This window comes from Dinoponera quadriceps, unplaced genomic scaffold, assembly GCF_001313825.1.
Source record: "Dinoponera quadriceps isolate SergipeBrazil2010 unplaced genomic scaffold, ASM131382v1 scaffold386, whole genome shotgun sequence".
Classification (NCBI taxonomy): domain Eukaryota; kingdom Metazoa; phylum Arthropoda; class Insecta; order Hymenoptera; family Formicidae; genus Dinoponera; species Dinoponera quadriceps.
Window position 1 is genome coordinate 1108047 of NW_014554505.1, and position 253193 is coordinate 1361239.

The 253193-nt window shown below is 41.1% G+C and overlaps 13 protein-coding genes across 17 annotated transcripts; 8 read left to right on the forward strand and 5 right to left on the reverse strand.

Annotated features, from left to right (window-relative positions):
- Positions 1-22790: 22790 nt before the first annotated feature.
- On the reverse strand, positions 22791-43707 carry LOC106751588 (sodium channel protein Nach-like). The gene is made up of 9 exons (XM_014632509.1): positions 43505-43707; positions 37654-37828; positions 36972-37117; positions 36265-36397; positions 30844-31144; positions 27243-27296; positions 26712-26883; positions 26506-26612; positions 22791-23038 (listed from the first exon to the last, which is right to left on the reverse strand). Exons 1-9 carry the CDS (start codon positions 43705-43707, stop codon positions 22791-22793), a joined length of 1539 nt encoding a protein of 512 aa, XP_014487995.1.
- Positions 43708-82789: 39082 nt separating this feature from the next.
- LOC106751591 (IQ and ubiquitin-like domain-containing protein) lies at positions 82790-85268 on the reverse strand. The gene is made up of 3 exons (XM_014632511.1): positions 84922-85268; positions 84046-84725; positions 82790-83355 (listed from the first exon to the last, which is right to left on the reverse strand). The coding sequence occupies exons 1-3, from the start codon at positions 85266-85268 to the stop codon at positions 82790-82792; spliced, it is 1593 nt and encodes a 530-aa protein (XP_014487997.1).
- An 8035-nt stretch (positions 85269-93303) lies between these two features.
- LOC106751590 (IQ and ubiquitin-like domain-containing protein) lies at positions 93304-97748 on the reverse strand. The gene is made up of 6 exons (XM_014632510.1): positions 97546-97748; positions 97033-97260; positions 95567-96111; positions 94751-94939; positions 94061-94439; positions 93304-93361 (listed from the first exon to the last, which is right to left on the reverse strand). Exons 1-6 carry the CDS (start codon positions 97743-97745, stop codon positions 93304-93306), a joined length of 1599 nt encoding a protein of 532 aa, XP_014487996.1. The 5' UTR covers positions 97746-97748.
- A 296-nt stretch (positions 97749-98044) lies between these two features.
- On the reverse strand, positions 98045-102126 carry LOC106751584 (N-alpha-acetyltransferase 35, NatC auxiliary subunit). Its single transcript, XM_014632505.1, has 10 exons — positions 101991-102126; positions 101734-101795; positions 100728-101263; positions 100414-100606; positions 100129-100310; positions 99720-100052; positions 99215-99607; positions 98892-99065; positions 98694-98810; positions 98045-98561 (listed from the first exon to the last, which is right to left on the reverse strand). The coding sequence occupies exons 1-10, from the start codon at positions 102047-102049 to the stop codon at positions 98421-98423; spliced, it is 2190 nt and encodes a 729-aa protein (XP_014487991.1). The 5' UTR covers positions 102050-102126; the 3' UTR covers positions 98045-98420.
- Positions 102127-103119: 993 nt separating this feature from the next.
- LOC106751612 (solute carrier family 25 member 36-A) lies at positions 103120-129628 on the forward strand. Its single transcript, XM_014632565.1, has 6 exons — positions 103120-103708; positions 110278-110469; positions 111823-112094; positions 121048-121166; positions 124269-124488; positions 125455-129628. The coding sequence occupies exons 1-6, from the start codon at positions 103668-103670 to the stop codon at positions 125733-125735; spliced, it is 1125 nt and encodes a 374-aa protein (XP_014488051.1). The 5' UTR covers positions 103120-103667; the 3' UTR covers positions 125736-129628.
- Positions 129629-130741: 1113 nt separating this feature from the next.
- On the forward strand, positions 130742-138580 carry LOC106751611 (zinc finger protein 271-like). The gene is made up of 3 exons (XM_014632564.1): positions 130742-131064; positions 132103-133653; positions 134652-138580. The coding sequence occupies exons 1-3, from the start codon at positions 130900-130902 to the stop codon at positions 135462-135464; spliced, it is 2529 nt and encodes an 842-aa protein (XP_014488050.1). The 5' UTR covers positions 130742-130899; the 3' UTR covers positions 135465-138580.
- A 7117-nt stretch (positions 138581-145697) lies between these two features.
- LOC106751630 (paired mesoderm homeobox protein 2A-like) lies at positions 145698-173568 on the forward strand. 2 transcript variants are annotated; one of them, XM_014632593.1, is made up of 3 exons: positions 145698-146058; positions 151702-151895; positions 170402-173568. In XM_014632593.1, exons 1-3 carry the CDS (start codon positions 145698-145700, stop codon positions 170792-170794), a joined length of 948 nt encoding a protein of 315 aa, XP_014488079.1. In that variant the 3' UTR covers positions 170795-173568. The 2 variants fall into 2 exon arrangements, 1 of the variants encoding a protein (XP_014488079.1); XR_001375080.1 differs by lacking the exons at positions 145698-146058; positions 151702-151895 and adding an exon at positions 156816-156883 and having other exon boundaries at positions 170402-170481.
- A 1494-nt stretch (positions 173569-175062) lies between these two features.
- LOC106751603 (muscle LIM protein Mlp84B) lies at positions 175063-204794 on the reverse strand. 4 transcript variants are annotated; one of them, XM_014632543.1, is made up of 9 exons: positions 204719-204794; positions 194596-194717; positions 192537-192702; positions 187112-187238; positions 184462-184558; positions 181613-181700; positions 179394-179690; positions 178098-178418; positions 175063-177335 (listed from the first exon to the last, which is right to left on the reverse strand). In XM_014632543.1, the coding sequence occupies exons 2-9, from the start codon at positions 194708-194710 to the stop codon at positions 177059-177061; spliced, it is 1488 nt and encodes a 495-aa protein (XP_014488029.1). In that variant the 5' UTR covers positions 194711-194717; positions 204719-204794; the 3' UTR covers positions 175063-177058. The 4 variants fall into 4 exon arrangements, 3 of the variants coding, with proteins under 3 accessions (XP_014488029.1, XP_014488030.1, XP_014488028.1); XM_014632544.1 differs by lacking the exons at positions 181613-181700; positions 184462-184558; positions 204719-204794 and adding exons at positions 181806-181890; positions 182761-182857; positions 200098-200270; XM_014632542.1 differs by lacking the exon at positions 204719-204794 and adding an exon at positions 200098-200270.
- Positions 204795-209285: 4491 nt separating this feature from the next.
- LOC106751587 (secretin receptor-like) lies at positions 209286-212694 on the forward strand. Its single transcript, XM_014632508.1, has 9 exons — positions 209286-209355; positions 209683-210077; positions 210593-210687; positions 210793-210949; positions 211525-211681; positions 211766-211896; positions 212001-212092; positions 212246-212390; positions 212461-212694. Exons 1-9 carry the CDS (start codon positions 209286-209288, stop codon positions 212692-212694), a joined length of 1476 nt encoding a protein of 491 aa, XP_014487994.1.
- A 2774-nt stretch (positions 212695-215468) lies between these two features.
- LOC106751579 lies at positions 215469-217928 on the forward strand. Its single transcript, XM_014632501.1, has 7 exons — positions 215469-215765; positions 216135-216190; positions 216577-216960; positions 217227-217458; positions 217535-217603; positions 217677-217763; positions 217851-217928. The coding sequence occupies exons 1-7, from the start codon at positions 215469-215471 to the stop codon at positions 217926-217928; spliced, it is 1203 nt and encodes a 400-aa protein (XP_014487987.1).
- A 1191-nt stretch (positions 217929-219119) lies between these two features.
- Positions 219120-221646, forward strand: LOC106751580. Its single transcript, XM_014632502.1, has 7 exons — positions 219120-219416; positions 219576-219832; positions 220242-220359; positions 220891-221169; positions 221246-221314; positions 221409-221474; positions 221569-221646. Exons 1-7 carry the CDS (start codon positions 219120-219122, stop codon positions 221644-221646), a joined length of 1164 nt encoding a protein of 387 aa, XP_014487988.1.
- Positions 221647-226990: 5344 nt separating this feature from the next.
- LOC106751581 lies at positions 226991-229531 on the forward strand. The gene is made up of 6 exons (XM_014632503.1): positions 226991-227287; positions 227663-227718; positions 228144-228530; positions 228793-229051; positions 229273-229359; positions 229454-229531. Exons 1-6 carry the CDS (start codon positions 226991-226993, stop codon positions 229529-229531), a joined length of 1164 nt encoding a protein of 387 aa, XP_014487989.1.
- Positions 229532-231532: 2001 nt separating this feature from the next.
- LOC106751583 lies at positions 231533-234056 on the forward strand. The gene is made up of 7 exons (XM_014632504.1): positions 231533-231829; positions 231993-232252; positions 232689-232836; positions 233326-233595; positions 233673-233741; positions 233806-233892; positions 233979-234056. The coding sequence occupies exons 1-7, from the start codon at positions 231533-231535 to the stop codon at positions 234054-234056; spliced, it is 1209 nt and encodes a 402-aa protein (XP_014487990.1).
- Positions 234057-253193: the final 19137 nt, after the last annotated feature.

A 253193-nucleotide genomic window follows, 5' to 3' on the forward strand; every position in this document is an offset into this window, starting at 1 on the left:
ACTCTCCCATTTATTTCCACCTCGACTCTTCAGTCGCGCACATAATTTTCCTATTTAATTAATTAAATAAAAATTTTTCTTCTCTTCTTTCCTCACTATTGCAGATAAATAAATACAAAATAAAAGATTAAAAGAAGAAATGAGGATATTATTAATAACGATATGTTAATTTGAGATGTGGTTGAAGTTAGGAGCGATCTTAGAGCGAAAATTAAAAAAAATTCTTCAAATTTAACCTCAGTAGAAAAATAAAGATACGCAAAAAACAATAAAATTATGCAAAACGTGTCAAAATTCACACAAATAAACAAGAAGAACGGAAAAAAATTATTTGCGTACCTAACGTATAATATAATTAGCCTGACCGATCGACTCTAAGTTCTGTTTCAAACATCGTACAACGTTATTTTAGTTTGAGAATCAAACGCCTGCTTATACATTCAACCGCTAAATACGCGGTCAAAGTAAGTGCTTTGATCCGTGTTGGATATAATACACATTGTAGATTAAAGTTGCAAAAAAAATAGGGTACAGATGGAACACTCGCCAAAAGAAATAAAAATCAACTACAAACTGATTAAAGCCGCAAACAACACGCAAGCGGAAAGTAGCGGTAATTCCGGGATATTTTGCATACAAATGTCCATAACGGATTGAAAATGTAGCTTTTGGCCGGAACAGCCACCTCTGCGGTAATACTACCGCGGTATTGATCCTGATTTAATCACATATGCAAAATACACCCGAACATTTTACACGCGCTTGTAAACCGCGTGTTTAATTTACTATGCATCGCGATACAGCCCTAGCTCGTATATTAGTCGGATTTCGAATTGACTCTGGAGCTTTGTTCCGCGGGGCTTCGATACTTTCTCTCTATGATTTCTCGATCTCGAGATCTCGATATTTCCGTTGCTTTTTAACATCCCACTTCGGTAATCTTTCCAAAATAATCCCGTGGTAAGACAAATTTTACTAAAATGACGCTCGCGAGACTGAACGACGAGTAAAATACTCCGTTTCTATCCGCCGGCTAAAACTGAATTCGCAAGAAGATACTTAAATACGCGTCATAAGCGTCGGGGATACTGGGCAATTTCCAGTTACCCCTATTTTAAACGCGGTAATACGAAAATTTATGCGTCCAACGATGAAAACAGAGCAGCATGAACGCGGATATATGCGACGAGAAGTATCGGCGAAGGCGGCAGAGAGAACGAACGAACGAAGAAAGTCGCGCGGTAAAGTCTCGCGACTGCATTTCTGATGAAAAATAAAGAGCAACGGTTGTGAACCGCGGGATCGCGTAACGGCATTATATTGAGTTCATTTGAATTCCGGACGCGTCACGTCGAATATAAAGGAGGGAGGGAGGGGAAGGCGGGCGGGAGAGGGAGAGAAAGAGAGAAAGAGAGAGAGAGAGAGAGAGAGAGAAGGAGAAAGGAAAAAAAAACAAAAAAGGCCGAAATTAAATCTGGTGCATTCGATGCACCGCGTCGCCCGCCGCTGTATTATTCCACAATTCCACTTCCCCCGCCACTCTCCCACTGTCGTCCGTTCTTTCTCTCTGTCCCTCTCTCGTTTCACCATCGCCCCTATGGACGAGAGTGGCGGATTTATGGCGGCCGGTTAAGAGCGAAATAAAAGCGAACCTCTCTGCCGCTATTCGGCCACTCATGGTCCTCGTTCTAACGTTTATCGCGCGCAAAGCTTCGACCCGTGAGGACCTGCGATTTTTTTCGATTGCCTGTAAAATCGATCTTGCCGTGACACGCGCGCGGGAGTACAAAGGATTCTCGCTCGAGCTGATGCAAACGAATTCAATGGCGATAAAATTGCTCATTAACAGACTCGCTGCCAAATTCGCCTCGCGTCAATCGCTAGAACGCAACTCCGAGTCCGTCCTGCCGATTTTTATCGTCGATCGAGCGTTCCCCGTCGACACGTTTCGTTTTAATTATCATGCAACGCACGTTGCTTGCAAAAGACGGCTCTTCAATTTCCGGTGTTGTGTCTCCGTGCGGCTTTTTTTACCTCTCGTATAACACAAGATTGGCTCGAGTAACACGCCGGTATCCGGGACGCGTGTCTGTCGCCCGTCGTTACAGAGGCGCCGTACGAGCGCGTTTAACGTCAGATTGCGGAATCGATTTCGCAGCTGGAGACTCGAAAACTTTATGTGAAAGCGGGACGAAATCACGAGCGAGTCTCGCGATCCCTCGCGCGCCGTGATTTGCAGTAGTTTCCACGCGAGATAAAGTACCGATCGATATGTCCCGCTCGTGGAAGGATTTACGTTCGCGAGGCGACCGTAAAATCGACACCCTCACAGGCAGCGTCCGATCGTGGTATTTAAGATCGCGTCCTCGCCGTGTCCGCGCGCGAGTGTGTCTTATGCTCCCATTCCCGTTGCCATGAAGTAGTCGCTAATTTATATATTACGTGAAGAATTATATACATGTATTGCATTGAGCGTGAATTGAATTTCCACGGGAAATTAAATTTTCAGCGTAAATTGGTTATTAACGTAGGCCGTCAGCTCGTTACATACCTTAATTATAAAGTAATCCTTTGCGATTTTACGTCGCGCCGGGAACTTTATTAATGCGGTAAGGACGTTATTTTAAGAGAAATTTAATGGAAGGTATGGACACAAAGACGCTTAATATCGAAAATGTAATGTCTAACTGACGAAAAGGGGGAAAAATATTATAAGCAATTGTGCATAATTCATGCGTAGTTAGCTCGCTTTTTCGTGAATCTGTCATTTGTGCGTGAAATTTGTTAATATTATTCGGGAGGGCATATTTTGTGCATGTTTGTATCTCCGAAGTTTTGAAACCAACAACATTTTCAAACTCCGTCAGTGGAGCAATTGACACATTTTTTCAAATCCTTCGCTCTAATTATTAATACACCCACCAACTTAAATTTTAGTTTCTGACTCACCGATTATCAGCAGCTCAGGATTGACCACATTCTGAAACAAAAAACATGACATGGTCGATTAGATATGATGGTTATTGGTTTGACGAGGAAAATACGTGTGAATGCAAGTGTGTCAACCATTTGCGATCGTTATAATTTAAATATTTTTGTTTACACAATTGTCCCAGTTTTTGACCACAAACGGAAGAGTACGGGAAATTTATAAACCTACCTTCGAGCCAATCCTGCTCGGCCCGAACCGGATTCTCCGGCAATTGCATCCAGCATGTACATAAGTCCCACCAGATCTAAAACAAAAAACAAATTTGGAAATAAGCAATTGGCATCACAGGAAAACAGACAATTAGATGTCTCCCTACAGGTAGAGTTTACAAACAAAGCGAAAGGTGGTACAAACAAATACGAGACAGCATACGAAAGAACTACGTTCGTAATGTTTTTATAGTCAAATCAACGAGAACGCGTAAATTGCATCGGAACAGGCGATAAAATTCTACGACAAACGTGATACGAACGAAATATGTATTCGACGTCTTCGCTATCGTTGAGAAGATGCAAAAAGAACGTCGGTACTTACTGTTTCCGCGCATGGTTATTCAACGAGCCGCCGACGGTGGAGAGAAAGAAGATGAAGACGTTATTTTTACGACGATCCGCGCGTGAAAAAATGACCGTACGCGAACGTGCGCATGGGCAATATACGAGCGAGTAATAATACTGTCGCCGTATAAGTTCGTCGGACATTCGGCCTTTACGACGTATCTAAATAAACAATTTCGGGAATCGCTGTCCGGCCGTTCGGCTCGCGCGAGTGGAATGAAAAGGATATCTCGGGTCCGTTCCAATTTGAATCGCGAGGTCCCGTCGTCTTGGATCTTCTCGGAAAATTAAACGAGAACAAAACGCGAAACGAAAGCGCGCTTATTAAATTCTACGATTAACGATGAAATTCTAACGACTTCTCAGCCCAGTCTGAGAAGCCCAAAAGGATTTCTCGATTATGAAAGAAGCCAAAATATTTGAAGCACAAGATTTTTCAATTCTTCGAGTATCAATGATGCAACGGTTAATCTAAAATATTCTCGAATATATTCCCGAGTTGAAATTTCACGTTATTGTCACATTATGAACAAATTTATTTTCATACCCTACACTGTCACCTCGACAAGCCCGCCAGTAGTGACTCTCAATCGTGACAGTTTGCTGCGCTCCCAACTTCATTGTGTCTAAACCGTTTAGCAACCAAGTGTACAACTACCGGTATATACGTGCATACCTCTCTTAGAGAGTTGATTACATTACGGTCGCGCGATGAAGGTATCTCGGTCGACGGAATGTGAGCGCGACAGTAGATGGCTTCATTAATACGGTAACATCTGCGTGAAAGGTGTCTGTCGGAAATCTCCGTGAAACTTCGAAACTCAGATAAGAACGGGAACACCGCGCCACCACCCTACTGTAGCGCGGATCTTTCGCATCTTGCACGATTCTCTCATCGCTCGTATTTGATGAGAATCGAGTGATTTCTGTGTATAAAAGCATTCAAGCGGAAATTTTATCTGTCTCGAGTTACGCAGCGTGTTGAAAACTTTTGTACCGCGGAATTTTTTGATTATAATACCGCAAAATGATATTCATTTTATATATATGACACATCAAGTATAATGACGCGGGGAACGTGGAATATACAGCTTACGCGTCCCATTTTATCAATGAATACGTTCATAATCGAGGTTAAAAGAAAGAGCTGTTAAAAATCATTCACAGCTTACCATGGAAACTAAATCAGCAAGAAGCATATCATGCCAACATTCGGGACAAATGTAATTATCGTGAGGACGACGTGATCTGTCAAGAGCATCAGGTTGTTACAAGCACTCGGATAAATCTGACGCAAACTAGAACATGCGGTAAGGTGGGGTAACCACCAAAACTGCTTCAAAGTTGTTAACGCGTATAGTGACGTTGTCTTGAGTGCACGGAGAGATTTAAATTCGAGCTCGAGTCTGTCTGAGATCGACGTATAACTAATGTTAAGACTTTCGGTGTTGCTCTGCAAATCGCGGCTATTACGTTGACTCTCGATAAATATTCGATGTGTTCGGGAAACACGGTTGTGCTACGGTTGAATGATTATCCTCTCATTGGAGTACAACATACGATAGTTTCTCCTTTTATCACGCTCACTATTACGATTTATAGTACAACTGTTGTCGCTATCGATACATCCGTTTTAAGGCGTAGTCGGTGAGTTTACAAACGACGCTAATACTTGACACTCCGCCGCCGCGGGAGAGAGATTTGTCAATTCGCAATCCATACCCGTCGCTCAATCGCGCATAGCACGATTCGTCGCAGCTGAATTAATTATACCATCGATCACCCTGTATTCTTTTCCCTAGCGAGCACGAAGCGCTCGTATATCATATTGCGTCACCACTATGAAAGAGAATAGGGCTCGGGTCCGCGATGAAACATAGTGTGCGCATAACGGACTGCGAGATCTCACCTATTTTCTTTTCCTCTTTTTTGGAATATGGTATAATGTTGTATAATAGGGGCCCGCGTGCTTGTCCCGTGACGACCGATCGACGGATGACGAAAATCAAAGCTCACTATCACCGAATTAGTTGCTCTTAATTTTGACGTGTGATGTCGCTTCGACTGGATAAGTGATTATCGTATACGAATGAAAAAGAAATACTTTCGACTTCTATTAACCTGTGTGACTTGTCAATCACTCGATTTATCGAGTCACATCAAAGTCACTCCATCAATATATCGTTCGGCTGATTCATCGAAAAAAAGAACCAATTAACTCGAGAATTACGAGGTTTAAAAAAAAAATATATACATATACGAAATATTTTTAAATAATTATATATAATATAATCGACTAAAACTTTTGCTTGTATATTAACGTTATTCAATTTTTTGCAGTAGAGGCCTCTTGTTAAAGACAACCAATTATAATAATTGCAATATTTTATAATTATTATGTAATATAAATTATAAATTATAATAATATAATTTATAATAAATTGATAAGTAAATAATTTATACGGGCATATATCGAATGATCAGTGCAGAAATTCCTCCATGTTTTAATTGTCCGAGTTCATTAATTGAATACATCAGCATGCGGTAAGTAATCAAGGAGCTGATCGACAGGTATAATCGCAAATAATCGTACGGTTTAATTGTTGTCTTTTTAAAAAACCTGCCTCCGTATTGCTTAATCCATGAGCGATTTGTATTCTGCATTTCATATCGCGATCAGAATCGGCGGCTGGAAAGAGCGGGTAGGCGAAGTGATGGATGCTTCGAAACGCCGCGACGTTTTGAAAAATTGATGAAACGACGTTAAATTGCCCGACCTGATTCAACCGCATAAATACGTCACGCGATTCGCGGATGCATTCTGGCGTTCGCCAGGCATGCAACTCGATTGAGAAATCTTCGCGGCATCTTCACCGGGAAAGCTTGGACAAAGAGGGCTGACGGGCTGACTAACTGACTGACGGGCTGACTAACTGACTGACGGGCTGACTAACTGACTGACTGACGGTATAATTCAAAAATTTTTCAAACGCGTTCGCGAAAGTGTGATGTTACCAGCCGAAGAAAGAAAAAACGAAAGGAATGAATGTTGCATAACTCGAAAATCGTATAGGATCGTTGAGTCGCAAAAAATCTCACTATTCGTCCTTTGGGAAGTTGAGTTTTTTGAGGATATTTTCGGTGGAGGTAAAACAGCATTTATCGCGCGACTGCGTTTTCAACGGGTACAAATTCGCCGGATATCAATTTTTACTACATGTTTTAACAATTATTCTTCTACTGTAAGAACCTTTATTCGTTGAAAGAAGAATTTGGTAATTGTTATTATATCTTTTTTTCAATGTATTTGACTACATGTGTGTATTGCGGTATATACGAGTATATTCTCTCTGACAGATTTTTATCATATAATTAATCTATAATATATTCTAACGTGTATATTTCGAGGCATATGATAAACGTTCTATAATTTATACTCGAATTTTACTATATATATATACTCTAACGATCTGAAAAACTAGCCGCCGTTAAGGCATTTCAAAGTTTCCGGCACTTCTGCCTTTGTAACTTTTTCAGCTGAGAATTTTTCAAATGCCGCCTCTCTTTCGCCAAAGCGGATTTCGGCGGAAACCTTTGACGGCTCGATTTCGGAAATCGATTTCGGTCAGGGCAAATGAACGTATATATGTATGTGTGTGTGTGTGTGTGTGTGTGTGTGTGTGTGTGTGTGTGTGTGTGCGCGTGCGTACGCACGCGGAGAGCAAGCGGTCTGTCTGAAAATAGTTGACGATGAGTTAAACTCGTGACGGGAAAAAGCGTCGAACGGAACTTCGAGTCAGTTATGCGTACTAAAGTTTTCCGGCGCAGCGGTTTCCAAAATTTATTCGCGGCAGACGAGTCATTCCCGCGTTCCGACGGCAGAATATATTCCGTTTATTATAAGTACTATCCTATCGCCGACATTCGCCCGCTTTTACGATATCTACGTTCCGAGAGAGCCATTACTAATTAATGCGAAAATACATCGATTTCTACACACGCACATTTTTAAACACGACGAACTTAAGAATACCATATCGGTATCGATTTTATATCAATGAAGAAGTTTGCAAAATTAAAGGACAGCAGAGACTGTCAGACGGCCCTGGCCTGAAAAATGTACAAAACACGTTGTAGCATAGTTTTGGTATCGAATGTCATATTTCGAAGCGACCACCTGTCTGGCGTCCCGTTGGATTTGCATTCGCATTTGCCACTCGTTCCCATTTTCCTTGCCCACCGCAACAAACATTGTTACAATGCGAACACGCACGTATATATTTGTGTGTGAGTGTGTATATGTCTGCTGTCGGCGAATCCACGAATCGCCGCTTCACCAGATTAGAAAACGTGTCTGGAATCGAGGGATAAGATATGTAAAGCTATCCCGCGGCGTGCAACCCATGGTTGGATTGAGGAAGCGAAATTTCCGACGAAGAGCAAATCCTACGAAATTAGTACGGTTATAGTACAGTTCTCTCTTCTAAGAGCGTCGGCATTTTCGGAATAACCCGCTGCTCCCTCTCTCGTCTATCTTACACGATCGCACACCCTCGGCGTTACCCCGTTCTGCCTCGTATATCTATCTAATCAACGCATCTAATCCGATTCGAGCTTCTTCATCGTTGCACGGCTACTACCTAGAGCATCCAATGTGAATCTCGTCGATGCTTGGGAGAACATGATCACGCGCGCGCGTTCGCAGCGGACTTATCACCGTTGAATTAGGGAGCGTGTCTCGAATTTGGAAACAGGGTGCTGTAAGGCCGGAAAGAGGAGCTAAACGAGATCGGAGGTAGACCGAGGCAATTTCAGTTCGCGACAGACAGACGGAGGGAGAGAGAGAGAGAGAAAGGAAGGCTGAGGCAGAGGGTGGAAACGATAGGATCGAAAAGCTGTGTTCCGTTCGTGCAAGTACAATTCGCCCCTCCCGCTTCTTCGTCGCGTTTCCTGAATCGGAGAAGATGTTCTTATTCTTCCTCGCCTGGGACATCCCACATCCTCATTCCCCTTCATCTTCAAAACAAACGATTTCCTCTCTCCCGATCGGCCGAAATATCACGCATGACGTCGGAACGGAAAAACCAAACGCGAATGAACGACAACGCGATTCCACGATAGAGCTGAAAAAAGTGGTGAAAATAGCCGAGAGGTTCTCGTGAAAAGCGTCGGCGAAACGTGGACCACAGAGGCGTTAATTCGCGTCGAATCGACGCAGATTGGCCGTGTCCAATTTTTTCCACGTGGCATACAGTCGCGCGGTTTTTCGTTTAGGTTCTGTCCTAGGGGATGCTTAAATTCGTCAATCCATATCCAATTTCGTATTTATCGCTATACGACAATCGATATTATTTAATGTGCTCTCTGAAAGTATCAATGTTACAAAGTGTCGCTGATACTCGCATCAGGTCGGTGCGAAAGATGAGTCGTGACCTCAAATAAAATTGGAAATAAAATATTTCGAAGTATTAATAATTTTATAAATAGAGGAAAAAACGTAATTTCGGTATTTTTTCAAATATCTAACAAGGTCTTCTTGTTGCTGTTCTAATATCTAAATCAATAATAACGTGCTATAAATCAGAATTTAATAAAAAAAATAGCAAATCATTACATTTATTAAAGTTTCGCGATATGGCAGATGCAATCAGCCAAAGTATGAAAAAGTAAATTCACCAAACGGCCGATTTCGAGCTTTGACTATGATATTTGACGCTGCGATCAAAATTCAAAATTTTTTAATTGGTCTAAGAATATTTTCTTCCATAAGAAAGGTAATTCGGGATTCGTGATTGACAGTCGACCTTCTGGAAATTTTCTTTCAATACTCGGCGTATCGGCGACATAATCTTTTCCAGCTCGAAAATATCTTTACCCGTCTTTACTTTTAGCAAGCTCTCTTGAACTAGCAACTCTCTTCGTACGAGAATATCTCTCCGCGCGTTCTCGTCTTTCAAAGTTCCGCGTGGCGCGTTCGAAAGTTTCTATACGACGTATGGAGCATATTTTTCTTTATGATTGAAAAATGGTTCCTCGAACCGACGAGGTCGCCCGATAGGTCCATAGACATCATTATTGTTAAGAGAAAAATACTGTTCTCTCGACACACGCCGTATCGCCGATAACGTTTCATAAAAATCGCAGTTTGTCGCAAATATATGTCGCGAATACATTAACGATATATTGCACACGATCAATATTCAAAGAGGCGACGATTCGAATTGTGCTATTTCAATATAAGCCAAATTCCCTAATTACTCTTCGAGCCATAAATCATTCAAGTGGATTATTTCTTTTTTATGGTCTCCGTTAAATAAAGCATCAGTTTTAACATATCTTAATTCAATACAATTATTAGGTTTTTGGATAAAGATTAAGACTGAATTTGTTCGATTCTTTTCACTTTGCGACCCCATCGTCTACATCGAGTAGCTTTCGCGACTGGTATATGCGGAAAATGTCTATGCGTTAGGGGAAAAGACACGGATGAGCGAAGCGATGGGGACTGTTCGCGTCTATTTGGAAACTGTCATAATGCCGCGTACATACAGAGCGCGAAGCGTAACCGGCGAAGTCCGGTTGTCACATCCCTCGTAAGACTTTCATAAGCGAACGGCCATTGTCCAGTTCGCCCAGTACAACTGGAGAGAAGTAAAATTTAAACGCTTCCGACTGACGTATACGACCGAGATGAGATTTCGGAATTCGCACGGACACGGTCGCCCATCGTTCCGTTCCGTCACGGGGCTAAGCTAATCCCCGTTGCCAAAACAAAAGCCACCGTCGTACAGTGCGGTGGAACGCGCTCGTATTTGCTGCGTAAATGTGATTTTACGCGATGCCATCGCGCGCGACACCGATTCATAATTCTTTAAAGCGCGCCGAGCGAGGAAATTGCATTCCGATTTACTCAAGCAAATACGGTGGGATTATGCACGCGACGGTAATAAATCATGAGCGGTGAATTCGCCAGGCGCACAAATATTCTGGTAATTTAGCTTTTGATGACTCTCGCGGACCGCGGGAATTTTTCACCGCTCTCGTTTGGATATCTTTAATCCAACGTGTGCCCGTCGCAATAATGAATACAGCAATTACCCGTTGAGTAATTGCTTTTCTTTAATATATAAAATGCATCGTTTAATCCATATAAGTTATATAAACGCGGCATTAAGTCTCGTTATACGCGTTACATTATACATATATTCATTTGCGTATATATATTATAATACTTTTAAGAGACGACGTTAATATTATACAACTCTGTTGCTAAAATTTATCATTTTGCAAGTAACACAAATTTTTGAATTATTAATTAAAGAAATCTCTATACATGGCCATCTTTGGTAATTAAAATTTTACGTTTCTGTTTGCAAAATAGTAGAGGATGTTTCTGCTCAGTTTAACCCTGGGCTACCTTCATACAAGCGATCGGCCGAAAAGTTTCAGATAACCTGTATAAAAAAACATCGTTAATTCAATAAATAGAAAACCGAGGGGAGGGAATATTACCGTTTTAATTTTCAGATAACTTCGTTTGATTCTCCGCTTTTTTTGGATAAACACCTGAGCCTCAATTTCTGAAGCTCGCGAATGTCAGACAGTCTGCGACAAAAGTATCCATTCTTTCGAACCTTCTCGAGGCATACGCGCGTCCTTGGCGAACCTAATATTCACCTGGCATCTACACTATGCTCAAAAAGTTTCTGGATTATCTTCGCGAGTGCTGGTCAAGGACATTTTAAGCGATTTAAACGTATCTCGTGATAAGCCCCTCTTCTTGGCAAACGCACGCAAGAACCAGGAGTTAACCATGAAATCGCACGCACGAGAGCACACGCACGTAAAGGTAGCTACTTCCGGAAAATATTTCGCGGTATGCTACGTTTCCGACACACTTCAACGACGTCGTCGTCATCGCACTCGCACGGAGATGTAAGCGGCTGCTCCTTCGTGTCCATAAAATTCAAGATGGCCGATAGGATGTGATCGGAATACGAGAGCCGGTTCGTTCGCCGCGCCGAGCGAGGAATCCAACGAGACGAGGCACGATTCCGATCCAAAGGGGTTGGCGGCGGTGGCAAAGTGCTGCGGAACGAAGCACGCGGAAGGTGGCTCGCCGTTGCAAAACGAAAGAGAGAGAGAGAGAGAGGAAGACCGGCTGGAGGACAAGTCGAGAGAGCAAGGACCTACGCCCGGCAGGAAGAGGCAGCGGAATGAAGCGGATGCGGAATGAAGCGGATGCCAGATGAAGCGAGAGGTGGAATGAAGCGACACGGAGGCGGCTTCGGAGAAGGGCGAGGCGAAAGGGCGGAAAATCGGGAGGATGCGGAAGGTCGGTTCGCCGAGTGGCTGGTTCGAAGAGAAGAAAGAAAACGAATACATGCGCCGTTTCGATACAAACGACGATCCCGCCACACAGATCTGCTCTACGGGGTGTCTCGGAACTATTCTCACTGCTCTCGATAAATTATCTCGATTGGATTTGACATGGGAGACACCGAGCGTCCCGATTTTCGGATATTTCACGTCGTTCGTGTATTCTTGTAAATTGGACGTAACTTTTTCGAGGGAGAAAAACTTAAGGAACGATGAGAATCTAATCGAGGGAACATCGGCGCGTCGCATGCGTACGATCGACCGCGCGTATGTGCGAGATTCGCCACATCTCAGATTTTTATTCGCACTGTCTAGCTTCCCCAGTCGCCATGCCAATAGTGGCATCCCTTCCGAAGAAGCTCTCAAAGGCGGCGGAGGCAAAGCCACGCAAACAATGTTGGAGCAGACGTCTCTTCCTATTCATTCACCGCCCACCTCCGTCTATTCATTTCCTCCTTACAAACTGGAACTTCGAGGAAGTGACACCGAGGATTTCGAATAGACGAGCTTTGATGTCAGGGAATTCGCGCTCGATCGGGCGGACCCGATCGTACATACGTATGATGGGAGTTTAAACCCACGCCGAGAGTGAGGAACGATATGGTCCATATAATTCGATAATCCGACGACAACCGGCAACTCGGCCGTCATTATCGGTTGCTTCAAATCAGGGGATACTAAAACGCCCGATATAAGAAATCGGTATTCACGATAGCTCCGGAGAAGTGACGCGATTACGAACGACTCGTGATTCCGCACTTCGCGGGGAGCGTTCCGATTCAACTTTGAAAATTCAAAATCATCATCGAGAGAGAAACGAGAAAAGAAAAAGTGCTAGATTCAAGTAAAGAATTATTTCAATACTCTTTAGCAAATTTTGACTTGGCTTAAGTAACTTTTATTTGGATCGAATAAATATTTTAATTGGATAATTTATTTGGAAAATATTTTACTTGGATCAAGTAAATATTACTTGATCCAGGTAAAAGTTTACTAAGTTTACTATTGGAGTAAATGTTTACTTGAATCTAGCACTTTTTTCTATGTGCGTTTCCTATTTTTTCATCGTGCCCTAAAGCGCCCTATAATTGTTCTAATTGATGATTTTTGTGCCATATTTATATTATAACAGAGTTTATATTGTGTTTCGCGTTGTACCTTGTATTTTTAATATACTCAACAATTTTGCATTTGGATTTTTCAAAAGTGTCTTCCACGAGTATACTGAAGTTCTAAGTGCTAACGTTATTGGCTACCATCGGTTGTAATTGTACATTAGCAATGGCGAATAGCCGGAAACCTTAAAGAAAACGCACGCAATCCCGTTATCATGCCCACAAACGGATCCGAATCAATACCAATGCAAACCAACTCTAACCGGTAGAATTGCATACGAAATACTAGGCCAACTAAGGCATCCACAGGGCCAATTGCTCGACCAATACGGCATTGTCGTATCACAACCGGTTTGTGCATTTTTGACAGTGTTGTGTCAACGACGGTATTCGCCGGAGAATGCCGTTTATTCTCCCAATGATCGAACTTAATCGGCGCGACACACCCGAAACCAATATCGTCGAGGTCGGCTAAAATCCTCGTCTAGTCCAGCCACGAATCCGATACTCCTACGCGGGAAACACTCGAAAGGAAGCCGTTTGACGGTTACGTACGGAAAGCAACGGGAAATCAGCCTGATCGACAAACCGATGCTCGCCGGTAAGAGGACGAGTTGTCCGAGTTAGGAATGCAATTATTTACCGCCGTCTCGGCGGGCGGCGGCGGCGCGCCAGATCGATCCCACGAAATTTCCGCGATTCGGCAACAGCTGCGGTACCGGGAGAATTCGGAGAGAGCGAAGTGGAACCGTCGAAGCTGACTGACGGTTGCCCGGCGAGCCGGACCACGTGCTGCGCCGACGTGAGACGCCGGATCCGCACGTCGGATCCGCAGACAAATTACTTTGTTTTGACGGCCAGCAACCACAGCGGCTCTCGGGCCAGTCGACATCAATATCGACGACCGGACTTGCTATCCCTCACGGCATTCGTACGTACGTATATACGGAGCGTACATACATCGTCGCACGTACACGCGTCCGTGAGATGGGAAACTGGGAAATGCGGAGTTCGTGAAACCACCGAGTCACCCGACGATATGTCGGATCTTTCTACGGTTGTAGAGAGCGACTCGATGACCTCTCGAGAGTCGACGGACAAGGCCGGGACGGATTTCACACACGAGAAATGTGACGTCTCGCAAACACGGCGCGATGCTTCCCGTGAAGTGATACTCGCATATCAATCATCTCGATTGTTCACACGGGCCCATAATATATTTCAAATATTTCCCAAATCAGCGCGCGTTACATTCGCAGAGCAAATAAAACACGCAATAATAGCTACTTATATGAAAAACAATAAAATGTTAATTAATTTAATTCGACAGTCTCATCTGGCTTTCTAAAACTAGAGTTTTTTTTTCGTTTCTAAGTTAAAGATATATTAAATCAAAGGGAAGGCACGGAAAAAATGAGCTTGGTTGAATCTACTTGACAATGGGCAACCAAACGCATTTTAGTTGAAAGAAACAGAATTTCGTATCCCTGACTTTCACGACGAGGATTTATGTATTATGCGTCACCAAAAGCTTTTAGCCTTTTCACGTTATCGAACGTCAAAATTCTAAGCTGCATTTCACTACTCTGCTATAAAATTCTACAACCAGTTATTGCAGGATCATTTTCCACTTCTTCCGAGGCTTTTCATATAGCTACGATAAATTTCATCACAACATTAAATAGAGTTATATGCGTAAACCTGCGCGCATGTATGGAGAAAAAAGTTTTGCTAGAACAACAAATTGTTTGTTAATATAGTGACAGCAAAAGAAATTTGTTTAAACAGCAGAAATATTTGTTAAGAATATTAATTATTTCTAGCTTTCATTAACCAAATTTCATTCTTATAACTAGAAATTCTGTTTCTGCAACTGAAACGCATTTGATTGTCCATTAAGTATATCCAACCAAACTCATTTTTCAGCAAGACATTAAAGTTTACGATTTACGAGGCAGATCTCCAGGATCGCGTTATCCGTCAAACTTCCTCTGATATTCGCGAAATATATTCCCCGTGGATCTAATCGGGACTGCCCTGACCGAGAGATAATTAAAACCAACCGACGAGCTAATTGTCGAAAAGCCAGTGCCGTGCGTGCGTCCCTTATTTCGTGCCTCTCGATCGCCGCGCGACAATGTCGTCGCGATAATTCGTGCGACCGGCAGGTGAGGTAACGCGCACGCATATCCCTCGTATTTCACGCCCCTTTGGTTTCCGCCAGACGCAGCCACCCCCACGGTGGTACTCCGCGCGACACACAGTCCAAGTCTGCTCGCATTATGTTCGTGCATCCTCGGGCGCGAAATTAACGGCAGCGGGAAACGAGATGCACGCCAACGGAACCGTAGATATAACCAACCAGGATGTAAAATCGATCGGACCGACCAAACATCGATGCGCGCCTGTGTTCACCGATACGTCGGAGTTACGCTCTTTCACTGGTAATTGACCTGTTCTCACTCGCGCTTTCTCTGATAATAGGCACTCCGAATTGCGCATTCCTCAGCCCCTTCTTCAGCGCTTCCATCTTCTAAATTGCACCGTATACCTCGCAAAAACGTATTACGGAACATTGGTTGATAAACATGATATACAACGACGTATTTTATCCGAAAAGTGTACCTTTTGAGCGTTAACCTTTTGATGTAACATGAAGTATGAAAAAGGAAAACTGAAGACTGAAAAACTTGTGAGAGCGCTAAAAATGTATATATATTTTTGCGATTCTCAAAACCCCCGGTTAGGAATGTAAGGATTAAGCGTTGAGTGCAAAATAGATGCACTGGCTGAACTAGTAACTGCACTCACCGGACGAGAATATCCCCGGATGAGCGACATATCCAGCATTTCCGCGTTTCCCTGACCCGGGGTCTTCGTATGTACGTACGCGCGATCGTTATCTCCGGTTACGTACACGACAGCTTTGTTTGCCCGGACGGATATTTGCTCGACGTGTCCAAAGCGAGGAAAGTTCGAATTGCGCCGGTCAAGATTGCCGTGAGACTCACCCCGCGACATTCAGATAGCAAACAGTGCAAGCATAACAACTCGGAGCGAGCAATCGCCCGTCGAGCTAACAAGCTCGAAACTATCGACAATGGCCGAATCGATCCGGTGGCGCAAAGTGAATTTCTTTGGCCGCGAGTTTGAAGCATTTTGAAGTGGCCGGAATAAGCGCGCTCACGAGCTTCCCGAGAACACGCGCGTCATGTACGTGACGCACACGTTAGCAAAAGAAGAGCGAAAAAAACAAGAAGAGAGCTTGAAAAAACCGTCTTTGTACGGGCTGATGCTGACATCGTGTCGTTAAACGTTTTTAATTAATTTGGGACTGATTTTTCTTTGAGATAAATGCCCAGCAGAGTTAATTTCTGTCTTATAAGCGGTCAAACTTCAACAGGTTTTTGCACGGAGAAAATATTACAGTAAAAATTACCAAAAAAATTACATAAAATTTTATACTGCTGGAATTATGGCTGAAATTATTATAAGTGTCGTAATCTTTAGTAATATGAAATACATCATTGAAGATTACAACATATAATTTCAGTCATAATTCCGGCATAGTCCAACATTATTTTTGCGGTAATTTTCACTACACATTTTCTCCGTGTAAAAATTAATTTTTATGCTTATAGGTAGACGATGGGAGTTTACTTTGTATTTAATTTAAAAGTAAAACGTCATTTTCATACAGAAAATAATATTTCTTAAAGTATAAAAGGAAATTCTATAATTAATTAAAAACACACGTAGTCGAAAAATTTCTAAAAAAGAGGAAGAAAAAATCTTTCTCCTCCATGTACGTAACATATTTTCTTATATTTTTTCTTTATATCTACCTAAGTGCTTTCACGAAGGTTGATTGATTGGCATTTTTCTGAGGTGAATACTAAATATAATACTCTACGTATAAAAAGAAAATAAATTTATGTTGCAATGGATTCTCCTATTTTTTTCATTTTTCCATTTATATCCAGTGTTCGCGACAAATATTTTGTGAAATATTTCATAATTTTCAAGAGAAACATGACATACGTATTTGATTGTATAAAATTTCTCTACAGAATGAAAATACAACTCTGTTCGGGTAGCTTTTTTTTAAATAAAATTTGATTTAAATAGCAAATTTTTAAACTATGTTGAGCAAAATTTTTAAATGCTCTACGCGTTTTGTTTCACGTGTTACTGTTGTGATACGGTTCATGGAAATACCGTGCAACATGGTTGAATTCTATATGCTTGGAATTTATACATATATTTTTTTTTCTATTTTTTATTTCTAACGCCTCGACAAAATTGCTATCTGAAGCTGGGAAAATAAAACTGCCGAAAAATGAATTTTATTGGCAAATCTACACGTACAAGCATAGAATACCGAACAATATAACATTAATCTGCGGTATAAGCGCTGAGTGCAGCGAAAAATAAATACGATAAACCCGATCACGATACATTTTCGATAACATTATTATTAACCATGTTAACCGTGTTAATTTAACGGGTGAATTTTAACGATATGCGATAAATCGATAGCGAGGTCTATGAGAAAAGGACGTGAAGATCGATCATATATATTTCACCGCGCAGTCGTGTGTTCATTTCGCATTCTGAAATGGAGAACCCATGATAACAGTGGATCAAGGCTGGGAAGAATGAAAGGGTTGTCAGGAAGACATCCGGGTCGCGCGGGCGTCGTTCCTTTTTTATCGATAATTTATCAGCGTCCTGCGGTGTAGCTTTCGTTAATAAATCTTTCCCTCGCATGGAATCCTTCTATACATGACGTTATTCGCGGATACATATAGTCGGCGACGATACGACGGAAGATTATTACCCCGCCACAGCTATGATAGCCGCATTTTTCTTCGCCCGTTGCCTGTGCGTTCTCGGTCGTCGTGTCGTCATTCAACTCACCGTCGATGGCATCGATACAGCGAAACATTTAGTACCTGTCCCGTTAATAATATTCGCTTTCTCCGACCTCATCTTCGCGTAAAGACTACTTTGAGTTGCCCTCGCAAAGCTCGCGCATGACGCATAACCGGTCAAGTGATTTTTATGAAACGACTCATAATTAATAAATAATTGGGAAAAAAATATTTGAAAAATAAAAAAAATATTTTCTCCGTAGATAGTAATAACATATTTATTGTAAATCTTTCAAACTTTTTTACTTAAATAGAATAAACAATTGTTTTTTCTCATGAAAAGCTACAGATTGAAGAACATATATATTTCCTCATCCTAAAAAAATTTATTTTTCAGTGTAAAAATATGTATATTGGTATAAGTAAATATTTGGTATCCACCGAATGATTCTTTTTACATATTTTTTTCTCTCAGTGTATACCGATAAAGCTCACGTGAATATTTGCTCATTGATTTTCCTCCAGAAAATTAGTAACCCTAAAGCTCGTCAGTATTATTCGCAGTGTATACATTAAAACTTATCCCTTACGAACTTCGCAGCTTCTTCTGAGTCTGTATTAATCCAACGTTACATCACGTATAATTAGGTTCGACACAGCGATGAAATATCCAATTCAGTAACGTATAAAACGTGATTGACGTGCGCGCACATTTGTGGAATTGCGTATATCGTGAGTACTAACAAGCACGTTTGCAAACAATCGAATCTATTTACCGTAATATCGAGTCGCTCGATACCGATTGCGAAGTTGCATATTCGTGAAGTCAAGCGAGCCAACCACTAATCATTCAAGTCATTTCAACAAGAACGTTATAAACGTTCTGACGAACGTCGCGCTCCCTCGAGCGAAGCAACGTTCCCAACATAGAGTCGCGCAAGTATTTATTACGCGAAGAAGACCATAATTGCACGGAAATTAATTACGTGTCTCTGGCGAGCGTCATCGGAGCGAATAACAATTTCCATGCGAGCTTGTATATCTATCATCCTATTCATGCTTTTATGACGAGAATACTACAATCCCTTTTCTCTCTCCCTCTCCTTCTCACTCTCCTAAACAACTGCCATCCTATTGTTTAGTACTTCCCTCATTAATAATGTCTTATTATCCAGTGATATCGTTTTCGACACAACAACACCGGCTGCACCGGCACATACAATCCCTCATAAGACAACTTTTTGAAAGATCAAGTCTTATTATTACATAAACACACAAATCAACACTTGCGAGATTTACATTAGATTTTAAGACCGATGTTCATAGTTATAAATTATTCACGATTTTTTTCATTGAGAGTATTATTGATTGCAGACTTATATTGATTATATTGATCGTTATTCGACTACTTGGATCTATGTTTCTTATTGCACAAAAAATAACAGTTGGTAACAAAACCATTTAGACACAATGAAATTGGAAGCGCAGCAAATTGTCACGATTGAAAGTCACGACTTGTATAATGATCGATTATGACAGGAGTCCCGGAATATACTTAAAGCATAAGATGTTTTAATTCTTCAAATACCAATGGTTAAACGCAAGATACTCTTCTCAGTAAATACTAATTAACAGTAACATTACATTAATGTTATAATTTCTCACGCAACAATGTAATACAACATGTGTTATATACAACAATTATATTGATGAATAAGAAATTATAATATTGTTATAATGTTATTGTTAGTCGGTGTTTACTGAATTAAATATATTAACACTAGATATGTGCGTATCAAATGGTCATTTCTGAAATGACTGCTCAGTACTTCCAGTGTTAAGACGTTGTCATATTACCTTAAACATTTTTATTTCCACACCTTGTTACTTCGGCTCTTTCGTCGGTAGTAACTAACAATCATGACAGTTTTGCTGCGCTCCCAACTTCATTCTACAACATTTTGCAATAAACATTTACAACCTATTAAATAATCAGTGGTTACGAAGCTATAATCATTTATCAAATGATGACGAACTATGAATATCGACCTAATTTCGGCTCGATTACCTCTCTATTCTCGTTCCTCCGAATTGGGAACTTACTGCATAATAAATGATTTGACGCACCTGCAGGTACATGATGTATCGCTGTCCACGTTTCGGCATCCCGCATCCTGACTCCCTGTTACTCCGTTGTGGCACTCCGGATATTCACTTGTGGCACCGATGCTCACCTAGATACGATTCGACCGGAAGTTAGGTTAGGTTAGGTTAACGCGTCTTAACTAACGCGATCCCGACGAGAGACCGAAATTCGATAACCGCGTTTAATATCTTAACAAGCAGACGGAAATCATAACCTGCGAAACGATACACGCAGCGTACGCGGAATATCTTAATTAACGGAATTATAACCTACAAAGCGATACGACGAACGTATGTCGCGTCATAACATGTTCACCGCTCGTCGATACAAAGCACAGTGATTTGAATACGGAAAAGTATTAGGAACACGCGATTCACGAAATGTCGTTCTGATAGCTTCGAAAGTCCGCGATGTTTTGAGAGCGTTGAAAGTTCGCCATGTTTTGAGAGTGTCGAAAGTCCGCGATGTTTTGATAGCGTCGATTGTTGTCATTCCCCGACCGTACTGAACAGAATCGTCGAGAATGACAGTGAGTGACTGACACGCGTGACTTTGACCTTCTCGCCAGTCGTTTTGCTTCACTCGGGCGTCACTTACCTTACCATGAGCAAATTTTATTTCACGTCTCCAACCGCCGTACGATGCCACCGCGTAACCGTCCGTAATACTGCGCGCCGGAAAATTCAAACATTTCGTACATCCAGTACATCGCGACCTCATTGCGCACGGTGAACTATAGAACTACGATTTTCGAACAGTACTTTTTGCACTCTTTTGCGATCTTCGTAACAATTACAATAAAGTGCAACTTGGATGAAATGGCCATTTTGTCGCTGCGACATTCGCTGGGAGGTTCGTCGTTTATCCCGCGCAAAGTAATTTCGTCAGAATCGCGTTAATTAACGTACGTATCTCCATTTGATTCGTATTTACGCGAGCGTTAAGGCCAGTATCGGCACTGCGAGTAAGTATCCGGACTGCCACGACGAAAGAGCCGGCAGCCGGGATACCGAAATGTGGAGTCAGGACGACGGGCGGGGGACGCCAAGATGCAGGTAATGAAACGTATATTTCGACGAGGTGTATGAAATCATTTATTATATATACAACAGATTTCCAATCTCAACGAATATTGCGATAATCGAATATTAGATAATTCGAAAATAAATCTTCGTCTTGACACGGGGAAAATGGCCTTAACCTAGACAATAACATGCTAGGCCTACGAGGCATTTTCTTTCGTTTATCCCCTTTTCATGTTTTGTGCAAGACGCTATGTCCTATTCCTCTGTTATTTAGAAAACAAGTTAGATTCATGCGTGACTATTGCTATTATTATCCTGACAATAAGATAACTGGCTTCCTGGTGACAACTAGTCTATAAAGACAATAAAAAAAAAAAATTGGTAATAAACTTAATAAATGTAAGTGATTTAAAAAAATGCCGAAAACCATGAATTTTACGATTTTTTTCATAATATAAGCTTGAGAGACCTATGATGTTACTTCAACATCGAGATCCCGAGTGTTATTTTCAGAGTTAAGCAACATTTATATAATATAAAGACGAGGTGGGGGATTACATATATTATAACCGTATAATATTAAATTTCGATATTCTCCATTGGCGCTTCAAATTTAACGGAATTTGTAGAGTTAATGTAGAATGAAAATTTTGGCTCGAGGCAGTTCTGCAATATCATTACCACTATCGTGGCTCACATTTTCCAACACGTATTGTTGATACCGGATTTTCCGACATGGCATTATATGGCACCATTACAACGGCGCTACGACGACTGACAATGAGACCGGATCTTTTATGCTTTATTCTCTCGGTAATGCTCAAAACTAATTTTCCAGGCGGTCTGAGCTCCCCATTGTTATCCATTGTAAAAGCGAGAACGCAACTCGGTTATGTAACATAGCACTCCGACGAAAGGACAAAGGCTTCGACATACATCGGTACCGCATTTGCGTAATCCGTGCGTTGTTATTTATTATAAATATTACACGCATTATCGCATAACATGCCTAACCGAAACTTTGATCTCACCTTGATTATTGCTGACGAATCACATCATGTTTACGTATAATCATAGGTAAATAATATAATATATTAGAATATATGTTTGATTTATACGTTATATTTGTATACAGTTGAGCATAAGCGCATGAAATACAGATCGGCAAATAATAATCCGCAATTTGAATGTTAAGAGTCTCTCTCGTGTATCGCGTTTCGTTAAAATGTATGAGAGGTAAAATTTTCTCGCGTTAATTCAAAGCGATACTCTTCGGCTGACTATATCTACAGATCACGTGGAATAGAAACGGTCGCAAGTCGAAATTTTGCCTTATGTTAAACCTTTAATTCTATAACATAATAGGAGCTAAGATAGCAAAATAGGTTCAATAATTCTAATAATATTATATAACCCCTATTTCTCGACTCTGATAATATCTTCAATTTCAATTTTCTCTGTTTTTGCAGCAAAATAGGTTGCTGAAGGTAACGTTAAAATTCAATTTGTAGAATTAAAGGTTCGAGAGAGAAGTTAAAAAACTGTCAGTATTGTCAAAGTAGGTTTTTATTAATTTATAGGCCGTCTAAGTAGGTGCGAATTATTCTTGAGAACGTCAGAGTAGCATTAAAATTTCAACTCGGGATGTGATTCTAACACAGTGCAATTGATCGAACACACACGGGAACAACCGTCGGTTTAATTAGTATTTGGTCCTATTTTTCGGAAGATGACCGTAATAAGGCGCCGCCTGCCAGGTTCGCGGCAGTAACTCGCTCCAATAAATCGTTCGTATCGGCTGGTTCGGAATTTCTTTCTCGCGGCTTTCGTCCTCTATTACCCATCTCTTGCAGAGCATTTCGCGGAAGACGAGCATGACGAAGTACAGAATCTCCACGACGCTGATGAGGCTGAAGCCGATGAAGACGCCGCATATACCGCCGATATCGCCTGCAAAACGACCAGCCTTTACAGCGTCTCGATAGCGCTCTAAGATAAGGACGATCGAAACGGCCCGTTTTTTAATGTCGCTCTTAAAGGGCCAAGAAACGTTCCGCGGCAGCGATTCGCGCTGCGAAAGCGATAGCGGATTTTTACAACGATACCGCCGCCCCTCGCTCCTTTGCCGCTTTACAAGCTCACCGCTCTTTAATCAATGCTTCGCCAGGTCGGATAGAACGAGGTGCGCGCTTCCTTTTTATAGCCGGTTCGTATAACGACGGATAGGGATAGAAATTTACGTTCTCCCCGTGTATTAATATACTCGTCGCACATTCGCATCCACGTACAGCCGGATAACTTTTTCGTCAACTGTATATGGACAAATACAGAATTATTGTCGCGCGTACCGGCGAGTTAGTTAGCTAACAACATGAAAAGGTAATAACCGCGCTGCATAGCGAATTCAAATAAACGTAGAATTTACGATAGGGTGGGAATTAGAGCCGAAATGAAAATGACCATCTATTAGTTTTAAGCATTACCATCTTTCCCGATTTCTCTAATCTGTATGAACCGCTAAGTACATTTGTCAATATCTAAGAATGTGGGACAAAAATACGAAAAGTCGCATTTCTAAATCAGAACAAAGCATTCTCCAAGCAAATCCCCGCCAATTTCCACAAACACGGTATTGCTTTTTGGCTAAAAATTTTATATATTTTTTTTTTTATTAATAAATTTCACCGGTATAAACGATGTAAGTGAGATTCGGGCACAGCTTAATTCAAATTCGATATCATAATTTTCTCCATACACGTGTGCATTTACCTATACATATATACATGTATATATTTTAAACTCATGCTCTCTATTTACATTTTTTTATTATTAGATTACAAATAACAAGATTGGCTGAACGTCCAATAAATCTTTTACGGTATTCGTCGAGAACTCTCTTTTCAGCAATTTGCCCACAAAGTGAGCGCCAGTGACTAGAAATTGCGCTCCACGCGAGGAAAAAAATATTATCATTTTTTTTGCACGGGAACCGGCTAAAGTGCAGAAACGTTTCACGCAGTCGGATATTAAAATTCCATTTTTGAGAACTCTCCGGCGTACCGTGAACGGTGCGGACGGAAAATTTCCCTTCGCCTACTTTGCCTTCGCCCATAAAGATACTTCTTTTCGTATGTTTTGTGTCAACTGTAGAAAGGGTTTTTCCATTGCTACTTTTCACCACGAACACAATGCCAATTTTTTTTAAAGCAGTTATAATTTCTTCGCGATATGCGCGCATCTAATTGAAAATTGTAATACCACGAGTCTCATTTAATTTTTTCTCAAAGATTTCATTACGGCGAAATATCTGTTTATTATCAAAAAGAGTATTAATAAATAAATTAATAATATTATCAAAAAGAGTAGTAATAAGAGATTCTTAAACGTTGATATAATATTTTTTGCAACTTCACAAATTCTACCAAACATGAAGAACCAAATGGAGAATCTCTAAGACATTATATAGTCTATTGTCTTCTTTGAATGTTACAAAAGATTACACACATTGCTGTTCTCTCCATGTTAAGATTTAAAGAATTTATTTGAAAATAATTCGATTATTTAAATATTCTATTTCCATTTAATCTTCATTTTTAATTTAAATATATTCGCAATAATATCTAAAAGCAATGTATCCATTACACAATTTATTAAATTATAAATGGAATATGTGAAGTAAGCAAATATTAAATAATATGAATAAATAATGAAATTAATGGGTAGATAAAGCAATAGACTTTTCCTATAATCTCTTTGTTATACTTTCTTCTTCTTACTTTCATTCGTAATTTGGATAGAAGATTTAAAGGGGATGAAAAGAAAATATTTGTAAGTGTGAAAATAGCAATTATTTAATAATGCTATGTACTGATAAAGGCTGAAATTTTGATTAGATACAATAATAGAGTTAAATAAAAGAGAAAAAATGTGACAAACTTCGGAATATATGATCGCTGTCTATATTCCGGCGTATTGTATTTTCCGACCTAGCATCTTCTGGTCCCTGACTGCTCGTGACAATGACATTCGCGAAAATTCGGTTAAAAAAAACGTATTAAAGCGATATCGATGAGTACCCGATTGCACATTTCAAAAGGCAACCAGATATTTCACTCGCATATAATCACTCGACGAGAACGATAAACTAACGCGCTGATACATACATTATATGGTACGCGTGTCATTCACGTAAAGTAACGTAATTGATACATTCGCAAAAGTGCGCAACGCAAGCGGGTAAGTTTGACTACCTTGAAGGTCAGGAATGTTTGGGGAATGTTGATTGTTGCGATCGCTCGATCGTTACGCGGCTGACGGCAACGGGTGCGACGTAGCATTTTTTGCTCATTGTTTTGATGCTCTCGCCCGTCGCTCCGTAATCGAGTGATTATATGCGAAGGTAAGTGACGTATACGCGACGCGGTATGTATTTAGTACATATATCGGTGCGTTAGTCATTCACATTGGATGTTAAAATATTTCGTGTTCTCGTCGGTATCGTGTTAATTAACATCCTTTTCTTCGATTGCAGTTGTGTCAACACGAATGTCAGTGTTACGGGTGAATATTCAGAGTACCACGATGAGACATCTGGGAACCAAGATGCTGGATCAGAAAGATTGTACGGAGGATGCGGATAGCGAAATATTATATATTTCCAAGTAAGTCAAACTATTTATTTTGCAAAATATTTCCGATATTGATACCTGTTTGATAAACAGAGAATGTGTTTTACTTTATTTACTGATTAAGCTTATTATTTACTCGTTAATCCCATTATTTATCCATTAATCTTCATTAGATTATTTAACATTTGTTTAACATTTGTTTATTGTACATATTTTACCTGCAGTTAAATAAGTTACATAATTAATCTATATTAATAAATATAATTAATGTATATTGATTATTACAAATAAAAATAAACACAAAATGCAGATAGAATATTTAAATATAATAATATAATAATTATGAAATACACTTTTCTTCGAGACGCAATATGGCAATAAACAACCGTTTGTACCATCAAAGTAGGGTAATAGTTTGTAGTATTATATATCTCGAGATTTTCATTGATTCTTCGAGTGCGCGCAATGGGATTTACGTTTTTCGATTCGAATTACCATAGGGAATTTAATTATTTTAAATCTGCTCTACGAAGCCGCATTAAACGCATAATTACAAGGTTCTCAATAGAAGGAATATGAATAGAATGAGGAATCTGCTCCCTATTATACTAGTCTTACATTCAAATTATTAAATTATATTCTACTACAATTCTTCTCTGAAAAATATAGTTATTAGAGCTTATTTCGCGACAAAATATTTGAATTTGTGGTAAAATCTAAAACCCTGAACAATAAAACATCGTTGAGAACCCCCAGCTGAAATAGAATTTCTCGTCGATATGTACTTACTCATGAGTTCGTACCAGTAATAAGCCACATCCTGTTTCAATCTGATCGAGCCGTATTTTGAGAAAAATACATGCAATATCGCTTGATCATTAATGGTGGCATTTCGCCTGAAATTTGAATGAACAACTCATATCTCGCCACCTCTTTCGGGAATTGCCATATTCGGATAGATTTCGCATCGAAAACAATATCGGTAATATACTTACAAAAATTCGGTCATGTATGTACCAGGAGTCATGTAACTCTTTGAACTCAGTACATCATACGTAGTATCCTCGCAGACGGGATAGCAACTGCGACAGTGTAGGCCATCAGGTTGGTGTAGAATATGCTCATCGTTGTTCGAGTCATCGTGAGGAAAAACGGTCCACCATTTAGCTAGAACAGTGAAAGGAGAAATTAAAAGTTCATTCACTGGTCAATTACGTAACTGATAATTGGAATAATTGTTAAGTTGTAATTTGTAATGAAGCAATTGACCATAATGTCATAAAGTAACGCTGTTACCGTTATAAATTATTTTTTCTTCAATAACAAACAGTAATAACTCGTTATTTCTTGACTAATAAAAACGAAAAATAGTTATTTTCCTAATTGAGCAACAATAACAATAACGATTTACTTTTTAAGAATAACTTTCTTAATCTTGCGAGTAATTAGAATTTTGAAAACTACCTTATGTAAGAAAGAAAAAGAAAGCTGTTATTTACAAACAATAGTGTACTAATGGCACTTACACTTGTACTTCGCCAAGCAATCCAAGTCCATGTTGTTGCATATACGAATTGCATCTAAATTACATAACGAAGCATATGTGAGACATAAAATAGATTTAAATATGCACTGTACACGAGTATACTTTGCGGCATAATTCTAACGAATAAAAAATGCCCGTGAGAGTAATATTTTGAAAAGTCAGAATTTTGCGAAACTGTTCAACAGAAAAGTGTCTTTCGTCTCGTGTCACGGTAATCGAAATAATCACGCGATATCTAACCAATTCAACCCAAACTGAAGATAACTTTTTAACAAGTCTTATTAAGATAAGTATTTTATCTCGAATATACCAAGATCGCGATATAAAAAGAAGTTTTTGACGCGATTTTTATCGATGATAAATAATTACAAATCGGTAATCGCAAGCATCGTTAAAAATCGTCCAGCATTTCGTACCGTTCGCCGTAATCTCGACGCCTTTCGCTATATCGCTTCCTTAACCCTGCCACGGACGAAGGAAAGTTACGTCATCGTCGGAATTCAGCCGCACCGTTAAACAAAAGTAGATAAAGAGAATATCGCGCTCCGAAAGTTCGCGGGAGAAGGGGGCAAAATGCGCACTTCGAGCCGGTATATGAAGAGGAGAGGAGAACGCCGGGATACGTCGAGTGGTGGTGCGCGTCGTTGCACGTGTTGTTGATTAATATGGAGAACGGAGGAGGCAGCTGCGAGAAAAACGAGTCCAAGCACGCCCTGCGCTATCGATGAAGCGCGAGAAAAAGAGCAATCGGGGAACGGCTTTAAAACGGAAAGAACGGGGAAAGGGTGCGAGAGAGAAAGAGAAATGGTGAGAGTGGGAGATAAAGAGGGAGAGTGAAATAAAGAGAGAGAGGGACAGGGAAAGGGAAGGGGGAGGGCAGAAGGGAACTCGGCGTTCCGCTTTCAACGCGTTCCTCTCCTTTACCTAGCCTCGGCCACGGTAAGTTAATCCTACACAGTGGGTGCTTCGTGCGATCCGCTTTAATGCTTTAAAGCCACCCATGGTAAAGCCTCGTTAGAAAGCTCGCGAACGTACGCTTCGCAATGCGGTGAGCGACCGGCGTTCCTTTACAGATTGCCGCCCACGCCTCTCGACTTCGTGATAGAAGAAAGAAATCGCCCGAGATGTAGGAGGTTACGCGGCTCTGAGGAAACCCGATTTGTCCAATGAGATACGATCGGTCCCCGTATCGGCTGTCTGAATCTCATTTCTCTAGTCCCGCTGGCGATATTTCTGACTGATTAAAAAAGCGGAACGTATGCACTTTCGTCGAATCGCCGCGATTGCAGCCCCAATCGAAACATTATTATTGCACACGGAACTTAAATTCGCCTCTATATTTTGGCATATTCAATTAATAATTACCATTTTTGCGACGAATCCTTAAATAAACATACTTTCTTAAAATGGAAGCTTAGTTCGTACCTGGTCGATTCGACGGTTATTAGTGCGGGCTTCCCTTTCTTCCCGATTCTTGCGACGAGAAAAGGGAAGAAAGAGAAAATCGAGGCACAAGTGAATGTGCGAGAAGGACGTAGGGGATTGGAAGGAAATCTTTTTGGCTTTGGAAGATACGTTGCCGATGACGTTATCGCATCGGTTTCTCGCATAGATTGATTTCCCGTTTCTCCTCGTTCATTGATTTTGCGATTATTGACGGACGGGAATAAAGAGTCACGCTATCGGCGAAGCGAAGAGCTTCGCAAGTTCTCAATGAATTTTTTGTCATCTCACAAAATGTTACCGGAACGTAAAACTGCCTGCATTTCTGTCAACGCTTTATGCTTGATTCACAATATCCGTTTAGGCAGCAGTCAAGCGTTCGTCGATCCTTCGTCAACACTTTATACAGAGTCCGGCCTACTGTTTCCCGTGCGACCATTAATTCATACAGATTAATTAATTATCCCTCATTATTATTAACTGTTACGATTTTTGCAAAATAATGATTTTCCTGTTCAGTTTAATCCGTTCTACTTAAATCCTTCATGTGATTTAGAAGAAATTAAAAATAAAATATTAAAAATACGGAATATTTCCCTCAAAAACATATATAAAAAGTGTCATCGTTACGAATATCAGTTCCCGAATGATCAGTCGTTTTCTAACTTTACAGACGTGTGAAGATACTATTTCCACCAATTAGCAGCTAAAATTTAAATGGATTCCTAAGAAAATAATTTGACGGACCAACTATCTTAATCGAGTTCCGCGTTAACGGATGATGAAGTAACGGCGCGTTATCCCGGCGGCTGATTTCGTCCGTCGCGAAAAGTGTAAAAGAGCCAAATTCGATAAGGAAGAATCGAGGGGAGGAACAAGAGGCGCGAGGAAGAGGCAACGCGATTTGCGTTACGCGGTGAGAGAAGAAGATTGCCGGCAATATTGCCGAATTGTCAGCTTCGATAGACTGTGGCGCGACGCAAAGAGAAGCGAAAGAGCGGCTTCCGATGGAAGCCGCGGTTCCGCGGGCGTCGAGTTTACGAGTTCGCCAACGTTACCGCCCGTTCTATTAACATCGAAACTCGTTCTCGCTCGGAAATGCGATTCGTCGGACGGGCCCCGATCGAGTTAGTATCGAGAAAGCCGTTTCGTCGGGGCTTTCAGCCGCGCGATACGATCCGCGCGGCCATGCGATAGATAAATGAATGAAGTATTGCTCGCGATCGTTGCGCTCCCGCACCGGCTCGAACTCGTGCCCGTCTTCGTTAACGAGATCTGTTCGGTCATCGCCGCGCACTGTGTTTTTACACCCTCTCGATACCTGTGCGCGCGCGCTTTGATAGCGGACGTCGGGTGAATTTAGTGGACCCGGTGAGTCGTAAACGCAAGATCAAAAGCGCAATAAATGTGTCAGAATACGTAGATTTTACCCGCCCTCTTGTTCGTTTACGGATATCCTTACGCTCGTTATCTATTTGCATCTGGGAATGCGAATAATCTCGAGTTGTTTGATCGCTTATAATTTAATATCGTCTATGGCTCGGTATTCCTTTTTTTTTTTTTTTTTAAGAAACAACCAGTCCAAATATGTCGGAAAAATTTGTAGACAAATCCGGAAAAATCCGAGGTACTTCGTGCTTTTAATAATTGAAAGGGCGGTCTACAATATCTTGACCTGTTTGTGTACGAAAGATGTTTGCCGAATGGGTAACTCTGAAACTTTACTAATTGTAATTTAAACTTTCGGAAAGGAAATGTCAGAATCGAACGGTTAAGTTTTCCATCCGCGGGGCTTATTGGGATTGTAAGTAAGTTAGGAGCTAAAAACTCCTAAGGAATAGAATTCAGAACCATAGAGTCGCGAACAATAAAATCGCGAGCGTTAGAATATTTAATATATTACATTTCTCTATTTATGTAATGAGTTCTTTTCAACGTCTTAAGTGTTGCATCGCCCGACAGAATTTCTTGACGAAAGCTTTAATACGCGAACAAACTCCATCCAGAGAAAAGGAAGATGGATGGAGATGAAGGAGAGTTTTAATTTCCGAGAAGCGTGATTGTTAATTTGAGAGAAGATAGCGCGAATACTCCTTGTAAATCCCGACGAAGTAAGTCATTTTAATTCGAATACCAACATTCGTATTTGCCACGTCGCGGGTAGAAGAATGGCCTGCATCCACAGAGATTCTGAATGTCGTGTATCTTGCAATCGACTATGCAGTCACTGTAAGTGTAGCGCGTGCCGCCATACAGTGTTTGTATCTCCTTGCTAAAGATGCACTTGCGCTTCGCTATGGAGTAACCCTCGATAGCTTTCGTGCTGATGAAGGATGTCGCGGTTACATCCACATAAGTCTCGCTGCTCGGCATCGCGAGTATTTCTATTACACCTCCACTGGTCACGTCCGGATAGTCGTGAGGATCGAACAGGATCACCTGAAAAGACGGGTGACATGTGTTCATAAAGTTAATTAGTTAAGTCTAACAATAGGAAGACCGATAAGAATTGTCGAATAAGTGTCAAAATGAAAGAATGAAACGTTTTTTTTTTCAGAAATATATATAGTTTTAAATCTTTTTATTCTTACTACATTTAAACGAGATTTATCAATATATCTAATCCGGATCTTTAAATTTGGTTACAGATCTATCGCAGAACTTGCGGCCGAAACTTGCATACGATGAGTACGGTTTCGGTGGACGCAGATGCCGTACCGGAGGAACCGGTTCGGGCCGAGCGGGGTCAGCTCGAAGGTAAGTCTACTAATGTAAGTTTAATAATTTCCTATGCTCTCGCATAAAACTTCTTACGATAGAAAACTGGGGCGTATTCGAAGAAATAAAAATCATTAAATTATAACGGTTGGGCGAAGGATTAATAAATACTAGATACTTATAAATACTTCGTATCTACACATATTTTTTTTGTCAAGTCTTTAAGGCTTTGTATCTAATCACCAAGATTATGTTTTTTGCCTCAGATCTGTCGTAGAACGTGGTCAGCCCTGAATACTCGGCATTTTTGTGAGTAAGAAGAATATAAGAAATGAAAGGTGATGGGTTGATTGGTAGTGGGTGTTTGCAAAAGTTTAATAAAAAAAAATCAATACGATTTATCTACAATGAAAGAAACGTACTTAGAATTTGTGACTATGATTACATAATAATTATAATTTAAAAAAAACCATTTTTCTCATAAACGTTACTATAGTGTTTGTGATAATCACTTTATATGCAGTTGTTATTATTATTAGACATCCAAAAATATGACTGATGCTAAAAATAAAATAAAATAAAAATAATTATAATTTTAGTGAAACTGAAACCGACTATTTTATTTTTCTCAATGCAGCTTATCGATTTTTGTATGTTGGATTTTGCATGTATGTGTTTATGCCGTCCGTCTATCATAAATACACTGTTTGAAATAATCAGGAAGTCACTGTTTAAATATCATATTTTGGTGCTTATTACATTTGATTTATAACACAAAGTTATTTGACCGAACTGTTTATTTAATGAGACCTTCCTTAATTATTTCGAGCAGTATAAAATTGCGTATCAGGATTGCGCTACCATATATAAGATTCGCGATAATTTTGATTCTTTCGTGATGAATTTTGCAATTATTGCGGTCATAATTTTTTTAATTTTCATACGTAACTGGTTATAATGTCATTTGAATCAAAATTAACCGTTGTGTACGATATGTTCTATTTTTTTTCCAAAATTGAAATTCACATAAAATGTAAAATACGGTTGTTAACAAAATGTAATTGTTCGTAAAAACGGGAATATTTTTTAATATTTTCTCCAATCTTGATTTTTTTGAATTTTTCGGTTTGCGACTTTTTTACACACGATTCAGAATTCATGAATATATTGAATATATTTTCATACCGCTCTAATTTATCGCATACTTTTCGTTCGATCGTTAAACGTAAGGTATTATCGCGGTGAAGTAGTGAAATGCAATCGACGTGGGATGACGCATGGACACCTGAAGACTGGATGCCAAAAAGAGTGGACGCTGCAAGACGGATGCAAATCTCAGATAGCCGGTCGTTGAACATCGACAAGCAATGGTGAGTGTTAACTTATAAAGAGCCACATTATGTAGTACATGCTTAGATATAAATTGCATTGAATGCTAATGACAAAAGTTATCATTTGTGCAATTTGCAGTGCGAGACAGTACAATTGACAATCCTGAAAAGGACTTAGAAATCAAAGCTTATATTTATAATATTCAGTCTATCATAAAAAGAAAAGAAATTTTTGAATCTGTTTATTTGTAACATATTTTAAAGATCACGTCGGTATCTAGAATACGCTGAAATTGTAGTGTAAGGCATTGGGGGCAACGTAAAATAAGATACAGTAAATGCTTTCCTACGAATTGAACTGTCAGCTTTAAACGCCCTCTCTCTCACTCTCTCTCTTAAAAATGGTAGAGCCTTTTATTTTAACGTGCTTTGTTTTTTAAACGAATGTATAACTGAGAAAGTTGCATTAAAACAGAAAATTACAAATATTTATCTTTGACCATACTTGTGCATACTTTGTACGTAAGCCGTATATTATGTCGAACAAATTAATGGTACGGGGAAAAGCGTGAAAATCGCGAATCCAATTGTGTAAAGTATATCCTCAAAATTTATACAAGAGCTCAGAAATATAAATCACTCGGATTTCATGAAAATTGAGTAACCGCTCTTAATCGCGATTTTTCGGTGAGGTACGCATCAGTGTGCGAAGTAATTTTTTGTAAACCTGCCCAGTTTCTCCACTTCTCTCTCGTTATTCTTTCACTCTCCATTCACCATTTACATTTCACGCTCGAATTAATATCTTGTAATTTCGACGAATGAATAATAGTGATATTTTCGTTGTGCCCCCTCAACACGTCGAATGTTTCCTCAAACAATATCAGCGGCAAACCGCGAGATATACCTGCCTGCGATTCTAATTTGCGGCGAATTGCCTTTTTAACAATCGACGGGACGATGAAAATAATTCTCGAATTATCGAGCAAACCACGTCGCACCAAACAGCATCGTTTTTACAATGTTCAGAAATGAAATATTCGACAATATTCAGTTTCGTACGCAATATATCCGGTTTCCTATTCGGGGTTATTATTATTTGGGTAAGTTAGGTTAGATAGAATGTTATCGAATTACAATGTGAATGATGCACGTATATCGCAGAGTTGGGATTGCGAGTATGAATAATTCGAAAAAATATTCCACACATTATCGTAAACATCGTAGGTGATAATACATTATTTCGCGACTCAAGTTTATTCGTGAGTCTCAGGTTTCGCAGTGCGACGCAGTTTACACGTTTCCCTCTGTATTTTTTCTTTTTTTTTCTGTTTTTCCTTTTTACGCTTCGTTGCAAGAAGGGACACTGTAATTTGTGTAATGCGCTGGTCCATTTCCACAGGTTAATTACTACACGGCTGACATTTTACCCGAAATACCATAATACGGCCAGACTGTTACTTCCGCTGCATTTTTTATGAACCAAGTGTACCGATATTTTTTCAAAACGCGGAGGTAAAATTATATAACGTCGGTGACTTTGCACCGATAAAAAAGACCAATTAATTATACACATACTGTATACTCGTTGAGAACGAACGAACAGCAGTCGATTCCACGAGATATCGTAACATTCTTTTCCCTGAGAAAAATCTTTATCCGATGATTTATTAGTTTTGACGTATGTAAAGAAACGTATGATAAAAAATACAAATCTCTTATCGCGATGTTCCTGTAAAAAACCGGATAATCTTGCGATGCATCCGAGTGGCATGGAGAAGGTGTGCGGCAAAAATATCTGGAGAGCAAAAAGAATCTGCCGACATGTTTTCGCCGAATACGAGTTCTCCGTAAGTGCCGTTACAGCCTAAAATAACACATAGACACATACACACACACACTACACCGCAAATATGGCGAAGTAAAGGAAGCGCGCGATTATATCGCTACCGCTAATGACCTTCGCGAGCTTTTTATCGCCGTGCACTATACGTGAATGAAGCACAGGTGGCTTGTAATGGCGCGGCAAGCGCGGAAAAAGTTCAAGGCATGATACAGCTACCGATTACCCGCGTCGCGGCATTAGATTCGATGGACATGATAATTCAGTATGTGTACATCACGTGTACGTAAAATAAATATTTTCCTACAGTTCTTTATTAATTCACGAAACGCGACTATATGTTTTCGCATTAATTATAATAACTGGAGAGGTAATTCTTCGAAATATAAAATCGCGTGTTTTGTGTTTCATGTAATTAATATATACATGACTCGCGTTAAATCCATGCGCTTCTTCGCGGTCACGAGTTTTTCAACGGATTCTGATATCTTCAGAATCGACTAACGATCTAATTGAAATGCTGTATAATTGTTTGGTACTATTTAAAAGAGAACTAATAATTAATAAATACACGTAACCGAGATTTCTGTTACCTATTCTTATTCTCGAAAATGTGTAAACGTGTGAGCGGAATGAGAGAGATGCACATATATGGTTTTATTTGAATTATTTAGAACCAATTAACCAACAACCATTCACCAAAAACTATAGTCAAAATTGACACAACTTTCCAATTATCTCTATTAAATAAATTCAAAAGAGGTGGGTACATTTCGCGGTGTTTCGACGTAAAATTGAACGTTAACGGTTTTTGGCGCGATAAAGCATCGCGAGAATAAATCTTTATTTCACTCCATTAGCCCCTTTTCATATTCAGCATTCGCCGTAACGAATCGTTACGAGCTGAATTGACCCGTTTTCGCGACTCGAACGGACTCGATGATATTACCGGGCAAAACTAATGCGAGCTTCTTTCATACATTATGTATTAGACCGGATATATATGTTGAATAGAGATAAATAATCGCGATGTATTCTGACGTTCCGTCGTATCTGTATTTTTTTATGTTATTATCCATTGTCATTATATAAATGTAAATGTTTGTAGATGTATAGGTGTTATTGCAGGATTATTTCTTAAATATATGCGTATTTTTATAAATAACGGAAGCGATTAAAGGAATTTATTCTCTATATAATATCACGTGACATCTTTGCAACTAAAGTGACTGCTAAACTTTTTACACGTGTTCCTTAAAATTAGCGTGCTATTTTTAATTTTTATTTTTAATGACATTGAACTTTACAACATCCTTAATCAGATTTCAAATTGCGATTGATAAGATTATTTAAACTCGCGATCGGTTTATTTAAATCTATTTTGAACGATCGCAATCTTTCCATGACTGATATTTTAGGAATATCTTTTACAATCATATACCATGTCCCGAGCATCTAACGACCTGAACCAAATGAAGTCATTTTTTCGTTCAATTAATACGAAAGATTTACCAAACTTTTATCTAGTGCGAACAATAAACATAAATTCTTCTGGATAGCAAATTCGATTCTAGCTCGGGAATAGAATGATCCTCACGGGTGTGGAGTATTAGAAATCACCGTTTAAATTTCTCGACGGTTTTAAACGACGCGCCGGTTCTACTTGCCTTCCAACCCATAATGGGTAGTATTTGGTAGAAATAATCATCGAGAAATGGATCCAACAGGACAGTGAGACCGCGATCTATCCCGAGATCGTACACTGGGTACACTGGGATCGATTTCAGCACGTCCGGCATTCTATCAACAGATGTATGTATCAATTAAAAATAACGGAAAAGTAGAAAAAACGAATGGAACATCATGAGAAACATAAAGTCAAGAAAATTTTAAAATTGTTCGATTATTATATCCTAAGTCAGTTCCTGCGAATGAAACGATCTTTCTTACTCCAGAACAACCTCACAAATTCTCCGTAATTTATTTTAATCACTTTAGAGCTCTCTGCATTCGAGGATCCCAACGTTGTCGTACGCCGTCTTCGTTAATTTTTCAAGTGACTTGAACTTACACTTAACAGCGTTATAGAGTCACAAATTGAATATAGCCGTCATACTTTTTTATTCTTTCTCAACGACGTGAAAAGCCGAACGATCGATAATGAATACCAAGTTTCGCGCCGCTTATGGTATTCATTATCGATCATTCGTTAGATTATACTGAAAGCACGTAAATCCTGCCTTTCTACGAGCGGAACGCGCTACCGTGTTGCGTACTCGTGGGTATACCAGTCGAATAAGTAATTAAGCCAGCACACGTTGTCCATTCTCCACCACTGTAGCCGGAAAATTCATTAAAAGCGAGATATACTCACACGGGAATGTCGTCGTCTTCACGCGCGTAATTGAAGGCGCAGCAAAATCCGTCCTGCGTCTTGCGAAACGTGAAAAGCCTCGAGCAGTTTTGGATTTTCCCGTGCAGTTTGCATTTCAGTAACATAGTCGAGCACGGCGGCGACAGCTGGAAAATTCAGTCATGCGACACGTGTCGCTGTGAATAGCCGGCAACTCCCTGCGCGATAACACGCTTCTCGACCGCGACACGCGAAGTGCCGTGCAAATAATGTTTTAATTGATCTCCCGGGGAAGCCTCTCGTTTAACGCAACTTTATCGCGCATAAATATAGCCCGCCGCAGAGGGTGATTACTGTTTGCCCGAATCGCCGGAAAGCCAAAAGTTAGGACGAATTAATGTATCAAACATTCGCGAAAAAGAGCGGAAGGGTCGGCGGAAAGTAACACGATCGCGCTACTCGGGAAATTTGCATTTGAAATCATCATCGCGAAATCGCCGAATTTCAACTCGGGCTTTTATCACTGTACTCTGCGTGACGTCGTGATTTAACGAATTTGAAACGATCGTTGTTACATAACATACATAATGTAGAAAATCCTGAAGGAAGAAAGCCGGGGCGACAAAAATATTCGGCAATAACGCTGACTCACGCCGGCTTGCGCCGGATATGGAGTAAATGTAATTTGATTCCACATACGTACAGTTTTCATTATGTCGATCATATCGTAATCTCCCTCGTAATAGGTCGTTAAAAGTTGATGGACCTGCTTATTGCGATTTTTGTCCATTTCGAATTCGGACGCATACTGACTGCCCAGCTGGACAAGCAAGCCGAGGATTTCGCCGACTGACAGATCCGTGACGTTTGCGTGAAAACTGATTTCGGAAAATAATGTTTAATGATGTTTCCGCTGAATTCGTGGCGCAAACTGTATTCGAAATATTTTTAATTGATGCACGAATAAGCTCCGGGCGCACTGCCGGTAGACAGGACGATTTCAATGACTCGCGCGAGTCTAATGAATTTAATCGATCGACCGCTTAATAAGCGATCGCGAGCAATGAGCGGCGCTTTAATAGCGTCATAAAAATTTGCATACTCGTACTTCAATTAAGCGATATCGATCAATCGGGCGAAGTTAAGCGAGAACAATTTCCTAAGTACTGATTTACTTTTCGCACCGCCATAAAACGTAATCGCGATTTAACGCGGTCAGTAGCAGCGAACTGTTCAATTATGCGATAACCGTATAAAAACGCAGCACCGTGCGCCACGTTTTCATGCGAGTCGTTTATTTTGGAACGCCTCGAGTCGAATTCGGAAATTGTTGCCAGAATAGCGTATCGCGCGTTTCTCATTCCTTAGCCGATTTAAATTTATCGTGGTCAAAAGAATTTGAGAAATTTGCACGCGAATACAAAAGTACTTAAACGGAAATACGTAGAATGTGTGAGAAATCACATGAGAGATTCCATGTAAAGGAAGTTAAATTTAGTTAATCTTGAAAGAATTTGAGAAATTTAGACATGGATTTAGGTACGAAGAGTAGAAATACTGAAATGAGAAATTATTCATAGAGAAGCATTGGATACAAAATATTTGTTAATATCGAAGTACAACGAGAACTATCTCGACGCCACACCGTCCGATACTGTTCCGTTATTATAGCACGCTCTCCCTAATACTCGCGATAAAATGGTAATTTGCCGTTATGGAAAACCGCGGTATTACTTTATCCCCGAACTCGCTTTCATTCTCCGGCGGCTCCACGCGATAATGCGGGAACGGTGCGCCTCGTGCAAAATACACGCGTGCAATTATTAAGCAGAGCTCTAAAAGTATCAGGCGCTTATCCCGAGAACGTTAGCCAAGAGAGAAAAAGAGAGAAAGAGAGAGAGCTGCTTCTCTCGTCGAGTTTTCTAACGTTAATATGTCTAATATTCGAAATTGACGATCAATAATGCGCGATGGTGTATACGTGTGCACATAGTAAAAAATTTTGTGTTAAATTTAAAACATTTCACATATATTTCAAACGGTCGACATACATTTTTTTATATTAATTTAATACGGTAAATACACGGACATACATTTTTTTATATTAATTTAACAAGGTAAATATGTTAAAAATAACACGAAATTAATATTCATAAATTGACCGATATTGAAATTTAAAATATATTATTTTAACATTTACACATTGAATATCGACTCAATATAAAATATCGAGATGGCATAAATACGATACGTTAAATTAACAGACGGTATGCTAGAAATTTAGCACAGGAATTTTAACAAGGACCGATTTTAACAAACAACTACAAAATGTTTCCCGATGTGTACCGCGGCTCGTGCGAAAATCGAAACGGCATTAATCGACGCGCGAGCGAAGCGAAAACTCGCGTCTAACATACTTAGGCGAAACTTCGGTTTCCGGTTCCGAGTCAACGGTTCCGGAAACATCCCCTCCATTAACGGGTCGGGGAAAGTTTGCGCAGACCGAAGCGCTTGGAGTGCGGCGCGTTGGCGACGGTGTCGCACGAAACGCCTGGATTTTCGGAAATTAACGCCCCCGATTAATGAGCCGTAACCACGATTCTACGCTCTCTATCAATGCGCGATCCTCTCTCGTTGCGTTCCGAGTGCTCGCGCAGCGGACGAATTAACGATAATCGGCCGCGCCAATTGACTCGCCGTTAAGGTAAAAAAGGGGCCAGGAACCCAACGCGTTGACCGGTCGATTAAGCTTCCCGTATATATCGCACGTCAACCGGACGAGTCGACCCTATCTGCTCTGCCCTTGGTCGAAACGCTCCTACAGAAATTCCAGCGTGTTTACTGAATCCACCGTCTCTCTCTCTCTCTCTCTCTCTCTCTTCCTCTCTTTCTCTCGACCGTACGTACGTGTCTGGGCCACGCAGCCGGGACCCACAGACGTATCGTTTGTCAAATCAATGGTACCCCTCGATCGTCGAGAATCCACCCATCGCTTGTCCATCGTCGTTAATCTTTCGCGAACATCAATCTCGTCGTCGGTCATTTAATATGGTTACCGGATACTCCATTAGTAATTACAACGGAACGGAGGAACAGAGTCGGTCCTCGAGGAATTTTTCAACCGGAGTGAGAGTGGAGTTAGAATCGCGTGTTTGAGATTTTACGGGTTTAATTACGGATATTACGTTTAGTTGCGGATTTTGCGCGATTTTGCGGATATTTGGGATGATAATAAACCAGAGAACAGATATTTGCTGTCGTGGAGATTTGTTCATAGACGCGTGTGGACTCGAAGTAGCCGGCGGCAATCGGGAAAAGGTTAATGATAACGCGTAACGTTATATTAATGAAATACCGACAAGCATCGGCAAATATTTGCATTACCGCTTTATTAGCTGATATAATCCAAAAGTAATTCTCATGATCACGCGTGTGTGTGTATGTGTGTGTGCCGGTTTGCCGATTGGGATACGCGGCGATTTGCGGACGGGAGTTTGCGATTCGCGTCGCTCCGGTTAACACGCGCGCTGTTTTCACGCGTCTACGGAGAAAATTCGCGGAATAATACACGCGTTAAACCGACTGGTGCCGACAACTTTGCGGCGGTCGACCAGGATCGATCCGCGGTGCGATCGGGCTGCGATCCGGTGCGAATAGCAGAGCGAAATTACATGTGTATTCGCGCGCATCGCAAACCGACGGGCCCCGTGCTTGTGTGTGCGCCGCCACTTCGCGCCCGTGCACGCACCGTCGCGCTTATTTAATATAATACGCTAATGTGGAGTGCGTTTATTTAATATACACAAAATCGCTCACATTCTGGTTGCCATCGTGACAGCGGATTTGCGACTTATTCGGTTGATGGAGCAGATGGCGATTCCTAAAAATTATCGAGGCATGCGTCCTTTGTCAGTATTCGTTGGTAATGAACGGGTAAAAATTAACAAGCAGGACAAGTAAAAAAAGGGGAGGAAAGAAAAGAAACAATGACGCTTTGTCTTTACTTCTTGTCTTTCTAATTTGTAATTACGAATATGAATGCCCCAATTAGTGACAGAGTAGTCTCATCGTGAAAATAAATTGGTCAATTATTATAATAATACACACATATTAAGCACATAATATTTATTTTATTAAAAAATGTAAACGTTTGAGAGTCTGATTGTATTAGATTTTTTTTAATTTATGGTTCAATTTTGATTAAGTTGCAATATGTTTGCCAAAGTGACGGAAGTACCATTCGGTAACATGTAAATTTGATTTTGTTCCAATTTGTAACACAAATATGCCTATATTACTGATAGGTGACGAACAGCTGTATTACTAACAGGTAAAAATCATTATTCGAATGTTACAAATTGGCATAGAATCATGGACGTATTACTGACTTAACATGATATTGATAGACTAAGAACTCATATTTGTACTATTTGCCAAATTTTAAAGGATTAAGTTATAACTAGCCTTATATTAACGACTAATTTCTAAGATGTCTACAAAAACTGTTGGAACTGTCACCGTTAGAGCACGCTTATAATTATTACGCTCTAGCATTCACTATGGTTTTTAATCGAAACTTGTCATAACAAATAATATATAAAATTTAGGATAAAAACACATTGTTTAGGATAAACATGTATTATTTAAATAATTAAGAAGAACAGATACGATTGTCACAAATTGGGACATTCACTTTAACACAGAAGTCTCGAGAAACAGCCGTACCTGGGAAATTTAATTTGGTAGTGTGGTAACTATCCGAGTCCATGGTGGTCAGTATAGGCGACATCACGAATGCGAGGTAAGAGGAGTGAACGATGAACAGCAAGCCGCTTATTATCACACAATGTATCACGATCCATACGATTCTGAAACAGAAGTATTTCAATCGCGAGACTGTCGCGATACTCTCGATGAAACGGAAACCGTAGTCACGCTTCGTTCGTTCTATGCGGCGAACCAACTCTCGCTCGCAGATATACGTTATTTCCGCGTTATTAATATTTCGAGATTCGAGCGAAAAGGAGACGACACACGATACGGCGCGATAATTCATTCTTCCTCTCCGTCTAGCGCCGCCTAACGCGTTCATTACCGAATTCGTGCGGCGCTATTAACGTCACGCGTATGACGTGTAACGTTACATTAAATCAAGCGGCGCGCCGCATCGCGACGTGACTCCGTAGTTTTGCGGAATATTATGCCCCGCCGCTTTTTTCCATCCTTTCCCCCTCGTCCTAGCCGCGCAGAGCGTTTCGCGAAACACGCCTGGTGATTTGTGGACGACCTGATTTGCGGCGGCCCGCCGTGAATCCAAGAATCCCATCTCCTCCGCGCGCTACCGTTAATCTCGCGAGAAACGGGAATACGCTCGTTAAACCGCGCAACTTTAATCATACGTTTACGCGATGCTCGGCCGATGTGTAATTCTACGAGTTCGCGTCTCGTTAATCCGCGCGAGCGAGCGAGCGAATCGCTTTTATCATCGCTTTGATAAAGGTCCAATAATCGCATTACGCGAGCTGAGTTTCCGAGCGGCAACTGGCACCGCTAAATGTGTAAATAAGACCCAAATAAATCCCGCTTGAACGAGAACTTCAGTCGTGCAGAAGTTGCGTCCGCTGCTTGGACGCGAGACGTCGCATGTATGATTTCAGAAGTGCGAATAAAAACAGCTAAGCTGTTCCGAGACGCATACGACGGTACCGAAGAGCCGAATGAGTAAGACGAGTGCATCGTATTTTTATAGGATTAAATGAGATTAAGCGAGACAAATGATTATTATCCACTTTAATGTATCTCTGTAATTTAATTATCCACGTATACACGAGATAAAGTGTGATACGAATTTAGTAGTAATTTAATCCACCGACTGAGAGGTTCTCGTGCATTATCAAATCATTATTAAGTCGTTCCTGTAATTTTCAATTAAACTTACGAACGATAACTCTTATAAATATGACACGTCTCCTTTACCCACACTTGTCTTCTTATCACTTGAAATATGAAAACAACGTCTCGTGCCTAGTGTACACTTAGAGCTTATTATTCATTGACGTACCGGTTAGAGAAAGCGGAAGCTGCTTTTTATTTTTGAGAAAAAAATCTGAAGCTTCTAAAGCTTTCGTGTTAACTTACGGAATATTTGGAGTAGGAAGTTTGAGTAGAAACTACAACTCCATTAACACCACATTAACAACACATTAACAGTTGATGCAGTTGCAGTATAAGTACTCTCTCCCCTCCTCTCTTCTATTCTCTTTTCTTTCTCACTCGGGTGTCTACGTGAGAGTGTTCTATAAGATAAAATAAATAAAGCTTTAAATATGCAAGTTTTCTCTTACAAACGGGAATTTTGCTTCTGCTTTTTCCGTCACTACCGGAATTATTCAACGTTGAAAAATGCTACGTTGCAATTTTTATTGCAATGTCGTTGATATAAGTATTTTTATATATGTAAATTCTCACAATTCTCACAATTCCCGTACACTGCTCGATAATTGTGCTATAAATAATAAAATAAAATAACGTAAAATTTTAGAAGCGCGAGTTACCTTTCTGTCCAAGTTCGGGAATTGGCGAGATACTTGATACCAGCTAAACTAGAATACTGGCAATAAAACTTGAGATATTTCAATACAACTTTGAAGAAAGAGCAGCTAAATTTACTTCGCGATCTCCGTGAATTTCTCGTTGTCCACGCGTGTGCAACTGTGACTTGGTTCTTAGATTTAATCCAATCTCCCTCGGCCCACATCGTGCACAACCAAAGATCGATTAGTTATGGCCTGCAATAATAAATGATTATCATCAAGTATACTTTATCAGCGAATGGCGCCATATGGTGTCAAACCGAATACTATCATCTGTTATACATAACTCCAAAATGTGTCAAATATATATCGCGCACCGAAAACGGCGCGCATGCATATTCAACCTCAACTTGCTGTTAAGCTCGGGAAGATTATCCGAAAATTGACACAGAATAGAAGGAAAAAGGTCTGGAAACTAATTAGCTTACAAAAAGAAAAGAAAATATGTATATTACTCTGATATAATATGTTATTCTAATAAGAAAAAAGTCAACACATAGTATACTATGTGTAACTTATGTAAAGTCCCAATGCACATGGAAAATTTTTTAATTTTATTTCTTGCTCAATTGTACGTTAACATACTTACCACACAGTACTTGCTAAGTATCTCAGAAGAGAGACAGTGATTGCGATATACGTGTAGATGAGAAGCATTCGATTGCGGATCCGACTTCACTCGGAGAATCCGATATTGTAATCCACGCGCTCGGAACTTCTCTGTATTCGCGTCGCTCGTTACATCTCTAAGTTGAGACGAAATCTCAGGAATCACGAAAAACACGAGGTAAGCGAAAAATTCGCGGGTGAAGGGGTAATTAAAACTTTACGAAAACGCGATCGCGCAATCGCCTTCTCTCTTTTCCGCTGTTACAGCTGTTACACGAGCCACGTGCGGCCGAAAGGAACCATATGTACTCGTATGTACCGCGGGGAACGAAACTCCCGTAAGCGCAATTACACGCTGTTACAAGCGGCAACGTTATATCCCGAGCAGCCGCGCGAGCATCTGGGATTACGACTGGCGTCGTTTATATCGGGTACCGCCAGTAAAACTGGCCACGGCCGGCCCGTGCATGTGTCGTCGTACGTCTTGTGACGGAAGAGATCTAACCGGGATCAGATCTGTATCTGGCCATCGCTCAATTATTATTCCGCTACTTCAATATCGCGCTCGCAATCGCGCTGTGAAATTACGCCGTTTGTCGCTTCCCGGGGATGTCGTGAATATTTTATAAATGTATGCCACGAGTAACCCGTCGTATCGCCCGATATAATCTTCGCGGAGTAAAGGGTAATGGAAGTGAAACTTGAAAATTTTTAAGAAGCTGTTTTCACACATGTACAAACACACACACACATACACACACATATAGAAAAAGAGAGGGAGAAAGAGAAGTAGAGAGGGAGAGAGAGAGAGAGAGAGAGAGAGAAAGAATGCAGTAGAACACTAGAAGTTAATGATGAAGTGCGACCTATTAAGTGTCTTTCTCTCTCTCTCTCTCTCTCGTTTTCAATTTTCTCCTTTATGGAGTTATTAAATATGTTTAAATCAAACTATTTGGATTAATCGACTCGACAGACATCCGACAATCAACTATTATTATTGTTGTCTACTCCAAAGGATCTTAGCATATCCCAGAGTTAAATATATACTCTCTCTCTCTCCCTCTTAATCTCAGAAAACCGGCTTGAACGTTCGCATTCCCGCGCATGACAGTGTAGTGCCAGACAAATTACCGGCTTACTACAAACCGTTTGTACTACTTGCGTCTGACCGCGCATGTTCAACGTACTCCACTTGGGAATCGCTGCTTAAGATGTGTCCGTAATTCGCATTTCTATTCACAAATTCAGACGCACCTTGGCTTTTCGGACGGAACTTATTGTTAGCGATGCTCGTTGTTTCATGAAAATGAGGTACTGATGAACGTTCTAGCTAAACTTTATGTTCCGGTATCTTTTACGGCCACGTATACCCACGAAAATGTGAAGGAAAGGCGGGATCTCAAGATTTTACTGCGCCTTTATCACGTTGCTGCAAGAAGCGCAATTTCGGACGTAATATTTTAATAAATATTAATAATGCACGGACCGCGCGCACAATGAGAGCGTGACGGCGACGCGCAATAAGAGAGCGTAGCGTAACAGAGGTGCGCGACAATAAATTAATGCTACATTCTACGGAGGCACCGTCGACGTTTGCTCAAAAGCTCATTTCACTGAAAGCTGCTTTATGCATTTCGCAGACGAAATTTAATCCATCTACGGACGAGCGCGCGCGTGCCTGTTCATTTCGAAGCGGTATGTGCATCACGAATGAGCCATAGCGGCAGTTACGAACTCCGTGTCGCGCACGCGTGCCTACGCGTTCCGCACACACACACACATATACTTTTGGGTATTCTACTTTTAATCTCGTTTGTCCGAGAGCCGACATTAGGCCATTAGCTGTGAAAGAGGGCTTATATCTACGAGTGAGTTCCGGGCCACGTTTGAATCTTAAGGAATCCCGACACCCAAACATACGGCCGACGGGAACGACGGGCGGCGCGTGTTATCGTCGCCCCGACCAACTCCGTAGACGAGATTCTATGTTTCACACGGAAATATGTGGGTATACGCGTAACCAACCGCCTCTCTCTAGGAACTCCGTGCTGCACGCTTCGTGCCCGATGTACGAATACCTTTGTCTCGCAACAACCGCGAGGGTTCATTGTAATTGGCTGAAATTTGCGGAGCTGCTTCGCAACGGTATGATTGCGCATCCGGTTTACCTCCGGCGTGACGCGTGGTTACACTCGGCTACGTATCCCTAATTGAAAACTCTTCGCACGGGAACACAAAGGTGCACTCGGAGTGCCCAACAACCGTAGGGTTTTTCTCATTAACGGGCATCAAAGTGCAACGCGAATATTCGCGCAGCAGAGAGAATCCCACGACGGGTGAACCAGATCAAACGGATCGGGAATGATCCGAGAACCTCGAAATGCCCGACATCGTGAACAATAGCAACGAATCGTGACGAGTAACGACCCGTTAGGATACTTTTTAGTTCAAATACATTGGAAAATTAATTTAATTATTAGGATTTAGGTAGACCTAACGAAATAATTTGGTTAATATATGTTCAATGAACTGTTTGAATATTGCAATCAAAAAATTTAATTCCTTAATATAAATAAAAATGAAAATATCCAAGCAAACTCATCATCGTACAGCTTTACAAGAGCCTTCTCCGATTTCCGTACTTCAAATAGGGCTCGCATAAGTTGTCAGATCCGGCCCTAATTAAGAGTGAAATGCATTGTTGCATCAAGCCCTGATCAAATTGCCTATTTGAAGAATTTAAATAGGTACCTTTATGCGTCAAATATGTCTTCCATGGTAACATCATCAGAATGATGAGGTTCGGGCTTTTACAGGTAGCGATAGATAGATATGCCGAATGAAACCCACAACTAGATAAAGAAAACTAAGAAACCAGAAAAACTAAGCAAATAATTTGGTCGTTTATAATATAATAAACATATTCGTGAAATTTGTTCTCTCCATGATACATTTGGTTTACGCAAGCAAAAAGTTATATCATCAACCATAACGTGTGCATGAAATATTTTGGTAACGGTTACAAAAATAAATTTTTCAGTGCATTCTTTCATAAGTGTGCAATGCTATTTGTTTCGTTGCTACGTCTTATGCTTTCGTTTAGTTTAAATTGGCGATCGCTAGGTTGGCACAACTGGAGAGGAGAGAATTCGTTGCCGGGAGCTCCTGGCGTGTGTAATCTTAGCGTCCTGAGTGAATTGCGCGTATTTTACAAGAGATCCGAATTATTATCCGTACGTCTGTCGCTCACGAATCCGCTTAGACCACTCTGATAAAATACCCTATTTCTCACAGACTCAATTACAGTCGGGAAAAAATACGATTTTCGGCGAAAAGTCCACAATTGCGACAGTAGACACACGAAATACCGTGTGCTCCAGCAGCGCGTCTTCCGTAACGGCGGAGGATCACTCGCGGCTGCGCGACGTGACGTCTCATCCGCCGGCGGATGTTTTCGCGAACGTATCGCGACCGTTTAAGTGTATTTTCGCTAATTAATTTCGAGATTAATTCGCGCTTACCGGTGTGCCACACCGGCAATCCAATTTAAATCGCGCGCGTCGCGCTAGAAGACGGGAGGAGGGGCGGGCATAAATTGCGTGCAACAAGGCGAAATGGAAATTACATCGAGGAGAGTTTCTCCTCAATGTGAGAGAGAGAGAGAGGGAGAAGAGGGCAAGGAAGGGAGAAGCAGAGGAAGAGACGTTTCTACGAAGCCGGCGCACCTCGCGAAGGCACTAAAGCGAATTGGTGGGTTCCGCGCGCGCGCTACCGCGCGACAATATTCGCCGAGTCGCTCCAGTATCCGGGACCGGTCTTTAGACTCGATAACTTCCGGTATGTACCTTTCCGCATCGCGGTGCCGCGACAGACGATGGCCGTGGAATTCGCGAATTTCATTTCGCCGGAAAGCAGGATGCGTCATGTTCTCCTATAGACATTTGTTGCGCGAATTTAAGGGAAGACCTTCACCTGGCTGCGCGCTCCTCGACCATTTGTCTCCTTTTAGCGGATGAAATGAATTCCTCCCGGATTTCTCGATTTTCACATTAATTGTGCATTTTGCGCGCGCGCGTTCACACTCCGTCTTTTCCTGCCGTATGTCCTGTCTTGCATCTCGGGCACTTGCCCGAGACCACTGCGCCGTCACTATCGCGAGTATCGATTCGTTTCCGTTTATGTTCCGTTTAGCACACTCAGCTTCTATCGTGATAGTTTCGCTTGAGTCTCCGATCTCCTGGAAATGAGCTGACCTAAGTGCTGTGAGCTTTTAGAAAATTACTTCAATTGAGGCTAATTAATGTCAATAAAAATTTTATACTGTTTGTCAGAACACTCTCCCCACCATTTTCCCGCTAAAACGTTAAACTAAAGGAAGCATTTACTAAAGGAACTATAGAGACATTCTCTTCGCGAAATTTCTCTTTTTTTCCCCCTTTATTATAGATGATCGCACGGTCGTTATTATTTTAATTATAGATTGATACATAATTATAAGTAATTAGTTTCACAGCGGAGGTTTTACGGATATATAATAATTTTTTTATCAAACCCCGATACGGATCGGTCTTTCCTCTTGGCTCCCGTTCATTTATTTCATTACTCCCGGAAAGCGCGCGCAAAGATGTAATATCGCTAATGGGCTAATTAATAACGAGACGTAAATGGAGAATCCGCTCGGTAATTGGAATGCATCCGGTGCATTAATGCTTATTAGAGCTGTATGAATTAAAATTCGCGCGATCGCGGCGTTCCATCTCGCGTCGATTCGTTGGGACTGTGGTGACCGGCGTAGACAATGTCCATTGCAACGCACGGACTCCATACGGCAACTTGTTTTTCACGCTGCGTCATTTGCATTTTAATCCCGTAATAATTATTCGCGGTAACCTATAGCTTACCGGCGTTACAGCTTCGCGTGGAATTTAAAGAGGAAGCGGAAGAGAGGTTGGCGACGAGACGTTTCCGCGCGCGCGCACTCGTGCACCGGGACACAACGGTGCACGTCAAAAATTAATCTCGGCCGAGCTTTGTTGCAGCCCGGTCTCGCGGACTGAATGCGGAACGACGCTTTTTGCGAATATGCTAATCGCTGAAACTTTGTGGAACTAGCCGGGACAAAGAGAAGGAAAATTAAGAGAAACACGCGGCTCACTTTTCCATACGTACCGACGCCTGGCGAGAAGACGAAAGCACAGCGCCGACGAAGAAACTCATTTGGAAACGCATCGGACGTTAGCGTGCTTGAGACACCATTCGGGGAAATTGCGAGGTGAAAAGTTTTCGTCTTCTCGCTGGCGCTCTCTAGAACGAAATTTTGTAGCTTTTTAAAGGTTTGAACTCGAAACTAAATGTCGTTTTCTATCAATGTGAAATCTCCGAATCGAAATTTTCTTAGAGTAACCACTTAGTTATTTCTTGCTCGATCTTACGCATTTCTTTCTAGATACAAATTTTCTGGATTAGATTGGGCTGAAACTAGAGAAAGAGAGAGAGAGAGAGAGAGTCTGATTTTATTAATTCTAATAAAACTTTAAAACTCACGCGATCAGCGAATATTCCGAGTCAACATTTTTTGGGGGGAGGGGAAAGTTCCGCGTTATTACATATTCTCCATTAAATCGCGTTATTACATATTCTCCATTAAATCGCGTTATTACATATTCTCCATTAAATCTTCAAGTTCAGTGAAACTTGCAGGATTAATATAGAAATCTCATCTCAAGTAATTTCTTATAAAGATGCGTATCGTATATTTTGCAGACAGAAGACATTAAATTACGAATTATTAAATAAAAGAAGGAAAGAACTTTGTACACGCGGCGATTGTCTATTTTCTTTGCTTTCTTATCTGCCCTCCCCAGCTGTCTCTTTATTTTCAGACGCTTTAATACAAAACGATATCAAGCTATAGTGCACTCGAGCTCCATAACGTCTCCTTCATCAAAATAATCCTGTTAAATGCATTAAGGGCTCTTTATAGAAACAATTTTAATTACAGCAGTGCAAAACTTTTTTTATTATCTCACTCTAAAACTTATTACTGCTGCTATAAAAAATTGTAAAAAGATCATTTCACCGCGTTACGTCACTATCGTTACTTCCTTATTGTGTGTGTATGTTTCAACTTAACAAAATTAATTTATAGAAGTAGCTTTTACTGATCATCGCGAAAAATGCAACAAATGAGAAACTTTTATCAGTAATAAGAGAAAGATAGATAGATGGATAAATAGATAGAGAGATGAGAAGAGTAGCAGAGAAGAAAGCGAAGAGGGAATAGTTAATTCTTTCGTATAAATATTTTTAATGTATATAAAAACTCCCTCCCGGGTATTTCCTTAGTTCGAAATAATTCAGACCGACTCCCGTAACCTTTTGAATAAACGTCATCCGACTCGTGCTTGGAAATTTCGCCTCTTAAAACATTTACTTTGCGAGAGTAATAATTCGCATTTTCGCTCTTTAAATGGTCGGGCGAAACGGAGATTAAAGAGATTGTCAAAAATGCTTGACAAATGTCGACGAGATGTATCAAGCACATGCCAGCGACGTAAAAGCGCCTTTGCGACTTTTCAGAAATGTTTCGTGTGGCACGAAGCGACACTATCGAGTGGATGAAAGGAGAGAAGGAACGAATAGAGGAGGGATGAATGAAGGAAAGAAAGAAGGAAGAAAGGGAGGAAGGAAGCAAGGAAAGAAGGAAGGAAGGATAGAAAGAAAGAAAGAAGGAAGGAAAGAAGGAAATAAAAGCGCTTTGTCGACCGCAAATTGAACTAACCTCGCTTTTTCTTCCGACTTTCTTTTACTGCTCCTTTTAATCAAGCGCGTTTCCTGTTTTTAAGCCGACAAACTCCTTTTCACTCCTCGCAATTAATGCGTTAAAGAGAGACCAAACCGCGCACTTAACGATTTAGACATTAACACTTGCTGCATATTTGCCCGCGATATCGCAGTCAGATCCTCGAAAATTCACGCCCACATCACCCAGCTCATCGAACGCTTTTTACGCGAGAGTCTGACGAAACGTAATTAAATGTTCGTCGATAATTCGATATTAATCGCGCCTTTTGCCATTCGCGACTTCGGTTTTGTCTTCTCATGTTGGAGGGGAATAAAACGCCCGAGAGCCTGCGAGAGGATGAAATATGTCTCTTGTCCGTCTCGGAAACTATCGACATCTCGATGAAGGATCCAATTTCTTCAGAGACCTCAAAGTGCTGTCAAACTGAACTCTTAAAGACATAGAGAGCCTCACCTCACCAAGAGCTTTTGATGTGTCCAATACCGCAGCATTTATAAAAGCTTTCAAAGCGTGCCGGAACAATTCGAGTTCGAATTATCGTCTTAATAACGGTCTATCAGCTTGGAAACCTTGTTGCTCGGTCACTCGGTCGAACTATAATGCTTTACGCGATTAAAGGCGGCATTAAGACATCATGTGGACAAGACAGATAGCATTTAGTTTCGATGAAATTGAATAAAGCGCGCAGAGTAGCGACGACTATCATCGATTTGCATTGACGAGGAGCTTTTTGATCCGTAGCGGAGAATAGAAAAAAAAATCTATCTACGTAGGGCAGGGGAAGGAAAATCAGGACGACTGGCACCATCGCAAATTCAATTATGTCCGTGAGATATGACGGCCGACGTAATCACGCTGGATATTGCGACCCCGCGCAATCTAGCCGGGTGCGATTGTTGCGCCCGAGTTTTCCACGTGCGAAACGCGGATCGAAATTGCCTTCGCATCGCGCCGAATAAGGTCTGCCGGACCCTAGTCAGTCCCGTCCTTTTTCGTGAGGAAAAGTAATTTCGTCGGTTCGGCACGTTTCCCAAACGTACACGCCGGCGTTTGCTTATGCGGTGGGAGGGAGGGTCCTGTCGTCGTCGCGCTTCAACAACGTGATGACTCGCTTGCACGGTAAAACAAACTTCTCGCCTGGACACTTCTATTGACGAATCTCGGCTTTAATTTGCGGAATTACACTCGCCTTACGTATTGCGCGACATTTCATTGAGTCGAATCGCGACATTATTATACCCAGAGAATGTTTTAATGGACGCCCGAGCTCGTTCGGGCGTACGACCCGTGAAACCAGAATCTGCCCGTGATCGCACTCGTGGTCTGGAGAAAAATTATTGGACCGCTTTTCCAGACCATCGGACCAGCGGAAACCGGAACTTTTACGTACGTACTCGGCTGCACACGTATACACACGTGTGTGCACGATGAATGGCAAGGAAGCGCGAGATGTCCCGAAAGAATATGCGCGCCGTGGTGGCATTTTCTGTTCTTGAAGGATCTCGAAATGGATTCTCCCCCGACGGATTCGATTAATCCTTTCCGACTCGGCGACTTTTGACGAGAGAGACGTGCGCGTTATATTATTCGCGAATGAAGTTGAGCGATCCAATAATGGCGGAAGTTGTCTTCGATTTTCGCGAATCTTATCTATCTTTTATCCATTTTCGTATATTTTCTTCGACTCATCTCTCTCTCTCTCTCTCTCTCTCTTTTCTTAAATATATACAATTTAATCTTTCTGTAATCTTGTTAGCACCAGAGAAAAATCAACACGATGTCTCTTTCACTTTTCAAGAGAACGAACTTTCGCACTTTGCCATTATATATTCTACTATTGTACGCCAAATTATTTGCAATTTATTTGCAAGATAAAGTCAACATTTAATACATATCCTTTCTTTGTGCATTGACATATCAAAGGGATATGTACACACGCGTAAATTGTTCATATATACGTGTTTCTTTGTAGATATGAAAGATGAATGCGAGTTTATCCTTAAAAAATATTATTTTTGTTTTCCGTGGAAATTCTGGCGACGTTGCGGGAAATTGTGAATTTTGCATCGAGACAGACGCGTCTATCCGTACGTACAAAATTATGCGACTATGTGTATGTTCGTGTACACTACTGCACGCATTTAAATTGGACCATGTGAATTTTGCGCATGTGGATTTTGCAGTTTCGTCACACAATACTCTTATGACATTTCGCTCCCGTGTAAATCAGACGCCGGTCTCGCGAAGTTAAGGTCACACGCGAATAATTAAGGGGGTTATGAGGTGAAATGAATTTGATAACTTGATGAAACTTGCACTGCGTATATATTGAAATTTTATTTGACTGCTCGTATAATTAGAAAAATATTGACCATTCGAGAACTGAGATATTTAATTAACTAAATGTAACATTTTTTATATATGTTTTTTTAGATTAGCGTATTATTTTTTATTTCTATTTTTAATATCTTTTAAACTAAAAATAAGACTTTGATGAAAAACTACTATAATATTAAAAACTATTATACAGACATGCACAAATTTCAGAATTATTGACCATCTTGTTTCAATGCAGCGGTATAAAATTTATAATTTATAATAATTCTCGGAATATGTATTTTCTATTATCTGTATATCTCTATTAGATCCTTAAGCAGTAAAATTTTCACGTGTTATTATAAATCTGTAAATCTGAAGAACATGTATGACAAATCCAATAATCCGAATAATCGCGAATTAATTCATTCGGGCTACGGGGTTCGCGTAGTCGTGCAGACGTTTCAAGACGAATGTATTTGCAATTTCAAGACCGGTCGACGATCCCGATTTTCTACGGATAAGACCGCGAAGACAAACATTCCCGGAATAAGAAATATAAGCGAATCAACCCGCCAAAGACACTATCAATTATTCATCGCTCTATTTTGCGTGATTGACGCAAGGCGATTTTCTCATGCGTTTGAGAATATATCGAACATCCCTGCGAAAAAGAAAGCATGTCCCTTGCGACTCGAGAGAGAAAGATACAGAGCTTTCATAAATCCGTGGATGGATAATGGAATGTATAATGCTCTCTTAAAAAATGGCTCCCGGAGTTCTCCTATTATTGCATTAGTGCATGAAGTTTATTTATCTGCAGGATGTCACCCGGAAGACAGAAATCTCTCTTGCGGTCTTGTGCTTGAGAAAGTAAATGTCAAATAAGACCGCAATAAGACCGTATTCTACTTTCTCTTTTAATTTCTACTCTTACCTATTTCATTTTTTTTATGTAATAATATAATTTCCCTTTCATAAAAGTAGATTCTCTTCGTTAATTAGTGTCTTAAAAGCATTATGGCAAAGCTATCAAAAAAGGGATATATTTCATGTTTTATTTATAAATTGTATAATAAAAGTGTGAATTTTGATAAAATTTTCGACTCAACTGAACAACTTTATTGGGATTAATGACTAATATGTTTACAATGATATCGTTTGAGAGACTGATCGACAGTAAATAATTTCAGACCCAGAAAAAGTTACAAAGAGGATAATCAATCGGTTTTGTATACTTTTGGAATATATATCGTTATAACGCTCGCTTCTTATATGTTTCACTGTGAAATCTATATTTAGATGTTAGAGAAGCGAGAAGCGGAGAGATGACATAGAATAGATGATGTAAACATCTCTGGTGCTTTCTTTTGTCGGATTAGCGACACAAAGTATTAACAACCGCATCGTCTAATCCTCAAATGTAATCTAACAACTTTCTGAACAAAGATATTCTGACATAAAACACGTAGTATCTCATGAAGCATCCAAACACAAGCTTCACATTGCTACTTTTATATTAAAAAATAAAGTACCGTTCGATGGTTCTTCCGCTCCTCGACTTTCGCATTGACTTTTCGCAATAGTTTCCTTCGGAAAATATTCTCACGGCGTAATAGATGTCGGCCGCTTTCGGATTGAATCGCGCAGCTCGCGAATGAAGTAATTGTAATTCCCGCCGCGCCAATATGTGCTTTCTCGAAACAGTTAGGACGAACCTTTCGTAATGTCTGTTCACTAGTCCGATGGCCCGACGAAGGTTCGTAGAGAGCCCCGGTTGATTTAAAGAATGGATCGAAGAGGAGCTCCGCGCTATTCCGTCGGAATTGTCTCCGACAGGTACGCGCGGCTCTTTCGCGCGCTACCGGCTGCGGCTTTCAGTGAAATTGCATTCTGCATACATTTCGCGTGTAGACGCGAGACGTGTGAGGTAGCTCGGACATTGCGCTTAGCGATCCATTAGGGATCGTCCTGCCCTATGCTCGCCGACTATGTTCCTGTGTGCGAATAAACGGGTCTTTAGCTTCTACCCGACGAGCAGCGGTCCGGATCACGGGGGAGCTTTTTCGCGATCTGGATCACCGTGCGACCGTTGATTTCTAGCTCGAACAATTTTGCGAGAGACCTCCGCGTGTACATTGTAGCGTGCGTCACGGATAGTAAGGTTACCTTTGTTTGGCGATTTGCAAACATGACAAATGTTTGGATTGAAAAAACCGATTGTAGTTACTTCCTGTTTGTTCTCTATAAAACTCATGCAGTTGCATATGTCACGATTGTGTCCGTGTAACATGGACGTTTTACCTGGTAGTTTTATTTGTAATATTAACGTCGAGATAATGCGCGGAGCTCGACACCTCGATGGAGATTTATATACGGGTAGGACGTTCGAGACAACCTGTTCAAATTTTCCTATGCTATATCTATATTCATTTGACGATGTATTTCCTCGTCAATCACAGTGCGAAGGTGATTCACATGACGATAAATCGAAAGCATCGTGCATTGTATTCCGTTTGGGTACTCTCTTTGTGACACGAACGCGGAATTTGCGGAAGGAGAAAGCATTTGGGTAATTTCAACCAACTTTTAAATGGATACTGGTGGACTTAACATAGTATGCGCGGCTATTATACAAAATACTAAGACTAAGTTTCCCTATTTCAAGTTAAGAGAGAAATCCTTAAGGAATGATCGGACGGAAGGTAATCGTTTATCTCGACTTTTTCGTCTTTGGCTTCGAGCGGCTACGTAAACTCAAACTTGAAATTAAAATTGCGTTAAGAACAGCAATATTTTGTCATGTATTTCCACTCGAAACTCGATTTGAAAAACCTTCGCTTGTAATCGCTTGTAGTTTTGGAAAGGTCTCGATATCTCTTCACGAGTATATGTATTTTCACTTCTAAACGACGAACACGACCTTAACGTTTCACACACTAATTGCGAATCATTCTGTGTTTCGAAGTTCGCTAGCTAGAAACGAGCGACTCCCACGGGAGAGCACGATATTATTGAAGATGATAACGCGATGACGAAACAGTCGTTTATCTTGAATAGAGAGGAAATTGCATTGCCGTGGAACGTCGCTGCGATCGTCTCGCGCTTGTTTTCCGGTAAATTCCGACTGTACAAAATTATCTTTTTCAAAAAAGGTAAAAAGAGATGTCAATTTCACACGTTTCTTTCCCCCGCCCTCCTCCCATTTGAATCACTTGCATCACAAAGGGTAGTATAGCATCTTATATATTCTTACATTTCTGTCTTAAATACATACACACGTCGATTAGCCTTCACGCTAACATTTGTGTGCAATTAAATAATTGTTACGAAAAAGAACATAGCCAGACCCAGGACATCTGAGTGATAATAATATATACGGATTATTTTCTTCCGTAACAGATAGAGACCCATATTCTCAATTCACTTTTATCGATAAGTGTCTTAGATATGGTTTCTCAGCCAATCAGCTATTTTCAAAAATATTTTTATTAATAAAAGTGAGTTGAGAATATGTATCGAAGAAATTCAATTTATTTACCATTAAACGTCTTCTTCATTAAAAAATTCGTAATTTCAATAGATTACATCCGTTTCACATTGGATATGCTAATACGTCGCTGTAACTGCTTTTACGGATTATTTATTTATAATAAAAATTTAGAAATAATTCAGGATGATATTATAGCGAAAGTAATAATATCCTGTATACATATATAGCACAAACATATATCTATTCGGCAACTGTCTCCAACATATTGGTGGAGTGTTTACAAATGTTTTTACATATCTGAAAAATTGTTGATAATCTGGATTGTACATGGAGATACAACGAAGATCGAACACACCGTTGCCAAGAGGATTATCACGAATAAATGTCCTCGATTTCGCGAGATACATCACAAAATATGAACGATAAATTTGAAATTTGAAATTTATTTTGCGCAGTGTACATTTCTTATTAGGCATCAGTATTTGTTTCGCAAGGCAAATATTAAAATATCCCGGCAATGTATGAAATTAAATTTTTGTCGAGGTGAAATTTATTTGAAAATAATCGGAAATAAATATCGTTACCGTATCACGAATCGCGGAATAAGCGGACATCGTGACATCGACATCATGAAAATAAATGCCATTAGAAGCGGCGGCGTAATTTCGCATCGCAAAATTATAAACGAATTGTGCGCTCTCGCGAGAAATAAATTTCACTGTTATTTAATTTTCCGAATACCGAAAGATAAAAAATAACCATTGTAACTTGTCACGATACCAGAGATAGCGTATCGCGCCACTCCGCGGAAACGGAATGCATTTTGCACAATAACTCATACAAAATTTATACGACCGCCTTTGACATGCTCTTTTTTACGCGCGCGTCCGTCCAAAAATTGAAAAGTAGGATCAAATGTAATTATTCGTATTCATTACGAAGGCATCGAAGCGTCGGGTGAAACTGTTCGAATTTCGGCGTCTCGACTTTCGCTCGACGAAACCGCAACTGCTGTCAGATAGGTAAACTCACGCGCGATAAAAGCTGTTCGCTCTAAAAATCTATCGGGCGAAATTTTTCACACAAAGGAGGTGGAACGCGCAAAACGATGGAGGGTGGGAGAGCGGGCTCGTTGCGAGAATCACGCTTTGTCGGCGCAAAATTTGTCGATAGACTTCTTTCCGCGAATCTAGTCGTCGGATGCGCGCTATCCAAAGTAAATAGAATTGATCAAACCCGCGTCAGAATACGGCGACTATTGTAACGCGCGTAGAAAATACTCGGGGCGAAATAGGCGGGAGGTAGCTTCGAAAGCGATATCAGCACCGAAGCAAAATAAATCAACGGCGACGAACCGAAATAAAAATAAAAAGGTATAAAATAAAACTACAAAAGGTAGGAGAGGAGGGGGATAGGAGCGATATTCGGATCGCAATCGGGAAATGTTTGCTCGGGAATAAAATACGACATAAATAACAATTTCTACCTTTCAGGAAACCGCCACGCAGCAGATCGCGTAGCAGTAAATTAGTTTGAGAAATCGGCTTCCGCTAATCCGCTCCAGCTTCCGCCAGGCGTTTGCAACATTTTTATTGACGCGGTTTGAATCGACCGCTAATCCACTTTTTGGAAATACCCCGGCGTGGTAACTCGGAATTGTGTTAAATCGCACCCGGTATAATCGATGCAGTTTCAAGGGGATGGTGTAGTAATGGTGGCTCATACCGGATGTAATAGAATTACACGTTAATTGCTGCCCGATAATGCTCGTCGATGTAATTTTCGCGAGAGAGTGAAAAATTAAAGACGCGCATACTTCCATGCTACGCTGACAAAATTACGGGCATTATTAATATTTTAACGCCATTATATAGACTGTATATTTAAAATTATTTATCAAATGTATAATTTCCCAATTTTCCCCGTATGCCACATCGACGCGCGATTGTACGTGTAATTTCTTTGCTGAATATTTTATATAGAGATGTGCGGCGACGTAAATTACAAATTACAATCAAAATTACAAATTCAACCGACAGAAATGAAGACGCGTCTTCCTTCCCTTTTCTATACTACTGAAAAATCCAAATTGTGTTGCAAAAAAAATTCTGACGTGTCTAAAGTCGCCGGCTACTTTCATGATTGATTAAAGCGCTTTTTGCAGCATGATTTATTTAAACGCGAAGAAAGCATGTTCGTCTCGAAGAAGAGAAAAAAGGAATCGGGGGAAATTATGCCTCGGCCGTGAGCATCTTCGTCGACATCTCTCGGAAATTTCATTCGGACGTCGTCCAAACGAATAACTGTGAATCGATGAACCACTGTCTTCGATGAAGAAAGGACAAAGCGCACACAATATAGCGACACGTTTCTTTAAATTCCACTTCTAAGACGCTGCATAGACTGCTCGATTCTTCGGGACGACGTCGAACGGTCGAACTCATTTGGAAAGTCGGTCAAGAAGCGAAAAACTTGATTTTCCATCGACGAAATAACCATGGCGTTTTTTAAATTAAGTCATCATAGATTTTGCATCTTTATGCACAACATTTCGATTAAATTTTCGCAATAAATCCACTTATAAAAAAAGTATCTTATCTCATCATCAGAAATTGTAATAGAATTTATAATAACGTATACGCAATTTAACGTGAGAAAAATCAATCGTAAAAAAAAAGGTTCTTACCTAGAAACTTAGATTTCTGTAGTACCGACGAGCATAATTACAAAAATGATATCTTTTGTTGACGAGAATCAGTCAAGATCGGCAGACACCATGTATGAATCGTTTCCTCTCCGCGTACAGGCCACTCCCATCATTCGTCTCATAGCAACGGCAAATCTCCGATTTCAATTTCTGTGGCCAAGTGCAAGCGGTGCGCGAACGAGAGGTAATTATTAGAAACCAATAACACTATCGTGTAATTAAACAACACAGCAGAATGCGGTGTAGTCTATGCCACGGTGCACAAATCCACCGGCGAGAGACAATCGTGTTCCTGCATCCCTCCCACCGATGTGAGAGTATCTTCATAAATTAAAGAGCGTAATACATTTTTGCACGTAATCGTGATAAATATTGAAATTGCCGATCGAAAGTACTTGCAGAGTGTATAGTTTTTATCGATCCGGAAAGAGATATTTTGATGTTGGGTTTATCATAATTTTTCAAAATTATTTCGTACCTTTGATCGAGAAATTAAATGAGAGTAATTTAAAGAACACACATATACCTATTCGGTGATTGTCCTCATTATTGATCGAGTATTTACAAGTGTGTCAATACATATTTAAAAAATTATTGACAATCTGTACGTGAAGATATAACGAAGATCGAACATACCGTTAGATTAGACGATTATCGCAAATAAAACTATACATAATAATTACACATACGCTCGCGTGCGCGCGTTGATGCATGCACACTCGGTACGCAAACTTTTAAACATTAAAATATCAAATACCACATGTCGCGAATAAGCATACCTTTCCTCGAAAAAGTGAGGCTTTAAGAAGCTCGTAAAAATAACGAAGAGATTTGCCGTCGCCGTTTAAGTCATCGTCGACTGCGCTTTCACGGCATCCTAAATAAATCCAACGATTCGTCGCCGAGATTTAACGGCGAAGCTTCAATTTCAATTTCTGCGGGAAGGTATACGGGTTGGGGTGAGGAGGGGATGATACGAAGTGGGGGAAAGGGAGAAGGATGGGATAGGTTAGGTTAGAGATGAAGGATATACGCGCGCGCGTTAGGAGTTCCAAGTCGGAGAAAGAAAGAGGAGAGAGGGCAGGAGACGAATCAAAGGAGGGTCGGAAATCCTTTCGCACCGCGAAAGCTCAACCGGCGTAAAACGAACCGCAAGCTAGCTATTTTACCCATTGTTAGCGCGTCCTGGCGCCACCCTTCGACAGCCCTCTGAGACGTTCTCACCTCGCGCGAGCTTACCACCCGTATTTGGGATTGTAGGACTACGACTCGCCGACTACGAATTATTTCTCGGAGGGTTACTCGTGGCGGCTTAATTTTAATCTTGCAAGAGGCCCGCGATTTGTCTAACGCTTCGCTGAAAAGTCGAGAGGAAAAGAGAGAGACAGAGAGATTTGTTTCTGTTTTACGATATTGGCGTAAAAGAAACGGTGTTTGCCGTTCATATTTCTCAACGAAAATTTAGGCTCGCATTTGTTGTGTCGTTATGAGATAATCGTAATTATCGTCGAATCTGAATTATTACGAAGATGATTATGAATATTTTCCATTATGTAATTACAATGTTATTATTTTCTATTGTAGATATGCCATCAGTTTAATATAATAATGTTTCATGAAATTTGTTTACAAGTGAGAATAATGGAGATAAATTTGGAATGCGATAAATTTAGTAAATTCAGAACGCAAAATATACACAATACACTCTGAGGAAAAAAATTTTCCAAATGTCGCTTACGTCATTCTTTGGACGAAATATTGATTGGAATATTCTCGTGAGAGGAAGAAAGAGAGCTTCCACTCGAGAATCTATTCGTAAATAACCGCGTAATACAATTTTAACGTTTGCTATCCGATAGCCATCCATTGAAACATTAATCTCAGGTGAGTGGTGTAAATCGGAAATCTCGAGCCCGATCTCTCTGGCACAGAAGAGCCGATATAAAATCGGCATGGACGCGGCTCGATTTTACTCGATATTTTTCCTATTTATTCGAAGTCGCGGTCGTGACTGCGATATATCGCGCATCTTTGCTGTTCAATTTCAAGATATATCCGACAGAATGGGAAAACTTTTATTTGCTCGATCATATTATCTGTCCCTAGGACGTAAAGTACCCCTCGGATATCGCGGAGTTGCCGTAATCGTTTTCTACGCAATGGGCGATTCGATCATCGATAAAAAAAGAGAGGAACGCGCGAGCGCGTGCCGCCCCCTCCTCCCCCGGCGCAAGAGTCATCGGTCGATTGCGCGCAAATATTTGACGACTATGATACAAGAGAATCGCAGGACAGAGATGGCTTCTTAAACGCATACATGCGACTGCAATTTGTCAATCTTTAATCCGGTTATGGTTTCGCAGGAGAAAGACGACTGAGCACTTGGTTTTATATTGTACAGAGACGGTTTACTCCCCTCTGGATAAACTCCGAAAATTGTACGCCAATTCGCGGAAGCGATGCTCACGTAGAAAAGAAGAACGAAGAGTTATTCCCCGCCAAATATCTCGGGCTAGTCAAAATTTATACAGGTTTTTATTTAATCGTGGAACGTAAACTACCACTTTGTGCGATAAACACGTTACCAGGAAAATATTGGCTGTCTACTGAACAAAAGAATTCAACAGAATGAACTAGGACAGGGATTTTCTCTGGAAATAACGGAAATATTAGAAATTTTCTCTGAAAGTATTAAAAAAAGCGACAAAATTCTTAATTTTTATATTTGTTGAATTCTTCTACACGACGAACAGAATATCGGAATTATATCTTCATGGTGACAGAGGAGGAAAACGGGAGGAACTCCTTAAAACAAAATTCGACAAGTGGACGCGTCACCAAATATTTCGTATTTCAATGTGAGACATTTTAACACAAAAGGTAAAATATCTCGTGAAAAGTAACCATTTTTCATCGGCCTTGCGTTAATACTTTTATAGGTGAAATGACAAGGAGAATTGATTGTTTCTCCGACGCTCGAAAGAAACATATTAATCGCAACGGGTACGTCGCTAAACGAGCTTTACGTTTCTCTCGCGACTTTTAGAAGGCTATAAAAACCGCAACGAACGGAATAATACCGCAACGAGAAACCGATTGCATTCGGCGGGCAACGAGGCGCCCATTACGACAAGCGCGTGACAGCGCCATTGATTAATGAAACGTTTCATTCATCCGATAGAGACGCAAAATCGAGCCGAAATTCCGCTTGTTCGTGTTTATTGCATCACTGCAATATATACGCGCGCGTGCAGAGGGACAGAATTTAAATACGTGTAGCGGTATTCCAAAGTGATCCTCGTGGAAATGAAAACGTCGAGCTTTTTAACGAAAAATAATGTAACTTCAAAGGTATCTTCACGCGATATAAATTTTGTGATATTCTTTGTTCCGTCAAACTTTAAAAATGTAATATCTGTAAGAAATTTATTATGTGTATTATAAATTCGAATGAGCGAGAGAGAGAAAGAGAGAGAGAGAGAGAGAGAGAGAGAGAGAGAGAGAGAGATAATATATTTTATTCGAAGTATGAAACTTTCGGGTGTTTTTAATTTCATTACGAAATATTTGGTGACGCGTCCACTTGTCGAATTTTGTTTTAAGGAGTTCCTCCCGTTTTCCTCCTCTGTCACCATGAAGATATAATTCCGATATTCTGTTCGTCGTGTAGAAGAATTCAACAAATATAAAAATTAAGAATTTTGTCGCTTTTTTTAATACTTTCAGAGAAAATTTCTAATATTTCCGTTATTTCCAGAGAAAATCCCTGTCCTAGTTCATTCTGTTGAATTCTTTTGTTCAGTAGACAGCCAATATTTTCCTGGTAACGTGTTTATCGCACAAAGTGGTAGTTTACGTTCCACGATTAAATAAAAACCTGTATAAATTTTGACTAGCCCGAGATATTTGGCGGGGAATAACTCTTCGTTCTTCTTTTCATTGAATGCTTAAAGTTCCCGTAAGAATAGGTGAGTTCAGTTTTACAAAACTTAGTAACATGAAATCAGTCGTCTCCCGTATTTCACATATTCATTTTTATTTATTTATTTACTTTACATTATCATCAACATATAACAACAACCTTCAAGTTATTATTATTAATATTATCATTATTGATGCTTGAAATCGATCGATATTGAAATCTCTCGTAAGACTTGGTAATCTCGCAAAGAAATTTATGCGAGAACGCGTCGGTAGTCGTCTTGCATCTCGACAGTTGATGCCTTCCCTTTCCCTCCCTCCGCAATTTTACTGACACTCTGCACCGCCTCGTATTCTCAATCACACTCGCGAAAACGATATATCCCGTCGTCATCGTCGTCGTTCGCCAGCTCGCTCGCCCACTCGCCAGCTCACTCGCGACGGTACAACACGCCGAAGGAAAATTCTTCGGGTTACGTTCGCGGCGCGAAATTGCGCGCCGGCCGCAACGGCATAAAAGCGCAACTCCCCCGTAAACCGCAGCGCCGCTTCGGTGCGATATAAAATTTCTTTCCGGTAGCAATTCCACAGCACGCCGCCCGTATATCGCGTACCCTCGGTACGTACCCGGTAACGACGTGCCATCATTAATCCTCGCTATCCAGTACCGGCACGTGCCGTACATTTCGATCGACTGTTAGAGTCGCTTTTTGTATCCCTCTCCCCTGTATAAATATTCTTTAACGCCACTTCTCCCCATTTTTTATTGGATTTATTTAAATGACCGAGCATCTTCGCGAATATGACGTAGTGCGCGGTATCTGTGCCAAGTGTGCGAAAGGTTACCGAAGAAGAAGAAGAACCATGTGCAGATTCGTAGCAAATGATCACTGAATCAAATCCCGATTATCGTACCTTGCGATCATCGTACCTTGTTTTCTGGCGTTTCTATAACAAAAATATTACCCGTGTATGAGAATGATTAATAATCTAACGTTGATAGAGTCGCGAGAGAAAGAAATATACGTTCTTCCAGATGAAAGCGGTCCCCGCACATTTTAAATTTACCCGAAATGTAATCTCGTTTCTCGCAACGTTCTCGCAACATTTTATTCTCTTTCGGAGTCCGACGGAGGAGGCCACTCTGTTATTATCCACTGTCTGCTCCCTCTTTATTACACGATCCATACATTTGGAGAACTTTATAAAACTTTGGAATGGCACAAAATCCATCGCAAACGGCAAACTTTCTAAAGGTAACGAATGAAAACAGACTTCTCCGAAGGAGCAGTGTATTCTCTTCTTTATGGTTCTCGATATTCCGTCTTTATGTACACAGTTGGCGACACGACATCCTCTTTCCCAAGCTCGTCAACATTTTCCTAATAACTATTCATTCGATCCAATCTTTCCTGTAATGATTTATTAATATGTTTTTATAGAGAGTATCCTGTTTTAATACAAACGGCCGAATAATTTGTAAAGTCGGGGATGTGATAAAAGGTTACGGATTTCAAAAGTTGAAGGATTTGAGGTCGTTATCATATAACTAACGGCAAAAAGATTGCAACACGTATCTTCTTGGTGTCCTTCGGGCAAGATGAAAGTCATGAGGATCATCTCTCGATTTTCACCTGTTCTGAAATTCATCGGCAATAAGTATCGCGATTTTTTTACGAATTTCTGTGAATCAACATGTCGACATTTTTGGCCCTCCGTTGCGACACAACGGAGGACTCACTCGAAATTCCTAAATATGAAGTAGAAGCGACATTCACGACGCCCTTCGGCGACTTCTATGATCGCGTCGACCGCGCGCTCACCACGTGCCAGTCCGCTCTTCTTCGTGCACGCGGAATAACCGCGTTACACCGTAACTTGAAAGTCCGCCGAACTTTCGCGTCGACGAGGTCCGAGCGGAGAAAACGGGAATCCAACAAAGAGGCGGAGAAAGAGGACGGAAAATGAAGAGGCTAAGATCGAACAGACCGGGGATAAAAGAAGAAAGAGAGAGGGAGAACGTCGGCGAGGCGGTGCGCGATCTCTGTGACGCAGGGAAACTCAATTTTCCCTATGCGACCTGTACAGCTTCCTGTCGCAAATAAGGTTAGTTTTGCACGAAAGGAACTCTCGCACGCACACATATAACACACTTGTACGCGCGTATACACGTCGGAAGGAATTCCTCTTCAACAGCATGAGATCGGGTATTTTTCTTTATTCAAATATATTCCTCTATTTGCTCCCCCGTTATGTACATATTATTCATCGTTATTATTTCTCGTTACTCACGTCAGCGTGCTCTCTCTCTCTCTCTCTCTCTCTCTCTCTGTCTCTTTCTCTCTTTTATTTTCTCTTTTTCTTTCTTGCGTATTCTCTTCCGCTCTAGAGATAGGTTAAATAACTATTTTTGAATAACGGTTATTTTGATTATCGTTACTTTTACGTAATTAGTAATTTAGACAGTTATTTATAACTGTTTCTTTCAAATCGTGTAAAATTAATGGATATCTGGTTTTGTATGTAATTGAAAAGACAAACCGTAACTGAATAGAGAATTTTCAGAGTGTTCGGAGAAAATGTTAGGCACCTTAGAAATGCAGTGAGCAGTTGTAATACTAAATGCACCCAGTGAAATAACACAATAACTATTATTTTGACTAATCGGTTAATAGTTACGACAGTTACAACTTAATAAGGGTTACAAAGTTGCAAGTATAAAAATACCCACCCATCACTACTCCTCTTTCTTTGATTCTCTGGGAAGGACGAAGGGAGCGAGGAAAGTATTGATATATTGAGAACGAAACTTCTTCGCGATATTTTTATTGCTCATTATTTCGAGGTTCCTCTGTTCAATGGGGTAATGTACTTCCGCTAAATACGATTATTCTGCGCGGAGGCCTCTTCGCAGACCGAGGAAGCGATCAGTGCGGCACGCGTCGATACTCCTGGAGAACAAATCGTCGGGCACGCCGATACGATCGGAACGTGTCATCATGTGTACGCGCACCGACGTCATAAATCCTAGCCGAGAGGCGAACGACCGGCAACGAGAGCGCGAATACGAGCTCGCGAAAGGTATTCGTCGGTCGGGCCTCGAGAACGGCGGCAGTAGCTCGGAGCAGCCTAGATGTTAACATAGATCTGCGCATCGATCGAGCTGTAAGCGAGAATTCCGCGGATTTACGATTACCGTACAGCGCGCGATTATAACCGACGATGATGCTCGCACGTGAGCGCGGAGAAGTAGGAATATTTCCGCTACGAAATACCGCGTCTTCAGTCGTTCCGTATGCTGCCTTCATACACGTGCTCTCCATTTTTCGCGGGGTAATTCCGCGAATAAAATGATATCTTCTCGACGATGCTTGAGGAGATTTGGTATCTCCCTCGTTTTCGAATCTTAATGACAACGATTTCTCCGGTGCGTGAGTTCTTTTTTTTTTTTTTTATAATAGTATGCTTGAGCGTCTGACAGGATGGTCGAGACTTGACAACTCGTGTTTCCGAGAATTGAAGAGTTCCAGTATGGTTAATTGTGCAATGTCTTCATTTCTTCTCGAATTATTTGACTGGTACGTGTATGGTTTCCTCGGTCATTGACTTTTGGGACATAGCGCGTTATCGCAACAGACAGCGCTAATTTCCCGATTCGAACGATTAATTCCGTCATCTCGTCGACTGTTCTAGTACTTATCGATTCTAGTCGACGGATGCTGCTCGGATTATCCGGCCGAGCGACGAGCCAGACACATCATCGACGGTCGCGCTTTGTCTTCGACCGCAGGAGTCGTTGATTCTTCCAATGGGAATCGGGAAACCGCTGTCGCTCCCAGGGGAAATAGAAATCGAGTATGAAAGTAAGGGAGGAGCGCGAGGGGGGAATAAAGGAGACGACAAGGATAAGGAGGATGAAAAGAAAGAACGCGGATTCTAAGAATTACGAAAAAGAAAAGGGGAGAGAGAGGGACGAAGTCGGAGTTACGAAGGGGAAAAGGATTATAAGAGGCGAGAAAAAGATGGATATATTATAGCTGTAAGAAGGCGTGAAAGACGGGGGGGGGGGGGGGAAGGAAGAAAATTTATTNTATTTATTATACTCTAAGATAAAATCCTTTCTCTCTCTCCCTGAGTATCTTAATGAAAGTACAAGAAAGAACGGGACAGAACTTAAACTCAAGAATTAGGCATGTAATTTAAGAGTTAATATCGTATAATTTGAATTTAAGAGAAAATTGTAAGAATATTATATACTTGATATTTATTGCTCAAAAACTAATAAACTATATAGGAGAAGAGAGAAAGAGATACCAATTCTTCGTTGCGAAAATAAAATTTCTAAATAAAAGAGATCGAGAAAAATTCAAACTAAATAAAAAGGTCACAGTAAGAGAAATAAAGACGAAGGATCGACTATGAGGAAAAAGAAAAAACGGAGTAACAGAGAGGCGGACAAGCTGTGTAAAAAAGCTGTCACAGCAACTTCATTGGAACGCGAAAGGACATTCGGTGCAATGATACCTTCCCATTCCATCCCTCCGACCCTCCGTCCCTCGCTCTTTCGCTTCTTCCTTCTTTCACTACCACCGTTACCACTCCGAGCCCATCCTTCGCTGCTTTTTTATCCCGGCGGCCAGATGCTCCTCGCTTTTTAATCCGCTTCACAAACATTCGCGCGTGCCAACCCTCCGTCACACGTACGCGTTCTTTTAAGCACCCCAACGAACGACCCGAGGGCGAAAGAAGGTTGGTAGGGGCGCGAAGAACGGCCAAGGCCGGCCCGGAGCGAAACAGACGCATTAAGTATTACGTGACGTAATGTCTGCGGTGAGGTTCGCGAAGATATTATGCGAGATTAACCCTGGCATTATCAAGGGTGGGATGAGGAGGAGGCGGATAGGAGAGGAGTGTAATATAAATGCATATTACAGATATTAAGAGTCTTACATTATCTTATTATGGAAATTATAATATGACACCGAGTAATATCTCAGTCTAGATATTTCTGTATTACCACGCAACGATGTATTTTCGCGTAAAACGTTTAATATGTGGCTTCGCATGATTGAGCACGAAATACCTTTTTTGTTGGTACGTGTAGTTTTAAAAATATTCTCGCGCGGTTTGAAGCTGACGACACTTTTAACATTCTACTCTCGTGACTAATTTTGGACAATGGGATCAAAAATATTCGCGCGCGTGATAATTTAATCCTCTTTGTACGTACGTGAAATAAACGTGCGACGAAAATAACACGAGAGTGGGCTGAAGAGTAACGTACACGGTCGGATAGAATGTATTGAGTTGCAAAACGATTTACGTTGAAAAATTAATACGTGCTCCATGAATTGCATCTTCGTTTCTCGTTTGTTCATTTCTTGTTTATTTAATCATATAATTATCATTTTCGTAGTTTAATATATGCGTTGCTTTTCATGTCTCATCTTCATTTAGCGGAAAAGCGAGTCACTTAACGATATTCCTCCGGCAATTATTTAACGACGTATTTATCTGGCAACGACGCCGTGAGCGTTCCGCACATAAGCCATAAGTAGACTCGTGACGCTGGTTAAAGATACAGAGCGAATTTCTCGCTCTCCGGAAGCAGCTCGACACAATGCGGGGGCGGTGTTTCCGGATCGCGACTGCTCCACCGGCGACGCGTTAAATATTTATCGATCCCGCCGCGTAGTAGGTAGGTCCTTGTATATTTATTGAAGGGAAATCCTACGCGCGCCGGGAGATGAATCGGCCGTGCTATAAGAGTCGATAGAACGGGCTAGTGGGGTTAGGGGGGGGGGCTTTACTCGTCTCTATCATAAATAATGTCGCGCAAGTTACGCCGACGAAAAGCGGAAAGCGGCTTAAACGGCTCGCATTGGCCGAAGTTTCTTAATCCGTGGATCTGTTTGGGTGCTGCGTGTATCTTGCGGCCGCGTCACGCGTGACCTAACGTGACTCGCGCTACTCTCTTCGCTATCGGTGACGCGATCCGACGAGTGATGCCCGAGAAAATCGCCCCGTGCAACTGGATTCGCCTGCATCTGAAGTATTTGGTATTTAACTCTTGAGTACACACGTGGAGGAAGATACACAGTGACACCGATTAAACGATACCGACAGCCAATTTCGAGCACACACGTTTAATATTGCGAGCTTATATGTGTACAGAATTACTTACAGAAGTTACCTCCTAAAAGTGATCATAATTCGTAATACAGGATGCCTGTCACTAAGTGGAATATCTGTCATCAATGTGAACAAAAAAGTTCTCTACAATTTCGCAAACAATTACACAAATTTTTGAATTATTAATTAAAGAAACTTCTTACACGGCCATTTTTAACAATTAAACTAATTAATATATAGGAGACTTTTTTTGTTCACATTGACCTAAACCACAAGTATATGATGGATGACACTTAGCGACAGACATCCTGTATATTGAGAAAATAATTTGACGCCATTATTATTAGTTATTCATTTGGCGAATGAGTAAAATGGCGAAATTATTAAAGAAAAAAAATTACCACACGAAGAAAGCTAGGAGACAAACAAAATATACATTTTTCTTTATACGTATGAGCAGCGAATTGTAACTCTCGAACCGCGCTCGTGTTTAAATTTTGCTTCAAATTTCGGCTTTCTGACGTATATTGATCCATCGTCTTCTAGAAACTTTTCGATACAGGAATGTTGTGAAAAACGACGAACAAGTGTGCGTGTGTTTCAACAGCTGCTGCTTTTCCGATACCGACCGTGTCGGAAAAGAGGAAAGAGAGCGAAATTGGAACGCGGGCTCGGAATTGACCGTTTCTTAAGCTGCGTTATACAACGATGCCGGTAAATTCGTAAATGTTGCGCCTCCCTGATACACGATTCCACCATCGTACGAGGGATACAACTGATGGAGTTGACCCTCTTTCAAAAGACCGAGAAACCAGCCTCCACAGAGATCATCGCACTCGCGTTTTTATCGGCTCTCCGGTGCGTCATTCCGTCCGGACACGTCCGTGATTACGAGCGAACCACCCTCACGGGGAGGTTTTTCCTCTCCTTTTACTGCGCGAACTCTGTGCGAGGCGGGCCCTCGGAGATTTACCGCTTCCTTTTGCCGTCTTGTCGCATTTGTCACCGGGCGAAAGGAAGGATATGTAGTGAGCGATAGGGTATGGTATATTTTCCAGTTATAACTGAGCGATATGACGACGCGGATGCATTCACAGGCCCGTGGCCCGGATAAAACCCTCTCTCTAATTCGACCGGCGAAGAAGATCACGCAGTGATGGAATCGATTGAGACGAGAATAAAAAAAACATCATCCTTTACCGATTTCTCTAAAATATCTAGAAAGTCTGTTCTTTTTCACTGAACTAGTGTACACTTATTACTTAGTACTCGAAAAGAGACAGATGTACAGTTAAAACTTGGTGGAAGAAAGAGGAGGGGAAAACCGGTGCAAGTTAGTACAGCCAGCGAAAAAGAACAGACATCTGAATTGACATTTGAATCAAGTCAAACAAAGCACGTTATTAGAACGAGCAGTGATAAATTTTACGTTCTTAAGACGCTTACGTTTTATAGCTTATTCGCAATTTGCGTAATCGCTGAAGAAGAGGTTGCTTTTCAATTTGATGAGCTCCAGAACAGGAGAAAATTATATGATCGTCCTCACAGTTTTCCTCCACTTGGAAACTCATCGAAGAGAAACGTTTCGCGAAACCTTTTTGCCGCCTACTGCACGGTAATGGCGAGCGAGTAGGGTCAGAGGGTGAATTTGATATTAAGTTAAAAACAGGCCCGTCAATTCTCATTTATTCTATAATCGTTCAATATTTCACGCTCAGGAGAAACGTTCCTATCGATGAACGGTCGCAGCCGTTCGAGGAAGGAGCCGTGGCGGCTCTTACCAGCCGAAAGACGTCGAGTATTCGTCGCTCCCGTCCAAATACCGGCGTAATTACGAGCACGCTCGATCGAGTGTTCTCGATTCCGACGGCGGAAAGCCCACTCCCGAGGTAAATCCATTCGGCTATTCTGAAGAGTTCGAAATTTTTCGAGATAACCCACGAATCGCCCCCGAATCGACTCCGTTTATCGAAACGACTTTTACGTCCCCCGATATCGAGGGTCCCCGCCGTTTTTGGGATTTTCTCTCATGCATGGATATCCAATTTGACATTCGTTAAATTTCCACCGCGATGAAGGCTCGATCGCTGGTCGTTGAATACCCGAACGCGCCGCACCGCGCGAAATTATTCATGTAACGTCATCGTCGTATTCGCGACCTGGAACGCGCGTTCTCGCTGCCTCATTCGCTCCCGAAACGTTCCTCGTTAAAATCCTTACCTCGTGAAAGTTACTTGAGACCATATATATTTATTTCCTTATCATATATATTTCCGACTGTATCATCGGATACTTTTAGATATCGCGAAAAAATCTCGCATGCAGAGCAGCGACGTGAGATCTTTTTCCCTTAATCCTACAGGTGCATATTCCGGCTATAGCGATTTCGCCTTCTTATCGTGCTGTTGAGAATCTGTTCGTGTTAGAAAGCTCTCCGGCCAATCTTGGCTCAATTCCAAGCAAAGAGTTCTCTTTCACTTCCCGCGTTAAATCCAAGGGACTAAATCTAAGCGACTGAAGCGAGAAGAAGGATGAGAGGCCGGCGCGATAAAGTTTAATGAATTCGTGCGCGGCATCGCCGGATATAAATATCGAACGTCCTTCGTTACACAAAAAGCGCTGTACACGACGGCGGGGTTTGTTTCACGACACCCAACTCTCCGCCTCTTTCTTCTCACCATTTCTCTCTCCCGCCTTTTTATACACTTACGATAATAGCTATGAGAAAGGACGCTTGAAACGGACACTTCGCATAGATCCTACTTCCGTTTTCCCATTCGTTTCCTTTTGAAATGCGCGCAGATCGGCGCGCTTTTCGTTCTGTCCGGTGCATATGCCGCTGCGAGCGGAAAGAATATTCAATAATAACCGAATTTATGACCGTACGAAAAGATCCCGTTTATAGGAAGCTTTTAGCATTAGAGCGCTCATGCGGCTCCGGAGCTCTCTCTCTCTCTCTCTCTTTCTCTCTCTCTCTTTCCTCCTCTTTCTACCGCTCTTTTTGCTCGGTGTTCTCTTTTTACCTCGGCGACGTTTTTACGCACCTCTGCGTCCATCTAAAAATGCATATGCAACGCTTTACGAGCAGCGGGCGTAGCGGAAACGTCAGCGTGAGACGGACGTCTCGACGGGAAAGTATAACCGAGACGCGCGGGACGGATTTCTCAAACGGCAGAAAAACGCCGCAGTGGGTAAACGCGAGTAACAACAACGTGTTTCATATGTTCTAATATCCGCATAAATGTAACAGCAAGCGCTGGGAGTAGCCTTGACACGCGCTTGTAATTAGGTCACTAGTATTTTGTAGCCGCGCACACGTCGTTTCCGGACATTGACCTGAAGCTATCACGGTGACAGATTACTGATTTGATCTCGTTTGACGATATATTGATTATTCAAAGATTGGACGAGATTAATTATTCATGGCTGTGATAATTTTCTGCCCCAAAATTATTCGACAAATACGCGCGACTCTAATAACATGGCGAAGCACGATAGGCAAAATGGGCTGATTTTGATTCCTGGAGTGGCAAGTAAAACGGAATTATTATTAGTAAGACCTTCTTCATTTATTATTTGTTTTGTTCACATATCGAACGGTCGATTTTCACTTAATACTGTTTATTTCATTATAGTTTTACACTTTTACTAATATACCATTTTCATAACTTCTTATATATTTAGTAATTTCATATGCTAATTTTATCACATTCCCAACAAATTAAAATTTTTTAAAGGTCAGAAGATTCAGCAGCTCAAAAGTTACAAAAAAGACATGCCATTTTTTACTTACCACTGCAGAGGCTAAAATCGGCCTATTTTTCCCCATTGTCTTTATTGACTGTTCTGAAAGACAATTTTTATTCCGCCTGTGTACCGACTTGATTGTTACTCCCACGGTCTCCGGGTGCATAAATTATCAACCGTTTCGTACGTATGACCTGTTTACGACGCACAACTCGCCGTGACACCTGTAACAACCGACATTTTTAAAGCGTCTTACAGCAGTCTTTTTGTTTTTCATCCTCCTTTGTGCTTCCCGCGCGTTCTTCGAGTAGACAAGCAAAGAAAGTTGATCAATCATATCCGGAGAAAGAAGTTCGAGCGCGGCTAGACGCGCTTAAATAAAAAATTTGATCGATATTTCACACATTCGATATATCAATCAGGCCAATTTGCAGGTTCACGGAATTTTTAGAAAGAGAAATTGGAAAATAAAATATAATTCATTCTTTCTTCAATCAACCAACGATAGTTAAAATTCCGAGAGCGGCACTCCATACGGAAATCCGTAAAGAAGATGAAATTTTTTCCGAAACGTCAATTATTCATCATCGTTGTCATAAACTTCGATTACACGTGAGATGCATCAACTATTCATACGAGGACTTTGAAAGTGCGATGCGCGGACAAAGGCGCGCGACGCTGCAAAAAGATCGACAACGATCGCGTTCGGCCGAGCCGAATTTCACGCGCGAGCGGGGCGGCGAACGGGATTCTGTACGACCATAGTTTCCGCGATTCATTACGCCGACGGACGTGCGGGTGCTGTTGTTTACCGCCACCCGGTACGGACGGATTTATCGCCGCGTACGCTCGTAAACAGCCCATCAACTTCTTGCTTCTTCGCGCGCGGATATCCGGCGCGTCGCGTCGCGACGCATCGCGACGTGGCTTGGTGGTTTTATCGTCGCAAAATGCGATATGAGAGAGAGAGAGAGATTCGTCGCTTTCTCACGCTAATTACATCACGTCGCCGGAAGGTGACTTGATCCCCTTTTAGCATAGCGACGCGGAGCGTCGGCATTAACGCGAATGTAGATTTATGATCTCGCGAAAAACGATCGTGAAACACTCTGTCGCTTTTAATATCATTTTTTGATAGTAACTGTATCCGGCCGGCCATGTTGTGAGGTTGCTTAACTCGCCTCTCGCGTTGCAATAATTAGCGATTGCATAATGCAGACTCGCTAACTATTCCAATGGTCTATCGGTTATAGGTAATTATTCGAATAAAGAATGCGATCGGTTAAATTAACGGTACTTCAGGCTACAGGATTCAACTTGTTTTCACATTACGAACCTTACGAAACTAATGCGTGAAACATTAAGTGTTAAAAAACAATTTTTGTGTTAACATGGGAAATATGTTAATGCAACACAAAATTTCGACGGAGCATTATTTTAACATTAAATTTTTTAAAACCGTAAATCCGGCTTTGACTTTTACGAACACCATCATTACGCGTATCTAAAAATATACATTTCTCAAAAAGTCACATTTTTACTACATCTTTATTTTTTTCTATCACAATGGTCAATTTTTCGTCCTACTTCCCGGTTGACGCTGCCGCACTTTGTTTGCCGCCGGCGAAAAAAACACAAGCTTCGTGAGGTTGAGCCGCCGGCTTAACGAATGTCGATATACGGCCGGAAGTCGACGCTCGCGACCTCGCAGAGTATTCTGACGAACGATTATCGATTATCATCGGCAGTCGGCGGATATATAGATTAATTTCAAACTCGAATCAATTATACGTACCTACGGTAGCGACGGCGGCGGCGGCGGCTGCAGAGACGGCGGCGGCAGAGACGGCGGTGTCGGCGGCGGCGGCGGCCGACCGGGCGGTACGCCGAATCTAATTAGTAATGCCGATTTAGCAAACCCTAATTGCGCGCCAACATATCACCCGCAATTTATGCGACGACCGTGTTATGAATCACCGCCGCCGCCGCCGCTGCCGTGTTTTCGGGCCGCCCGGTGTATATGTACCCGCGGCGATTTGATATTAATTTCCATACTTATTATGCGATCGTTACCCGTGCGCGCCTGCATCCGCTGCCATAATCGCGAATGGAATCCTCTCGACATTGAAAAGCTCCCTTCCTCTCTCTCTCTCTCTCTCTCTCTCTCTCTCTCTCTCCCTCACGATACAATTAATCGCGACGTTGTTAATACGCGAGATGTCGTGTGTGATTTTTCACGTCGTGTGTGTGTGTATAATTGTCAGGGAATTTTATTTCATCAATCGTCAGAACGCCAGTTACGCGCACAGAGAGAATCTTTTTTCATCATGTTGGCATTTGTATACGAAAATGTTGTAAAAATAATATAATTTGTAGTAAAACTTACTACAAAAGTTTGCTCGATTATCAGCTTGAATGCTGAATTATGCCGGAATTATTATCGAAGTTATTATGTGTGTTATAATGTTTAGGATATGTACACATGATATACATGACTAAAGATTACAACATTATCATAATTTCAGTTATAATTCTGAGATATGGTCCAGAATTTTCTAACAAAATTGTATACAAGTTGAAAAATACCATATCAGTCCGTGACAGTTAAGGTATGTTTGCTATGTTGAAAAAATGTGCACCCGTTAATGAATTTATCTGTTACGTCGATCGTAAACAGTGTGATGGTTTTCTTATGTCAATATTTTGAAAACACAATGTAACGCTCGCGATAAAACATTTGATGAATGTATTATGTGGAAAAGGAACATCCGCTCGACTCGCACTTGTGACACATACACGCACACACATACACACATACTACACGATGAACTTATAATTTATAATTTATGTAGTTATCACGGCTAATTCTACAAAAATTAAACGTTTAATATATCATTATCATATTCATCGAACTTTATTATTGTGTTGCCGGATACGCTGTGACGCAGACGGGAAACGAGCATCGCGAAATGAAAAGAATACCTTCCCGGGCGTTCGGGGAATAATTTGGAAATAATTCGGAAATAATACGGTGGAGATAATAAACTGTCAAACGTGATGCCGGTTTCGGAGTTAACCGAGCACGAGAGTGGATATCGCGGTATCATCGAATTTACGCAAATTAATAGCGACATCGTGTTTCGCCGCGCGACGATATTTGGAAAACGTCGCGCGTTATCGTGACGTGCCACGCGAGTTTTCGCAAAATCGCAACGACGTCGACGACGACATTGCGTGCCGGTCGCATGTTTCGCCGAGCATTTGGGCGTGTGTCGGCGACAGGATATCGTCCGGGCGATATCGAGAGTTCGGCCCTTCGCTAGTTGCGCCAAGATGATCGATACGCGGCGCCGCTAATGTCGATGACGTTGCTAATAAACAGCGCGCGCGAATCGCTCGGCCCGTCGTGATGATTATTAATTGTCGCTTGAGCGTTAATTATGCGACGATGCCACTTTTCGACGGATCCGCGCGGATAATTAATGAAATCGCTATCGAGATCGCTCGTTATTAATCGCCCGCGTCGCATTAATTAACCTTAAGTCTTCGACCATGCGGGTCCTGTGCGCGAAACGCGTGCGCCGCTTTCACGCCCCTTCGATCTCCTTCGATCGCGCGATTTAAATTCGTCCGGCTCGAAAAGGATGTCGCTTTACTGTGTTGTTTATTCGCGAGTCTCGCGCGTCGATAATATTAATTTCACGTTTCGTTAGGTCCGGAATTGATTAACAATCCGAAACGCGCGCTATCGAAATGAACTCAGCGCCGCCGCGTTGCGCCGACGCATCGAGATCACAAACGCTAATATGCCGCTTTTCCGCGCCTTCGCGCGTCTAAAGCTCGTCAGCCACGCGTGTCGAATATATGCCTACGCGTCGGCAAGCTCAAACAGCCGCGAATAATGTTGTCGGTGAATAATAATCGTCGTGCGATTGAGAATTCCAGCTCGTCTAATGGCTCCCCCTCTTCCGACGATTGCATTAAACTGCAAAGAGTAAGTAAGGAGAGAGATAGAGAAAGAGAAGCGTTTATTATTGTCCTGAGACCAGCCTTCTAAGGACGAAAAGATAGGAATTACACCGATGAGTGAACGGAGGAGATATAGAATAAATAATAGTAAAGTAATATATATATATATATATAATAATTAAAAATAATTGAACATTTTAAGAAGAATAGAAAGTTAATTTTAAGAGTTACGTAATAATAATAATAATAATACAATGAGCAAGTAAATTAGCGTACATATAAATTTAAAAGAGAACGACGAGTTCTTCCAACTTAATATTATATTAATTCGATATTGTCGCTAGGGAGAGTCATGTGTCCAGACATACGTTATCCGCGACATTTCGATCAACGTGCCGCTCGTATATTTCGCGCTTACGACGCCTTGTATCTTCTCTCAAAAGTATTATTCGAAAAACTCTTAGCATTCTCACGTCCCGACATCCCGGCCGTTCGGACGGAGCTCGCTCGGTTCAATATCTCTGGAAAGTATCAACGGGGATACATTTCACATATCGGCTCGATAATTTCACTCTCCCGAGCGAAAGAATTCCGAGTCACGATGCAAACGGAAGAGCGAGAAACGCGAAGTTGAGGTACATATAACGCATCAATCTTTCTCGGCGGTTACATACCCGGGGGTGAATTTGGAGTTTGTTTCGTCGAGGTGTTGCCAGGTGGTTAAACTAAAAGCCAATTTTGCGAGGCAAATTCCTTGATTCTCGCCAACGGCGACGTAGTCGCCGCAGAGTGAGATGAATTTGCGGCGGAGCGGTGCGTTTTATCTCTCGCGACAAAAATGCCATTACACGTAGGAGCGGACGATTTAACGATATTCAGGCGCGCCACGGCTCGCCGATTTTCCGCCGGTGGCCATCGGGACTCGTCGCTTTTTCCGAATCCCGAGAGCCTCATAATTTCGAATAACAGGAAAGTTCGACGACTATGAGGGAAAACTTCTCGCAATTCAATTTGCTCCTATCGGTTATCGGGACTTGGACGTGCGCGGAAACGTCGCTCAAACTCGAGAGACCGCGCGTCCCGGCGTAGTCGCTCGGGATATTTGTTTATTCGAACGTTCTATCAGGAATCTCCGTGATAGTTTCGAACAGCTCTTCTACCTTCGCGCTTCTTCCTTCGCTCCTGCCTGCGCGGAGGACGATGCTAATCTTTCGATTTGTCTCCTGCAAACTAGGATAGGTAATCGACTACCGTTTGCGCGAGAGTACATTCCGGTTCAAACTTTTACACTCCTCACAATGGCGAATCTTAAAAATTTGCACGAACTTTCCAGTTGGCAGTTAAATGCGTTACATCCATCTACATAAAATCTTCTCTCAGAAAATAAAAAGGAAAAATAAACTTGCGAGGCGTACTTTATAACATATCTTTAAATAAGTCTTGAACGTGGAATTTTATTTAAAATTTAACATTGTTCGGTGTGGATTTTAAATAAAGTTCCATTTATATCCGCTGCAATTTTCCGCTTTGTTTGAAGTTCTATATTTCTTTATTTCTATATTCCATATTAAACAGAGAAAAAAAAACATTGGTAAATTTAAAGTGGGGTTCGAAGCTCAAAGAATATTATTAGAAGCACAAGTCAGCACTCATGAAACTTGCGTCGAATTATGGATCTTTAACTCGGGATGTTATTTTGGAAAATCATTATGGACGTGTTTTTCAATTTATCGCGCGTCACGTGGAATTACAGATAGAATTTTCCCCCGAGATCTGTCGCGAATTATAAATCGTCTAAAAGTGAACTTGAACGAGAAAGCGACGTGCGATCCAATTTAGCGGAACGAGCGCGATTACGATGGCAATAATTAGGAATTAATGCCGGCTGCTTCCGATCGATATCGAGAGGTGCAACGCAGGAGAAGCGCAGCACATTTGCATTTAAAGCAGCCTGCTCCCATAGACATTGATATATTCCTGTCTATATCGTAGCTGAGATCGACTTTATTTATGGCCGTGAGAGGCGTATAGACGGCTTCGCACGCGCCTTCGAAGGGCGAGCGAAGGGGCAGAGGACGCGGCAGATCCTTTCTAATTTAAACTCGGAAACCTTATTTCGATGCAAAACCGCGGCCATCGCTCCGGCTTGTAAGAAGCCGGACCATACCGCAACCGCCGAAAGTGCGCTCGTTCCCGAGAACGTAACGACAGACTTAACGATCCTTCGCTTGTATAACCAAATGGGCCACTCGACTTAACAGCTGCGAGAATAACGAGCCTTTCGTTAGGCGTTAAAATTCTCACGATTCTTCCACAAATGACCACCATCTCCCTCCAAATCGAAAATCTCGGGGGGAAAAATATACCACTTTATATTTCACTCTTTTGTTACACCGCGAGGAACGGTAATTATACCGATTACTTTCTCTCCGAGAGATTAAAGTTCATCCTCCCTTCCGACTATTTTATTGACTTTCAAATTTTTCGCGTGAAAATTCGACAGTTCAATTTGAAAGTTTGATTGTGCAGAATTATATGAGCATACGTGTAAGCTGTACTGTAAATTATTTGTCATAATTATTATTACGTCGAGTAGTTATACATACGAAATATCGTATTTACTTACACGCACACGCGAACAGAGTCGAGTTCCTTGGCATGAGCACGGCCGACCAGAACTGTTGCTTCGCTACTTAAGCGACGCTTCATCGCGGCCGACTGCAAACGTCCATTTACTACTTACCGAGAGAGCACCGCGCGTCTGACCGTGTATCGTACGGCCCCCACACTATTTAATCATGACGAATCCATCAGGAACTACCGTGATTGTCCATTGACTGCGTGCCGGTCGGCCGCAGCGAACGAGCTCACATGGCGGATCGTTCACGATGTACGGGTACTTATTAGCGACGATCGAAGTTTAATGCGATTATCTGTTGATCTGCGGTTAACTGCTGAATGCTGATTGAAAGACTCGGCTTCGCCTCGTATTACCGATGAACCGTACGCGTAGTATCGCCGAGGGGATCATTATATGCGTGATATATTCGATTCTCTCGCGGACGCCCGGGAAAACGCGAGTCCGCCAAGGCATATCCTCGCTTTTCTCGCGAAACCGCCGAGGTGGATGTCGATTTTTATTCTCAGACGATTCTTGATCTGAAATTTTCCATGGCAAATGAAACGTATCTGCCGTTAAATTTTTGTTTTCATTTTATTTTTTATTTTAATACTCTTCACATTTCATTAGTTCTTTTATTTTATTAGTTGCTAAATTCGTTGTCTTCTTTTAATTTTGGTTATCTCTCGATAACGACGTTCTTGTGATTTTCGTCTGTTTCGAGATACGTCGAAAAGAAATATGCGATCTGCGATCTTTTTGTCGCCGACAATTCGCATTTCTGAGATTTCTCCGTATATTTTTTTATTATAATCAGTTATTAATTTAAAAACTGCTAGGTATTTTCCTCGAATATATTTAGTTGCAATTCCTTGAATGGAGTCCGTGAACAAAGAAAACGTTGGTAACCCATTCGTTACATCACTTACATTTCTTAAGACTCGAATCTCCGTTATCAAGGAAGTTTATAAATCGACGCGCGAACGCGCTCGCGAAATCAAGATTCGACCGTTCGCGCGTTCTGTAATCTTTGAAGCCCCACACATGTGACAGGAGAGCTTTAATATCCGAGTAGAATTTCTTCCAGGCTATCACGAAGAAAGTTCGTTTTAAACGTTACTCCGGGGAGGCATTCGCCCCTCGGAATACGCGGGCGCGCCCGAGGCGGAGAAATAAAAATTATCATCGTCATATGTGGATACCGTCGTGAAATGGCCTGTCGCACAAGCACTTCGTCTTTGCATTATTATTTCTTTTACTACACCAGGGCTGCTTTTATCACCGACCTTTCCGTAACACTTTATTTTCCGTAGACGACGTGATTTCAGCGTCGCACAATTTTCCCCGCTTTCTCTCTTTATCGGCATTTTGTTGCCGAGACAATACTTTCGAGACAAAAAATCCGATTAACGCATTATCAGTGTACCGCAATTTCTTTTTTAATCAATTTAAAAAGTAAGCCGATATATATATATTTTTTTTTCCTTCTGCGAATTTGCGATCTTTCTTAGAGCAATCATCCGCGAGTGTTTTCGCATCATTATTATCCTAGATCGTTTAAATAACATTTGAATAACGCCGCGATCACGTCCGTGGAACTTGCGATCGCAGTATAATTCTCGGATAACAAGAGCAATCGCAGGGGACAGTAGAAACAAACGTTACGCTGAAATCGTCACGAGCGCGTGAGCGGCATTTAAATATTCGAGCCGGGTCGAGCTGCGTCGCGCCGGGCCGAAGCTCGCGCGCCTCTTTCGCCCGCTTTTCTCTTGAAACTTAGTTCATAAACTGCAACGCGATTAACTAGCGCTATCAACGTGACCAGGGCTTGCCCATCCACCCGCTCGTCCACCCGAAGGGAACGGAAAGCGCGAGAAACAACGGCGACAGCGCAGCTATAATGCGCGAGCTCAACGTATTTCCCCGACGTCCAACTTCCCGCCAGGACGAACGGCGTCCGGAGGTGGGCGCATTTCTCTGCAACTTGGTAATTGGCTTAGGAGGGGACCTTCAACTCGCGAATTTCTCTCATGCAACTGCGCCACAACGCGCGTACCATACTCGAAACGGAAACTCTTGCGGTCCTGGAGCGTTAGTCGCCGAATAAAGATTGCGGGAATCGCAACGAACACTTGATAGATCCTCATAGATTCGTCCAGAGACAAGTGTCGCATCAAATACGCTATTATGCGAAAAAAAAAACGGTCCGACTTTTAGTCATCTTTTTGCGAGCTCCTTCTTTATTAATCTTGAGTATATCGACCTCAGTATATTTTCTTAAATAGGATATAATTGCTAACGAGCTACTGGCTCAGTACCGACTTTCGTAATTATTTCGTTTAGAATCAGCTCCAATGGCTTTGACCTTGAGATTTACTGTCAATGCCATTGCTGAATAACAAAGGTTCGAAACGATTTTCCGTCGCTTATTGTTTATTGCAACATTATAAATAAAAGAAGTTTTGTAAATAATACTTTTTCCGACATTTTATAGATTAAAAAATAAGCTGTAACGGCTAAAACATACACTAGATTACTTAAAACTATGATTTCAACAATATATGTCACGATCAAGGCCATTGGAGCTGACTCCTCTAAATTGAATAATTAACCCAATTTTTAACGAATAATACTAGATGTCAATGCCGATTTCATACTGGTGGAATATTGGAAGCAATGGGTCCAAGACTCGAAAGACAATACTGCAACTGTATCGATTCCCAGTGTGTATTTGGCCGATACCCACATGGGTCCTACCTCTAATTTATTCTTCAACAGGCACATTCAAGCAACAACAGCTATCTTTTCCGCGGTATTTTCTAATTCGTGAATGTTCAGCTTCGATTTCTGTCCCCCCAGTCGGCCGCTTTATTCGCGTTGTTTTTAATGTTTAAACCTCCCCGCCCTCTTCGTTGCAAAGGAAATAATTAATCTTCCATCGAGGATGGCGTAACGATGTTTCTCCGCGCCTCGGAGATCGATTCGAAGCACATCTTCGCCTGGAGATTCTTTGTGTAAAATTTTCGCAGCAGCCTCGCGTCGTAGAAGCTCTCGATATCGGCGATCCCGTAGTGAACGGCGGCCTCAGTTTTCGTCAGTAGCAGGGAATTCCACGGCGCCCACTCGAGCTCTCGGCGGAAGCGCGTCAGTCGCAGCTCGTCAAGGTCGTCGCATTCGGAAATACCGGACCGTCCGTGCCAAATCTCGTTCACCAGGCGGCAAACGACCCTAGTCCCGACCACGAAGGCCAGACTGCCGTAACAACCTGTCCTGGCCTCGCAGCGCCTGATCTCTCGCAGCATCCTCTCGTAAGGATCGTACACCATACGTGGTTCTCTCCGGGTTCGCATGGACGTGCAGTAGACACAAGAGGACGACCGCAGTCGTCGTTCCCGGGGAAATTTCTCCAAGGGCAGCAGCTTGCCGCAGGTCCTGCAGAGCCGCGTAATGCTTGCGTCCAACCAGCCGAACCGCGAATCCTCCTCGAGGTCCCCTGAGAGGGGTAAGGATGATTAATTAAACACTCAGGACCTATGGGGTGTATATTAGCTCAGTAGTGCAACAGATGTCGTTTCTCAATTAGATCCTGACTCGCAGGAAGTTACCGATCCCGATGTCCAGAAGCGACTAGACATAACTGCATTGTATTAATCACCGAGTTAACCAAATTATAAATAAGGTAATGACGTTTCATTTTGTGATACTGTAGCAACTTTCGGCCACTTGCGTAACCATTTTTTTCGAACAAGTGAACATCCTCACAGATATCACAGATATCGTTACGTTTTTTTTTTTCATATATAATCGATTACTGTTCAGCGCTCACTTTTCTTTATCTTGCTATTAATAGATTTATATCTCAAAATAATCTTTCATTCTTTGCCAATGGCCCTTTTTACACGTATCAACGTATTGAAGCAGAAGCTCGTTCCGTTTTTCTCATCGGCTCTTCGCTCAGAAATCCTCGAATTTCTACAAGTAAGACCATGCAGCTAGGAGAGATGACGGTTCATCGAACAAATCAGTGCATACTTAATTGACTGTATCTTAAAATAAATAAATGTTATATGTATATTTTGATTAGAAAACGGAGCGAATTTTTGCCTCGACCCAGTGTAATCACTTCGTCGGAAAAAGTAGCGCATGAAAATGCTTTGCCGTGCCGGAAGGGTTAAATAAAGACCTTGCAGTGCGTTTCGCGCCAATTTGAGGAAGCTCAGCTTTAGCCTGTTCCTCAGCCAGTTCAGTCTACCCGTGTCCACGCGGCAGGTTAGCAGCGCTAGCTCCTGGTCGACCAGATAAACGAGCTCGAGCGACTGGCTGCACGTATGCATGCCGACGAAGCGCTTGAGACCGCGCAGTAGATCAACGCGCTCCGGCACGGACAGGTTTTCGTTGGCCAACGAGGCGTACATGTTCCTGTGTTGACGAGCTCGTTGAACGCGCAGCGTGTCCACCAGGATCGGTCGGCCGCGGCTGTCCTGCCAGGCGACCGGTCTCGACAGCTCGTCCAAGAGCCTGCGTCGCTTCCGCTCCTTGTATTTCACGCGCACCGCGGTCCTCATAGAATCCATGGCGCGCAGCAGCTCGACTTCCTTCGACAGGATCAGACCGCATGCGGCGACCCTCGAGGAACCGAAGAGCGTGCGGCTCGCCCACTCGGTCTCGAAGATCCGCCAACGGTCCAGCAGATTCCGTAGCGACTCGAAGTCCGAGTTCGTCCGCGGCGACCTGCGATCCAGTATCGTGAACTCGGCGCATCCGCTCAGCGCCTGCGAAGATCCCGTCGCCTCCGTCTCGTCCCGGGAAACGTCCTTTCCGCGGAAACTGGTCCCTTTGTCCGTCACTTTGGCTCGATGAGCTCTACGGTCAGGGGATCTATTATGGAATCATTGGTAACGGTTTTCGCTTCAAATTGTTCCGTTTCTCTCTTATCATGGATGTTCGAGACGACATTTAACGCTTATCGCAAAATCGTGCCCTTCACAAATCCGAAACCTCGAAGTAGTTCAACATCGAAGCGGTATTTCCAAATGACTCGCGACAAAATCCATGTTACCTGTAACACCTCTGTATTTTGACGACATTGCCGAGAAGCGTCTCGTCGTTGTCCCGAGAAGCCGTCGACTCTGTTTCTCCGGTTGGCACGGTAGCGAAGTAAGAAACCGCGACGACTCGGTCACGCGCGTCCGGTAAGAAGTGCACCTGCACCGCCTGGTCGTGAACGACCTCGGTGATCGCGTCCGCGACCGCGACAGTCTGCGTAACCCCATTGCTTCTCGTTCTGCCGTGTGTCTGTGTGCAGGCATTGTGATAGATCAGGCCGGTGAGCGTGTCCCTCCACCCGCCGAGGAACGGTTTCGTCGTCCTTGGACAATGGTCCTGTGTCGTCGCGACGACCGCCATGACGCGGCTACCCCATGGGATTCAACCGCCTGCGCTTACAAGGAAAAGGTTTCAGCAAGGGGCTCGGGAAAGCCGGTAAATGAAACGATAATATCCGCACGCCGCGATAACGAATAGATCGCACGTCGCACCGGGCGGAAATGCAAAATGGAAAAATATCAGGACTGTCACACTCGTGCATACACACATACACACACACGTGCCAAGTGTTCTGTTTGAAGTATTTGAGTTGAGTCATAGAATGACGTCGTAAGACGAGTATTTTCCGTTTGCAACGTGTCGCGTTAAAGGGGAATCATTCTCGCGAAAAATCTGAAGTCCCACGGCTCTGCGACGACGTTCCTCGATTCAGAGCCAGCGCAATGTAGCAACACTTTCATGTGTTCGCATATTTTTATCTCGAAATTTCATCGAGCCGGAGCGAAGTGAAATCACGAAATTAGCTCTTCATACGGAAAACGCGAAGAACGCCGTTCAAACTATTCCAGGCAACTTTATTTCATTTCTCAGAAAATTACCTGAAGATTGCGGCGCGCTTTGTAACCCCGCGAAACACTTTTCTATATTTCCCGACGGACATTCGCGTGAGGGAGGAGGGGGGTGCGACATTTTGCAGATAGAAAATAATTTATACACCGAGAATATTGTGCAACGACACAAGTTCACCCATTACGCGTGCAAAGCTCGCTAGTTGACTTACCAGTGGCAGTTTCTTTTTATGACCGTTACTGTAGATTACTTTTGCTTTATTATGCTTGCGAAACCTGCACCGAACCCCGGAAAGGAAATGTTGATGAGGCGTCGGGAAATTTTTGAGATAATTAGGAACACGACCGCCGCGCTATTTTCTCGATATTTGAGCTCTTCCGCACGCGATTTTCCTCCCTTCGCATACATTACGTACATAAAACGCAGGCCGAACCTCTCCCGATCATCCTCCCCGTGTATTTTCAGACTCGGTATACCATTTTCTTCAGAGGGGAGGGGGAAAATAATTAACCCCTTCGCGCCCGTGCACGCGCGTGCTTTCAGAAAAAACCGCCTCGAGCCCTTTGCGCAACGACCGATTCAATTGTATTGCCCACGGAGGAACGCGCGCGAGGTGGGAACGGCTATTTCGCGATGCTCTATTTTCTCGGGCGTTGCTTGTAACCGCCCCGCGATCCTTTATCTTCAGCATTGCCACCACCGTGACGCAGTGGCCCCCATCCCGCGGGACTTAAGCGCCTACATCCATAGACGAGAAAAAACTCCGCCGGTCGCAGGTCGAGAAAGCGGAAGGATAACTGCCGCGACGACCTGCCTGGGATAACGGTAATACCGGCAGTAAAGGAAATTACTATTCTCTCGGTTTAAAGGATCCGACAGCGAGCTGCGGTGGAAACTGCGCCCCGGCCCAACGCTTTGCGCTTTCGCGCAAGCTCGCCGGTGTCGCCGAGGATATTGGTGTGCGCTCGCGCCTCGCCGACTCCAGCGAGCTAACGGGAGATCTCCGCGTCTCCGACATACGTTCCGATAACTTTAACATTTTCAGGGATGAATTTATTAGAGGTGAAAGTGGAGTATTTGCCCAACGATGCGTGATATTTACGCATTTTCCAACGCAATCAGCAAGGATTTTTATTGATATATTTACACCGTAGGGAGGGAAACATGATCCTCCGTGAAACTGCACAAGTGATAGAGCGACGTGTATTTTACGGTCAAAACGAAAGCGTTTATCGGAATCCCACATATCGCGACTTCGCTTTTTGACCTCGCGTGTTAACCGCCGAATCCATTGGCTTCTCGCTGACCTATTATTCCGCAAACACACGGATTTATAGATCCATGGCCTCGCGGAGCTCCAGCTCACTGGACGTTTGGATTTATGGGCTGCTTATTTCGCGGATTCTTCGCATCACGGCATCTCGGATTTGTAGATCTCTGATCCCCGAGAACCTCTTCTCCCACCTAACGAATTTATTTCTCTCTTTCTCTCTCTTTCCCTCTCTTTCTTTCTCACGGATTACAAATTAACTACACGTCTTGGATGACGCGCGTCTCTGAACTTAACGCGATGAAAACTCGAGCTTCTTACGAGACGTCGCCGCGTATACTATCGTAATGACGAACGTGAGATATACTTTTCGGTGAAGGAACCCCGCGATATGAAGAATCTCGGGATGCACAATTTATATAATCACGTTTTATCTGAATCCTTTCCGCCGTTTTCTCCGCGACGAAACAAGGAAATACTCTCAGAAAGCTCGACGAGGCCGGCTAGTCAACGAAGGAAGTGGGCTTGAAAGAAGCAACTTTCATCGAACAATGCCTCCGGCAAGCTGCACGGCGACATTTCGCGGACAATAATTATGAAAGATGTTAATTCCAGACTAAGGGTGCGCGCAGGGACGAGGAAGGGGACGGGAGAACGAAAGAGAAGGTAGGTTCACGAAACAACGCAGACACGAGCCCGCGTCGACAGGAGACCATCCCCCGTCGGAAAGCTCTACCCCTGGCGACGTCGCGGCACGATACACTTTTCCATGTATTGTGAATTACACACGAGAAAATTCTGGAACGAGACGAAGGGCGAGGTGTTGCTAAGAGACGGCACGCCGCGCGACGAAACTTTTCGCGCCAGAGAGAAACCGAGAGGAAGGAAGGAAGGAAGGAAGGAAGGAAGGAAGGACGGACGGACGGAAGGAAGGAAGGAAGGAAGGACGCGTTATATTTATGCAAAGGGAAGAATATCGGGGAAGGCAGAGCGGGAGGGGAGAAGGGAAAGGTTTTAAGTTAGATATAAACGGTCCGAAAGTTCGTCCCCGACTCACCCTTCTTTGCCTTGTCGCTGGAAGTTACCGAGCGCTGTCGCGCGGTATAATTCGCCGGTAGACTCCGCGACAAATATGAGTAAGACGAAGAGATTAATGATCACGATAAACGAACGAGCCGAACAATCGTCAGGCGAGAGATACAAATTGCTCGGAAGTATTGCCCGCCTCTTGGAAATGGAATTCGCGTTAGTTCTATTATGATGTCTTTTTATACCGGACAGTTTTAGCGACAAGAGTTCCCGCTATGTGAGTTCCCGAATTGATGGGTTATCCTTCCGCTTTTCGGCTTTCTTCGGATCGGATATAAAAGTCCTCGAGTTACTTCGACTTGTCTCAGTCTGATGTTACAATTAAAAAAATCCGCTTGTTTATGACACTTAATTTTGTCAAACTTATATTTACACGGGCTTTGTAGTTGATTATAGGGGTTATATTATTCGACATGTTCGAATATTCGAATATCGGAATGTTGGAATTTTCTCGCTTCAAAGTCTCATTATTCGAATATAATTTGTCGAAGGTTCAGAAATTCGAAGCTTCGGGAAGCTAAAGTTTTTAATATAATTTTTAGTTCCAGTTAACCACGAAGAGATAGAACGGGTCGTTAAGAACCTAATTGCGGCTTAATGAAATAACTTAATTTTTAATTAAAATTTAATTTTCCCAAGCGAACTATAAATTTGCCAAGCCAACCGGTTGCATTTTTTCCGTGTAATTCTGTGACTTCCGCCTCCGAAAAAAAATCTGGGGGATACAGAACGCTAAGAATGGCGGGCGGGGAAAGAGTTCGTCGAAGTACACGGAGTCCCGAATTTTGCGAAGTACAAGTGGCGGAAGCCTCCCAGCGTGTAATCGACGGTACGGAAAATAGCCTCGGGTCGCAAAAGTTAATGTTCCTTCGACAATCCAGCCCCGACCACGGGTTACCTCTACATCAGGGCTTCAAGAAATAATAATAAATGAATCTAGCGTTTTACGCGTGCGCAATAACGCGTAATAACACGTCAACATGATGACACAAATGCGACGGCGAAATGAACGAATAAACAAACAACGATCGATCGCGCCGTTCACGAATGATTTAACCGACGACCCCGATGCGAACGAGATTTTATCGAAACAGCGCGGGGCTACAAAGGAAATAATGCAAAAACTACGAATGGAAAGGAGGAGAACGCATTTGCGTTTCTTTTTTCTTTTTCTTTTTTGCAATACGCACACGCACGCGCAACGTCCTTGATTGGACGCTCGAAAAGTACGAGAACATCGATGATGATGGGAAAGCCGAGTATTACGAGCGATCGTCGAATTTAATTGCCGCACGGCGCAATTATTCGAGCGCATAAATATTGATGCGTCATATTTTCTCCGATACAGCCGCGGCACTCATTATCACGGGGAACGTCCGACGGACTCTTCGGTGGATTTTTTTTTTTAACAAAATAACTGGGAACTGCACTAATGGGATAGAAGCTCGCGAGACGTTTTGTGGAAGCTTACCGTAAAGGGTCCGTAGCGTTTTGTCGCCGTGCTATTGTCACGAGCACACTTCATAGTTTTCATCGAAAATTCCTCATAACGTGTCTTTTTCTCCCTCTCTTCCTCTCTCTAACTTCCAGGACGTCTCTGCAACAGCTTCGTAATTTCAACGCAACCTTGACGACTAGCTTACAAGAATCGCCCACCGCGATTAAGCGAAGAAACACTAGGATCGCGACTGCATTTTACGAAAGATTGAGCAATCGTCGGTTTCGTCCGGATCGCATCTACGTAGAAAGTGTCTCCTCTGCGTCGAACCTCAATGCTCGCTCAATGATCCGACGGGAAACGACGAAGTCGATCGGCGAAGTGCGGCTTTTAATGCGGAAACCTGGCCACCTCGGCGGACGAGACTGCGGTATCTGAAAGCTCAAGGCTTTGAATACAACGTTGCCAGCGGCAACGTGCTTGGTCGATCGGTCAAAAGCCCCTTCTTGTCCATTATTTTTCGATTTTGCATTCCTCGGCTCAAAAGCCGTGCCCGTATATATGTACGTACGACGGGTATGGATTCAACCACGACGGGCATTATGCGCCCCGGGGGCCGAAAATTTTCCACTGCATTCGTGCATCTCCGCCGCTTTCCACCAAATCCGCAGAGCGGTCGGAGTCAAGCACGCGCCTTAAAGCTCAAAAGTGCACAGTGCGTTATACTCAATACGTTCTCGATATGTGAATCCCCGTGGCATTCGTGTGCTTTTCTCGTGTTCCGCTGAAAAAAGAAACGTATATACGAGCATACAGAGTCGGGTCGGCGGAGAGGTCGTCGCAACGCCTCTCTTCTCGATAGATCTCGGAACGGGTGAAATCGTGAAAACGATCGCGCGATTTCCGTGCATACCAATGCTCGTTGAAATAAAAAACGGGAAGTATGTCGCGACCATTTTGCCGCCAACACAGGTGCGTATCGTGTATACTTTTAATTGTGAGTTCTCTCGTAAACTGCTGGAATACTCCATTTCCTTAAAAATATTTATACTTTCTCAATCTCCTTCACTAGAGTGGAGTAAATCTTTAAACAACACTATTTGATGTCTTCCATGGAAACCCTGGAGCTTTTATCTAAGAATTTTTTTGCCCACCCGCTTCTTACCAAGAAACTCGCGTGATGAATTTCGAATGGAACACCCTGTATACATAAATATTTTTAAATCAAGCAGAATTAAGTTAAATGACGATTAAAATTTATTCGACGGCGAATTTAATTTAAGTATAACGAGCGAATTTAAATACGCGGACGTGAGATCTCTCGAGACTTCGTTTCTGTTCTTTTTCCTTTTGTCTCCTTGCTGTTTTCCCTTTTTTTTTTTTTTATTTCCGTCGTAACGAACCGCGTCGAACGTAAATCAGTTCGGATTATCCGCCCTTCTCGCGACCAATTAAGAACAACACGGCCGATATTTGCAATGCAAGTATAAGCCGCAATCGCGTTTACGGCGACAGAGCGATACGGTAGGAACGAATAGCAGCGAATACCGACTCCGTGAAACGGCCAACAATTTATATCCCGTTACGCAATAGCCTCCGTGGCAAAAACCGTCCGCCGCCGCCGCCAACATTCTCGGTGTATCTCCATGTTCCTTATGTAAAATGTTTTCACTATCGTCGCTCTCGCATCCGCGCAATATCGCCCAAGGCACCTCGAAGCAACGTTGCGTGCACACCGGCCGTAAAACCCACTTCGCTATTTCTCTGGGGACCGAAACAATACGTATCGACGATCCCGAAAAATTCATACACTTTTCAATAGTAAAGATATACACTCAGTCTCGTGCTCGTAACTTCCAAGCGCGCGTATCACGCGCCTAATCGAGCGTAATACCGCCGGAATCTATCTATCTCGTCGGTGCTCTCCCTACTGACGAGATAATAGATCGCAATTCCTTTCCACCAACAGTATGAATAATATATAGGGCGAGGCAGTAACTATTAGCATCTTGAAAAACCTTCGAAATATGAGAATAGGATAAAAAAATGTATCTAAGGGGTTAGTCAATAGTTACTATGAGAGGAGAGGATCTATTAGCTTGCGTGACGGTTTATGATAGTGGGGGTAAGAGGAGGGGGGAGGGAATAAAGGCCACGGAACGTCACATTAGATGACGTAACTTGTAAATATGGATGCGTGTGTTTATTCATTTTGTTCGCATTCGTGACATATTAGGTTACATTTGGTGAATATTTTTTTTTTTATTTTGACATGGTTTTGTGTTAATCTTCGAAATGTTAATTTTTAATATTTATTCTTTTAAAAGCACAACTTTTACTAGTCAAAATTAATAAATAAAGTGATATAAGGGAGAGGGAGAGGGGTTAAAAAATTCTCAAATTTAATGTGACGTAATTGTTGAATGGCTCTCAACTGATATTGCATTGGCATCAATAGTCATTATTTCGAGCACTTTCAATAAAAATATACATTCTTTTCATCTTCACCTGAATCTAAAAACGCATCCTCCCACAATTGGGGACAGTCGCTGTTCGTATTGGTTCACCATTGTTTACCGCCTATTGTCGATAACGGAAGACCAATGGACTGTCCAATTTCCCGCATAATTAAAACGCATGATCCGATTTGATCGCTTAATGCACTCGAAATTAGTTTCGGCAAAGTGGTCGGCACAATATTACGCTAATACTACTGCATCTCATTTACAAGATGTACGATAGATTTTTGTATTATCTACTTACGTGCGTACCACGTGAACATTTCGTACATTTTATCAAAACAGGGGAGAGAAAAAGTGCTAAAAAAGAATATCTCTTTTTGTTGCAGACGAGACGAAATCGCGAAGCTTCAACTTTGCTCTCCAAGAGCGGGTTGCAGCGACAAAATTTCTTAAACAGAAAAAAGATGTTAAATTCAAATAAATAATTACTCCAATACTCCTTAGCAAATTTTTATTTTTCAAGTAATATTTATTTGATTCAAGTAAAAATTTGCCTGGGAATATATGGAATAATTATTTACTCGAATACTTTTATATGTTTGAATAGTGCTTTTTTTCTATGTATAAATCTCCAGAAACGCCGCAGTGATACTTTTTAAATCTGAATCTAAGCCGGTCACTGCTGATCTTAAAACAAATTTAAAATCCGGAAGGATCCACCGTGAAGTTTCTTGAACTTCACAAAAAATCTCGAGTAACGTGAATTACGGCACGCGCCCGGGGCGCGTGCGGAGCGTTAAGGGTTAATTCGCTAATTCCATGTAACTTACGAGAGAAACTGTAATTCCGGCGACCTCCAAGTTGACCGCAATACGCTTGCAAAACCGCATCAAATTTTTCAACGACTTTCATTCGGTTTAGTTTATTTCGGTCTTTCCCTCATCTCCACACCGTGCCGTATACAGGACGCGCACCGCACATTTTACTCGGGCAATATTTGTACGAGCGAAATACAGCGAAACTCGATTGCAACGCGAAAGAATAAAATTTGTATGTAACGAAAGTTTATTGAATCTCCGACCAATAGCCACATCGATATATAATTCGTAATAGCGACCGTTCGATAGCGTCGACCTCAAATTGATCGGAAAGTTCATTACGCGGATATTTGATCGTAGGATTCATATTCGAAACGCGACGCAATGAAATCCCTTGTCACAGCTCGTAATTTTGAGATGCGTCGTAACTCGCCGCAGTCGAGGGTGGTTTGTACCATGGCCTGCCACCTTAAATCGCACGGAAGCGACCAGATTCCCGGAAATCTTTCTCGAAGCTGATTAATTGTCTGAGAACATCAATAAAACAAGGTCAATAAAATGAAATTGGAGAATACGCCGATATTTCGGACGTGAATCTCAAGAGTAAGGATGAAAATGATCGAATCTGACGGTAACTTATTCGGTAAATTATAATAAATTATCCGGTAATTTTGGGAACATGGTAAAATGATAATTTAGAAACGAATTAAAGAAATAAAAAAAATTTTATGCGAAACTCAAAAGGAGTATTCAGCCTTTAAGATGAATGAAACACTTTATTTAACTCATATTTTAATACTATATATTGATATACTATACATAGCATATAATATTTAGAAAATTAGGTTTTAAGGAAAAAAACCTCGCATGAGAATGCGCACATAATAGTTAATCAACTTACGATTTTCACGGAAAAACAACAAATTGATTGACTATCACTATATGTTTCTCAAACTGATTTCTAGCACGCAAGGCTTAAAATTACCTTATTATTATCATAAAATTTACCTTATTATTATCATTATTATTTATACATGAAATTATAAAAAATAACGAATTTTATCAAAATTACCAGTAAATTACCATCATATCGTAATTTTACCGTAAGTAACCGTCATTTTGAATCTGACAGTAATTTATATCTTCACTCAAGAGTATTCGAAATTTTCTACGTCGTTTGCGAAAAACGTAAAAATGGAATAAAAGCATAGTTATTATTCGCATACTTGAAATGATTCTTCGCGATCTGATGTGCCAAGCCAATCTGATTAATCAGGTGTCCCGAGTATACAGTGGCGGGATTTTTCATATGAGAATGCACGTCGGCTTCATCCTCTGTCAAAAGGATACAATTCCAAGGCGCCCATTCATCATCCATTCGATATCTGACCAATCTCAGAAAAAAGACGTCCGTAACTTTGCTGACCACTGACTGACCATGCCAGATATGATTAACCAGATGATAAATATCGTGTCCTTGCATCATAAACGCTAGAGCGGAATTACTGCACCGTCGTATCTCGTCGGCCCGCACACAGTCCAATATGAACATGTAGGGATCGTAATCCACGTGTGCGATGTTTTGTCGACGTAAAGAATCGCAGCCTTGAAGCAAGAGAAAAGAGAAAGAAGGATGCTCGACTAATTATATTAATTCACGGACACTCGGTAGCTGATCGATCAAAATTTACGAGGTTTTGTTGATCGAAAGAACCGCGTTCGTTGAAGAGAGATGTATTAATTAATTAACTTTTGCAAGGTTTAAGACGTTGAAGAGAGATGTATTAATTAATTAACTTTTAGAAGGTTAATGAAAAGTAATACGGAGTCCATTAGACGCACTCTTTCTTATGCATCGATTATACATCGGTGAGGAGAATGATATAAAGTACGGTATCTATATTGCTGTCACTTACTGATGCAGACCGATAGCTTCCTCGTTCTACTGTGCGGTAAGAATCTGCGGTTGGGAAGTAGTTTTAAACAACTTCGGCAGAATTTTGTTTTTGTTTCTAGAGGCACCCGCAATTCATCGTCTTTAGAATTTCCGCCGACAGCTTCGCAGCCGCAGCTACCGTGCATGCTCGTAAAATTCAAGTAAGTATCTACAATAGAGATAGGTGCATTTATTACATCGCTACTAAAACAAGTATGGTCGTAGACGTGATGAAATATTTTAGCATGTATCTTACAACCCAACGAGATCGAAGAAACTTTGAATAACTTAAAAAAAATTGTTAAGTATAGTTTCTAAAAAAAATCTCTTTAAACCTCGAGAGAAATCTTTATATATTGGAAATTGATGCAAAAGCTCATTTCGTTTTTACAATCAATTCTTCACTAAGAAATCTCAGAATTTCTATGGGACCATGCTACCGGAGACATGACAAGTTATCGGACAAATTAATTAATCGATTATATTTTAAAATAAATAAATGTTACATGTTTATTTTTATTAAAAAGTCAGATGAATTTTCGCATCAATTCAATGGAATAAAATTTATAAATAAATTGCGTCTCTCCTTAATTTTTCTTAAATTACATTAGTCACAAAATCATTTACAGGCACTGAAAATTTTACATATATTCATAAATAATTAAACGCTAGTAATCGTCATAAAAGAAATTTCAATGTTAACGCCAATTGTCTTTCCATTTTCATATTTTTTTTATCACTCTTTTATTCGCTACGAAGAGCAACGTTATTTTAGGACATCAACGTATCGTCTTACGCGTTATCCTGTCGTTTAGACAGCCGAGCGATAAGTCCTTAATTCCTCGAGTCAACAAAGCGATCTCTTGATCCAACAGAGACGATAGATCGAAAGCCTCCATACAACTGTGCGCTTCGATGGACTTCCTCAACATTATCAATGACGCCATTCGCTCGTCCGGTCTGACACTACGATCGCTCAATACATCGTACAGTCTTTTGAATTCCCGAGCCTTTAGAGTTTTCATGGTGATCATCTCAACAGATATACCCTTGTAACTGTTCCAGCGTATCGGCTTGCAGTTAAGTGTTAGGAATCTGAGAACCCTCTGTCTTTTGTGCGAACTCCTGATCGCTTGTTTATGCTTATCGATGCAGTTTAACATCTTCACCATCTTCTCCACAATACTGTAATTCTCAGCACGCTGTGCGGCCTTGAACAATCGTAACTTTATGTCCTCGAGACGGTCGGACCTCCATCTCTCGATCACATTGTGGAGCATGTCGAAGTCCGCCCTCGATCGCGGATGTACTTGTCGAAGAATGTTCTGTTTATGTCGCATTCTGTAAGAAAGAATGGCACACGCAAAGTGCGGTTTTACGACGACGCGTACGAGGCATTCCCGGTGAAACCACTCGATTATCATCGCCAGTGTTGCGCACAGAGCGTATTATGAGGGGAAGGACACTTTTTTATGTGCGGAAAAATTGGCTCTGTACCGTCCCCGAAGAGAAGCACGGAGAGCCCTTCGTAAAATATATTTTTCTACCCTAGCACTTTTTCAAGTTATATCCACCACGAAAGGGTATTCCCGATTCGTATACCATTCCCTTCGCACGGGGTGAATGCCCCTCAACAAAGATACCAAGGTGTTACCTTGTAAATGACCTGAAATCTGAAAGTTCTCGCGAGTAAGCTTCAGAAATATAAAAAATGCACGACAAATATTTATCTCTCGTTTAATTTCTGCTAAATTTTTACGAAACATTAATTTTAGGTTTCATCGCAAAGGGGTTTAGTAAGTCTAATTTTTATTAGTAAGAGATTTGGAAACGTCCCTCGACGATTTTGGCAAATCTCTGATATATTATAGAAAAACCAATTTAAGAAAGACGTATATTTTTGTAGATGCTATCTTGTATATTTAGAGGAATTGAAAATTTTCGAAAATTAATTTCATATATAATTTCATAAATTCTTAAGGATTTTTATGAAAAACTTAAAATCGACACCCTTAAAGTCAAAAAAATGTTCCGTACATCGATGAATAAAATTATACCCAATTATAAGAGTATCAGTTTTGAACCCTTTGCAAAAATTCCTACAAACTCATCGAACAATCCAATATTTCATTACGATCGAATATCTTTGGAGCAATGATTTTTATGTTTAACATATTTTAAGAAAAATCGAATCAGCATATTTATGACAGTTACCTTATTAGTTTCTAAAAAAGAAAAAATGATTGATATCGACTGAATTACTTGTTTATGATAGCTTTCTCTTGCTCGCGTTTTTCACATTTCTCGAGCATGTCGCGATAGATCTGCGCGCATTCCCTAATGTACTTCCTCAGCCGGTACGCTCGATAATTCCTCTGAATTACACGCGCATGTCCATCTAAATTAAGCCGCAGTTGCATTTCGTCGTAGTTCTCATATGACTTCACTGTCATGTATTTATCCGTCTGGCTCGATATGTAACAGTCGTTTCTAAATCGGCAGAGTGAGACTATCTCAATCGCGCAATACATTTCTCTTTGCAATAAGCAAATATAATAGATAGTATATATATTATATTTGCCTCCGGCAAATATAAAATATATAATATATACAAATAATATTAAGACTATTTGCAAAATTTTTCGCATTTCTATCCCCCGAGATTTCGATATATAATTATTTAATGCAGCGTGTTTCTTCGGCAAATAACACCCACAGGTAAAATGTTATTTGCTTACGACGAGTGCCGCAAAGTCCCTTATAAAAATATCGTACCGCCACATTTGCGTCGCACGATGGCATAATGTTTGTGTTGCTCCTTCCTTCGTTTTTATACATTGAACCATCCTGCTACATGTGCTCCTTGACGGCGACTGTTTTCGCAAAGGCCTGGTCTGGGAAGCTGCGTTTAAGTATTCTACTCCAGTAACCTTGTGCCTCCATCCTCCCAAATAGGGCTTGAATTGTTTTTCCATTTCAACCGATCAGGTAATCTAAAAAAACATGCTGGTTTTTCCAAATAATGTTTTAGGCTATATAAAAATACATCTGTTCTCATGTCAATAAACGTGATAGAAAATGGAAGTTGAATTATGGCGTGATCTGTTCATTGTTTTTATATTTGTAAGAAATGAAACATCTTCAAGATGGTCCAAATGGATTGGAAGCAAAAAAAACATCAGGAATAAACGCGAGGAATATTTTTCAACATCGTTATAAAACCGCAAATAATTGGGGCTAAGGTGAGGCGAGAAAAATGTCATCACACTTGAGATTTCGTCATTTTCTGTTTTGCATAATTTATTTACAACTCACATCAACTTTTAACTCTTAAGAATAACACATTCATCCGTAATATTCATCTTAGATGTCTCTCTCGAGAGACACGGTATGTCGTAATCTATATACAAAGTATCGTTTCCTTCCAACGTACAAATTTACAGGTAGAATAGCGCGGCAAATGCATTTATCGACCTTAAGTTTTAGAGTTGTGCCCGAACGGTGGAAGGAAACATGGAACGAGGAGATCATTTAGATGCATGAGACACGAAAATAAAAAGTTGAATAAAAGAGAGATGCTTTCCGCACAGATGAAACTAAAATAAATAATAATGTCCTTTATATTGTGGGTGAGATACAAGATATGTAATTTAAGTTATTTTGATCAGCGGAAAGTGTCGATGACAAGAAAAATCAAAGGCCGGTGGTTCTTTGGAATCCCTCTTGTGCCCGTCTGCCAGTAGCTTTAAAACCACAAAATTCGTCTTGGCTACTTTCAACAAACTGTTGATCTGCAAGTGGAAAAAATTGAACTTCTTAAACATTCAACAGATAATTTCAGTAACATTCTAAATAATATATTTTCACAAACGCCACAACGTATCTTTTACAGAAACACGCGTTAGGGGTTTCCGTGAACTTACTTCATCTTCAATTAAACTATTCGCTGGGTACAACAGTAAAGCGCGTTCTAACATATTCCTAGCTTGATGGAAATGTCGACAACCGGCGACATATTGCATTTCACTGGTGACTTTCTCCTAAAAAGGAAAGAAAAGTTGCAAGTTTACAAACCATTCATCGTTCGAACAGACATGAAATTACTGAAGAATTCAACTCACATTTCTCTTGTGCATTTGAGCATTTGTCATGTCTAAAAATTCTTGATAATGAACAGGCGGTGGTGTCAACAGAGAGGAGAACGGCAATAATCTATGCTCGTATCTCACTCTCTCGGAATCGAACTGCATCTCGGGAAGCGGAATTTTCCCGTCCATACGGAAACCAACCAAAGCCTGAAAATTTCGCGAAGTTCATATTAGGTACGTGTTAGGTTAGTATGAAAGATCGGTCGTTTTTATATTAATTTCTGATACGTGGGAAATTATTGTATATCTTCGAACGTGATGTGGTGAAATATACTTCGGGCAATTTGTGTACGTACTTTATAATAGCCACCACATATATTCTGCATCGCCTGGTACATCAATATTTCCAAATTGTACGGCCTCGGTGTTGACTTCTTCTTCTTGTTCTTCGAGCTCTTTTTGCCGCCTCTACCCTTATGCGTATCATTGTGAACATCCTGCTCCATCAAGAACGTATCAGCTCGCGTAATCGCGGACACAAGCCAACCGTATAGAAATTCATACAGGTACCAGAAGATGTAATGATACTCGTGCACCGAATATAACTCTAGCTCGAAGCCACTCAGAAGATACATAACCATCACGCGTAACGTGTGGTACAAAATCCAAGTGCCGAAACACGCCAAGTGAGGCCTTGGCGTGTCGCTCTTCATAGATAGAGTGTGCAAATATCCATCGACTCTCTCCGCCTATAAAATACGTATAAATATATTTGAAAAAAAAAAAGAAAAGCACAATGAAGAATATCACAGTGAGAAATATACAGAGATAAAAGAAAAACAAAAGAAACGGAATTTCTACTTCGTCTTGCAGCGTCGCGAAGTCTTCCAACAAATGCGCCAATTTGTCTCTCTGTCTTGCCCTGTTGTGTCCACTGAGCTGCAACAGGCTGCCGAACAGGCTGACGCAATGCGACAGGAAACTGTCGACGTATTCCTTAGCCTGGTGATTTTGCAACAACGTACTCTTCGGCATTAGCACGGGCGGCGCGATGAAGTTCCGCGCCGCGTCTCTCAATACATCGGCAAAATTGTGCACACCGAATACGCGGTTAGTGGTCGGCAAGTAAACGATTTGCAGCATAGACCTAGATAATATGCACGGACTCTGACGCGAGAATTCTAAGAAAAAGTCCTAAAAGAAAATTTCGTTTACTTCCCATGTGAATGTCGCACCGACACTAAGAACAACGCTGGAATCTCGCACTCACCAGGGCCGCGTGGAACCCGACGTGATTCGTGATCTTGATGACCATTTTGAATCGGTTTATCAGTTCGATTAAATATTCCAGAACATCTATTCTCGGCTTGATTTTAGTGTAACGGGGAAACGTCGGTGGCAACAATCTCTGATTCACCATTGGATCGAAGCCCATGATATTTGGGTGATTAGCTGTAATTAAGGACGACGAATAAATTTGCACAAATTCTACCGCAGAAACGAGAAAGAATATGCGAATGTTCATTCGCGTAAAACATTTTCCAGGTATACTTACAAATTTCGTCGGCTTTCTCTCCATGTGTCACTGTTAAAATCATGATCTGCAGCATATCGGAACAATTTGACAGTAATCTCTGACAATCGCTCAAATTCTGTTGCAACTGCTGCTTCCGGCCCATTAACGTTAGCACTTGATAAAACATCTTAGTAAATCGGATTCTCGCGTAAAGTGCTATTCCATTGTTATACTGCAAGTAAATATTACCAACTGTACAAGCAAATACAACGAAAATGTGTTACATCTTGAAAAGATTGACGCGAACGTTTTGTCGTTAAATTTGAGGAAAAATAAATCATGAAAAGATTTACCTCTTTTTCAGATTCTACATCGACAAGTCTTATCCTACTTTTTCGGTGTAGCTCCTCCTCCACTTCTCTCAGCATAGATATTATTTTCTGTTCTGTAATATCTTGCTGCAATCTGTAGCCATAGGTGACACTTTGAAAGTCCTCTTCCTCGAATACCAAAGCCTTATTAATGCAGTCTTTGATTATCTCAATTATCTTGTACACTGCATAACAGAAGGTCTTCAAAGGTTTGTCTAGTATTTGTCCGGGCTGATGCAGATACAAGTTTGTAAATACAGTCTGTGCTAGACTGTGACCTTCCAACCAAGACACTATGCATGCATATGTGGAGTCTATTATCCCAATGATTTCAGAAGGTGTAAAGTTGTCCAATTTAATCGCACCCGAGTCGACTGCCTGGGTGAAAGTACAAGGTTTGTTGTTTCCTCTGTTACACAACATGCCAGCGTCCATCTTTGGATCCATCATCTCAATGGCAGACATGGCCTCGAATAATCCAAATAGCTCATCGTGTAACAATTCTCCCAATTCCAAGTCTAGATGCAAAATATAGAGAAACATGCTTACAGATATAAAACAATAATTAATAACATTAATTAATCAAATATAATGATATATTATAATAAGAATTATGTATAAGAAAATATTTTTTCACAATTTATTCTAATTTACTGTGACATACATAACTTTGTCCGTATCATTTCATAGTATGTCTCTAAAATCAATCTTAATAACAAAATTAAAAAAGAATATTGTTCTTAATTTTCATAAAATATGTATCTATTGATGCTGAGAAATTTTATATGAATACTTCCAGAGATTTTCAATTTTAATCACAGTAGCTTCTTGAATTATTCTCATTAAATTATTCCATGAATTCCTTTACAATTACAGTTCAAAAAAGAAATAAACTTCGGAAATTCAAAAAGAAGGAATATTTAAAGAAAGAAGATAACGTGGAATGAAAAACAAAGGGCAACGATCGACGTATCGATCGATCCAATACCTGTGATAGCCTCGAAGAACTCTTGCGTGATATCCACCCAATTATGCGTGACCTGATCGAATCTGCAAAGCAAACGACACGGGATGAATTAAAAAATACCGCCCTACGAAAACCGGGAACGATCAAGGCGATTTAGGTTAAATCGCAAAGATTGTTGCGACGGAACAGCAGGGTCGCGACGAATCGTCGCGTCCGTCGTTCACGGGTGATTCATGAGCGAAGCTCACGTCGTGCTTCGCATTCGCGGGAAAACTTACGCCGAATCCTTATCTTCGTTCATATCAATCGAGTTCTGATCCTCTACCATGGTCGCCATTTTTGTGGACAGTTACACTGCCACTTCTCCGCGGAAGCGCCACCCCCGACTGTCGTTACACCGAACTCCCTGAGACCTCCGGAGAATCTACCGCCCTCTAGTTGCAGGGGATTCATTTGCGGTTTGTTCCTTTTGACATGGACTGCCTGCCGGGTTGCGTTCGAAAACTCGATTGGATCGGTAAAATATCATTTAATGAACCATTCATGATAAAAAGAATCTTTGCTCTTTTTTTTCCTGATTGGCCAATTAAGTGCTACTCCACCCTCGAGTAAGGTTTTCGAAACCTTGTTCTGCAGGAAGTGTGTAGGAATGGCACATCAATGATGCAACATTGGAAGTTTAGGGGTGCGTTGAGAAATCCTACTTGACGGGTGAAATAACGCTTAAGTAACCAATCAAGATAGAAAGAGCAAAGATTTCTTTATCATGATTGCTTTTAAACTACCTGTCGAATAGCATTTTTGAACACTTTCCTCAAAAGGTCAGTTATTGATCTCTTTTTGACGTGGAAAGTGAACATTTTTCAACTTGAAAACATTAAAAAAACATTTAAAAAATGTTCACTTTTCATGAGTTTATGCTACGGGAAAAGTTTCATGATTGCCTTCCAGCGAATGAATTTAACCTAGTAACTTTTTGTTACGAGATTGTCGAACTCGTATTTTCATAATGCACACTAGACTACATAAATAATCTCTTAATATTGCAATTAGTGTCACTGTTGGCTCAGTGTTTCCATTAATGAATTACGAAGACCTTCGCGAAGGCACGAAACCTGCCTGTACGTAATAAAATATAGCAGACATATTCGACATTTGGCGAGAAAGAGAGAAGAAAACGGGCTGCAAGATAGTTCAAAAAGTGCAGCTATCGAACAGAGATTGCCATTTGGCGGGCTTGTCGCACGATCAGTATCCCTCTCTGACCTGAGCCTTGGGCGCCAGCTATCTGCGAGCCACGTTTTGTCCTTGTGACCGGTGTTTGTTCGACAGCGTTGAAATACCTCGAGTATTGCGTGAGATCAGCCGTCGTCGCGGTAGCGCCAACGGTCGGTGAGCGAGTGAGGGGGCGGGGACAAGGAGGGGAAACAAGGTGAACGAAGAATCTGGGGGAATCTGGCGGCAGTGCGTGGTACGTCGTTGCTTTGGTCGGTATCGCTCGCTCTTACTTCCGCAGTGTTTTGATAGTGTATCGTCCATACGTGTCGTACACACGGTGCAGTGTGCGCGTCCCAGTTGATGTGTTTCGTCGATACCCCGTCGGACTAGAGTGTGCGGCTGGTCGCGTCGTAGTTGGCGCGCAATTCGTCGTCATTTCTTTCTTTTCTTTTCTTTCAATTGTTCTCTGACGAGCGGCGAGCTCGAAGGGGAACGACGATTCGTGACGGAGTGTCCATCGACGACGACGACGACGAGGAATCACGACTTGTGACGGTTCATTCGAGCGAGCGAGTTCAACACGACACGCACGTCTCATCCTTGTCTCGGTCCCCGACGACTGTCCACGTCCTGGTCGGCGGCCTCGTGTCCTGGCTTCTCGCGTTCTTCGCCGAGTGTGAAAGTGCATGCTGCCGTAGGAAGAAGCGACAGACAGCGGACTTGTGCGGCCACGGAGGATGTTGGATCGCGACACAGCGATACATCTCGTCGCCGGAGGGTGAGCTTGGTTTTTCTACTGACGCAATAGCACACCAACACGTTGACCCGGCACGGATCGCGCTTTTTGCGTCACAGCCTTGGCTCGCTTTTAAGAGCCTCTTACGATCTCAACGCGATCATCCCGATCGGTCCCGGTGGTCCTGTTGTGTAACTTTGAACGACAGTCGACGTTATCGTTACGTTGTTGCGCAGTTTTTCCACCGTGTATTATACTTGCGCAATGACGATGTAACCATGACGATATCGTCGTTAAAAGTTGCATGGCTCCGATATTCGTGAACGGGATTAAACTTTCTGAAGACTTTTCCGAAGGCATGTCCGGAGCGTGCTCAACACGTGTGTACCTGGTGTCCCAGGTGACACCTTTTCTGCGTACGATCCGGTGTCGGTATTTACTTAACGAGAACGGTAAGGTTATCTAGTACAACTTACCGCACGCTCTTACGACCGATTAGGATTATACGAATTATATACGTTAAATCGAAACTTCTCGAGCAAGTTCTTACGTCATTCACGACAGAGATTCGTTTTCTTCCGTTGCTGAGTGACGAGGGTTGAGAATGTGTGAGCACGCATCCGTGTGTATATAATGTAAGTGTGAGATGAGATTAGCCGATCTTTTATCGAATCTAGGAGGGAGGAGAATGTCTGGTTTACGAGAAGAAAAGTTACCATGATAACATCGGCTCTTGTCAACCGGTCTTATTTAGACGCGGTGTTATTCTCGCCGAAGGTGAAACGTGATTGAGTAATTGATTGAGTAATTCGCGTATTCGAATATTTCCAAAATTTCTCCATCGTGATCGTCAACACGGTTGATAATCCGCATTGACACGTGACGAAAACACGCCTGCGTGAGTGACGTAGCGTGCGAAACACATTGCGTACGCGATGCCCGCTCTCTCGCCAGATAACTGAGCCGCCACCGTAACATGCGACGGAATTATCAATTATTTTTAACCGGAGCCGGTTACCTCGAGAAGATTCAAACCCCGCTGGAAATTAAATACCGGAGTTTCCTTCGAAGGATCGTTTTAACCCCTGAGTGTGCAGATATTAGTTTGAAGGGCAGGAAAAAACCAGTTTTCTCCCATTTTCCCGCGGATTTATCCGGTTTCTGTCCCAAGAGTAGGAAAAATTCGTTTAGAAAAATTCACATGCCGAGAAACCGAGAAAATTCGTGGAAAAATAAGAAAAACCCGGCTTTGACCTTCAAAACTGTATCTATAAATATTCATATTAAAAAAATATGGGTTCTTATTTTATACCACTCTGCAACACATCCAACGTTCATTAAAATCGGTGAGGGATGTTGGTAATATAAGAGACAATTAATAATACAAGTAATCACCAGTACCAAACTATTAGTAACTACCATGCTAGCGTTATCACATTTGAATTATCGAGCTATTGTATTTGTATCATGTGATTGTGGGGAATATATTCATACTCCAAAATCGAAATTTACATATAGCAATGAACGGTTCATTTAACTTCTTTTAAGATTTTCCAGAAAAGTTATTTCCTCAAGCTATCTTCATACGTTAATCTGACCCAGAAGTCGCGAATCTCTTAACTATATATGTAGTTCTGCCAAGCGCAACAACTCGCAGTCACAGACGGTCGTATGCGCGTGTTATTTTTTGCGAATTAATTAAAATTGTTAATTGAAACTTCCAGCACGTGTACAATGTATATATATCGTGTACATGTGTGTATGTATGCCGCGGTGTTGCGTAATAAATGCAAAGCGATGTTGCGTAAATGCAAAAAGAGATATATTGAACGTGAGAAAAGACCTCTTCGCGAGATACCGATAACCTTAAGTAACTTTAGTTGGCGATTTCTGGTTTGTAGTCTTCTCAACTACGATGTAGATAAGACTGGTTTCTACAATGTCGTTTGATCCCAATCGAGACTCGCTAATCTGTTTTCTTTATTTATGAAGCACAGTCAGTACCGTAAATAGAGATATCAAATCAGACGAAGAGGTTAAAGGTAACCGGCGAAAAACTTTTCCATGCTGAAGGAATATTCAGTTAAACCGGTGTTTTCGGGATATTTAAGCACATCGTGAATACATATACATATTCTATTCGTCATAAAAATGACAAATATTTTTCTCTCGGCATATTAAAATGTCAAAGATATAAGGAAATTTTTCATCACAATTGACGCGCTCGCGTAGATAATCTCCATTAATCTAATCATTATCTCTAATTCGAATCCAATCCTCTCTTCTACGTCATATCACATTAGCGGTAATAAACCGAGGGAATAATGCCAATCAATTCGTCTTAATCCTCCGATTAATGCTAATTGTGCAGTCGGAGATCCGAACTTCGATCGGAAAATTCGTACCGCCGCGGCCGACATAGCAATCTTTTCGATATAGCACATGGTGACTAGTCGCCGGCATACAGGTCAAGCTACTTTTCATATCAACGAGTTTCGGGACAGGTGCAAAATCGCGCTATCGTTCTTACGATTTTCATATTCCGAAACCGCTGTTCGCAGTGAAATGCGGCGTTGCAACCTCGCTCCTTGACCACGGTTGCTTTCCAGCGAGAGACACAAGTCGACGAAAAGTCTGATTACATCATCTCTATTATCCTTTTCTTCACCAAATGCGAAATAAGAACTAATGATGATACAACTAGACTCGTGTCTCTTGCTGAAAAGCAACCGTGTAACTACGCGATAGCGTTCGTCTACCGTCGTTTACAGGTAGCAACTCGTTATTTACCAAATAAACGGTCACGCGCTAACTCGGTGCAGCCGGCCTTACCAATGCCGAAACACAAGAGCGTGTTATTTACAAGATCGCGTGTCAACTCGCACGGTGGAATTTGACGACGCAGTTATGCAAAATGTACACCCGACATATATATTTGCATTCGCTGCCTACCTGCTCGCGTGTACACATACAAAGCACACCGATTTCCACGCGGCACTCTCGCCTTTATACCCGAAACACCGATAACTCGCCGTTGAATTTTCGACGCGAGCAAGAAAGAGCGAACAGTTCGAATACCTGTGAAATACATGCGCACCACATACGATCAGATTGGGTTAGATTGCGTCAGCATGTGTAACTTGGCTACACAGCGCGGTGGAGAAGAATTAGAGGGACGATTCGGTGTCTGAGAAAATAATCGATAGGATGATGGATACTCGCGGTCCACTTTCCCAGACACATTTAAAGTTCTGCTCTATTTTTGCCGTGACATACAAGGTTATATACAATTGTGTTCGATAGGTACGTGTTTTTGAGCTATTTCAAAACCATTTCACAAAGTGGTTAACGTCAGTCGCAAGAAGATTGCGAGACACTTTTCTTTTGTAAGTTCCCTAATGCATCTCGTGTCCAGTCGGAGAATTTATTTTTTTTTAGTCATTTTCAGGAGATGCATTTTCTTACTGGATACGAGATGCGAAATTCGTCGAGAAAGGTGTTGTAATCTTTTTGTGACTGACCATATCGATATCGTCAATGTGAACCAGGTATATGGATCTGTCTATCGGGGTACTCAGATTCACGCTCAGGTGTTCGAGTACTATACGAAATAACCGAGTACTCGGGAACAAAAACCATGGACAGTACTCGCGCACCACGTGTTATTGATTTGCGCGAGAATGGACGTCGCATCGGTTGATTTTACCATTTATTTGTCTAAGATACCGTCTACTCTGATCATATGATACTCGAATACTCGAAAATCTGCGAATTCGGGAAATCGTCGGGAAACATCCAAATGACCCGGATGCCCAGGTAGCAGCTATCTCAGGTTTCTGAACACACCGGTCGGTCAAAAAAGCCTCAACACACAATATTACCAGGTTATTAGGGTTTCCTAACCGTACGCCATATCGATCTGTTATTGATTATTCAAAGAAGACCAAGCACGGTCTGTCAAATCGGTAATCCGTCACTGCAATAGCTTTTTATGTTACTGTCCAAAGTCGAATGTGTATGGTTATAAAATACCATTAACCTAATTATGCGGCGTGTAATTAGGTTATTGAGATTAATTCTGCCGATTAACGTACATATTGACATTATTACCGAATTTATCTGAAAACGAGAATGATAACGACACTTCTTTTCGATAAGTTTTGACATGCGTCCGATATCGGTAGGAAAATTTAACAGGACATAAGTCCCGGTATGCATTTCCGATATCTAGTAGGAAAATCCATTTTGTTAGAATATCATTAAGAAACACGTTCTCCTACTGAATACATAGCAGAAACTCATTGCAAGAAATGAAGTGTCGCGATTATTTTGCTTTCGAGCGTGTACGTGCATATCATTAAGTATAATTATGCAACTGCGTACTATTATTAGAATCCGATAACGTATTGCCACGTGCACTGCCGCGTTAAGGGAATTGTCGCTTGACATTCGCTGACATTCGCATATATCGTGGGGCCGGTGAAATCTGTGAATCTCGATCAACGGTTTGTGTTCTCACATTGTTCCCTCACGGTGGCTTAAACACGTGAAGAAAACGTGAACGCGTACTTGCTTCACAGCGCGGAAAGATACGCGAGTTTACGATGCGCGACGTGTGAATCAGCCGCTAATTCGCGGTTCCGTTCCTTCGATAAAAGATCCGGCGCGCTACGCAGTGGCTACTTCACGCGTGGGCGAGTTGGCTTACCTTTAGACACCTTCGAAAGGTCAGGTGTATTTTTTCTCCGTTAAATTAATATAAATACAATCTCTTCTCAGGCCTCTCCAACTCACGCTCAATATAACGTATCGCACGTATATTTCACTTCGACTTCGTATGTTTCCGCAAATGCAAAGTTCGTCACTCGGTCGGAAATTCTTGATTTTGAATTTTCTTTCTCCCAAAATCGAGACTAAACACGACGTGAAGTCGAAAACGTTTTCCGTTATCTGTTCACCGTTTAGATTTGATTCGCAAAAAGATTTCGATTAAATTGTTTACTTCTTATAATCTCCAAGAATAGCTCGTTACTCGAGCTTTTTCACGGAGGAGGAACAAAAATAATGCAAGAATGTATAATAAATTGATCGTCCTTCGTACGAAGAATTTAATCGAATATGCGCAACATTAACCGAAATATCAGTAACCCTAAATTCAGCGGTTATAAACACATCACTGATAACGCGCGTCGCGACGGAATATCAGCTCGCTAACATTGCTAATAAATACTTTGCGTCGCGAAATAATTATCGCATGTCTAATTGGAAAGATTCGCGAGATTATGCCAGTGAAAGGTTCTACGCACTTTTCTCGTGCCTCCTTCCCCCGTTTTCTTTTTCTTTTTCTCAACGCTTCGAAGAGAAAGACCCTCCTCGCGTATCGTACGTGCCGGTATCTCTGTATCTATGCGTATGTGATTATTTTAGTTTTTATCTCGTACGATGCGCAGATAATTTTACTTGAGAGCGATACGGTGGAAATCAGATTAAGTTCGTGGCGAGTATCTGTCTCACTCTACCTGTTGTCGCCATTATAAGTCCATAACCATGATTGGCAGTTCCTTATATGCTTCGCGATAACGGATTATTAATCGTGTACACAGGTGATCGTAATTCGGTAAGAATTCTCTTTACATTTTTCCGAGAAAAAAACGATTTTCTGATTTAAAACAGATATCGTGAATATTGTAATAATGTATTATATTCATTATTCCGAGTACACGTATAAAGACAAATTAGAGAAAAATTACGTGATATCGTGGTTTTCATAACACAAAGACGAAAACATGTGGAGAGAATTTATTTAATAATATTGCGTACACTGTATCGCGCAAATGGAATATATTCAAAAAATGTATTATTATATTACAACAACTGATTAATAGTTTGTTCAAATATATTTTTATTCTGACAAAGGTAGAAATTTATTATACACGTACAAGGATAGGTTTCCCACTTTTTCAGATGTTTTGAAGAATACGAGTATATTCTAACTACGGACAAATTAGTACATAGAGAAAAAAATTATTGCATTACGAAGGAAAGCAATTACTCAGTTCGTTTCTCTTATTTTAAGTAAAGGTAATCTTGAACAAAGAATACCTTCTTGGCAATCTTAAAATATGCCACAAATATTAGAAAAGTTCATTTTCATTTATTCAAAAGAAGAATTTGTTCTCTTTTCAGGTTCTGTTATAGATAATGCATAATTTCTATTATGAACTTTATCGAAGGAAAGTTAAATTTGGTTAATTGGAATAAGTAAATCCAAAGTTTTAGTTTTAATCTTTTAATTTAATATTCTTGATTGAAGTGTTAAACTTACTAGAATTTAGAATATATTTTAGATAAATTTGATGCTTATGATGAGCTCATGATATATTTACGGATATATAAATTTACGAAATATTGGAAACAAGTATAATATTTACTTGAAAGCAGTATGTGTATTTTTTTGCGTGTATAGTGCTGCTACGGTTTACAAATGTTCTAATGTTACTAATATCCTTCAGACAAATTCGCTCCACGTACACTTTTTTTTGTAGAGAAATTTACAACTTCTCGCGCGTGCTCGCGTTCGTAATTGCATATTCTTCTTCTATTTTGCGTAGTGTGGCTGGCACGGCAGGAGCGATAGTGACTTGTCCTCTGGAAGTAGTCAAGACCCGACTGCAATCCTCATCTTTCGGTTTCCACCCACCTCCATCAAGCAAAGAGTTCACGTCTGGTCACTCCTCTGGTTACTGCAGGAATTCGCCGACCCCCGAGCAACGTAGGAGGCTATGCACCGGATTGTATCCCCGGTAAGTGAACTAGCGAAGAAGTTGTGAATCAGTCACCGGCGTCAATGCGACATTGTTGATGCGTATTGCGATAATTTATTTTAATTAACGCGTTTGGCCAGATACTTGAGTGGCATAATTTAATTGTAGGTCATAAACCGCAGGCGACTCGTATACGATTTATTTCTCAAGGTCTCGTATTATCTTTCCCGACCGATATCAACGCTACCAGTCACTTAAGTTACATTTTGTCATATTTTCTTGACAAGCCACTAAAAAATACATTATTAAATTGATAAGATAAAATACTAACTAGTCCAAACTTATTTACATTCAGTCCGAACTGATTCAAAATGAGTCATTTTCTCTATTTGAGCTACCGTTAAATTTGTCAAATATAGTCGTCCAATATGTTTTTGTTGTTGTCTCGTCTGTTGCTGATTGTCGTTCATACACTGCATCAGTCCGTTGTTTCCTTATTATGAACTTTCAAACTTGATTATAAAAAGAACTCGCTATATGTTAAATTATCCAAAGATAAACCTTTTTTTATTTAAACGACCTTAGTTATTCTCAGGATGTGACAAGAAGATATCATATTTGGCCACGATTTTGATGTCTGAGAAGTCACTTTTTGTCACCTTTTTTATATCAAGAAGCAGTCATTTTACTTTTTTGTTCCGATGACTGGATGGTAACGCTGTGATATATACGAGATGTTCGGTAGCCCCGTGGTGGAATTTTATTTCTCGACGCGAAAATGATCGTAAAATCTCTTCACACCGATGACAACTCCGATACTCCACATTTTCCCGCTTCTCTCTGTTTACGTTTATGAGTCACATTGTCCGTCGACTTAGCGACTATACAGCACGCGTTCAATCAACTCCGCAAAAACAAGCCGAAAACCTGATTAAAAAATTCACACGATGCAGCCGATAATATCACTTTGATAATGCCGGCGTGTGGAGCCGGCTTACAACGAGACCGCACGTAACGTAAATAACATGTTGTTTGACAACATGTCGGAGTGTTGCTCTCACACGGAAAAAAATCATTCCGTTGGTGTAACTGAATGTTCCGTTGCGTAGGGACCGAATGAAAACACGGTTGTACGAGCAGAAAAGTTTCTGTAGGAGGTTTCCGCTAGCCAATTGTCCTCAGTTGTCTCGACCGAGTTTTCATGCAGCTCAATGTGCACACAAGTCTTCTCATCCGCGGTAACAAAGATATCACTTCTTGTCGTCGAATTTTTTTCATCTGGCCTCTGTTCAATTGTAGAAATCGAGTTATTTTTCCACGTATCGCGCGATCCCGGTGAAATATGGGGAACCTGTCGTCTCATACGTCGATCTCTCGCTTTCTTTTCCTCAGGTACTCCGGTCACTTCGTAGCTCTTTCGCATTTCGGCGTCTCGAGCCGGCCGCCACAATCCCGGCACGCGCCAGGTATCTATGAATGTATACGGCATATCATCAAGCATGAGGGAGCACGTGGACTGTTCAAAGGTCTCGGGCCGAATCTTATCGGCGTGGCACCCTCCAGAGCGATCTACTTTTGCGCCTACTCCAAGAGCAAAACCGCCTTCAATGCCATCCTACCTCCCGACACTCCGATCGTTCATGTCTTCTCCGCGTCCTGCGCTGGTAAGATTTCATTATTTCTACACACGTTACCTGTCTCTCTCTCTCTATATATACATACACGAACGTTCTATATATACGTTACACATATAATTCACAACACATTATCGCTCGCAATGCATCGAGGATCTTGAAAATTTTAGAACCGAAAAACTTTTCCGCTTTCTTCGCGCGTTGAACAGCGATTTCGCCGCTAAGCATCGTGATATAGTTAATGTTTTCCTACGTGTTCTACTTTTTCTTTTTTCATTAATTTACAATTATATATATATATATATATATATATATATATATATATATATATTATAAAACAGAAGAAATACTTATTTCTAAGCATATTATCTTTAAGCATAACAATATGGAACGAAAAAATTTGAGACGAAGTTCAAATCGTCACTGGAAGCGATATGTAATCTTTAATTCACTTATACGTTTCTTACACAAAAATAATTATGGGTGCGAGCATGCTCATTATCACGCAAATTTGGATTCGCGAACAAACGTTATTTTCTTCGTCTTTTGTCTTATTTCTCGACACTCTTGTTACTCGCGTATCTTCCTCGCCTGTGCCTTGCTAAAAGTTGTCACGTCGAAACGTAGCCGTGAAACGTGGATTCTTTTCCGTTCGTTTCGCGCGTATTTACCTAGTGTTTCGAAAGGTATCGCGAAAGAAGTCGCACGTGTGTGCCGATCGATATTAAACATCGCGGCGTAACGCGTTGCACTGTGAGGTGCGTTGTAGTAAAATTACGGAAACGTAACGCGATAAGCATATTCAGCTGTGTATGTTAATGAGTGTCGGACGATGGTCCGACGCGACTGGTTATTACACCGTGGTCGTCAACGCGGCGTTATGTGGACCGTTAATCTTCCTACCTTGTCAGCTACCTTGAGCCCGCCTTCGTCGCGAAACATCCTTTATATTCGCAGAGAATCGTTTAAAATTACACCACACCGCATTATTATTAAGCCTAGTCATAACACCTCTCTCTCGCTATTTTCCATCGTTCAGCAACTATTTTCGCGTCGCTCGGCAAAAGATAAAATATCCTTCTTTTCTTCCACCTTTTTTTTTCTCTCGCGACGCAATAGCCGCAATAAGACACGGGATAACGATGTGTACACTCGGTAACACCTCGTTCAACACTTCGGTAACAATGTACACATCTCGGGAAGAAATGGCCGCTGCCCTGCTGCATATAAGAGGCCTCTTTATGTACACTGTATTGCAATATGATTTCGTATTCTTTCTATCACGCACGGATTTTGAGGGAATCGGTTTCTTAACGAAACTAGAGCGGAGTGTGTTTATACTGTGTATGAATAGGGGAATTTAACTTTTAGGAACTTTAGGTTTTGCATAAGTTGTCGACACTATTATTCTCGGTTATTGTTGAGGGGAAACGCCATCCTCGTCGTGCGAGTGAAAGAGAGCCAGGTGTGTTCGCTTCAATAAGGGACCGCAAGAATGTAAGTGATATTGCGCATCACGCACATATATTTACTGTATATATCTATGAAAGTGTTACTCTTCTCAAAAGCTATACGTGATAGGAAAAGTATCAAGATCATATCGGAAGGCAGTAGGAAATCTTCCTTGAGAATCTCTCGGGAGAGAAAATTCCTACGAGAGGACGGAAAATCGAGGTAAAATATGTTAACGTCAATCGATTTAATCGTCGCGAAATTCAATCGGAATCGATTTGTCTCCGTTCCTCCTGCGCATATCTAAGTTTTCTTATCCAACCCGAAGCGAGGTCTTTTTTCAACAAGATCTCTCCGCGAATTTATCGGAAATCGACGACGCGCTTCTTTAGTGTCGAGAGAAAGAGAAAGAGATTATTATTTATCGCAACGTGTTTCGACATCAGAACCGGGTTACATTTCTCGACGAATTGTCTCGAGTAAGGCTCACGTCGAATCGACAAGTCTTCAAGGCTTTCAGCGCGTCTACACACCGTCAGAGCGAAATTCGCAAGGAGAATCTTCGTTCCCGAGATGAAGAGCATTCGCGCTCGATGGAAAATTTCGCCGAGGACACACCGACCCCGATCAAAGCAAAATATATATCTTGGAAACATTTCGTGCGTGTCTCGCGCGCACGCGTTACAATAACATGAAAGCGGTATCGAATTAGATTCCTGCTAAGTCATCGTTATTCCGCGTCGCTTCATCCTTACTCTCGTTTCATTCGGCGCTCCATAGTTAGCTGGCTGTCGTGCTCAATGTGCGCGATTCCCTTCGTATTGTTTCATGCCCGTGCTGTATAAGACGTAATGCCGTTCTGACCTTGGTGGCAAGAAGAGAAAATAAAATGCTGTCAACAGATCCACGCACGCACGGCTGTATATCGCCGATTCGAATACGTATCGCTTGTTGCGCCGTCATATTCTCTTTCGCTGACAATCCAATCAACGAGGCGGCGATAGACGCGCGATTAGCGCTCGATGGGGGAGGGGCAGGGGACGATATTCTGCGCGTCATTCATGCGCTATCTTTAATGGAATCCGTCGGAGTGCCGCCACGAACATCGTGTCGTGATCCCGAGACACCCGCTGCCGACCGGCCAGTCTCCCAATGTCGATAACCCGAGGACACGCGGTACATGTGTGGTATATATCCGGTAGCGCGTGATTTCGCGCACTTTTACTCTCGATCCGTCTCGTTCGATTTGCGAATGTGAACGCGAGCGAAAGGGAAACGTCCTCACCACCATTCACCATCGGATTGAGCTTTCATCGATAGTACGAAACTAACAATTAAAATACAGTAAAAATACAGTAAAGCATAATCTGAGATAGAGAGAGAGAGAGATATCCTTTTCATCGTTTTATATTGGCTTTTTGTTGACTATATAAACAATTTTGTAGATACAATTCATTAATTATACGTTACATGTAATTTAATGTCCTGGACTTTCTATGCTAAATTTAGCATTAATAGACATTAATAGACTGCACGTCTCAGCCAATGAGCACTCATGTAAGATAGACTTTTTCAGTGGAATGTCTTCAAGTTTTTAAAATTCACTGCCATTTTAACTCGACCCGCTAATTAATATTCAAATTATATATATACTTTTTCCTTTTTCTCTTATATATTGCTTGTATTTACTAGTCTGTATCTTACTATTAATTTATAATTTATTTCTGAATGCAATGCCGATAACCAAATGATACTTTCCCGTAAATAAATATTATTGCTCTATTGTTTATTACTATTAAATAAGAACTAAAGATGTATGTCCTTAACACGTTCATTATCAAGATTTATTTGGGAGTCTTTCTCCACCACCTCGTATCTCTTTGTACGCAATTGTATAAAATAAATTTAATTTAATAATGTAGAACGGAAAAGAAAATATTTGCCGTCACGTTGGTCCCCCGTTGTTGCGTCACACACGTGTGACGCTGGTGAACGTGTCGAGACGACGTACGGTGGATATTCTGAGATTGGTCTTTGGGACGATTGACGTTAGAGATCAAAGTTTAGTTCTAAAAAGAAGCCGAAAGCACAGTGAACATTCTGAAGCTGATCGTCGACACGAAGCAACTGGCTTCAGAGATAAAAGTTTCGGTTTCTCCGGCACGCAACTCCAAAAAAGGCCATTCTTGTCAAACTGTATGAATATCCCAGCACGGAACCCGTTGAAACCGCATTCGGAACTTCACTGTGCATTGATAATCTCAAATGAAATTTCCTCGTAACTCTGACGTCCATACCAATTTTTATTATTCTGCACTCTATGTATTTTGTGTAACTGAAGACGGGAAACTTATCGTAAACCACATACACACACTCACTAAAGATTTCAGTGTAATCGTTATCTAATTTGGACCCCTCTAACGTCCTTATTAAGAAGCGTCGTTATCTCGTAAGCTCTCGATATATACCGTGTCTACTTTCTCGTCACCATGGAGCTATTGAGAAACAAACACGCGCTCAGTTCAGCAGAAACCTATAAGACGAATTGAGTCGGTTTAAAAATCCTACCGTGCACGTATATGTACCATCTCAATTTACTCGGAGATTCCCGGAGAGGACGTCGTCAACGGACGGCGAAATCGACGTTGCGTAACGTATCGCGGATGTCGCTTCGCGCACTTTACGCGTCCCTATTACGATATTACCACGTTAAGTGCGTCATCCTACCTTCGACATTTTCGAAAACACACCTCAGTTTCTTTACTCGTCCGGCTCGTGAATATAAACGCGCTCGTTCGTTTGGAGACACTCGGTGCATCGTGTATGCTCGATAAGACCCCCGTGAACAATACAAGGCGTTATCCGTGCCGAACTTTGACTTCATGAAACGATCTGTTCGCAGTTATTCGATCGGTTCGCGGGGGAGCCACGCGGTCAGTGCGTGTTTTCCCGTTTTTCTTGTTTGCCATTCGCGACGTTTTTAACGAACGCATCACGTCACCGGAGTCTTCGCGTGTTATCTCTCTTTTTCTCTTTCTTTCGATCCGTGAGGCATTCGACTCATCCGGCGAAAATTGAAAGTCCGATCTCGTCGCAATTTTTCGATTCTCGCGATATTAGATAAGCGGAACCTTTAAACGGAATGCCGCTTTCTCTCTTTAACGGAGAATCTCTTATTAAAAGGGAAATAATCACGGTAAAATGTATAAGGAAAACTTTTTACTATTTTTAAACACGCCGTTTGAGGAAAATTCTTTCAATATGCGTCACGCTTTTCGGGTAACGAGAGAGAGAGAGAGAGAGAGAGAGAGAGAGAGAGAGAGAGAGAGAGAGAGAGANTGATCTATTGTATGCGAAACTCTGATATCGATCTATCGACGATGTATATAAATATTTGGTTAGTCGTGATTCCAATTCGCCCACACACGTCATTTGCATCGACTCGCCAAACAAAAAGGAGTACTTTTTACATTTTTTTTTTACACGCATTTCACAACCCGTTGGCTGTCGTAATAATTTCAACGATTCGTAATTTTTCAATCGCGCACGCGTGTCGCAACGGACGATCGGCAATCGACGATAACTATTGTTTACAGCGATATAAATCTAATCTTTAGGACAATTCATTGACGGTCGAATGTCACTCGTGTCATTTGTGCCTCGGAATCGGCACAAGATTACGGTTTGTCTCTCTGAATACCTATGCGATCGCATGTAAATATAATGATATCGCGTGTACATTTACTCGCACAGATAAGATGTTACATAAAATCGAGGCCTCGTAATGGTGCCTTCACCGCCTGAACTACACGCCCGATGATATCGTTTTTATATCCTCAAGTTATGAAACGAAAAAAAAAACTCGCAAAGAAGCTCGGTTAGGGACAGAAGTTTTTGTGTTTGGGATAACAACATATAAGAATACACGGTGCAGTGGTTGTATGAACTTTATTCTCGAGGAGACATCGGTGGGCTAGAAAAATACTTGTCTCGATACTCAGCTCTCGATATATCATCCGGTACCCGCATAGAGAAAAATATAATTCTACTGATAAGAAAAAGCGATTGCTCAATTATTTTTTTTCTTTTAAGTAATAGTTATTTTCAATAAAGAATATTTTCTTGATAATAGTCTTCACATGTACTCATCACCGAGTTTAGAAAAGCTCATTATCACTCACATACTCGAAAAAAGAATTTATTCTCTTTTCAAGAATATTATAAATTTTATCGCAGAAAAATTTAATTTGGTTAATTTGAATAAACAAACTGAAGTTTGTTTTAATATCATATTCTTGACTGAAGTATCAAACGTGCTAGGATTCAGAATATATTTTGAATAAACGATATTTGTGTGACAAACCTATGATATATTTACGGATATATAAACTTATATAATACTTGAAACAAGTAATATGTACTTGAACGCGGTATATATTTTTCTGTATGCATAGACCCAAATTTTTAGTCCCCGAGCTTCTTCTTTCAGCACTTCTATTTGTAGAAATTGATTTCACGTTTTTAACTCTTTCCTGGAGATTTTCCAAGAGACAAAGAAAACATGTGTTTATTTCTTACATAGAATAAGATCACGCTCTATCTTGCAATGACTAATATACAGTACGATGTACCGAGAGTTAAGCGCGTAAAAATCCCTCGCTGAGTATGACTCCTCTCGTTTTTTCGTGACAAATTTTCCATGTCTTTTTGTTCGGACCTAGGAAGTCACGCCAGACGTGTTCGACGAGTCTCGTTTTTTCTTCCTTCCTCTCTCTTACCGTCGTCTTTCCCTTCCTTCTCTTCCTCCCCTTTTCCTTCTCGTTCTTCTGCCGCCGCCGCCTCCTCGTCGACCGGAGAGTGCCTCTCCGACGGCGTACTTCTATTTTTAGCCGACCTAACCACGTAATTCAATGCCCGTCGTTGCGGCCGTGTGAGAACACGACCGACAACGGAGCCCTATCGTCGAGTGATCGCGCGCCGCAACGGTGCAACCGGAATTGCATCGCAATTTAAGATAATGCGCCGCGCCGGGCGACGCGTCGCGACCGCTTCTTCACGGCGCGTGCATCGTTCGATCCGAGAGAAAGACTCAACGACAATCGGAAATAGCGGCAATTCGGCATGAGAACGTTATATTTTCGCGCTGCGTCTCAGTCGCGAACACGCTTCGACGCTCCTGTCGATATCGTCATGTCGGCATTATACACGAAACACTTGAGTAGATAAAACACTTTGTGCTGACAGTGACTACATTCAGAAAATTTTTTTGTATTATTTGCGACAAGGAAGAAAACAATACGTTTCGCGAGAAATACTTCGCAAAATACAGAGAGTAATTGAGTGTGTGTGCGTTGAATTTGCTAGGTTATTGCAGAAGATTTGTGCAAGTTTTCCATTAAAGTCTCCTAGAAAGTTTGGATATTAACAGGAGAATAGAAAGTCCTCGTTAAATGTAGAAAACAATTCCGAGCAATTTAAATGTAAAGTATATCTTATACGAAGGGTTGCTGTCGTATACTTCGCGCCACGAGAGGAAATTGAGTCTCGAAGAAAATCGACTGATACTCGACGAAGATCCGAATGATCCTTCTTCGCACCTGGCGGCGAATTCGTATTTTCGCGGTTACGAAATCGCGTACTTTCGGCGGGTATAATACGCGACCGGTTTTCGGTTCCGCGATGTTTCGGACCGGTTTGCCTGGCCCCGGCTTGCGCGAGATCGGGAACAAACGCCTTTCAGGTAGCGCGAGAGGTAAATAAAACATAAACGAGTCATCGTGAGCGCTCGCGTGCTGCGCTCGCAATAAATTGCGCACTGCGTTACGCACAGTGGTGGCCTGCTCTCGCTTGCGTAACTCTCGCCCGCATCTCGGCTACGCATACACAGTGACGCGGTTAGTACGATTCCCCGGTTCCGTGTTAGTGGGACCGTAATGAACGGTCCCACCCGATATAGGACCGCCGATAAACAGTGCGATTCAGAAGGTCGAAATCGTTTCCTTATCAGACTCGCGTCTCATCATTATGGTATCAACTGCCGTGTTAATTTGCGGAGCAGGAACTAGAAAGACGCGAGTCTTTCGTTTTCTCGCGTTACACATCAAAATAAATCAGCTTCTTGCAGTCTACGATCGCATTCTACGTTCAACTCAAATTTTATCTAATGATTAATGACGCGGTTTTAGTGCTTACCTTGATGATAAAATTGAACTTGTGCTTCTTCAACTCGTAAATTCACGGTGCACGTATTGAAAAATCGCTTTCTTTCTTTAACCTTAGAATACTGACGTGCGTCCTCGAGACAGATATTTTTGACAAACCTCCGTCTCTCCTCTGTTTCTCATTTCACCAATTTTCAATTTATTTTATATTTTGAAAAAAAAAATATATATATATATACGTTATATTAAACATTTTTTAGTTTTCCTTTTGTTGATCTCCAAGATCGGAAGTATAGGCTTAGATTACAAGAGTTAGTGTTCTAAGGTTAGACAGTTGCAGATGACTTAAAGATAATATTTGATTTTCGATGGAAATTATTACCAGAATACACACACACGCCCACGCAAGACAAACGCCGGAAACCGATATCTGTGCGTAGTTAGTTTCATCAGATCTCACATTCTCGTAACGTCGGGCGAATGATAATGACCGGTAGTTATTAAAAGGCACCTTGCCAGTGATCTCGACCTGTCATCAGGGACTCGATTTCTTCGTTCAAAGCAGTCTAAAAATTGTAGACTTCGTTTTGTGCGTGGAGCACCGGCCGGTGTGATGATCTCGCTTTGCATGACATTTGCAAACCCTTGATAACGCACACAATTATAGACCTCGATTCGCGTGGAAAGCGCCGGCCGGTGTGGTGATTTCGCTTTGCTTGAATATAAAGGTAAATATAAATATAGAGATAAATATTTATAGACGAATACACAGAGGTAGCCTTGAAGGCAGTGCCTGTCTGAACACAGGAACGATGTCTATTTCACACTTGGTGGAACTCAGATTATCGAATCCAATACCGATTTGTGCGGACACCTTCTTGTTAACGCGTTCCGTGCCAAATCAATTTTGCATGACTCGTCCACGCCGCATTAGTGTGACCCTCGCATTGTCGTATATAACGAGCCACATTTGATTTGCCAAATAACATTTATCTCGTAATAATTATCAAAGTATTTCGTGATTACGTTCCGCTTCAGAACGAAATCATCAAACGGCCTGATCAACGGAAAGTTTGCGTGGGCCTCCGATAACCCACGCGGCACGGAACGTGTTAATGACTTTTTTCTACGCAATAACCGCCGGCTACAACTTTCCGAAAGTTACTCAGAGTCATGACCTTGACATGTGTGAAGATCAAGGTCATCGACGAGGTGCCTCTTAACGTTAATAATTATCATACTATCATTTGAGGTAAATTATCGATTTGACTTGAATTAACAGTTTGTTGGAAAAAAAAATAGGACGATTTACGAAAAAGCAGCGGCGAGCTTCGTGCGCATACAATAAACGTCGTCGTTCACTTTTGCAGGTTTCGCGGCGTGTACACTGACAAATCCAATTTGGTTCGTAAAGACCAGACTACAGCTGGACCACCGAACGAATAAAATCACTGCGATAGAATGTATGCGGAGGATATATCAACAATCGGTAAGACAATAGACTTTGTTTCTCGTCCCATAAGGCTGAGACATCGACTCGCTGATATACCGATTGTACGTCCGCGTGATTCTGAATTTGATTCAAATATATTGAAATATGTTTGATTTTAAGCATATACGGGTCGTGTGCTCGTTATTGCGTGTTAGAAATCAGACGACCATGTTTACGCGCTAAGTACATATACGTCTCTCTGTTTTGCTCGTGGGGGATACTAGCCCAGTGACAATTACTGCAACGAGTACTGGCTCAGCTAGTAATTGCTATCTTGATTCTCCTTGAAAAAGATAATTCCAGAGTAGAAATAAAAATAGCGCGAGCAATATCATTTTACGAAAATTGCTGTTCACATGGAATTGCCCGTGACAGAAAATAAACGAAACATTATCCGTTTTTAACTTGCCGTTATCTAAGCAGTACGATTGGAAAGTACCTAATATTTAGTCAAAATGTGGCACAATTTAATACAAGAGATAAAAGACTTTAAGGGTAAAGTGTAAAGTTTGAAGTGTATATTGATTTAATGCACAAAAGAAGAAATTGAAGGCCGAAGAAAAAATTCTGCGAAAATATTGTATATATAATAATAATTCTTATAATGAATTATCAGTTGATTCAACAGAAATACTATATATATAATAATTAATTCCAAGTAAAACATATTTTTTAACTTTCTGCCAAGCCAATATATAACAAAACACCGATTATCCGGCGACAAGCCGGGAGACAGTTTGATCCGATAAATCGATAACGATACGCCTATTATCGTCGCTCTCGCCCGTGCATTATTTTAAATCGCGAGAAACGTAAACAAGAAGACAGGTATGAATTTCGGCTTATTTCGCGCGCGAAGTACCTGCAATCGTATTGAGAAAAAACCGGTTGGATCTACGAAATCGGCAGTCACCCTTGTTAAAAAAAAATGTTATGTCCATTGAACAAATTATGCGTTGGTGCAACAATGCTTTGATATAGTTGCTGAAATCATTGAATCAACTGATAACTCATTACAGGAATTATATAATTTGTTCATTTGGACTAAACGTAGCACTTTTGAAAAAAATTACATTCGTTTAAGTAAAATTTCGTTGATTTCAACCACTTCTTTTTTTCAATGCAAAATATTGATTTTCTGTAATCGGCATTCCGCGTAACCGTCAGCCCAGCGACCGTTGCTCTTCTTTCTCGACTTTCCCTGTTCTCGAAGATAAAAACAAGTAGATTGCGTTTCTCGGGGCCGTAAAAATCGTGTCGATATCGTATATCGACCAGTTTTCACGACGTCGCGACGAGAACGTCGTGAGAATTATTCTGAGATAACGATCGCGCGTGCACGTCGTCGCGGGAGCGAATTGGAAAAACTGAGAATAACCAGGAGGGGTCCACAAAGTTAACAGTGATGTTGCAAGATCGCTGAATATGTTGCGAACGCCACTTGCGGCCAAGATTATTTTCTCAGCCGGCAATACGTGCGTACGACGCCGGTGTTACGACGAGGGAGAACTTCGTCGTCGATTATAGAGCTGATGTAATCGTCTTTCGATTCGACATTAAATGAAATTTCCCGATAATTGCTCCTTCCGATCGAAGGCGCTTAATAATTCATTCGTGTTTGAAGCTCGCGAAGAACGGAATCGAGTCTCAACTTTCACGCAGAGAAAGTAGCAGGGAAGTGATTCAAAGGAGCTTTTCTAAGATCGTTTGGCAACGTATGGATAAATCATTTGTTTACTCGTCGCGAAAACGTCAAACTATTCGATGGACCCGCGTCAAATCGAGACTATTCACTCGGAGACGATTTGTACGTGCGCATCGTGCATCATGCGATAGCATTCAACACGCCGGAATTGAGCCAGCTTTAAAATCGGCACCGTGATCTACGAATAGTACATCCGGTCAAAAATATCTGGGGAAATACCGCGCGCTACGTTGAGCAATGCTTACGTAGCGAACAGATCTATATAATTTTGCACTTTGCTCCTTCGTCTCGGAAAACTGTGCGGGTGTCGTTTCCAATGTGCAGTTGTCGGTGTCATGTATGCCGTACTATTTCCTACATTAATATTTTTTATTATTACACGTTTTTTAATCATTCACATATAGTTTTAAAGATTCGGAAAAAAAACCCGGATTTATTTTCCAATTTTCGAAGCATCGGAACTATTTTAATCGGAGCTATTATTCTATTCTATCATCATAACTAGAATTACATCTGCGATTTTTATCCTGATACGTTATGCGTAATGCTGAAAATTGTGTAAATCTCTCTCCGTCTGGGGAACAATATATGATGCCGACCGTATGCGCACGAGTTCACGGATGAAACGTCCGTGACGAGCGACAAATAAACGGACGTCGGGAAACTTCATAATTTATAATTGTGAGGCGAGAGGTGATAATTATAGCCGGTTTATCGATTAACTTCTCCATTGTCACCAAAATATCGCTTTTCTTTTTCTTTTTTTGGTCACGTTTGTGATGTTTGATATCGATATCGATTTGTTATCAACAAGACACACCTTGCAATCAATCGAACGAGTTGCGCTTCGGATATTCTTCGCTTTCTTATCCCCGGCAAACGCGACAAATGCAAGATTTAGTACTGTTTTTAAACTCCCTACGCAGACTTCAGGTGTTCTCTCTCTCTCTCTCTTTTCTTTTTCTTTTTTACACAGGTTGCTACCTACACAATACAAGCCACGCGCGTTTCAAAGATATATAATAATCGTGAAAGTATTGTTCTTAATTGTATCTTTACTCTGAATTGCGTATCAAGATTGTTATGATATGTGATAACAATCTTATCATATCAATAACTAATATCAACTTGGTAAACATCGCGTAGTGACACAAATGTTATACAATTGTGCCGTGTTTATATACAATATTTACGTATACAATGCACTCGCTGCAATATCAATATCACTAGTTGGAGATAAAAAGATTACCACTTTGTCGTCCGTGCCAAAACACGTCGAGGAGAGTCGCCTTGTCGATGAACTCTCCTCGTCACCCACCACGTGTACGTCCTAGTACGTTTGACTTAAATAAATGAAATAATTTAGTCTGATTGGTTTAACATTCTCCTTGCAGGGTATCCTGGGATTTTACAAAGGTATCGTGGCGTCCTACATAGGCATAAGCGAGACTGTGATACACTTTGTGATATACGAGGCAGTGAAGTCTTGGTTAGCCACACACGGGTCGCGAGCCGCGAGGTCAGATGACAGAAAGACCTTCCGAGACTTCATCGAGTTCATGGGGGCCGGTTCGTTCTCGAAAACGATAGCGTCGATCATTGCGTATCCTCACGGTAAGTGCTTTTATCGGTAAACCCCCTTCTTCTTCTCGATGACGACGCAGGATTACGAGCGGGAACGCGCGGCTGGAGCAGATCTTCCGGGAATTCCTTCTGTTTTTCTTTTGTCAATCGAATCATAACTCGCGCCGAGAAAAAGAGAGACAGATAGCTCTGTTATTTATTTGCCAGCGCGTTTTAACCCGCGTATTTTTCTCTCCCTGGCATTGACGAAGAAGATTCCCCGAGTTCGGTCTAAAGATAGCGAGCTATCTGCAACGCGTGCCAGCCACACTCGACGTGCAATTACGCGCTTACATCCTACCTACGAATAGTTCGTGACGTTCCAGTTGTTCGAATAAATCACGCTCGACCACAGCCGGTTACGCCTCGCATTTCCAGCACGAGATCGCTCCGCAAAATCGCCACTGTCGAAATCGGTATGCGCCGGACGTTATTGAATTACACCGGAAGAGGAAGTTGGACGACTTCCATTCGAGAAGCGTCACGTCATCGTATTTTTGCCCATTTGCTTGTCACGTTGCAAACGAAATCCAGGGACCGTAGATATGCTTCGGCTTATTTCGTGCACTCCAATCCAGTAGCATGAGAATCGTGGGAATATAATAGAACCAGAGTCTGCTTCATTATGCTCCAGGATAAATCCAGGATAAGAGCAAAAAGGTTCGAAGTTTCCTGGCAACGAACGAACCAAGCGCGTTGTGGTCGAAGGAAACTACAGTTTAAAATTTCGTGGAAAGTCGTTTTTCAGAAATTACAAAAACAAAAATACGAACAGTCGCCGTAAAAAAAAAGGGGGAGGGGGAAGAAATAAAAGAATATACAGTAATGATAAAATAATATAATAATAATAATGAGAACTTAGAGCATAGAACCTAGACACAGAAAGAGATGCTATGCGGGTGACTACGAGACGCGAGCAACACCGAGTCTCTAAACCATCCTGTGGTTCTTTTTCAGAAGTCGCGCGGACCCGGTTGCGAGAGGAGGGCACCAAGTACCGCACCTTCTGGCAGACCCTGCACACCGTGTGCGCCGAGGAGGGCGTGAAGGGTCTATACCGCGGCCTCGGCACTCAGCTGATCCGCCAGATCCCGAACACCGCAATCATAATGGCGACCTATGAGGCGGTGGTGTACATACTGACCCGGCACTTTCAGCCAGTAGCGGTGTCGTGCAGCGCCGGCGCTACCACGACGCAGTTCTACGGCGAGACTAAAACGAAGAGGGAACTGGCCTAGGACCTGCTCACGGCCCCCGAATAAAGGGCCCCAGCTGTTCCCCCTTTTGCATTAGGCGAATAAGCGCGCCTTCGGGCCCTCGTCTTAACATACGCCTGAGTAGAGAGCAATCGTGCGTCTAATGAGACGCGTCGAGACAAAGCGAGTGATGGTAAAAAGATAGGGGAGGGAGAGGGAGGGAGAGGGAGATAGAAAGGGATAGAAGGAATTGGATACCGGGGAAACGCGCTTGATACATACTGACCGTTACTCCGGGGCTAGTCAGAAAGGTGCTATGCGCCTTGATTGCGTACTCTGATCTAAAAGTGTGTAGCAAAAAGTAGTCCTTCCTCCTTTCAGGTAGCGTATGTATGGACCCGTTGTAAGGGAGAGGAAGAGGAAGAGATAGATAGTGGTTTATAAAGAGGGGAGGAGGGGGGGTTACAAGGAAGGAAGCGGTTGATTAGTATCAGATGGACGGACAGACCTGAGAGACCTGAAACTTCGCTTCTCGCGAAAACGCGAATCACGCATGCGTGAGCGCCGGGAAGAAACCAGGGCTTATTGTGTTAATTACGTAAAAAGCTTATTCGAGGTTTGCCTCTCAAGAATGCCCCTCGCTCCGGAAACGAGACTCGCCATGTCGGCAGGCTGGACTGCCTTCGCACAAGGCTCGCTGTGAAATATGTAAATTTCGACTTCGGGCGAGTCTGACTTCTGGCGTCGTTCCCACTTCACGATTTACGGCTTCTCGTCTTGCACCCCGCGTGTCGTCTTTCTCCTCGATTTTTGTTAAAAACACACACACTATAGAAGAGACGCCATTCAGATAAAACAAAAGAAAGCTTTACTTGCGAAATTGATTCGTAGAATGAGTACTACTACATTGTTCTAGAGCAACAAGTATAATAAAAAAACGATTTGTGACCGTTTGGATTTTTCTGAAGCAGGAATTTCGGATTTTCGAATATCTGCGTTTTGTTAGAAAATCGGCAATTTTAACCGGTCGTAAACGGAACATCGTAGATCATCGTAGATTATCGTAGATCATCCTTGAAAGCTTCAATGCTTCCTAGCTATTGTGACTTTCGTGAGAATCGTTATTTACAGAATCGTGTAAATAATCCGATCTCGAGTTTTTCGCGAGGATCTAATTTCCCTGTCTCAATTTTCTCAAATATCTCAATTTTCGTTTTCAAGCAATACGGACATTAGAATTTTTAATTTTCCATAGCATGCGCGAACAATGTTACCAGATGATATGATTACGTATATATTTAAAACTTATTCAAAAACAACGCATTTTCCTCCACATATGTAAATATATTTGTAGTTAAATCAATAATAAATTGGAAAATTTTACGATAAACATTTCAAACGCAGTCAATATATTATTCGTCATAATAAATACATAGACGTATATATCGTGACGAATTATGTTTGTGATTCTTCCGATTTGTTCATTCGTGTTTTAAAGAAGTTAAAGACGACGAAAGCTGAATGCTGTCGTTGACGTGTTATGCGTTTACATTTATTTTACAATCGTGCGTTGTAAACATATTTCGTACCAACGACAACGTTTGACTCCTGTCGTCGTTAATTTCCTTACGATGTTAATTTTAATCTAGACAGTTTAATCTTTGTAACAATTTAACTTGTTTGCGTCTTGTATTTACACGTTTTGTTAGATCGAGTTGTGTATATAACATACATTTTATGAAGATTTGCTGTAGATATTAACTCGAAATTCGTTACGGTAACAGTTCTGTTTGATCCGTGTTCTTTACGTACCGCAATTTCGTTATATTTTCTTACGTATATTTAACGATCAGCCGGATCAAATTTTCCATTTCCACAGTTCCGATTTCGTAGCCTGTACTCCGTCGAAATATCGCTAATATAATGCAATAAGTAGAATCCTTGACAGACCAGTGTACATTTTGTGCAGTTTGCTCTTAGACACAATCTTAAACAAAACAGAAGATATACTTAATATGTACATTATATAAATTGCATATACATAGAGAAGGAGATGGAAAAACGGCGATGTCAACATTAGAAAATATCCACCCAAGGATTGTAGCGCGTATTAGACAGTCTGAGATAGTTTCGATTTTATTTATATAGAAAGATATGCGTGTGTACATATCGAACCGTGGACTCTAGCTGTACATTTACGAGCGCTTGTATATGTTCCGTTAGTTAGCAGTACGCAATATCGCATAGTACTATCTTCAGGAAGGTCGAAAAGGGAAAGTATTACGAGAACGCGAAGGCACCGTCGTTATACTTACGTCTCTTACAGATCTGTCATGGGACACGTGAGACTTTACACTCATCGCAATTCGTTTCGTATAACAATCCCACACACGTGGCTAGTCTCCACAAGGTGTCGGAAAAGCGAGAATGTTGACTTGAAGATTCTTCTACGAATTATCGCGCGGAGAAAATGTCGGGTTTTTCATTTTTTCTTTCACGTCGGTACTGTAACGATCGTAAGAAAATTTCTCTCTCGGTTCACCCAAACCATTTATTTTCATCTTTGATATTCTCTCTTTTGATTATTCTTTTCGTTTTACTTTATATCGCGGTAAAAGAGAAACGCAACAAGACATCCGCTATCTTGAAAGCAATAAAACCGGTTTGTTAATAATGCAATTATATATATATATACAAGTACGTACCATCTTCTCTCTTGTTTGTATATTCATACGTAAGTATTTTTACATCTAAAGCGAGCAAAATTTTCATCGAGGGGAAATCATCAATATTGCATTATTTGCCTTTTTTTCTTACAAGATTACCTTATCAAGTGACGATTATTTTTGTATTTGCTTGCGTTTAAATAACATCTTCAAACGTTGATTACATGTACTTTCAGTCGGTCGATCAATTTCCTTCAATTTTATTCACCAGGTATCACATGTATCTCAACATTGTAAAGTTACTCGTATAATTCTCAAGCTTGCATGTATGCGCAAATATTAAAGTTTACATGGCGCCTGGTATAGTATAGTTTCGACCGAGAGATCGTTATAAGTTAAATTCCGATTAATATATACTCCAAAATTTCATTGGTTATTTAGAAAGAATCTTTCTTTGTACTGTATATGATGGAGCTGTGATTGTATTTTTTTTTTTTTCTTTTACCGGTGAAGCTTGGCGCTTAGCAATTATGCAACGCGACTGGACTTACAACGTTTATATAGAGATGTCATGGAAGTCGTACAAGTTAGAATTCTAGATACTAGGTGCACCAGACTATATATGCCTTTACATTATAACTTGGAATTACTCATATGATTTTCAATCTTGCACGTGCATGTAAGACTGAAAGTCGTATGAAACTCTAGGTAGTAAGCGGCATACGTATAATACTTGGTGTGTTTTTAGTACTGTGACCGCTCACTGAGCTCTTGGATCTGGTTGGTGCTTACTTTTGGATCTGATTCTGAGTTAAAAGTATAAACTACAATCTGAACGACTCAGCTGAGTGTTTATGTACGAAGTGGTCCCTGTGAGTAACCACTGAAATAAAATCGACATAACATTAATTGATTTGATTGTTTTTACTCATCGACCTTATCGGTGTTGGAGGAAAGTATGCGACTTCTAGAACACAGCGTGTATAATCGATATATTAACTGTTAACCATCTTGTTGAGATTTTATTACAAGGCCGTTGCCACTTGTAAATGTACGTGCGAGAAATGCGGTTTCTAAGTGCCAGGCTGTTATCATAGTGTTGTTATCATAGTCATGCATAGTTACTCCACCAGGAAGTATCCTACATATTTTAGAGAAACACAAAGAAGTCTGGAAATCATGCCAAGTTGTAAATCGTGTACAGATACTAAATAGAGAGAGAGAGAGAGAGAGAGAGAGAGAGAGAGGGAGAGAAGGAAAAAGAAAAAAGTCATTATGGAATAAGCGATAATTTTTTTTATACGAACGGAAATAAGAAATAGGGAAGGAGGAAAAATAGAGCAAGAATAAAAGAGAAAGAGCAAATTTCGTGTATCCACGAGAAGCGAGCGTTTCGTTAAAGAAGACTGATGTTGTACAATTACTTAGCGTATCCTGAGAAAATTAATGCGTAGATAAATACCTAAGTATATATTACGGTGATAGTGATTAATCGATGTTTTCATGAAATTATCGGCGACTCCGGCGCAGAATCGCTCTGTAAGTGTAACGAAAGTTTGAAATTCAAATCACTTGCCAGTAATCGCAGATAAACTATTGAGTAGTGGCGTGTTAACGTATAACATAGTCACACAGTCACGATCTGTCACCACGAATCACATCGAAACGATGCGTTTACTTTACGCGTTGAATTTTCCGAGGTCATCCGATGGTTTGTTAAAATAACCGTATGTAACTGTGCGATGAATCATTGAAATTGCTCGCTTTAATATGATTCAATCGAAATCGTGGCACGATAATCCCGTAGAATTGCTGAAACTTTCATAAAATCAGCGTATTAACTACCTTCACCGTAATGCATACGATCTTGCGATACCCTGTAAAACAGCTGTAATGTATGAATAAAAATAAAATTTATGTGTATATTAAACATGTATCTATTTTTAAGTTAACTTGTGTAAGTCTCTCCAAAAGTGGCGTGATTATAAACACCATGGTTGATTGACTCGCTGAGCTCCGTTCTTCTAATAATGTCTAGCGATCAATTCCCCGAGTCCATGAAAAGCTTACATGTATTTCCATATTGAATCGATCACAGCTGACTTTCACCAAATTCCGATTAAGTTAATTCAAAATCATCGTTAGTGAAGTGTTACCTGCTTTCTCTTATTAACAAAGATTGGCATTGGCGATTCTCATTATTCATCGATTAGCTTAATCAAGATTTGGTGAGAATCACTTTGATATTCTAATATTAAAAATTAATTAACGTAATATTCCAAGAGGAAATGAATATCATATCACGCAGATGTTCTTTCATTTTTTAATATAACTATTGCAAAGATTATGAAACGATATACGACTCCGGTTTTGAAAAAAAAAAGAGAAACCGATTATTTCGATGAATCGATGAACGAATCGAGTCGAGACTCGAGGGCAAGGTCGATCGCATCAAAGCAAATGGCGGCGCGTAGAGGCACGTAGCGAGCGGCTGATTATTGTGTTGCGGGGTAGCCTACAATACCCTTCCTGCGAGGAACATGGAAGTCGTGAACGATGACGAGATGGTGAATAATTTGGCACACGTGGAGCGACTCGCGGGCAATGAGTGTCGCACCTGCCTGCAATCCTGTACAGAAGCGTGCCAGCTCTTCCAGAATAACGACGGAATACCGGAGAAGCTGATGGACATCGCCGCTGTACAGGTTAACTATCGCACGTCACTTTGAATTTCAAATCACTGTTTCGCGCTTTCCATCGAACGCACGAAGATTCTCTTCGTACAGAGGAAAAATGTCATCGCTCGTGTTGTTTCTCCTTGCATCCGCTCGACGAACTCGACGAACCGCGTACGAATGTTGTATCGTTTTTGTCGTGGTTGGGATTCCTGTCACATTGTTCAGGATGGGGCAAGGGTGTTGTTTGTATTGTCAATTCCGTTGGAAAATCAACGGGGTCCTTGGTTAATGTCCAAGAAAAATTGGAAACAGGCGAGTCATACTCGATGATATTCGAATTGCCCATTTTCAATTACTCTTTTCAGCCAAGTGTTTAGAGACTCGGAAGACAGGATGATTTTTCAAGTTCCTAAAATATCCTTGAAGTTTTCGTCTTTCCTGAACTGTGATTTTTGTAAGAATACGACAGAATGCAATTAGGAAAGTTCAAGAAATTGCATACACTATGACTGGAGTCCCTGAAAATATCTTGATATATTCGTGTATAATTATTCCATATCAGCAGAGAGAGATATGCATTCTATGAGTTCAAGCGGGACGACATTTGAGAATAGAGAAAAATATTCCTAAGTAAGAAAGAGATTCAAAACTGAATACAAGTTATAGAATTTAAGTGAAAATCATGGAATTAAATCGCATTTGTGCAAAATATATCAGACGTGATTATTTCGGAATTATAAGCGAGTATTTTAGAAATATACTGAGTGGATCCAGTTGATTCATACGATTTGATGGATTAACATTAGTGGATTTGCTCATTTTATTCATTAGAAAAACTATCTATTAATAAGGTAACGCCAAAGAACTATCAAAGAAATTATAAAAGGAAAGACAGAAAATGTTAAGTAATCAATGGACGAGTTGGTTACACACGATGAGAAGCTGTTTGCATCGCTGAACGCATTTGTCCGCGTATTTCCTTTTTTCTGCGCACAGTGACATTTTCGTAAAGCCAAACAAACAGTATGAATAATAAACGTTAAACCAGATTTTCACGGATTCTAGGTTGAGGAAGGAGATGGTCTACCGGCCTGTATTTGTTTATCTTGCTACCGCCTGCTGAACTTGTCCTACAACTTCAAACGCCAAATTCAAGACGCTGACGTGAGATTACGTGGAATCTTGAAGCTGCAAGCTCATCCTGTGCCACACGATAAGCCGCACACGAATGGCGCAACAGTCAAATATATCGTCACCGATATTATATCCAACGTTACCTCTTGTACAAAGGACGATCTGGTAAAGCAGGAAATCTACGTTGCCCACGATATCGTGACGTTCCACGATACCACCGTTCCGTCCAATGCGAGGGTGAACGACGAGGAATCTCGCATTAGTCAGGAATTCCTGCGGAAGACGGACGAGATCGAACTGGAGCAAAATGAGGAAGACTCGCCGTACGACGCGCTCAAAGAAAATGTACGTAACACCGAACTGGAAGTAACTTTCGGACAGACGCACGCGAAGGAGATGCTCGCAGGTGCACTTGACGATCACTCGAGTCACTTGTCCGCTCCGTCGACGAACGATAAATGTGTAAAACAGGAAGACATGATGTTAACCCAAGGGAACGATGCGTCGGGGAATTTGGCGGAAGACAGCAGGATGGAAGATCTGCTGAAGATCGGTGATAAGAGCGACGTGTCTTTGGAGGATCTCACCGACCATGATGTCTCGAAAGCGCTGGGGACGGACGGTCAGGATATAAAAGGTGGGGCAAACTGCAGCGACGACGAGGAGAAGCCGCTGATATGCAGGACAGCCAGGCAGAGGTGCTTGCACTGCATCAAGTCGTTCGCGACCAAGCTGGCGTTGCAGAGACACATGATCGTGCACAAGCACAAGACGAAGCTGCGCTACGTCTGTCACATATGCGACAAGCAGTTCTCCAACATCGCCAAACTGAAGAGCCACGTGCGTAGCAGTCACGAGGCGCGCAAGGCGGACGTTGAAGTGCCGCAAGAGAACAACGCTCAGGAGAAGAGGGCTAACAGCAAGACGTCGGTGAAGCTCACTAGGAACTGCAGCAACGCACTGGTGGACAGCACGAGGGAGGAGAAGAGGAACTTCAAGTTCACGTGCAAGGTCTGCTCGAAGCAGTTCATCTATCAGAAGTCCTTCATCTCCCACGCCAAGAGCCATCCCGAGTACAACGAGGAGACGACGACGTCGGACGACGTCCTCGAGCAGTCCGCGAACAAGGCGAACGAACAGCGAGATAAGGCGCCCGTCTTCCGGGAAAACGAATCCGAGGAGGAGGAGGAAGAGGACGACGAGGACGACAACGACAACGAGCTCCCGATCGAGAGTCTGCAATGCACGCAGTGCGGCAAACTGTTCGCCACCAAGAGGAACCTGAAGAGACACATCTCCACGCACAGCGGTTTGAAGTTCAATTGTTCGACCTGCGGTAAGGGTTTCTCCAGGGTCGATAAGCTCAAGGACCATGAACAGTCGAAGCATAAAGAAGAAATATTCGGCAACACGGACGACGAGGATGACGACGAGGAGGACAATGAAAACAAAGTCAACGAGAACTCCGAGAGTCGGAAGAAGGTGAGACTATGTCTTAGTATTGGGCCGTTCTTTTTTTCGAGTTGAATGTGACTTCGCAAGGAGATAATATCCACGTTTAGCAGAACGTTTATTCTATAACTGTTGGAAGTTTTCTGAGCCGAGATTGGATTATTCTTTCAGACATAGAGGAATAATCCAGTTTCAACATAAAAACTTCTAAAAACAGTTGTATGATAAACGTTCTGCTGGGCGTGGCTGCGTTCAGTAGAGAAAGAAGCTCAGTAGTTTTTGTCCGCGACTGGAGTGTTCTTTTGTGTCCTTGATAATCCTTGATAAAAGGAGAATGGACCAATCAGAAGCAATAATCATTAAGCGTTCACTGAGCTATTTCCTTTGCTGATCGCAGGCACTGGCGAAGTATTGCTAAATTGGTCATATGGAATTTAGCGTACAGAAAAATCTCGCCATTTATGAAACCTTTAGTCGATAAATTTGTCGGTAAACTTTCAAATCGACGTAAATGATAATTGCAGGAATGCAGTTTCACAAAAATATTTAATATACTTCAATGTAGACTTGTATATCGATAATACATCGAGATAATCGTAAATTATAAAATTAATACTTATTATATAACCTAATCCAGATATCAATATCGAATGGCTAAAGATGTTCGATAATGTTATCCTTCTTCAATTATTTCCGGGCCTCTCGAAATCCGTATACCCGGAAAATTTACTCAGAGTTGAGAGTCTTTAATATTACCTCGTCGGTGACGCAGGCAATGTCTCAAACCCTATAATAATAATGACAAGCCTTTCCCGAAATTAAACATAAATTTCTATAACCTCGGCAAATAATTGTATTATTTATCAATCAACGATATAATTTCGCACGATTTCTACATGAATCGTTCATTTTTACCATCCAGTCTCCATGAGGCCAAAAGCGACACCGTTTCCGCCAACTCTGTTTACTTCTCCGAGCGCGAGCGTCTCCAACAAAACGACCACAGCAAGTCTCGTTCTCGTTTTCAGGACCGACACAACAGACCGCACACGTGTACGCTCTGCCCGAAGGCGTTCGCGCAGGCTCAATCGCTGGCGAACCACATGGAGAGGCACAAGCGGGTGAAGGACACTCAGAAGCGCTTCCTCTGCGAAGTCTGCAGCAAGTGCTTCGCCCAGAGTGGCTCGTTGGTCGCACACATGCGCACCCACACTGGCGTCAAGCCGTACGTCTGCAACGTGTGCAGCCGCGCCTTCACCAAGAGCACGTACCTGCAGCTGCACCTGAGGACCCACAGCGGTGAGAAACCGTACATCTGTCAGTATTGCAGCAGGGCGTTCGCCCGGGCCAACACCTTAGCGCGACACATCACCATGCACACGGGCGAGGCCAAGTACCACTGCCAGATCTGCACCAAGTCCTTCCGCAGACTGACATCGCTGAACGAGCACACGTACACGCACACCGGTCAACGGCCGTACGCGTGCAAGCTCTGCACCAAACGCTACAACAACGCTGGCTCGTTGTACGCGCACACGAAGAAGTGCAAGACGCAGCAGCTGACCGGCACCACCACTACGTACGCGGTCTCCGCGGACAGCGCTCCGCCGCAGAACGACGGCCCGATGTCGCAGCTGCTCATCTACTCGCAGAGGAAGCTGGTGGAGGAGGCGACGGTCGGCGGGCAGGTCGTGCCAACGCCGCAGTACATGGTGGCGAACGTGCACAATCAGAAGACGGTGTCCGCCAACGTGATGCAACCGTTCACCGTCGAGGACACGAGTGTGTACAACGCGAAACAGTTCAAGAACCCTTACTACGCGATCTACCCGAATATGTAACGACGTGTCGTCGCCGAATACGCGACCATGCCCGATGGTTGCCTGGTCTTTCGGCTGCCTGGGGTCATCAATGACTCGTGCTCGACCCTCGACTCGTTCCGCGAGGTCCCGCAGAGGATCGAACTGAATCGGTGAACTCTCGGTAACGGTACCGGAGAGTGAACACGCGGCTCCTAAAGCAATGATCTCGAGGAAGAAAGCGGCGTGCTCCCTCTGTCTCGCACATATTACCCGAGCTGAAAATGTCAGCCCGAAGGTGGACACGGTAAAGTTGCATATCCGTACCCGGTACTGCGGGTATCGTAGGAACTCGGGGAGACTTGTACATACTCTCGGGAAACATTAGGGCAATGGACTGTAGCATGTTTCAGAGAAACGGACAGCGCCGTTTCAAGTACCAACTAAAAATACGCTTTGGAAATGTTTTTTTGTTCAATAGACACAACCGGCCCGATTGTTCAACCCTAGAATACTAATCCTTTGCTTGGAGCCTTCTAACTCCAATATTCATTTTGATCTGACACTACCTGGATACCCGATCTTTCAGATAACGGATAAATGTGACGCTCCAAATTCGGATGATCCAAATAATACAAGTTCAGATCAGAGCCGAGATTCGAGGCCGGGGTCGAAATCGAAGCTAATGGCGTTTTCGATTTGCTGACCCAATTCGAGCAGCGTTCTCATAAATGCTGCAATATCGCAAACTGTAATATACGAACTGTAATATATGAATTATAGATTCGTAATAACTGCAGAGATTATAGGAACGTTGCCCGAGTCGGGTTGAGTCAGTAAATAAAATTGCCAAAATTTGCGATGGAGTCGACCAAATGGAGACGATCGCAGTAACTTAAATAAAATTGACGTTGACAAAATCTTGAAACAGGAGGTTAAGGAAAGCTCCATGGCAAGTTAATTTTACGACTATTTATTTTTGATTGTTGGAGTATAAAATATTTATATTACAATATTACATTCGACCATTGTTACAAATGTGCCGAATCGATCACAAATATCTGAATATATTTCTTTATTTGAACATATGATGCAAGGATTCATGACATGCGTTTTTTCGCTTCTGACGTCATCACACAAGATTGCAGTGAATAGTCAGGAGCCTTAATGCATTCTCTAAGAATAGTGATATCGAGAATTTCCAATCAGGCATATCATTCGTGAATATTTATGCATCAAGACTGCTGCTTTGGAGCATCGTTGCTGACTCATCAATATCAGCAGTCATGACTATTAGGATATAATGCGTCTTTTGTTGTTAATTTTGTCTCATTGGAAATGTTTGATGTCACTTTACTTAGAAAATAGAACTGCATTAATGGAGTCTTCTCAGTCAATGGTTTTCACGCCACTTTTAGAGACACTTTTATCGATAAAAGTGAGTTCAGAATATAGATCAAAGATTTTTTAATACATGACATATATATTTTTTCGCAATATAAAACAAATTGTGAAAATTGGAGTAAAAATCAGGAGAGAGAGGAAGGTTCGTAAAAAATATCTACACCTCGGAGACGCACGTTGGTATTCTAGGGTTAACAGTGGTTTCTCCTTCCAGTATATTGTATGCTTCGATGGATCGAACTGACAATTTTAGGTAATTCGAGAATGAAGGAGAAGGAAGGCAATAAAAAAAAAACACAAAAAAAATAATTCATCGTTAGAAACGTGGAGCTCATGGAAAATTGGCTCGATAAAATCCCCGATATTCGGCGGATTTAAGTTTATTCCAGCAGAAATGAAAGCAAATCATGTAAATGATTGTTTCCTGACGACAATTGTCGTATATTGCGAAACAGACAAAGTTTCGCAAACACAATTCTTCAATCGGTAGGTGGATTAAGTAAATAACGATGAAATTAGTATAAATGCTCCCATTTATATACGCGAAAAGAAGGCATAAACAATTTAGCCTGGCTCTGTTGTGATATTTATCTGACGTCTTAACACGTGCGGTATCTAGCGCAGTGTACAGTTCGTAATAGTATTGCGTTAAAACCAAAAAAGTGAATTGATCGTATTACCTCACTAACACAGAGAACCGGGACTCGAAATATTTAATTTGCTCTATAATATGCACGATGTTTTCTTCTTCGAAAGTAGAAACATTGTGAAAAAGATGTGAAAGTAATAATGTAAGGCGGCAAAATTCCATCTTCGGAATATAAGATAACATTCTTCCTCGATACGCAGGATCAGATTTATTTGGTTGAAGAATTCATTCAGAGATATTTTATTGCGGAAGAAGACCGCTGAGTGAGTGCAGTAATATTTCACGGATAACTCAGGTTACAAAAAAAAAAACGTTAGATTCTTGACATAACAATGTACAAAATATAATGAAAAATGTGACACATACACACATATACATACAAAATTAGGAGATATGATAAAGATACCAATAAGTCTTCATACAAGGAATCTGTATAAATAAATGAATTATATGTATATTATTGGATAGGATAATTTTTCTCTTAATTATGGATAATTATGGATTCCTCGTCGAATTATACATATATATCTATATATGCGTACAAAGTGTGCCCTTTCAAAAAAGTTGTATAAAATAATAACAGATCTTTTCTGTTAGTGATAATTAATGATGAGAGATTGTAATTGATCGTAACATTTTATTATCGAAATGTTTCAACACTAATATGCCCTTAGAATGCAATATTTGTCAACATTATATTGTTTATAATTAATGTTGGTTGACATTTACTAAAAGTGATTTTATTTTGTTAAATCATGTATCTCGATAAAATTAAGGTTAGATACATGCTCTTTTCTTGCAGGCAAAAACGCGAGATTGGGTAAGAGAAAAAGATTTTCATAATCATATAGATATAAAAATTTCTCGGCATGAAGACTGGAGTACAATAAATTATTATTTTTAATATAAGAGTAGACGGTCATGAAAAGTCTCGAGAGTGTAAAAATAATACTTCACTTAAATCGTAATTGACATGAAAAGTGACAACTTTTCTTGTTGCAACAAAATAAAACTGGCAACCGGTGAGAAATTGATTTTATATTAGGCTTTCACACACATTGTGTAATTATGTATAACATACATAATAAAATCGATCTTTGCACGAGTTTTCTTAATGATTATTATTACTTGCGTAATGTACAGGGTGTATCGAAAAAAAAAAACAGATCGACTATAAATATATAAATAGTTGTAAATAGTATTCGAGATAAATTATATTACGTCTTTGTAAAGGTAGCAGTTCCAGAAGTAATTCGCTTATACTTTTATGCAGTATGTCGGATATCGATAAAGCTAATACATACACACACACACACACACACACACATACACACACACACACACACAATGCAATATTTTATAATAAAGTTTCTAGAAAAATTATTCTGTCCTGTGTTTCTATCCTCGGCAACAGAGATTCACCTTAGACACCGAGAAAAATCTACCGTCTTATGATTTTTGTTCGCAATAGTGTTATTAAAAAATTAGAGTTTGGCGGGCGGTGATGCAGCGAACGGTGCGACCCAGCATCACACGCATGACGTTATCATGTCTTGTATATTTTATTCATATTTCATATATATTTCATGTATTTCTTATTTACATATTTCATGCATATTTCATGCTATTATTTTATTTTGAATTTATTATCAGAACGCTGTGGCACTATCGATGTTTCCATCGCACGGCATTCCAGCGAGAAGCGTTAAGCATGGTTCGATTTACACCATTTGAGTCCTAAACTCCACTCATGAATCTCCCTCGGAAACCCGTGGAAAAATCGCCGATTCTCGACATACATACAGGGACTAGCATGAAAGAAAAATGATTGCCCGCTGTTTTCGGGCGCGGAAATATTAAACTGTATTCCTACGGGTCTTCGAAGCTGAAAGGCACTGCAGGGTGCGGAGGGCGATGTGTCCGAGATCACTAACCAATATTTAATCAACTTTGCAGGAGAATATTATTCTCCGGACAAATCAAGGACATATGTATCAGACCGTCAAGGGGGAACTAGCATTGTTCGCGTGTGTTGATACCGAAGCACACGCACATTTGTGTATGCGTCGCCTTCGGAGCATGCAGTGGCGTAATCTTGTAAAAATCTTGAAGTTGTGAAATTACAAAGCGTTAACGCAATCTGGATCGAATGTCATTAAGCAATTAAAAAAAAAATTAGAGAACTGTTTTAACCGTAATGTGTGTACATGTGTACATGCGTATCTCGTAATTACGCATTTTTCTGAGAAATGCCTAAACGTTGATCATTTCTTGTTGACATCGAATTCTCGAGATTTAATTCAGGAGGAAAGAGTTTGCTGCAATGTGCTACTTACGATTTATGCACGAAGCGTCAGACGCCTTAATCGAGTGTGATCAATTTTTTATCTCAATTATATTGAGAAAAAATTTTGTTTACATTGAGAAAAAAATTGTTTTTTATTTGTAATCACAATCACACAAGTAAAAGAATTATAATCAAAAGAACCATTTTCCCAATAAGCGTTAATGTACAATGAACAATTTTGTGTTAAAATCGACCCATGGAAATTTCTATGTTACTTTAACAAGGTATGTTAACTTATAAGACGCATTTGTGTACTTTTTAATATATTTCCTGTGTTAAAGTAACCTAAAAATTTCAATGGACCATTTTTAATACAAATTTTTTTTCTGTGTAACCTTACATGCACATTAGTACTGCTATCCTTTGAGATAAAATCAGAAGAAGACACAGTTGAGGTCGAAAATGACTATATTTTAATGGAATTTCTTTCAGTGTATCCTTCCAACTTAACGTGTGTTTTACGTCCGTTCGTCAACGGGGGGTGGCTGCATTTCCGATATCAGCATCGACAGATTGTCTCGTGTATTGCACGTGAAATTGATCAGAAAGGTTACGCCTATGCGACCTATGTTCGATACGTTACGTACGTGTGTGTATGTATGTGTGTGTGTGTGTGGGTTTCGCCCGGAGATGGCAGCGCGCGACACACGTTCCACGTGCCGGGAATGGTATTCTCTCGGGATAAGATTCAAGGAAGAGGGTGGAACACACCGCGACTGCTCTCATCGTGGCGCTCTCGTGAGAACAAGTGCAAAACAAATGTCGCACAGGAGCTGCTCGACCGATGCGATGCGCTCGTGAAAATTGTTTCTCTAGGTTGAAATAAATCAAATTCCCCCTTGCCCCCTCCCGCCCCTTTTGCCGTCGACCCTTGTAGAACCTACCACGAAAAGGATATGAGAAACTCCAATTTGTTTGCGCAGGGTACCGTCTTACCCGGAGAGATGAGAGATGTACACGGCGTCTTCTGGAATTATCGCGTTACTTCGCACTGATCGTACGGCGGATTATTCGATTAATTCGTCCTCGAGGACTCCGAGGGCTCCGCATCCGGTGAGTCTAAACGCCTTCCTCGGAAAGTTACTCTTTAAAAGTAGCCCGGTAAGTAACGATAACCGTTATCGTTACTCAAGAAATAACGAGTCGTTATAATTTTCGTTACTTCTATCTCATCGAGTTTTGAAGACCGTATTTTTTTACAATTCGCCCTCGTCCTACTATAAACATTTTGCATATGCATTTTGAATATAACAATAAAAATAACGATTACATTCGTTACTCGGAAGATGCAATCGTGCAACCGTTACCGTTGCTAACGAAAGAAAGTAACGCTTTTAGCAAGTCGTTACTGAAGGAAAGTAATTTGAAACAGTAAGGGTGTTAGAGTTCTTCAAGTAAGTCTGACCTCCTCAGAAAATGTGCCTGAATTCAGCATATTATAGACACTCTTTATAAATAAAGATGTTCTAGTGACAAAGCAGACGCCATTTTTTTATTCGAAAAATGGGAAATGGTCTTGAAAAGCTAGATGTTACAAATGATATATTGTTTCCCATTCCTTGTACTTTCCAATGCTACAATCGAATTCATGACGTCGCTCTCCCTCGCTGCTCGTTTCTCATTTTTGACACTTTTTACTTTACCAATTCAAACTCGCGTTCTGACGAGTTAAAATTCAATGTTAACGAAGACTTTAGTCACCCACCACATGTCCGGTTTGTCGGAAGTCCTTCGAGAGACATTTTTTTTATTGACAAATTCATCGAACATTTTTCCTAATCGTAACGGAATCTCGACTACAAATTGATGTGAAGACAAATCTATCGGAAACATCACGATGATTATTTCACTGCGGGGGGTCATCGGTGATTCTCACGGCGCCACTAAAAAATCAGCGGCCGGTCACCGATGACCGCCATAGCAGTCAACGCGTTAATCGCAGACTGACGAGAGCCACACTTATCAGCAACGATTATCAGCAACTATTATCTAGATTCAATTCGTTCGGAACAATTGGCCTCTCCGATACGTTCGACAATCCCGTGACAAATGACGACATTACCTTCCCTTTGACCTAATATTAACTCTTCACGCTCCAACCGCTCTTTGGCTGGTCCTAAGGCTTACTTGAAAAGCCGAAAACTGCGGTCGCGGCATTTCTCAAGTCTGACAAGAAATCTCGAATGACACTGCTACGGCACTCTCAGAACGCAAAGGGTTAGAACTTTTGACCCCTCACTGCAACCGTCCTGTTTTACGTCGGAATGACGTCAGAGGCGGGAAGACGTGTGCCAGGAATTCTTGTGTTATATGTTCAAATAAAAATATACTCACAAAATGACATTTGTGATCGATTTAACACACTTAAAAAATTGTCCGAATACTTTTCCTTTATTCGAACAATCAATATTCGTAAAATTAACATTAATAAAAACATGAGAAAAAGGTTAAAAAGGAAGATTTTGTATCAAGTGTTGAGTTTATAGCTCTTTTAGACATCCTGAGACCACATTTAAGAAGACAAAATACATCATTTAAGGAGTCAGTAGGACCTGAAGAAAGACTCGCATTCTATATAAGGTATGCATTTAATTTTTATTTTAACTAAAGATATAATAATAATAGTTTTATAGTCGTTATAAAATTATCTTGTGGAAACTTTTTTAATGAGTTACAGTAAACTGTGACAACCTTTTGCATAAGATATTAATTTTCGTTGAAAAATCAATAGTTGGAATGTAGGAAATTCTAAACGTATATTTATTTCCTGAAAAAATACGTATTCAATAGTTATGAACGAAAATTGAGGAAACTGTTAACAAAAGCATCAGAGGTTTGGGCATTAGTTGAGAATCCACTGTCGCAGAAGGAATTGGGTTAGCGTTGGTCTGTGGACGAATAGTTGGTCGGTTCTTGGACATTGAAGTTGCATTGATGTTTTTGGAAAACCGTGTTGGGCGAAGAAGGAAGAGTGTGCGGAGAACATCACTTTACAGCCTCATTTTTATTCTACTCGCTATTTGAAATAATCGCGTCTTTATCTGAATTTTATTCCGAATAGGAAAGTTTATCACAGTTCACAGTTAAAACGGGAAGGTCAAGAAGTAACTGCACTCCTCTTAAGTAACCAGCACGATCCGTTAACTGAATTTTTCATTAATGTTGAGGATGGGAAGGAAAAGATGAGGAATGTTTCGTCACAACAGATGAATGCAGCATCAGTTCTGCTAAAACTTTCTAATAGAACTGATGCTGCATTCATCCGTTGTAGCGAGGCATTCTTCATCCTTCTTTTCTCCCCACGAACATTCTTCGATGAAGTGGAGGCTAAACTTTGTATGTCAGTCGTAGAGTAAGGTGTAGGAGCTATAAAAGCTGGAACGGTCAGAAATCGATTTGTCCTCTTCCCGTCCGTCCTTCCAATTAGTATCAACAGATCCAGGTGCAGGCAAGAGGTTCGGTCGCTATTCTTCCTCATCGTTAAAGTATGGAGTCAGGAACGCCAGTTCTTTGTCGAATTTAGGAGACTTCATTTTCGATGCTGTCTGCCCACTTTTTGTTTTTCCGCAAATTCAGAGCTTCGCGATGGTTATCTCTGACGGTCCATCGCTCTTTGCAAAAACCGTATCTGGAAAAAATTTACAAAAAATGGAACTTTCCAAAACTCAGTGACCGCCCTCGATGGCAAACACGTGCTTCAAACACTACCGCACAGTGGCTCGGATTTCTTTTGTTGTAACAAACACTTCAGCTTCGTGCTAATAGCATTAATCGACGTTAACTATAACTTTCCGAAGTTCTAATTTGGATAAGCGACTTAACTGTGAAAATTTGCACACGCCTCCACTAAAACAACTCCCAAAGGGGTAATGAAACCTTGCCACATGTCATCATTGGGATGAAGCTTTCCTATTATGCACATATTTAACAAGATCTTATTTTTCGTGACGATGTGACAGAGGAATGAAGAGAAAAAGATTTTCAACTATCGGTTAAGTCGCGCGAGAGAATTCTGCAAGAGAATGCGTTTGGGATCTTGACACTAAAATTTAGAATTTTTGAACGTAAGTCGAGTACATATGAATATCTTTCTGTTGTGATGGTTACTTGTTGTCCACACAACTTCTCAGAGGATGGCACTTCTCATTGGATGGAGATCGATTTACAAATTTCTATTTCTGACATGAGAGGATTGCACAGGAACGGGTGATATTTCACATCACGATGCTTTAGAAATCGGAGATTGATTTTGAAAAATGCTTCAGAGACAGGATCAGCGGAAAGGCAATTAAAGGCGGTTCGAGCTGGGAAAGACGACTGCCGTAATTCAATGTAAATTATTTTCAAACACAGCATAGCGTTTCTCGCCGCGAATAGTTAGTCTTAAATCGCACGATCAAAATCACAGCTGAGTATAAATCGATAATAACAAATTAATAAGTATAAATTAATAATATTAAGTGCATATTACATCCTATTTGTTTTGTAGGTATCCTATTTTAACCGGATTTCCCTTCCGCCTTACTACCAATTAATAAGTAATTAATTTTTATAACATAATTTGTGACTTACAATGAGCGTCGGCTCGCGACGCGGGGTTGTAATCCAGCCGGTGCGTCGTCACGCGCGGCACGCACGGCAGCACGGCACGCCACGCGGCAGAGAGAGAAAGAGAAAGAAAGAAAAAGAGTGAGAGAGAGAGGGAGAGAGAGAGAGAGAGAGAGAGAGCAGGTGAAAACAGGTGCGAAGGTCGCCCCGAAGGCCGCGCAACGGGACGCGACACAGCCCTGCAGGCTCCTCGCGTCCACTGGAGCGGCCAGGACCGCGCGGCGGTATCCTTCCGTCCTGCCGGTGTCGTCGTCGTCGTCGTCGCGCGGGATCGATCGTAAAGCCGCGGGGTGGGGTAGCCGGAGGGGTGCGTCATCGAATGATAGCACTCATTCGGGCTGATGGCCGTTTGGGGAAGAGGGCCGTCTGGCCTGCGAGCCGACGGGGGTGGCTCTGCGGCTGGGGGTAACCGGGAGGGTGCAGACGGCGTAGCGCGGCGCGAGGGCGGCGTTTCCAACCCCCGTCTTCGCCGCCGGCACGGCGGCGAATCAGCTTCCGGTGGGCGAACGCTCCGCGAAAAGCAACCCCCGCGGGGCCAGCCACGGCCACACCCATGCTCTCCTACCCGCGGCACCGGCGGTTATTGAATTAAGCTTATCATTTGATTTTGAGGAGACCCACCAGTCGGTCGTACGGGGCGCTCTTAAGCGGGCCGAAAAACTTCTTCCTATCCACGGTGTAATCGCAATAATTTGATATCGCTGATCCGATTACGCGTCATAAGCCGCGTATCGAGGAGCCCTGCCGGCGGCACGGCCCGGTTTCGCCGAAGCGTCGCCGACGACAGAGAGCGGCTCGTGCCGCTACTCTACCGCTCGCGGTCTACCCGGGACTTTCCCGTGGTCGAGCGGGCCCAAGAACGCGCGTGTGGCCGAACGGGCCCCCGGACTGCCGTACGAACCCGTACTCCGCTTCTTCTCCTTCTTCGCGTGCGCCCGGACCTCGCGCCCGACGTAACGAGTGTGTTGTTGTTGTTGTTGTTCCCTCTCCTTTCCCCGTCGGGGAACTTAAGCTCTCTCGCCGGCCGCGCACGGGAACGTATCCTCGTTTCCGGGGACATTGTCGATGTGCTGAAGAACGTGACGCGACCACGCCGACCTTTGCAAGTGACGTTCGACATCCGGGGGACTCTCTCTCTCTCTCTTTCTCTCTCTCTCTCTCTCTTTGAACCTCCCGACGAGGTCCGCACAGCCGGTTTCGCTGAGACACCGGAGTGTCGTCGACGTAAGCAACACCAAGTGGATCCCGACGAGCCCACGGCGGCACCATGGACTACTCGTATCTGAACCAGGCCGCGGCAGCGGCGGCCGCCGGCTTCGAAGCGTCCAGCTGCGCCCTGGCCGCCGGCGAGATGCAGTGCAGCTACGGCGACCTGAGCTCCTGCTCGCAGATGAGCCAAGCGGCATACCGCTACACCGCGGCACGAGCCGCCGGCTATCCCGGCAACGCTGCCGCCGCCGGTGCCGCCGCCGCCGCGGGCACGCCGCTCGCGGCCCATCACACCGCGCACCCCCACGCTCACGCGCACCATGGGGCCCACTCGACCCCGTGCTCCGTCATGGCCGCCAGGTCCCAGGAAGTCCACCGGCACGCCGCCTCCATCTTCCCCTCGGCCATTAATCTTCAGAGTGAGTGTCCACGTTCTCGAACCGCAGCGGTCTCAGATTGATATTCCCCGGTCGAAAGGCCATTTCTTCAAGTTTCACCTCACGGGTTGATGTAAACCGCAGTTCCACCATGTCCTACTGTCAAGAATGGCCGTAAATTGCTAGAGGAGAAGGTGGTATTACGTTCCCCTCTTCTTTCCCCACCCCCTCCGCATCTTAATATCTCCGGTGTTAAGTGACGAAGTTTGGAGATTACTTATGGAATCGTTTATTTAGTAGCGCGCCGTTACGCAGCGACGATAATGTGCCGATACACAATAGCCGGGATTTGTCATGACGCATTTTTACCCTCGAGCATCTTCCAAGTACATTTTAATGTTTAATTACACACACTTCTTCATACTTCTTAAACTTTGGTATATTATCACATGTACACTTGAGTGTCGTATTCGTTATTTAATGTTTTATTCTGTTGTAGACATTTCGAGTTGTTACACTACCGAAATCTGTTATATTCGGCTTGCGCTTTTCTGCGTTTTTTGAAAATAATTGACCTTTCTTAGATCCGTGTAACGTGTCCTATCGGATTCTATATAAAGTTTGGAGAGAATCGGAAAATGAAAATATTCAAAGTGACATAAAATTCTTCCTAAAATAACAAATACTTTTTTCATTCGAAATTATCATAAAAGAAGTGACGCGCTCTTTACAAAAAGCTATTCGTAAGAAACTGGAGTTATTTTGTATTTATCTAAAAAAAAAATGAGACAAATGTTAAATCACAGTTACTTTTTTCCTTTAAATTTTCTGTATATAAAAAATCATTTTTATCAAGATTCAGAGTGTTGACCAAACATTTTTATTTTCAAGCCACCGTGCGATCTTGCGTCAGCGCGACTCCTCGATTATTTAGCAGATAACACGTGTGGCGATAAACGTTTTTCTGTTCGTTTGTTCCTTTTTTGTTGACACGCTCGTTTCGCGATCGCTATCGTATAGTTTGTTTGTCAATTGTTTCATTTGATACGGTGGAGTCGAACAAGCCCGACGCTCGAGTGACTCGCCGAAGGTTTGACAGAACGTGCTCTTGGTACTCACTATTTTTTTGTCATTTTTGTGTGTATACGTGTGTGGAGGAGGGATGGTTACATTCCATGTGTTAGTGTTTCATGAGCATAAGCGTGTAATTTGGTTGAAACTTTTTTTGCACATTTCTTACCATTTAAGTCCCAATGCGCGTGTTGATTTCACGCGTTTAAAGGAACACGGGAATAAAAAGAGCTTCTGCCAATTACGCATATGCGAATAACAATACACACTCGGATTTACAGTGTATTCATTGTCTTTTACTTCGCAGACGAATGACGGACGAGATAGGATTAACCGGCCAACTCGTTCACGCGAATTACAGCGGACGTGCTATTACTGCTATTACGTGTTACTACGCGTGCTACTGCACTTTTAAAGTACAACCATAATGTATGACACCAATGTTTATGCACCCCGCTCTATAAACTGATAATGTGTTTGCCGATTCGACACAGCGTTGCGTTCTGAACGTAGCACGAATAAATCGAACGAATGAATTGTTGGCTCACAAGGGTGTAGTCGAAGTAGAATCGCGGACCGTGGAATTTTTTGGGACTGTAGTCGCAACATTCACACGGGGGAAATAATTTTGCTGTTGTAGTCAAACACATCGTTGGTACTGCATGTTCGTTGCGACAACAATAAAATTTAATTGGCATAACTAAATCAGCGAATTATTCGCAATTAGGACCGAAACAGTTTTTTTAACAGAATGGAAAATATTCTGATGGGTGAATTGATCCTTAAGACAAGTTAATTTGCTGTTAGAACAAAATAGAATTTTCCTACATTTACTAATTTCTTCATTTATAGCAAAATAATTTGTATATTCAGCACAATAATTCAGCAAATGGCAATTAATATTTTTTACCAAATCGTTTTGCTACATTTATAATAACTGACAGATTTTGTTGCGACAGCATGAAATTCGCTGTGCCAGCAAATTATTTTTCTCCGTGCACCATCGAAGCGACGTTATTATCGTAATTGCGTCATTTTCATTTAAAATAAGCGATTCGTTATATGTAACTTTATATCAACTTTTTTGCCAAGAAAAGGATTTGGTTTACGCTTTGATCTTGCCATACTTAGTCATCCAAGCTTAATTCTGTAATTTTCATCGTTCTCTCCCCCTTCTCTGATCTACATTTTCCACACCACACACTCTTATCTAAACTCGTTGTCTGATTCGTTGTATTTTTTGTGAGAGTTTATCCTCCCTTCGGAAATGTCAAAAGAAGGTCCGATGTCGTCTCTTAATACTTCTCCATTTTAGACGTTAAACACTTTGTCCGCTCTGTAAATATCCTCTTTCGTCGAAATTCCTCATTTCACTGCCAAGCGCAAGTTTCCTGAATTAACAATGCGTGAGCTTTAAGAAGTCTTTAAGAGTTGCATAACACGATTACATCGTTCGCATAAAACGCAACGCCCGATAAATGTACAGTTAAGTCATCGATAAACAGCGCGCGTGCTCGAGTTATCGTTGTTGAGAGGTTGTAGTTGAGGGATAACAGCGGGAAATAAAAGCAGTAACTTTGTCGAATCGTGGAGAAACCATAAATACAGGGTGTCTGACAATTACCGAGTGTAGACGACTGACGACGCGTGATGCTGGACTACATGTCTCCGCAGTCTAACATTCGTTGCCGTTGCAGATTATAAACAAACCCAAGACTCCTTCCTTGAGCCATGACTTCCGAGTTCATCCTATTGCTTTGTCGCGCACTTGCAACAAGTTTGCCAATTATTCTCTAATTAATTCCTTAATAATTGTCACGAAGATTGCGAAACGGTCGAGGACTTTTCCGTTCAGTTTTAACGCGCTCCACCACGTTGGCACGGCAATCGCCAGACATCCTGCATAATCATAAAATCGTGAAAAAAAGGCTCGGCTGCGCAAGGAAGAGGATGCCAGGATCCTGCGGATGCTTGAAAAGAGTCGAAGATAGGCGGAGAGTAAATCTTGTCACCGAGGTAACGCGCTCACCTTTGCGTTCGTGTTCTCCGCCCATTTTCTCCTGTCCCTGTAGGACCGTACTTCACGAGGAATCGATGGTCGATTCGTGGATGAAAGCCTTGATTGTGGAGGTGTGCTTACAAAAAAAAAAAAAAGACCGAGGACACTCGAAGGAGAGACGTGTAATATCGATCCGTACGACGCGTTCTGCGCGTGTGAAAAATTATGCGATGCTTTAGCCTCATCGAAAAAAATATTTGATATGTGTGATTATATAATACCACAACTATATATCGTAGTAAAAGAATTACGGTATAATGAGTCTTAAAATTACGGTCTAATGAGTATTACTATATTGTCGGTGGTAATAAACTTACATGCATATTGCATCTATTATTTTTATGGTTGAGACAAGGAAAGAGTACATAGTTGAGGCCGAAAATAATTATAATTTCTCTCAGTGCCGAATTTATCATCCTCCGTACCAAGTACGCGCGAATCTGCACGTTAGATTAAAAAGGCAAACGTTTCTCCCCTATCGTGATGATACATTACATTATTGCGGTTATACAATGAATAATGAACAACGTCGATATTGTACGGAGCAAAATATCCTACCACCGCATCGCATTTTAAGGACAAACTCCTTGATAAACTCGGTATCGACTTTCTCTCATTATCTAATATCTTGATAATTACTTAAGGTGTAAGCAAATTCGAGGAAATACCAACGATACCTTAAATTATTGCTTCGTTAAATTATTACTTCGTCGCTTCCATCAAACATTATTTCAACGGATATAAAATGCAAGTAAGAGTCAAACTCTGGTGCCAGAGCGGAACGATATTTAATGTCAAATGAAAAATGTTTATGTATAGTAAATCGACCGAACGTTTCGGTCCCAATCGTTTGAGCCCTTTTCAACGCGAATGAATAATGTTAAGAAAATAAACGTAACTATCTATGTAATGTAACTATAAAAAGAAAACGCAACTGAAACGTAACTATCAAAACGCTGATCAAAATATGTCAAATTAGTCCCGACTCTAAACATACGAGACCTTTACAAGAATGTAAAGAGAACAGATGTTTGCCATGTTATGTAAATTGAACACCCAATCAAGCGATAAAATATTAGATCGATGCAAAAGTTCGTTCCCCCTTTTCATCAGTTTTTCGTTCAGAAATCCTAGAATTTCTACGAATGTGGAATCATGCGGCTACCGAAGAGGCGAGTCATCAAACGAAACGGCGCTTAACTGATTACTCAATTGATTGAGAGAGATTGTATTTGAAATAAATAAATAAATATTATATGTGTATTTTGATTTTAAAAAACGGAACGAACTTTTGCTTCAACTCAATATTACTTTTTTTATTTTATCTTTTTACACGTGATTTTACGTTTCACGTTGCGAACGCCATTTTTTCTGAGCGGCCATGCCCTGCAAAATTGTCCAACGTTATTATCCGTTGTTTCATCCGACATTTGGACGCGAATACAACGTTTCATATTTTACACGTCCTCTCAAGTCACATCACTCGAGTCCAACTGAACGTCTTCGCGCACTATTTCGAATGAGCGAGCTCGTGAAATAGCGTGACATAAGCGACATCGCGTGTTGCAAATTAATGTTATAGCAGTGTCGCTCTCTCGTCTAGTAAATAAATAATAATACTATATTCGCACAATTCGGACTGCGCGACTCCGGCTTAACGGGAGCTCCTTTATACGTGCGTCAATCCGCCGGGCCATGAATGTGCGCGGAGCTTTGTTGTGTGTTTGTTTCGGCGATTTAGAAGGGGCTAAACGTGTCGCACGAGCAGGGACGCTAAGCTCCCTTCGTCCTAGTTGATAATTGATCTCGATTGAATTCAACATCGCACATGTGTTTCGCCGTGGCGCGTCGTCGGAGAATGTCATGCTGATAGATTATGCAATGTGGTAGTATCTGTCACGCTTCAATTAACGTTTTATAGACCGAACTCATTGGCCTGAGGAGTTGCTTGTAAGATCATTACCGGTGCGTGAATTCAATAGATACTTACATGCCCGATATGCTGATTATGCCACGCGGGATGCCTTCGTCGTTCGTGGTCATTTCCAAAAACGTTTGGACGATCAATTTCACTTTATTGGTTTCAATATATTATGTTGTAATATCGTTGAGAAATAACATAAACATTATATTAATGAAAAATCAACACAAAATTAGGATTCATAGTACGTTAATCGACACCGAAGTATAAAATGTATTATTTCAACACTTACACACATTGAATATGAACTCAATGTAAGGTGTTAAAAATGTAACACAAAAACTTCAACAAGGACCTAATTTAATCACAAGAACAAAACGTTTCTTATTGTGTATCGTGTCAATGAAATCCTAAAAAATGGTCCTCGAGGATCGCTCGACTGAAGATCGTCGAAATTGGACAAAGTCACCCGGACGTGAACAATCAGGGGATTTCGACAAGTGAGCACGCTTCTGTTGAAGCTTAGAGCGCAAGCTGAGTGAAGTTGAGGGAACAAAGGGTAACTAATTAGGATGTACATAACTTATACAAAAGCTTTGTGCTAACCTTGCGCGCGTTTCAATCTTGATTTCAGGCGGTCTGGGCTACAAGGCTTACTCGGGGCACGACGGTCTCGCGGAAAAGAGGAAACAACGTCGGATACGAACGACATTCACGTCGGCCCAGCTGAAAGAGTTGGAACGCGCGTTTCAGGAGACGCATTACCCGGACATCTATACCAGAGAAGAAATCGCCATGAAGATCGACCTGACGGAAGCTAGAGTGCAGGTCAGTGCATTGCTCGCGTTGGAAAATTAACTTTTATTATACGAGACTCTAAATTGCCAGCATTTATTTTCCGGCTTCGTTTTCTTTCCCCTCTTCTTACGATCGAGAGAAGTTGGACTCTTGCAAGATGCGCGTCCGATGGAGATTCGATGTCGCGCGAGACATCGAAGAGATCGAGCGATGTGACGGGCGTTCGCGACGTCATTGCTCACGATCGTGAGAGGGAAAGAAACGACATTGTCTTTCACGGGTCATACGTCATTTCGCGCTGCATATTGCGCAGTTCGCTCAGTCCGCGCAAAGAGAGGGATGTCGGCGGAAAGTCGGGGGTGAGTTGGCAGAAGGAGCGTAGTGTAATTGCATTACAGGCTCCATTTTCGTTTTCACGGTTACCTGCAGGTCGCAGGCTGATGGATTATACTGTCTAATACGCTTGACGGATTATCACGAACTTCTCGCGCGAGAGATGAACGATTTAGGAATTGTATGTAGGTATTATTCAAAAAGTGCGCTCCTCTCCCAGCTACATTCTGATTGTGTAATATCGTCTTACTTTTTCCCTTTTATTTTGCCGCCGATATACACATACGGTGGGGGGGAATATGGCATTAAACGATAAACCGTGATCTCTCGCGAAAAAATTCCTCTCGCGCAATTTTATTTACATGGTAATTTTCGGAAATTCGATCACGACGCAAATCGCGGATTTATCTTTTATGCATGAGGATAATTCCCAATTTACAGTAGTTTGACAAACAGGTTGAATTTTCTTGAACGTGACAGCTGAGCTCGGATAAACGTTCTCGTTTTGAGCGACGCGATTTACGTCGTTCATAGAAATTACCGTGACGAAATCAAGATGCACAGATACTTTTATACATATTTATAATATAACAAATATAATATATTTCTTCAACGATGGAAATATTACGTATATTTTAATTTTCCGAAAATATTGGAAATATTCGAAATATTTGGAAAATCATATATTTGGTTTTATATTTCTGCTTTACGAGATAACATTGTGTTTCTCTCGCTGAGAGAAAAAAATGCGACTTTCATATCAGACGAACAAAATTTAAAATCCAACAAACACATTGAATAGATTGATAGCATACATTCAAGTGTCTGGCAATAGTGTCCGCTTTAAATTCATTAAAGGGCTAATATTCGATAGCTATTTACATCGCGCAAATTTTATCTGCGGATTCTTGCCGAAAATCGCCGTCTCCGCGACATCAAAATCTGCATCTATCGTTAACACGTTCAATTACGGACCGTATTATGTAAGTAGGTGCCCGACTGTTTGCTGGTCTAGTACTGGATGGCAGATTCTTGGTCGATAGTCGATCACCACAGGTTGGCCAAGCGTTAGCTTGGCTATCCCATATAGGATGCATCGGCTAAACGATTGTGTTAATACACGGGAATACGACACGTAGAGTCCCTAAAAGATAGAGTCTGGCCACGGTGTGTGTTCCTCCTGATTCGTCGAAACAAAATTTGGAAAAACATGACGAAACCAATAGAAATTGTTATGCGAGGCAGAATAATTTGAAAATTCATATTTCATCGCACTATTTTATAAGATCGTTTTCTTCACGTACAAATTCAGATCAATGTGAGATTAAGATGACAATTTATATAACGAATACGACTTCGTTACATCATAATTTTTGACTGAATTGATTTCTTTTTACCTCGGAAATTACATACAGAATGATTTTACTTACTTCTATCATCAATTTGTAACCAAACAATGACAATTTTATCCCACTCAATGCGGTAAACACAAGTTGCGTTCATACATACATTGTCGCCACGTTTTTCCAAAACTAATCGAGTGACCAGACTCGATCTTCCAGAAGCTCTAACGACGCGCTGTCTGTCGCGCCGTCCTCGCGTATCTTCTTGGAACTTTCGTGGGACTCCGCCCCGCGAAAAGATGTCCCCGAGTTATTCGGCTGAGGACACAGGTGCCGCGGGTAGGGCAGGGCAGGGCAGGTGAGGTACATGCACGGTAACGCGATTAGACGGTTCGCCAGACGTTAGAGGGTCCTAAAGTTAGATTTCCCGACTGACGTGCATCACTTGAGCACTTCGCCGAATCTCATTCAGATTATCAACGACGACGACGATGACGACGGCGACGAGGTGGAGGACGAGGAGGAGCGCGAACGATCTCGTCGGTTTCGCCGCTGGTGGAAAGGAAAGGCGGGAGGGCGAAAGGGGGCAATAAATTTAATCTCAACTCCGACTTGCGAGACGTAGGCGCGGATTAATATAACGTTCGTCATCGGCGATCGTGATATTATTATACGGCAGGCGAGATTAGGAGAGGCGATTCGACGACGACGACCGAAGCGGTACCGAATCGCGCTCGCTATTTGCGGCGCCCTCTTGATATTCCGACGTATGTAATTCAGTTTTCCATGATGACGACGACGCGATCGGATCAGCGACGACGGAGGTGGCGGAGACTTAGCAGTTACTTAAGCTGCCGTTAACCCCTTGACCGCGGCGTCGATATTTACCGATGCCGTTATGTTGGTCGGAATACAATAACTCGGGGCTCTTCGATCCAATTCGTCGTCGTATTCCTGATCGAGCGCGATAACGTAATAACGCAAGTCCCTTCTCGCGAATTATATTTTGCGAAGCTATTCTCGGCCTCCTCCATCTTCGGAATGTCGGTACGCATGATTAATAATTAATAATTAATAATCATCACGTAATTAATAATAATCACGATGTTATCAATGATATCGACGTTAGAGGATATTTTATAGTGCGTCGTAGAAATTAATCGAGCAGCTCGATTTCACTTATATTACGTTTCTATCGTCTTTTCGTCGAACGTTTTCCCGTATTTTTATCCTCTTCTCTTTTACTTCCTTTAATATTTTAATGTTTCCAATATCGTTAAGACAGTAATATTAAAGATTACGTAGTTCTCATTTCGAAGGTTAAAGCGATCAAGTACGATCAAGTATGCTCGATTATCCGATTGTCTATTTATCTCGCAGATATATGGTGATAAATATAAGACATTATTCTTGAAATATAAAAGAGCGTAATATAAGAGGCGAAAACTGCTTTATTATATTTCGCCAGTATTGAGATTTATCGGATTAGCACTCATTGAAAAATCACGGTTTAAAAATATTTACCGATATCCGAATTTACCGGGTGAATATAAAATTGCTAATTCTATCTTGAGAAAACTGGAAGAAGGGACTTCATTCGGAACACTGATATCCGGCGTAAAATACGCGTTCTTTATTTCTACAGGTATCTACATTTTCACATTTTATCCATTCACGTGGATCCGTTCACGCGCGAGTTTCTTGAATCCTTCGAAATGAATTACCTCCCCGGATCCGTCTGGATTTTTAATTCTCGGCTTCTCTTCTCGCAATTCTTCTCAGATTTTGATTTGAATTATACAGACGACGATTTGACGAATGACTTTTCTATTTATTTAATAGCGTTTAATTCTAAGTGATTTTATATGGAGTCTATACGCATAACGTTTCGCAATCGGCATTAGATTATTTTGCCTGTCAAATTTTCGATATCGAGTACTGGCCCAGCATTGGATTAGGTAGTTGAATGATAACCCGGGCCCAAGAGTGGTAAATAATAATGACCTAACGATGGTATATCATTTCCAATTTTCAATGTCAATAATAATCACGTTTAAATAACGTTACCGCTGAAACGCTTCGTACCGATGTGGGCATTTCAGCACTAGATTTATTTACATTTTGCTCCTGTATAAATAATCTAATATACATACGCGTGTACGTGGTTGGAATAATTAATTTTTAACAAATATAAATAGATACACATAGATAGACAATATGAACAGCTCACGCTGCTGGAATATGACCGTAAAATGATATATAAGCGTGTCGTTTAAGCAGACAGTCAATTATTTACCAGGTACTGGTGGCCCAGTATTGAATGGCAGATTGTTGGTCAGTAGTTCACAGCTATACAGGATGTTTGATAATTACGTTAAAGATGCAAGTAGAGAACGTATTAAACTAAACAGAAAAGGTTTTTCACCTTGTTCGTAACCTTCGTAACATAGTTGTCAAGAAGTTAATTAAAAAAATATCAGCGAATGAGAGCGCAGCGAAGCTATGAGACAAGCTCTGAGAAAAAATTTAGTAGTTGTAACTACAATTTCGCAAATGAAAAATTTATATATGAAAACCATTTTTAGTAAATGTTATTACAGTGTCAGTGATAATAATCTTACATGCATATCGCCACTACTATTTTTAGAATTAAAATCAAGAGAAGATACAGTTGACAAAAATGATCATAACATGTATTTATTACTTCTCAGCTTTTGGCCGAGAAGGGGACTTACTTTACAATTTTCACCTTATCATATTCATTCCTCTGTATTGTAATATTATACATTTTTCAATATCTACTGTATATCTCTATATTTTTCTATATTATATTATTCCCCCATTTCCTCATGATACTTCATTATACTTTTTTCCCCCCTTTTTCTTTTTCTTCCTACAGTCTCTTTAACACCTCCTCGAAAATTTCTATAATTTTAGTTTGATCTCCCTCCCTCTCTCTCTCTCTCTCTCTATGTGCGTGCCTTGCGGAAGATCTCAATTTGTTTACAATCTGCTGGCAGCGACGAGTGGTCACGTGCCGCCCGTCGTTGCCAGGAGATTGTAAACAACTTCGAGACATGTTTCTTAGGCCGAGGGGGGAGCGGGAGATGGAACTCGTAGGAATAAGCCGCGAGTTTCGCGACACGCGGAGGTGGCCGACAACAACACGGGCGTGCTCGTCCGCAATCGCGTCTCGTTAAACGGTCACGTGTTCTCGCTCCTCGCGTATCACGAGCGAGGACCGCGCGATAATGAAGCGCGAGATAACTATTAATACCGGAGTAGTTTGCGGGTTCGCGGCGCAACCGCCATCTCCGGCGAGGTTGATTCTGCCGCGGTGGGGTAAGGTCCTTTGTCTGCTCGACTTCGCCCTCCTTCTCTCCCTCCTCTTCCTCCTTCGTCCTGACAGAACGCGCGCAGTCCCTCAAGAGTTCCCTCGTCCCTTTATTCGTGATTCGTTCGCTTGCTGCCGCGAGTTACCCTACTCCCGTTGTCTTCCTACCCTCTGGCTCACCCCCGCCGGCCACCCGTCCCTCTCGTTGGCCCTCCATCTCTCGTCGATGGCGGCTGCTCGATAAAATTTCCTCCCTCTCGCATCGCGATAGTCATTGGCTTCCCCCGCGCCCGTCTCTCGCCCTACCGCCAGGGGATGCCTTCCTAATCGGCTGCCATTACTACCTCTTTTTTTCTTCCCTCGTTATCTATAGTTTCCGCTTAGCGTATAGTGTCAATCGAGTTACGGCGTTTCCGTTAAACTCTTTCTTCGTCGCGCGGTGTCTACATTCCTTCTTCGCCATATCTCGCTTATATATAGGATACCTCTTCACCAGCTCCTATTATTACCCCAATTTTGCTCCCTCCCTCTCTTTCGTCCTCCGTCGCCCCTTCCCTTTCTAGTTTTACCCAGCGCGCGATACATAAAACACGTTATGTGGATACATGTTTCCCGGAACTTTTACTTTGAACGTTGCCCTCCTCAATCAGCTTTTCCGTGTGTATGTGTGTGTGTGCGTGTATTTTAAGATTCGGGACTCTCTCAAATAGACTGTCTTTACCATTGTCGTTATTTTACGTTTACGACACCACCTATTACAGCATTTAATTCTGTGTAATCTATGTAAGGAGAACACATACTGAAACGAAACGAATACACTAATGCATTACGATCACTAATATTTAAGCTCACTAATATCTAACATTTTTCGATCGTAAAAGCTTTCTCATCGAGTTTCGGTTACAGTTCTTATACAATAGTTGATAATACACTACAAAATATCTGCTAAGTGCGATACTCTTGACGTCGTTCATGACATGAACTTGACATTTTTCAATGTCAAATAAAGACAAGGAAAGAAAATAAATATATCTGAAGAAGCCACGAAACTACGTGAAGCGTGTCTATATCTAAACAAATTATCATCATGCAGTCTTACAGGAACCTTATCCGGTTTCCGTGCAAATAGGGCTAAGTCGTCGGATCCGGCTTGTAATCAGGAGTAAAACATACATGTCTTTACAAATAATAATAAATACATATGCTGGATTAAGCCAAATCAAGATACTTTATTACAATACTTTCGGGCCTTATATGTATCAGATAGTAAAATTTGTCGTATTTTGTTTCTGTTTGGGTACTTTCACCCTCAGCGCTGATCTCAGCTTCCCCACGTAAAAGATTTCGTCCATATATAATATTCATATGCCGATGAGGAAAATCAATAACAGATGGCAGCCAAGTATTACCTGGGTGTTACTCACTGTTTTCGATGTCAGATGCCAGAATATTCGGTTATTTCAGGTAGTGCCCACGACTTTGGTAACCACCGAAGGTGATTTGTGACTGTTACGGCGTTAAAAGTTATACCTTGAAAGTGGCCAATACATGTTCGAAGTAGCAGACAAAAATCTGCGGAAGCAGATGAATCTATTTCTATCTATTCATTTCAAGCGTTGCGACTGCTATTTTAACCGATTCCGCGTACATATCCAATTACCTTTGACAGCTTGCCAAAAAAGATTCGATGCATTTTCCCTTTGACGTGCATGTATCGTAAGTTATTGTATCAGGCAAAAAATAATATCGCCGTTCGGGACATACGTAATCGTATTATAACTCGCGATTTGTTATTCCATGATTTGTTATTAGTAGTATATTCGGTTATTTCGGATATTATCCGAATATCTGGATATAGAAACTACCTAATTTATACTTACTAAACTATTTCAGTTTATACAACAAAATTGTCCCTTAAAGCTGCACCAAACCGGCGGGAGTCAGTTGTAAATATTTTATATATATATATATATATATATATATATATACACATATATATATAAAATATTTACATAATATATATATAAATCAATTCACGCATCCGACAATTAACTATTATATGTTATCGTTGTAACTCTAAGAGTTTTTAGACTCTAGAATTAAATATATACTCTGCTCTGCTCCTTCCCCCCGACAATCATCGAACTCGATCAATTTTTGTCGGAGCGATTTCCACGAGAGCGAGACTCCGAAATTCAGATCCGACATATGGCGAAATACGGATCCGACGCAATAGTTAGGGCAATCGATCGAGCGTAATTATGGCGCGAAACGCATAGGTCGGCGCACCTTAAGAAGAGGGTAAAACACACTGGATCGGATTACATTGCGACAACAGGCCGGCACTAACGGATATCGGAATTCTAGTTGGCAGCGCCCGAAGTAAGGGGCGCATAACCAAGTCAGCGTGCTATTGATAGTCGAGATTCTCTCGACGCGCGCGCGTTACGCCGCGTAGAAATATCCCGTCGCTTCTCGCTGGCGCGGCTGACAAGTTGATAAAAATACCCGGAAAATGATTGAATCTGTAATATTATCCGTTATATTATACAACGGCTATAACCTGATCGCGCGATCAGCGGCCGCTGCACTCGTTCGCGCGCGCGCGAAAAAGTGTCCCCGTGAGGACGATGCTCGCGATGAGCGAGGTAAAATATTAAGAATGTTTAATTAAACAGCGAGCGGTGTCGTTATCATGAATGAGAATCTCGAGATCTTGAGATCCTCTGTTCCGGAACCGACATGTAAGTGCCATCAAGTAGCGTGCGCGCTCGGAAAATTCATGTAGCGTTTCATCATTTTCGTAAGAAACTGTATTGTAACTTTCAACTTGCTTGCTTAAAAACATATTTCTTCTTTTATAATATAAGTATGAATCTTTCGAAGAATTTTGGTGTGACATATGTTTTATTCGCGGGTTAACTGCGATCAATTGTCGAAGAAAGCGATTTAGTATAACAACCAGCGCTCCGTTTTTCCTTAATATTGGTGATATCTCACCATATTTTCAGCGATTCGCGCGTTGACTTCAGCGTTTGTATTATCAAAGGCATTAATTACTACCGTGATACAATATTAGTAAATTGTCTCTGCACCAACAGGCTGCCGTACGTTACACCAAAGCGACGTCTTTCGTCGAGATTATTATTCGTACTGTCAATAGCAATATTCTTTTTTCCACAAAGACGTGTCACTCGTTTTTCGACAGTAGCTGATGACAATTTTGCTCTTTCCAAATAAAGTGAACAGCAAGGCAAGCTTGATCGATAGAAACGATACTCGAAAGCGTATCGCTAGAAAAACTCGCGCACGCGACGAGACAATTAGCAACCGACAGATTCAATTTTTCGCTATCGCTCGAAAGACACGAAACGATTGTATCATTTTTTTTTTCATAAACTATTTCGTAGTTACTTTCTCACTCGCCCTCTTCTATCGTTATCGCATAATTGTATTAAATTTAATCAAATTTCATTTGATGTGTTACAGAATAATACATTCGTTGTTGTCAGAAAGTTGTAAACAAATCTAAACAACATGTTCGTTGAGCCGCACCTACAGAGCTCGTCTTATCGTTTCGCTACACATTCATTCAGTGATATATTTTTTAATTAACGTTACTTAAAATAATTGGTCTGTAAATTAATTTATTTGGAAATTTTTTTAAATTTTAACAACATATTACTCGAAACACGATCTGTATACATATAAAATTAGAAGAAGATTGACCATACCGAAGCTGAGACAATTGAAAAGATATGTAAATAACATTATTTACATATATTATAAGTACGAAAACGACTTCCGATATTACATTCCTAATTTTGGCGACCAAACTACTTTTAAAGTTTTGATGAAAAAAGAGAAGACGATAAAAGAGACTTGTAAAAATATTATAAAAAATGGCAAGTTCATTGACCATCTAGTTTCCCGGACATTGTAAAGTACATAACTTTTTATAACAAAGTATATAATAGCTAATCTATAAATATCTGGCAATATTGTACGTGCTATATTTCTCTTTATGCCTCTTGGTTAAATATATTTTAAAAGACAGGATGGTCAAATGATTTTAAAAGTTTATAATCAATACGTAAAAATGCGAAAAATATAAAAAGAGATGAAAAATCTTATGTCATGATTATTTCTTTAATAGCGTACATCGTAATCTAAAATATTAAGCATCAAAACGCGAAAAATAATGATCTCTTTATAAATTAAAAAATAATGATCTCTACATATTTTTAAACGTTACGTAAGTTTGATTGATATTTTCTTGCTGTAATGCCAAAGCTACTATAAATCATGTTTATAAACAATTAGCAAAAATTTTTCGAATTCCTCCGTGTTGCATTAACCAATACCTTTTTGACACTATTGTCACGGACCAACTACCTTCAGAACTGTTAAAATAATTTCTCAATAACGATTGCGAATTTCTTAATAACTATAGCAAAAGAAAACGCAGGACAGTGCAAAACTTTTCGTTTTCGTTTGAAGGAATTGAACTGCCATTAGTTTTGGCAGCGTTCGTTTAATGTTCCGCACACACGCGCGCGCGCCAGTAACGCTCGCTCATTAAAGAGTATCCATCGGCCAAGTGATTTCTTCTCGGGTGCGCTCATTTTCCGCGCTTTATTCCGGTCACGCGTCACGAGCGAAGTCCCCGAAGGCTGACGATTTTCGGCGCCTTGGTTCATCCGTCCGAGAAGGCCGGTAATGAGTCATTCGGCGATTGAATTATACCTGCAGGTGCCGTTCGGCGTTTTCGTCTCTGGGCCGCTTATCAGCGACCAGCGTGACGCGGGATTAATCAGCACTGACCCACATCCCTTCCCGATTGGACTGGCGCCACGCAACGGCGCGTCGCGAAGGGATGACCGGCGACTTCCGATTAACAGGGAACTCATCGTCGTTGCTTTAAGGCTCGCTCACACGACGACCGGTGACAACGACTCCCGTTGCGAAATCACGTGTAGAAATTTTCCGCACCGTTGACCGCGCGAAACTCTAACTCGATCCTAAAGAGTTCAGGTTCTTTTTTATCCACGAACGGTCCCACAGCACCTGGCAATCTCGCGTTACGCATCGTCGTTGGGAGATCGAACCTCGTGTGAACCATCCCTTATACTTATGCCGCGCGTACCATTCACTGCGACGCGTGCACCGACCCGTCGCGTGGCGGCACGTTTCACTGCCCTGAGTCACATGTCATCCGGTATGAATTACAATTCCATTAACGCGATAGAGTAGCAGAACTGTGCATAATGCTCTCTGAACCTGCTCTGTCCCCTCCTCTCTCTCTTTCCCTCACCCAGTCTCTCTCTCTCTCTCTCTCTTTCTATCTCTCTTACTCTTTTTCTACCTATCTATCTCGAAATTATGATGTCAAGTGCACGGGCTAAGAAGGCATTTCGAGAGGGGCTACTCGCTAGTCACGTTCCGATGTGGCAAAAGCAATCGAGATCGTATTTTTCGGGATTAATATTCGCCCGTGAATAGAAGTCGTCGACGCGAAATGAACATGAAAACACCAGGAGAGTTCCCGGAAGAATCAACTGCGGCATTCTGTACCGCATTCACGTTTGTCCGTAGCGTCAATTGATTACCAGTCACGAAATACCAGTTGAAATTCTATCAAGGACAAATCCATTTAAAATTAAACCAAAAATTTACCCTTGATTCGATATAAAAAATATATAGGGTGTCTGTGTGACAATGTGGTGTGCTCGTAGGCAGGTAGAATATATTGAACGTATCGACACTTTTATAATATCGAGTTGGAAAGATAAACTTATTTACATCCTTTGTGGATTATAGTCAATTGTTAGAAATAATATCTTTACAAGTTTGTATAATTCAAATCTTCGAAATATCAGACGTATCGTTATGTATCATTAATACAATTAAATTAACATGTATCGTTAATTTCGCTACAGGTGCAAATCGTTTGACTGAATAATGCGTGATGTTGCGAAATTGTTAATCAATGAAATCTCTTAATTAATGATACTTATTAACGCCGAATATAGACACACAGTAATTAATACGAAATTGATACTCCCGTATGATACAATGTGCAGATGGAATACGCGACATTATTTAACGTTGATGAAAGCCAATTAAGCATTTATGGTAAATTAAGACCTGCCACGTATGTGCGCGCGCAAAAGAAAACGAATATATGCGAAATATTTAGCAAAAATTCAATTTCGGAGAAATAAAATTTTTAACGACAGGAAATTAACAAGAAATCTCTGAAAACAATACAGATGGGATAAACGTATAGTGAACTTTGAAAGCACGATGTAAAACGCATAAACACCGGCATAAATATTAAAATGCGATAAAAACGAGATAATATAAAACGACGAGACCATTACTTCTGCTCCGACCCGGCAGTATCGCAGGAGCTGAAATCGGCGCGAATAATTCCCGTACCTCTCCATCATCGCGCCGATCGTCATTTCAGCTTCGGCTGAAAATACGCGCGAGACACCCACGTTCAGGCTGAAAGTCGGACAGAGCAATTCCGCGGCCTCCAGAGTACATACGAACGATGCGGTCGAAAAATCAACGTGAATTTCCTACCCTCGGCGGGATACGTCGCTGTCAAGCGAAACAAGACGTTCCCCCGTCTTGGCCGAATGAAAGACGGAAACGAGTGTGTTCGTGTCTGAGCGTCCGCTCTCGAAGGGACGGAAAGGGCCGAAGAACGAAGAACAGAGCGGGAAAGGAGGTACCGGAGAGAAAAGGGAAGAAATCGAATGAGGGAAAGAGAAGAGCGAGCGACGGAGGAGAAGTGGCTTTCCGTGAAGGGAGGACTGAGAGAGGCGCGAGAAGGAGACGCGAGATCTTTGAAACGAAGAGACAGAGAGAGAGAGAGAGAGAGACAAAGGGGGAGGGTGAGGGGGTAGGGGGAAAGGGAGAACGAAATAAAACGAGGTAGAGCAGGACAGAACGAGACGGAAAGGACGGACGAGGACGGAAGAGGGTGTAGGGCTGGGAACGAGAGACGATTCCGGGAGTCGAGGGGTTGCTGCAGTCGCTGGTACGGAGGGATGAAATGGGGAAAACATTCGCCCGGGCGGCTGGTGTCGGGGGCTGAGCTGATACACAAGGGGCCCATGCTAGAGTGTGCGCCGGTAATTGCGAGCTCTATGTAGATCCACTTACAGTGATTAAAAACTGTCCTGCTGGGTATCATCCGCGGAGAACGGCGCATCGGGAACGTTGGCTCGACCGAGGGCTGAAGGGGGAAGAGAGAAAGAGAGAAAGATAGAGGAAGAGAGAAACTAAGAGAGAGAAAGAAAGCAGGAAGAAAAGGAGAGGAGCGGCAAGTAGAATGCGAGCATTGTTGAAAGTACTTCCGTCACGTCTTGCACGTCATTTCGCGCGTAACGTTCGACGGCAACAGCGATCCGAGCTTGTCCGAGCTGAGATTATTGCGGTTCGGCCGTTACTTCTCGAAGATGAATCCGCGATCTTCGAGCGCCGTTTATCTCATGACGTTCTATCAAGAAACTATCACCAACTCTACTCACGCTCGCTGTTACGCAGTCGTTTCGGCGCGATCAGGCGGGAACGATAACGAAATTTCTATAGAAGCTTTCCTCTTAACCCCGAGTCGATCTTTCCGAGGAGAGTATCTTTGAAGAAGATCCTCGTCGCGGAACGGGAGGAACGTACCTCTTTGAAGGAATTCGGTAATAATGTTCATTATATTTGGCATTCAATGCTTGATAATCCGCAGATTTAATTGTGCGTTACATCGCGGCCAGAAAGCAGCGTCATTCCGATTGAAATATCGAAGCAATATTTTGATCGTCGTCAGAGGTGAAAGATGCTGCATCGATTTCCGAAACAACCTCACGGTTGGACTTGAATAACGTCGAGAAGTCGGTCGTTTCTTCATTGAAATGTTGTGTAAGGATGTTTTTAGGCCGAGTAAATTTTCGCGAGAGGTGTTCAACGTTACGTATCGGCAAGTTTCGGCATTGTGGTCCGCGGAAAACAAGTGTAGCGCAGAATTAATCGGCCTTACCACTGCCATTTCTCTCGCGTCTTGTGCCGCCGTATCTGTTGCTACGTGTACACGCGAATTGCGGCGGTCCAGACTTTCAATTAAGAAAATAAGTTTAGGGTGAAGTGTAGTAGGGCACATCACTCTACTCCGGCTCAGTCTTAATTAAGGTCTGCTCCGTGTAGCGTGGAGACATTTGCTTTTATTACCACGATCGCCGGAACGACTCGATTACGAATGAATCAGAGCTGGCCGAAACTCGGCTGTGTGCAGTTAATAACCACGTACTCCCGATTGTGAAATAATACCGATGAACCTCTTGGCCGCACTGATAAAATAACGTATTTTCTAGCGAAATCGATGAGAATACCGGAATCGTCGCGCACCCCTGTACGTGCGTATGTGTCACACGTGAAATATTTTATAATGCACTACCGCGCGACGTGTATTTGATACGGTAACGGATGTAACAATAATTTTAACTCCGCGCGCTTTCATTCACCCTGCGTGGAAAAAACCCCCCATTATCGCAATTAATGGGCCATTTTTTCTAATGAAAATTTTTCGAACGTCACTCCCTTCGCGCTCCTCTTCTTTTATTCAACATTAAGTGTGCCCGTAATTAAATGCGAAAACAAGATCGAGTTAAGTGCACTCGTATAAAATATTGCCGCATATTCCGCGCTTTTATTTATGGGCCTCGGCGCGCGGTGGATATTCAAATTCTGCGCGTATATATAGCGGATAACATCGAAATAATTATGTTGCGGAATATATCTCGCCGGTGCCGAATTAGATCGACCTGGAGGTCGGGAGACCGGCGGGTTCAGGATTCGCGGTTAACTGGCTCCGAGAAGGGAAAATCTCGACGATGCCTAAACGTAGGGTGAACCGAACCGGATAAGCACAAATTGCACGATCGTGCGGCGCTCCCGCGGAATCCCTAATGCCGCGATATTTACTTTGACCATCGCCATCGACACGGGAAATAGTCGGCGCTTGACTAAACAATATCGAGCGCGCGAGCAACTATCGCTGAGCGAGTGCCTCGTTCGAGAGAGAAGGGTGCAGCGTGGATCGCCGAATGTGTCGGTTTATCAACGCGTGTTACTTGTATTTATGTGCATTAATATTAATGCGCAACGTCACACAGAGATAAAAGGTATTTCAGACTCGGAACTTTCCAATCTGTTCCAGTGAAACACACGAACATTGAGAAAACGTCGTTTAGTTTAACGGAACGACAAAGCAGAATTTTTTAAATTAAAAATGACCTGTGTTTTGGATAATATTGTTAAAATGTCATGAATAAATATACAAGTAGAATTAAACGACGTTTTATTAATATTCAAATAAACATAAAAATTGATATTATTGATATCGGATTAACAAAGCAAGTTGAGACACATCGCGACGCGTATCGAAAAGCGCGGGTGGAAAAAAAGCCGGGAGGGGGAGGAGGGGGGTAGAATTCTCGCACAGTTCCCGTATATAAAGAGGCGATTAAATATTTATCCAGAAGGTACTGGACATCTGTCGACACGCCTTGTTGCACTTTATTTTGTCGCGGTGTATTTGTTTAACATTAACGCTTCGCGCGCGCGCGCGCGCGGGAGGGCGCGCTCTCACCCTAATTCGCTTTCTCGCCGACGTCGTCGTCGTCACTTCGGCAAACAACGGCACACATGCTACAGTCTGCTCGAGGTTTGGTCCGTGGCCAAACACGAATTATTAGCGTTGTCTTTGGCACGTATATACGTACGGCGAGCGCGTTCATGACGTAGCCGACAATCGCGCGGATCCAAGGCAACTTTCGAAAAAGGAGAAAGAGTAAAAAACGAACAATGGACTCTCGAGTTTACGTCCGTTGTTTTTTTTTTCTATCGTCGCAGAAAGGTCACAAAAAAGTCGATCGATATCAAACCACGGTATCTTCCTTCTCTTTCGTTTCCTTTCAGAATTCAAGCGATATCGAAGAACGAAGGAACTCTTAAGGATCGCCTACAACAGCCGTAAAGTACGCAGTAAGACGTAAGCAGTAAGCTAATTGACTAATCACAGTCGATTATTTTTGGACCGTAAGAATCCGACTAGGTCAGTTAGCTTATTGCTTGCGTCTTATATTTTACGGCTGTTGTAGATGGTTCTTTAGGCCCACACAGAACAGAAATAGACTTTAAATCAGCGATAGACATTCTCATGTGTAAGCAAAAATATTATAACATTCTTGAAAGATTATTAGTTTTAAATTGGACGCAAATAATACTTGCATCAATACAAATACAAATTCAACGAAATCCAGACTAAAAGTTCTGTAAGAAGATTATAATATTCTTGTTTATACATAAAATATCATTGATTCAAGACTATTTTTCCATGTATGGCACATAAAAAGTAATGAGCAATTGACCAACCACGATCGATTCTTAGACCGTAAAGAGAATAGCCGATTATGCTTGGTCAATTTGCTTACTGTTTATTGCTAACGTTTTTGTGTGAGCCGTAGGTCTTACATTCAATAAATAATCGTGATATAAGGAGCTATAGACTAGGCTCAAGGAACAATCTCTTGAATCACTAGCTGTCTGCCATTACCAGGAAATTGTAAACAATTGCAAGACGTTCCTCGAGTCGTGCTTACAGAGCTCGCCATGCATGCTTCGCTGTGTATCCTCGCTGATATTGTTCAATTAATTTCTCGCTAACTATTGCGAAAATGGCAAAAAAAGTGATTTCCTATTCAATTTACTGCGTTTCACCTGCACAAGAACGTTGCCACGGTAGTCATCAGACACTCTGTATAAAGCACCGATATATCGGAGCTGCCTTATTGGATTAACCGACCCTCACATAACTTTAAAGTGGTTCTGTCAATCTTTAAAGAATATCTCTCCCGAAGAGCACGCCTTACCAAACGAACTCTTTCACCCCATCCTAGAATTGATCTCTCGCATTCTGCCTCTGACACACTTCTTCCTCGCGACTCTAACGTTAAAATTAACGTTCCACATCACAAAAAGAACATGATGCCAGGTGTGAATTTCAGAGAACTAATGAACGTGCGAGCGTCCGCCGCCTAGTTATACGGCTGGAAACTTCGTGAAAAATTGCCGCGCCGATCGCGCGACCGACGTGCGATCAGCAATAGCGACAAAAGCAGCAACAACGGTAGCAGAGCAGCAGCAGCAGCTGATAAAAATCCAATAGCCCCAGTGTTTGCCAGCCGGAAAGGGCAATCACGTTCATCATGGTGTCCTGCGCTCCCTCCGTCGTCTCCCGCCACCTCATGGTGCCTGCATTCCCCACCCCGCGTCCCTTTCCATCCCGCGCAGCCACCCTCGTGCTCCACCCGCCGGCCCCTGCCGCCTCCCGAGCGCGAGCAGTTACGTCCTACGAGCCCTGAACGTAGCCGCCCCTGGAAAATCCGGGGGTGGGATTCACGTGCGCGCACGTTGAGGAACGAACGTTTCAGGGAGTGACGAGGAGGGACGAAGATTGAAGGGGATCACCGCAGCGTAAGGGAGTGTCGGGGACAGGGTGGAGGGATGGAAGGGGGGAGGGGGGAGTAGAAGGAAGGGAAGAGAGTTGGCGGAGAGTGGCGAGATAGAACAGCGGCGAAGGGGATCGACGGAACGGGGGGCAGGAGGGACAAGGGGGCGAGCGGATGAGAGGGCAGCGCCGCCGGTCAGATAAACGCTAAAGCAAATAAATCCGCTACTTTAACATGCAGGTCACCGCAGGTGTCTGTTTATTTTATTCGTTAAATATTTCATTTGGCCGGCTAGGGCCAATTACGAGCACGCCGTATGGCCGGCCGACCGGCCGGTCTCGCCGTTTTACTTTGACGAGCGGAAGCGGATCTGGCGGACCTCCTCGCGAACGATTTCTCCCGCCGCGGCGGGGAACGCGTTCCTGTGAACACGTAGCGGCTGATCAACGACGATCGCAAACTTACGTCTCTAATTGGGAGCGCGGGCTTCCGTGCGGCCGTTTCGACCTCTGCCGCCGGCTCCCGTGTTTATTTAATGCGGATTCTCCCGGCGATAAAGCTTTGATAATTGATCCGAATATCTGAAAGCTGAAGCACGGGGAAGCACGTAGCTTTAATGCGCAGCAACGATAAGGAACGGTTATACGTTGCGTTCGTGTCTTGCGTCGTACACTGCTTCAACTTGAGCCTTTCAGAAACCCCGAAGTCTCGCTCTTCTTCTTTCTTTCTCCACACTGAGAGAAATCCCATTAAAGTTACAGCCGTTTCCGGCCTCAACCATACGGGGAAAAATATTATTCATACTGCGAGGGGAAACAATTGCTCAGTTTATTTTTCTTCTTTTAAGCAATGGTTATCTTATAATCAAGGGATATTTTCTTGATAATAGTAGTAAAATATATTTGTCACGAATATCAGAGCTCATTATTATTATTGTTTAGAACAAAAGTTTAGAACGAATTTGTTCTCTTTTTGAAAATATTATAATTGATAATTAATTGGAAAAAGATTAGATTCGGTTAATATTGGAATAAGTAAACCGATATTTTATTTTTAGTATTTTAATTTAATATTCCTGATTGAAGTACTAAACTTGTTAGAATTTGGAATATAATTTGAATAGATTTGACAGCCTGTGATATGCTTGCAGATATGTTACTGTGTTTCAAAAATTTTATAAGTTTATATATCCGCAAATATACTATATCTCATAACTTCATAAGCGTCAGATTGATTAAAAATATATTTTGTTTCCTATTAAGTTTAATACTTCATTTAAGAATATTAAATTAAAACACTAAAACGGAAACTTCGGTTTGCTTATTTCAATTAACCGAATTTAACTTTTCTTCGATAAAGTTGATAATATTCTTAAAAAGAGGACGAATTCTTCTTTTGAATAAATGATAATGAGCTTCTCTGATGAGCTTTTGTGATGAGTATATTTTGATACTGTTATTAAGAAAATATTCCTTGTTCAAGATTGCCATTATTTAAAAGAAGAAAGATAAGCTGAGTATACGCATGCAAGATTATCGTCACTGACACTGCAGTAACACTTATTAGAAAAATGATTCCCCTGTCTGTAATCCTTTCACTTATGCAGTTACCAAACATTTCTTCCCAGTGCTTCTTTTCGGTTTCTCGCGAGCGATCACGACCGTCTTGCAAATTAATTAGATCTATCAGAAATTTTCATCGGACAACAGTCCCAGTAAGCACCAACTAGCAATAACATAACATTAATTTTAGAATTTCCCACTCAACAATGTAAATGCAAAATATAACGCGTGTGTTATATAACAGTTACATTATTAAGTGGGATTGATGTCGCGTTACTGATGATTGGTTTACTGGAGTCATTAGAAACTCCCATTCATCATCTTGCTTATTTATTCACGCCTCGTGACCGCCGAGGAACCAGCGACGATGTTCCAAGCGTCGCATCTCCCTTCACACGCGACTCCACGTCTGACATTTTAACACGGTCGCGCGTCCGTGTGGCTGTTGCAGGTGTGGTTCCAGAACCGGCGCGCTAAGTTCCGCAAGCAGGAGAGGTTGGCCCAGCAGAAGTCCACGTCGCAGGCCGGCATCGGCGCCGACAGCGGCGCGTCCAGTCCGGTCGCCGGCACCGTGAAGGCGGAGGGCCGCTCGCCGAGGAGTCCGGCGACGCCGCCCGGCAGCTCGAACAGCGTGCTGTCGTCGAACGAGATCAAGCCGATCGCCAACCAGAGCCTGGTGAACGTGAAGCACACTAACGCGGACGGCGACGGCGGCTCACCGAACGCGCGGGGCGCCGGCGGCGGCGGCGGCACCTGGGGCTCCTGCAGTCCCAGACCTTTCTCAGCGGCCTTGCCGCCTTACCTGCTGGATCCACTGCCGCTGAAAACCGCGAACCTCTACTAAGCGGCTCGTCGTCCTCCCGCCGTGTCGCATCGGAGGTTGTAAATACGTAAAGCCGGCCGCGTCCGGGAGAGATCACGCGTGGAGACGACGTCGCTCGCACCTTAAAGCTCGCAGCAGGAAGCTCGCAATCAGAAACTTGTAACCAGGAGCTCGCAGCAAGAAGCTCGCAGCCGAAAGCTCGTAACCTGAAGCTCACAGCCGAAAGCTCGTAGCCCCCGTTTCCCGGCTCCGTTCTTTGCCGCACGTACGCTCGCTCGCAGAAGCTCGCGGCATCCTCGAAGAGCTGAGGTTGCTCGAAGGATTAATCCACCCGGTAAAGACGCGCCGCTGATATTTTTTTCTACAGACAGACGGGACAGACGGAGACATTCAGGCGCGGCCTGCCTCGAGGCAGCGTCTGTCGAGACGCACTCTGAGCTTTTTTGCTTAATAATAATAATCGAAGCGAAGTGTCGCGTTCCAACGAGGATTACGTTCATACGATCGAACGTTTGTCGGCGGCTCGTTAAAGATCGAGAATCGTAGTAAATGTCGCTTGACTCAGATTTCGCTGCTTCTTCAATTTACTGGCGGAATGATTTCTGACGAATTTCGGCCGACGAGAATTTGTCGCGCTCCAAGTTCGTCTTGTCGTTTTATTTTCCTGTGATACGCGTTCCAAGAGAGAGAGAGAGAGAGAGAGAGAAAGAGAGAGAGAGTATACTATGTTCCTTCTAACGCGATTTTTTCCGTCGTTTTAATTCACATGCGTTTTACGTGCTCGCGGCTGGTGGCGTAAAACTCGGGAAACGCTGCCTCGACGTATCGCTCAACCAGCTTGAAACCGAGATTCCTGGTCCGAGATGACTGAGGCCGATATGAATGGAGCGAAATTTCGGATCGAATTCGAATTCCGATTAATAGCGGAGTTACCGAGCGTCTACCTCAAACGAGAGCTTCAACGCTTCCGAGGGATAAAAAAAGCGAAACGCACGGCGCGATCGCAGCCGACTCTACGTGTCCGCGAATCGCGAAAGCGCAGATAATTCCGCGTCTCTCTGAAAATCTCGAACCATTGCGAAAAGTAATTGAATCGATCCCCGAGGAAATCGCATTACACACGCGAAATCGTTATCCGAGGATCCCACGGATATGCGGGATCGTCGTTATATCAAGGGGAGCATTTTTAGGAGCGAGCCAGCTGGATCTATATCATTTTAATTCGTCACGAATAATAAATCGTGCATCGTGAATCGTGAATTACTCACTGGCGATTTAACGAGGCGGTAACTCAGAATGGAAAGCCGAGTCCGCGTTCAATATTAAATGGAACTATTGTGACCGTTAATTCAACCGCGGAGTCGGTAATTCTAAAGTGCTCTAAATATTATACCACGTCGTCTTTATTCATTTAATCCCTCCGTTGTAATTATATCCACGGGACGAGATGAGTTTTACACTCTCGTAGACGAGAGAGGGACAAGGGGAGAAGGGGGGGAAAGGGAGGGAGGAAAGAGAGAGACTCGTCGCGGAACTCTAACTCGCCGTGGAACGTTAAGCTCGCTTTTGCGGTACACACGCTCCCCAATCTCAGTTATATCTCACCGATAACACACCGAATTGTTAGGATTAACAGCGAGAGAGACAGCGGGTAGAATAGTGTCTGTAAAAGTACTATCGATATCGCCACGAGCATCGCACTATGGACACACGACTGGCGCTTAGTTCACCGGGATTGATTTGCACGACCGACAAATTATTCGCGGCCACGTTTACATTACTCGCCGAAGTCTCCCGCGCGATATATTTATCGTATAATAAGTAGCGGAATAACCGAGGAAAAAAAAAAGTATATACCTCCACAAGTAAGATCCTTGACGCAGATACCGAGCGTGCACTTCGCACACCGATTCGACACGCGCGATTCCGGCGACCTGCCGATCGAGTAGCCGATCGAGACGGATCGATCGGATGTCGCAGAGGCGATCGGCGGACACGGGGAATTTCTCTCTCGCTCGAGACATCGCGTCGCAAAAGCCGATCACTCGATTCCCGCGGAATTTTCCGAAATTCCACGGAAGGGAGGGGGTCCGAGCTGCTGGTTTAAAGGCGTCGCCATTTTCCGGGCTGACTGATTAAAACGAACGCGTCTATCGATTCGATGGACATTGGTCTCACGTATTCTCGTCTCACAACTGTATCTATATCCCCCGATCATTCATTCTTCAATTCCTCGAGAGGCGAGGAGGGGAGAGAGAGTGCGCGCGACACACGACGCGCGAGGGAAGTTTTCTCGCGTCGCGAGATCGATCGCTACGCCGTCGAGGCGATCCGTACCGGTTCCGCAGATCGGCGGAATCCTCTCTTTAGGATGTCCTCCTTAAGATAAATACTCACACACATACCGTCCTGTATGTCTCGTACCAAGAAGAGCGAGGGTACCTGTCTTATCACAATACGATGGACAATGTTTGACGACGGTGTGACTCGTTGGTCACGGCGTCGATAACGAGCGCACCTTACTCCGCGTATGTATAGTTTATCGATTACGACTGAATCTATTTTATAGTGAGATGTATAAATGTACATTAGTTAAGGCGAAGGTATGTATAGTTCTATCTGAACGGTATATCTTTTCTTTCCACGTGGTCTCGTCGAACGAACTCGCCGTGACCTTTTAGAGGGCCAGCGAACGAGAGTCTCAATTATCGATCAATGTCACCGATGAGCGGAATTAAGCCGGACGCGTTGGAAATCGTGACGACCATTTTCCTCGAGATCTCCCCCCCCCCCGATGGTGAAAGTACCGTTAATTATTTAACATCGTGAATCCGAATATAAATAATACGATACGACCGTGAATGGGACGATTCGAATTCTCGGCTGCCCCGGATGTCGAGATTGATTTACCGAATTATCCGATTACTCGAAGGATATCCGAATTATCCGCGTGATTCGAGTCGTCTCATTCAAGTTCCGCTTGAATATACTAATTAATTAATTCGGATCCAATCTGTCCAAAAAGAGAATCGGAAGTGGAATTAAATTAAATTGTCCGGATATTTTCAGCCTTTAATCGTGATGCAACGAGTTTTCTTGAAACTTGAATGCCGTTAAAATCAATCAATCACAGTGATTAATAACCGATGCCGCGCGTTTAACCAACGAGAATCCAGCCACGATCGTCCGCGAAGTCCGGAGATCTAGGAAATAACAGGAAGGTAAAGTTGTTTCGCGGACTAACGATGGCACTGGTCCTCCGAAAGCGAACGACAACAATGTGCGATAATTTCTATCGTGTCCCGAGGCGATTCATATCCCAGTTCGATAACGAATGTGATTTTTTAACGAGACACTTTTACAATACTGCGTATACTGGCGCGTAGCGCGAGCCGCACGCTCGTCTCTCCGAGGAAGACGCGGATTATCGATTATACACGCGACGACGACCGTGAGAGAGGGGAAAGGCTCGCCTCCGCAAGCCAGGAAGCGTTCGTGGACTCTGAACAGCTTCGTTGCTCCCGCCATTATTGTTAAGGTTAACGAATGGTAATTATAGATATGTGTGACCGGAAAACTTGTACAGTTGTTGCTATAAATATATGAAATTAGTGTTTTACACCGTACTCACACTCACTCTCCGTGATTGATTGCTATGTCGAGCTCGCTCGAATTGTTCCCGCAAACCATTCTGTCGGATCGTCACATCGTTTCCTCAGGAGGACGTAACAACAAGCGGCAGAATCGTCTTATTCATTCAATTATTGCTTCACATATTCGTGCCCGCACAGAGACAAATATTACTGTATTGCGAAGAAATGCAATGGCTCAGTTTGTTTTTCTTCTTTTAAATAATGGTTATTTTGAACGAAGAATATTCTCATGATAATGGTAGAGAAAATATACTCATCACAAATATTAGAAAAAATCATTATCATTCGCTTGAAATAATTTGTTCTTTTTTTTCCAAGAATATTATTAACCTTACTGAGAAAAAGTTAAATTTAGTTAATTGGAATAAGTGAACCGAAGTTTTAATTTTTACCATTTTAATTCAATATTCTTGATTGAAATACTAAACTTGAATGCACTGTGTATTTTTCCGTATGCAGTATTCATTTTATGCTATTGTATTAATTCGGCTTATTAAATTCTTCTTTATGCTTAATGTCATATTAATATATCGAGTCGTGTTTCATGTAGAGAAAATATAAGATTTCGTTGCGCGCATCTTCGAACGCCAATAGATTACATCAATTTGTGTGTTCGGGTGAAGAAAATCTGACGGGTCTTCAAGTATACATTTATTGAAAATCATAATTAAATTAGTTTCTCGTCTTGTCGTCGGTTAGATCGTTGCTGCTGGTCGTAGCCCGGTTAAGTAGATTTTTATTCGTATTTATCTGCTTATATCGTCCGCGGACGTGCGACGTGTAATCGATGCCAATGATAAAATCATTGCGCTGCCGATCTCGAAATCTTCCGTGTTTTGTCTCCCGAAATTGAAACCGGATGAATGATACTCATATGTGGTGGAAATCTTACGATTGCCATTGTTTAATTTCGAATTGTCACGCGAAATAGTTAACGAGCAAGCATCTTTACGATGCATTCTACCTCGCGTTATCGTATTATTCTAAGAGACAGAGAAACATCTCCTAGAGTCTTACGTATTTATTTCCCAATAGCATTCACAATCAAGGAGGCTAAATCGTGAGAAACCACCGATGCGAAACGTCTACTTGGCGATTCTCTTCGCCGACGGGGATCGAAATATGCTTTTCAACGCCGGCTCAAACATTCAATATTCAACCTTTCTACAAAATTTAAAAAAAAGAATTGGAAACTTTTCGGGTCAGATTCCGGCCAAATTGAATGTGATTTCGAAGACTTATTTGATTCTCTGGCTTTTCCATCTCTTTCAAGACTGACATCTCGCGGGACGATCTTCGCGGTCGTAATCTCCAATTCGTCGATCGAAAATAAAAAAAAGAGAGAGAGAGAGAAAGAAAGAAAGGAAGAAAGGAGAAAAATAACAAAACATATTCGTACGTTCGTAATTGCTTGTCATCAGATTAATCGTTCGCGCGTAGGTCGTCGTCGGGGATCATCATCCAGGCTGCTGCGAAACTCGCAGAGAGAACCCGCAGATCGTCGTCGACCGGACCGCAAGCGAAATTACCTTGCGGATTTGGCTAGCGAGCTGTTGTTCTCACGACCCACGAGTCCCGGTGAAATTTTCGCGGTAACCTAGTGCAAGTGATCGCGACGACTGGACGAGAGAGCGGATCCGGTTGAGCGCGGGAGCGAGTCGACAGATCGTCGATAAATCTTCGCGATGATTTGCTGCGATCGGGTGATCGGAGATCACGGCGTGGATCACTTTTCTCTCTTTAAACCTCCACGTCGCATTCTCCTGTCTGCTTAATGCCGAAACTTTGTTCATTTTGCAGAGTGAGCTCGAGCTGCGTCGTCATTAATGCGACACCTTCAAGCCAGACGATGATTTACGTTGCGGACTAATAGGTTGCTAATTAGCCGAATGACTAATTGATCCGTAACACGATCGATACGAGCGCGATCTCATATCACGATGAATTATCGGCGATCTCGCGTCGACTCGTCCGTGCGCGGTCGATCGACCGTAAAATCAACCGGAGTCCGCGTCGTCATCCGCGCCTACCGCGCCGTTCGTTGTAACGGGGGGCGAAGTCATCGACATCATCGAATCGTCGTAAGCTAAGAAAGGAGAAATCGAAATTCCCGGAGCAGCGTGTTCGTCTGTCGTCAGATATACAGTCAGACGCCTGTATACAGGATACCCCAAAACTATCGCACGATTCTTTATCAGTATATTCTGGAGCTCGACTGAGAAGCCGTGTAAATCTTAACACATAAGCCGAAGAAAGGAACTTCAGCAGGCCAGGTAAATAAGGAAATTATTTTTTTTTAAGCTAATTTTCTTAGCTTGTTTCTTTCAGCTAACTTTTTTCGCTAATTTTTCTATTTAATTTCAAGTGGAGTGTACTTGAAGAAAATTCTAACCAACTAAAAGCTTAGTTACGAAGGTATACAGTGTTAAAAGATTGAAGAGTCGCGACAAACGAAGATCTCCTCCGGCACTTTCGTCGTTAGGACTTTCGATTCCAATTAAACTCCAGAATACGCTATTGAAGTATCGCGCGACAGTTTTGGGGCGGCCTGTATAAATATATATTTATGTATTTACATTGATATATAAGACTGGATCGCGAGGGTTCTTTTGGAGCGGCGCAGACCCATGAATTAGGCCATCGTGAGGGTGCCCGCGCCCATGCCGAAGCCTACGCCCTTGGGCCCGAAGTTTCGGTTGTAGCAGCCGCGGCAGTAGATGTCCCCGTCCGGGCCGTCGTTCAGGTTCGTCGAGTCCAAGGAACGGTGGCACTCGCCGCAGCTGAAGCATCGTTTGTGCCACACGCGGTTCTTCGAGATCATCTGCTCGGCGGCGTACACCGGGTAGCCGCAGCGCGAGCAACCGTGCCCGTCGTTTCGCTTCTGACCAACCTGTGGCTTGGCGTCGATGCTGCGAAAAGGAAAAGCAACGTCGTCCGGGAGTCCGATCAGGTAAATCGCGACGGGCCAGAAAGTGGTCGGGGATCTAATCACGATATCTTTCCGCGAATAATAATCATCGAGATTCATATCATTGATACCATCAATGAGACATTGAGAAAAAGAAATTTCTTCAAATCTAATAAATTTTATTGCATCCAAACAAATTTCATCATTGGCATGCTCGAGAGAAATTAATGTTTCGATCAATAAGTACGATTGTTAGACTTCTCAACGAATATGTATCGTTGTCTCAAATAAAAAGTGTATTTGAAATGAAAAGTAATTTTCTTATAAAGGAATTATTTGTTTCATTTTACATATTTATCGTAACCAAATGATACTCTATTTAGTTGAAAGATATTATTTCAAATAATAGCGTTCTTTCCGTTAAATAATAGAGTTTTCTTGAATGAGGCAATAAAACAAAATTTTTATTCAAACAAATAATATTCCGTATATGTTGTTTCTATAAAGCAAATTTTATTCGAATAAACAGAAATACCAAAGAAATCTTTTTCTCTGTGTAGTGGCACTAATAATATGGTTCTCCTAGCTACAATTCTCTTACCGTGATGTATAGTTTTGATATTATAGTTACAAGTATACCAGATTTTTTTTCCCCTCAATGAGTATTTGGAATTGGTAAGGCACATTTGACGTTCGCTATGCGTCCCGAATGAGGCCGGCGAGTCCTGCCGCAGGTTCACCGCGAAATGGAACGTCCACTTACTAGGAAGGAGCGTGATCCCCGTTAGTCGAGACGAGAGTCGGCCTGTGGCCGAATCCGAAGCCTTTGGGCCCGAAGAGCTTTCCGTAGCAGGCGCGGCAGTGGATCTCCTTGTCGGGACCGTCGCATGCTAGCATCGAGTCCAAAGGTCGGTGACATTCGGCGCAATTGAAGCACTTTTTGTGCCACATGGTGCCCTTGGCGAGCTGTTGCTCCGCGGCGAACACCATGCCGCCACAACGGGGGCAGCCCTGTCCAGCTGGCGCCTTAATCGAGGTCGTATCGGGATTGTAGTAAGGTCGATTGGCCGAAATCTCATCCTCCCTGCGGATCATTAACGCGATTACCACGGAGCCCCGATCGTACGAGCTCGAGCTGAGCCACTCGGCCCGAGTGCAGCCTTTGTTTTCCCAACTGCCGAATTCAATTCAAACTAGATCGGTCAAGATAATGAATCACGGGCCCGAAATGGCAGCACGCTGCTTCGAGACTCGTCAAGACGCGAGATCGTGTTTTATAAATATGTTAAACTTATTTTAAAACAATAAAGAATGTATGAATCAAGTTCCCGGATGTATAATTAATTAAAAGAAGCCAATAAGAGTCGATGCTGATAAGTATAATGACGAGGTTAAAAATTATTAGACTTGAAAAGTCGACGAATCCAAACGTCTCGGCCGTAAGTTACAACCCTCTTTAGTTCAGACAAAGACTGACCAATGCCCGTTTTTACTATCGTGGTTTAAATCTGACCGATGATTGACTCAACTGAATTAACCAATCGCATCGGATTACCCGATCCATGACACTGGTCAATTTCAATGAGTTAATGGTCGATTAGATTTAAACCACGAGTAGTAGAAACGGGGCATAAGTAAATTCAAATTTCCTTTAACGCCGGTATTCATAGTTGGGCCCTACATTTAAGGCCGCCTTAAATTCATCCTCACGAAGCTTCGTAGCTAATGAAACGAGCCGTACGATATCTGAAGGCGAATTAAAGACGGCCTTAAATATAAAATCCGACTATGAATAACGGCATGAGTCTCAGTCTCGATTTTATTTTATCTCCCGACCAGTTAGCTTTTTTAAATCCCGTCTTCTTCCCTCCGGCTGTATCGCCCGTGCGACTTATCTTTTGGGCAAATCCGTTTAACGACCCCGTGCTTCTTTCGTCTTGTCTCGAATGAACCGCATTAAAAATACACACGCCCTTTACATTCATACATTCGATCGAGCCGTGTTCACAAAGAAAGAGAGAGAGAGAGAGAGAGACGAAAGCCCGTCACGGACACTCACGTGAGTCCGTCGGTCTGGAGGAATCCCGAGCCACACGCGAATCCGTATCCGTGCGGTCCCCACTTCTTCCCGTAGCAGGTCTTGCAGTAGACGTCCCGGTCCGGGCCGTCGCAGGCGATGATCGAGTCCAAGGTCTTGGTGCAGTCACGGCACTTGTAGCACTTCCGGTGCCACTCGCGGCCCTTGGCGAGCACCTGCTCGGCGGCGAAGACGACGCCGCCGCAGCGGGGACAACCCTTGCCCGGCGGGGCCTTGATCACGGCGGTGTCGATCACGGTGGTGCGCGGAGCCGCATCGCTGTGTCGCAAATCAATCCTGACGTTACAACCCCGGCCTGCTCCGCTCGTCCGGCGATGATAAGGCTGATTGTCGGAGCCGTACGGATCGAGGGGAAACTATTGACACGGGTCTGCCGATCGTCTTGTCTCAGGAAGAGAAGTTTGTCGGATGTTCAGACCGGGAGGTCGAGCTGGATATCCGAGCACGAGTTTTAGATCGCCTCGCTTTCCCCGTCCGTACGGCTCGTTTGCGCAATCACGAAAGAATGTAATCGCATGCGAACGACAGGGATGGCTTGGCCGTGTCGGTAATTGTCTGGTCAAGGGGCGTCAAAGAAATGTCCTCGCGACTTTTTCAACTTGTTTTTCCCGAAGTGAAGTCTTACGATGGGATAATTTCACGATCGTGGAAAATTGTCATCGTGTCGTAAAGATTCGCGGGATCACGTCGAGAGTAGAGTTACAGGTGCAGGATTTGAAGAAGATTATTGAAGTTCGGGTTAACAATTGTACAGTGTGCAATTCTGTACATTGTACAAAGTTTCGTCGCATACCATAGAACACGGAAAACGGGAGGAACTTCCATCGATCGTGGGAATACAGCTATCAGTTGAGCCATGTAGCTTCTTTCACGGCCGTGACAGACAATTACGAAGTTTTCTTCCCGCTAGAGTCTCTCAATTATTCGTCGCACACTCTATACTATTATTTCGTCAAGGGGGAAGATGAGAATCGTGGTTCCACGTATACATGTATCGGAATTATAATGGTGTATATAGTTGCAGAGGGTGTTAGTGACGAATTGGGTGCTACGCCAACTTCGGGTGTTAGACCGCCATAAGTACACATGCACAACGTACAGACCATGTGGCAACAGGAATGTCGAATGTATGTGGTAGAGTCTGGCAACAATGAACGTCCGCGAGCTCTCTACTGAGCTCCTCAATACGAGTCTCTTTGAGCCGATCGCCACTGAGATATTCACACTCGATATTCCGATATGATCGGCCGATTCGTGATGCCAAGGTGAGTAGTAGCGCAAAGCGTTAAGGCGTCGGTCTATATGTATGTATATATGTATATTGTATATACACGGACACACACAGGCGCGCACGTGTACAGAATGTCCCGGAGAAGGCGCGTGCCAGTGACAATTTTTCTCGTCCTCTTCGAGAAAGCCGAAGTCGACTTTTCCTCGACGAGGGCCCGACCTTTGCAGCTTCGTCCGCCATCTTCTCGCGAGCTACGTCTTCGTACGCTCGAAGCAAGCGAGCATACGACACGGGAAAACGAAGAAGGAGCCTCTCATCGGCACTGAGACGTGTGTATGTGTATATATACATTCCAGGATGTAATCCTGCCTACGAAAATCTAATTAAGCTCAAGTATCCCGGGGAAATTGCACACATATTGAGTTACGTATTTAAACATTAATTTCGAGACTTTATTTCCCGTTTCTCCCTGTCCAATCTCGTAACGTCTAATTAACATTAACATCCGCCAAATGTTTCCGAGAACCTGAAAGACTTGCCTATCGATAATCGAAAGTGGAATCTTAATATGCCGCCACTTAAGAAACTTCATTCCCAATATTATACGTTGCGCGTGAATATTTTTTACTTCGATACGAAGAGAACTTTTGCAGGAGGCGTATTCTCCCGACAATATCGCTCGGTCGATCGAGAATACAAGGAAGGAAATCTTAACGTGTCCTCTTAATCGCGGATTCATTAGTCACAAAGTCATGTTGCACACCGTCATATGGCACGGGACAACGTAGCAGGACGATAGAAATAGGCGCTACGAGATTTCCAACGAGGAAAACGAATTAGCGGCGAATCGAAGGCGAAACCATCGCTACTTGCGCGCGCCTCTCCGATTCCGGGCACCCTGTGTACGCGCGCGAAAAGATCGTGATGGCTTAACTAAGGGGGCGCGTACCCCTTGTCCTCAATATCGCACTGCAGCCCGATCCACATAACCCCAGCGTGGCCGATACCCCGCGGACCGAATTTCTTCGGATAGCAAGCTGTTAAGCAGACAAGCGCATCATATATAGTGAAAGTGTAGAAGCCGAGGCGGGATTTCTCTCTCGCGCGTGCTTCCCGTCTCAGTCCTGACTCTGAAAACCCACCCATTGGCGTAACAGTCGCTCTGCAGGGCGCCGCCACCCTGGCCGTAGCCATAACCCTTCGGTCCGAACTTCTTTCCGTAGCATACTGCAGACAATATCGATTAAAGGTTTCACGTCGCCTCGCGTTATCACGTGCTGATCGTCCGCGACGAAGACGTAAACGTATGTGTATGTCACGATGCGTGTTCTGATTTACCTAAATATCCATCGTACGTTATTGTACAATCGAACAACAAGTTTTATCCTGCAATTGTGATTGGCGCTGTGTGTAATGTGAAGTGTTGAATTTTAATTAGTTCGGCATGACTCGATAGATATCGTTGTATGTAGTCGGCCGCGAAAAGATTGCTCACACTTTTGTCTCGATGAGTTTCAACGCAATGCATCTCATATCCAACGGGGAAATGTATCTCTTGAGAATGATCGAAAAACAAAAATTCTCTTATTGCACACGGGATGCTTTCGAAAAGAAAGTAACCTTTTTGTAACTGATCACACGTACGTACAAGATGTACTCAGTTTCGTGGGAAATATCTTTTAGGGGTGTTGTAAACTCATAGATTTTAACAAAATGGATGTTTCTAACGAAAATCTGTATTGATTACGCCGACATGTCATGCTGTAAATAAATGTGGAACTTCGCGAATTTTCCGATCCTCATTAAGAAGTCAAAAACCGAAACCCGATTTGTCGACATAAAATTCGACTTCTCGCGGTGCGGCAAACAAATCCGCGAACAACTTCGGATGCCTTGACAGCAATGAATATCGATATTTTACATAGAGGAGGTATTCATGCCGAAGAAATTCATTATGCAACATTTCACAGTTCACGACTCGACAAAGTATCCGAGGGATTTATCAAAACGTAATCCCCTATCTCCTCTCTTCCTCTATTGCGTGTGTCGGTTCTTGTACGTTACATCTTCGTGCGTATATGTATATTACATCCTCACCTTTGCAATAGATGTCCTTATCAGGACCTTCGCAGCAGTTGATGGAATCTAACCTTTTGGAGCAGTTGGCACACTTAAAGCATTCCCTGTGCCATTGCTGCACAAAACACAAAGGACGGGTTAGTCACTGAAAGTTCCGGGAAAAGTGCTACATTGTACAATATTGCTCGTTCACTTGTACAATCGTTCAGGAGCGAGGACATTGAAAGCTCCTTGGAACCCGCCAATACAATCTGTCCCGAGTTTCACGATATCGATGGCAGGTATTGGCTGCGTTCAGCAGAAGCCAGCGCTTGACAAGCGCTTAATAAATATTTTCTGCGACTGGACTATACTTTTAGATCCTTGATAGATGGTAAAGAATACCCCCAATCGCGAGCAATAATCATTGATCACTTTCGCTGAACGCAACCATTCTCTTATACAGGTAGAGAGAGATCAAACTAAGTAGGAAGATCCTTTATTGTTTTGTGATTTTCGCACAAGAGTTACTAACAAATTAATTACAGAAGACTGGCGAATGAGTGAGTGCGATGCGTAGAGGAAACTCTGTAGGCGCTGTAAACACAGCTCAAGGAACACGTCTCGAAGTTGTTTATAGTCCAGCATCATGCGTGTGACACTGGATAGCGCTCCATTTCTCACGCTCTATTGTTAGGAAGTTATAAACAAACCCAGGACATGTTCTTTGGCCCGCATTAATAGTTGTCACTTGAAACTAGTTTTAGATGAGATACTCAGATTTGAATTTCAGAGTTAGACGTGAGTTTTTCAGTTGAATAACGTTTGCAGGTGCCGTGTCAAATATATCATAAGATTCGTGTGAAAATCTCAGATCCCTAATGTCGAATCAAAATCTGAGCAGCTCGCATGAGACGAGTTTCAAATGACAACTATTAATACGAACCTTAGTCATCCCTGCGAAGCTCGTTCCGCCATTTCGCGCGCGCACTCGTTCGCCAAACTTCTTCAATTAATATCCTGATGACTATCGCGAAAGTGGCAAAACGGTAAAGGACTTTCCTGTTCCAGTTTGATACGCTCTACCTACGCATACGAGTATGTCGTGTTTTACAGTCAGACACTTTGCATAAAATTCATTGCGATTCTTTTTAATTACCGATTTCTCGAACGATTAAAGGTTAAAAAGTTAAAAATTCGTTTGAGCTTCATTTTACAATCCCCTTAATTTGATCTTCTTAATTTGACCTGCGAAATGTGTGATTTCCCCACCGGTGCGATAATTCTGGCAGACGTTACGTAGCTACCGCAGTTATCTAAATTTGCGCGACGCGGAGCGAATAGATAAACATCCGCGCGCCTCTCCTCGTTCTCGACGGTGACGATAATATGACACGAGAAGGTGACAACCCGATCGACGCGCTCGTGGTCCTTTCTTAGCGACACTTTGCAGCCCTTGTGCGCTCAGGGGCTGTTTTTTGGCGGTGCAGGAAGAGTTCGCAAGACTGGTTTTAATAGGCTACAATAATAGGAAACACGTCAGTCCGGTAACGAACGGACGAAGATGAACGGAGGCAAGCCAGAAATAGACAGAGATAGACACGTCCCGTAGGTGATGATCGTCCAACGTGTCGGAACACAGGGCACAGTCAGTACGGATATCTCTACGTCAAAATCGCAAGACACTCATGGATCGACAGTGCCAGGAATGATCGTAGATTCTCTCTGGATGAAAGATACCTCGACAATATATCTCGCGATCGGGACCGTCGCAATGAAGCGTAGAATCCAGAGTCCGCCGACACAATTTGCACTTGAAGCACAGTTTATGGTAAACCTAATCACAAGAACGACGATTGACCAACGGCCGCTGCCAACGGGGCGTTCTTATCGATATCGTGCACGCTGTACTTGGTGCCGCGACGAATCGTCAAGTGTCTTAATCTTTGATTTCTGAAGTTTTTGTCTCTCTATCCACTCTCTCTCTCTCTCTCTCTCTCTCTCCCTCTCCCCCTTTCCTTTGTAATATTCTCGATATTTCAGCGACACTAACGCGGTCGATGACAGATTTTAACACTTTAATCGCGTCGATTAATAAGTTGGAGATTATACTATGTACCGTGTAAATAATATGCGCGGGACAATGAATATTAGGATAGAACTATTCAATATTCGACATTCGAAACTCCGAAAATTCAAAATATCGAAGCTGTTGATAGAACTAATTTTGGAGAGTGCAGCGAAATATTATACAATTAGAGATTATCAATTTAACTCATGATATTAAGGTCGTAAAGATGTCTTTGAAATGCCTTTTAGATATACGTGTAGTTTGGGTGTCTTTAATTAAATTCTGAGATTTATATTTATCTAGTTTAAAACCAAGTAAATGAAGAAAGCACAAATAATCAACAATAAGTCTCATTAACCTTATTTTAAAATAAATGTAAATTTTGATATGAAACAATCTAACGCAATGTAGGAAAAAATTACATTCTTTAGGTTAGTAAATACTATTTATTATGCCTACAAAACGAATACGCGTTCTTCAGTTCCAGAAGTTTCGAATATTCAAATATTCGAATATTCGAATTTTCACACATCAAAATTTCATTATTCGAATATAACGTGTTGAAAGTTCAGAAATTCGAAGCTCCGAGGAGACGAAGTTTCGAATATCATTTCTAGCCCTGGTGAACACACGGATCATATGGAAATCTTCGATTATTAATCGACATATCTTCAAAGTAGTAAGTTCGAATTTTTACCGTTGTATAAAACAGTCACCCTTTATCTTTTTCAATAAAACTACTCAACGATCTCTCCAAATACGACCTTTCTAATACCTAGATGGGAAGAGAGAGAGAGAGAGAGAGGGAGAGGGAGAGAGAGAAAAAGTGTGAAGATTGTGAGAGGGGATGGGAGGAAGGGAGAGAGACGCGATTTCGACGGCGGGGCGACGCGTCGATGAGTCATGGGCGACGTAAAAGATGAATTGTCGCCGTTACCGTTCGCCGTTTTCGCGCAGATTATCGCTGGACCAGATTGTCGGCCGGCAATTAGCCCCCCATTCCTCTCTCGTTCGCGGTGCTCTCTTGGTAGCGAGCCATTTTATCGCCGGGTATTGAGCCGACTAAGATTGGCCGTCCAGTTGGTGCGTCGCCAACGTCTTCTGACGAAACCACCGAGAAAGTCTCTGGGCTAGAACCAAAGGGGGAGGCGAGCCCTCTTCTCCTCTCCTCTCCCTCCATGCTCTCACCCTACCCGCGGCCGCGCCGCTATTTTTTCCTCGCATTGTTATGAAATGAAGATTGGATAAGATTACGGGGACGCACATTTGCGAGGCGCCGAATTTAGACGCGCGGCTTTTGCCGCGCTCGCGCGTTTTGTAACCCGCGGCTCGCCCGCGGCGGTTTTTACCGCGCGCGAGCGAGCGCGGTTCCGTCCAGATTTTCCGAAATACGCGTGAGTAAGCGCGCGCGGAGAGGACGCGGATTGCGTCAATCTGTCTGTCGGCGCGTCAGCGACCGATTTTATTGCTCCGCTAGTGCTAAATCGCGCCGCCGTCGCCGCCGTCCTCCGGCTCTCAGCGTCGCCCCCCCCCCCGTCCATCGAGATATGTACACCCGTTCCGAATCCGGAGACCCTGCCCACCCACGGTTGTCGCCTCGCGCGGACCTAGGGTCGCGACTCGACGGAGGGCTATTTCTGGCTTCTGTGTCCGCCGATCTAAAAGCAGGCATCGCTCCGATTGTAGGCTCGAATGGAAAAATCACCAAGTCGCATTCGATCTCGCGCGATGTCCCGTCTCTTTCTATTCCTCTCGTTTCTTTCCTGTGTATCGTAGATTTGCGAGAAGTATAAGCCCGGTTACTGCGACCTAAGATAATCGCGCTCGAGCCTCCCCGAGCGGAATTTTCCCGTCGATCCTGAGATGTAAGTACGCCGGCAAATTTTGCGTCAGTATTTCGGACTCACCCTGTCTGTATCGTGTCGGTGAAATTAAACTTTCTGTGAACTGTCTGCTCATATGGATGGAAGGTAAACAGTGTGTTTCGAGCGTGCCCGAAGTATCGGGCGAATATTTGGCGAATCACGAGTAAAATGAGTACGGTGACTTTTGTTCCTTGTTTCCGAAAAGGCGTCAACGAACGATCGGTCGAAGCACCAAGATGACGCGAGAGATTCATCGTCACGCGTGTAACGCTAAACGCAGCCGTCCGTGATTGCAATCGCCTCTGGCTGGTCTTTCGATTTCGAAATCCGAAAAACGGGCGTTGCGTCATCCAACCGAAATTGTATACCGATAGCCAAGTTGCTCGCCGACGCGCGCATCCGGCTGCGTTTAGCGACAATTTCGCACGGTCTACGTTTTTTTGATTCAACTCACCCTTCCACGAGCTAACATCTGCTCCGCGGCGTAAACGTACCCTCCGCAACGAGGACATCCCTCTCCTTCGGGCGCCTTCGCGATGGCACGTGGCTCTAAGACGGCGTTCGATCCTCGTGAAAATTCCCTAAAAATCCACATGCATTAGAATTCATCGATTAACGTCGTGCAGGTAGGCGCTACCATCGTGACATTCAGAGGTGAGGCGAACCAGTACGCGTAAAATAATTTCGGAAGGATCGAAATGCGAAAACGGATACAGAGAATAAACGCGAAAGCGAGGAGACGTTGGTTCGCTTTACTTCTGAAGCTCATTACTTGATTGCTGAATGCGGCTGTGAACACCGAACACGGAAGCTATCAGAGACACTGGCACACAGGTAAAAGGAGAGTCGTCGAGAAGTGAAATTGATGGTTCACACATATACTAAGTGCTCAATACGACGGTAACTTACAGAAAGATGACAATTAAATAGTTGATTTCCGAGTAATTCAAGTGGAGTATTTTGAAGGTCAAAATAGGATGACTTGAAAGGATTCGAACTCGAGTATCGAAACACGTTCCCGAAAAGCGGTTTAGGTACAATTATTTATACAGATATGTACAGTTATAAGAGAGGAGATTAGGAGAGCAAGAAAAACTGAATAGTATCGAAGCTATGTACAATATATACGGGTGAAGTACTACGATTCTACATACACAGGTGGACGTAATAGCCTCGACACATGAAGTTTTATACACCTCTCTTTGATGCATATAATATATTTAAAATGGTGTAACTTCAAATGTGTTAAGATTGTTACGCCAGACACACTGTGTACAAATATAAAGACTATATTGAGTGTTTATCTCATGACAAACAAATTAGGAAACTTGTTAAAGCAAGTACACAGATCGGTATATAGTCAACACTTATATTATCGTGATCAATGCAATTTTCAGCCGTACCCATATATTTAGACGGTTAAAAGTCGTAGTTCTTAAGTGTTCAGGCATGTAAGCCGGCCCGTGTACGTAATTATCAAACTCTTAATGATTATCAAACCAATTCATAAGTATATGGGGATCATCAGTATCCTACTAATCGTGAGAGAAATGTTCTGTGAGGGACTGTGAAGATTCTTAATGCAAACGTGCCCGCGTGTATGTATATCTGTGTATGTGTGTATGTGTGATATAAAAATTTAATTTAACAGAAGGATTAAAATACACGGGGTGATCCCGTCAATTTCACATCTGAACGCCGCTAATCTACGGGAGCAAACAACACCAAAAAGCATCACACTCCGACGTGCAAGACCAGAGTTCCTCGAACAATCCAAAACGCAGTTGTACTACAAGAAGGAAGCAAGTCCAAATCGTTTCTCTAGCAATTATTTCGGGGTACGCAAAGTCACATTCTGCGTTAACATAATAAATGTCACGAGTAACGGGGAGAGCCGACTACGTTGACAACGTCTACGTGAACGAGATATTTTTTACGAGTGCCAGGCGGTTTTCCTAAAAATATCATTAACAATTTATACTTACTGGCAAATTTATATTCGCTCAGACGGCTTTTCAGAATTCAGAGAAATTTACATTATTCAACATCGTACAATTTAATTTGCAGCGTGTAATACTAAAAGTACACTAAAATCTGGAGTATACTAAAGTATACTAAAGCATATTAAAATCTGGAGTATCCCCCCGGTAAATCGGTTACAAATTCATCCGAGCTTTTCGAAATCTCGAAATAGACCGCAAGGAAGTTTCATGGGAAGTCAAGAACAGCCTTGTTTTATGCTGTGACAATCGATTCCTTCTTGCGTAACGTTCGACTTTACGTCCGGGTCGTCAACAGAACATCCGTCGGTTGTGATGAGATCGGGTGATAACAGAAACGTAAATACATCCAGTAATATCACAGGTTAGCTTGTTAGGTGCGTGTTAGTCAACGTGTTAGTGTCATCTTTCCCCTTTGCAACCACGGCACGTGGCTTCCGCCGAGCCCCGAGAGAGGAGAGCCGAGAAGCAGATCTCATGTAATAGGTAATAATTGTTCTAGTGAAAAGTATGCAAAAATGGATATCGAAAAAGCTAGAGAATAAAAGAGAGAGAGAGAGAGAGAGAGAGAGACAGACAGACAGACAGAGAGAGAGAGGGGGGTTGGGGGGAAAGGAAGGGTGAGGGAAGGGTGAAGGAAGAAAAAATGGAAATGCCGTTGTGCGGGGTAAAATGTGGAGAGCCTGTACGTGCGCACACGCACGCATCCGTACCGTGAGATGGAATATCATCGACACAGTGAGGTGACACCGATAACGTTGTCTTCCTTGTAGGATAACAGAATTGCGCCGCTGAGATGATGGGTTTTATATTACGGTCTAGTTACGTATACAAGTGTACACATGGAGCACGTGTAAGCCCGCATAGTGCAGTGATGCAGGTGCGCATACACTTATTACGATTAGCTGGTGGTCGGCACGTTCTGGCGAGCCAGAACGCCCCGAAAGCGAAATGGACGCGGTACGTTTGATTACTGTGTGTCAGATGTACCGGAAGATGTATGTTACGTGTTGGAAAGTCTCGACTGAAATAAAACTCGATGACTATTACATGTAAAATATAAATGAAAATGTGATGAACGATATACTATAGGTGTGAGATTTCCTGGATAATTCGCGTTTTCTTTCACCGCCGAGTTCGTTGATTCACAATTGGCGATCTATTTCTTTATCCTTGGCGAGAGTCTAATTGTGCGCTAATTATTTTCCGTTACTTCGAGAATCCCAGTTACAGTCAGATTCGTGGGTAGAAATCGACTTTCCATAGCCGTTGTAGACGCCTCAGAGAATTCTTCGTGTTAATGAACAGTGAACTTTTATGTCGCTTGTGACGCAGCCGAATGTGAAGGAGAGCGTTTTGGGGAAATCTGAAACATCCTACGTGAAAGACATGACAAGTGCATCCGCACCGGACCGAGGCTCGTCTCAATGACGTGGTTGTCATTGTTTCGTAACATTGTCGTCGTCTCGCTAAGAGAACGGTGTGCGGTCGCCGTTACCTCATTGCATCGACGCAATACGCGAATACACTAACACGCACGCGGGCACGCACGCACGTACACGCACGCACGCGCCAGCACCCAGGCAGAGTTAAGTTGTTAGCGAGATTATAGGATTAGAAGTGGTGCGAAGAGGCCATGCAGGAGAGCTACGTGTATATATAAGCTATAAAAAAGAAAAAGAAGCTATTTTCTCACGCGGCGGAGAGAAGAAAAAGAGAGCGAGAGAGATAGATAGAGAACAGGTAGGCAGAAGTAGATAGAGAGAAATAGACAGAGGCGCAATTTGACTCGATGCTCACCATTCTCGTGCTCTGTATTCTCTCTTTATCACGAATGCGTTCGCAGCTCGTACTATGTGATAAAGTGACAATCATATATCGTTCAATGGTTGCCTCCGGTTGGCTCGTGCTCGGCGGGGCTGGCGGGGCGGGGTGTGTCGTGTGTTTCTATTTCTTTTTTTTTTTTTTCGTTTATAGTTTCATGTTCTTTTTCCCCTATATACTTTTCGCACTTTGTTTCTCGTATTATTATTTTTTCTTTTTTCCTCTTTTTTTTTTCTACTCTTGTTTTCGCACACTTCGCTCCCTTTCTTCGCGAAGAAAGGGCCGGAAGAGGGGGGAAACGAAGAGTCGAGGACGGGGGAGGATGTTTCGTGGTAAGGGCTCGACGTCAGACCGAGAAAGTACGCGCGGTGTTGGGTACACCCACGCGATCCACAAGGGTAAAGTGCACACTCCACCTTCGTGGATGCGCGAGAACAGAGCCACGGTCGCTCGATGCCCGGTCAAAGTTCCAATCGGTATCTCGAGGAGTTGGAATTTTGATGCCGCCGACGGAAACGACCTCTTCGCGTTTGTTCGCGGTGACGACCGAATCGGAGCGTACTTTCGCGCTCACACTCAAAAATAAATATCAGGGAATTCGTAGGCCGTTTCCGATGTCCAATCGTGGAATAAAAATAAGAAAAGGGCCGTTTGCCGCGTTTGAATCGCGCCACTTTGATCGAGACCGCGTCTCCGTTCCGCGCGGAGAACAGGCTCGTTATTTCACTACGCACGTCACTCATACATCGACTGATCTATACACTGAGAGGTAAGGGTATATATCGAGGAGAAACGTGTGTTCCGTGTTACTCGTTAATGAAAGACACCGCTTAGTTGTTCTGTTTCCAGTTTTATCATTCCCTTTTTTCCATTTTTAATGGCACTTATTACAGATGGTACAAATGATCCTACAAACTAGCACGTGTATTCGCATAGTAGAAGAAAGAAACGCAGAGAAGAAGAAAGAGGAGACGACAGGCATGAAAAAGAAAAAGAGAGAAAGAGAGAGAGAGAGAGAGAGAGAAAGAGTGAGAGGGAGAAAAAGAAAAAGATAAGAGAGAGAGAGAGATAAATTAATTCGGTCGATCGGGCGAGGACAACACGGCAAACGCCGGCCGGTCGCACCGAGAGACTGCGAGGAACGGAGAGAAGGGGAAGAAGAAAGGGTTCAACTGGACTGGAGTAGTCGACTAGTTCGAATGTTGCGTTCGCGATGACCGCGGGCTCGTCGTCGTCATCGTCCGTAGTGTCGGGGCGTGACGACGACGCGAGACAAGGTGAGAACAGGACAGATGCGGGAGAATTCTCATCTCTCGAAGAGAATGGAGGTGTGTACGAGACGACATGCTCGCCTACGCTGCTACAATGATGAGACGGCAAGACTACGAAAGTGAGGTGGTGACAGAGCGGTCTGGTCCTGAAGGACCGTCTAGACTCAACTATCGGGACGTAAAGGACCGTCTAGATCTAACTTCACGATAGAGAAGACGAAGGACAGAAACAACAGAAAGCGGGATGGACGAGAAGACTCTCTCTTCGTCATATGTGCTTCGGGAATTCGGAAGGGAATTTCTCAATATAAGGAAGGCCCAGAGGAGAGGAGAGGGTGAGAGAAAGAAAGAGAGAGAGAGAGAGAGAAAGAGAGAGACGCACAGTTCGCGTATATATGCGTCGGACACGCTTTACACGTATGTATAGATGCGCGTGCTCTCCGGCTGTTCCTGGTTCGGTTCGCGCAGGTAGCGTCTTCTTCCGAGTTGCTGTGGGCGCGACTGACCAAGAGGAGAATCGTGCTGACGGATTGCGGACGTTCACGACAGTTGGTCGGTTGGTTGGTTGGACGGTCGATTGTTTCGGTTGGTTGGTCGGTCGGCGGTTTTCAGTTTCGCGCGCGGAAGATGTTTCATGTGGAGAGGTGAGGCTTGGCGAGGCGAGGAGATGGGCAATAGATCAGAGATGCTTCCGATGGGAGCGCGTTGAGGTATGCTACACGGGAATGAGGGGGAGAGGGGTACACGGGGTCCAGGGGGGTTGAGCAACAGCAGATGCACTCACTCGCTCTTCGCTTGAAGATGCTCGCCCTGGTCCGTGGAGAGACAGCCAGCTCCGCCACCGAAGCCGTAGCCCTTAGGGCCGAACTTGCGGCCGTGGCAGATTTTGCAGTACAGCTCGCCCTCGTGCTCGGAACAGTTTGTCGAATCGAGCGCTTTACCGCAAAGACCTGCAACACACGGTCGTCGGCCGCCGTTGGAGATTACGTCGCTTCTATCCTGCTCGGGCTACTCGGGGACGGGTTGTGTCGGGCGCGCGAATGTCGGTACGCTCTGCGAAACCGTGTCTTGACGTGTCTACTGGGAGAGATTAGTTGAATCGGGATCGAGACTCCCGCTCGCTTCCTCCCGAAATGTTGGCCCTGCATTAAGTCTTCTTAGTTTCACATTGAGCCTTCGAGTGGAGAAAATGGAAAACTGTTTCCCATTTATGGCACCCAAAGAGCACGATAGAAAAGCTTTGAAGATTTAACGTAGAACTAAGTGGACTTAATGTAGAACTAAAATTTTGACTCGGGTCCTGCCGGCTTGAAATTCATGAATTTCTCGAGCTGAGGCAGGCTGCAGGAAGCGAGACTAAGCATGATGATTTTTTGTGCCTCGAGTAGGTTTTTGAGTGAACTCACCACATATGGAACATGTACGGAAGTGTTGTTTACGTTCGATGCTCTGCTTGTCGCGCAGAACTTGCTTTAGATGACGTGGCAAATATAAACGAATGTTAGCCAACATTGGCCGCGACAATAAGGGGCTGATACAAAAGTTGGAACTCTCAAAGACCGCACAAGCTGTACCTCTTCGGCGGGAATAAACGAACTCTCCTAAGAACGTGGACAACCCCGCGAAATGGCCGCTACTAATTTAGATTAAATAAGTGCGCAGAATATTCAAATAAAATAAATAATATCGCACTCGTACGAAGAAGTGCTTTAACCAGAAATACTTTATAAAACAATAGAACGACTAAAAGATTTATATATACAATATGATTACACATAATGTTACATTGATTAACATTGGAATATATTTGCCATGTTATGTGAAATGTCGTCTTAACACTCGATCGACACAATGTTTCAGCTAAAAGGGCTACATTTATATTTATATGGTCGCAATAGTACATAACAAAAAATGTATGCAATATATTTTAATATTACATATTTTAATATACTACATATTTTTTATATTTTGTATATTTTTTACGTGTTTAAAAAAGAACTTACAATGTATTTTCTTCTTCTGTTTTTAGCACGCAACGAAGAATCGAAGATACACGCTCGCGATCGATTGTAATATGATCGCAAGAAGCGTAAATAATTGCTTACGACTTACTCGTCAAGAATGGACAATACTTTTGCTATTTCAGAAATAGACACTGTGCACACATAGTGCCTTCAAAATGTGATGTTCGACACTGAGATTGTTGTGAATTATTCACATCGGTCATTGCACCCGGAATTGTTACCCGACAGCCATCAATTGATTTTTGGCCAACACGCAGGCCTGGTTAGGAATCGCGACGGATTACACGAACACAAAATTTATTTTAGACCGACCTAAGAATAGAAGATTCGATATTGTTTCCCGTAATGGAAATATGAGGCTACGTTCGATGATCGTCGCAGGTTCTTTACCTTACGGAAAAACGCGTCGCCAAATTGATCAAATAAGAAGACCAATTTCGGGGTTGCGATTATTTGAAGAGCAATTATCGACGCAAATGCACCGATTTAACTCATACAATTATCAATTTTCAAGTTTCTTTAAAGAAAATATTTTTCTTTCGACTGTTGTCTGGATTAAAAATGAAAGTCGTTATTTAGAGAAATAATACGAGTGATGTTTCGAATTGAGGAAACGTAAAATCTTGACAAAATAAAACTTCAATATCATAAAAAGATATTACACTTCCTACGTATATATTTTTTCTTCTCTCTACTTTCACAAGTTGCAAAAATGATTAGATTTGCAATTTACTGATTCGTATATAAATAAGAAAAGGTTTATTCATGTTCCTCCTAGGAAATTGTAGTCGCAGGAAATTTATATGTTTGTTTACTCACCGCACTTGAAGCACGTTTTGTGCCATTTCTGTCCACCGGCAACTCGTTCTTCCGCAGCATAAACGGACTTGCCACATTTAGGGCATTTTGGGTGTTCCACCGGCTTGAAAGGCATTTTTACACTACACAGAGAAGAGAAATTCGTTATTCGCTGTGTATCTCGCTGCGCTTACATCAATTATTTGTCGCGAAAAGTCACGTTATGTCAAGTCGTATATTATTTTCATATCGTATCGTTATTTTTTAATGATACACGCAAGCACATATACATGCAACTAAAATAATGTCAGTTTGTCGAATATATAACAAATTATCGCACGCACGTCGCCGACGCCGTTTGAATAATTTCCATCTGAACATAATAGAACTTTTTAATTGAAAAGAGGGACTCAAAATTTTACTTTAGTTATTAATTAACATTTACCAGAAACATAGTCTTTAGCTCGATTTATATACAGGCCGGATTCAAATTCGATGTGTTTCAATGCAAATACAAGTAAGAATAAGCATAACAATTTTCATGAAAAAAATATTTACGTGATAAAATAAATAATTTGATGCATAATTACGTATGAATTAATGTCTTGTATAGTTGCCTACATATTAAAAAGCACGTTCACTCTTCAGGAAAAGTTTCACTGAATCGGAACGCATTTTTCCCCGCGAAGGAGGTTCGCAGATTCAAAATTCAAAATTCGCGAGGGTGGAATCGAATCGGATGCCTTTATTAATACCGAGGCGTCGTCGCTGGTACGGTAACCCACCTCGGTTACCTAACCGACCGCTTATGAGGACGTAAACAATCTGCATTTTCGTCCGACTCGTCGGCAACTAGTTCTATTTCTGTGCCAGCTTAAGGCGCGCGCACGATTGGGACATGTGGAAGGATGGACCGTGCAGAGAGAAAGAGAGAAGAAAAGTATTTCAAGCGTGGTATACCACGAAGAGTCAAATGAATTTAAGATACTGAGCACAAGACGAATAAGAACGGATATTTCCCTCGCATCAAATTACCGTCAAATTCTTCCATTAGGTGTCGACTGCTTTCCAAAATACGTAAAGAAATAATAATCAAATATTTTCGCTCCCGAGTCTATATATTACAGATAATATTTGTATTATTTGTTGTCAGAATATTAGTAATCTTAACCACTGACGGAAAAAAAAAAATCTCCGATTATTCCAAATGAATGTCTACATTCGTCATTGTTGCCGAAAAAGCAAAAGTAAACAGTGATTGATTGACACAATCCCCGGAACGAGATCGCGATGGCACCTGGCACGAATGTTAACAGGGGCGTGCGTAGTCGCCATTTGGCAGCGTTGACAATTAAACGTATATCCGCAGTAACAATATTCTGCGCGAGTAGTAAGCAAAGTTGCGGCGACGGAATAATAGGTGAGCGTACACTTGGCAACGACGTACAACCAGTGTAATATGCCGCCGTCGTTAATAATCCGGCGATTATATTCCGTGAAAAATATACAGGTACAACGATATTAACTAGGTATATTAAAAAAAGTACATAATATGTACGATCAATTGTTATAACTTTATTTTTGAATACATAACTAATATTTAATGTATCTCACTATATAGTTTTTAATATATATATATTTAATGTTTACTATTTAACATATTATTTAACGTATCAATATTTAATATATAATTATAGCATTTTTTGCAATTTTTTTGCGTTTGTGCAATGACGATATGTTCAGTTTGCCTTTCACGTTTTTCCGTTGTGCAAATACGCGCCTTCTCCGCTGGCAGTGAAGTCAGACGATAGTGGTGCGGCAAATAAGCAGTGGTAGCGGTCGGTAATAATGACGGCGCAGTGGTGTAGACTGACGGAGCGTGCGAGTGGTATAGTAGGGAGAAAGAGAGAGTAAGGTAGAGAACGAGAGAGCGAAAGAGAGAGAGGGAAAGAGAGAGAGAGAGAGAGAGAGAGAGTCTGCGGGAATCTATATCCGTGCAGACGCGTGCAGGCAAATTCGCGAGGCCGTATTAGGGAAGGCGCTAGGTATACCGCGGTAGAGCGGTCTTCTCGTTACCCCTACCGTTCAATCCGCACGCATATTCGTGGACGTATGGAATGCACGGTGTAACCTAACTCGGGTATCCTGCCACGTCGCGAGTAGAATGCCGTTATACACGTCCAAATTGCTTTACGTTACGCGCGAAAATAAAAAAAAAGGAATAAGTCGAGACTCACTTGAATTCGAAATATACCAAATATATCATAAAATATCGTAAAACATGCATTTTATTATTTATGTATACCGATATTTATCGTATATCTTATCATTTATGTGTCGATTTATCATATATACTTATTGTAAGATAATTTGCTATGTGATTAAAGCGCACACCGGTCAGCGTACCGTGATCTTCGGTTCGAATAACTAATAACACGGATACTGGATGTCGTTATAAAATAGATCGAGACGAGCGTGCGGCGTGACAAGAGCTGTAATTGCGATAGAAACAGTTAGACGGTTAAGAAACAATTGTAGCATGCGATATGCGTAAGTCTTGGCACTAACAACGGTGGTGAATCATCGACCAGGCGATTACCGGGGAAGCTAATTTCACAAAATGCCTGAACTTTGTGTCTACCGTTGGGAAAACAGGTTATTCTGCAGCTATAGTTATCGCGAGATGCAAAAGTCCTTGATTTCATATGCGGATCTTGAAAAACGTTTCTCTCGCATCGATTATTCAATTCCATAAAACGGCCGCAATAAAACGATAAGATTTATTAACAGTAATTCTTTCTCTCTCTCTCTCTCTCTCCCTTTTTCTTTCTGTCTCTGTTTCTCTCATCCCCGTTCGCACGATTCTAACGCTTTCGCGAGTATCTGGAAATATTATCGCGGCATCGTGTTTCAGGCTGGCCCCATAAATCACATCCGGATAACATAAGCAAGCACGAGCCCCGTACAAAACCAGGATTCTAAAATTAGGTCGCGCTATAAAGAAATCTCGGCGTCCGATAACTCGACGTATAATTACAACGCCCGGTATAGCGAAACATTTCGAATGTAACATGATATCTCGTGTTACATCACGGCCCGCACGGAGGCACCTGAATATTTTCACGCGAGGATCCATCCTTTTCCCATGTCTGTAACATTACTCCCCGAGTACATATCGATTTGTGGATAATAAAATTAATTATTCATTAGAAGTTACCGCGTGGAAATTAGAGCTTCTTAGTCCTTGCCCCCCCCCCCCNTTCCCCCGACAGATTGACGTTTCCAATGTATTTTTAATGCATTGCAAACTTACCGCGTTTATCGCATAAATATTTGAGTAACGGTGTCTCTTAGTAAATTCATGCGGAGATTCACGTTCGAATCCAGATTTACGTTTTGCAATTAGCTATTGGCTCACAAGAGAGTGACGATACGATTATAGACGACGTGTAACGATTTTATGAAATAAGCATCGAGACTATTCGATTAATAGCGTTCATTTAAGGTAATAATGATATTTCGCTCGTTGGATTTATTTGATAACTTAGTCCGATTAGCGCCGTCGGTTGGCGAAAAGAGAGAGAGAGAGAGAGACCGAGTTTCGTTAACTAATAATAGCAAGAGGAATGTATGCGTGTTTTTGAAAATTAACGAGGCTGGTAATTCGCGGATACGCGTGGTAATAATAACTTTTATGACAGCAAGGTACTTTCCGATTAATTTTCATTTTTACACGGAACATGTGTTTGCTCAATTATTTTTCAATAACTCCGCAAGAGAGTATCGCTTATAATCTATTGCGAAATCTTAGAAATCACAAGAATTATTATACTTAATATGTCTTTTTACGGATGTAAAACGATCGCTAATGTAAAAATTTAATGAACCGTAATTATACCTGATACTATATATATATTCGATTTCAAAACGGTTCAGCAATTTTTTTTTTTTTTATACGATTAGAAACATACAGCCGATGGCCTAATGGGAAAATTTAACTTTCTGAGAATTAATCAAAAACAAATTCATTGGACTATCGACTTTGTGTTTTAAACTGCAAAAGAGTGTTCAAAGCATATTAAAACTAAATATATGTCTTTATGAGATTTTCTTTTTTTATTATTATTACGAAAATATAATTTATTTTCTATCGTATGTAACTATACTGAAATTTGTATAAGTAGTTCCAATTATAACCTATTAAGACACACGTCTGGCAATTATATTCGATCGGCTCTGGGATTCGTCTGTTGCGGAAGTTTGTTATTCCCCGTCGCTGTGTTTACATTTTTGTCCCTCTCTTTCCTCCCTAACGTTTCCCATATGCGACAACACGATCGAGCATAATTCAGCTTGGTTCCAATCAATCTTATTAATATCTCGACATTCGAATTATAATGTAATGCGAAATCTATGTTCAGTGATCGCGACTCTATTTTAATATCGCCGCACGGGATTAGATCTTAAGGACATTAGATGTTCAATCATGCCATATCCATTCTAGACAGTACGACACTCTTTACCCTGTCCATCCATACGGCCGGCTGTATTAATTAGCGCTAATTCCCCGTTAACTAAATCTTCTCTCTGCATTATTAACCAAAATTACTGAGACGTTTCACTTCGAGCTCGGATTTAGCTCTCAACCTGAAAATCTCCGAGACATCGTAGCGTCGAGAGGATCTTCAGAAAGAAGTTAATTCGAAGTCAGAATGAACTTCTCCTCGCGCCATTTTTCTGGCACGTGATTGAGAAACGCGCGAGTGCTGGATCCGCGAGGGTGAGTTGCCGAAGAAATCGCGGTATGACTTAATTAGGGGAAACTCGATGATCCGGTAGACTAGGCGTGTAAATCGGCAGGGTGTTAATGATTTCTACGGGCCAATCGATCGCTGAATTACGAGCAGAGATCGCGATTGAAGTTCTCCGAGCCGCACACAAGTTGGCGATTTTCTCGACCTGAATCAAAGCGGAGGGAATCACGCCGTTTCGAGCGCGAGCTGCGAGTCGATTCTCCGGAGGAATCACCGTTCAACCGAGTCCGCTCTCTTATGACGAATCTCGGTAATTATCGGAACGAAACTTGTGCCGATTTCCGCACATATATACGTCCGAGGATCGATCTCCCGGTACGTACAAACCGCGCGACACCATTTTCGGGTCGCGGTTCCCTCTTCGAGACGAGGCGCGAGAGAAACACGAGGAAAACAGACAAATCACGAGGCCGAGATAAATCACGTTTCCCGACGAGCAACCCCGTATGCACTTCTTCGAGCGATACGAAGAGAGGTGTTGCGCGCATATATCACCCGGTGTTGCGGGGTCGTTTACGTCGGTATCGCCGGTAATCGGTCGACATGCGGCTAGAGAAGAGTAGTGTCATCGGTAGTGGTAGCAATAGTAGCAATAGTAGCAGTAGTAGCAGTGTACTAGTGTAGTAATAGTAGTGGTAGTAGTAGCAGCAGCAGCAGCAGCAGCAATAGTAGTAGTACGTATCCGCCACACCGTTATCTGGATACTCACCACTAATCGATCGTAGTTGCGCGAGAAAAGGAAAAAAATAGACAGAGAGAAAGAAAGAGAAAGAGAAAAAGAGAGGAAGAGAGAGAGAGAGAGAGAGAGAAAGAGAACAATTCGAATAAGTGGATTACAAAACACCGAGCACTCTACACCGCACTAATACTGGATTCGAATGACTGTGCTCGCGTCGGGAACGTCCTAGTCATAGCCCGGGCTTTGCACACGGCACGTGTGCATCGGGAACGTCAGTGCTGTTGACGACGATGACGACGCCGACGGTGGCGGTAACGGCGGCGGCGGTGGCGGCGATGGAGGCGGTGGACCTCGAAGGGCAACGGGAACTCGGGTAGCCTACGAGATAAAGTGACTAAAGAGTGATCGAATGCGCTGATGATGTCCAAAGGATGTAGACAGCGTGACAGAGAGGCGATACTCGCGACTCGTGATTCGTTTTTCTCGCGAATTACGGCCACCGGCCGTTTCATTGTTAATTGTTCGTCGTCAATTGCGCGTGAGCGAAGAAACGGGCGGAAGGAAAGTCTGGACAAATTTAACAACAATAGTAATAATGACTTCATTTTTATAATAATATGGAAAAGTACGAAATATATAATTAGTAAGAAAAGAAATTAGTATCAATTCAAGATTCATATTCTCATATATAGAGAGAGAATGGATCGTCATTTCGCTGTACGCTTCGGTCTGGCTATTCAAGAATGACTTCATTATTATCGGTGATAAGGCATAATAAGGCATTCTTCTATTCTTTCGAAGTTATATTTGCCATAGATTTTGGAGATTATCATAATATAATAATTTTCTGCCCGTCCGTTACTTCATGTTCGCCCGAGGAGAGTTATAACAAGTTTATATGCGATCTGTTAAATAAGAGTGAAGGGACTTAAATATTGCGCGTTTTTACAAAAGGCAGAAGATGAATAAAGAAATTGATAATTTTATATGAAACTTGCTCCCTCGGGATACCTTCTCGAATAGCTTTATGTGTTTTTGCACCTTATTTATACTGCACTAATGAAAATGTTTCTTTAATACTTCAAATTACATTTATCACCAAGTTTTACCTGCGATCGGACTTGGTCAATTTATAAGCTCAACGTTAAGAATAAGTCGTTCAGAAACAAATTGCATTAATCGTTCTAAAGATCTCATTTACGCGCTTTCCTGTAAAATTCATGACGTTTATACAACAGCCGATAAGGACAATCGAATATTAAGATGAGAAGTAAACATCCAAGAATAAATACATCGGTACCTCGGAATCATACAGACAGATATACCGCTAACGTCGTCTCGACAGGAGGGGCGTTAAACGTCCGACACTTATCTCAGACTTTTATTCACGTATTTTTAAGCGATGAATCATGATGCACTTCAATGATCTCTGCACCACCGATCTCTCAACATACCGAGCATGACTCGTCTGTTTGGTAGGAAGCCTCGCAGTCTAGCGAGTGACACATGTGACGCAGATACATGTTGTATCATCCGGCGACAGTAATAAATGTGAGCTATTACCGCGATATTCCTATTCCTGGCCGGACACGATCGACCCGATAAAACTTTAATCTGTTGTACTGTAACGCTAATAAATCGTAATTACGAATTAGTACCTCGAAACGTGATGAAATCAACATTTACGTCGCTTGCGACCCAAGAATCTCGTCATATAGCAGTATATATTATCTATAAAATATAAATAAATATAGAAGAATAAATACTCGAGGAATCGATGATTTTTCAGATTTCACGTGTCAAACTGCCGATAAAAAGGCTAAACCTGGAGTCCTTGACTCTCGGATCTCCGAATCGAGAGTTTCCATTTTTCCTCGGGACAAATGGTTGTAAGGGCTATCGTGGAAAACTGGAGATATCACGATATCCGTGATACTACGCGGACTATGTCCACATAAGAGCAAAAGAGTTCATTTGACCCACTTTAGAACGGTGTAAATCACCGCGGGCTCGCGACGGAAAGTTCCGCCCTCGGGGAGAATTACGGTCGCGGCGAAATGTGTAAAAATACATCGCAGATGGTAGACACACGAAGAATCCCGTAGGGTGTCCGCAGTTAGTGAGGCACGGCAAAAATATGCGGGGCTGTCGTTTGAACGCCACCCACACGCGGCCACTCGTTTTCTTCTACGAATATCCGCCGGCTTTATAAATATAATTTCGCCGGCTGTTAATGTAATGACGATCGAATTTCAGGGAGTATCTCCGATACGACGAGGGATCATTGCCTCGGAAGTCTCGGGATCGCGTGCATCATACGTACAGAATATCGTGCCGATGAAAACGGCACCTGATTCCGAGCACGTCGATATTGATTGTTAATATATGCTTCGTCTTCTTCCTACGTATCCCTCCGATAAAGATATTTATAACCTGAAATCTTGCATCTAACAGCCCTCTCAAGCATCAAATCGTGGCACGCGAGCACCTGATCGATTGGAACACAAGATGTTCCTGTTAAATTTTAATTGCACACGTAGAAAATATTATGGTAAAAATGATGAAAAAATTTTGTAATGCCGGACTATATTGAAATTATGACTGAAATTATAATGTGTGCTGTAATCTTTAATGATGAACATTATGTACATACATCATAGATTACAATAGATATAATAATTTCGATAATAATTCTGGTATAATCCAGCGTAACAAATTTTTGTACTAATTTTTACTATAATATTTGTTTCCGTGTAGGAAAGCAACATCCGACAGTGCAAACGCGAATATACAGGGTGAGACAATAACTATTACCACCTGGAATATCTTAAAAGGATAAAAATATTTTATCAACGACTAAATGGAGAAAGTTTAAATTTACAGAAGGTATTGGAAGTGACGATCAGTGATATCAATGCGATTCCTATTAGAAAATTTTCGTTTATAATTCAGTTCATAAAATTTTCTCCCGCTATCACGTTTCAAAGATATTCGATATGGTAATCATTATCGCCCCAATTTTATATAATTTTCTTCCTTAGAGAACTTTCCGTCAAGATGTGTTCACCGTCGTCGATTCATCGCGGGAGTAACCGGGAGGCGTCGGTGCTTCTCCTACGAAGTTCGATTGAACGGGAAGGGTGCGGCGGTAAAAGAAATGCGAGCATTTTTCCTAATTCAGCGTTGCCGAGGAATTTCCACCGCGACCGGGCCGCACGATTCCTCGTGGCCGGGCGGCTGTTTTCCGCGTCCTCGGGCACCCTCGTCTCAGCCGCGGGATTCCTCGACGGTGGCGAGCGAACGGACGTGGGCGAACGTGGTACGAGGGCGAGGGGATCGCACTCTCTTTCTGCCTCTTCCCCTCTCCCCTCTCTTTCTCTCTCTCGCTCGGCTTTTCGTAACGAGCCGCAGTGAGTACCGTGAAGCCGCGCGCGGCCGCACACACTCATCGTCTAATAATAATATCTTGCTCAAATTTCTATTTTTAGGAGAGATATGTGTGTGCGCGCGCACACGTGTCTTTATGTAAAAGGCGCAAGTATATGGTTACGCTCGCCTACATGCGAGCAGCGCGCTTACGGTTATGAAGCCGCCGACGACGGCAACGTCGTCGTCGTCGTCGAATTATTATCGCACACCAGCCGCTTAATATAAGCCATGGAATTAACAGCGTAATGTAACGGCCGGGATGTGTAACGGCTTAGCACTGCTGAAATTTCTCTCGGTCTCGCGTTAGCGGAACTGCCACAATCATCCGCGGAGAGTGACGAGCATCTGTCAAACGCGCCTCCTCGCAATTTTATATTGTCGTTGACGTGCAAATGTGCACGGTTAAGTGTCGCACGGGTGTCTCGCGACTGTGTACATGCGGCGTTGTTCTATCGTGGATCGGTACCGCACATGCCTCCGAAATATCGGATATCTTTCCGCGACGTCGCTATTTTTAGCGCCCGCGAACTAATATCAAAGTTGGCAAGGTATATCATATCGCGTGAGAAAACGAGAAAATGTACGGCCCTTAGAATTCGTCTTCCTCTCGCTCCCCCGAAAGGTGGCGAGGTTTAAATTCAATCATAACGCCCGACAAATGCACGGGAAGAAGTGCCGTTGAGTCGATAAGATTTTTCCAACAGTAACATCGTTGGAATCAATCTTCCTTGATTGATGGCATAAACATCGTTAAAACTACCGTCTTATATGTATTGTTTCCATAATTCAAGCATCAATTTCAATGATACCGCTATTGAATCAAGAAGATTTCCACCGGTGTTACGGCGTGCTGCTGGAAATTCTATCGATTCAACAGCGTTTTTCTCCTGCGTACGCATAATAGGTGAAAGCATGGGGAAACGCGCATGGGGTGAAAGCAGAGTCGTCTTTTTTATTTATCTGTTAATTTATTATTTTCTCGATCCATTCTTTTTTACTCATCGTCATAGCTTTTTACACGTTGCGCGCACGGCGCCATGCGTACGACACCGCTCTTTTCCCTTTTTTTCAGCACAGCCTGCCGAGACATTTTACGCCCGGCCGTTCTGTTATCCCGCTAACGCGAATTTACTCGTGCACCAGGCGCTCGTTATTTGCCAGCTCGACAAGTTTACGCATCGCGGGCTATTTGTTCACGCGAGTAAACCGTCGGCGTACTTACAAAGTGCGTGCGGGCCATGCAGCAACGTCAACTATGGCCAACTTCCGGTACTTTCACTTCTCATTCTCACTCTCTCTCTCTCTCTCTCTCTCTCTTACTCTCACCCTCTCTCTCTCTCTCTTTTCATCTTCTCTCGTCCCCCTCTCTTCGGCCCACCCCCTCACCCACCCCTTCATCCGGTTTCTCAGCTCGCCGAACCCGGTAATACGCACTCACACGCACATCGATGCCGATCCGGCTTTTTATATAAAAGCCGCGCGCACTTATCGTCCTGAAAATAGAAATTTGAGCAAGATATTATTATTAGACGATGAGTGTTCTCGGGGTTCTCAATTCAGCCTGCCCGTTTGTTACGAGGAGCCGAGAGAAGATGGAAGGCCGCCCATACTTCACGTCATCCTTCAGCCGCTTCACCTCCTACTTTAATCCATTAGTGCGTAAGGTCGTTTTCTCACAGAAACACTCGCGTTTTAATTAGGCGTTGTCTCCTCGCAACTGTTCCTTTTTGTATTTGTCGGTAATGACGACGGGCGACCGTTGGACACTCTACGAGTTTCTTTTATTGTCTCGCATTTTATTATTGTTTTATTATTTTCATACCTACAGGTATATTTTCATATTTACGAACATATACATGAACGCATGTACTATTGTGCAAGCTGTCGACGTTCGCTGTTGTTAGCGGATTGTAAACAAATTCAGAACGTGCACCTTGAGTCGCCTTTGCAGAACTTCGTCCCAGCATATCACGAGAAATCGTTCGCCAACTTCTTTAATTAATTTCTCAATAATTGATTATTTTTATTATTACACAACTAATTTCTTAATAACTTTTATTTGCTTTACATTGAACGGTCGGTTAAGAGATAGAAAATGTCACGTCGGGTTCTCTCATCTGAGGGGGAAAAAAGGCGGAAAGATCTGAAAATATAATCACCGTAGAAATTACCGTTCGAGGAAGTCTTCGAATTTTACGACATCGTCGATGCTAATCGGATTAACTGCCGTCTAACTCGAATCGATTATACAAATTCAATTTCCTGCGCGAGGAATATTCTTGCGCGCGCAATCTCGAGCCGTAATTGATTACGAATCAGGATATAGCGCGAGCTGCATCATGTCACCCTGCTGTCTTTCGTCGTTGTCACGAGCACCTTACAGCTCCGATATTTATTAATAATCCCGCAAGTTCTCTGTGTGTGAACGCGCGCCCACCGCTGTGCGAAGCGTGCGAATGAACGTGAGTGACTCACAAACATTATTTTCGTGCTGTCGCTCTAACAAATTGTGTATATCCCTCTGCGAACGCGGATGACGCGGAACGCGCGAATGGATTGAGATACGATATATATGTGAAATTCGTTTGGGGCGGACGACCAAAAGTTTAAATAGTCATCAGTGCGATACGAATACAATCAATATAATGAATAATATTCTTAATACAGTTATATTAATAAAATTAACGTCATTAGTAACATATAATTTAAATCAAGGCGGTATACCCTTCATCTTCGTGCTTATATTTCACCCTTTCACTGTGAGAACCTCCGAAACCAAACACGCGCTGTACGACGCGAATTTATAACAGCAGCCGACGCTGCACGACGAATTTCTGAATTTATACTATTTATATTAAGTAATTTAATAATCTGTTTACGTATGATATATATTTCGTACTGCAAACATAGCAAACGTCTATAGACATCAATATAAAAGGTGAGCAATTACGACAAAACGCCTATAGATGCCGACAGCGTGCAGTGAATGTTATCCAATGCATATATAGACGTCAATAACGATGAAAGGATTAAAACGATAAAAGGATTTTTTTTGCCCTTCAAACTTCGTACAATCGTGCGATGCGCTATTTAGATAAAGAAATATATAAATAAATAGTCGGAAAAATCGTGGTTTTATGTATATGTATAATATAGAGATATTGTTCGTAATATATTGTCTAGAGACAAAAGTGTTGCCGGCTATAAACCCCAAAAGGTGAATATTCTTATTTATTATATCGTATGTCAGATGATAGACACAGAATATTGCGTAATAGCCTTATTTCGGTAAACATATTCCCCTACGCGGCCGACTAAGGGTGTTATCGATCTTTTTCGGTGTCGTTGAAGATCGCGTTTTATCCATCCGTCGTTAACGTCATTTCCCGTTAAACACCGGAATTCTAGAAATAGGCTGCACGTGCATTTTTTCGCATCCTTTTTCACGAAGGTCTTTATGACTTCTTTATAACTATTATCACTTCCGAAGTACTGGGTTTTTATCGACAGCATCGGATTATCCTGGAGTGTCGTCTTTATCGACGGAAGGAACGTCTTCTTCAGGAAACTCGAGGTAAAGGACACTCTTATACAGAGTATTAATGCTCGTGTACAGATAGAGCGCATCAAAGTTTTGCGAACTTCGAAATATAATTATTAAGGAGTTAGTCAAAGAATATTGACGAATATTGACGAAGTGCGCGAAAAAACTACGGCTCAAAGAAGATGTCTTGGATTTGTTTACAATTTCCAATCAGCCTAGATTGTTAATATGCGTCACATCTATATGTTCTAACATAGAAGAAAAAGTAAAAAAATAATATATGAAATAATGTATGAAAAATAAAAAATACAGGATAAAAAATAATAAACTCGTGTATCAAGATGTATACAAATAAAGCACAATTGTCGATAGTTCTCCGAACCGATTGCTCAAAAATAGCGGAATCTATGTTAAAGAATATTCACACACAAATACAATAAGTACTTTTTTCTCAAAGGTTGCTATTGTAATATATCTGACTGTTAAATATTAGATATACTGGTTTCTTCTTCTTTCATAGCTGTGTCTACATAAAACATGTCCTGCATGCAAGATTGAAGAGCGTACATCTCATAACAGTCGATGTTGATTCAGTAGAGTGCATCTTTGGAAATCCCATTGTTACACCCCACTCTTTGCCGCGAAAACTAAGTGAAAAAACGGCACAATATATTAAAAGCTAAGATTGTCATCCCGATATACTAATATTGACGGCGGTTGGTCAAAGAGGTTTCTCGAATATTAATATTTGATGGATTACTTTTGTCGAGCGAAAACAATATTTACGTCCGGTAAAAACATTTATGCAAATGCACACCGAGCGTACATCGAAATTTGATAGATATAGAAATGATATGAAAATTTCTGGATAAAGCCTGTCATAATCAACGATTAATTAATTACATCGAGCTTACATAATAATTATAAAAAAGAGATAGCTATTATTACGATAAAGTAGTGTGTTTTGCAATAATTGTACGTTCTTTCTTCAATCGCGACGTCCATTTCCACGGAAGATGAAATCTCGTTTCTTCTTTGACTTAAGAGGTTATCTTTCCTCCATCAATACGCATATTTCAAATTACTTTCATTTCTTTTTACGTCCTTATATATTTTATGAAGTACATTTGGTTATCTTCAGGAATAAACGCCGCGATTGCATCAGCCCGATCAAATCTTTGCATGGATAACAAATTACTTTTAATGCAGGGGAACGCTTGGCATACTCCTTGTCCGCTTGTCGACTCGTTTGCTTGTATTTTTATCCGAATTGGTCCCCGCTTGTGCGTCGTCTAGAGAGGAAGGTTGGTCGGAGTATGGAAAAGTGTACGTGTGATCGCGCAGCCGCCTGATTCTCATGCGAAGAGCCAAGGTACCAGAAGGTGCGCGATCAGTCGAACGCGTAGGTGAACATTCTAAAGAAAGTCCTACCGCTTGTGGAATCATCGTCGTGCGCAATTTGACAAAACGAGGGGAAAGTAAAAGCGAGCGCGAAAAAACGAAATCAGAGGTAAGACAAAGCTGGAAAGAAAATAATCTACCGAATAATTAGAAAACTAAACTTATTTTAACGTATTCAACTTATTTTAACGTATTCAATATATTCGTAACATTTAGTGGAGCGTATATATTATATAAGTTTAGATGGTAAAACATCCTCCAAAGTTTTACTTCTTTTGCGGTTGCAAAAGAATCTCTCTAGCAAATATCTTATACTTTTTATATAAAATATCATAATCTATATATTGATAAAATTGATAAAAATTTAAAGAACAAACCACAGTATTTTATACAAAAATCCACAAAACACTCGCCTAAAATGTTATGTATTTTTATCTGTACTCTCAATCGTTTTTAATTGTTGATACAAATATCCGCGTAATGTCTACCATTTTAGAAGAAAAGGGAATACAATTGAGGGCCAGAAGGGGAATCTAGAAATTTGAAGAAAGATAGAGAGGACTGACCCGCGCTGGTAGTAAAAATAAATTTCGAAAGCGGAAATAAGAAATAAAAGATAAAGCGCAGACTGTTTTGGAAACTCTTTCACAAAGCATCCCGCACGACTTAGATTTAAATAATAATAGAATAGCATAATGTATTATATGCACAATGGTGATCCATATGTAATAATTCATGAGTAGTGCGAATGAAGGACCGGAAAGAGTTTCGCCGAAATATGAAAATTGATCGGACAACGTCTAATCGGAGCGGTATTTTTCTTACTTATTTTTTCAGCGTCACGATGGGAATTGCAAAACTGAAGCGTTTCTTAGCCGAACAGCAACGCAAATGCGATCATATTCTCAACGAAGGTGAGAACTTCTAACTTTATTCTTTCGTATATACAATATCCGTATATACAATATTTGTATGCAATTCTTTATTTCTTACTCCTAACTGCGTCTCTAATGATATTCATATGTTTATCTTGAGAAAAGGAAAAAGCGATGCCGCGGTAAAATCAATCGAGGTCTAAGCTTGTAGCTTTTGAAATTAACTTTCAAATGTTAGAATCCGTATCTTGCGTCATCATAGATCAAAATCCATATCATCTTGCGTATCATAAACAAATAACTACGTTATCACCGTCAACGAGAAATACCTGATCTTACGAGAGAACTCGCTCGTGCTGTCGGAAGTCGCCAAGATCAACTTGTTCGGCGATTTCGACAACAGCATGGAGCGGCTTCACCTGTCAGAAAGGTATTACAACCTTACGGAAGCGAATGCCACCGTCAACGAGATCGACACCAAAGTAGAGATTTCTCCATGTTCGCCGATCGCGGTGAATCATTCCTGCTGGACTCTCTCGCCCGGCATGACCGTTTTATCCTGCCCAATCGCCTGGTCTATGGGACACAATCTGACGAGTAATAACCTGAGGAACCTGAGCAGCAAAATCTGTCTGGCAAACAGCCAAAGGTTCCAGAATGTGAGCGGCTCCTTCTGGAGCCTGTGCACAGAGAGTAGCACGTTCTATACGTTTGATGACCGCAGGCTCAAATATTCACGAGACCTCGTAGAGGAATTGTCCGTAAGTTTTATCTACCTTATGTATCCACATAGAAAAAAATATAATAAAAATTGCCACGAAATTTTGTAATGCTGGATCATACCGGAATCATGATTGAAATTATGTGCGTTGTAACCTTTAGTTATGTGTACGCATGATATACATCATTAAAGATTATTACGCACATCATCAATTCCGGTACAGTGCAGTATTACAAAAACTTTGTGATAATTTTTACCACAATATTTTCCCTCAACTGTGATTCGAATATAATTGAAGGCAACATGAAATTTGCATAATGAAATAAAGAGAGATTGTTCAACATCAGGATAATAATCGTAACTTTTCCCTAAGAGCGGAAACGTGGAAAGCGAAAAGTTCCGCGGGAACTCGACGACTTTAGCGATCATGTAATATTTCGAATAATAGAATCGTGTGACTTTTCGCGCTTCCGCTTTCAAGGAAAAAACCACATAGTCGCCGTCCAGGGCATTTGTCGTTTGATACTTTAAATATCATCACCGTGTTTTCCATAGAAATGGTTGCGGATCATCAGAATAATGTCGCTAATAGGATACACCACATCCTTGATCACCTTGATCGTCGCTATGGTGATCTTCTCTTCACTTCGGTAAGTGTATTCTCCTACATGGCCAACTAAAGACGTTGTCGTTCTCTTTCCATTGAAACTCGCGCTTTATCCATCAGTCGCTAATGTCGTTTCCCGTTACCGTAGAAAGCTTTGGAATCCTCGAAATAAGCTGCACATGCATCTTTTCGCATCCTTTATCATGAGGGCCTTCACGGCACTTTTGAAGTATTGGATCTTCATTGATGGCATCGGATTGTCTTGGGACTTCTTTATCGACGGGAAGATCGTCTTCATCAAGGAGGTAAAGGACGTTTGCCCAAGGCACTAACGCTCATGTGCACGTAGAGCGCATCAAACTGAACGGAAAATTCCTCTATTGTTTACAAACGTCATAATATGATTTTTAAAAAGTTAATTAAAGTATGTCAGCTAACGATTGGTTGAGAATACTAATTGCCGTTCGTCGGATTATTCTGCTGAATTTACAAATTATTTTGCTATAAGAACAAATTAGTGAATATAGGAAAACACTGTTTTGTTCTAACAGCAAGTTAACGTATCCTAAGGTCCAAATTCACCGAGCAGAATATTTTTTAACTGACGATAAAACTGTTTCTGTTCTAATTACGAATATTTCGCTACTTTGGTTACGCCAACTAAATTTCATTGCTGTCGAACAAAAAAGCAGTAGCCACGACGAAATTTCGCTACCAACAGCGAAATAACTACATAACAAAATTCTTTTTATCCGTGTATATATATATATATATATATATATATATATATATATATATATATATATATAGATATATATTTTATATATGTGACGCTAATATTCGAAATTTCCTTTGCTAATCGACTATTTCACATCTCTAGACGTGGGTTTGCAAGCTTTTTACGAGTCTATGGCAATACTCCATCATAGCGAACTACTCGTGGATCCTGATGGAAGGATTATACCTGCACAATCTAATAGTCTTGGCACTTTGTTCCAATTCTAGTCCGATAACGCTGTATATCCTTTTGGGCTGGGGTGAGTTGGATTCTAGGTGAGATTGCGTTGGACTTTTACAAGTTCCAACGCATCCTGTTCAAATTTAACTTCACCATCTTGCAGGTCTTCCCGGTTTGGTAGTAGTGCCATGGATCGTAACACGCGCCACCATAGAGGATACTCTCTGCTGGACTACCCACGACAATCCCTCGCTTTTTCGCATCATTAGAATACCGATTATGATATCTATTTTGGTACGTTAATCGTATCAGATAGGAATATTCGTTCGCATTATAGAAATATTCTATACTACTCTCGCTCTCCCTCCCTCTATTCATTTCCTCTTTTGAACTTGCAGTTCAATTTCGTGCTGTTCCTGAACATCGTTCGCATGCTATTCGTGAAGCTGAAGACATCGGTGTACCTGCAGCACAAGAAGATGCAATACAAGTTGGTGCATTAATTTTGATGTGTATATGAAAAAAGGAAAATCTTATCTCTATGATTTCTCTTATTGAAAGGGAAATTGTCATATTTATATAATATTACCGTTATCATCGGTGTTTGCTATAGTTTCGCTATAGTTACATATAATTAATTTAGAAAGTGGACGAAGTCGACTATGGTCTTGGTTCCGCTTTTCGGAGCCCACTATACCCTGTTTCTGGAATTATCTTACTACATTGATAAGGACTACCGCATTGAGCTCATCTGGATGTTTTGCGATCAGCTGTTCGCGTCTTTCCAGGTATCTATTGTAATGTGGCAAAAGATCTATTCTACCGTATAATTAACACTCGTGTCATTTATCCTTGCAGGGTACTTTTGTGGCTTTACTTTACTGTCTACTAAACAGCGAAGTAAGAGCGGAAATGTTTCGAACTTGGAAAACCCGACGATCCAAGTGGTACGTTGATTCTTTCAACTCCGGACATCGAGAATTGTTGAAGAACTTGAAGAGCAAGACTAGCCGAAAGCGGTGTCGATCGGAGGGCGACAACGGATCGTCCAATTCTGCGGGTACAGCCATGAGGGAATTATCATTGCCGTAGAAGAAAGAATTAAATACAATAGATTTGAGAATCGACTGTCTCGAACACTATTCTTATTTTGTTATAAATGAAATTTATATAAATATATACTCGAAAGATGCATTTATCAATACAAAAATAAATGGATGATAGTTTATTTAAAATGAGACATTAATTAAAGTGAAAAATGTAGGATCTCTGCAAGAGGTGTTCTTTAACATAAATGATGAAATCTCAATTTTACATTAACAATTATCATTTGTCGTTAACCATGGTATAAAATAGCTTTAATCAGATTTGTGCCGTAGATTTTAAAATAACGTTTACATGGATAAATGACGTATTATCTGCATAATGTTTACACAAACTCTTTCTCACATCGACAAATAAATAATACTTATTTTCCTTTGTTATCAATGTGAAGTCAAGTTCTCCAAACCCACTATTGATTTTTCATGAAATACTAAATCGTAAAATATTAAAATTGTGTCATTATGTTTGAACGAAATAACTTTACCAATTTTTAATAGTTTATATTACGTAAAGTTAAATATAATCCATCTTACGCAGATTTAGTGATGCAAAAAGTATACGTGCTTTTAATATACAAATGTTATATCACATTATTATTCAAGTTTACCTATGAGTTCTCTCTCAACAGAAACAAAATATGAAATTAAGACTTACGACATGTAAGAAGAAGACGAACCATTCCATAACGGTTCATAGACTATTTATTGTTTACATAACGTAATTGTCCGATATCGAACTGTTTTCTCCATGAAGACAAAATTAAACATCATTTATTTAATTCAGCTGACAGCTGACCGCGCACGTCGTCTTTGTACAGAAATGATCGATACTTTCTTAATTTGATTAACACGTTTCCGCTGGTAATGGGTTTTACGTCACAATGGAGACACGTGACATTATGATCGGCGATGTTTCGCGATAATTGAATTAAAGAGGTACATTTGGCGGGCTGTAAGAGAGGAACCGACAACAACCGGACCGATCGAGAAAGGGGCTGTCGTCGTAATAACGAGGTGTAAACTATTACATGACACCACTCGGCGACCGCAGAACGCATTAATCGGTAGTGTTGTGCGGGACGTGTGCGTCCTTCTTATTTGCCACAGCGAAAAAATCAGCTGTGGTATTGTGAACACGCGTCAACACCCTCATGTACAATTTCCGCAGGGGTTGTAGTTTAGACGTGGCACCCCGTCCGATTGAAAATAGATTGAAGTCCGATTGACCAATTTGCATGATTACGGGTTTCGTGGGGTATCTTTGTGTTTTAGAGGGAGAACAGGAGCGCGAAAAGGCGTTTCTCCTCGTTCCTTCTTTCCAAGTCCGTTAAAGAAAAATATTCGAGCAAACCTGAGAAAAGATGTTAATGAAAATACGATTGTTGTAATTGTTGTGATAAGGAATAAATTACAGAGAAATCAATTCTCTCATTATTTCTTTCATCGAGATATGTAAAGATCCTCTGTTTCACCGGAAAAAAAAAAGAAAGGAATAACTTAACCATGACTTGATAACTTTCAAGGTAACGCGAAACTTCCTACGTAGGCGTAATTATCCTTATGGAAAAGTTATACGACGTATGGAACATTTTAATAGCGTACATTTTGTATCAAAGTGATAATTTACCAGGCATTAAGAATCAAGGCCTGATTGTACCAATGTTATTTTGGCTTAAGCAGAAATTAAAATATCGTATTTATTATGTCACTAATATTAATAAGACAAACGCAAATTAAAACACTTTAGGTATCGCTTTGGTACGACAAATTTAAAGTTTTAAGTTTCGCTTAAAGCGAAACATGATTAGGGCAATCAGACCTTACTCAATTAAACAACGCTAGAGTCGATTTCCGAGGCGCCCGCTTTATCTCGATCGTGATAATCTCAAACGCGATTATAGGTAGTAGGAAATTACGTCTCTCTCCCCAGTTTTTAATGTCCAGTGCAAAAAAAAAATATACGCGTTAACAGCGTACAATAAGGGCCATATTTTTAATAATCGCTCTTTGGTCCGGCCGGCGGCTTCTTGGGCACACGTGCCTTGTATTCGCGTCAAGACCATCGGGTAAATCGCACGCGCACTTGTACGACAAACTCCACCTTTTTTCTGTAAGCACTTGATTCTGTCGACAAAATATATAGCCTTCCAATGACCATTGCGATTTATTTGTAACGTGCGTTCGCTCTGTGTAATAATCATTTATGAGCATTCGCGCGCTCTTCAGCCGCGCAACGAAGGATAGACCGTCGACGTGAACAGATAAGACAATAGAGAAGGGAACAGTGAAAATAGTGAGCTTCGTATCGTTGTCTAAATCAACGTCATTGTCGATTACTGTGCGGGTCAGTTTCGTGAAACTCATCGTCTCCCATAATACTAACAATAATGTATGTGTGTGCGCGTCTATTAATTTAGATTGAATATCAGAAGAGACGAATACGTGGATTGTTGTATATTTACGTCGTGCCAATCAATGATTTTATCTAAAAATTTTCTCTCTCTTTCTGTCGAACGTTGAACAGTCGATAGGAAAATTCGCGAGAAACTTGGTCACTTTGTGAGAGAGAAGCGGATTATTTCAATTTTGTGCTCAATCGCCGATTATATTAATGAGATGTTCTAAGAGATAATAATTATTCACGACTGAGCTCGGTTGTTGTTGACTGGTTGATCATGCGTGCTGGTTTCTCTCTACTTCGAGTATTTCAGGACGCTAGTCGGTATTAAAATTCTGAGTGCGTTTTCGTGAAAACTCTTCGAGATGAAGTTATTCGCTGCTCCGAAATATCTGTCCGATGCGGTAGCGCCGCTTGTGACACTGAACTACCTATTGGGACTTCGCATTTTCGAGTATCCTCGTGGAAAACTACATACCGTGCCCAGCCTGATCTACCTCCTGTTCTTGTTCGGCATATTGTGCGTGTCTATACACGTGAATTACAAATTAGTCAAGAAGAGTGACCTGCTGAAGTTGCAACATGCCTTACACGCGTCCTTGATGTGTGCATATGCCTCCGTCGTTACGAACGAGATGATTCTTGGTTACATTTACACAAAGGTGAGCGCGAACGAGTCGAACAGTCTTAAACAGATTTCGTTTTCATACTTGTGTAAAAATAAAATATATTTAAATACGCGAACGGTGTGCTGATAAATTGTGCCTGTGAGAAAGAAGCTTCGCATTCACGTTTAAATTACTCAACGTACAAATTCGCTTTCGCAGACAGTCAACGCATGCTACCGAAAAATTACCCAAATCGACGAGACATTGCGACAACTTGGATCAATGATCAACTGTGGCAAAATATATCTATTGTCAATCGGTATTGTAATTGTCTCGTTCTCTTACGCTCTTTTTGTTGTCATCGTAACGTCGTTACACATGGATACAGATCTGCTAACTATGATTTGCACAATTGTGACGCAGATATTTATAATAAATACCAATTTCATCGTCCTCTCTGAATTTTCAATATTCGTGAGGTGAGTGCGCCGAGGAAATCATTCTATATTCCATTTTTTCTATTCCCATATTTTCGTGTCATTTTTCCTAAATATATTCTATTTCTTATTGTCTATTTTAAAATCGTTTAATTAGTTTATACACGAAAATTAATATAATTATTCCATTTATAGACTAAACTGGTAAATATAAATATAATTGCTTCTTATTTTTCTGTGTGATTGTCTTGTATTGTTGTCCGGCGTGTTTTGATTAATATACTAGAAAATTCACAACGCAAAGAAAGTAGAAAAACTAATAATAAATTCTTCCGTTAAAGAATGAAGAACAAAATAATATATTAATAATATATATAAAATGAATTAATAATATAAATATTATTAAATTTGATACTTTGTAATTGCAGGTATCTGCAAACGAGATTCAAATTAATTAATGAACTTCTGTACAAATACGCGGCAGTATCGACGACAAAAGGAATAAAACTGGATCTCTTTGCTACAGAGGATTACACTAAAATAACGGACAGTCAGCAACGCCAAGACATTCCTTCCATAAAAATATTTCATTTGAATCGACAGCTGCAGACACGAATACGAATTTCTGTGTCTGAGAAATGTAATTTCGTTAGATCGCGAACCCGGTGTCGTCTGACGCCTCAATTACAAAAGCAGTTCCAAATGGAACTCCAAGGACAATCCAGAAACCAATTCAGAGATTCAAATTTAAACCAAAAATTAGTTATAATCATGGAATGTCGGAGACGCACACACTTGGTGCAAACGATTAGGTGAGCATAAATTATATCGTAAAATATTAAATAGAAAAAATAAACGTGTTTAAAAAATAAAATAAATAGAAAAAATAAACGATACATTTGTTATAAAATACAACTAAGTAATTTTTAATTCAGCTATTTTTTTGCTATTTTAATTTTTGCCAAACAAAAATCCACCTCGGACTAAAGTCTTGCTATCGTAATATTTAAAATCATGATTTACACCTTATTTTTATCACTTAGATGTTTCTCAGACAGGTCCATCTGGAACTGTGTAGGATATTAAAGATGCTGTCCACCAGCTTTGGCATACAGGTCATTTCGGAAATCGGAGTTGCCATCATCATGATCACTTTACTTTTGTATAATTTATACATTCTGGTCCAGCAGCAGCAAAGGGCAACAGGCTACGGCCAGTTAAAAAAAGCGTTGGTCGCGATTATGTTTGCAACAATAAATATATTTAAGATCGTTTACATAAATCGTATTTGCAAACAGACGACAAACGAAGTGAGTCGTACCACATGCTATTTTCCGATTATGGACTAAGATAATTGTTTTACTTGACAATTTATTATTCGCGCAGGGAAAGAAGACCAGCGAGATTATCCACGAGATTTATAGATGCTGCCCGGATATCGATATACGAGAAGAGGTTTCTCCGCGATAATAATCGTCACTATTGATCGCGAGTTACAATTCGTCGTTCTAATTGACAAATTTTTCAGATTCATCAATTTGGTCTTCAGATATTATGGAGCCCGGTGGAATTCTCAACATTTGGCATCTCCTTAAATTACCACGTTCTCAGTTCGGTTTGTAGATTCGCCCTTGAAATACGTATTACTTGTAATAGCCAAGGCAAAAATGCAAACGATATTTTGTTCATTTACTGTCCGCAGTGTCTGAATACTGTGACGACTTATCTGGTTATCATGATACAGATAGACAACTCATTGGAGTCAAGTAAAAACAGTTGATGGGCGTAAATCATAAAGGAGAATTACAGATATAGATAAGTAACTGTATTTTCGTCTTTCCGTGGATAAAATAATTATCAATGAGTATGTATATATATCGATATATATGTATACTAAATGTATGTGTGCCCCGAAACATCTTGTAAAAATAAGAGCCATGTAAAATATAGTGGCGATGTAGAGGAGGTAATAAAAAAAAAGTTCCGCGCAACGATGCATCTAATTCATTTTCTCTGACAGATTAATGTAATTTTTTCATGTCTACAAAGCCAATTATTGCGCTTGCGGCTTGAACTAAGCTTTTTCATTATTAATTATGATATTAACTGCGACGGAGCTGTCGCATGCGAGCGTATTACACGAGTATATACGTGTGTATCTAAAAAGTACGTATCATTTGGTATATAGCATACACTCTTCTTCCCATTTGGATCTTTGCCATTCAGTAGTCTTTATTGCGCACACGTGTCTTGTACTCGCATAAGACCATTGGACGAACCGCATGCGCGCTCGTACAACGAACTATCTCTTTTCTCTATAAACACCTGACTCTGTCGATAAAATATAACTCTATAATGACCATTACGACCATTGCAACGCGCATCCGCTCCTTGTAATAATCATTTATGAGCATTCGTGCGCTTTTTGGCGGCGCAACGAAAGATAGACCATCGATGTGAACGGATACAAAAATAGAAGGGTGCAGTGAAAATAGTCATCTTTGTATCGCCGTTTAATTTAACGTCATCGTCGATTACTGTGCGGGTCAGTTTCGTGAAATTCATTGTCTCGCACAATACTAATGATAATATGTGCGCGTGCGAATATTAATTTAGATCGAATATCAGAAGAGACGAATACGTGGACTGTTGTATGCTTAAGTGCCAATTAATGATTTTATTTGGATCTTTCCGAAATTCTTCATTCCTTTTTGTTTTTATACGTTAAGTAGACGATACGAAAATTTACGAGAAACTCGGTTACTTTATGAGAAAGAAACGAATTATTTGAATTTTGCGTTCAATCGTCGTTGATGTTAATGAGATGTCCTAAGAAATAATAATTATTCGCGACTGAACTCGGTTGTTGTTGACTGGTTGATCATGTGTGCTAGTTTCTCTCTACTTCGAGTATTTCAGGACGCTAGTCGGTATTAAAATTCTGAGTGCGTTTTTGTGAAAACTCTTCGAGATGAAGTTATTCGCGGCTCCGAAATATCTGTCCGATGCGGTAGCGCCGCTTGTGGCCCTGAACTACCTAGTGGGTCTTCGCATTTTCGAGTATCCTCGTGGAAAACTACGTAGCGTGCCCAGTCTAATCTACCTCTTGTTTCTACTGGGTATCTTCTTCATGTCTCTACATGTGGGTTTCAACCTCTTCAAGGGGCTACAACTGCAGAAGATAAACTACGTCTCATACCAGTTCTTGATATATGTGTGTGCCTCTACTATTACGATCGAGATGATTCTTGGTTACATTTACACAAAGGTGAGCACAAGCGAATCCAACAGTTTTAAATAATTTTCATTTTTATATTTGTGTAAAAACAAAATACATTTAAATGAGTGAACGGTGTGTTGATAAATTGTGAGAAAGAAGCTTCGCACTCATGTTTAGATTACTCATCGTGCAATTTCGCTTTCGCAGACAGTCAACGCATGCTACCGAAAATTGGACCAAATCGACGAAACATTGCGACAACTTGGATCAATGATCAACTGTGGCAAAATATACTTTTGGTCAATCACCATTGTAATTGCCTGGTTCTCTTACGTTCTTTCCATCATCATATCGTCGTTACGCATGGACATAGATCTGTTAACTGTGTTTTGCATAACTGTGGTGCAGATATATATAATAAATATCAATTTCATCTTCATCTCAGAATTTTCAACGTTCGTAAAGTGAGTGCGCCGAAAAAATCATTCTATGTTATATTTTTTCTATTCCAACATTTTCGTATCACCTTCTAAATATATTATATATTTTATTCTCTATTTTCAAATCGCTTAATTAGTTTATATATGAAAATTAATATTATTATCCCATTTAAGGACTAAATTGATAAATACAAAATATATTTATATTTATATTTGCCAAATTGGCTTTTTAATTTTCTATAATTCTGTCGTGCTGTTGTGCGATGAGTCTTGGTTAATATAGTAGAAAATTCACAACGTAAAGAAAATAGAAAAACTAACAATAAGTATTTCCGTTAAAAAATAAAATACAACATATATATATATNTTAATAACATATATAAAATGAATTAATAATATATATATTATTAAATTTGATACTTTTTAATTGCAGGTACTTGCAAGCGAGATTCAAATTAATCAATGAACTTCTGTATAAGTACTCGGCGGTCTCGACGACAGAAGGGATGAAACTGAATCTCTTTACTATGGAGAATTATACTAAAATAACGGTCAGTCAACAACGTCAAAACATTCTTCCTAAAAAAGGGTTGTCTCAGTTGAATCGACAGCTGCAGACACGAATACGAATTTCTGTGGCTGGAAAACGTAATTTCGTTAGATCACGAACTCGGTCTCGTTTGTCGCTTCAACTGCAAAAGCAGTTTCAAATGGAACTCCAAGGTCAATACGTAAATCAATTTAGAGATTCAAATTTGATCCAAGAATCAATTGTAATCACGGAATGTCAGAGACGCACACACTTGTTGCAAACAATCAGGTGAGCACAAATTATATCATAAAATATTAAATTGAAAAAATAAACATGTTTAAAAAAATAAACATGTTTAAAAAAATAAACATGTTTAAAAAAAAGATTAGTAAAAATAAACGATACATTCGATAAAAATACAACTATGTTATTATTAATTTGTCAATTTTTTGTTATCTTAATTTTAACAAAGTAGAAATCGATCTCGCAGTTAAAGTTTTGCTGTCGCAATATTTAAAATCACGATTTACACATTATTTTTATCACTTAGATATTTCTCAGACAGATCCACCTGGAACTGTGTAGGATATTAAAGATGCTGTCCGCAAGCTTTGGCATACAGATCATTTTGGAAATCGGAATTGCCATCATCACGATCACTTTACTTTTGTATAATTTATACATTTATACATTTATTCTGGTCGAACAGCAACAAAAGGCAGCAAGCTATGACCAGATATATCAAACGTTTCGTATGATCATATTAGCAACAATAAATATATTTAAGATTGTTTACATAAATCGTATTTGCAAACAGACGACAAACGAAGTGAGTCGTACCACATGCTATTTTCCAATTATGGACTAAGATAATTGTTTTACTTGACAATTTATTATTCGCGCAGGGAAAGAAGACCAGCGAGATTATCCACGAGATTTATGGATGCTACCCGGATACGGATATACGAGAAGAGGTTTTTCCGCGATAATAATTGTCACTATTGATCGTAAGTTACAATTCGTCGTTCTAATTGACAAATTTTTCAGATTCATCAATTTGATCTTCAGATATTGTGGAGCCCGGTGGAGTTCTTTACATTTGGCATCTCTTTAAACTACCACATTCTCAGCTCGGTTCGTAGATTCGCCCTTGAAATACGCACTTGAAATTACTTGCAACAATCGAGGCAAAAATGCAAACGATGATTTGTGCATTTACTGTCCGCAGTGTCTGAATACTGTGACGACTTATCTGGTTATCATGATACAGATGTACAACTCATTGGAGTCAAGTAAAAACAGTTGATGGGCGTAAATCATTAAGGAGAATTACAGATATTGATAAGTAACTGTATTTTGGGGTCTTTCCGTATATAAAATAATTATCAATGAGTATATATGAGTATCAATGTATAAGTATATTAACGTATGTGTGTCCCGAAACGACGTTGTAAAAATAAAAGTTATGTAAAATATAATGGCGACGTAGAGGATCTAATAAAAAAAGTTTCCGTGCAACGGTGCATCTAATTCATTTTCTCTGACAAATTGATATAATTTTTTTATGCCTATAAAGCCAATTGTGCGCTTGCGGCTTGAACGGGATTATTTTCCCTCTTCTTTGATTCTCGGTCGCAGTTTTTCGGAATTACGACAAATGCATATAAATTGAACTTTCACAAAACTTTTTCTCCCTCTCAGGAATCGTAGACGATCGTTTTGTTGTGTAAGCTAAAATGCCTATTGATCTTATTTAACCATAGAATATGATTCGAACATAACTAAGCGCAATATAAAACTTGCGTAATGAAATAAAGAGGAATTATTCACTGTCAGGATCGGGAGTAAAATATTCCGTAGAATAGAAATTAAAAAGTTCATGCATTATAGGTAACAGAAAATTTATCATATAAATTTCCTCATTTTCTTCTATTTTGTTAAATATTGCTTGGGCGTTTGCGAGCTTACTCCCGACGGCTTCTTGCGCACACGTGTCTTATACTCGCATGAAGGCCATCGGACGAACCGCAGGCGCGCTCGTACAGCGAACTATCCCTTTTCTCTGTAAGCACCGGACTTCGTCAATAAAATATAGCTCTCTAATGACCATTACGACTTTGCTCGTTTGCAACGCGCAATCGCTCTTTGTGATAATCATTTATGAGCATTCGCGCGCTCCTTGGCCGCGCAACAAAAGATAGACCGTCGACCGTGAACGGATAAAACAATAGAAGGATACAGTGAAAATAGTCGTCTTCGTACCACTGTCTAATTCAACGTCGTCGTTGATTATTGTGCGGATCAGTTTCGTGAAACTCATTGTCTCGCTCAATACTAACGTCCTGAGATACTCGAAGTGAAAAAAACCAGCGTGATGCGAACGGATTATTTGAATTTTGTATTCAACCGTCGATGATGTTAATGAGATGTTCTGAGAGATAATAATTATTCGGGACTCGGTCGCTATTGATCGGTGAATCATATATCGTGCTGGTTTCTTTCACTACGAATAGAGACACACACTCGGGGCGCTAGTCGATATTGAAATTCTAAGCGCATTTTCGTAAAAAGAAAACTCTTCGAGATGAATTTATTCGCGGCTCCGAAATATCTGTCCGACGCGATAGCGCCTCTTATAACGCTGAACTACTTCGTGGGACTTCGCATTTTCGAATATCCTCGTGGTAAACTACGTACCGTGCCGAGCCTGATCTACCTCCTGCTCTTGCTCACCATCTTCTGCGTGTCTGTACACGTGCAATACAATTTCTCCAAACTGATTAAACTGCTGAGACTAGAGTACTTCTTGTACGGATCCATGGTGTATGTGTGTTCCTTCATCGTTACGTACGATATGATTCTTGGTTATTTTTACACAAAGGTGAGCAAAAGTAAATCGTATTCTATCATATCGAATCTTAAACAATTTTTTGCCTTCATACTTGTGATCAAATAAAACACATTTAAAAACATGAACGGTGTGCTGATAAATTGTGTCTGTAAGAAAAGAAGTTTCGCACTTATAGTTAGATTATTTATCGTGCAAATTCGTGTTCACAGACGGTCAACGCATGCTACCGAAAAGTCGCCCAAATCGATGAGACATTGCGACAACTTGGATCAATGAGCAACTATAGCAAAATATATCTTTTGTCATTCGGCATTGTAATTGTTTGGTTATTTGTCATCGTCTCCTTAATCGTCACAACGTCGTTACAGTTGCGTGCAGATCTGCTAACTACGATTTGCATAATTGTGACGCAGATATTTATAATAAATACCAATTTCATCGTCTTTTCCGAATTCTCAATATTCATGAGGTAAGTGCGCCGAAGATTTTATTCTCTGTACGATTTATTCTATTCCTATACCTTCGTATTATTTTTTCTAAATATGTTCTATATTTTATTCACTTACTTTAAAATCGCTTAATTAGTTAATATACGAAAATTAATAAAGCTATCCCAATTAAAGGCCAAATTGATAAATATAAAGTTGATTTCTAATTTTCTATGTAATTGTATCGTGTTGTTGTTCGATGAGTTTTAGTTAATACACGGAAAATTGTGTTAATTCCTTTGAAAATTCACTATGTAATTGCAAAGAAAGTAGACGGACTGACATTAAGTTCTTATGTTAAAAGATTGAAAATAAAATAATATATTAATAATATATAATATATAATAAATAAGTAACATATTAATTAATAATATGAATATTAATAAATTTGATTTGATATAATTGCAGATACCTACAAACGAGATTCAAATTAGTTAATGAACTTCTGTATAAATGCGTGTTGATGACGGAAGATATAAAACGAGATCTCTTTGCTACGGACGATTACACTAAAATAACGGACAGTCAGCAACGTCAAAATATTTTGCCCATAAAGGTGTTATCTCAGTTGAATCGGCAGCTGCAGACTGGAATACGAACTTTTGTGTCTGGAAAATGTAATTTCGTTAGATCGCGGACTCGGTCTCGTATGTCGCCTCAACTTCAAAAGCAGTTCCAAATGGAACTTCTGGGCCAATGCAGAAACCAATTGAGAGACTCAAATTCGGCCCGAGGATCGGTCGTGATTACAGAATGTCGGAAACGCACACACTTGCTGCAAACGATCAGGTGAATACAAATTATATCGTAAAATAATATATTAAATAGAAAAAGGAAAAAATAAATATGTATAAAACATTAATGAAGAAAAAAAAAACGATATATTCGGTAAAAAACATAACTTTGTTATTTTTAATTTGGCAATTTTGGCCTTCTTCATTTCTGCAAAGCTAAAATTAATCTCAAAACGGCTAAAGTTTTACTGTCATAAAATTAAAAATCACAGTTTCTATTATTTTTTTTATCACTTAGACGTTTTTCAGACAGGTACATCTGGAACTGTGCAAGATATTAAAGATGCTGAGTATCAGCTTTGGCATACAGATCATTTCGGAAATCGGGTTCATCATCGCCTCGACTACTCTTTTTTTGTATAATTTGTACATTCTACTGTTGCAACAGCGACAAACAGCGGCGGGCGGTACGATAGATCATGTGTTTGACGTAATCATATTAATAATAATTAACGTGCTAAAAATTGTTTTCATAAATCATGTTTGCAAGCACGCAACCAACGAGGTGAGTCGTACCGCGTGCTATTTCTCATTTGTGTACTTAGATGATTGTTCTGCTTGACGATGTTTATTATTTGCGAAGAGAAGGAAGACCAGCGAGATTATCCATGAGATTTACAGATGTTGTCCGGATATCGATATACGAGAAGAGGTTTTCTTCGCAATGATAATCGTTATTGTTGATTGCGAGTTACGTGTCGTCGTTCTAATTGACAAATTTTTCAGATTCAGCAGTTTGGTCTTCAGATATTGCGGAGCCCGGAGTTCTCCACATTTGGCATCTCTTTAAATTACCACGTTCTCAGCTCGGTTCGTAGATTTGTATTTAAAATGTGTGTTACTTGTACAACAGTCAAGACAAAAATGCAAACGATGATCTGTGTCTTGCCTTTATTGTCCTCAGTGTCTGAATACGGTGACGACTTATCTGGTTATCATGATTCAGGTGAGCAACTCACTAGAGTCGAGTAAAAACAATTGATGGACTGAAACCATTGAGGAAAGTTGTTGATAAGTAACTATATTTTGGGATCTTTCCGTGTATAAAATAATTATCAATGTATGTGTATGTATATCAATATATATGTGTACTAAACATATATGTGTCCTGAAACACCTTGTAAAAATAGAAGCCATGTAAAATATAGTGACGATGTAGCAGAGCTAATGAAAAAGAGTTCCTAATCCTAAAAATAGACTTTAACATGCACCTTTCGCGTCCATTACTATGAGAATTTCTATAGCAATTTAGAAGTATTGGATCTTCATTGGTGGCATCGTATTGTCATGGGACCATTTTATCGGCGAAAATTACGTCACGTCTCAAGGAACGTAAGGTGAAGAACGTTTATGTAAGGTAAAGTAAAAACTAATGCTTATATGCAGGTAAAGCGCGTTAAATTGAACGGAAATATAATCTACACTGAAATAAGGATTTTGACGACACGTGTCAAAATTTAATTGATACATTCCCATCAAATAGTTGATTACTGCATCTAAAAAATTTAGTTTCGTGTACTGTACTGTTCCGTATACAATATATACTGTTTATAAAATATTATAAATTACATAGCGCAATGCAAAGAGAAAAGATGAATTATTATTTTAAATTATAAAATATTTTACGTATTCGATTTTATGTTAATATTATGCAAAGATATTTTATATTATAAATTAAATAGTTTATATATTATAAATAATAGAAATTTTATCGTTTAAATTCTTTAAATTTTCTCCAATTCCGTTAATTATCGCTCAGCCAGTCTTTGAGTCAGCCGGCGGCTTCTTGCGTGTACGCGCCTCGTACTTGCATTAAGACGAACTGCATGTTTGTATAACGAATTACCCCTTTTCTCTGCAGACACTTGACCCTGTTGTCACGATATAACCCCCCAATGACCATCGTGGTTCGTTTGCAACACGCGTCCATTCCTTGTAATAATCATTTACGAACATTCGTGCGTTGCTTGGCTGCACGGCGAAGGATAGACCGTCGACATGCACGGATAAGACAAAAGAGGAGTACAGTGAAAATAGTGAACTTCCTATCCCTGTCTGATTCAACATCATCGTCGATTACTGTGCGGATCGGTTTCGTAAAACTCAATGTCTCACGCAATACTACGAATCGTACGTGCATTTGGGTGCATTAATTTAAATTGAATATCAGTTGAAACGTGAACTTTTGTGTACTTACATCACGCAAATTAATGATTTTACCTGAATTTTTCCGAAACTTTCATTCGTTTTCAGTCCTTAGACGCTGAGCAATCGATACGAAAATTTACGAGGAACTTTGTCCGTGAGAGAAAAGAGGATTATTTGAATTGTGTGTGCAATTTTCGCTGAAGTTAATGTATTTTCTTAAAAAAATAATTATTACTCACGACTGAACTCGGTTGCTGCTGATTGACCGATCGTGCTGGTTCTTTTTCACATCGAGTATTTCAGTGCGTCAGCCGTGTATTAAAGCCCCGATTGCGTTTTCGTGCAAGGAAGAAAAGAAAACTCTTTGAGATGAAGATACTCGCAGTTCCGAAAAATCTGTCCGACGCGGTCGCGCCTCTTGTGATTATGAACTACCTAGTAGGACTCCGTATTTTCGAGTATCCTCGTGGAAAACTGCGCACCGTGCCCAGCCTGATCTACTTCCTTCTCCTGTTCGGCATCTTCTGCGTGTGTATGCACACGCAGCACAAATTCTACAAACAATTTCAACTGCTGAAACTAGAGTATGTCTTATACGAGTTCATGATCTATATGTATGCCTTCGTCGTTATTTACGACATGATTCTTGGTTACTTTTACACAAAGGTGAGCGCGAGCTGACGTATTCAATCGAGTCCTAAACAGTTATTGTTTTCATAGTTGTTTGAAAATAAAGTACGTTTAATCGCATGAACAGTTTGCTTATAAGTTGTGTCTCTTAGAAGAAGTTTCATGCTCGTGCTCTGGATTATTTATCGTGCAAATTGGCGTTCGCAGACAATCAACGCATGTTACCGAAAAATCGTCGAAATCGACGAGACGTTGCGACGACTTGGCTCAGTGGTCAGCCATGACAAAATACATCTTTTGTCCGTCGTCACTGTAATCGTCTGCGTTTTGTACGTTCTTTCCTCAGCCGTCCTAACGACGATACAGATACGCACGGATCTGTCAACTATGATCATGGTAATTGTGGCGCAGATGTATACAATAAACATCAGTTTCGTCACCGTCTCCGAGTTTTCGATCTTCGTGAAGTAAGTGAACCGGTGAAATTACTCTATGTTCTACTTTTTCTACTTCTGTATTTTTATGTTTCACTTCTTCCAAATGCGTTTTATTTTATATTCTCTGTTCTAAAATACGAAAATTAATACCACTATCGCATTTAAAGACAAAAGCGATAAACATACAGTTGCTTCTTAATTTTCTGTGTGAATATTTCGTGCTGTCGTTCGGTGAGTTTTAATTAATACATTAAAAATTTAGTTAATAAATTAGCGTATTCCTGCGCTTTTGCAGAGGAAGGAGAAAGGCTGACATTAATTGGTTCCGTTATAAAAAATGAAGAATAAAATAATATATCATTAACATATAACATGTAATAAATAAGTAATATGTCATATATATAGTGAATTAATAATATAAATATTAATATATAAATTTGATATTGTAATTACAGGTGCCTGCAAATGAGATTCAAATTAGTTAATGAACTCCTGAGCGAAGACGCGGCGGTGTCGACGACGGAAGGAATGAAACTGGATCTCTTTGCTGTGGAGGATTACGCAAAAATCACAGACAGCAAACAACGCAAGAACATTCTCTCCATAAAAGTGTTGTCTCACTTGAATCGGCAGCTGCAGAACCGAATACAAACTTGCGTATCAGGAAAACGTAATCTCGTTAGATCTCGGACTCGATCTCGTCTGTCGTCTCAACTCCAAAAGCAATTGCAAATAGAACTTCAGGACCAATCCAAGAACCATTCGAAAAATTCAAATTCGGCCCGAAGATCAATCATGATCGCTGAATGTCGGAGACGCACACACTTGTTGCAAACGATTAGGTGAGTACAAATTATATCGTAAAATATTAAATTAAAAAAAGAAAAAAATGAACATGAACAAGGAATAAATGAGCAAGAAAAATGAACGGCACATTTGGTAAAAAATACAATTTTTGTAATTTTAATTTTAATTGAACAATTTTTACTTTCTTAATTTTTTGCAAGGCGAAAATAGATCTGAAAACAGCCAACGTTATGCTGTGACAATTCAATTTAAAAACATGGATTACGTATTATTTTTTATCACTTAAACGTTTCTCAGACAGGTGCATCTGGAACTGTGCAGGATATTAAAGATGCTATGTACCAGTTTTGGCATACAAATCACTTCGGAAATCGGAGTCTCCATCATATTACTCACTGTATTTTTTTATAATTTGTACATTCTGTTTATCCAACGACGACATAGAATAGTAGGTCACTGTTTGATAGATGAATCCTTTGTGGTGATCATGTTAGCATTAACTAACGTGCTAAAGATCGTTATCATAAATCGCATTTGCAAGCACGCTACAAACGAGGTGAGTCGTGCCGCGCGCTATTTCCGATCATTGACTTGGTGATTGTTTTGACAGAAGATATTTATTATTTGCATAGGGAAGGAAGACCAACGAGATCATTCACGAGATTTATGGATGCTGCACGAATACCGATATACGAGAAGAGGTTTCTTCGCGATAATAATCGTCACTGTCACTATTACGAATTACGAGTTACCGTTCTAATTGACAAATTCTTTCAGATTCAGCAGTTTGGTCTTCAGTTGTCGCAGAACCCGGTGAAGTTCTTCACGTTTGGCATCTGTTTAAATTACCACGTCCTCAGCTCGGTTCGTAGATTCGCAATTAAACTGCGTGTTACTTGTTATGGTCAAGGCAAAAATGTGAGTAACGATTTATGTTTTACGCTTTTATTGTCCGCAGTGTCTGAAAACTGTGATGACTTACATGGTTATCATGATACAGATGAGCAACTCATTGGAGTCGAGCAAGAGCAGTTGATGAACAGGATGGACATTAAAAAGAATTGTAGATATGGATAAGTAACTGTATTTTAGAATCTTTCCGTGTATAAAAGAATTATCAATATATATGTATGTATATAATTGTATATGTATACTAAACTATGTGTGGCCTGAAACACCTTGAAAAAATAGAAGCTATGTAAAATATAGTGATTATATAGAGGAGCAAATAAAAAAGAGTTTCCGCGCTACGGTGTATCCAATCTATTTTTCCAAAAAATTACTGCAACTTATATTTTTTTCATTCAATTTAGATCTATACTATTTATTAACTTTTATTGTTGCAACATGTGCGCCGTTATGAAGATCTATGGAATATGTAAATCTTTCGAAATCGTAAGCTCTATAATATGTTAAATAATCATAATATTGCCGTGGATTTGCACGATAACTGAATGTAAACTGTGTTATTCGGCGCATTAAAATAACCTTTCCGTAAGTTAAGAGTATCTTCGGAAGTAATTTTTTTCTTAATCTATTTATATAAATGGTCAAGGAAGCCAAGAAATCGAACCGAATTTCTTCATTAATTCAGTATATATTAGAATATTCTATTCATTAAGTATTCGCGAGGCGTTTTCGGTTATCTCGACGTGACGATCTCAAACGTTAGTAGTTTCATAACTACAGGAATAATATCTTTAAGTCTTCTGGTATTGTTAACGAGATAAGCAGCACTTAGCATTTTGCAAAATATCGACCTGCCCGATGAGGGTCTCCTGAGCATTCCAGGCACTCATTTCTATTTGTACTTCCATACACGGAAATTAATCGTACATGGAGTGTCTATTCTATAGATCCATGTACACTTTGCAAGACCTTTGACACCTGACATATCTATCGCATTCTTTACATCGCGCACACTTCCGTATCTTTATTTATTCCACACAATTTAACGTCTGTTTTAGTTCATAATTTCATTTTATCATAATTTCTATACTGATTCTCATCATTACATCATTTTCACATTTTCAATGCGAAACAACATTCTTGCGAAATACATATACATTGTACATATATTTTGTACCGAGACGGTAATTCTGCAATCATTAAGTATTCTCGAGGCGTTTTCGGTTATCTCGACGTGACGATCTCAAACGTAATTAAAGATGGTAGGAAATGCTTCACATCTTTTTCCACTTTCTTTATCATTTGACGCATTAAGAAGCATACGCGATAGCCGCCTACAGTAATGACCATCCCGTGAATTATCGCCCGGCCGCCTTTAAGCAGGCCGGCGATTCTTGTGTACACGTGTCTTGTATTCCTACCAAGACAACCGGTTGAATCGCGTGCACGCTTATACAACGAATTATCCCTTTTCTCCGCGGGCACTTGACCCTGTCGACACGATGCAGCTTTTCAATGACCATCGTGGGCCGTTTGCAACGCACGTTCATTCCCTGTAATAATCATTTATGAGCAGTTGCGCGCTCCTCGGCCGCGCAGCGAAGGATAAACCGTCAGCGTGCTCGGCAAAGACAAAAGAGGGGTGCAGTGAAAATAGTGAACTTCGTATCGCTGTCTGATTCATCGTCGATCTCTGTGCGCGTCGTATGCGTGTGTATTAATTTACTTTGAATATTAGGAATAAGATACACGTGTTATGTGCTTACGCCGTGCGCGGAAAAAAGTTTCATCGAAGCAGAAATTTTGGTTCGACCAGGCGGTGAACAAACCAAACGCCTTTTTGTTTGAAGGAAACGGAATTTCTAGTTACAAGAATCGAATTTCGTTCATAAACGTTTGTTTCGTTCACTATTTGGTAAATCCGACCAAACCCTTTTTTTGCGTGCGGCGGTTATTTATTTTATCCGAATTTCTCCGAAATTCTCACTCTCTTCATGTCGGTGAAGGCTGATTGGTAAATGCGAAAATGTATGAGAAATTTTGTCCGTGAGAAAGAAGAGGAGACTGTTTGAACTTGTTCTACTTGAGCGCAAGTTTTCGTACAAGGAAGAGAAGAATACTCTTCGAGATGAAACTACTCGCTGCTCCGAAATGTCTATCCGACGCGGTAGCGCCGCTCGTGACCCTAAACTATATAGTAGGATTTCGCATTTTCGAATATCCTCGTGGAAAACTGCACACCCTGCTCAGCCTGATTTACTTTCTACTCTTACTCGGCATCTTCAGCGTGTCTATATACAGGACACACAACTTCTACCAGCAGATTAAGCTGCTGAAGCTGGAGTACATCTTGTACGAGTCCATGGTCTGTATGCTTTCCTTCGTCGTTATGTACGAGATGGTTCTTGGTTACTTTTATACAGAGGTGAGAGCGAGCGAACGTATCGAATCGAATTCTAAACAATTTTCTTACTTATGTGGAAAAGTAAAACACATTTAAAGACGCGAACGATGCGCTAATAAATTGTGAGTCTCTGAGAAAGAAGCTTCACGCTCACGTTTAGATTATTTATCGTGTAAATTCGCAGACAATCAACGCGTGCTACCGAAAACTCGCACAAATCGACGAGACGTTGCGACGATTTGGATTAATTATCAACTATAACGATATGTACTTTTTGTCCATCTGTGTTGTGTTCCTCTGGTTCTTGTACATCTTATCCTCAATCATCGTAACGTCGGTACAGTTACACACAGATCTGCTAACTATGATCTTGATAAATGTGGCGCAATCGTATGTAATAAACATCAGTTTCGTCATTGTCTTCGAATTCATATTATTTGTTAGGTGAGTGTACCAAAGAATGAATGTGCCAATTAAGAAATCACTTCTATGTTCTATTTATTCTATTCCTATGATCTTAAGTTTCGTTTTTTCTAAGTATATTTTTTTATTCTCTATTCTAAAATCGATTAATTCGCTAATACGCAATAATCAATAGTATTATCGTATTTAAAGACCAAGTTGATAAAATTGATATTTAATTTTCTGCCATTAATTATCTCATCTTGTTGCTCGGTGAGTTAATATGCGGTTCAGTTAATATGCGAAAATTTATTGCACATTTGCAAAGAAAGGGAAAGAACCGACATTAAGTGCTTTCGTCAAAAATTGAAAAATAAAACAATGTATAAATAATATATAATATAATAAATAAGTAATATATGACTTGTAGTATGAATTAATAATATAAATATTAATAAATTTGATATTGTAATTGTAGGTACCTGCAAACGAGATTAAAATTAATTAATGAACTCCTGAGCAAAGGTGCGGCCGTGTCAACGACGGAAGAAATGTCTCTCTTCGTTACGAAGGATTACGTTAAAATAATGGACAGCACACAACGTCGGGACATTCTTCCCATAAAAGTATTGTCTCAGTTGAATCAACAGCAGTCCAGAATGCGATCTTTTATGTCAATAAAACCTAATATCATTAAATCGTAGACTCGATCTCACCTGCCATTTAAATTCCAAAAGCAGCTGCAAATGGAACTTCAGAGCCGATCCAGAAGCCAAATCACAGATTCAAATTCAGTCCGAAGATTGTTTACGATTGCGGAATGTCGGAGGTGCACACACTTGTTGCAAACGATTAGGTGAGTACCAATTATGTGCTAAAATGAATAAAAAAAGAAAGGAATGGAATGAATAAAAGTAAAAGAGGAAGAATAAACGAATGTATAAAACTAGGGAGAATAAAGTAAGGAGTACATTCTATAATACAATTTTTGTAATTTCTAATTAAGCAATTTTTTCTTTCTTAATTTTTGCAAAGTGAAATTGATATCGAAGTAGTTGAGGTTCAGTGTCGTAACATTTAAAAACGCGGTTTATACAGCACTTTGTATCACTCAGACGTTTCTCAGGCAGGTGCATCTGGAACTATACAGGGTATTAAAGACACTGTGCACCAGCTTTGGCATACAGATCACTACGGAAATCGGAATCGCTGTTATTTTGATCACTGTATTATTGTATAATTTATACATTGTGGTGATCCAACGACCACAAAGAGCAATAGGCTTCTGCCTGGTAGATCAAGCGTCTGTCTTGATTTTGGTAACAGCAACTAACATATTGAAGATCATCTTCATAAATTGTGCTTGCAAACACGTGATTAATGAGGTAAGTCGTTCAAATCGTTATTTTCTGTTTACGGGCTTGAATGATCATTTAAGTAACTATATTTATTATTCGGTCAGGGAAAGAAGACTAGCATGATCATCCACGAGATTTACGGTTGTTGCTCGGATATTGATATGCGAGAAGAGGTATCTTCGCGATTATATTTGTTAATCGTGAGCAAGTCGCCGTTCTAATTGCAAATTCTTTCAGATTCAGCAATTTGATCTTCAGATATCGCTATGCCCGGTAGAGTTCTTCACATTTGGCATCTGCTTAAATGGCCAACTTCTCAGCACGGTTTGTAGATTCGCACTTAAAATGCATGTTACTTGTTGCAGTCGAAGCAAATGATGATTTGTGATTTTACGCTTTACTGTCCGCAGTGTTTAAAAACTGTGACGACTTATATGGTTATCATGATACAAATGAGCAACTCACTGGAGTCAAGTAGAAACAGCTGATGAACAGGAACCATTAAGGAAAATTGATAAATATTGATAACTGTATTTTATCTTTCCGTATATAAAAGTATTATCAACGTGTATGTGTGTATGTTAATGTATATATATATATATCAAATGTGTATGTCCCAAAACAGCTTGTAAAAATAGAAACCAAGCAAAATAAACGATGTAAAATAGCTAAGAAAAGAGAATTTAGTTAAAAGATATTATCGTTCTCTTTTCGATGCCGTTGTAGCTTGCGCTTTATCCATCGGTCGCTAACGTCGTTTCCCGTTACCGTAGGAAACTCTGGAATCCTAGAACTCCTCCTGGAATCCTAGACTGTACATGCATCTTTCCGCGTCCTTTATTATAGCAACTTCCATAGTACTTTAGAAATATTGGGTCTTCATTGATGGCATCGGATTGTCATAAACTTTATCGACGGGAAAGACGTCTTCGTCAAAGAAGGAAAGGACGCTTATACAAGGCATTAACGCTCATAAGCAGACAGAACATACGACAACCTGCGAAAGGGCATCGAACCGAGATTTGAGATAAAAAACCTATATAGAGAATAACAACTCACCTACGTAACATATCTATTTAAAAGACATCTGAGTTCTTTTAAACTTCATGAGACGTCTTAATGTTCCTTGAGCAGGAAGGGGCTGATTTCTTGTGTAGGTTCACAAACAACTGTCTTTTCTTGCTTGTTATTGAGCGAATTAAATTAATTTTAACATAATTTCGAATTAATTTTTTATCGTATGATACCTAAAGAAACCTTAAATATTATTTTACATTTTATAGTCGCGCTTTACGCTTTACGAAACACCGACGCGTAGCTTTTCAATATCGAGCTGTTTTCTCAATGAAGACAAAATGGAACTTTATTTATTTAACTCAGCCGACAGCTGACGGTGTGCGCTGTCTTCGTGCAGAAATGATCGATACTTGTTTGATTTGATTAATAACACGTTTCCTCTGGTAGTGGATTTCATTGCGACGACGACACACGATATTGTGCTCGGCGGAGTTTCGCGATAATTGAATTAATGGGGGTATATTTGGAAGTTGAAAGAACGAAACTAATGATCACTGGATCGTAAAGAGTACTGTCGTCGTAATAACGAGGTGTAAATTATCTCGTGGCGCCGCTCGGCGACCGCAGACTATATTAATCGGTAGGGTCCTGTGGGGCTTGTGCGTCCTTTTTGATTGCCGCAGCGACCTTGTCGATCGTTTCCAACTTTATCCTCTTTAGCGGCAATAATTACGTTAAGTGAACTCGTGCTTGACAAATATTTGGCGCGTCGAGCTAAGGGAATGTACGAAAACACAAGTCGAACCGCCCTTTTCTGCTTTCCCACGTGACTTGAGCCGGTCAAAGACTCATTATATTTTTGTCTCGATATACATAGCGATCCTCTGACTTCTCGTTGCTTCGCTTGAAAAAAAGAAAAGAGTGATTCAGCCATTACCTGACTGAATTAACTTGCCAGGTGACGCGAAATTTCCTACGAAGACGTAATTAACTTTATAGAAAAGTTATATGTGGCAGCGTACAGCGCATTTTAATAGCGTACACACATTTTGCAACGAGATGGTAATTTTTCAATCATTACTCAATCATTAATTAAATAAAATCGACACGATTTCCCTTTTTATCCTTACGATTTCACAGGCGGGGCAAACCTCGTTGAAATTCTTCCGGATGTCAATTTCGTTAAGCAACGCCAGCATCGATCCGCGGGGGTGTCCCCGATTATCTCGGCGTTCGGACTTGATAAGACTGCCGATCTCACACGCGATTATAAGTGGTAGGATATAATTCATATCCCCCTCCCCTGCCTTTATCATGCGGCGTAATAAAAACCTGCATACACGATAGCTCGTTAATTATTGCTCGGTCTTTGAACCAGCTGGCGGCTTCTTACGCGCGCGTGCCTTGTACTCGCTTTAGAACGGCCGGGGAGAATTACGTGCGCGTTTGCACAACAAATTACCCCTTTTCTGTGCAAGCAGTTGACCTTGTTGACACGATATATCCTACCATCGCGGCTCGTTTGCAGCTACGTTCTTTTTAATAAGTATTTAATCGCTCCACGGCCGCGCGGCGAAGGATAAACCATCGTGCTGCGATAAAACAAACTAGGCGCGCAGTGAAAATAGTCAGCTTCGTATTGCTGTCTAATTCAACATCATCGTCGACTACTGTGTAGAATGGCTTCGTGAAACTCAGTGACTGGCGATATTATTAATCGTGTGTTTGAATATATACGTGTGCGTGCGTTAATTTAATTCGAACATCGGAAGAGACAAGTACGTGGATTACTGAGTGTTTACGTCCTTTTAATGAATGATTTTATATTTGCCAAATTTTCCCTGAAATGCTGAGTCGATACGAAAATTTGCGAGGAATCTTGCCCGCGGGAAAGAAGAGGATTATTGGAATTTCGCGTGCATCATCGACGACGTTGATTAGTTGTCTTATAAGATAATTATTATTTGCGACTGAGCACGGTTCTTTTGTCGATCATGTGTGCTAGTTTTCTAGTTTTCCTTTGAGAATTTCGATGCAACAGTCGGTAATTAAAACTCCAAGTGCGTTGTGCAAGGAAACTCTTCGAGATGAAATTATTCGCGGCTCCAAAATATCTGTCCGACGCGGTAACGCCGGTTGTGATTCTGGGCTACCTAGTGGGACTCCGAATTTTCGAGTATCCTCGTGGGAAACTACGCGCCATCCCCAGTGTGATTTATCTCCTGCTCCTGCTCGGCATTTATTGTATGTCTACATACGTAGAACGCACTTTCTTCAAGCATATTGAGCTGCTGAAGCTGGAGAACGTTTTGTATGAGCTCATAATCTATGTGAATGCCTTCATCGTTATATATGAAATGGTTGTTGGTCACTTTCACACAAAGGTGAGCGCGCGAACGAACGTACCGAATCGAGTTCTAAATTTTTTCTGTTCATACTTGTGTGAAAGTTAAACGCATTTAAACACAGGAATGGTGTGCTGACAAATTATGTCTTTGAGAAAGAAGGTGTCTTTGCACTCACATTTAGATTATTTATCAATTTGGCGTTCGCAGACAATCAACGCATGCTACCAAAAAATCGTCCAAATCGACGAGACATTGCAACAACTTGGATCAATATTCAACTACGGTGAAATATATCTTTTGTCAATCGCCGCTGTAATCGTCTGGTTCTTGTATATTCTCTCCTTAATTATCATAATGATGGAACAGATAAGCACAGATCTGCGAACTGTGATTTGGGTAACTGTGGCGCATATGTGTACAATAGGTATCAGCTTGTGCGTCACTTTCGAATTCTCGATATTCGTGAGGTGAGCGTACCGATGAAATTAATTCTTCGCTCTTTCCCACTTCCACCTTTTAATATTTCATTTTCCTATAAATTTTCTATTTTGTATTTTCTGCTCGAAATCTGCTATAAATTTTCTATTTATTGTTTGTATTTTCTGCTCGAAAATTGCTTATTTAGTTAATATACAAAAATTCATATCATTGTCGCATTTAAAGACCGAATTTATAAATTTAAAGTTTCCCTTGAATTTTTTATGAAATTGTCTCATGCCGTTGGTCAATGAGTTTTAGTTCGCATTTGCAAAGATAGAAGAAGAGGGACGCTTTGGCGTACAGGTTCCGTTCTGTTAAAAAATAAGGAAAAATGATATACAAATAATATGCAACATATAATAAATAAAATATATATATATTATATAATATGAATTAAAAATACAAGTATTAGTAATTTTGATATTGTGATTGTAGGTGCCTGCAAACGAGATTCAAATTAATTAATGAACTTTTGAGCGAAGGCGTAGCGATGCGGACGATGGAAGGAATGAAGCTGGGTTTCTTTACTATAGAGGATTATGTTAAATATATGGATGCTGAGCAACATCAGAACAATCTTTCAATAAAGATGCTGTCTCAGGTGAATCGGCAGCTGCAGTCTCGAGTACAAACTTCTGTTCCGGCTAAACATAATCCCGTTAAATCGCGGGTTCGATCTCACCTACCGTTTCAGCTCCAAAAGCAGTTACAAATGAAACTTCAGGGCCAATCCAGAAACCAAATCAGAGATTCAAATTCGATCCGAAAATCTATCATGATCACGAAATGTCGGAGACGCACACACTTGTTGCAAACGATCAGGTGAGTACAAATTATGCGGTAAAATATTAAAGTAAAAAAGCTAAAACAAACGAGTATAAAAAATTAAGGAGTATAAAATAAGCGTTACATTCTACAATAAATACAATTTTTGTCACTTTTAATCAGGCAATTTTTCCTTTCTTAATTTTTGCAAAGTGAAAATCGATTTCGTAGTAGCCAAGGTTTCACCGTCATAACATTTAAAAACGCGGTTTATACAGTATTTTTTATCACTTAGACTTTTCTCAGGCAGGTGCATCTGGAACTGTGCAGGGTATTAAAGACCCTGTGCACCAGCTTTGGCGTACAAATGACTTCGGAAATTGGAATTTCCGTCTTATACCTCACTGCACTTTTGTATAATTTATATGTTCAGTTGGTCCAACTGCGTCCGAGACCGACAGGCCACGGCCTAATGGATCAAGTATATATCACAATCATGTTAGCAACCACTCATGTGATAAAGATCCTTCTCATAAATCGTATTTGCAAATGCACGACCAACGAGGTGAGCCGTCCCGCTCGCTACTTATAATTACGGACTTTAGTCGTAGATTTCATTGACGATATTCATTACTCGTACAGGGAAGCAGAACTAGCGAAATCATCCACGGGATTTATGGGTGCAGTTCGGATATCGATATACGGGAAGAGGTTTGTTTACGGTGGTAATCGTTACCGGTGGTCGCAAGTTACGAGTCGTCGTCCTGATTGACAAATTCTTTCAGGTTTTGCAGTTTGGTCTTCAGATATCGCAGAGCCCAGTGGAGTTCTTCACATTTGGCATCTCCTTAAATTGTCAAATTCTAACCTCGGTTCGTATATTCATGCTTAAAATGTGTGTTACTTGTTAGAGTCGAAGCAAAACTGTGAGTGATGATGATTAATGATTCGCGCTCTTTTTTTCTGTCGGCAGTGTCTGAAAACTGTGACGACTTATCTGGTTATTATGATTCAGATGAGCAACTCACTGGAGTCGAGTAAAAACAGTTGATGGACTGAAACCATTGAGCAAAATTGTTGATAAGTAACTACATTTTGGGATCTTTCTTTCTTGTGTATGATAGAATTATCAATGTATATGTACGTATGTGTACGTATATATACATGTATCTATATTAAACATGTATGTGTTCTGAAAAACTTGTTAAAATAGAAGATATTCGAAATAAAATGGCGAAGAAAAGCTAATGAAGAAGAGTTTTCGCGGAACAATACATTTAATCCATTTCTCCGATTAAAATAACGCTATTTCTTTAACGTTTTTAATGCTGATTGTTGCGCTTGCGGCTTGAACTTAGCTTTTTTATTCATTATTACGATATTATCTGCGACGGAAGCTATCAGATGAGAGCGTATTACACGATCGAATATATACTTGTGCACTCAAAAAAATCATTTACAGCATGACGTATATTCTTCATTCTTGATCTTTACAATTCATTAGCCTTTATTACTAAGTCTTGTTTGCGCCGTTATCAAGATTTATAGTACGAAGTGTACAAACTTCTCGAAATCAAGTGATCTATAACATGCTCAATAATTATAATGTTGCCATCGAATTATGCAACAACTGAATATATACAATGATACTCGATGCATAAAATAAGCTTTCCGCAAATTAATCTACAGAAATAATATTACGTTTAAAACAATGTATCTATATAAAAGGTCGAGGAAAACAAAAAATCGATACAATTTCTTCGCTAGCCCAGTATATGTTGGAATACTCTGTTTTATGACTAGAGGAATAATATCATAATGTACCCTTAAGTCTCCCGCTGTCGTTAAGAAAGTAAGCAGCACTTAACGTTATGTATCTCCCCGATGAAGTCTCCTGGGTATACCAGGCATGTTCCTGTTTGTATTTCTATACACGGAAATTAGTAGTACACGGAATGCCTATTTTACAGTTCCATGTGTACTTTGCAAGACCATCGGCATCCGACATACCTATCGCATTCTTCACGTCACGCAAACCGTCGCGTGTATGTATCATTACTTATCCCCCGTAATTTAACGTCAATTTCATGTAATTTCATTTCATAGTAGTTCCTATTGTAATTCTTATCACCATGCCATACATACGGAACATGTTCAATTTGCGTCGACGAATCGAACGTATGACATGCCGTAATTTCCACAAGAATGACATCAGAAGTTGTGCAGCAGCAAATGGCACATTTGAATCATATACATACATTTTGCACCGAGATAGTAATTCTCCCATTATTAAAAATTTGCTCGATTAAACAATCTCAGTGTCGATCCGCGAGACGTCTCCAATTATTTCAACGTAATCTACTGTCCTCTATCTATCTAATCAATCTATTTAATATTTCGACTATCTCAAAACGCGATTGTAGGTGGTACAATACAATTTACGTTTTCTCTCCCTCATCTACTCCATCCGGCACAATAAAAAATTGCATATGCAATATAGCCGCGTGCAGTAATGGCCGACCAATTAATTATTTCTCCGCCATCCTTAAGTCGGCCGGCTGCTTTTTACGCACACGTACCTCGTGCTCACATCAGAACGACCGGACGAACCGCACGCGCATTTTACAACCGATTATCCCATTTCTCTTCAAGATACTTGACTCTGTCGACACGATGTAGCCTTCCAATGACTATCGTTCGTTTGTCACGCGCGTTTGCTCTTTGTAATAATCTTCTTTGTAATAGTCATTCATGAAGATTCGCGCGCTTCTCGGTCGCGCAACGAATGACAGACCGTTGACGAACTCGGATAATTGAACAAGGTGTACAGTGAAAATAGTGAGATTTGTATTGCTGTCTAATTCAACGTTATCGTTGACTGCAAGATGGTTTCGTGAAACTTAATGCCTAAAAAAACGATCAATCTTGTGTGTCAACCTGTACGCATGGGTGCATTAATTTGAACATCAGAAGAGACAAATATGTGAATTATTGTGTGTTTATGTCGTGACAAATAGTGACTTTATATGGATATTTTCGAAACTCTTCTTTCTTCCTGTCCTTAAATGCTGAGCGGAGAAACGAAAAATTACGAAAAACCATGTCCGCGAGACAGAAGAGGAGTATTTGAATTTTATGTGCAATTGTCGATGATGTCAACGAGTTGTTGTAAGAGATAATTATTATTTCGGACAGAGCACGGTTACTGTTGATCGATCGACCATGCGTGTTACTTTTTGACTTTGACCATTTCAACGCGCCAGTCGGAGATTAAACCCTGAATGCGCTTTTGTGCAAGAAAGAAAATAGAGCTTTTCGAGATGAAGATATTTGAGGCCCCGAAATATCTGTCCGATGCGGTAGCGCCACTTGTGACTGTGAATTATCTAATGGGACTCCGAATTTTCGAGTATCCTCGTGGAAAACTACGCGCCATGCCCAGTGCGATGTATTTCCTGCTATTGCTCGTCATCTTCTGCATGTCTATATATGGGCAACATATTTTCTTCCAACAGATTAAGCTATTGAAGTTAGAGTATGCCTTGTACAAGCTTTCATACTATCTGAATATCACCGTCATTACGTACGAGATAATCCTTAATTACATTTACACAAAAGTAAGCGCGAGCAAACGTATCATATCGAGCACGGAACAATATTTTTTACATACTATCACGAAAATAAAACACATTTAAACACATAAATGATGTGCTAATAAATAGTGTCTCCCAGAGAGATGCTTCATGTTCACATTCAAATTACTTATACCGCAAATTGACGTTTGCAGGCAGTTAACGCCTGCTACCGAAAAATCGCTCAAATAGACGAGACGTTGCAACGACTTGGATCAATAATCAACTATGGCGAAATATACTTTTTGTCCGTCGGAACTACAATCATTTTGTTTTTATTGGTCTCCCTCTTAATCATACTGACGACAATACACATACGTGTAAATCTTTTATTTATGATTTTGATTACTGTAGCCGAGATATATTCTATAAGCGTCACCATTAACATTACTTCCGAATTCACGATATTCGTAAGGTAAGTGTAAGGAACAAATCAATGCTATATTCCAGTATTTTCGCTTAAAAATTTTTATATTTTGTTTTTTTGCTCATATACTATTTTTTTCTGTCTGTTATAAAATCGCATATTTTATGTAACACGAAAATTAATATCAATATAACATATAAAGATAATATTGAAAAATAAAAGTTGCCTTTTATTTTTTTATATAATTATCTCGTGCTAACCTATATTGAATTTTATTTCAATGCGCATTTGCAAAAAAAGGACTGGCATTAAGTTTTCCTGTTATAAAAAATAAACAATAAAATGATATATAAATAATATATAGTACATATTATTCATATATAATATAGTAGATAAAAGAAATATAATATATTGTAAAAGAATTATATATAAATACACTAATGGACATTGAAAATGAGTTACCCCGAAGGATACGTCTAATAGGATTCCAAGTTACAGGTCACATTCCTCCTGTTCTAACAAGTACATAACCATATGACCTACAGTAGGCCATCCTATGTAGACCCATAGTTATTTTGCCAATAAACTAAGATCATGTAGACTTGAGCTTCTTGTCCCCCTATTACGTTTCAGCCCGATAGGTCCTCCTGGGTTGGACATTTTTAATGTTTTTAGTGTAAATAAATTTGATATTGTAATTACAGGTGCATACAAATCAGATTCAAATTAGTGAATAAACTCCTAAGCAAAGTGGGGACAACGTCACCAGCTGAAAAGATGAAATTGGGTTTCTCTGGTCCCTTTGCTGCGGAAGATTACACTAAAATAACAGGCAACAAACAATGCCAGAAGATTATTTCTATAAAGGTGTTGCCTAAGTTAAATCGGCAGCTACACCCTCGAATACAAACCTCTAAGCCGGGAGAACGTAATTTCGTTAGATCGCAGACTTGGCCTTGTCTGCTGTCTCAAGTCCAAAAGCACATGGAAATAAAATTTCAGAATCAACTTCGAAACCAACTCAAAAATTCAATTTCTACCAGAAGATCGATCACAATTGCGGAATGTCGAAGACATTTCCATTTGTTGCAAACGATTAGGTAAATATAAATTATGTGGTAAAATATTGAAGTAGAAAGAAGAAAAATGAACGAGTATAAAAATTAAACGAAGATAAAGTTAACGGTTCTGTAAGAAATACAATGTTTTACATTATTAATTTGATCATTAGTGTTTTCTCAATTTTTACAAAGCGAAAATCGGTCTCGCAACCGCTGATTTTCCCTTCGTAATATTCAATAACAATCTTTATAAGTTATTCTTTTATCACTTAAACGTTTCTCAGGCAGGTTCATCTAGAACTATGCAGGATATTAAGAACGTTGTGCACCAGTTTTGGCATACAGATCACTTCAGAAATCGGAATTTCTCTCATAAATATCATTGGACTTTTATATAATTTATACATTCAGTTGTTCTATCAAAGACGAAGCCAAAGCCCGTACGACTACACATACATAACAATCATTTCAGCCACCTTTCATATATTAAAAATCGTTCTCATTAATGGTGTTTGTAAACACGCGGCCGACGAGGTGAGTCATCTCGCGCACTATTTCTCGATTACGATCTTTGGTGATCGTTTTGATAATATTCATCATTCACGCAGGGAAAGAAGGCTATTGAGATTATCCGCCAGATTTACGGATGCTGCCAGGATACCGATATACGAGAGGAGGTTTGTTCGCGATGATAATCCCCGTTCATCGCGAGTTGCGAGTCGTCGTTATAGTTGACAAATTCTTTCAGATTCAGCAGTTTGATCTTCAGATATCGCAGAACCCGGTGGACTTCTTTGCGTTTGGCATCTCCTTAAATTATCAGCTTCTGACTTCGGTTTGTAGATTCGCATTTAAAATGCGTATTACTTGTTACGGTCGAGGCAAAACTGTGTATGATAATTTGTGCTTTGCGCTTTTACTGCCTGCAGTGTCTGACAACTGCGACGACTTATATGGTTATCATGGTTCAGATGAGCATCTCTCTGGAGTCAAGTAAAAATAGTTGAAGTACAGGAAAACATTGAGGAGAATTGTAGATAAGGAACAATATTTTGAGATCTTTCCGTGTATAAAACAATGATCAATGCGTATGTATATATATCAATGTACATATATATTAAACGTGTCTGTGTCCTGAAACAGCCCGGAACATATTATTAACATAGATATTCAAAGTAAAATAGCGGCATAGAAAAATGTATAAAGAAGAATTTCCGTCGAACGGTGTATCTAGCCCACTTATCCGAATAAATTAGACGCAAACCGTCGCATGTATGTATCATTATTTGTCCTTCATAATTTAATGTCAATTTCATGTAATTTTTTTTTTATGGCAGTTTCTATCGTAATTCTTACCATCAGAATATTCTTTAGATTTTCAATTTACGTGGACGAATCGAACGGACAATTGATCGGTCATGTAATTGTCACAAGAACATTTCTCACAAGAGGGATTCTCTGACATCTTTTTGTTTCGTCTGAAAGATGTACGAAAGAAGCAATTCAGAAATCCTATGAATGAATAACTTACACAGTGAGGCAAATATTTTATTTCACGCCAGCGTAATTTTAATACATTTATGGAAAAGTTGTGTAGCAACGTATGGCATTTTAATTTTATACATACATTTTGCACCGAGATAGTAATTTGCTAATCATTAATAATTTACTCATTCAAACAACGCTAGCGTGGATCCGCGAAGAATTTCCAGTTATTTCGACGTGACGATTTCAAACGCGACTGTAGGTGGTAGGATATAATTTACGTTTTTCTTCTTCGTCCTTGTCGAGCGACACAATAAAACACTACGTATGCTATAGCCCTATACAATAATGGACATCTCGTTAATTATCGCTCGTCCGCTTTTTAGCTGGCTGACGGCTTCTTGCGCACACGTGCCTCGTACTTACATTAGAACGAACGGGCGAGCCGCGCGAGCCTTTGCACTACAAATTACCCCATTTTTCTTCAAGATACTTGACTCTGACGACACGATATGGCCTTCCAATGACTATCACTCGTTTGTAACGCGCGTTCGCTTTTTGTAATAATCTTCTTTATAATAATCGTATATGAACATTCGCGCGCTTCTCGATTGCGCGGCAGACAGACCGTGGACGTATTCCGATAATCCAACTAGTAGTATAGTTAATATAGTGAGCTCCGTATGCTGTCTAATTCAACGTCATCGTCGACTGCTGTGCAAGATGGTTTCGTGAAAAATAATGCCTAATAAAACTATTAATCTTATGTGTAAATGTGTACGTATGTGTGCATTACCTTGAACATCAAAAGAGATAAATATGTGAATTATTGTGTGTTTATGTCGTGACAAATAGTGACTTTACATGAATATTTTCGAAACTCTCCTTTCTTTCTGTCCTTAAATGCTGGGCAGGTGACACGAAAAATTACGAAAAACCATGTGCGTGAGAAAGAAAAGGAGTACTTGAATTTTGTATGCAATTGTCGATGATGTTAACAAGTTGTTGTAAGAGATAATTATTATTTCGAACAGAGCACGGTTACTGTTGATCGATCGACCATGCGTGTTACTTTTTGACTTTGACCATTTCAACGCGCCAGTCGGAGATTAAACCCTGAATGCGTTTTTGAGCAAGAAAGAAAATAGAGCTTTTCGAGATGAAGATATTTGAGGCCCCGAAATATCTATCCGATGCGGTAGCGCCACTTGTAACTCTGAACTATCTAATGGGACTCCGAATTTTCGAATATCCTCGTGGAAAACTACGCGCCATACCCAGTGCAATTTATTTCCTGCTATTGCTCGTCATCTTCTGCACGTCTATATACGGGCAACATATTTTCTTCCAACAGATTAAACTGCTGAAGTTAGAGTATGTCTTGTACAAACTTACGCATTGTCTGAATGTCACCGTCATTACGTACGAGATAGTCCTTAATTACTTTTACACAAAGGTGAGCGCGAGCAAACGTATCATATCGAGCACGGAACAATATTTTTTATATACTATCGCGAAAATAAAACACATTTAAATACATAAATGATGTGCTAATAAATAGTGTCTCCCAGAGAGATGCTTTATGTTTACATTCAAATTACTTATAGCGCAAATTGACGTTTGCAGGCAGTCAACGCCTGCTACCGAAAAATCGCTCAAATCGACGAGACGTTGCGACGACTTGGATCAATAATCAACTATGGCGAAATATACTTTTTGTCCATCGGAGCTACAATCATTTTGTTTTTATTGGTCTCCCTCTTAATCATATTGACAACAATACACATAAGCCTAGATCTTTTAATTATGATTTCGGTCAGTGTAGCCCAGATATATTCTGTAAGCCTCACCGTTAACATTACTTCCGAATTCTCCATATTCGTAAGGTAAGTGTAAGTGTAATAAATCCATGCTATATTTTAGTATTTCCGTAAAAAATTTTTATATTTTGTATTTTCGCTCATGTACTATATCTTACTCTTTCTTCTAAAATCGGAAAGTTATATATTACACGAAAATTAATACCAATATCACATTTAAAAATTAAATTGATAAATAAAAATTGCCTTTTATTTTTTTATATAATTATCTCGTGCTAATCTTTTGTGAGTTTTATTTCACTGCGCATTTGCAAAAAAAACGACTAACATTAAGTTTTCCTGTTATAAAAAATAAAGAATTAAATGATATATAAATAATATATAATATACATTACTCATATATAATATAGTAGATAAAAGAAATATAATACATTATGAAATAATTTTATATAAATACACTAACGGATATTGAAAATGTATTACTCCGAAGGATATGTCTAATAGGATCCAAAGTTACACGTCACATTCCTCCTGTTCTAAGAAGTACATAACCATATGCTCTATAGTAGGCCATCTTATGTAGACCCATAGATGTTTTGCCAATTAACTAAGGTCATGTAGTCATTAGTCCTGTGTCCCTCTATAAAGTTTCAACCCGAAACCTCCTCCTGGGTTGGACATTTTCAGTGTCCCTTGGTGTAAATAAATTTGATATTATAATTACAGGTGCATACAAATCAGATTCAAATTAGTTAATGAACTCCTGAGCGAGGTGTGGACAATGTCAACAGATGAAAAGATGAAATTTGGTTTATCTGGTCTCTTTGCTGCGGAAGATTACACTAAAATAACAGGCAACAAACAATGCCAGAACATTATTTCTATAAAGGTGTTGCCTAAGTTAAATCGGCATCTGCAGCCTCGAATACAAACCTCCAAGCCGGGAGAACGTTATCTCGTTAGATCGCAGACTTGGCCTTGTCTGCTGCCTCAAGTTCAAAAGCACTTGGAAATGAAATTTCAGAATCAACTTCGAAACCAACTCAAAGATTCAATTTCTACCCGAAGATCGATCACGATTGCGGAATGTCGGAGACATTCCCACTTGTTGCAAACGATCAGGTGAATATTAATTATGTGGAAAAATTTTGAAATAAAAAGAAGAAAAATGAACGAGTATAAAAATTAAACGAAGATAAAATTAACGGTACTGTAAGAAATACAATGTTTGTCATTATTAATTTCATCATTTGTGCTTTCTCAATTTGTACAAAGCAAAAATCGATCGCGAAGCCGCCGGTTTTCGCCTCGTAATATTCAATAACACTGTTTACAAGTTATTTTCTTATCACTTAGACGTTTCTCAGACAGGTTCATCTAGAACTGTGCAGGATATTAAGAACGCTGTGCACCAGTTTTGGCATACAGGTCATTTCAGAAATCGGATCTTCCGTCATATATATCACTGGACTTTTATATCATTTGTACGTTCAGTTGTTCTATCAAAGACAAAGCCAAAACCCGTTTGACCAAATATGTTGCTTAGTCATTTCAATCACCTTTCACATACTAAAAATCGTTCTAATCAATAGTGTTTGCAAACACGCGGCCGACGAGGTGAGTCATCTCGCGCACTATTTCTCGATTACGATCTTTGGTGATCGTTTTGATAATATTCATCATTCACGCAGGGAAAGAAGGCTATTGAGATCATCCGCCAGATTTACGGATGCTGCCAGGATACCGATATACGAGAGGAGGTTTGTTCGCGATGATAATCCCCGTTCATCGCGAGTTGCGAGTCGTCGTTATAGTTGACAAATTCTTTCAGATTCAACAGTTTGATCTTCAGATATCGCAGAACCCGGCGGACTTATTTACGTTTGGCATCTCCTTAAATTATCAGCTTCTGACTTCGGTTTGTAGATTCGCATTTAAAATGCGTATTACTTGTTACGGTCAAGGCAAAAATGTGAATGATAATTTGTGCTTTGCGCTTTTACTGCCTGCAGTGTCTGACAACTGTGACGACTTATATAGTTATCATGGTTCAGATGAGCATCTCTCTGGAGTCAAGTAAAAATAGTTGAAGTACAGGAAACCGTTAAGGAGAATTGTAGATAAGGAACAATATTTTGAGATCTTTCCGTGTATAAAACAATGATCAATGCGTATGTATATGTATCAATGTACATATATATTAAACGTGTCTGTGTCCTGAAACAGCCCGGAACATATTATTAACATAGATATTCAAAGTAAAATAGCGGCATAGAAAAATGTATAAAGAAGAATTTCCGTCACACGGTGTATCTAGCCCACTTTTCCGAATAAATTAGACGCAAACCGTCGCGTGTATGTATCATTATTTGTCCTTCATAATTTAATGTCAATTTCATGTAATTTTTTTTTTTATGGCAGTTTCTATCGTAATTCTTACCATCAGAATATTCTTTAGATTTTCAATTTACGTGGACGAATCGAACTGACGATTTATCGGTCATGTAATTGTCACAAGAACATTTCTCACAAGAGGGATTCTCTGACATCTTTCTGGTTCGTCTGAAAGAAGTACGAAAGAAGCAATTCAGAAATCCCCTGAATGAATAACTTACACAGTGAGGCAAATATTTAATTTCACGCCAGCGTAATTTTAATACATTTATGGAAAAGTTGTGTAGCAATATATGGCGTTCTAATTTTATACATACATTTTGTACCGAGATAATAATTTATCAATCATTAAAGATTTACTCATTTAAACAACGCCAGCGTGAATCCGTAAGGCATTTCCATTTATTTCGACGTAACCATCTGAAACGCGATTGTAGGTGGTAGGATATAATTTACGTTTTTCTTCCCCGTCCTTGTCAACCGACACAATAAAATACTACGTATTCTATAGCCATATACAATAATGGACATCTCGTTAATTATCGCTCGGCCGATTTTGCGCCGGCAGACGGCTTCTTGTGCACACGTGTCTCATATGTACTCGCATTAGGGCGAGCGGGCGAATTGCGCGCGCATTTGAACAATGAGTTATCCCTTTTCTCTGCAGCACTTTACTATATCAATATGATATGGCCTTCCACCATCGTTTAAAAGGCTGATTCGCTCCTTGTAATAATCATTCGTAAGTATTCGTGCGCTCCTCGATCGTACGGTGAAGGATAGACCGTCGTCGTGCACTGATAAAACAAACTAGGCATGCAATGCAAACCGTAAGCTTAGTATTGCTGCATAAATCAACTTCATTATAAATATTAAAATTTTACTCAATTAAACAATGTCAGTGTCAATCTGCGATACGCCTTTAATTATTTCGACGTAATCGACTACCTTCTATTTATCTAATCGATCTATTTAATATTTCGACTATATCAAAACGCGAGTATAGGTGGTACAATATCATTTATGTCTTTCTCTCTCACCTTCATCATTCGGCACAATAAAAAATTGCATATGCCATATAGCCGCGTATAGTAATGGCCGACCAATTAATTATTTTTCGCCATCTTTAAGCCGGCCGGCGGCTTTTTGCGCACACGTGCCTCGTACTTACATTAAGACGATCGGACGAACCGCGCGCGCCTTTGTACAACGAATTACCCCATTTTTCTTTAAGATACTTGACTCTTACGACACGATATGGCCTTCCAATAACTAGCACTCGTTTATAACGCGCGTTCGCTCTTTGTAATAATCTTTTTTATAATAATTATATATGAACATTCGCGCGCTTCTCGATCGCTCGGCGGACAGACTGTGGACGTATTCCGATAATCCAACTAGGAGTATAGTTAATATAGTGAGCTCCGTATGCTGTCTAATTCAACGTCTGTATATGTCTAATTCAACGTCATCGTCGATTGCTGTGCAAGATGGTTTCGTGATTATTAATGCCTAATAAAACTATCAATCTTGTGTGTTAATCTGTACATCTGTGTGCATTAATTTGAACATCAGAAGAGATAAATATGTGAATTATTGTGTTTTTATGTTTTGACAAACAGTGACTTTACATGGATATTTTCAAAACTCTCTTTTCTTCCTGTCCTTAAATGGTGAGCAGGTGACATGAAAAATTACGAAAAACCGTCCGCGATAAAGAAAAGGAGTACTTGAATTTTTGTGTGCAATTGTCGATGGTGTCAACGAGTTGTTGTAAAAGATAATTATTATTTCGGACAGAGCACGGTTCCTGTTGATTGGTCGACTATGAGTATTATTTTTTGACTTTGAATATTTCAATGCGCCAGTCGGAGATCAAACCCTAAATACGTTTTAATGCAAGACAGAAAGGAGAGCTTTTCGAGATGAAGATATTTGCGGCCCCGAAATATCTATCCGATGCGGTAGCGCCACTTGTGACTATGAACTATCTAATGGGACTCCGAATTTTCGAGTATCCTCGTGGAAAACTACGCGCCATGCCCAGTGCGATTTATTTCCTGCTATTGCTCGGCATCTTCTGCATGTCTATATACGGGCAACATATTTTCTCCCAACAGTTTAAGTTGCTGAAGTTTGAGTATGTCTTGTACAAGCTCATGCACTATATGAATGCTATTGTCATTACGTACGAAATAGTCGTTAGTTACTTTAACACAAAGGTGAGCGTGAGCAAACGTATTGTATCGAATCCGTGACAATATATTTTTCTTATTTGCGCGAAAAGAAAACATATGTTAACACATGAAAAATGTGCTAATAAATATTGTCTCTGAGAGAGAGGTTTCTCTGCTCATATTCAGATTACTTATAATGCAAATTGGCGTTTGCAGTCAATCAACGCCTGCTACCGAAAAATCGCTCAAATCGACGAGACGTTGCGACGACTTGGATCAATAATTAACTATGGCGAAATATATCTTTTCACTATCGGAGCTAGAATTGTTTTGTTTTTCTTCGTATTCTCAACCATATTTACGACAATACACGTCCACACAGATCTGTCAACTATGATTTCGATGATTATAGCGCAGATATGTTCATTAAGCATCAGTGTTATCATCACTTCCGAATTCTCGATATTCGTGAGGTAAGTACAAAAAATAAATCAAATCTGTGTTCTTGTTTTTATATTTAAAAATTTACATATTTTGTTTTTCTGCTTATACTCTATTTTTTATTTTCTGTTCTAAAATCGTTTATTTAGTTGTTACATGAAAATTAGTACCATCAAATTTAAAGATTAAATTGATAAATCAAAGTTGCCTTTTATTTTTCTATATAATTGTCTCGTGCCATTGTTTGATTAGTTTTAATTCACTGCGCATTTGCCAAGAAGAAGGACTGGCAATAAGTTTTCCTGTTATGAAAGGAAAGAATTAAATGATATATAAATAATATATAATATATATTGTACATATATAATATAGTAAATAAAACATGTATAATAAATTATGAAATAATTATATACAAATACACTAATAGACATCGAAAATGTGTTACCCCGAAAGATAGGTCTAATAAAATTCAAAGCTATAGATCACATTCCTCCTGTCCTAAGAAGTACATAACCATATATCTTATAGTAGGCCATACTATGTAGACCCATATGAGTTTTGCCAATGAACTAATATCATAGAGTCTCGAGCTTTCAGTCCCTCTATTAAGTTTCAGCCCGGTACGTCCTCCTGTGACATTTTCAATATTCCTTAGTGTAAATAAATTTGATATTGTAATTACAGGTGCATACAAATCAGATTCAAATTAGTTAATAAACTTCTGAGCGAAGGGGGGACAATGTCAACAGTTGAAAAGATGAAATTGGGTTTCTCTGGTCTCTTTGCTGCGGAAGATTACACTAAAATAACAGGCAACAAACAATGCCAAAACATTATTTCTATAAAGGTGTTGTCTAAGTTAAATCGGCAGCTGCAGTCTCGAATGCGAACCTCTAAGCCGGGAGAACGCAATCTCGTCAGATCGCAAACTTGGCCTTGTCTACTGTCTCCAGTACAAATGCACATGAAAATAAAATTTCAGAATCAATTTGGACACCAATTGAAAGACCCAATTTTTACCCGAACATCGATCGAGATTGCGGAATGTCGGAGACATTCCCACTTATTGCAAACAATCAGGTAAATATAAATTATGTGGTATATTATTGAAGTAGAAAAAAGAAAAATGATCGAGGATAAAAATTGAACGTAGATAAAATTAACGGTTCTGTAAAAAATACAAGGTTTGTTATTATTTATTTGATCATTTGCGCTTTCTCAATTTTTACAAAGCGAAAATCGATCTCGAAACCGCTAGTTTTCCCTTCGTAATATTCAATAACACTGTTTACATGTTATTTTCTTATCACTTAGACGTTTCTTAGGCAGGTTCATCTAGAACTGTGCAGGATATTAAGAACGCTGTGCACCAGTTTTGGCATACAGATCGCTACAGAAATCGGAACTTCCGTCATATATACCACTGGACTTTTACATAATTTGTACGTTCAATTGTTCCCTCAAAGACAATACAAACACCTGTTTGACGAAATATATGTCATAGCCATTTTAACCACCTTTCATATACTAAAAATCGTTCTCATTAATGGTGTTTGTAAACACGCAGCCAACGAGGTAAGTCGAGCACTGTTTCCCAATTACGGTCATTGGTGATCGTTTTGATAATATTCATCATTC

Coding starts and splice junctions, on each gene's coding strand:
- LOC106751588 (XM_014632509.1), bottom strand. CDS start 43,707: ATGTGGGCCGAGGGAGATTGGATTAAATCTAAGAACCAAGTCACAGTT. Junction 37,118..37,653: donor TGATCGACATAATGAAAACT/GTACGTATGTGG, acceptor TGAATTTTCCAG/CTGTCGCCGCCGTGCTCGAC. Junction 23,039..26,505: donor TTACTGGTACGAACTCATGA/GTAAGTACATAT, acceptor GTCGTTTTGCAG/GCGATATCGGCGGTATATGC.
- LOC106751591 (XM_014632511.1), bottom strand. CDS start 85,268: ATGGCGGTCGTCGCGACGACACAGGACCATTGTCCAAGGACGACGAAA. Junction 84,726..84,921: donor AAAATACAGAGGTGTTACAG/GTAACATGGATT, acceptor CCCTGACCGTAG/AGCTCATCGAGCCAAAGTGA. Junction 83,356..84,045: donor GGCGCGAAACGCACTGCAAG/GTCTTTATTTAA, acceptor TACCCCTCTCAG/GGGACCTCGAGGAGGATTCG.
- LOC106751590 (XM_014632510.1), bottom strand. CDS start 97,745: ATGGAAAAACAATTCAAGCCCTATTTGGGAGGATGGAGGCACAAGGTT. Junction 96,112..97,032: donor GAGAAAGCTATCATAAACAA/GTAATTCAGTCG, acceptor TCTTTCTTACAG/AATGCGACATAAACAGAACA. Junction 93,362..94,060: donor ATCGCGAAGAATCATTTCAA/GTATGCGAATAA, acceptor TGATGTTCTCAG/ACAATTAATCAGCTTCGAGA.
- LOC106751584 (XM_014632505.1), bottom strand. CDS start 102,049: ATGGCGACCATGGTAGAGGATCAGAACTCGATTGATATGAACGAAGAT. Junction 100,607..100,727: donor ATGTAGAATCTGAAAAAGAG/GTAAATCTTTTC, acceptor ATTTACTTGCAG/TATAACAATGGAATAGCACT. Junction 100,053..100,128: donor TCGGGTTCCACGCGGCCCTG/GTGAGTGCGAGA, acceptor ATTTTCTTTTAG/GACTTTTTCTTAGAATTCTC.
- LOC106751612 (XM_014632565.1), top strand. CDS start 103,668: ATGTTGGATCGCGACACAGCGATACATCTCGTCGCCGGAGG. Junction 103,709..110,277: donor ATACATCTCGTCGCCGGAGG/GTGAGCTTGGTT, acceptor TATTTTGCGTAG/TGTGGCTGGCACGGCAGGAG. Junction 112,095..121,047: donor CTTCTCCGCGTCCTGCGCTG/GTAAGATTTCAT, acceptor TCACTTTTGCAG/GTTTCGCGGCGTGTACACTG.
- LOC106751611 (XM_014632564.1), top strand. CDS start 130,900: ATGGAAGTCGTGAACGATGACGAGATGGTGAATAATTTGGCACACGTG. Junction 131,065..132,102: donor TGGACATCGCCGCTGTACAG/GTTAACTATCGC, acceptor CACGGATTCTAG/GTTGAGGAAGGAGATGGTCT. Junction 133,654..134,651: donor ACTCCGAGAGTCGGAAGAAG/GTGAGACTATGT, acceptor TCTCGTTTTCAG/GACCGACACAACAGACCGCA.
- LOC106751630 (XM_014632593.1), top strand. CDS start 145,698: ATGGACTACTCGTATCTGAACCAGGCCGCGGCAGCGGCGGCCGCCGGC. Junction 146,059..151,701: donor CTCGGCCATTAATCTTCAGA/GTGAGTGTCCAC, acceptor TCTTGATTTCAG/GCGGTCTGGGCTACAAGGCT. Junction 151,896..170,401: donor TGACGGAAGCTAGAGTGCAG/GTCAGTGCATTG, acceptor TGGCTGTTGCAG/GTGTGGTTCCAGAACCGGCG.
- LOC106751603 (XM_014632543.1), bottom strand. CDS start 194,710: ATGCCTTTCAAGCCGGTGGAACACCCAAAATGCCCTAAATGTGGCAAG. Junction 181,701..184,461: donor TCGCGAGATATATTGTCGAG/GTATCTTTCATC, acceptor TCTGCTTAACAG/CTTGCTATCCGAAGAAATTC. Junction 179,691..181,612: donor TGCGATATTGAGGACAAGGG/GTACGCGCCCCC, acceptor TTTGCGACACAG/CGATGCGGCTCCGCGCACCA.
- LOC106751587 (XM_014632508.1), top strand. CDS start 209,286: ATGGGAATTGCAAAACTGAAGCGTTTCTTAGCCGAACAGCAACGCAAA. Junction 210,950..211,524: donor AGATCGTCTTCATCAAGGAG/GTAAAGGACGTT, acceptor TCACATCTCTAG/ACGTGGGTTTGCAAGCTTTT. Junction 211,897..212,000: donor CGATTATGATATCTATTTTG/GTACGTTAATCG, acceptor TTGAACTTGCAG/TTCAATTTCGTGCTGTTCCT.
- LOC106751579 (XM_014632501.1), top strand. CDS start 215,469: ATGAAGTTATTCGCTGCTCCGAAATATCTGTCCGATGCGGTAGCGCCG. Junction 215,766..216,134: donor TTGGTTACATTTACACAAAG/GTGAGCGCGAAC, acceptor ATTGTGACGCAG/ATATTTATAATAAATACCAA. Junction 217,459..217,534: donor GCAAACAGACGACAAACGAA/GTGAGTCGTACC, acceptor TTATTCGCGCAG/GGAAAGAAGACCAGCGAGAT.
- LOC106751580 (XM_014632502.1), top strand. CDS start 219,120: ATGAAGTTATTCGCGGCTCCGAAATATCTGTCCGATGCGGTAGCGCCG. Junction 219,833..220,241: donor GAATTTTCAACGTTCGTAAA/GTGAGTGCGCCG, acceptor TTTTAATTGCAG/GTACTTGCAAGCGAGATTCA. Junction 221,170..221,245: donor GCAAACAGACGACAAACGAA/GTGAGTCGTACC, acceptor TTATTCGCGCAG/GGAAAGAAGACCAGCGAGAT.
- LOC106751581 (XM_014632503.1), top strand. CDS start 226,991: ATGAAGATACTCGCAGTTCCGAAAAATCTGTCCGACGCGGTCGCGCCT. Junction 227,288..227,662: donor TTGGTTACTTTTACACAAAG/GTGAGCGCGAGC, acceptor ATTGTGGCGCAG/ATGTATACAATAAACATCAG. Junction 228,531..228,792: donor CACTTGTTGCAAACGATTAG/GTGAGTACAAAT, acceptor AACGTTTCTCAG/ACAGGTGCATCTGGAACTGT.
- LOC106751583 (XM_014632504.1), top strand. CDS start 231,533: ATGAAACTACTCGCTGCTCCGAAATGTCTATCCGACGCGGTAGCGCCG. Junction 233,596..233,672: donor GCAAACACGTGATTAATGAG/GTAAGTCGTTCA, acceptor TTATTCGGTCAG/GGAAAGAAGACTAGCATGAT. Junction 233,893..233,978: donor ATGGCCAACTTCTCAGCACG/GTTTGTAGATTC, acceptor TACTGTCCGCAG/TGTTTAAAAACTGTGACGAC.